Raw genomic sequence first — 288358 nt, 5'->3', positions numbered from 1 at the left:
TGCAATCAGTGGTGAGCGGTATGCCACAGAGGTTGGTGCTGGGCCCGCAACTGTTCACGACATACATTAACGATCTGGAAGGGGGGACCAAGTATAGTGTATCTAAGTTTGCTGATGATACTAAATTGAGTGGAAAAGCAAATTGTGCAGAAGATGTGGAGAGTTTTCAGAGAGATATAGATAGATTTAAGTGAGCAAGGGTTTGGCATTTGGAGCACAATGTTGGTAAATGCAAGGTCATCCACCATGAAAGAGCATATTATTATTTAAATAGTTAAAAAGTTGCAGCATGCTGCCTTGCTGAGGGATTTGGGAGTGCTTGTGCATGAATCATGAAAGTTTGGTTTGCAGGTGCAGCAGGCTATCAAGGCAAATGGAATGTTGGCCTTTATTGCTAGAAGGATTGAATTTAAGAGCAGGGAGGTTATGCTGCAACTGTACAGGGTACTGGTGAGGCCGCACCTGGAGACAGCGTGAAGTTCTGGTCTCCTTACTTCAGGAAGGATACTGGCTTCGGCGGTGGTGCAGAGGAGGTTCACCAGGTTGATTCCAGAGATGAGAGGGTTAGACTATGAGGAGAGATTGAGTTGCCTGGGACTGTACTCGCTGGAATTTAGAAGAATGAGAGGAGAACTTATAGAAACATATAAAATTATGAAAGGGATAGATAAGATAGAGGCAGTAAAGTTGTTTCCACTGGTAGGTGAGACTAGAACTAGGGGACATAGCCTCAAGATTCGGGGGAGTAGATTTAGGACGGAGATGAGGAGGAACTGCTTTTCTCAGAGAGTGGTGAAACTGTGTAATTCTCTGCCCAATGAAGCAATGGAGGCTATCTCAGTAAATATATTTAAGATAAGGTTGGATAGATTCTTGCTGAGGAGGGGAATTAAGGATTATGGGGAAAAGGCAGGCAGGTGGAGCTGAGTCCATGACCAGATCAGCCATGATCTTATTGAATGGCAGAGCAGGCTCGACACAGGCCAGATGGACCACTCCTGCTCCTACTTCTTATGTTCTTATGAGTGCAGTTACTATTACAAGGGAGAAGGTGCTCAAGCAGCTGAAAGACCCAAGGGCACATAAATCACCCAGACTGGATGAACTACACCCTAGGGTTCTGAAAGAGGTAATGATAGAGATTCTGGAGGGATTAGTAATGACCTTTCAAGAATCATTGGACTCTGGCATGGTTCCGGAGTACTGGAAAATTGCAAATGTCACTCCACTCTAAGAAAGGAGGGAGGCAGCAGAAAGGAAATTATAGAACAGTTAGCCTGACATCAGTGGTTGGGAAGATGTTGGGAGTCAGCTGTCAAGGATGAGGTTATGGAGTGCTTGGTGACACAGGACAAGATTGGACAAAGTCAGCATGGTTTCCTTACAGAAAAATCCTGATGAACCTGTTGGAATCCTTTGAGGAGATTACAAGTAGGATAGATAAAGGGAATGCAGTGGATGTTTTATATTTGGACTTTCAGAAGGCCTTTGATAAGCTCCCACACATGAGCCTGCTTACTAAGTTAATAGCACACAGTATTACAAAAAATTTATAGTATGGTTAGAGCACTGGCTGCCTCCTACCAATCAGCGAGTGGGAATAAAAGGATCCTTTTCTGATTGGCTACCAGTGACTAGTGGTGTTCTGCAGGGGTCAGTGTTGGGACAGCTTCTTTTTACGCTGTAAATCAATGATTTAGATGACAGAATAGATGGCTTTGTTGTCAAATTTCCAGATGATACGAAGACTGGTGGAGGGGCAGATAGTGTTTAAGAAACAGAAAGGCAGCAGAAGGACTTAGACAGATTAGGAGAATGGGCAAAAAATGACAAATGAAATACAATGTTGGAAAATGCATGGTCATGCACTTTGGTAGAAAAAATAAATGTGTAGACTATTTTCTAAGTGGGAGAAAAACCGATAATCTGAGATGCAAAGGGAGTTGGGAGTCCTTGTGCAGAACACCCTAAAGATAAACTTGCAGGTTTAGTCAGTGGTAAGGAAGGCAAATGCAATGTTAACATTCATTTCAAGAGGTCTAGAATAAAAGAGTAGGGATGTGATGCTGAGGCTTTATAAGGCACTGGCGAGGCCTCACCTTGAGTACTGTGAAAAGTTTTGGGCTTCTCATCTAAGAAAAGATGTGCCTGGCATTGGAGAGGGTTCAGAGGAGGTTCACAAGGATGATTCTGCAAATGAAAGGGTTATCATATGTTTGATGGCTCTGTGTCTGTACTTGCTGGAATTTAGAAGGATGGGGGGTAGTGAATATCAATGAAACTTTTCTAATGTTGCAAGGCCTAGACAGAGTAGATGTGGAAAGGATGTTTCCCATGGTGGGGAGTCTAAGACAAGAGGGCACAGCCTTAGGATAGGGAAGAGGCCATTTAAAACAGAGATACAGAGAAATTTCTTTAGCCAAAGGATGGTGAATTTGTGAAATTTGTTACCATAGACAGCTGAGAAGGCCAGGTTGTTGGGTGTATTTAAGGTGGTTCTTGAATGGCCATGACATCAAAGACTATGGGAAGAAGGGAGGAGTGGGGCTGAGGAGGGAGAGAAAGGATCAGCCATGATCAATGGGCCAAATGATCTAATTCTGCTCCTATGTCTCATGATATCTCAAATTAAACAGATTTAAATATCAAATAATATTTAAAATCCACTCAACAAAGACATGTCCAAAGTTCAGTGACACCTTGATAGATTTAAATTCTCTAAAAAAAAGTCTTATTTATAAAAATAATAGGGGCCAACTTTACATATTATAAAGTTTGTTGTCATGTCCTTGATTGATTTGGATACATGAAGAGATCAGAAAAAAACAAAATAAAGATGCTGGAAATCTTCAAAAAAAAACAGTAACACTGAGAATACCTAGCACAGATGAAGGACCACTAAACTCAAACATTAACTCGTTTCTATGGAGGGGAGTAAGCAGTCAACGTTTCAGTCCTGATGAAGGATCTTAGCCTGAAACTTTGAGTATTTATTCCCTTCCTTAGCCACTGTCTGACCCGCTGAGATCATCCAGCATGGGTGTGGGGTGGGATGTGGGAGTTGTGGGTGTGTGTAGAATCTCGCGTTTAATATTAACTTGTTTTCCCCCTCGGTCCCATCTTGACCTGCTGAGTCAGCCCAGCATTTTCAACTTCTATCAAAAAAAATCTGTTATCATTGCTCAAGACACTTTGTAAAATATTTGTCACTCACAAAGCAGTTTTCTCATGTTATTTCCCATCTTATTTCCACATACAGTACAAAAGAAAAAAGTATCTTTGATCGGCTACATGGTACGTACTTTTAAATAACTATAAAATAAAACAAGCTCATTCCAGGTACAACTTAATTAAATGGCGTAACTACTACATTGTATCATCTGGAGAATAACAGCTTGATAGAAAGGGAAGCAGGAGCTAGAAATATCAGTACTTAAAACAATTATTGGTATGAAGTTAAAAGTTACTATGGAGCTTACAGCATGAACTGAGATAGTGTCTGCTCCTGTAGGATTGGGATGTAAAGCTATACTGATGCATCCAAACATGTTGACATATATTCCTGGAAAATGAAAAGTAATATCAAGAATTAGGCTGCACTGTGATCCTAGTTTTGAAACATTTCTGTTCATTAGAAACACTGTCAGCAAACAGTTTGCCAAGAGCCAGATATGATTCAACTGAAATGAAAGTTTCAGAATTATCTGTCAATTTCTAGTACTCATCACAAGGCCAACCTGTTGATTTCCTGGAAATACAGTATAATGTTATGAACAGTTACCTTCTGCACTGGAATCTGAACTGCTGCTCTTCTCGCCTTGCTCCCCCTCAACTGGAGTATGCTCATCTGAGCTAAAACAAAAGCAAAGTTCTAATGCTAGAATTTCAATTAACATAGGGCACATTTATTCACATAGGAATTTAAATAATGCACAAATTCCATACTGCTATCAGAATGAACACAAATAGAATTCAAAAGCAAAGTACCACAGCTGCTGGAAATCTGAACCAAGAACATAAAATGTTAGAAAAACTCAGATGTTCAGGCAGCATCTGTGGAGAGAGAAATAGTTAACACTTCTGGTCAATTACCTTCCATTAGAAATGGGCTCTGAAAGACCATTAACCTGAAATATTAATGCTCGCTTCTTTTGCCACAGAATTCACCTTACCTGTTAGGCGATTTATTGATCTTTTTTGTTTATAGTAGAACAGGGATATTGCTTAATAAGCATTAGTGGAATTCTATTACTTTTGAACTGACTATTTTTGGTCAGGTTTCAGTAAAGAGTCACATTTATTAATTTAATTACACCAAAATGAAGATGACAAATGAACAATCAATCTACAAACTATAAGCATACGTGTAATTTAAACTGGTTGAATTGGCAAAAGACTTACTCTGGTTCTGGGAATTTTGGAGACAGTCCCCAAATTTCTGGTGCACCAAGTTCTCCAATTCTTTCTCGTTCCTTTAGACGCCTGAAAGAAACATTCACAAAACAATCGTTTGGTAACATTTTTAGAATCGTTTGTTGCTAATGAATATCAAGAATTTGAACTTATTTATTCCAATAAATCAAGCTACAATTCAGGCATAACCCTGAGAACTGATGAATATGAAAGCTACCACAGATAATGTGCCAAGTCTTCCTGAATTGTTTTCAAATAGAGTGTATTTTTGCACTGGTTATAGGGGTAATTAGAGGAAGTCACGCAGGTAAGTCTCCAATCATCCAGGTAAATTGTACATATAGTACCACTCTTCATCGAACATGCTTGGAACTTCGATGAGTTCATGCACACTAATACACTTTTCGTTCACTTTCTCTGCATGTTAAACAGCAGGATAATAAGTTCTCCATAGACCAGTACGTTTCAATGGATCCTGGGAAATGAGGCTCAGATGTGTATAATGGAGCCAGGTGCAAAATTCTCATGACTTCCAAACAATCAGATGGTGGATTATTGAAATTTTGTTGCACATCGTGTCAAGAGTTTGTGCTTTGTAAGCTGTTTTATTTTACCCAGCCATGCTACTCTATTCAAACCTGGCAATTAAGAAAACATCTGAGATGAGCTGGGAGGATCCAGAACTCCCATTACATTGTTTGGTACAGTCCTGTTGTTCGTCATCAAAGAAAAAGCAGGACTACAAAAGAAAAAATATAAATAGAGAAATAGAAAGCGTTAAAGTTGGGAGTAAAAAGAGCAGCATGTCTCCTGAATAAGCTGTGTGTGAAAGAATAGTTGATGAGACTCATTCAGAACATACGGTATAGACTATCAAGAATATTCAAATGGAAGTCACATATCAGAACATAGAACAGTACAGCATAGTATGGGGCCTCTGGCCCATGATGTTGTGCTGACCTATTTAAATGGTCACGTAGCAGAGCAATTCATGTAAGCGCCAGTGACCCGGCACAATTCCTGCAGCTACCTGTAAGGATTCTGTACATTCTCCCATCACAGTATGGGTTTCCTCCAGGTGCTGCACTTTTCTCCCACATTCCAAAGATATATGAGTTACGATTCTGGCACTGGAAGTGTGGCGACACTTACATGCTATCCCCAACACATCCTTGGGCTGTGTTGGTCAGTGACGCAAATGGTACAGTTCACTGTATGTATGTGTAAAACTAATCTTTTAATCTTCTTTCCTATGCAGCCCATAACCTTTATTATTTTTATATCCATGTGTATATCTAAGAGCCTCTTAAATGTCTCTTTTGTATCAGCAATATTCTTGTTTCTTTCTCATTAAGCAGAACTCCAGCACAAGATCAGGCCCCTCAGCCCGCGATGTCTGTGCCATTTTAAACTACCCCATCCGCCTAAATGTAGTTTCTATCTCTCCATTCCCTACCTGTTCAAGCGTCTGAATACCTCCTAAATTTTGCTATTGTTTCCTTTCATATTTGACACTGGAGTTCACTTGTCACATTTTAATTTACTTGATTTAGAAAAGAGAAACTAGCTTTCCAACTAGTTTTCTTTTGTTAAAGGTATTCTAGAAAGATCTGCCCTGATATGATAATTCTGGCTAGTTAATAAACCAAAGCGTATTCTATTGTATAGGAGTGCAAATTAAGCAAGTGATCACTGCCATATTGAGGCCATACACAGGCTGGAAGAGCAACCCTTCATTCTGTCTGGGTAGGCTCCAACCTGATGGTGTCAATATCGATTCTACTAACTTCTGCTAATTACTCCCCCGTCTACTTCTCTCTTTCTATTCTCCATTCTGGTTCCCTTCTCTTTTCCTCACTTGCCCATCACCACTCTCTGGTGTCCCTCTTCCCTCCATGGTCAATTCTCCTCTCCTATTAGATTCCTACTTCTTCAGCCCCTTATCTCTTTCAACTGACACCTCCTAGTTTCTCACCCCCCTCCCTCCTCACATGGTCTCACTATCGACTGCCAGCTCATACTCCTTTCCCACCCCACCTTCTTATCGTCTTGTTCTCCCTTTCTTTCCAGTCCTGATGTAGGGTGTCGGTCTGAAACATTGGCTGTTTATTCCCCTCCTTAGCTGCTGGACATACTAAGTTCCTGCAGCACTTTGTGTATTATTCAAGGTTTCCAGCGTCTGCAGAATATCTTACTTTGCAGCTAGAGGTAAATATGGTTGTAATTAAATATGTAAATATAGGTCATTGTACAATACTGGAATAGGCTCTTCTTCCCACAATGTCTGTGCCAACCATGAAACCAGTCCAAAGTAATCTTTGCAACACATACAAGATGCTGTAGGAACTCAGCAGGTCAGGTGCCACCTGTGGAGAGGAATCAACAGTCAATGTTTTAGGCTGAGACCATTCACTGCAACTGGAAAGGAAAGGGGAAGATGGCAGAATAAGGTGGTGGGGGGAGCTACTCTGGCAACATGCCCCTTCCTTTCCAGTCCTGATGAAGAGTTTCCGCCCAGAACATTGACTGTTTATTCCCCTCCATAGAGGCTGCAGGACATGCTGAATTCCTTCAGTATCTTGTGTTGCTCAAGATTTCCAGCATCTGCAGAATCTCTTGCAGTGCAGTTAGATTGGAATACTAGGCATGAATACGTTCAGAACACTTGGAAACAAAATAACATTAGTATCCAATTTCATTGAAGTTGTAGATAAGCTAACAAAGTAGGAGAAAGTATCACAATACAGCTCCTCGAGGTTACAAGCACCCAACTTATGGACATCCCATATACATGAATGAGTGTTTGGGAGCCCAGTGGGCTGGATGGGGATGAATTTGCTGGCTGCTCTGAGCAACATGGATCTTCTGCCAACTGGGAATGGGGCATGCCTTCTCTCCCCACTACCCCACCTAACCTGCAATAATTATGTCCTGTGCTGAGCAGAGCAGAGATGGGTGCAGTGAACAGATTTATGAGTGATATAGATAGGGTAAATGCAAGCAGGCTTTTCCCACTGAAGTTGGGTGGGACTACAACCAGAGGTCATGGGTTAGGGTGAAAGGTGAAAAGTTTAAGGGGAACACAAGGGGAAACTTCTTCACTCAGAGGGTCATGAGAGTGGGAATGAGCCGCCAGCACAAGTGGTTCAGCGAGCTCGATTTCATCACTTAAGCAATGTCTGGATAGGTACATGGATAGTAGGGGTATGGTCCCAGTGCAGGTTGATGGGAGTAGGCAATTTTAATGGTTTTAGTATGGACTAGATTAGCAGAAGGGCCTGTTTCTGTGCTAAACCTCTCTATGACTCTATTTACTCAGCAAGGCTGGCTCCCAGCCACTTTTCCCCACTCACAGGGATTTCTGCAATCCACTGTTCACCTGACTTACACACAGCTCTGAGAAAGCGAACCGTGTTGCAAACTGGCACCTACACGTACAGGTGTAGTACAGGCCAGGCATCCAAGTAACAGAACGGGCCAGGGGTACATAGACTAGGTTGTTCAACATCGCAGGAAGCCAAACAAAACTGTCAAAATGTACTGTGGCTTACTTAAGTTAAGAAGTGCTATTTCCATTTCAAAGGGTCAGTGATCTGCTAGAATGAACAAAGTAGACTTTGAGATATACGAAACAGAGTCAATATAGGAAGGGCTCTTAAAAAATGCAAGAAATTACAGAAAGGGACAAATCCCCCTCCCACTTTCAAATCTCTTACTATCTCTTCTTTCAGTTAGTCCTGACAAAGGGTCTCAGCCCGAAAGGCCGACTGTACCTCTTCCTATAGATGCTGCCTGGCCTGCTGCATTCACCAGCGTTTTTTGTGTGTGTTGCTTGAAATTCCAGCATCTGCAGATTTCCTTGTGTTTGCGAAATCAATCCAAGCCGTAACTTTCAGGGAAATCTATCTGGTTATGTGAAGTCCCTATAAACAACTTTGTTCCTGATTTCGGATTCTGGGAATTAACAATGTAACAAAATGTGTAACATGGTTTATTTGATGCATTAACAACAATTACAATTTGCTTAATCTTCTTTAAAAATTGAGTTTGAAAGGCATAAGACTCTGATTGGCTGTTAAAGAGGAAACTTAACTCGAAGAAATCCTTTCCAAATTTGCATCAAGAGCAGGATGTGATGATATAGTTTTTTGAAAAAAACTGACCCGGATTACCGCATTCACATCCAGACAAGGGTTGGAACCATAAGTGGCTACTGAAGACAGAAGCATTGCTGTCAGAGTGAAGGATAACAGCTTTCTTCTGCCAATCACTGTGGAAAACAGTGATAGGGAAAACTTTGGGCTCCTCATCTAAAAGATGTGCTGGCATTGGAGAGGGTTCAGAGGAGGTTCACAAAGATGATTCCATGAATGAAAAGGTTATCATACGAGGAACGTTTGATGGCTCTGGGTTTGTACTCACTGGAATTTAGAAAGATGGGTGGGGGGGGGGAATCTCATTGAAAACTTGAATGCTGAAAGATCTACAGAGTAGATGAGGAAAGGATGTTTCCCATGGTGGGGGAGACTAGGACAAGAGGGCACAGCCTCAGGATAGAGGGATATCCATTTAAAACAGAGATGCAGAGAAATTTCTTTAGCTAGAGGGTGGTGAATTTGTGGAATTTATTATCACAGGCAGCTGTGGAGGCCAGGTCGTTGGGTGTATTTAAAGGCAGAGCTTGATAGGTTCTTGATTCACAGGGTATCAAAGGTTATGGGGAGAAGGCTGAAGAGTGGGGCTGAGGAGTGGAATGGTGGAGCAGGTTCAATGGGTCAAATGGCTTAATTCAGCTCCTATGTCTTATGGAAAACCAAAGGAATACAATCAAATTGACAAATGAACATCAATAAAAAAGACATTCCAGTTGGGGTGGGGGGGGGGGGGGAAATGACACACACTTTCAGAGGCAGTCAAATAATTTATTCTATCCAGAATGGGGTGACAACACAGCGTAGTGGTTAGGGCAATCGCTTTACAGCACCAGCGATCCCCTATCCAGGTTCATACGATCCTGTTGCCGTCTGTAGGGGATTTATATTTTCTCCCTATGACCGCTGGGTTTTCACTCACATTCCAAGGTTGTGATAGGGTTAGTAAGTTCTGGACATGCTGTGTTGGTGCCAAGAGCATGGCAACACTTGCGAGCTGCTCTCAGCACAATCCTCGCTGATCTGACAGTATGTTTTGATGAAGATGTGACAAATAAAAGCTAAATTTCATGTACTTAGCATTATCTAAAATTGGTGAAGTTTGTTCATTTCATGAGAACCTGATTATGGAGCAGCATGAAAAGCAACGAGCTACGCAATACCTGTACAAATGTAACTGTTCACATATTTCAACAGCACCGTATAAAACTTTGTGAACGATGAAACCAACAGCCTCCCTGTCATCACTCCATGCTTTCCCTACATTCCTGCAATTTATTTCAATGTAATTCCCTGCCGGATCTGTATGGTCCAGTCATTAAATTCAAAACCATATTTATTCATACAGTGGAAGTATTCTTTGCAGCAATTCACACTCTCTTGTGAATCATTTCAACCAGTGTCCTCTGCTCCTATCACTGACTCTCGACAATCAAGGATTCCTTCTATCTGAATAATTCATGATCTCAAACACCGCTGTTAAGGCTCTTTTAAGCTTTATCTGCACAAAGGGAAATAACCATAGAAACCATAGAAAAACTACAGCACAGAAACAGGCCTTTTGGCCCTTCTTGGTTGTGCTGAACCATTTTCTGCCTAGTCCCATTGACCTGCACACGGACCATATCCCTCCATACACCTCCCATCCATGTATCTGTCCAATTTATTCTAAAATGTTAAAAGAGAACCCGCATTTACCACCTCGTCTGGCAGCTCATTCCATACTCCCACCACTCTCTGTGTGAAGAAGCCCCCCCCTCTAATGTTCCCTTTAAACTTTTCCCCCCTCACCCTTAACCCATGTCCTCTGGTTTTTTTCTCCCCTTGCCTCAGTGGAAAAAGCCTGCTTGCATTCACTCTATCTATACCCATCATAATTTTATATACCTCTATCAAATCTCCCCTCATTCTTCTATGCTCCAGGGAATAAAGTCCTAACCTATTCAACCTTTCTCTGTAACTGAGTTTCTCAAGTCCCAGCAACATCCTTGTAAACCACCTCTGCACTCTTTCAACCTTATTAATATCCTTCCTGTAATTTGGTGACCAAAACTGAACACAATACTCCAGATTCGACCTCTCCAAAGCCTTATACAACCTCATCATAACATTCCAGCTCTTATACTCAATACTTTGATTAATAAAGGCCAATGTACCAAAAGCTCTCTTTACGACCTTATCTACCTGTGACGCAACTTTTAGGGTCTGACCATTTCCAGTCTACCTAGGTAATTCCCCACACTGGAATATTCCATGCTGTGCAGCTAGTCAGTAAATTCCTTCCTATTCTCTTTAAAGCAGAATTCAGGTTTCCAGAATTAGACCGGACTGTGCATGGGACTGAACTAGTGTTCTATTTAAGTTTGATAAAACTTCCAGGATTCAATAAGGAATCCAATTTCTTAATTGCTGCACTCAGGATAGATTTTGAGCTTAAGCCTCACTGCTGAGGCTTGAAGATAAACATCCGGGCTGCTGCTCCAATTCTACATTTTGCACCATGGTATTGTAGTGGTTAGCACGATGCTATTACAGTTTGGGGCGTCGGAGTTTGGAGTGCAATTTCAGCATCCTCTGTAAGGAGTTGGTACATCTTCCCTAAGGAGTGTGAGCTTCTTCCAGGTGCTCCTGTTTCCCACCATAGTCCAAAGACATATTAGTAAGTTAATTGGTCATCATAAATGATCATTTATTAGGCTAAGGTTAAGTCGGAGTTGCTGGTGGTGCAGCTTAAAGGACCGGAAGACCCTATTCCGCACTGCATCTCTAAATAAAACAAACATTTCAAATACCAGTTTTTGGACAAAACATGACGAATGCCCCATCAGCTCTCTGAATAGGCTACACAAGCTGCTCATCTAGGTCTGGAATAGCAATCTACAGGCAAGAATCTGAATTCTACAATGGTAGCTTGAGAAATTTCCTGACCATTTATGACTCTATGCCCAGGGCAACTAATTCTCAATTACCCAGCAACTTAACTACAATTCAGGAAGGATAAGAATGCTGGCTTTGTCAGCAACTTCACGTTCTGAGAAGTGAGGAATGCTCAGGTCCCCCTCTCCTTGTATTGCTTTTAAATTACACCTTTAAAGTTATCTTTCATTCTTTTCAAGAACAAATGGTAAAAGGAAGCTCTTAGGAGGAGAGATTTAGAATGGGTCTTTATTTTTAGATAAAGATACCATCCTTGGGGACAGAGAAGGCTACTAATGACATTTTCTAGGCAAATCTACGCATTGCGGCATTAAATATTTATAACTTGCCTGACCTGGCAATAAAGGCGTCATGTCTTTGTTGCAGTAAATCTTCTTGCTCTTTTCCATAATGTGCCATATAAAGCTTATTGTAATGGCCATGATAGAAACGAGAATTCCCATCTCTTGATCTTGACCTTGAATGATGTACACCATTTTCATGCTTGCTAGATCTTTCTCTCGACCTTGACCTGGATTTTCTCAGCTTCTGATCAACTGATGGAGATTTCCTGAGTCCCAAATGATGACTGCTACTTTTTACTGGAGGGCTGCAGGACCTGCTGTCATTGCTGCTGCTGCGTCGCCTTCTCTTAGGAATGAACGAAGAGTCTGGACTGCCGCTCCTTGACCGACGCACAGGAGGCATTGCTGACCATCAGGTTTAAATAATGTTGCTCATTTATATTCAATATTATCTGTAAAACAAAATATTACCAGTGTAAAATATTAAGAAAATTTCCATTTAGGATTTGGACTGTTTTTGACCTGATAAACTAAAGGACTATAGCCATTTTCCTATTAATGTATTTACTTGGATTATTCAGGAAAGCCTTACGCACACAGGGCAGTGTGCAAAGGTCTTCGGCACGTAAACATAGCAAGGGTGCCTCAGACCTTTGCACAGTACTGTATTTGTCAACATGGAGTGGAGAGCAAGTCTGCAAATCTGGAGGGAGCAAAGGATGTTGGGAATGGCGAGTGTGGAGTGCCGCGGAAGGGGTGTGGCACAGGCAGGGAGTAGCACGGGAGTAGACGCACCCAGTCCTAAAACATCAAGCAAGGCCATTTGATACCAGACAATTGGTTTATTAATCATTACAGAAGGCTTCTCTGGTGCTTTCCACTCCCTCCCTTCTCCTTTTCCCAACATTGATTCCACTCTCCCTGCCCCCTTCCCACTCTCAGTTCACAATAGAGACTCATATCAGAGTCAGGTTTATCAGCACTCAAAAATGTCATTAAATTTGTTGGTTTTTTTTGTGGTAGCAGTACAGTGCAATACATGAAATTACTACAGTACTGTGTAAAAGCCACCCCAGCTATACCAATGTGCCCAAGACTTCTGCACAGTGCTGTATACATAACTTGAATTTTACATAATAATCCAGGTTATCAATACAGATAACCAATAGAAGACAACTAAAACATGAGAAAGGATGAAATGTGAAGGTAAGCTAGCCAAAAATATCAAATACGATACCAGAAGTGTTTTTCTCCCCCCCCCAGATATACAGTATAAGGTAAAAAGCTCCTTTGTTCTTCAGGTGGATGTTTGAAAGCAAAGGATGGTTACCATTATCATGGAAAAAGATGAGATTATGAACAGATGGACTGAGTATATTCAGGAATTGCTTGAAGACGATCGAGGCAAAAAACCGAAATTAAGAAGCACATTGAAGGTCCAAGTATTTTAAAATCTGAAGTTCGTAATGCAATAAATAAGATGAAGAAAGGAAAGGGAGCAGGTACTGATGAATTAGTAATAGAACAAATTATCGCCCTTGAAGATTATGGAATTGAAAAACTTACTAATTTAATTAATGGCATTTATGAGACTGGAATAATACCAGAAGAGATGAAAAAAAAAATCAGTGTTTATCACTCTTCTTAAGAAACCTGGAGAAATAGAATGTGAACTACATAGGACCATAAGTTTAATGAGTCATACTACTAAGATACTTCTAAGAATTTTGATGACAAGGGCTAAAAGTAAGATACAAGCTGAAACAGATAAAGAACAATGTGGTTTTGTGAAAGACAAAGGTACAAGAAACGCGATATTGATGTTAAGGATACTATCAGAACGAGCTATTGAAGTGCAAAGCGATTGTTTTATCGACTACACAAAAGTATTTGATAAAGTGAGGCACAATAAGTTATTTGAAATATTACAGGAAACTCTAGATCTAGATTCAAAAGACCTCCACCTAATCAGAAATCTGTACTGGGAACAAACTGCCGCGGTAAGAATAGATGGAGAAGTGAGTCAGTTTACGAAAATCAAGAGAGGCATTAGACAAGGGTGTGTTTTCTCCCCTGATTTATTTAATGTGTACAGTGAAACAATATTACAAAAAATAAGAAACATCTTGGGAATCAAATTTGGCGGTGAAAACATCAATAATTTCAGATATGCGGATGACACTGTGCTAAGTGCAAGTAGGGAGGAAGAACTACAAAGCTTAATTGATATAGTTGTTGAAGAAAGTGCAAAAATGGGTCTATCTATCAATTACAAACAGACAGAATGTATGGTGATATCCAAGAAGAAGGAGAATCCTATCTGCAGGCTGAAAATAAACGGGGAAGACATAAAACAAGTACAGAACTTTTGCTACTTAGGAAGCTGGGTGACATCAGATGGCAGGTGCGACATGGACATCAAAAGAAGAATAGGGATGGCAAAAGACACCTTTACGAGTATGAAGAATATACTGACCAACACTAAACTAGGCATGACAATCCGCCTCAGAGTACTGAAATGTTACGTTTATCCGGTTATGTTATACGGCTCAGAATGTTGGACAATATCTAGTAACACGAGAAAACGAATTGAAGCAGCAGAGATGTGGTTTTTGAGGAGGATGCAAAGAATATCATGGATGAAACGAATTTCTAACGAGGATGTCATGAACAGAGCAAACAAGAGAAATAATGTGTGAGATCATAAAAAGGCAACGTAACTTCATTGGACATGTGATTAGGAAAGAGGAGTTAGAATGCACGGTAATTATGGGAAAGATTGAAGGGAAGAAAGCAAGAGGAAGACAAAGACAAATGATGGGCGAGACAGCAGCCAGAGAACTGGAAATGAATACCAATGAGTTGATCCACTTGACCGGAAACAGGAGTGTGTGGGCCATGGTTCAAACTGGGCATGGCACCTGATGATGATGATACAGTATAAGAGAAGAAAAGTGAGGTGAGAGTGAACATTGGACTGCTGGAACATTATGTTGGAGAAGTAATGAGGGTCAAAGAAATGGCGGATGAAATTACTGAGTATTTTGCGTCAGTCTTCACTGTGGCGGTATGCCAGAAGTCTTCACTGTGGCGGTATGCCAGAAATTAGAGTGTCAGTGGGGCAGACATGAGTGTAGATGCTATTATGACGGAGAACATGCTTGGGACACTGAAAGGCCTGAAGGTAAGTGAGTCACCTGGACCAGATGGGTTCTAAAAGAGGTAGCTGAAGAGACTGCGGAGGCATTATTAATGATCTTTCCAGAATCACTAGTTTCTGGAATGCTTCTGGAGAACTGGAAAATTGCACTCTTTAAAGGACAGAGGCAGAAAAAAGGAAATTATAGGTCAATTAGCCTGACTTCAGGGTTGGAAGGTGTTGGAGTCCATTATTAAGGATAAGCTTTCGGTGGACTTGGAGGCATATGATAATGTAGGCCAAAATCAGCATTGTTTTCTTAAGGGGAAATCTTGCCTGACAAATCTGTTGGAATTCTTTGAGGAAGTAACAGGCAGGATAGAGAAAAAAGCATCAGAGACTGATGTTTACTTAGATTTTCAGAAGGTCCTTGACAAGGTGTCACACATGAGGCTGCTTAACAAGAGCCCATGGTATTACTGTATAAGAAAGATACTAATATGGAGAGAAGATTGGCTGACTGCAGGAGGCAAGGAGTGGGAATAAAGAGGGTCTTTACTGGTTGACTGTCAGCATATAGTGGTGTTCCACAGGGGTCTGTGCGGGAGAACTTTTTACATTATACATCAATGATTTGGATGACAGAACTAATGGCTTTGTGGTCAGGTTTGCAGATGATATGAAGATAGGCATGTAGTGTTGAGGATGCAGGGAGCCTGCAGAAGGACTTGGACAAGGAGAATAGGCAAAGTAGAGGCAGATGAAATACAGTGTATGGTGTACGACAAAGAACCCCACGTGAGACTCTTTAACACAAGATGTTGAATTAGTGGAAAAATACTAGTATGGACAGAAGATTGTCTGATTGGCAGCAGGCGGAGAGTGGGAACAAAGAAGACATTTTCTGGTTGACTGCCAGGTGACCAAGTTCGCAGATGACACAACGATAGGTGGAGGGGCAGACAATGCCGAGGAAGCAGGGATTCTGCAGAAGGATTTGGACAGATTGGGAGAATAAGCAAAGTAGCAGATGGGATATAGTGTAGGGAAGTGAATGGTCAAGCACTTTGGTAGAAGGAATAAAGGTGTAGACTATTTTCCGAACAGGGAGAAAATTCCAAAATCAGAGGTGCAAAGGGACTTGGGAGTCCTTGTGTAGAGTTCCCTAAAGTTTAACTTGCAGGTTGAGTAGGTGGTAAGGAAGGCAAACACAATGTCAGCATTCATTTCAAGAGCACAGGAATGTAAGAGGAAGGATGTGAATCTGAGGCTTCATAAAACATTGGTCAGACTGGACTTTGGGTATTGTGCACAGTTTTGGGCCCTTTATCGAAGAAATGGTGTGCTGGAACTGGAGGTCCAGAGTAGATTCACGAGAATGGCTCTGGGAATGAAAGGGTTAACATATAAGGACCATTTAATACTTGGTCATAACTAGCTGGAGTTTTAGAAGAATGAGGGAGGATCTCAGTGAAACCTATCAAACATAGAAAGGCCTGGATAGAGTGGATGTTTCCTATAGTGGGTGTGTCTAGGACCAGAGGGCACAGCTGCAGAATAGAGGGATGCCCATTTAGAACAGAGATGATAAGGAATTTCTTTAGCCAGAGAGTGAATCTGTGGAATACATTGCTGTGAATGGCTGGACGCCAAGTCACTGAGTATATTTAAAGAGGAGGTTGATACATTCTTGTTCAGTCAGGGCATCAAAGTTTATGGGAGGAGAACAGGGCTGAGAGGGTTATAAACCAGCCATGATGGAACTGCAGAACAGACTCGATGGACTGAGTGGCCTAATTCTGCATCTTTGTCTTATGGTCAATGACTTGGCCTCCACAGCTGTACGTGGCAGTGAATTCCACAGATTCACCACACTCCGGTGAAAGAAATTCCTGCTCATCTCTGTTCTACAGCAATGTCCTTCTATTCTGAGGCTGTACTCTCTGGTCCTAGACTCCCCTACTATTGGAATATCTTCCCCACAGCCACTCCAGCTAAGCCTTTCAATATACAGTTGGTTTCAATGAGACACCTCCTCCCCCCACCATTCTCTTAAAACTCTCCAATGCCAGCACATACAATAGAAAGTCTGCAGATACTGGAAATCCAAGCAACACAAACAAAATACTGATGGAACTCAGCAGGCCAGGCAAGATCTACGGAAAAGAGTGCAGTTGACACCTCTGGCCAAGGCCCTTCAGCAGGACCAGCACACCCTTTCTTAGATATGGAGTCCAAACTGTTTACAATTCTCTAAGTGCAGTCTGACCAATGCCTTATAAGGCTCAAGATTACATCAACACACACAAAAATGCTGCCTGGCCGACTGTACCTCTTCCTATAGATGCTGGCTGGCCTGCTGCGTTCACCAGCAGTTTTTGTGGGTATTGCTTGAAATTTCCAGCATCTGCAAATTTCCTCGTGTTCAAGATTACATCTTTGCTTTTGTATCCCAGTCCCCTTGAAATGAATGCTTACTTTGCATTGCCCTTCCTTACTATGGGTTCAACCCACAAGATAATCTTAATGGAGTACCAGTGCAGGATTCCCATGTTTCTTTCTACCTCCGTCTCCCCACTGCCCATCTCACCTCAGGCCATCACCACCCCCACCGCCACTCAGGATCTCCTGCACTGCCCACCTCCCTGGCCTCACCTCACTCTGATGACAGCGCCCCCTCCCATCCGGTTTCCCCCACAGTTAGTCAGCTTCCTAGCTGTCCACGATAGACAAATCAGGGCCGTAGGATATGAAGAGCAAGCTGATGCCCATGCAACAGGCTCCCCCTCTCCACACAGCTGATGATTCCAAAGGATAGGCAGAGACCAATACAGCTTGGCACCAACAGCATCGCAGGAGTTTCCCGTCAGCGTTGAAATCAATGTAGGACTGCCTTAGGGACTCCAGTACCAGATTTTTTCCTAGGGGTTTACTCCCGAAGCCTTCCTCATGAGTGAGTACAGCCGCAAGACAGTGGAGGTATGAGATCAGAGTCTTCCTTCATCTAGGTGAGCTGCCAACCACAGCTGAAGAGCTATCTACCCAAAGCGCAAGAAACCCGCCTTTGCCCCTCTGTCTAGAAAAACAGTTCTGCCGGGCTTAACAGCTAAGCTACACGTGAAGGCCAGGAGCTGGACGTGGTTGTCAGAGGCTATTTGAGACGCACGCCATTGGGAGCATTTATAGGTAGTGCGAGATTATCCCCATTACCACCAACTGCCTACCTCACCCCCGGTATCTCCCCCTCCGACCGCCTACTCCCAATGCCCCTATATCCCCCCCCACCCCCACCAAAATCCCTTTCCTCTCCCCCTGCCCCCTTCAGCCGAAGCTACTCCTCGCCTCGTTACTGCCTCCCGAGAGGTCGGTGTGTAGAAACTGACCCGCGTCCTCCCTGTACTCGCCGTTCCCGCCGACACTCAGCCAGCGTCCAGCACAACGTCGGACAAACGACCGTCCGAACGAAACCCCCACAACAATCGCCTGGCGGGTCACAGCTCGGAAACGCGGTTACCCGGATGTCGTCCTCTATCCTGATTGGCCCGGCTCCCTGCCGTCCCTGATTCGCCCGGCTCCCTGCCGTCCCTGATTCGCCGACGCGCAGGAAGGCGCGTGCGCAGTGAGCCCACTTGCCGGGGCTGTTGCGTAGCACGGAGTTGACAATTAGAGCCGAAGTAAATTTATTATCAAATTACGTATAGTAACCATATACCACGTTGAGATTCAGTTTCTTCCTAACATTTAAGGGAAAATGAAGATATACAACATAGATTATGAAAAACTATACAGGACGGGACTTATTTTAATTGTTATCCCTTGAATTTGTTGGTTTGCATGGTTATTTTTAGAGGGAAGTTTAAAAATCAATTAACACACATAAAAGTTGCCGGTGAACGCAGCAGGCCAGGGTCTTCGTCAGGGTCTCGGCCTGAAACGTCGACTGCACCTCTTCCTAGAGATGCTGCCTGGCCTGCTGCGTTCACCAGCAACTTTGATGTGTGTTGCTTGAATTTCCAGCATCTGCAGAATTCCTGTTGTTTGCGTTCAAAATCAATTATACTGCTGGGTCAAAATGATGGATCTTATGCAGGGTCTTGACTCGAAACGTCGACCATCCGTTTCCCTCCACAGCTGCAGTTCAATCGCTGAGTTCTTCCAACAATTTGTTTTAACTGCAGTCTTGGAGACACAAGAGACTGAAGATGCTGGAATCTGCAGCGACAACCAATCTGCTGGGGCTGTTACCAATAGTAACAACCATTTTCTTTGACAGATGTAGGCTGACGCGCTGAGTTCCTCCAGCGCCTCTGTGTGTTGCTCCAGATTTCTACCATCTGCAGTTTTTCCCGTGTCTCCGAATATCTCCGGCAGGTTGTTTGTTGCTTACACATTCCATGTACCACATAGCCCAAAGTGCACACAACATGCATAGTTTCCCGTTGCATTTGATACACATTATTGTGGCATTTAGCTTAAAGTGTAGTCCTGTAGAACAGCATAACCATAACAAGCACGTAGCTTTCAGTTATGCCCGGTGTAACATCCATGGGCTCCTTCAAGCACAGTTGCGCTTGTGATCCGCTATGAAGTGGACGGGCAGGCTGTTCGCCAGCCCCCCCGCAGGCGCGGAGCGCGGCGGCCGGTGCTCGCTAGCGCCCCCCACAGGAACGGAGCGCGGCGGCTGCTCGCCGGCGCCCCCAGCAGGCGCGGAGCGCGTTGGCGGCTGCTCGCCAGCGCCCCCAGCAGGCGCGGAGCGCGTTGGTGGCGGCGGCGGGGCAGCGCGGCGCGGCCGGCGAGCACGGGCCCTTTCTTCTTTTTCCTTTCTTCTGCTTGCTTGTCAAGGCCCGAGAGGAACCGTAAGTACAGTCATTGAGGAGAAAGGGGAGGGCGGGGAAGAGAGAGAAGGGATCTAAAGAAAATAATAAATTAAATCATCGGCAACTTCCTGCCTGCTTCGTCTCAATGGAAATGAGTTTCGGAAACCCGAGCCGAGGCGGAGGAGGGGGGTGTGATAAAAGTGGCGTTGGTGGAAGATGGGCGCCGCGCTGCCACCTCTACCGAACCAGGAAGAGAAAAAACCTGTCACTATTGTCACTATCTGCCTCTTGATGTTTGATATCAGCATGGATTTCAGGTATTTGGTATGTGGGGGAGGGGTAGTTTCCTGTCAGGGCTGCAGCTTTATCTGTGCACTACCCCCCCCCAGTGCAGACGGCACTAGAGGGAAGTCCAGTCAAAGGTTTAAAATATGCAGTCACAATCTCCCCTTTCTATAATGTTTTACAAATCAGTAAATCTCTTACAAGCCTTTAGGCCTTTCACTGTTTTGGGAGGTGTTGTCTTTAAAGACTGGCATTGACTTTAGGATTCTTTCAAATATTTTACAATTTTTCATTATCTTCCTTTGCAAATTGTTTCAAAACACTTTGACACACCTCCCTGGAGAAACATCCTCTTCAGATGATTATTTTAGTACTTCACGTATGCCAAAAGTGTCCCTGCTGTATTAACAAAATTCCACATCTGGGTATTGTTTGCTGCAGAATTTAGATGTTTCCTAAATAAAACTTTTCAGTAATGTGTACCAACGTGGACATTTAAAATACATAATTTTAAGTGAAATCACTTAATCAGAACATGTTTTGTTTTCAACTATATAACTATAGGGTTGCCACAAAAAGACTGGCGTGAGAGTACTGGTATTGGAAAAGACAATGGGGACAAGAAAAGCTATTTTTATCTTAATTAACTGCAGTGTTACTTTCACATAAAACGTACGCTCAGCAGTAACTTTCAGCTGGCCATCCAAATCCCCCTGAACATGTCTCCATCTTAAAAGTAGCCTATGCTAGATAATGGAATTCTCTGGAGCACTTGCCATGTGCAGGAGAGAGTCAAGGCATGGGATGTGATTTTGGTTTGTGTGCATAGATCCGTCATTAATTGGGTAAGTGGAGTGATTGATATGCTAGTTTGCTAATTATGTTCATCTTTGGGTAAATAGATTGGAGGGGGTAGGAATCTGCTAGTCCAATCTCAACAAAGCATATATCATAGTAGGGCTGAGTACTCCTGTAATTATTTTAATATGCAGAAGCAAATTAGACACTTTATGGAGAATTGTGAATATTGTCTTCTCAATTCATGTAATATGCAAGTCCAATTACATGACCAATTTGCCATTAAACTCAGCAAGCACTTTGTTCATTAGCTTTGGTTTAATATTTGATCCACTGATGCTTTTTCACTCAAGTGACTTCATTGTCTCATCTTTCTCCTTGAACTTTAGAATTTAAAAAATTGTTCTTGATTATGCCTGTTTTTTAGTATTTGGCATATCTGAACCCTAATAGCTTGGTGTAGTTGTCCATTCTTCCAACATTCTTTTTTTGCAAGTCTTTTTTTTGATTTTGAGATTTGCCCAAAATATCCACTTACATTTTTTTTTGTCAAAAACATCATCTTGTAAAGTTTTTCTGTGTTAAGGGAAATAAAATCAAATCTCAATAATTTACATTGAGAACAAGTGCTAAAAATATTAGACTGAGGCCCTAAGATATAGGAGCCCAGAATTAGGCCATTTGGGCCATCAAGTCTACTCCATCATTTCATTATATCTCCTGCCTTCTCCCCGTATCCCTTTGTGACTTGACTAATCAAGAATCTATCAACCTTTGCCTTAAACATACCCAATGACTTGGCCTCTGCAGTCGCCTGTGGCAAGGAACTCCACAGATTCACCACTCTGGCTAAAAAATTTCCTCCTCATCCTCATTCTAAATGGATGCCCCTGTATTCTGAGGCTGTATCCTCTGGTCTTAGACTGCTCCACCACGAGAAACATCCTCTCCACATCCAATCTATCGAGGCCATTCAACATTCAATGTTCAATGATGACTAATAGTTTGCTTTGAGTAGTTACTTTCAGTGAGGAAGTCCATTATGCAGTACTCTTAGCCTAAATCATTTAGGAAGGCAACTTTGTTTTTTAAATATGGTGTGGAAAATCTGAAAGAAAGGCCATGATTGATTCCAAGTTCTTTGCTGAGGAACCCCTTTCTTTGCTACAGCACTGGCTGGAGCACTAATTATGATTTTGGCCGAGGAGGGGAAACCAGTTTAACAAGTCTATCCATCTGGGGAGGGTTTACAGTTTCTGCTGGCCCCCAATGAAAATGCAGATTGAAAAACTGCAGGTGCTAGAAATCTGAAACAGAACGGAAAATGACTAAAATGCTCAGCATGTCAGGCAGCTTCTTTGCAAAGAGAAGCAGAGTTAACGTTTCAGATTGGGATCAAGTTTGAAGGCTGCCAGATTAGAAGGTTGGTCAGCACTCAATGATTGTTGTTAATCCCTTGAGAAAAAGCAGATTACGGCAATAAAGTAGTTATATGCTTTCTCTAATCACTTGTATGAATCCAGGATAATAAGCTTACAATAGTTCATAGGAAAGATGTATTTCTTTGAAATTTGTTGTTTTTGCATATGCTGCTGATCTATATTGAGTAATTCCTTTTGGTAGGAGAAAGGGAATAAATTTTTAAATTAGCTTATTTGTCACATATACATCAAAACATACAGTGAAATGAATTGTTTGTATCAAATCAAATCAGCAACGATCGTGCTGTGAGAGACCCACGTATCTGTTTTCTGTCCGTTGGAGCTATGTATCTGTTTTCTGTCCGTTGGAGCTATGTATCTGTTTTCTGTCCGTTGGAGCTATGTATCTATTTTCTGTCCGTTGGAGCCGCGTATCTATTTTCTGTCTATTGGAGCCACGTATCTATTTTCTGTCTATTGGAACCATGAATCTACTGTCTGTCAGTTGGAGCCATGTATCTGTTTTCTGTCTATTGGAGCTGCGTATCTATTTTCTGTCCGTTGGAGCCATGTATCTGTTTTCTGTCTATTGGAACCACGTATCTATTTTCTGTCCGTTGGAGCCATGTATCTGTTTTCTGTCTATTGGAGCCACGTATCTATTTTCTGTCTATTGGAACCACGTATCTATTTTCTGTCTATTGGAACCACGTATCTATCTTCTGTCCGTTGGAGCCACGTATCTATTTTCTGTCCGTTGGAGCCACGTATCTATTTTCTGTCTATTGGAACCACCTATCTGCTTTCTGTCTCTCTTGTACATTTGTATTTTGTGGCACATTTATTAGGGTAATCTGTCACCTCGGTTGGGGTGTGGTAGAAGCAGATAAGTATATTACCTGTTCATGTTTAGTTTAGTCTTGTTGAAAGGGGGTAAGCTAAGGGGTGACTTTTTTGTTGACCGCTAGTTTAGTATCGCTATTCGCTTAGGTCCGCAAATTGGGATGTTATTGGAACGCTAAGATTGTTGTATCACTAATTTAGTTTTGTTAGCTTTTTATCAGTGCAAGATTGTTCTTTTTTGCTGGTTTTGTAATAAAGGTTCGAACGTACCTTCTTCGAATTTGAGAATTTGTTATTTGGAAGCACATCATACAGTGTCGAGTAGCCTGGCTTAGTCTCTCTGTGGTTTTGGTTTGCTTTCAAGAAACTGCTACATTTTGTCAACAAAAAAATAAGTTATACTAAACAAACACCAGTTTACGGCAAAGGATTGCCTCGATCCTCTTGTCGAAAGTGGAACAGCTTGCTGCAGGTAAACTACCTTTTGTTGATTCATGCTGTGTATTTGTGGTTTGAACACTGTTTTGGATGGTCAACATTGCCTGTCCATTGGGGACCGTTGCTGAATTGCCTGAGGGTTTGTTGCTTTGTTTTATTAAAGTTCTGAAATATTCTGGTTGCTGATGTTTGAATTGAAGGCTATTTGTTTGGTTTGGTTTAAGACCATAAGACATGGGAGCAGAATTAGGCCATTCAGCCTATCATCATGGCTGATCCCAGACCCCATTCAACCCCATACACCTGCCTTCTCACCATAATCTTCAATGCCCTGCCCAATCAGGAAACAATTATCAACTTCCCCTTTCAATATACCCACGGACTTGGCCTCCTGCAGTCTGTTGCAGACCATTCCACAGATTCACTATTCTCTGGTAAAAAAAAGTCCTCCTCACTTCTGTTCTCAAAGGTCACCCCTCAATTTTGAGGCTGTGCTCTCTAGTTCTGGATACTCCACCATAGGAAACATCCTCTTCACATCCACCCTATCTAGTCCCTCCAATATTCTGTCGGTTTCAATGAGATCCCCCCACATTCTTCAAAATTCCAGTGAGTACAGGCCCAAAGCTGCCAACTGCTCCTCATATGTTAACCCCGTCATTCCCAGAATCATCCTTGTGAACCTCCTCTGGACTCTTCAGACAACACATGCTTTCTGAGATATGGGGCCTTAACTGTTGAATATACTCCAGATACGACTTGACAAGTGTCTTATAAAGCCTCAGCATTATCTCCTTGCTTTTATATTCTATTCCCCTGGAAATGCATGCCAACATTGCATTTGCCTTCTTTACCACAGACTCAATTTGTAAATTAACCTTCTGGGAGTCTTGCACGAGGACTCTTAAGTCCCTCTGCACCTCTGATGTATGAATTTTTTCTCAATTTAAATAATAGTCTGCACTGTTGTTCCTTTTACCAAAATGCATTATCATACATTTCCCCACACTGTATTCCATCTGCTTTTTTGCCGATTCTTTCAATTAGATAATCGCATTGCTACCTCAGCACTACCTACTTCTCTGCCTGTCTTCATATTATCTGCAAACTTTGCCACAAAGCCATCAATTCATATATGTAGTGCTGTGCATGCAGTTACAGCTTGTTTGTTGACTACATTTATCAGATTGAATATCACCGGTGCTGCGGGTGAACAAAGAGTTAATTGTGAGACATATGCCTAGAGAAAGTAACATGAGTGATTTGAAGTATGGAATTGGTGCCGACAATCCTGCAGCTAAGGCTAATCTAATTGAAAGCCTTCAAAAGGAGTATGAAACAAATGTGAAAAAAATTAAAGGTTTGTTCTTATGAAATTTTTAAAAATGCCTTACGAGTGCCATCTCGTCTTGAGGTCCTGAAAGATCTCTGTGAAGTTGTTGCTAAGCAACATCACATGCTAATTTCATTACTTCCCAAGCTCGAGCAGGAAAGACAGAATTGATGTTTTTCAAGCATTGGTCACTATTGTAGTGCATTCATAGGGGATGGGAAACAATGGTTGAATCAAAGATTGAAAGTCATGTTATTGCATCAAGTTAATGTGTCTCTCCTTCCATTAGACAATGCTTTTCAAATTCCAAGCTATTTTTTTGACTAGGTGTATAGTAGAGAACCCACAAGATGACATAGACTTCAGTGACAGTTTGTCAAATGCCAGTGCTTGAAGTTCTGCTGCAGAGCAGAGCATCTTCTGTATCTAATAACTCCTTTGCACATATTAAAATGGAGGCTGATTTGGCTGCATTAATCACACGGCAACAATTATTGAAGGACAAACGTGCTGGAAGAGAAAGAAGAACAGCGACGGAAAATGAAGGAGCAGCTTAAGATGCAGGAAGAAATTGCCGCACGGGTGGCCAAAGTTAATGTGCTAAGGGCGTCAAGTGTGGCGAGTATCAAAAATGCTCAGCAGGGCAGTCATATGATGTGAGTTCCTATATTGATAAGGCACAGAGAAAGCACAACACACTCAATGTCAATGTTGGATTTATTTGTTCCTCAAGTGTCTGTGAAACATGAACATAACCCCTAAGGGATAGTTCAGGGTGTTTTCTCCGCCTGCATTAATAAGGTACTCTGAAGCTATGTCATATCCAACAGCTCAAAGTGCTCATGGGGACATTCACTTACAGCATGGAAACATCTTGTTTCAGATAGTAGTAGTCAGAATAGTATTGAAATGAGGAAGCAAAATGAAATCACAACCTTATTGGTACAACAGCAACACATTTCATCTTTGCCTTAAAGAGAGATTCAAATCTTCGAGGGTGATCCATTGCGATATTCTGCATTCATGAGGGCTTTTGAAAATAGTGTTGAAGGCAAGACTGACAGCTATAGAGATTGCCTCTATTTCCTTGGACAGTACACTAGAGTTGCCAGCATGTTGACCCTAAGAAAGGATACCTGAAAGCTAAGGCTTTACTGCAGGAGCGTTTTGGTAACAAACAGAAAATTGTGTCTGCCTATATGCAAAACGCTCCTTCTTGGGTACCACTGAAACCTGAAGATGTGAAAGCTCTTCAAGACTACAATCTTTTTTTCTTAGTGGCTGTTGCAGTGCCGTGGAAGAAGTGCAGTACATGTGTGAGCTAGACATGCCTGCCAATATATTGATTGCTGTAAAGAAATTGCCCCGTATGTTTAAGGATAAATGGAGAAAGGTGGCCTGTAAACTGCAAGAAAGACACAACCATAAGATTACTTTCGTTGATATTGGTGATTCTATTGAAAGACAAGTAAAGATTGCTGCACACCTGATGGTTAGGAATACATAGGATACTATATCACCTGCAATAAGCAAAGGTGTGAACAAGCTAAGTCACAACTTCATTCTAACGCTAAAGGAAGCAGCTTTGCCACTACTGTGGCCACTGAGAAGTAAAGCTAAAACTGAACCTAGATCTAATGGAAAGGAATGGTCTTGCCTGCCAAAAGGGTTTTTCTGTTCGGTGAGGGTAAACGTACATTGGATGCATGGCCTCAGCTGGAGAAAGGGGCTCATAGTGAGAAGATTGCCTCCATAAAAGAAAATGGTGTCTGCTTTGGCTGTTTGTGTACAGGACACATCAGCAAAGAGTGTAGGAAGTGTCTGTTATGCAAGATATGCAGTAGCGAGTATCCCTCCATACTTCATATTCACTCTAACAAAAAGGGTGCAGAATCAAAACAAGCTGTGATAGAATTGGACACAGCAGTGAGTAGTGTCCTGGTATCTAATGACCTTACAGGGCTGGTGATCATGATTGTAAAGTACCTGTAGTTCCATACAAGTGAAGTCTAAGAAGGGTAACAAGACAGTGTTTACTTATGCTTTCCGAGACCAAGGAAGTACAGCAGTGTTCTGCACAGCGAGCCTCATGAACAAGCTCAACCTCAGGAAAAAAGGACACACATTCTCTTATGTACCATGGACCAATAGAAGATCATGAGAAGCTATATTGTTTTTAGGATTGGAAGTGGCTGGCTTAGGTGGTTAAAATTTATGTGAACTACATAACATCTATCCACAAGAAAGTATGTTTGACCACAAAGGGAATGTTCCAAGACAGGGATTTTCAGTGATAGTCTCACCTGAAACATGTCTGTTTACCAGAGGTTGATTCAGAAACTGAACTGCTGATAGGGACAAATGTGCGTGAAGCATTGGAGCTATTGCAAATGATTTGCAGTGTTAACGATGGACGCTATGCAATTAGAATGGTGTGGGGTTGGACTGTGAATGGGCCACTGAAAGGAGATCATAGAGATGGAAGAAACTGTACACAGCCAAAGCTGACAGTTAACAGAATCTCAGGTTTGGTTTGTCGAGCGAAGACCACAAGTTCATGGAGCTGGTTACAAATTCCTCAAAACTGGTGGATGCCCACTTCCAGATTAGTTTACCTTCGAGAAAGAAAGAGGTTATCATGCCAAAGAATAGGAAGATTCTGAACAGCGTACTCTAAATCGAAGGAAGAGGTTTAAGAAGAATTTGTCATTTCACACTGACTACACAATTTTCTTGAAGGATGTCATCACCAAAGGTCATGCCAAAAGAGTGCCAGCAGAGGATCTGGAACACAGTGATGGGAAGGTCTGGTATATTCCGCATCATGGCATTTAACATCCCAGAAAAGGGAATCTTTGTGTTGTTTGATTGCGGAGTGACGTTTCAGGGAATATCACTTAATGCTCAGCTTTTACAGGGACCTGTTCGTACTAGCTCACTGATTGGAGTCATAACCAGATTCAGAAAAGAACCAGCAGTGATCATGGCAGATACTGAATCAGTTGAAGTACCAGTGGAAAACTCCACAGTTAATTCCATCTATGGTCCGTTAGCAATCTTCAGTCCGGTGGTCTCTGCTAAGAAGATCCTGCAAGATCTATGTAAGAAAAGGCTTGGCTGGAAGAACGCTGCCAGTTGAAGACTTTGAGGTTGTTAGATGTTTGAAACCCCTGAATTTTGGAGAAGCTGCTGCACAGTACACCACTTCAGAGATGCAAGCGAAGCTGGCTGTGGAGCAGTGACCTACCTATTGTTGCATAACAAGTGCTCTCAGGTGCCCAGTCTTTTATCATAGGAAAATCGACGGTAGCTCCATTGAAGTCAGTTTCCATCCATCATATGAAGCTCACCACTGCTACGATGGCAAGCCATATTGTAGAGGAAAGGGTTGCACACATAATTCATCATTTCTTGTCTTGGGCCTGTTAGAGGAAGACAATGGCATGGATTCTTAGATTTAGGAACCTGCTCTTGTTTCTTACTCGGAAGAGGAAGCAATTGAATATCACTCTTGCTCAGTCTGACTTGGATGAAGAACAACAAAGGTATTCTTTGGAGAGAGAGAGAGACTGCGAAGGCCAAAGATCAGACTGGCCAAGGTTGTCTCTCAGTGGAGGCGCTCAGGGAGGCTGAAAGGGTGATCGTTGGGTTTTGCCAAAGAAAGAGATGAATTCTCAAGTTTGCAAAGTTGGGGGGGGGGAAGGTGTGAAAAGGAACAGCCATATTTTCAAGCTCAATATAGTACGTGAAGATGGTGTCTTGAGAGTTGGTGGATGGCTTAGTGGGGCAGCCATGCCTGAACAGTCTAAACATCCAGCTACACTGGCAAAGGATCTTCATATCTCAGACATCATTCTGAGGTACGTAATCAAGAAGTGGGTCAAGGAGTATTTACCACAGTTATAAGAACGTCAGAAATGGCCAGGTATAAAATGCAATCACCTCCCAGGAGACTCAGCGCCTTGAAACTCATGGATCATGGGAAGAGTCATGCAACTTTTTCCAGACAGAAGAGGATTTGTGCAGCAGGTGTGCATCAAGACCAGCTGTCTGGACAGGCCTAGGACCAAGATCTGTCTTCTACAGATGGCAGAGGTTTGAGGACTTTCAGCTCTAGAAGCTTCATGACTTTGAGTTGAAAGAGAGTGGTGATCACTCTGTACTGCGAACCTCTGGCCTGGATGACTGTTGCATGATTTGTCTGGAAGAAGAAAGAATGAGGATATTTGTATAAATGTTAAGATGTTTATCCTTGAAGATTTGTTGTCTCCTATTTTAGCAGTACGTTGTTGTAATTATTGTGGTGTAATAATTAAGGGGCTGTGATGTTGGACCCATGTATCTAGTTTCTGTCCATTGGAGGCACGTATCTATTTTCTGTCTCTCTTGTATTTTGTGGCACGTTTATTATGGTAATCTGTCACCTGGGTTGGGGCATGGTAGAAGCAAATGAGTATAATTACCTATTCATGTTTAGTTAGTTGTTTAGTTTAGGCTAGTTGAGAGGGGTGTAAGCCAAGGGGTGACTTTTTTGTTGACTGCTAGTTTAGTATTGCTATTCAGTTAGTTCCACAAATTGGGATGTTATTGGAACGCTAAGGTTGCTATATTGCTAATCTAGTTTCATTAATTTTTTTTATCAATTCAGGATTTTCAACTTTGCTGGTTTCATCTCCTTCCCCCTCACCTGGTTTCACCTAGCACCTGCCAGCTTGTACTCCTTCCCCTCCCCGACCTCCTTTTATTCCAGTCTTGGTGAAGGATCTTGTCCTGAGATGTTGATTGTTCATTCCTCTCCAGAGGTGCTGCCCTGGTGAGTTCCTCCAGCTTTTGTGTGTGTTGCTCAGGATAAAAGTGGAGGATGGTAGCTAAAGGAGCATTTTCCTACAAAATCAGGATACTGTAGAAGCTGGAACTTCTAAACTAAACCTGAAAGCTTTAGAAAACCAGGTGCTACATTTGGGAGGAGAGATATTGTTTTAGGTGAGAGATCCTGAGAGCTAATATTTCAGGTGGATGCCTTCATCAGAGCTGGGATAGATTGGAACTCAAACAAGAGATAGAAAAAGAGGAAAGGACAAAAATGGAAAGTCTGTGATAGGTGAAATAGAAAGATTAAGTGACAAAAGGGATAATAGTACGGGGTGAAATAAAAGGGTACGAGGAATAAATCTGGCATGTGTGAAATGTGTAATGTATTCTGGAAATCTGAAGCAAATATGTTAATCATCAAAAACCTTTGAAGGAGAGGACTGAGATTAAGAGAGAAAAAACAGGGGAGTCTAGTACCAAAGGACACAGCCTCAAAATGGAGGAGCATCCATTTAGAATGGAGTTGAGGAGGAATACCTTTAGCCAAAGGGTGATGAATCTGTGGAATTCATTTCTATAGGTGGCTGTGGAAGCCATGTAATTGGGTATATTTAAGGTGGAAGTTGATAGATTCTTAATCTTAATTAGTCAGGGTGAATAGCCTGATTCTGTTCATATCTCTTATGGTCTAACACTTCTTTTCTCTGTCAGGTATGGTGGAGGGGAATCCACAGTTGAAGAAAAACAGATGCGAAGCATGTAGGAGATTGCTTTGTGCTTTGTTCAGAGCAGATACAGTGCAGTTACAGAAACTGGCAGCATTTTTCATAGTCTGGTGGTTGAGCTTTCTTAACAAGTTGTGGCTGTTGGTTCTTTCCACGCCTCGTGGCGCACCAGGTGGCAACTTTGCCCTTCTTTAGCATTTTTTCCTGGTTTTTTTTAATGAGGCCGAGTTGCTAGCTCGACACTCAACGTAGCATGGACGGAGCCAGCCAGATTTGAACCAGGGAACACTGGCCTTGAAGTCTGGTGCTGTTACACCACTGGCTGGCTTCTCAACAAGTGCAATGCTGTAACTAATCATGGTAATTCCACTCATCCTTTGAAAAGCTAAGTCTATTTTTTTTTCCCCTTTGATTTCGCATCTGCTGTTATCTTCGGCTTGTACTGGGATGTTTGTGGCAGCAGTTGCAAGGGTATTGATTCTTAAAGTACTGGAGCATTGAGGAAGGAGAAGAGGACAAATGGAAATCCAGCTGAGTGATGTTGGGGGACCTACAGACTCACTCACTTTCAAGGACCCTTTACAGCTTAGAAATAGAATCAGGTTTATTATTACACATGTACGTTGTGAAATTTGTTGTTTTATGGCAGCAGTACAGTGTAAAACATAACATTTATTATAAGTTACATTAAGAAATGTTAAAAATTCAATAGTGCAGAAAGAGAACAAAACAGTGGGGTATTGTTCATTCAGAAATCTGATGGCAGAGGGGAAGAAGCTACTCTAAAACATTGTGTGTGTGTCCGGAAGCTCCTGTACCTCCTCCCTGATGGCAGCGATGAGAAGAGGGCATGTCCTGGATGCTGAGGGTCTTTAATGATGAGTGCCACCTTCTTGAGGCACTGCCTTTTGAGGATGGCCTTGATGGTGGGGAGGCTGGTGCCCATGATGGAGCTGGTGGAGTCTGCAGCTGTTTTCAATCCTGTGCATTGGTGCCTCTGTACCAGACAGTGATGCAGCCAGTCAGAATGCTCTCCATGGTACATCTGTAGACATTTGCGAGAGTCTGGCCATATACCAAATCTCCTCCAACTCATATTCTCAGTTTTATTTTGGCAGAATTTGTCTTCTTTTGCCCATGGGTTGTTTGTCAGTCTGTTTCTGTTCATGTATAGATTTTGTATTTTTTTTTGTTCCCTACTAATGCTTGCAAGAAAATGAATCTTGGGGTAGAAAATGGTAACATATACATTCTTTGATAATAAATTTACTTTGAACTTTAGGCATTGCTTATGTTCTTCTAATTTTGTTAAGCAAGGTTTGTCAGTACCACAATGATGTAGGAAAGTAGTCAATTTGTTCTGTTGTTGTGACTTGCAATTGTCACACATGGGACTGAATCTTGACGTTCAGTCTTTCAATTCATTGGTAAAATAGCAAAAAGGTTTTGACCTTTTCCTTTTGTACAACGAGGCATAGTTTTTTTTTAAAAGGCTGTAGCATGTTCTGTTTGGCATGTCTTGATGGCATGAACATCGATTTCTCCAACTTCTGGTAATCTTTCCCCCCTCCTCCTCTTATTCCCACTCTGGCCTCTTTTTTTCTTTTCCTCGCCTGCCTAGCTTCTCTCTCTGGTGTCCGTCCTTCCCTTTCTCCCATGGTCCACTCTCCTCTTTTATCAGATTCCTTCTCCAGCCCTTCACCTCCTAGCGTCTCACTTCATTCCCTCTCCCCCACCCACCTGGCTTCACCAATCACCTTCTAGCTTGTCCCCCTTTCCCTCCCCTCACCTTGTTATTCTGACATGTTCCCCTTTCCTTTCCAGTCCTCCACTGTTTAGTCATCCAGAGATACTGCTTCACTTATTCAGTTGCTCTGGATCTCTGTCGTTAGCAGAATCTCTTGTGTTTATGTTCTATTTACTATTGTAAGCTGCTGATGGAATTATTAGTCACGTGACAATTGTTCTGGCCTTGCTGTCTATTAAACCTGTGAAGAACAGACCGGTAGGACTAGATCTGTTCCTCTTTATTTGTTGCTTTTGCTCTCAAAATTGACCTCCCATTTTCCCTAAATGGTTAAATTTGCCCTGAAGCCTGATTTCTCTTCCAGTGAACAGTCTGAATTAAAAGCAGTATTGTGGTATGCCAGCCGGGCCTATGAAGTCGACCCTGTGTGGCTGCTTTTTAGATAAACTTGTAGCGTAAATGAGCTTCACAATGGTGATCAGGCCTTTATACGACCTCAACACAATTTTTGTTTGCAATATTTAAAAATATAGTCTGCATGTTCTGGCAGTGTGGTGCTATAGGATGTTTACTGGGTTTTAGTGCATTCTAGCTACAGAGGTTACAGGGAGAAGGCAGGAGAATGGGGTTGAGAGGGATAATAAATCAGCCATAATGGCTGAAAGGCCTAATCCTGCTCCTGTGTCTTATGGTCTTATATTCACTGTCATAAGACGCTTATGCACAGTTTCTGGTCATAGATGACTAAATTCGTTGCTTAGATGATGAAACTTCCTGTTGAATCTTTTCACTGTGATTGGATTAAGCTCTCTTTTTACACATTGCACAGGTGAATTGTGATTTTATTAAATGTAAGGGGTGGAAATTAAGAATCATTCCATTCTGCTCAGTCAGATCATGGCAATTAATAGTTTGCAAATCCAGAAGAAACGTAAATTTTAAATTAAGTCTCTAAGAATGGTTGATGATATGAGGACCAGGTGTTAGCTGAATTACTCAGAGGGAATGGGCAAATAGTGTGAGTCAAGACTGAGGTGATTCAATGTGAAGTCTGCAGACAGTTAAGTTACAGTGGTATGAATCCAAATTTGCAATGGTGAAAAGCCAGCCCCTGCAATGAATTCTGTGTGTATCAGTGCCAACTTGGAATACAGTAACTCGCATTAGTAATGCGCTTCACACTCTGCTAGGAAAGATCTGGCACATTTCACAAGGAGGCAAACTGATGCACCCAGCAGGAAAAGGATGAAGTGCAGAGCTGTGAGTCCGGAATGAGTGAGGAGATCCAGGGCATTATCACGAGGTGGGACTTCAGAGGGATTTGTTAAGGCAGGGGAGTGTGCCGGCAAGGTTTTGAGCAAGAGAAAGCAGGTAGGACTTAAAGTGACAGACAATGAACTTGCTTCCAGCAGTAGAAGGTACCACTGGATGTTGCCAAGCACAGAGTCTGGGATTTGGGTGGATGGATTGTGTGGTTAGAGGGTGGATCCAATGATTAGTAATCCAGAATTTTTACAGAAATGGTGCAGACATTAATTATTGAATTAACTGTAAAATTGAAGAAGAAGCAAATTTGGTGCATGTTAGAAATTCTTTCGATATTGTTACCTATCCCGTGAGCATGATGTAATTCTCTGGTGAGCATGAGGTCATTATCTCATGATGGGCATGACGTAATTGTCTCATGATAGCGGGGTGATGTGATGTCATGTGATGGCAGGCTCCATCCGGTATAAAAGGGAAACCACAGTTTGTTGCATAGATGTTTTTTTGTTGAGAGTCACAGTCGATGGTTACAAAATCGGAGAAGGAGAGGGAGAGTGTTGCGAGAGGGAGAGAGAGAGAGAGATAGAGAGTAAAGAATTTCCAGCTTTTGAGCGAACCCTAAGGATTGGGGTTAATCAGCAGCATTCAGCGCATTTCAGGGGTGACTGACACTTGGTACCATCCATACGTGGCACGCAATTTTGTTAACCCTTACATGGTTTGGGTGTTGTGCAGTGACCACTTCTGGCAAAAGGTCAGTTACCTTGAGAAAACTCACTCTTCGTGGTATCTTCTGACAAGGCATTTCTCGGCTGGAATCTGCATCAACAGTTTCTTCTTTCTTCCTCGCAAGGTTCGGGAACTCCTCTCATTTATTTCATAAATCATATGGACATTAAACTACCACCTTAATACTGTGCTTAAGGTAGGATCTGTTAAGAATTGTATTTAAGTTCGACTGTTTGGTAACTATAGATGCATAACACTGTTGACTTTTGTTTAAATTAGTCGTTTGTTTACTTTTCGATGCTTTTGAGTAGAGGTTAATAAATTTCATTGTTTATTTATAAAAACCTGACTCAATTTCATATCTATTGCTGCTGGTGTGTAACAATATTGCATATCATTAATGAAGATATACAGTAATAAAGGACCTACAGGACATGGCCTAAGTGATTGATGGGAATTGGGTTGAAAAGCTCCAATCCATTGAGCAGTTACTCGTTGACGTGTGTTTCACAATCTGACCTCCATACGAGCTGACATGAGATGGAGCTCAAATAAATGTTACAAAACAGGGATTTTTTAAAAAAGGAAAAGTTTGTGAATGAGATGAAAGATGGAAAGACAAGAAAGGTGATAGTGCAGAGTGAAAAAGAATAGTACCTTGGTGTAAGTCTGGAAGAGGTGTACGTGCAAAATGATTATATGAAATTTGGAGGGAAGGGTTACATTGATCTTGGAGCAGCACAAAATTGGGGGCTGAAGGGCCTATACTCTTGTACTGTTTTATGAAATTGCTGGAGGCATGCGGAATAAATGTTGGAAACGAGGTAAAAATGCTGACCTGAAATTGTTGAATTATTTTAGAAGAATATGGGGGCGTGGTCTCATTGAAACATATCAAATATTGAAAAGCCTAGATAGAGTGGACATGGAGAGGATGTTTCCAATAGTGGGAGAGTCTAGGTCCAGAGGGCACAGCCTCAGTATAGAAGGATGCCCCTTTAGAACTGAGATAAGGAGGAATTTCTTTAGCCAGAGGATGGCGAACCTCTGGAATACATTCCCAGAGGCGGCTGTGGAGACCAAGTCCTTGGGTATATTTAAAGCAGGGTTGATAAATTCTTGCTCCTATGTCTTAAGGTCTTATGGAGACTGAGTCCTTTGTCTGAGATCTGTACTTGAGAAGGGAAGAGGAATATTGGTACTGGCATGTTTCAGTTTGGTTTACACTGGATAGTAGAAAATGTTTATCACTTCTATGACTTGTTTGGAAGGTCACAGTCAGGCGAAGGTGAGGCTGGATGTCTTTTCTGGAAGCTGATCTTCACTGAAGGGGAACCTGTAGCTAATTTAGATGACAGATACTTAAATTAATCCAAATGAGTAGCATTAGAACCTGATACAGGGTATGACCCAAAAGATCAACAATTCCTTTCCTCCCGTAAATGCCGCTCAACTCGCTGAGTTCTTCCTGCAGATTGTTTGAGATGGAAAGTGATGCGGATCAGACTTGATGGGCTGAATGGACTAATTCTGCTCCTTTGTATTATGGTCTAACAAAGAAAGAGAGTCCTAATTGCAATTTTTTTTGGGTTAGTTTGGTGACTAAATGATTTGCAGTTTAGTGGTGTAACTATTTTGTAGTCTTTGATGTTAGGCTCTACCAGTACATGTAGGTGGTGTCTTAAAGGACAAATGAGAGGAACGATCAGAAGATACCCGAAAACCTAATGCAATACTGTTTGTCCAAGAGTGGTCACTTTGAAAGAGTGTTCTATGAGTATCTTAAGAAGCCTATTTTTCAAGGTGATTTTAGGGTTTTTTAAGAAAATCCATTTTTAGTGTAGTTTAAGAATGTCTACAGGTTTCCCTCACTATCTGAAGGTAGAGCGTTCCTATGAAACCATTCATAAGCCAAAATGAAGTAAAGCGAAGAAGTAATTACCATTAATTTATATGGGAAAAATTTTTGAGTGTTCCCAGACCCAAAAAGTAACCTACCTAATCATACCAAATAGCACATAAAACCCAAAATAACACTAACATATAGTAAAAGCAGGAATGATATGATAAATACACAGCCTATATAAAGTAGAAATAATGTATGTACAGTGTAGTTTCACTAAACAGAATCGGGAAGATTTAGCTAAAACCAATTTGTAGAAAAAAATCACACACCTGCCCGCGTAAGCCTTCACGGTCACGGTAGTCTTTCTCAGGGTAAACTTTCTCAAGTTTAAAGCGGGCATCTTTTTTCATAAAAGTGAAAATCCTCTTTCAGTTAGCAAAAACAGGTACTAAATGTAGGTCTTTCGTCAAAGCAAAGTGGCATAAAGCAAACGTTCGTAAAGCGGGGGCACCTGTATTTTAATTGCTCTATTGCCCAAGGTATTGTTTGAATGAGGGATTAAATAAGCCATTATATCTCTCTTTCGTTAAGTGCTTGTCAAGCAATAATGGTAGAAATGTTATTTGAGAGAGTGCTTGGAAAAGCTGTCTGCACTGTTCGCTTGCATCATAGATGGTTGCAGTTCACTGAATGTGAAGTGTTTGGATGGAGTTCTGTGGGAAATGATACGGCATTTCATTGATACAAATCTTCCACTGAGGTTTTAAACATTTCTGTCCTATGTAATAAATGTTAGTGGTTTTGAGCTTGGAGTAAGATTATATTTTGGAATGGTAAGAACATTTATGTTCAATGCAGGTGATGTTTATTTTAACAGCATCTGCTTGGGTGAGTCAAATAATACCCAATCAGATCTGGCAGATTGGAGTCTTTCTGAATTGAGTCCAGTTGGACAAGTGTAGATCACTTTACACAAGGACTATTTTGGGATACCAGATGTTACCCATATAAATTAACCTTCTGTAACTTATGTTTTGCATCACATAAAACAACACTACAGTGTAAATAAATGCACTAATTTCAAAGTGAATTAGCTGATAAAGGTAGTGAATAGGTGAACCATGACATGAAAATAAAAAAGGCCCAGTGCATCTTTGCTGGGGAATATACTTAATTTCTTCATTTGATCTGAGGCTTCTATCTTAGGGCAAAGGTTGCCACCTCCAATTGTATGAGGTGTGTCTCGTTGTGTGGGCACGTGGTCAAGTAGTTAAGGCATTCGACTAGTGATCTGAAGGTCGTGAGTTCGAGCCCCAGCCGAGGCAGCGTGTTGTGTCTTTGAGCAAGGCACTTAATCACACAGTGCTCTGCGATGGCACTGGTGCCAAGCCGTATGGGCCCTAATGCCCTTCCCTTGGACAACATCGGTGGCATGGAGAGGGGAGACTTGCAGCATGGGCAATTGCCGGTCTTCCATGGAGAGCGAAGACTTTCCAGGCGCAGATCCATGGTCTCGCAAGACTCACGGATGCCTTTAATTTATTCTTGTTAGCCATATTTGCATATATTGGTGAGCACAAGATTAGGCATGTTTGTGATGTACAGTAATCATAATCAGATTTCAGATTTCTTGCCTAGGCTAACTTTTAAAGAATGACTACCCTCATTCAAATAACAATCCCTTGGTCCAGGAGCAGGTCAATAGGATAGAATAATAGTTTGGCACAGACTAAATGGGCCAAAGGGCCTGTTTCTGTGATGTAGTGTTCTATGACTCTAAGCATTATAAAGCAACAAAGTATGATTAAAATTAATGGAACATAAACCTATATTCAGAGATTAAAATCATTCATCTTTTTAAATCCCTCGGCCACTTTTTATACTCCTGTTTATACTTATTTTATTTAGCGAAAGTGCAGAGTCAGCCCTTCCAATCCTTCGAAACACGCTGCCCCAGCAACAGCTGACAAACCCGATTAATCCAAACCTAATCACGGGACAGTTTGCAATGACTAATTAGCCTACCCTATTTCCATTTTATCCTGGCACCAGTGTGTATGCTTTATTATTGATTGTCATCTTAGTTGAAGGCTAAGGCTCCTTGGTAGATTGAACACAAATTTGTATAATCAGGGAACACTTATGACCATTCATACTAGCATATCCACACTGAAACAGAGCTACGCACTTATCACATAGCCCTGCAGTTGTAATTTTTCAAGTAGACAATGAGTTGAATATTTTTCCATTTCAGGCATTGAATTACTGAACCCTGCTGCCGTCTGGATGAAAGATTTTTCTCACATCCCCTGTGATCCTTTTCCCATTTTGTTTAATTTTTTAAGTCCCATGGATTTTCACCAAGGGAAGAATTTCTTCCTGTTTATTTGGGGTTCTCATTATTTAAACACTTTGATTAAGTCTCCCATCAGCCTTCCTTTTTTCAAAAGAAATAGTCGCAATTTATCCTGTTTTCTTCATTGACAAAATTTTCCAGTCCTCATAAATATTTTCTGCATCCTGTCCAGGCATTCACATCTTTCCTGCAATGTGGTGGTTTGAACTGTACAGTACTGTGCAAAATTCTTAGGCACATATATATGCCTAGGGTGCCTAAGACTCTTCCACAGTACTGTGGTAATTGTATGTATTGCACTGTACTGCTGCCACAGAAAAAAAACACATTTCATGACATCTGTGAGTGTTGATAAATCTGATCCTGATGTGGGTTTCTATTTGGGACTGAGAGTGGGAAGGGGGTAAAGAGAGGGGAATCATGGTTGGGAAAAGGGGAGGGAGCGGGAAGCACCAGTGATCAGTAAACCAATTGTTTAGAGTCCAATGACTTTGCCTGTTGTGTCAGGGCTGGGTGTGTGTGTACCCATGTCACACCCCTCCCTGTCACTCCTTCTCTGTCATCCTTCCCACACTCCTCCAGCGGCTTTCCACTCTCGCCATTCCCAACATTCTTTGCTCCTGCCAGATTTACTAACTCACTCTCCGCTCCACTTTGACAAATATAGTACTGTGCAAAAGTCTTAGGCACCTTAGTTAATTGTATGTGGCTTATTGTTTTGCACAGTTCTGTATACAATACACAAATGGTGCCTTGTCTAATATTTTATATTATTCTAGCATGTTATGTATAATTTTGGTATAATCTCCCTGCTCTAGTAATCAGTGTCTTGGTTGATAAAGACCATCAACCTAGGTAACTTTTAACACCTTATCTACCTTCACTGCTTCCTTAAAGTTGACATACCCTTCCGAATCCTCCTCCAGACTTCTCAACTTACTCCCATTTACTCCATAGATCCCCCGGCTTGGTGCACCTTCCCAAATATAATACCTTACAATTCTGTGGATTAAACATTTTTCTGCCCACTGACTAGACCACCTATGTCTTTTGAGGTTGAGAGCCACCTTTCTTCCTGTTAATGAGCGAGCCAATTATTGCATCATTTGAGAATGTTAATTTTTGTTGCATGTATCAATGATTGAAGTCTAATCATAGAGCAGAGGACCTGACCCTACTGGTAAAATCCTCCCAGTCATAAAACCCACTGGCAATCACTACACCCTGCAACCTGCCACTGAGTCAGTGACTTAGATCTCTCGTGTTTCTGCCTGGCCTGCCTAAAGGTCCTTGTCATATGTCTTGCTGAAATGTATGAATACTACATCAGAGCCCCTGTCCTCATCAGCTTTCCTTACTACCTCTTAAAACACTTAATCAAGTTTGTAAGCCATAGGGCGCCACCGTAGTCACAATAGGGCATCTCGGGGCACCAGGACTTGTAGTTCAATCCTGAAGTCCTCTGTGAGGAGTTTGTGTATCCTCCCCGTGGAATGCATGGGTTTCCTCCCAATGTGCAGGTTTCCTCCTACAGTCCAAAGATGTACAATTAGTACGCTAACTGGTCATTGTAAATTGTCTCATGATTATTTTATTTCGAGATACAGCGTGGAATAAGCTTCAAGCCATGCCACTGGCAACCCCCAACATTTAACCCTTGTTTAATCACAGGACAATTAGGCTAGGGTTAAATGGGTCACTGGCAGCGCAGCTTAAAGGACTGGAAGGGCTTATTCTGTGCTTACCTCGAAACAAAAGATCAATAACTCCCCTTAGTAAATCCACATTGACTGTTTCTGAGTAATCTGCATTTCTTAAATGAATGTTATATTTTTCCTCCAACTTGTTGCCAATAATTCTTCCATAATAAAGTTAAACTACCTGTAATTACTCCATTCCACACTTTCTAGACAAAGGTACAACATTACCATCATAATTTTTTTTAGCTGGAGGGGTTACAAAATGATGATCAGAGCACCTGCAGTTTGCTCTTTATTTATTGCAACATTCTGGAATTTATTTCATCCTTGCACAGTAATTTATCTACTTCTAAGATGTTAAGAAAGCTATACTGAATGCAGCATATGAATTCTGTGCCCTTTGTGCTGTCTATTAACATCTGTGTAATTAAAATTCCCCACCATTATTGTCCAAATACTTTTGCACTTGCCAGAAGTTACTGTTTACTGCAAATTTACTGTTCCATTTCCCTCGTCTATAATACACTGCTAAGAAGGATATATCAGTCCGAGTGGGACTGTGCTTTTTTATTCTTTAGCTTATCCCACATAACATTGTTTGAGGAGGGTTTTAACAAATCAGCCCTTCTCACGGCTCTGATTGTTTCTTGAACCATATTGGCACCCTCTGGTTTCTTGCCTGAAAACCCTGTAATCATGAATGTTAAGGTGCCATTCCTTTTACTCCTTAAGCCATGTTCACAATAGCGATAATATCATACTTTCATGTGTTTGTAAGTGTTTTCAGCTCATTTGCTTTGTACACTATACTTTCTGCTCAACCTATTTTCATAAGACATGACTTCTAGTCCAGGCAGCATTCTAGTAATTCGCCCTCTGCAACCTTCTCTAAAGCTTCCACATCCTTCCTATTATAAGGCAATCAGAACTGAACACAATATTCCAAGTATGATCTAATTAGGGTTCTGTAGAACTGTAACATCCTCGTGGCTCTTGAACTCAGTCCCTTGACTAATGAAAATCAGCGCTCCACACGCCTTTTTAACAATCTTTGGATTATTTTCACTGGCATCCTCTCTCCCCCTTGCGATGGCTGCAGAAGTGGATGATAGCACACATGAATGCTTGGTTAGAAAGATGCTGCAAGACAATAGGATTCTTGGGATAATAGGAGTGGGTCTGGGACAGGTGGAAAACAATGCACATCGGAAGGGGCTGCATCTCAACTGTGTTAATGTTTCCTGGGACAGTTTTTGGGGAGAATTTACACCAGGTTGACAGCGGGATAGAAATCTGAGGAAAGTTTCAGAAGGGAAAAAAGCAGGCCTAGAAATAGAAGACAGGTAATTATGGAGTGCATTAATTAATTGGAAATTGATTTTAGAGTAGTTTAAAAGATCAGCAAAATGTATTGTGCAGTAATGTTCGATAACTACTTCTGAGATTCTACTTATTGCTTTTATTCACTTTATAAAATACAGTTCTGATTTGCTCCATGACCTCTAGCTATTTATTTCCTCCTTCAGAATTTTCTTGCAGTCGCTCATTGAGATGTTGGAACTGGCACTGGGAAAGCAATGTATCAACCTGGAGTTACATTTGTAGCCCTACAAGTTCCTGTCCACTCTCCTAACTACACAATACCGTATACCTACTGCTTCTGTGAACTCTCTTTCCTCAATGTACAGCTGTGACACCCTTGGTGCTATGATCTGGCTTTGGCTACCAACCCCTAGAAGAATGCTCTGCCATCAGTATTCAGAACCGAATACTAGTCCAAGAGTAAGCTAGCCTTGGGGGGGGGGGGGGTTCCTGAACTACGCACGTCTTTGTCTCCATGTCAGTTGCTCAGACCCCCTCAGTCAGCACTCTTTTGACCTTTGGGGTGACCGCTTTCTGAAACGTGTTGTCTACTAAACAATGAAATAGTTTGTACTGATGTAGCTGTACTCAAGCTGGATAAACTGTGGGTTGAGCATCTCCAGCTGAAGACACTGTGGTTGTTCAGAATGTGCATTCTGTAGGTCTAACGTGCCCTGCCATACCTCTACTTATTAGATTAAACAGGGGACTTGGTATACTCTTCCTGTTAACTAACTTATTGATCTACTGAACCAAATGCTTGCATACACATATGAAGGACTGTCTCCTGAACTCCTTTTAAGGTCAAGGGATCGCTAATTACAACACTTTTTTAAACTCATCAAATCTGTCTCCAGCACATCTTTAAAACTTGGAGGTCTTTGTTTCCTGTTCTCCTCTATTTCAAAGCAGGAATTGAAAGAATTAAAGCATACTCAGATGTTAGAAAATTGTTTATAAAATATAGAATGAATTTGGCCCCATTGAGTCTGTTCCACCATTCCATCAATGCACCCCAACCCCATTCTCAAGTCAAGTCAAGTCACTTTTTATTGTCATTTCAACCATAACTGCTGGTACAGAACATAGTAAAAATAAGACACCATTTTCCAGGACCATGGTGCTACATGAAACAATACTAGAACTACACTGAACTACGTAAGAAAAAACACAAAAACTACACTAGACTACAGACCTATCCAGGACTGTATAAAGTGCACAAAACAGTGCAGACACTACAATAAGTAATAATAAATAATAAACAAGACAGTAGGCACAGTAGAGGGTATAGTAGGTTGGTGTCAAGCCAGGCTCTGGGTATTGAGGCGTCTGATGGCTTGGGGGAAGAAACTGTTAAATAGTCTGGTCGTGAGAGCCCAAATGCTTCGGTGCCTTTTTCCAGATGGCAGGAGGGAGAAGAGTTTATATGAGGGGTGCGTGGGATCCTTCATAATGCTGTTTGCTTTGCCTCCTCATTGAATTTTACTCAGATTGCAGTGGGCAGATTTCACTAGGTAGCATTTAGACAGACGGGAGAAGGGTGAGAGGTGCATGTGTCTTGGTCTGGGTGAAACTGCAGATTGTTAAGAAATACCGTTTCTCAGCAGTTTGATTGGCTTTTGGATGTGCACCTTGGTCTAACATGTAATTTACTCCAAGTTAGTAATATAAGTGAAAAATAGTCCTGTCAAGATTTTTCTCCAGTTGTCTTGTGTTAAGCAACATTTTGTTTTGAAATACTTACTATTATTTTAGTTTTTCAAGGTTATTCCCTCAGTTGACTTTGCCACATAATCCCTTTTGATTAAGGGAAACTTAATTTTAATCAGGTTCAGGAAGAGTGACTAATGTTGTCCTTTTGTTTAGTTGGAAACTGACTGTAAGGATTGAAATGTCTAATCCCAGAGAGCATACATTTAAATTGAGAGGGGGTAATTTCAAAGGAAATGTGAGGTGTTGTAAGTTTTTTTACACAGAGAGTGTTGGGTGCCTGGGATGGACTTGCCTGGGTGGTGATAGTGGCAGATACTTTAGGGACTTCTAAGAGACGTTTAGATGGGCACATGAATATGATGGAATTATAAGGATATGGCCATTGTGTAGGCATTAGGGAATAGTTTAATTGGCCTTTTGCTTCTTAATTTATTTAGTTTGGCACAACATTGTGCGCCAACATTGAAGCTTTTATTATGTTGGATGATACAGTTCATAGAGCCAACAAGAAATTGGCTGAGATTTGATAGAGGTGCACAAAATTATGAGGGGTATAGATAGGATAAGTGCAAACAGGCTTTTTTCCACTGAGGTTGGGTGAGACTAAAAATAAAGGTCATGGGTTAAGGGTGAAAGGTCAAATGTTAAGCGGAACTTCTTCACCCAGAGGGTGGTGAGAATGTGGACCAAGCTGCCAGCAGAATTGGTGGATGCAGGTTTGATGTCAACATTTATGAGAGACTTGGACAGGCACACGGACGGGAGGGTATGGAGGGCAGTGGTCCAGGTGCCTGCTGATGGAACTAGGTGGAGTAATAGTTTGGCATGGACTAGGTGTGTCAAAAGGCCTATTTCTGTGACACCATGACACTATAACCCCCTACTATAGGTGTTTAACTGGTTCTAAAATACTTAATATGACTTAACCTATTCATTTGAAATGTTCGACAAAGTAATGTGTTTCCTTTTTGTGAATTTGGAGAATTTGCTGAAATGTGAAATACTTTCCTATAAAGAAGGTAAAAAAAGGAAAATATGAGATTGAATGCATGTGGCGTACTCCTGTACTCTCTATTTACATTTACATTCCAAATTGCCCAGTTCCATGGAGACCTACAAGGAGGCTTCCACTGACCATCTTGAAACTTTGCTGCAGAAACTTGGAGGAATTGGAAAAATAATAACTATAGGCATTCTCGGGTGTTAGTTATTTGTCTCGATGACATAGAAGCAGAATTAGGCCATTCAGCCATTTGAGTCTGTTCCTGCATTCCATCATGGCTGATTTATTATCCCCTTAACCCGATTCTCCTGCCTTCACGTTACATTGTATTTAGATTGCAGTGGCCAGATGTCATTAGTTTTCACTTAGACAGAGGGGAGAAAGGCGAGAGGTGCATGTGCCTTGGTCTGATGAAGACTGGCAAAGGTGAAACTGCAGGTTGTTAAGAAAGACTTTTTCTCTGTAGTGTGACTGGCTTTTGGTGTGCATCATAGTCTGATATGTAAAAAAAAACTACTTCAGGCCTCCAGTGCATTATGACTAGAGGCTTGAAAAATAAATAATTTCATGGCCTGGTGAGGTAATAGGGTGGCACTATAGGGTAGTGGTTAGTACAAAGCTTTGCAGTACAGGCGACCCGGTTCAATTCCCGCCGTCTGCCCGTGACTGCACAGGATTCCTCCGACAGTCCAAAGACGTATCGGTTGGTAGGTTAATCGGTCATTGTAAATTGTCCTGTGATTAGGCTAGGGTTAAATCTGGAGTTGCTTGATGGGCCAGAAGGGCTTGTTCCACACTGTGTCTCAATAAATAAGTAAATCCATTATAATACAAGTCATGCCTTAGAGTAATAGTCAGTAATTACCCAAAGTTTCATTGCCAACATATAGCACCAAGGAAAATCTGAAACAGTGACCAAACTAACCTAGGAGCTTTGCAGATTCCTTAACTACCAGATGGTCTTCTGATTAAATAATACACCAAGTAAATTAAAATTTCATAGTATTTCAGCATTCTCAGTGAAGTTTTGATTTTACTGTTCTGTTAAAAAGTAGTACTCTTCCATCCTGTTTAAAGTATGCATTTGTTTTAAAATCAGTGCTGCATAGCAAATACAGCTCTGTTAAGAAATCCTTCAATCTAGCATCCAGTCAGAACGACCTACTTTTTTGTTGGCATTCATGATTGCAAATTCTTAACAATTTTTTGCTTGTACAATCAAATTAGAATATAGAACAGCGCAGCACAGAAAGTGTCCTTTGGCCCAAGATATTGTGCCCACTTTTTAACCTACTCCACAATCAATGTAGCCTTTCCCTCCTACATAACCCATAACCCTCCATTTTTCTTTCATCCTTCTTAAACTCTCTTAAGCTCTTTTAAACTCTTATATAGAGGTGGCATGGTAATGTAGCAATTACAAACCCTATTTCCAGAAAAGTTGGGATATTTTCCAAAATGCAATAAAAACAAAAATCTGTGATATGTTAATTCACGTGAACCTTTATTTAACTGACAAAAGTACAAAGAAAAGATTTTCAATAGTTTTACTGACCAACTTAATTGTATTTTGTAAATATACACAAATTTAGAATTTGATGGCTGCAACACACTAACAAAAGTTGGGACAGAGTTAAAATAAGATTGAAAAGTGCACAGAATATTCAAGTAACACCGGTTTGGAAGACTCCACATTAAGCAGGCTAATTGGTAGCAGGTGAGGTATCGTGACTGGGTATAAAAGTAGCGTCCATCAAAGGCTCAGTCTTTGCAAGCAAGGATGGGTCGTGGCTCACCCCTTTGTGCCAAAATTCACAAGAGAATTGTTAGTTTAAAAGGAACATTTCTCAACGCAAGATCGGGAGTGCTTCGGAAAACCATTGTCACTCAACACAGTCCGTTGCTGCATCCAGAAATGCAACTTGAAACTGTATTACGCAAGGAGGAAGCCATACATCAACTCTATGCAGAAACGCTGGCGAGTTCTCTGGGCCCGAGCTCATCTCAGATGGACCGAAAGACTGTGGAACCGTGTGCTGTTCAGATGAGTCCACATTTCAGCTAGTTTTCGGAAAAAACGGGCGTCGAGTTCTCCGTGCCAAAGATGAAAACGACCATCCAGATTGTTATCAGCGAAAGGTGCAAAAGCCAGCATCTGTGATGGTATGGGGGTGCATCAGTGCCCACGGCATGGGTGAGTTGCATGTATGTGAAGATACCATTGACTCTGAGGCGTATATTAGGATTTTAGAGGGACGTATGTTGCCATCAAGGCAATGTCTCTTCCCGGGACGTCCATGCTTATTTCAGCAGAACAATGCCAGACCACATTCTGCACGGGCTATAACAGCATGGCTTTGTAGACACAGAGTGCGTGTGCTTGACTGGCCTGCTGCCAGTCCAGATCTATCTACTATTGAAAATGTATGGCGCATCATGAAGAGGAGAATCAGACAACGGAGACCACGGACTGTTGAGCAGCTGAAGTCTTCTATCAAGCAAGAATGGACAAAATTTCCAATTGAAAATCTACTATAATTAGTATCTTCGGTTCCAAAACGATTAAAAGGTGTTATTAAAAGGAAAGGTGATGTAACACAATGGTAAACATGCCTCTGTCCCAACTTTTGTTGAGTGTGTTGCAGCCATCAAATTCTAAATTTGTGTATGTTTACAAATACAATTAAGTTGGTCAGTAAAACTATTGAAAATCTTTTCTTTGCACTTTTGTCAGTTAAATAAAGGTTCACGTGAATTAACATATCACAGATTTTTGTTTCTATTGCATTTTGGAAAATATCCCAACTTTTCTGGAAATGAGGTTTGTAGTTAGTGCTTTTACAGCACCAGCGACCTGTGTTCAGTTCCCAACCACTGTCTGTGGGGAGTTTGTATGTTCTCGCCATGACTACATTGGTTTCCTCAGGGTGCTCCAGTTTCCTCTCTCATTCTAAAGACATATGGGTTAGTAGATTAATTTTCACATGGGTGTAATTGGGCAGCACGAGCTCGTTGGGCCGCAGGAACCTGTTACCATGCTATAAATAAGTATGAAAAAAAAAATCTCCTTAATGTATCTGCTTCTACTATCTGCAGTGGTTTCAGGCACTTACCACTGTGAAACAAACCCACATCTGACATCTCTAGACTTTCCCCACTCAGCTTAAAATGATGTCCTCCGGTATTAGCTTTTGCCACTCTGGGGAAAAAGGTGCTGTCTATGCCTCTCAAAATCCTATACATCTCTATCAAGTTGCCTCTCATCCGTCTTCGTTCCAAAGAAAAAAGCCCTAACTCGCTTAACCTTTAAATTATTAACATGTAAGCCATGACTACTGTACTTCAGCTAAGCCCCTCGCCAGGTGCAGCCATGAGTACGTCTCCAGGCAACGTGCAGTGGAAGGCCCTTGTTGGAAAAAGGAAAAACAGTTGTTCCAGATCTGAATCCATTGTATTTCATAGACTAAATTTAGCAATTATGATGATGGTTATTTATCATGGTGTTAGCTTTCCTACCCGTTATTGTTCAAAGTTTCTTTCCAGATGTTTTAAGCAATCCTTTGTCAGTTATATTCATTAAATTTTAAGGTCTAGTTCCTCTAGCATTTGGCAACTTCTTCAAAATAGTAATTAGTTCTCTGTTTTAGGGAAAAATGTGGATTTCAGTTTGTGCCATAAGCTGCTTTTCTGTCAAAACTTGTAATGGAATAAGAAACCAGGTGCATTTTTCAAATGATTAACTCTTGTTTGTGACTTTAGCATAACCTAAATAATTTCCAAGCTGCTGCACCTCACAATGAGACTAATTGAATGTGATTAAGAGCGGGAAGCCCAGTTGATACCATTCAGTCCCTCAAACTGGAAACGCTGGATGAGCTTTGCTGCAGTTTTGGCTGAAATCTCCTACCTTCACTTTCCCAAGAACCAGAGTGAGAGAATACGAGACCAAAATACTGCTGGTTGTGAAAGTGGAGCAAGATGGCACTGGTGACCAATGGTGAAGTTTTATGGACAGCGCACAAAACTGCTAGATTATCCAGTAGATCTACTTCTTCTGAACTATGATTGCTGCAGTCTGCAGCCTGTAATTTCCCTTTTAAAGATGTACTTTTGAACCAACTAAACAATCTGGCACTTTTGCCGTCTCCTGGGGGATTTGGCAAACTATACTCTCAATAGTGCAGGTACGGCTGGGATGGCCGTTGCTGGGAGTAAACGCTGCACTGAGGACTGACAGCAGAAGGCGAACGCATGGTCATTCCCAATACTCCGTGCTAATTAAAGCATCAGACAAGAATAAAATCATCGAGGACAAGAGCGGAAAACGAACAGGTGTTCAGTGCTGTCTGCCTGTGTTTGACTGGTCTCCGTCTCTTCTCACTGCTACCATCAGGTGAGAGGTGCAGGAGTCTTGGGTCCCACGCCGCCAGGTTCGGGAGCAGTTGTTGCTCTGTGGCCATCAGGCTTCTGGACTGGCTTCATTCGGCTCAGCCATGGATCACTTTTGGGAACTCTGCAGTTCATGTTCCACGTGTTTCTGTTTCTTTTTACTATTTGCACGATCTGTCCTCTTTTGCAAATTGGATATGTGGCGGACTTGTGTGTGTTTTTATTAGTGATTCTATTGTGTTTCTTTGTTTTGTGAGTGCCTGCGAGTAGATGAATCTCAAGGTTATATATGATACACCATGCTTTGTTGATAAATTTGAACTTCTAATTACAAAAATATGATTGAAAGTACTAGAAATGAATAGCAGATCAGGCAGCACCTATGGAGCAGGAAACACCAAACCTTTCATGATCAGTTTCCTCAGAATCTAATTGACACGTCTGCATAGCTCAGTGCAACATGAGTAAGTGCCTGGAGCACTGAATGAGATGCCTGAAAAAATCACACTTGCCCGATCTGTCTGTTTGAAACAATATTTTGAACTACATGCCCTTACATAAACATTCCGATAGCATTTGGAACAATTTTTTGTCTTTCATCCTCTGTAAACCTCAGTACTTACAGCTACACTAATTCCTACTCACTATCCTATGTATCCTCACTATGAAACTCTTAGAAACTCTTAGCCTTGTGTTCCCTCTCTATACCTGGAATCTCTTTTGGCCCTGTTACTATCCAAGTTTTTTGTACTGCTTCAATTCTGATCCCTGAATTTCTTCACTTTGTCTCCTTATCCTCTCCATGGCTGCAATGCCTTTAACTATCACAGAAGATCAAAATATTCTATTGACAGCCCCCTTGCACTCACCCCAAATTTTGTCAGATTATGTACCGGTGAGGTACCCTGACTGTTTTTCTACATGAAGGGCACCGTGTAAAGGTAGGATGGCATGGTAGTGTAGCAGTTAGTGCTTGGGTTTACAGCACCTGAGATCACCGATTGGGGTTCGATTCCTGCGACAGTAAGGAGTTTGTGCATTTACCCCATGGCCACGTGGCTTTCCTTTGGGTGCTCCACTTTCATCCCACGTTCCAAAGAGGCATGGTTAGGCTTGTGAAGTTGTGGGCGTGCTGTGTTGGCATTGGCACTGGAGCTGTGGCAAAACTGAGCTGCCCCCAGCACAATCCTTACTGATTTGATTTGCTGCAAGTGAAACATTTCACTCAATGGTTCAATGTACATGTGACAAAATTAATCTTTTACTTCATGTATCTTTTGTCTCTTTGAAGCATCAGTTGTAGAAAGTGGTGACTAACTACAGCAAATTTACTCCTATGTTAATAGGTTGGGCTTTATCAGAGGGGATCTAAATAGACAATGGGAATTACTGTATGTGGGGTTTCCATCCAAAACCTGGAAGTTTGGATTTCCTTTGATTTTGACTGCACTACTAGCACAGTTAGGCTTGACTATTCTTTACCCAAAAGAGTTCCATTCAGGGCTCTGCAGGTAATTTTTCTTTGTACCTGTTGGTGAAAATGTGAGTGTCCAATTGCAGTTCTTGGTGCAGAACTGGGACTTTGAACTGATCCTTCACACTGGGTCTGATGAGTGAGGGAATAATCTGTGGTGATAGGAGGAACAGGAGCAACACTTCTTGGTCCTTACAAATGACATTGTAAAGCTCTTACCTTTTCTTCAAAGTTATATGCAATTTTGTTCAGCCATCCTCACCTCTGTTTAGCTGACAAGCCCTGTATTTCTAGTTTATTGAGCCAATACATAAACGTTGGCTACATTGTTACCTTTTCATATCATTCATTGATGATGCTCACACAGAGGAGATGGCTACTCTTATCAAGAGGACTTCAGTGCTCTGTACAGTTGTTTGCTAGCATGACATCTGTAAACATCTTACAAATAAGGTATATTATCCCTGTATGTGTGTTGGAGGAGGTGTGGTGTGATTAGTCTTTGAAAGTATACCCCAGCAGAGCGTGAAGAACGGCAAGAAGGAGAAAGTTAAAAACAAAATATTGAAATTACAATCAGTGGCCACTTAATGAGGTGTACCTGTACACCTACTTGTTAAAGCAAATATCTAATCAGCTAATCACATGGCAGCACCTCAATGCATAAAAGCATGCAGACATGGTCAAGAGGTTAAGTTGTTCAGACCTAACATCAGAATGAGGAAGAAATGTGATCTAAGTCACTTTTGACTGTGGAATGAGTGTTGGTGCCAGACAGGGTGCTTTGGGTGTCTCAGAAGTTGCTGATCTCTTAGAGTTTTCACTAACAACATTATCTAGAGCTTACAGAGAATGGTGTGATAAACAAAAAACATTCAGTGAGCAGCAGTCCTGTGGACAAAATCACCTTGTTAATGAGAGGGGTCAGAGGAGAATGGCGAGACTGGTTGAGGCTGACAGAAGGCGAAAGTAACTCAAATAACCACATGTTACAACAGTGGTGTGCGGAAGAGAACCTTTAATGTGCAATACATTGAACCTTGAAGTGGATGGTCTATAGCAGCAAAAGACCACACTAGGTTCCACTCCTGTAGCTAATAAAGTGGCCACTGAGTGGATATTCCAGTCATCTCCATTTTCCAGAGAACCACATTTTATGTTAAGTACCATGAAATATTTACTTCGTCTTTACTACCCAAAAGACATTTTAAGCATGAATTTATAAGACGCGGCACAGTAAAATCTGTTTTAAATGTTGAGATTTTGCTGTGGAATCACCAAGATAAGAAAAGTGCAGGAATTTAAATAAACCTAGTCCATTAATCCAATGTAATGACATTATACTTTGTGAAATATGATATGGTCCCAGAAACTGAACTGAAATTTGAAAACCTTTTAGTTTTTTTAAAATTAATTTACCTTTGTCACCATTGTTTCAGAATAAGCTGAGAGGTGAATGAATTTGAATGTTGTATTGATCCATAATTCAATTTTTAATGCGAGCATGATAGTGTTTATTTGAAAAGAATGGTTTCTGACTTTTTATTGTTTTTTGGAAACTTCAGTTACACTCTAAAGTATATTTGTGCTTTTTGCAGATTATTTCAAAGAAAACTTGACCTAAGAAAATAATTATACAAGGTAAATATGAAACCCAATAATTGCTTGCTTAAGTGCCACATGTTGGTTCATTTATTTGGAGGGAATAATTTCAATGTACAGAATTTCTTAGATCTTTTTCTGAATAATGAGTTGACATTCAATTACCTAGAAGACTAGATCGTATCCATTGCCTCAGATCTCACTCAAGGTTGTCAGAGATGTCACTCCTTAAGTGCTGCAAGTCCCAAAATTGGAAAGTGGTGAAATGTGGACCTATCAAATTAATACACCAATTGATAAATGTGGTCGAAATCTAAAGCTAAATGTGAAGATGTAGTGGGAAACTGAGCAATTTCAGTACTTGTCTTTTTCCTGAACCATCCTGTCCTAAATTGGCAATTGGCACCAGTGTCCCAAATGAATTGGTGACCTTGCTTTGTGCATTTTTCTTTTTTTTTTCAGCTAAATAAATTATGTTTATCTATGCAACATGAAACAGAATATGATAATCTATTCAGACTAAAATAGGTCAATCTTGGACAGCTGGCCTAAAGGTGCATATCTGTAGGGCAGTAAATGGGCAATACAGGAGGGCTCAGGGTTATCCCAGGCCTTTGCTTATGTACTTCTCTGATGTAGGGCCAAAGTTGAGTGGTTAGGTTCCTTGAGGTCATGGGGAGAATGACCCAGGGCTGGAGAATTTGGAAAAGTAGGGGTCATTGCTGATCATTGAGAAGGGATAATGGGAGGTGGAGAGGAATGCTTGGTAGTTTTCTGGCTAAATATATTTGGGGTGTGTAATTGGAAGTCATGGTTTGGCAGGACGTGAAATAGTGTTGATGCTTTATTCTTGGATTGATAGATTTGCCAGGAGTGATGTGGATTTCAGGCAAAGGGTACATGTGTGTATTGGTGATCGTACTGTAGATGGAGAATGGGGGTGTGCTGAAGATTGGGATACTATGTACTTTAAAGAAAATCTAAGTCATATTACCAATGCAAAGCAATGATATTTTCAGTCAGAAGCAGACACTGTGAAACCTTGCTTATGCACGACTGGCCTGTAAAATAGATGGGCCGTGAATAAGTAACTGATGTTATAGACCTGGCATACCTATGCAGTATATTGGATGTCACTGTGCATCTCCTGTGTGTTCGCAGGCACGGTCCACATCAAACCAAAAAGCGTAGCTTTCATCCATTTTGCACAAGGTTGTGAATTTTTCAGTTGCATATAATTTTCCATTGACATTGGATCGTATTATGGCAAGGAAAATGGTGGCGCACAATCCAATTTCTTTGTCTTACAAAGGTTTGTAAATTTTTGGAAAATATATTCATTACCTATACATGAACTTACAGTATTTCTTTGGTTGATTTGCTGGAATTGGTTTTGTTGCTGATATTTCAGTTTCTCCTGATTCGCTGTGGTTGACACCCATTTTATTTTGACTTCACTGAATTTGCTGATCTGTGTGCCCCCCCCCCCAAACAATCCAGCTATATTCCTGTAGTGACTAGGATAAACCTATTTTCATCCACTCCAGTTGTTTTGTTCCATACCCTGAGGGCATACTTGTGGTTCTTGTACACCACAAAGACATTTTGCTTATATTTGCTTCAGTTGTTTAACCTGAATTGTCCAGAATTCCAGTTGACAAAAGCCGAATACCGGGGAGGTTGGAAAACCAGATATTAAAATATGGAATACACTCTTTGCCCACTTTATTAGGTACAGGAGTGGAACCCAGTGAGGTGTTCTGCTGGTGTAGCTTATCTGCTTCAAGGTTCAACATGTTGTGTATTCAGACATGCTCTTCTGCACACCACTTTTGTAATGCCTGATTATTTGAGTTACTGTCACCTTGAATCAGTCTGGCTATTCTCCTTTGACCTCTTTGATTAACAAGCATTTCTATCCAGAGATCTGTCGCTCACGGGATTTTTTTTTGTTTTTCGCACCATTCTCTGTAAACTCTAGGGACTGTTATGTGTGAAAATCCCAGGAGATCAGTGGATTCTGAGATGCTCAAACCACTCCACCTGGTGCTAACAATTATTTCACAGTCACTTATATCACATTTCTTTTCCATTCTGATATCTGGTCTCAACAACAATTGAACCTCTTTTATGCATCAAGTTGCTGCCCCATGATTGGCTGATTAGGTATCTGTGTTAATGAGCAGGTGTATCTTATAGAGGGGCCACTCAGCAGGTTGGTTAAAATCTGTGCAAGGAGAAACCGTTAACATTTTAGATGTGATGAAATCTCTTTTCATTCTCATCAGATGCCGCCTGACCCGCTGAGTGTTTGAAGCATTGTTTATTCCTACTTCCTTTCCAGTGTGCTCTGGCCCAGTGCAGCCACTCACTCCTAATCAATACATAGTTATAATTCTCTTCAATACTTGCCTAATTTGTATAGTCAAATTTGAATTATATTTACAATGCGGTGACTGAATGCAGCTTTGTGATAATAACGATGTCAAAGGTAATGGGGAGAAGGCTGGAAAATGGAGTTAAGTGGGGTTATAGATCAGTCATGGTGAAATGGCAGAGCAGACTCACTGAGCTGATTGGCGTAATTCTGCTCCTGCGTCTTATGATCTTAGAATGAACAGATACTTTAGGAGGGCAGATCACAAGTGCTGATTTACTTGCCACTTCTGTCCAGCTCAACCATTTTGCTATCATTTCATTTCACCCTGTTCCCACCTGTTATGTTGATTTGATGCTCAGCTTTTGTTGCTCTCTTTTACAAATATTTACTTGGCAACATGCTCACCGAGCCCTAATTTAACCCAATTTCTTGCTTAAACACCAAGAGTGCTTCCAGATATGTTTATCCCTCCACCTCAAGTGAATTTTATGTCATTCCTGGAGTGTGTACCATCTTGGCTCACCTACCTGCCTCAGCAACTTCTTGGCTACTGAAACGTGAGGAGAAAATGGGAGATGAAGGAGAATAAAACTAGCAAAACAGATAGTAAATTAAAGACTAAAATTGTTTCATAGGATCTGGGGGTGAAAAGATAACAGAACTGAGGTAAAGTGATGAGTGAACATGAAGAAGGAGAGAACGGAGTGAAAGAGAAGACAGACATCTGAAAAGACGACTGTGGGTATCACAGTAGCGTAGTGGTTAGTGCAACGCTAATGCTGATTTAGGGTTTCCGAAGTTCAAAGTTCAATTTGGGCACCACCTGTAAGGAGTTTGTATGTTCTCCCCATGAACCATGTGGGTTTCTTTCGGGTGCTCCCTCAGTCAGTCCAAGACGCACTGGTTAGAAGGTTAATTGGTGATTGTAAATTGTCCTGTGATTAGAAGAAGAAAGCCCTTAACTCCAGGTGAGTCATCGGTACGCTGTCATGACGGCGTTTTTTAAGCAGGCTTTCTTATTTTTACGAGGCCGAGTTGCTAGCTTGACGTTCAACCCAACAAGGATGAAAAGTGTGCAAGGGAGCCAGCTGGATTCGAACTCGGGAGCCTTCGCTCTGAAGTTTGGTGCTGATGCCACTATGCCACCAGCCGGCCGGTGCTGTAATTAGGCTAGGGTTAAGTAGGTGGGTTGCTGGGTGCTGCGGCTCGTTGGCTGGAAACACAGTATCTCTAAATAAATAAATAAAAGGAATGCTGGGAGTTTCCTTGGGAGGGTCCAAAACTGTTTTGTCAGCTATTGTGTTCAGAATATTTATTGTCCAGGATGGACAGTCCAATTGGTGCTTTAAGAATGAATGTCAACTTAAAAATGTAAAATAGATTCTTCAGACATGCAAGATTTTGTTCTATTAAAATACGCTGTGTATTCCCGTAAGGTGCAGTGGCCACTGCTTAAATGATTCTTACCTCCATTCAAAGATATTTTTACTGTACTTCATCTCCATGTCCCCAACAGATGGTTTGTTTCTTGTCAACACTGCCATAGGTACCAGAGTATCTCTATTTTGCCAGTGACAGATGAATGTTTCTTAGGTTTATTTGTTCTTGGAAATAGCCTTTTGTATGGGGCTGGGCCTAAGATCCCGGATTACTTCAAATTAATTTTCTTTTGTTGCACGCGTGGTTTACATATTCTAGCCACCTTAATTATTCTGCACATTCCAAAAGGATTCCATGTTCCTGGCCCAGGCCCACTCCTGAACATTGAAGTTCCATGCTTTCCTTAGTTCCAGATTACAAAACAAAAGGCCATTCTGCCCTTTGCATCAATGCCAGAGAAATCCCATCAGTTTCATTCCCTCATTTTACATTCTGTAGATCTGTCAATACTTTCCCTCTCACGTGCCCATTAAATTCCCCCATGTTTCTTTATAATTACACAATGATGGAATTTACAGCAACCAGGTAATTTACCAGTTTTCTGTCTTTCTTTTGCCAGAGAGCCTTGGCATGGTTCCAGATTGCTTTGTCTCAAACTGTAAACTGTCAAATGTTCAGAAGAATCTTCAGACTTTCAACCATGTTCTATTCCCCGACCTCGAATGTTCATCTTTCCATTGTTGACCCCCTAAGCTCCATTGTTCTTTGACTACTTTCCCCCAAGTTCTGATCCAAGAATCAGTGCTTTATCTTTGTCACGGGAGTTTCTCAGCTCATTTGACTTGGTTGTTCATCTGCGCTGCCATTCCCACCTGATGCTCTTCTGATGATTACTCATCCATCTCCGTGGGTATTGCTCTTCAACTTCTTGCAAAAAGAAAGTAAGAGGCAAACTTTGAGAATGATATAGAAACAGTGGAGTTTTGCAGGAACGAGGCGAGATTTGGGCAGGACGGTACAACCTGTTAGCTTAATGCTATTACAGCGCCGACAACCTGGGTGCAATTCCTGTCTGTCTCTATTTTGTATGTTCTCCCCATGACAGTGTGGGTTTCCTCTGGGTGCTGCAATTCCCTCCCTCGTCCCAAAGATGTATGGGTTAGTATTGATTAATCAGTCATATGGGTGTAATTGGGCGGTGTGGGCTTGTTGTGCTGGAAAGGGCTGTTACTGTGCTCTCTCTAAATAACAACAATAGAGTGAGAAATGCAGATTAATAGAATCAGTCACAAAAATGATCTGCTATCAGTGCTGCAGTGAGTCAAATAACACCCAAAGAGAAAAATAAAAACTAGAAAAACAGCAATTAAAAAGTGAGGTGGTTACAAGGCGATATTGGTAACAAATATAGCAAATATTCATTCATTAGTTATGACTGTACAGTAGATTCCGTGAATGATCGTAAGCAGAATTACATGTGTTTAGTAACATGTTTTAAGAATGCCTGATTAATGTTGTTTAAATAGTTCTTTGGCATGGTCTGAGTAAAAGATGGGATGTTCATGGCATAAAATTTCCATAGGCCTTCAGCTCTCCTGCCATAACGGACAGAAGCTCAGTCAAAGCAGTGAAAACAGCTGCTTCTGCTGTAGGCACGAGAGAGATTGAGGGGCCCCTGAAGGAATTTAGTTCTGTGCTTTAAATCACAGATGTACAGACTTTAGGTTTCAATGTAAAAAAAACACAGGAATTTAACGAATTCCCTGTTTTAGTTGTCCCTGGAAACTTGTGCCAAAAGGGGACTGCACCAGATTATCTTGGTGCTATCGGTGCATAGTTTTCATGCACACATCTCATGCATGAGCACATATGCTTAGGATGAGCGAATTGCGTTGCTTATCCCTTTAGCGAGTGTTAAGCGTGAGTAATTTCATGAGTGCTGCACACTTGCTGAAACTGACGTCATGCCTGCACCTCTTCAAGGGGAGGTGACCACTGAATCCAACCACTGCTGGAAGGCATTGTGGAGCTTGGGAGCCACTGCACAGAAGAATGGCAGCACTGGCACGGGAGCGGGCACCCCGTTTCATGGATGCAGACCTCGACATCTTAGTGGAAGAGGTGGAAAACCGCCGGGAGATCCTGTACTGTAGGGGACCCAGGAAGCCCTTCAGGACAGAGATGAAGTACCAGTGGGAGGAAGTGGCCAGGAAAATCAATGCTCAGAGTGACGCCCCGAGGACCTGGTCCCAATGCCGCAAAAAGTTTAATGACCTCACACGTGTGGTCAAGGTCAGTGGAGACTGCAACAAATCCCATCTACCACCACTTGCACTCCTACAGTTACATACTCACCATTACCTGCCACCCACCCACACACACACACACACATCTCACACTCATTTAACTATTCAACTGTGGCGGCCATTTCACACTCTTGCATTGAAACGCGCTCATTAATGCTCTTCACTCTCTCTTACAGGAGAAGATTACTCGCAACCGCCAGCAACAGAAACAGTCTAGAGGGGCCCCTGCCCGTGGCCAGAGGCTCAGCCGCTTGGAAGAGAGAGTGCTGGCAATTATGCGCTGGGATGCCACACCTCCAGTGGCCGCCAGTGGATTGGAGATCATTGATAATGATGGTATGCACCCATCCAATTCATCCTTCCATGTTTCAGCCCCTTCCTCCTCCCCCACGAGATTTTATACCCAATAAATGTGTTCCCCTTGCCTGCCCCCTTCCCTCACCGTGACCATGCTTTTGTTTGTTTCCCATTTCAGACGCACAGGACGTACCGCCCGGCTTTTCCCAAGCTGATGAGCTGCAGGGCTCAGAGGAAGAAGACACGCAGTCACTGCACCTGTCACTCCCATCCACCAGCTCGGATCCTGGCACCTCGCGGTCTCTGGAGGACAGTTTAGAGGCGAGGTCTATTTGTGGCGAGTCACTGGGTACGTGTGGACCTCTGCCAGGCCAGGGGCGGCGGGTAGCTCAAGCACCAGCTTCCCGGAGGGCGAGATTGTACACGGTGGAGGACTCAGATGATGATTTTGACGGGGCAGCATACAGGCGAAGACTGATGAAAATGCACGTGGACATGCTTGGGGCGTTGTCGGACCTGCCCGAAAGCCTTCGGGAGATGTCAAGAAACATGGGAGAGTCCAGCTGCAACTTTGCACAAGTCTTTGCGCGGAGTCTGGAGCCCATTCTTTCCAGCATGGAAGTGGTGGCCAGTTCCATGTCAGCACTGGCAGACCCAACCACCATGCAGTGTTTGATGACGGAAGTTTCAGCTTCCATTGCGGCGCAGGCAGAGGCCACCCAGAGACTGAGTGCTGCGGTGGAAGCTCAGACAGCGGCCAGTCAAGCACAGACCGCCGCCATCGTGGCTCTGGATTCCACTGTTGGCAGGGGCTTTGAGGCCGTGAAGGCACTCTTGCGATCAGCTGATTGCTAGGCTGGCTGACGCAGTGGCCCCCGGGGGGGGGGTGTCAGTGGGCCATGGGGTAGGAATAGGCTGTCCTCTCTCAGAACGACCTCATTCATGCTCCCACCACTCTCACTCCTGCCCATGGAGGAGCCATCGAGGCCCAGAGCTGCTCGTGGCCGCCCTTCACGGACATCTGCAACCTCCTCCACTGCAAGGCAGCAATGGTTCACCAGCTTGGCTGGCATCGCAGTGCGGAGCCAGGTGTAGAAGTAGTAGGCTGGATAAAGACCATTTGGAGAAAAGCACTCAAAGAATGTGTAAGGGTGATTGGTAAAAGATTGTATGGTGCAGTTATTGTCTGGAGGTATAATAATCTTGGACGTTTAATTGCTTAGCTCTGATTTTTGTGATTTGTAAAATAAAGGAACACTTAACATGACCATTGACAGAAGATGGCAACCAGAGATGTGTCATCATGGGGATTTGTGTTTATCTTTATTCATTACTACTTGTTACTGTTAGGAGTCAAGGGGGAGGTCAGCAATATATTGATCAGGCCTAAGTTTCATTGAGTTTGGTGAAGAGCCTCCTTTAAGCCTCACTGCAGTGCTTGCGAAGGAACTCTGGTGGTGCTCCACTGGTGACTTTCTGTCCTGCAGATGTCAGAGTGTCCAGTCAATAGGTGACAAGAGATCAGAACTTCTTTTGATGGGGAAGTGCTTATCATGAATTCTTGCAGTCTAGTTACAAAACAATACTCAATACATTATTGGTTCAAGGAGGTTCACATACAGTAGCCATCTTTATCCAGAAAGAAGAGCGCTTTTTAATAACTTTGGAACTTTAAAATCCCTCGCATAACCTATACAACACTATGATTTTATACAATGAAGAGCTTATTTTATTTAGAGATTCAGCACGGTAACAGGCCTTTCTGCCTCAGTGAGCCCGCAATTATACCCGTATGAACATTTAACCTTGTAACCTGTATGTCTTTGGAATATGGGAGGACTGGCAGACCACAGTACGTGTTCTTGCAACACTGTGTGTCCGACAGAGTGATCAGCAGCACTGGGGCTCCACAGGGGACTGTCTTGTCTCCCTTTCTCTTCACCATTTACACCTCAGACTTCAACTACTGCACAGAGTCTTGTCATCTTCAGAAGTTTTCGGATGACTCTGCCATAGTTGGATGCATCAGCAAGGGAGATGAGGTTGAGTACAGGTCTACGGTAGGAAACTTTGTCACATGGTGTGAGCAGGATTATCTGCAGCTTAATGTGAAAAAGACTAAGGAGCTGGTGGTAGACCTGAGGAGAGCTAAGGTACCGGTGACCCCTGTTTCCATCCAGGGGGTCCATGTAGACATGGTGGAGGATTACAAATACCTGGGGATACGAATTGACAATAAACTGGACTGGTCTAAGAACACTAAGGCTGTCTACAAGAAGGGTCAGAGCCGTCTCTACTTCCTGAGGTGACTGAGGTCCTTTAACATCTGCCGGACGATGCTGAGGATGTTCTACGAGTCTGTGGTGGCCAGTGCTATCATGTTTGCTGTCGTGTGCTGGGGCAGCAGGCTGAGGGTAGCAGACACCAACAGAATCAACAAACCCGTTCGTAAGGCCAGTGATGTTGTAGGGATGGAATTGGACTCTCTGATGGTGGTGTCTGAAAAGAGGATGCTGTCTAAGTTGCATGCCATCTTGGTTAATGTCTCCCATCCACTACATAATGTACCGGGTGGGCACAGGAGTACATTCAGCCAGAGACTCATTCCTCCGAGATGCAGCACAGAGCGTCATAGGAAGTCATTCCTGCCTGTGGCCATCAAACTTTACAACTCCTCCCTTGGAGGGTCAGACACCCTGAGCCAATAGGCTGGTCCTGGACTTATTTCATAATTTACTGGCATAATGTACATATTACTATTTAACTATTTATGGTTCTAATTACTATTTATTATTCATGGTGCAATTGTAACGAAAACCAATTTCCCCCAAGATCAATAAAGTATGACTATGACTATGAAACTGGAGCACCCAGAGGGAACCCAGCTGATCATGGGGAGAACATACAAACTCCTTACAGACAGCGGTGGTAATTGAATCTAGGCCACCACATTGCCTCCAACATTCAGATACGGCCTTCCTAATTAAGTGATTGAAGTTGTTTTATGATCTACAGTGATCACGAGGATCTTTTTCTCAAAGGAATGAGTACTGATGATAGCATTGAGACTTCCACTTGATGAGCTTGGCCACTGCCAGACATTGCTGTGATACAATGTTAACTTACCATTTTAAGCTCTGCATTTCAATGTGGCAAGCTCTTGCCAGCTCTTGGGCAAAGACTGTTTTACCTCTTGTGGGTGCCATTACAGTGGGGTCCCTGGAAGAATATTGAGGCTTTAAACTGTGCTGTGAAAGTATGTCCAGAGAGGGCTCCCTTAGTTATGGTCTGCCATCATCCTCATTCTCATGCCTTCTCTATGTCAAGGCTCTGCTCACTTCATTATCGTTTCATACAGCACACTGAGAAGGCTAAGGGGAAACCTGATGGAGGTATACTAAGGGATATAGATAGGAGTCAATAATAGTAATTTTATTTTCCCATTGCAGAAGCATCTAAAAGTAGAGATCTGTCTCGGAACAAGACGTTAGCTCTTTATTCATCTCCACTGAACCTGCCTGACTTGCTGAGTTCCTCCAGCATTTTCTGTGTGTTACTCTAAAACCAAAGAGCATAGATTTAAGTAGTTTCAGGGGATCTGAAGAAAAACTTTATTACCCAAATGGATGGTTGGAATTTTTTCGCACTGCCTGGTGGAGACAGGCACATTCGCAATATTTCATTATTGGGATAAGCAATTGAATTTCCAAGTCAGGGAAGGTTATTGGCCAAATACTGGTATATGGGATTTTTATTTTGGAGATCTCAGTGCGCATTTCTCTAGCCTCCTAGTGCCACCTGTGATTACAATTGCACTTGCGAATATCCCTGCGCTGAGACTTGAGGAGCTGTGGTCAAAGGGATCCTTGCGGAGCTATGGTCCTTGTCCCCTGTGAACCAGGATTCCTACTGATGTATGGCAGGGACAGACTGCATGTTGGTGGAAATGTTCTGATGGATGGTATTGACTATCAGTATTTTCTGCTGATGCTCATATACCAGGCTGTGATAAACTTTGCAATTCACCATGAGCTCCAGGAGCATGTGTAAATTTCTTGCACCACCTAAGTACTGTCTGCCCTTCTTTGAGCTTTCTGGAAGCACACAGTTCTGACAGATCTATATTCCTGAGTTCTTGCTGGTTTCTAGTCAAATGAGGGTCTGCTCTTGTTGAGTAGAGAGCACCTGAGATATCCTTTATTCAAACTGTAAACTAGGATTATGTATGTCAAAATGTTCAGTGAAATGCATCGTTTGCATCAGATCAAATCAGTGAGGATTGTGCTGGGGGCAGCCCCCAACCCAGGCTTCTGGCGCAAACATAGCTTGCTGACAACTCAGTAACAATCCTAACCCTTAAGTCTTTTGACTGTGGGAGGAAACCGGGGCACCCGGAGGAAACCTGCATGGCAACGGAGAGAACATACACACTCCTTACAGACAGTGGCAGGATTGGAACCCCAGTCACTGGTGCTGTAAAGTGTTATACTAACTGCCACACTACCATACCTTTTCCCTGATTCATTTCACAGGGAACCAACAAGTGGGCTTTACGTGTGGATTGATATTACCCGTGTATGCTCTGGCCGCTCCATTACTAAGTGTGCCATGCACTCTGATGTTTACAACAGAATGTGTCAGTATGTGAGGGTAGTTAGCAAATGCTTTTTGTGATAATTTCTTCTGCCGATGTTTTAAGGAGTGTGTGAGATGTAATTACATTTGTAGCCCAGTATTCTGACTTGCTTTTAATTGTTAATGGACACCTGAGTATATTAAGTGTAGTGATAGTGGTTTATCACTGTAGAAGTTTTAGGACATAAAACTAACTGCATTATATTTCAGAAATACTTTTGCCTCCATTATTCCACATGGTCTTGCACCTCTCATTGATCCCACGTTTGATGCACTCTGCCCAGTTGCTCAAACCTCTTCCAAAGATCAGCTATCTTCGGTTTTGCCTTCTCCTACCTCCTGATTTCAGAAATTGCTTATCAGACTTCAACATATCTCCATTTCTCCAAATTATTTGTGATCATCCCTTTCCCTTCCTACATTGTTTTCCTCGGTTTGTTTCCTCGCAGTTGAAGGAGCAGCACTGATATTGCTTCTTTTTTACATCCACTTGCTGTCCCTTAGCTTCACTTTGTCACACTTCAGACAATGCCCTCGATAAAATAAGGGGCAGCAACACTGAGAGGAAACATAGACACTGAAAATGTGCAGGTGAGGGAGGGGATGGAGTGTTTAGCAGAAAATGACATATGGAAGAAAGAAAAATAATAAGAACTCCACTCAGTGGGCACTTTATTAGGTATACCTGTACACTTGCTCGTTAATGCAAATATCTAATCAGCCAGTAATGTGGCAGAAACTCAATGTATAAAAGCATTCAGACATGGCCAAGAAGTTCAGTTGTTGTTCAGACCAAACATCAGAATGGGGAAGAAATGTGATCTAATTGATTTTGACTGTGGAATAATTATTGGTGCCAGATGGGGTGGCTTGAGTATCCCAGAAACTGATGATCAAGGATTTTCATGCATAGTGGTCTTTATAGTTCACAGAGAATGATGTCAGTTTTTTTTAATCCAGTGTATACACACTTTGATAGTAAATGTACTTTGAACTTTGAGCAGCAGCTCTGTAGGCATAAACACCTTGTTACTGAGAGAAGTCAGAAGGGAATGGCCAGACTGGTTCAAACTGACAGGAAGGTGACAGAAACTCAAATAACCACGTGTTACAATTGTGATGTGCAGAAGAGCATCTCTGAACACACAACGTCGAACCTTGAAGTGGATGGGCTACAGCAGCAGAAAACAAACTGGTAGCCAAAAGCAGATTAAAATAACTGTTCAAATGGGGAGAAAACAGTTGTATAATTATAGGTGTAGGTTTAAGTGCCAAAGAAGGTGAAGTATATTAGCATTAATTTTACATAACATCAATCTATTCATGAGTTTGCTCACCTATCATCAGTACTACCAGATAGCCATTTATTACTTATCTAACAAGCATCTTTTAACTCTTTTCATTGCCTTGATCTGAATATATTGCATCACAACTATTGGGATTCTTATGATCTCTTGCTGGAAGTTTGGTCTGCGATATCAGGGAAACTATGTATGGGTGTGATCCCCAGTAGAAATTTAACCTTCACGTTATTTTAGCAAATGGGAAGTGCAAAGCAAGTTAGAAAATTAGAAGGAAGTAGAAATTCATTCTCGACTTTTAAGCTAAACATACAAGTATAGTAATGTCTGCAAGTTGTACTTTCATATTGAAGTGATGTTCCAGTTTGTTTTTCGAACAAGTGATTGAGGGAAAATTTGTCCCCTCAGGAGTTTAACAGAAATCCCTATCTTGACTATTTCGTAATAAATTAACGTTCTTAGTCTCTTTCAAATGTTTAGAGATTCTGAGGAGTTTCACTGGAACTTCAGTGATTTGGCAGTGGGTAAAGACATTAAAACTAAATGCAGGTATGTCACTGGAATGGCAGCTCTGATTGAGAGAACATCCATCCTTGAGTGAAACATTTTAAATTAGCGTTTTAACCACAAGATAAGCAGAAAAAGAAACCTGGATGTAACTCTGGAAATATATTGCAGTATGGGATTGTTGTAAACGTATATTCTGCTGTATTCCTGTGGGATTATATTCCTGCCCTCAAAATTATGTACTGTAGTTTTCAAAAAATGGCATCATCATATTCTGTATATTATGCTGCATTGATTCTTTTTAGTTTAGACAATTAAAAGCAAGTAAAATGAATAAAACTGTTTTATATGGGAGTTCAGCAGAAAGAGCTTCCCAGTGTTTCCTGTGAACCTCTGACAAGTGACTATTACTATTACTATTGCTACAGTTGTACAACTTTTGAAGTAAATCTGTTCGTTTAGCAGGATTTGACTTCAGACTGTCAGCCAACTCATTTTCATTGGAAATATTATCTTTGTTTTTGATATAGTTATGGAGAGCAAAAAACTGATAAGTGCAACTGACATTCATCACTCGGGAGCATTGTTGAAGTCTCTTAATGAGCAGCGGGTCCAAGGACTATTCTGTGATATTACGATAATTGTGGAAGATCGCAAATTCCGAGCACATAAGAATGTCTTGTCATCTGCTAGTAGCTACTTCCATCAACTTTTCATTCTCGACGGCACTAGCAATGTAAACGGACAAATCCTCGAACTGAGCTTCGTCAGAGCTGAGGTATTTGCAGAGGTTCTGAATTTTATCTACACCTCCAAATTGATCCGTGTGAATGCCGAACTTGCAAGTGAGTTGATTCAGTCTGGGCAGGCCCTAGGGCTAAAATTCCTTGCTGACTTAGGGGAATCACTTTCAAAGTTAAAAGGACTAACACCAGCTGTCAACAGTGCTGCTTCTGTGACAGATTCCAGGGCTGAGACCTCACAGAAGATCGCTGCTGATGCAACAGTGGAACCTGAATGCTTGATTATACACGTTGAGGAAGGAGGTCTAGGACCTCGAATAACGGATGCTTTTTCCCTACACAGTGCAGAGTTTAGGGATTCGAATGGTAACAGTAATGTCTCTCCCAGTGGTGAAGACTCAGAGGATAATGACGATGTCATTTTCTGCAGTGAAATTTCACCACCTAAGCAAAGCTGCAGTGTAGTTAGCAAGAGTTCAATGCAAACAAATATCATTGTTCCTAATATACCAGTGAGTTCTGATGATGTAAGAACGCAAACAAAACATGCCACTCTGTTGCCAGAGACTGAGCAAAATACTATGAGTACCCAACAAAGTACACAGACAGCTAATGTGAACTATCCTCAAGATGGCAACCACCTTGTAACTGAAGATAAAATGGCTGGCATTGACACATTGGCTAAAGGTTGCAGAGTTTATGCAAATATCGACACAAACCCTAACACGTATCACGTCGTGGTTCCAAACAAAGAGGACCTAACCAACCGTGAACCGAAGCAGAACAGAGAGCCTGGATCCCCTGACAAGAACTTGCTTCTGATCGGAGACAAGGTATCAGATGGTGGAGGCCACTCAAGCATTCAGATCGTGCCTGAAAATTCCAGTAATCATATAAATAATTCAAGACCCATGTACATCAATGAGCAGAACTTTCCGGATGCAAAACGAATGAAAAGGGAACAAGATCATTATGAGTTAGTTGTAGATGGCCGATTATTTTACGTTTGTATTGTTTGTAAGCGATCATATGCATGCCTGACTAGCCTGAGGAGGCACTTCAACGTTCATTCCTGGGAGAAGAAATATCCTTGTCATTACTGTGAGAAAGTGTTTCCTCTTGCAGAGTATCGTACTAAGCATGAAATCCTTCACACTGGTGAACGGCGATACCAGTGCCTGACCTGTGGTGAGACCTTCATCAGTTACCAGGTGATGGCTTCACACATTAGGTCCGTCCACAGCAAAAAGACTGGAAAGAGTGCAGCTGAAGACGAGACCGATTCAAAACTTTACCGTTTACTGCCATGCAAAACCTTACAGATCAGGCAGTATGGGTTCCTGACTGCAAGTGCATCGGGCGCAATGGCCGAGATTAATGATGATGGAATTGTGTATCATGTAGGAGATGAGGATGAAGGAGCTTCACAGCAGACCCCGGAAACCATAGGGGGTGGCAAGCCCACTAGCTGGGATGATATTTTTCCTCAGGAAGGAACCCCAGTTTACAGATACAATTCCTTAGATGGCAATTCCGAATTAGAATTTGTTATACCAGAGTCCTTCAGAGAAATGGCTTGAAGTCATTGAGACTATGATGGAACTAAACATGGTAAGAAAATGGATTGCAATGCCAGGTTAACTGCTGACAGCCAACCTTTGGTGGTAGCATTGTACTAACTGACCAGTTAAGCATTTTGTGTTTCAGGCAAATGATTCAGTGGCTGGACCATTGTGTGGGTAACCTACGGTCGTTTTTTATCGAAGAAAAAGCATTTCTGTTAAACGTGATGATGTCCCTGTAGAATGCATCATGAAATGTGAAGCCAAATGTGGCTGTGGCTTTGAACAAAGATGCAGATATTTCGTCAGAAGTAGCCAGAAGTCAACGGACATTCATATACAATGTGCACCATTGAAATTATTTTCATCTTTGGTGATCTAGCAGCCATTACCCAGATGTTTATTTTTACATATTTCTAATCAGAAACTGATTTTATGGAAACTTAATGTGCTAGCACTTCGGGTTTCACATTGTAGGGCTGAGGTAAAAGGCTGCTGTTGAGCGTGTTCTGGCAAATCCTTATCAATCATCTTTCTACGCATTATGTGAAACTGTTTTACATGCTAAACCAATCACAAAACCCTTCTTCCTAAAGTGACTTCCTAGCATTTTAAAAGAAGATGCACAAAAGACCACCAGATTACTGTGTAACTTTTAGCAGCAATATCATTAAACAAAGCTTCAAAAAAGGAGCAAGCCTAAATTCTAAACTTTTGTTAGTGGTGATGAATAGGTGAAAATTAATGAGTGAAATTTGTATAAATGTTGGATGTACCAGTATTTCTCCTACCAGCACTAGGACTCAATGGCTTAATTCTGTTTTAAGGTTTAGAAGGGAGGAGATAACGATAACAAGCTTATATCCACATTAGGGAAATATAGTTTAATTCAGAAAAGCTCGTCTTCCTTTCATTCTGTAATCATTGGTCTTGCAGCATCAATCACTCTTTTCACAATTTAATGTGTTATTTGAATTAAGAATGTGCCTGATTAAACTGGATTAATGCAAATAGAATGAATAATGGAAAAATAAATGGGTCAGGAAAAAATGATGGAACCTGTGAGTTGTTTAGTCCATCATGGACAACCCAATACAAAGTAGATTCCTTACTGGCCATTACTGTGATTTATGTTCTGTTGATTATTTTTTATTAAACTAGACGCTAATGCAGTACTTTGGGATGAAAGCTTTTAAATCTAACAGCTCAAGAAATGAACAGTTATCTTCAATATTTGCATTATCTGAAATATGCATGTTAAGTATAATTTTATCTGCTGGATTCCAATTTTACAAATGTTATTCCCTGGTTGTTTTTATTCTACTGTGAAGTTGAGAGTCTCTGTTCTTTTAAAAAAAATCTAGCTTCAATTTGCATAGAGTAATAACATCATTTTCATATATGCCTAAGGACTTATTTGTAGCTCTAATGAATGTTTTGCTGAAGTTTTGGACAGGCGAGTTGGGATTGCAAGGCTTTAACACAACAGATGCAGCATTTTTACATGCAATTTCACCCAAAATGCTTTAAAAACAAATCCTGGACAGTAATTATTGAGCTTAGCTTATTTTAATGGTCAAAATGTCACGGAGGTTATGCACGTCATTATCCCAGTCTATTGTTACTTAGTTGTGAACTGTTATAAGCAAAAAGATCTTGCTTTCTTGATATTCTCTGTAATGCATCTCATAGAAACTCTCACATTAAGTACTGTAGGCTAACATAATTGAACATGTATTTTGTAGCAAACATCCATTTAGCAAAAAAATCTTATCAGCACACTGACTTCCCTTTAGTGTATGGGTCAATATTGTACATATATTGCTTCATTTTTTTAATTAAAAGAATAAACCATGGTCCCATAAGTCTTTTGACATATAGAAAAAGTAATAAATATTGTAAAAGGAATAGCCTATCATTTTGTTTGTAACAGTTTTGCATGCATAGACTAGAACAAAACTGCAGAATAGAAAATCTTTTTATGCTTGCATAAAAATATTTCTTTTGAATTACCTGCAAATTGGCAAAACCATGTTGTTCTAAAGTAATAATGTTCTGTCCTGTTGTGCAAGCAAGGTTAATGCTTTTGTACCAGTGAAAATAATAAAACTACTAATATGTAAATATAGTTGTAACAAAGCTTCTTCATTAGTATAGGTTATTGTTAAGTCACTTTTCTATTTTCTTTAATTTGAAGCCTTAGAATGTAAGTTTATTTATTGTATTTGCTCTTTTGATGAAAAAATAATAAAATTTTCAGAATATATTGACGTATCTGCACTTTGTTTGGTTTGATAAAGCATTTGAATAACTATATATTCAAAAAATAGAATGTCATTGCAACAGATGTTCTTCTGATGGCGAATGCACAATTTCCTGTTGCTTCAGAGTAACCATGCTGGTAACTCAATTTAAAATATTCCTTTTCTTCTCTTGAAGGGACAAGAGGCTGTTAAGAGTAGGAACTCATGTACAGTATTGGCCACCCCTCCCCCCACTCACACACACTTTGCTAAAGGGTGTTTCTTGGTGTGTAACAAACGTTCAAAATCTCTCTGTACCCCAGGTCACCAGGAGAAGGTGCAATAGATTCACAAGGATGATACTGTAACTGAAGGGGATATACAGTATATATAAAATAATGCCGAATAGGCTAATGTTCTTTTCTAGAGAAATGAAATGGCAGACGGATGACCCAACAGAAGTCTTCAAGACCAAGAAACATGTTAGATGTTGAGAAAATGTATCCTCCTATCATCGAGTAGGTTGTATTAACATTATGTCCAGGCTTATAATTCATGAACCCGAGAGATTTTGCAGATATTGGAAATCTTGAGCAACACACACAAAATGCTGGAGGAACTCAAAAGTCCAGCAGCATCTGCAGAGCAGAAAAAAAACAGTTGACTTCCACTAGGACTGGAAATAAGTCAGAATTCTTATTCCCACCTTCCTATTCTGGTTTCTGATACCTTTCCTTCCAATCCTGATCAAGGGTCTCAACCAGAAATGTTAACTGCTAATTCCCCTCCATAGGTAATAATCCATGAGCTAGATTCTCTAGAGATGTTTCTTCATATTTATTTAATCATTTGAAATTAACCATGGTATAATAATCTAATATCAGTATGGTGTTCAAAGTATACAGCCTTGAGATCCATCTTGCAGGTAGCCACAAAACAAAGAAACAACTGAATTCACGAAGGAGCCTGACATGGAGGAAAAACACTAGAATGGACCAATTAGTCTGCATAAGAATTAGTAGTTCTATTTTTCATCTAAGTATATCAGAGACTTGTACTGAATAACCAACAGTAAAGGAAACATGCAGCGTAGCATTCTACACAGTAGGAGCTGAACAGACATTTCTGTTCTGCATGGCTCATTAGCAGATTTAACTGCTGCCTTTACTCTGATCTGCAGGGCTGCTGATTGAAAATATTAAGTGTTTACAAAGGGATTTAAAGTCCATTAAGCACTCCATTGAGAACAGTTTCCTTGCTTGTTATGTAAGCAGTTTTAAATTGACTTGGGGGTTGATGTGATACTAAAAAGATTTCCATTTATAAGCCTGCATCCTTTCCAAATTCATTTAATTGGGAATCTTGATAGCATTTCGGTCACTTCAAAGCCACAAGCTGTGTTTAATTCAAGATTTGCACACATTTGCAGGTTAAAGAAGAAAGATGAAGGTTAGCTTTGTTTGCCACATATACATCAAAACATACAGTGAAATGTGTTGTTTGCGTCAACAACCAACACATTCTGATTATGCTGGGACAGCCCGCAAGTGTTGCCACATTTGTGCACCAGCATTGTGTCCCCACAACTTACTAACCCAGATAAGTGAAGTTGTTCATTTTGGTAGGTCAAATATGATGGCAGAATATAGTATTAATGTTAAGACTCTTGGCAGTGTGGAGGATCTTGGGGTCTGAGTCCATAAGACATTCAAAGCTGCTACGCAGGTTGACTGGTTAAGAAGGCATATGGTGCATTGGCCTTCATCAATCATGAGATTGAGTTTAAGAGCCGAGAGGTAATGTTACAGTTATATAGGACCCTGGTCAGACCACAGTTGGAGTACTGTGCTCAGTTCTGGTCGCCTCACCACAGGAAGGCTGTGGAAACTATAGAAAGGGTGCAGAGGAGAATTACAAGGATGTTGCCTGGATTGGAGAGCATGCCTTATGAGAATAGGTTGAGTGAACTTGGCCTTTTCTCCTTGAAACGATGGAAGATGAGAGGCGACCTGATAGAGGTGTATAAAATGATGAGAGGCATTGATCGTGTGGATAGTCAGAGGCTTTTTCCCAGGGCTGAAATGGCGAGCATGAGAAGGCACAGTTTTAAGGTGCTTGGAAGTAGGCACAGAGGAAATGTCGGGTAAGTTTTTAACGCAGAAAGTGGTGAGTGCGTGGAATGGGCTGCCAGCAACAGTGGTGGAGGTGGATACGATAGGGTCTTTTAAGAGGCTCCTGGATAGGTAGATGGAGCTTAGAAAAATAGAGGGCTATGGGTAACCCTAGGTAATTTCTAAGGTAAGTACATGTTCAGCACAGCTTTGTGGGCCGAAGGGCCTGTATTGTGCTGTAGGTTTTCTATGTTTCTAACCCAAACCTGCACATCTTTGGAATGTGGAAGGAAACTCACACAATCATGGCAAGAACATACAAACTTCTTACAAATAGTGGAGTGCACTAACTGCCTCGCTGCCATGTTACCCACACTGAGTTCCAAGTCAATGCTGACTGGTTGATTGAAACATTTAACAGGATGGGCCTAGCAATCACATCTGCAGATCAGAGGTCTGCTACCAACTGACCCCTGCTGCACCCTCCAAAACAAGACTCTGAAGAATGTGGGCCACTTCCCATGTCTTGGGATCCTCCTCTCAATGCAGACAGGCATTAATGAAGGCAATAGTGAATTTCTTAAAGATGTCACTTTTGGCCAACTGAGGAAAAAGGTGTTTGAAGGTCAGGTCCAGGGCAAAACGTGGTCTGTAGTGATCTTTGGTCTCCAGTATAACTGTGACTTAGATCATCTCATTGCACACATCTCAGGACACAGTCTGCAAAATCCTCCACATCCACTAGAGGGTTAAACGCACGAATGTTAACCCTCCAAGGCTAATATTCTCAACACAAAGACTCTGATAAGACTCAGTCAGCTCAATATAATCCTCATGCTTGACACTAGATTTCTTAAAAAGGCACCCTATTCCTTGTAGGTGGACAGAGGAAAAGGCCCAAGGAAATTGTTGAAGACTGTTGGAAAGAATGTAACATCTCCATTGACTTCAATGAATCCTTGGCCTGTGTTTACTCAATATGAAAATTATGAAAGGGATAGATAAGATAGAGGTAGGGAAGTTGTTTCCGCTGGAAGGTGAGAGTACCTGAGACTAGAACTAGGGGACATAGCCTCAAGATTCAGGGGAGTAGATTTAGGATGGAGATGAGGAGGAACTGCTTTTCCCAGAGAGTGGTGAATCTGTGGAATTCTCTGCCCAATGAAGCCGTGGAGGCTACCTCAGTAAATATATTTAAGACAAGGTTGGATAGATTTTTGCATAGTAAGGGAATTAAGGGTTATGGGGAAAAGGCAGGTAGGTGGAGATGAGTCCATGGCCAGATCAGCCATGATCTTATTGAATGGTGGAGCAGGCTCGATGGGCCAGATGGCCGACTCCTGCTCCTATTTCTTATGTTCTTATGAATTTGCAGCTTTCAGGATGACACCTTCGTGGAACAGAAGCAGGCAGAAGCCCAGTTCAAATGGCAAGTGGGTCTTTCATCTTCTTCAACTGGGAAATGAAGATTTCATAGTGGCCTTATCAGTTGCTTCAGAACCCACAATACCAGAGCAGAAGCATCATCAATTCTAATGCTCAGCATAAAATAGCATGCCTTCTTATTCCTACTAGCAGGGAGGAGATACAGGAGCCTGAAGACACATAACTTTTTAGGAACAGGATTTGGAAACAGCCCATAAACATTACCTTGCTATTTTGCTCCCTTTTTGCACTGTCCAGGCTGGTCCTGGCATAATTTACATATTACTATTTAATTATTTATGGTTTTATTACTACTTAATTATTTATGGTGCAACTGTAACAAAAACCAATTTCCCCCAGGATCAATAAAGTATGACTATGACTATTTATTTATTTTAAGTTTCTTATTGTAACTTATGTTTTATGTATTACATTGTACTGTTGCTGAAAACAAATTTCATGACACGCCAGTGACAATAAACCTGATTCGGATTCTGGAGTTTAGGGAGAAGAGCTAGGAAGCGTTTGTGTATATATTGGCTCACCAGACCTTCCCCTTCTCAGTTTAATCTCCAAATGGATTTATAAAACTTGAAAAAACTAGGATATTTCTTCATTAAAAATGCATTTTTTTCTTTTCCTATACCTTCCAATGTCATCTTTAGCAGTAGTGTTCTTCCCTCCTGATTGCTTGAGAGTCACCACACGAGGTGTACTTCATTAGGAGTTCGAGGAGATTCGTATGCTGCCAAACAAAATTTGCAAATTTCTATCGATGTACCAGGGATACATCGATGACTGGTTACGTCACCACCTAGTGTGGAGGCTCCAATGTGCAGGATCGAAAGAGGGTTTGTAAATAATTCCCCATGTAATACAGTTTTACAGGAGAACCTCCGACTGGGCGTTAATTGATATTTTCTTTCAGCTATTGATTGAGATACAATGTGGAACAGGCCCTTTGAGTCGTGCTGCCCAGCAAACCCTAGCCTAATCACAGGACAGTTTACAATGAACAATTAACCTACCAACCACTACATCTTTGGACCCAGAGGAGACCCACATGGTCACGGGGAGAACATACAAACTCCTTACAGACAGTAGCGGGAATTGAACCTGGGTCATTGGTTCTGTAAAGCGTTGTGCATACCACTATGCTAACATACCACCCTAACGCCTACAATGTGATCTCCTTGCCTTGATCATTGGTGCATTATAAGCTTGGATATGTCCCTTAATATAGTTTCAACTAAGTGTGATTTGCATAGCTAAAAAAAAACATTTTATACATTGAATGAAACACAATATTATAAGGTTAGCTTGTCATATGTATATCAAAACACAGTGAAGTGCACTGTTCGTGTCACATCAAATCTGCGAGGGTTGTGCAAGTGTTGCAAGCCATACTTCCGGCAATATACATGCCCACAACTTACCAGCCCTTCCTCATACATCTTTGAGATGTGGGAGGAAACTGGAGCAACCGGAGGAAACCCATGCAGCCACGGGGAGAACGTACAAACTCATTAAAGACAGCAGTGGAAATCAAGCCCCGATTGACAATTACTGTAAGGTGACTGTGCTAACCGCTACTTTACCATGTCACCCCGATTCAAGCACATTTTCAATCATTTCTCTGGCTTGGGGCTGCTTACATACTGGCTTGTTACAGTATGTTTCCAGTCTCAGTTTTGGTTCTGCTTTCATTTCCAACTTCCATCACCCCACATGACCCCCCCCCCCCCCACCCCCTCCGGCCCTTTGCAACCAGACTGTAAATGAACCAGACAGCTGAGCAGATGGGAAGATGGAGAACTGGGCCAGGATTGTGCGCTGAAGGCTAGCAGAGCTGGAAGAGGGCGAGACTTTCAGGGATGGCTGGCGAGCAGATGGAGAGAACAAAAAAAAACAGAACAGCAGAAAATTGATTACCTACACTGCCAGTTCTGCTCAGTTTTTGTGCAGTCTGTGCAAATAAGATTTCTCAGAGGTAGATTACTGCATCATTGGTATATTTTGGATTTTTTTTTTATCTATAAAGGTCTCTGTAAGGTAACACAAGATGTTGTGGCAATCAATATTGCTGGACAATGCTTTTCAAGTGTTCAGTTATTTCAGAATCTGAATCAGGTTTAATATCACTGATATATGTCATGGCATTTATTGCTCTGCAGCAGCAGTACAGAGCAATACATAAAATACTATACATTACAATAAGAAATATATATAAATTCAATAAGTAATGCACAGTGAGGTTACTGTTCATGGGATGGATCATTGCCCATTCAGAAATCTGATGGCAGAGGGGAAGTCAGCTCAAGATGAACTGTCCCATGAACTACATTATTCTAGTGCAGAGTTGACTGCCCAATTCCTGATAATGCCTAATTAATTCAGTTTTTTTAGAATTATGCATCATCAGTCTAACTAGTTATATCAGTTAAAGCTGTGATCTCAAAGTTCAAAGTAAATTTGTTATCGAAGTACATACACGTCACCAAATACTCCCCTGAGATTCATTTCCTTGCAGGCGTTCACAGTAGAACAAAGAAATACAATCGAATCAATGAAAAACTACACTCAAAGACTTAAAAACAACTATTGTGCAAAAGAAGACGAACTGTACGTAACTGAGAGTTCAACGTCCATTTATTGTCAAAATATGCATACATTATACAACCTTGAGGTTCGTCTCCTTACAGGCAGCCATGAAACAAAGAAATGCAAAAGAACCTATTAAAAAGAGACTGTCACACAACCAAGGTGCAGAGGGAAAATATAAATAAATAATACTGAGAATATGAGTTGTCGAGTCCTTGAAAATGAGTCCATCGGCTGTGGAATCAGTTTAGTGTAGAGGTGAGTGAAGCTATCCACTCTAGTTCAGAGGACACACAGTCCTCTTTTATTGTCATTTAATGCATGCATTAAGAAATGATATAATGTTTTTCCAGAATGATATCACAGAAACACATGACAAACTGACTTAAAAACTGACAAAAACCACATAATTATAACATATAGTTACAACAGTGCAAAGCAATGCCGTAATTTGATAAGAACAGACCATGGGCATGGTAAAATGAGCCAGATGGTTGTAGGGTAATAACTGTTCCTGAACCTGGTGGTTCTTCCTTTGGCCTGATACAAGTTAAGTGCTAATCCTCTGATCTGAGAAGAGATATGAGTATACAGTGTAATTATGGATAAAACGATGTGTTATTCTGAAAATAACAAAGTCAGTTTGCCGAGAGTTACTTGTGTGACCCTAAGCAATGTCAGTAAGCTTTTCAGCTGTGGGTTATGCCGGTCTGGGTCTGTTCTCGTCTCATGCGCAGGTGTACATATTCTGCAGCAACGAGCTGGGTTGCAAACCCTGGACCATGTCCCTTCCCCCACTCCCGAAACTGCCTGGAGATAGTGAGGACGATTGTACTGCCAATCCCAAAACCCCAGGCCAGCTGCCTCCGTGCCAATCAGCGGAGCAGAGCACGTTTCTAATTTCATCATTTCCTGATCAATCCTGCGATTATTTTCAGAAATTTTTAGCTGGACTTTCCCCAAAACTCGATGACCTTTCTTATTATTTGTTTTGCCCTGCGCGTTGGAAATTAAGGCGTTTTCTATTCCCAAGCCTTTGCATATGATTTATCTTTGCAGCTGTTTGGACCAACTGAAAAGATAAGGCATATGCTAAGACGTGGTGTTGTGGAGTCAGGAATAGAGAAGACCTCTTGCTAAATATGATAGTTCCAAAGTTAGCTGATGTTGTTCCTCAGAATCAGTATGAAACATGTGGGTTCTAGTGTCCTCAATGGAGCCACTTTGCTTCAGTACACATTGGGGTTTAGTTCTTGAAATGCTAGTAACACTGAGTCTTTTTTGTTCCCAATATATAGGATTGGTTTCTGCATTTCACATTGCCCCAGGATTGAGCGTTTTGCAACCTGTGCAGTCGAAGCCATCTTCACAATGAATGGCAGCTTTTTTGAGGAATTTTGGCTTACCTTGTACGCGGTTCCCCACTACGTCAGAGAGGCATGGAGGGAAATCGTCCGCTACCGGAGAAACTCTGGATGTGACGTACCTTTCCTTTTTTCTCTGCCTCAAAATTAAGTTGAGCTGAACAGAATTCCTACTGCTGAATTTTTTCCCCAGCCCCTTATATAGGAGAATAGCACCTCATCCATCGACCAGGCCTGTTAGGATCTTCTACATAAGTTCAACAGTTTCACAGAATCAACATTTTCTGTTTGTACCAATCCACAGGATCCATGGTGAATTTCAGTTCCTGGGCCTACTTCTCTCATTTACGCCAGGTGCAGGTTGAAGTTTTGTTTCTCATCCCTATACTAAAGAAGATAGAATAATTCGCACAGAAACAGACCCTTCAGCCCTCAGTGTTGTGCCAGACCAATTAAATTAGTAATCAAATGGTCAACTAATCGCTTTTAGAACATAGAACAAGTCCCCTTCCCTTTGAGCTTTTAAACTCTCCTGCAAACTACTTAGTGCAGTTATCATGCACTCGAACAGAAAAGAGGGGTATGGGGCAAATGTAAGCAAACAGAGCTAGCTTCGATGTGAATCTTGGTTGGTATGGGCCAGTGAACTGAAGGGCCTGTTTTGATGCTGTATGACTTGTGACTTTCATCTGCCTTATGGTATTTCACTCCTTTGTTCTCTCATACCCCTTCTCCACATATTAAAACTTGTCATCGCTAACTTTTGACAGCTCAAAGTTCAAAGTACATTTATTATCAAAGTGCCTACATGCCTCTATATACCACCTTGAGATCCTTCTCCTCACACGCGTTCACAGTCAAACTAGGAAACACAATAGAATCGAGCCTGTGCCCCTCAGCTATGTGGAGTACTTCGCCATGTATTCAACCTGAGCCTGAGGCTCCAGAGGGTTCCTGTATTGTGGAAGACGTTCTGCCTCGTCCCTGTGCCAAAGACGCCATGCCCTAGCGGCCTCAATGACTACAGACCGGTGGCATTGACCTCCCACATAATGAAGAACCTGGAGAGACTTGTTCTGGAGCTGCTCCGGCCTATGGTCAGGCCGCACTTTGATCCCCTCCAGTTCACCTACCAGCCCCGACTAGGAGTTGAGGATGCCATCGTCTTCCTGCTGAACTGTGTCTAGGCCCACCTGGACAAGCCAGCGAGCTTTGTGAGGGTCATGTTTTTTGACTTCTCCAGTGCGTTCAACACCATCCGCCCTGCTCTGCTGGGGGAGAAGCTGACAGCGATGCAGATGGCTGCTCCCCTGGTGTCATGGATTCTTGATTACCTGACTGGCAGACCACAGTACATGTGCTTGCAACACTGTGTGTCCGACAGAGTGATCAGCAGCACTGGGGCTCCACAGGGGACTGTCTTGTCTCCCTTTCTCTTCACCATTTACACCTCAGACTTCAACTACTGCAAAGAGTCTTGTCATCTTCAGAAGTTTTCTGATGACTCTGCCATAGTTGGATGCATCAGCAAGGGAGATGAGGTTGAGTACAGGGCTACGGTAGGAAACTTTGTCACATGGTGTGAGCAGAATTATCTGCAGCTTAATGTGAAAAAGACTAAGGAGCTGGTGGTAGACCTGAGGAGAACTAAGGTACTGGTGACCCCTGTTTCCATCCAGGGGGTCCATGTGGACATGGTGGAGGATTACAAGTACCTGGGGATACGAATTGACAATAAACTGGACTGGTCTAAGAACATTAAAGCTGTCTACAAGAAGGGTCAGAGCCGTCTCTATTTCCTGAGGAGACTGAGGTCCTTTAACATCTGCTGAACGATGCTGAGGATGTTCTACGAGTCTGTGGTTGCTAGTGCGATCATGTTTGCTGTTGTGTGCTGGGGCAGCAGGCTGAGGGTGACAGACACCAACAGAATCAACAAACTCATTCGTAAGGCCTGTGATGTTGTGGGGATGGAACTGGACTCTCTGACGGTGGTGTCTGAAAAGAGGATGCTGTCCAAGTTGCATGCCATCTTGGACAATGTCTCCCATCCACTACATAATGTTCTGGGTGGGCACAGGAGTACATTCAGCCAGAGACTCATTCCACCGAGATGCAACACAGAGCGTCATAGGAACTCATTCCTGCCTGTGGCCATCAAACTTTACAACTCCTCCCTTGGAGGGTCAGACACCCTGAGCCAATAGGCTGGTCCTGGACTCATTTCATAATTTACTGGCATAATTTACATATTACTATTTAACTATTTATGGTTCTATTGCTATTTATTATTTATGAAGCAACTGTAATAAAAACCAATTTCCCCCGGGATCAATAAAGTATGACTATGACTACTATTAGAAACTACACACAAAGATTGACAAACAATGTGTAAAAGAAGACAAACTGTAAAAATAAATAAATAGACAGATAAATAACGCCAAGAATGTGAGTTGTCGATTTCTTGAATGTTAGTCCATAGGTTGTGGAATCAGTTCAGAGTTGAGATAAGTGAAGTTATCCCCGCTGGTTCAAGAGCCTGATGGTTGAGGGCTAATAACTGTTCCTGAACCTCATGATGTGGGACCTAAGGCTCCTGTATTTCCATCTGATGGCAGCAGTGAGAAGAGAGCATGACCTGGAGGGTCCCTGAAGATGGGTGAGAAGTTACTGACCTGAAAAGTTATCTTCCACAGATGCTACCTGACATGCTGAGTATTGTGAGCATTTTATTGTTAATTCAGGAATCCAGCCTGTAGTTTGCTGTTTAGCTTTGCACGTACTGTGACTGAGCTAAAGGAGGTGATGTAGAACAAAAATGCCTTGCTATCATCACCATAAAACAGTGCATCTTGATGTAAGGTTATTAACCAAATCATTAATGCAGAATGAAAATCGTTTCTCATGATTCCAATTAATTTTATCTCTCCCTTCAGTCCTATCCATTGAACTCTAGCTCTCCGTAATTAATTTTGCTACCAGCAAACAGTGCTCGTATTTGCATGTTACAGTTCCTCCACAGTAGAGTAGCAGTTAGTGCAATTGCTTCACAGCACCAGCAATCACCACTGTCTGCAAGGACTTACATTCTCTGTGTGACCATGTCAGTTTCCTTCGGGTGCTCCGGTTCCCTCCCACATTCCAAAGATGTACCGGGTAAGATTGGCACGTTGTGGGCATGCTATGATGGTGCCAGAAACATGGCGACGTTTGCAGGGTAGCCCCGGCACATTCTTGCCGAGTTGATTTGACATAAATGAAGCATTTCACTGTATGTTTCACTGTTTTGATGTACAATCTGACAAATAGAGCTAATCTCACGTCTCATAGTTGTGCTAGTTCTGCAAAAGCTATATATCATTCCAGGTATTTTGGGTTTCTCCCTAATCCCAAAAGCCTGTGGGTTGGTAGGTTAATTGGGCACTGTAAGATGCCCCTTGCATGCAGACAAGTGGCAGAATTTGGAGGAGGGGTTGTTGATCGGAATGAAGGGAGAATAAAAATGGATTATGGGACGGACAGTGTGAACGGTTGCTGAGCAGACTTAGTGGGTCAAAGGGCCTCTTTATGTTCTTTGTCTCTCAATGATACCGTTATTTCTACTGATCGCTGAAGGATTTATCACAACTGTTCTACGATTTGTCAAGGACTTTCTAATCCTGGATGTGTTTCATAGAACATAGAACACTACAGCACAGCACAGGCTCTTTAGCCCATGGCGTTGTGCCAACCCTTTAAGCTACTCTGGGTTCAATCTAACCTGTATTTCTCACAAAGCCCTCCACTGTTCTTTCATCCATGTCCGTATCCAAGAGTTTCTGAAACGCCCCTAATGTATCTCTCTCTACCACCACCCCTAGCAGCATGTTCCACGTATCTACCACTCTGTGTTAAAAAAAACCTACCTGTGTAAACCCGCCCCCATACTTTCCTCCAATCACCTTAAAGTTATGCCCCCTCCTATTAAACATTTCTGCCCTGGGAAAGAGCCACTCGACCTATGCCTTTTACCATCTTGTACACTCTTTCAAGTCACCTCTCATCCTTTCACTCCAAAGAGAAAAGCCCTCGCTCGCTCAGCCTGTCCTCATAAGAAATGCTCTGTAATCCATGCAGCATCCTGGTAAGTCCCCTCTGCACCCTCTCTAAAGCTTCCGAATGGGGGGGTGGGGGCTACTGCACAGGACCAAAAGAAGCTGCAGAGGGTTGTAAATCTAGTCAGCTCCATCTTGGGTACTAGCCTACAGAGCACCTAGGACATCTTTATGGAGCAGTGTCTCAGAAAGGCAGCGTCCATTATTAAGGACCCCCAGCACCCAGGGCATGCCCTTTTCTCACTGTTACCATCAGGTAGGAGGTACAGAAGCCTGAAGGCACACACTTAGCGATTCAGGAACAGCTTCTTCCCCTCTGCCATCCGATTCCTAAATGGACATTATACCCTTGGATACAACCTCACTTTTTTAATATACAGTATTTCTGTTTTTTGCAAGTTTTTAAAAATCTGTTCAATATATGTATACTGTAATCTATTTATTGACTGATTGATTTATTTTCCCCCTCTTCTATATTATGTGTTGCATTGAACTGCTGCTGCTAAGTTAACAAGTTTCACGTCACATGCCAGTGATAATAAACCGGATTCTGATTCTGACATCCTCCCTATAATGAGGCAACCAGAGTTTGGTCTACCCAGAGTTTTATAGAGCTGCAAGATTACCTTAGGTTTTGAACTCATATCTTTCCTATAATGATGCAATATTTCAAGTGTGGTCTGAACAGGGGCTTATAGAGCTGCAACCTTGTCATTTTGGGCAACCTGGTTTCAGGTGGGAAAGTCAGCCGGTTGTCATGTCAATTTTGTTGTCAAAAGACAAAGACATTGTGCCACACTGCCATAGCCTCACAAGCCGTTTAACCACACTCCATCTGCCGGAATCGGTCCCAGTACCACAGGGATCTACCAGAGTCTACTCAGCTCATCTGCCGGAATTTCTTTAGCCAAAGGGTATTGAATCCGTGGAATTCTTTGCCACAACTGGCTGTAGAGGCCAAACTATTGGGTATATTTAAAGAGAGATTGGCAGGTTTTTGATTAGTAAGGGCCTTAAAGGTTACAGGGTGAAGGCAGGAGAATTAGATTGAGGGGGATAATAAATCAGGCATGATGGAATACTTAATGGGCTGAATGGCCTAATTCTGCTCCTACGTCTTATGGTCTTTCGGTGGATGCGCTGCTTGGGGTGGTTGTAGAGGCAGATACATTATAGATATCCCTTGGATGAAAGATAAATGCAGGGCTGTGTGGGAGGGAAGGGTCAGCACAGCATCATCAGCCAAAGGGCCTGCACTATGCTGGATGTTTCGTATTCTATCACAAGTTTTCAACGGGTTGCATTTCTCTTGTGAACCTACATATGCTGGTCACCAGTAAACAATGTTTGGATCTCGGGGAAGGAACCAATGAGCTGGAGTATGATGTTTGTCACTATGCAATAGCGCAAAGCTCTCTCTGTGTTAGGTCAATGAGGAAAGGGGTGATGTTGACCAGAGTAAACTGCCATGGTTGCTGTGCCCGCCAACCTTTGGCCAGCAGAAAGGATAACGTAGAAGACAAAATTTAATGTACCTTTTAAGTTGTTAAGATTTCAAAATAAAATGCTAATTATAAATTTTTATTTCATAGCATTATGTCCAAGAGCCATCAGCTTGCTGTTGGGTCCTCCTGGTACAATAAAATCGTCCATCTGCATTGCAGATAAATTGTGCAATCAAACACAACGTCTCTCAGTGCCTGCTCTCCATGTTCTAAACATCTGTCACATTTTCCAATGCAATGCAAATGGAGCTGCAAATACTTGAGTGTTGAAATGCCAGGGGAACTTGGCTGCTTAAGCTGCATTTGTTGAAAGAGAAACCAGTTAAGTTCCAGGTTGAAGCAACTTCGTCAAGACACCTTCAATGTGATTTTGGTAAGTCAGACATAGTGAGCGGCGCAGTGACATAGAGATAAGCATAACGTTACTACAGCACCAGAGACCCAGGTTCAATTCCCACTGCTGTCTGTAAGGAGCTTGTACGTTCTCCCTGTGACCGCATGTGTTTTCTCTGAGTGCTCCGATTTCCCTCCACAGTCCAAGGGCGTACAGGTTACTAGGTTAATTGGACGGACAAGTTACTAGGTTAATTGGACATACAGGTTACTAGGTTAATTGGACGGACAGGTTACTAGGTTAATTGGACATACAGGTTACTGGGTTAATTGGACGTATAGGTTTCTAGGTTAATTGGACGGGACGGGCTTATTGGGCTGGACGGGCCTATTATTTTGCTGCATCTCTAAATAGATAAAAATGTGTCAATCTAAAGGGGAGGCCAAAATTACAGGTCATACATATGATATTTATAAATTCTAATAAGGAATTGTTAAAGAATCAACTTACCCAGTGTATGTTGAGTCTGAAATGCAGTGTGAAAGACCCGTTGGAGACTGGTACACCAGTTTGGATAAGTAGGCAGACTGAATGCACTCTGGGTGGTAGTCCACTGCCCTCTGCACAATCCATCCCATCTCCGCTCTGGGCATTCTTGCTGCATGTCTTTTCCATCAATGGCAGTTTATTCCAGCCAGCGCACTAACCATTGAAGGTCGGCCATGCTGTGACCTGCTTCGCTATGCTGGTACCATTAATACATCCTGTCATGTTACAGAGATCATCATTCACGTTCCACTGAATAATCTCCATATTCTGTGGTTATTTCAGGTTTATTTGCTTGTGTTATATTCATTTATCTTTTACCATGAGGAAGTGATGTGTTCTGGCTAAGGTGTTTATTATACCTTATATACTTGCTGCTCACTGGACATTACAATCTGATCATAGCCCAACCATCACTGCTTTGCCTCTGATGTAACTGTCATTTGCCGGCAGTCCCTTTAGGTTCATAACTCTTTCCCATTTGCACTTAACTTAATAACTTCATCAGCGTAAGTCAAATCCAGTGATCTTCAATTATAAAGTGCTCTCTACCGTTGGTAGTATCTACATGATGCACTACTTCAAAAAGGTATCGTCTATTCTCAAAGATGCACACCATCCTTTCATCTTTCCTTTCTTATAGCTTTTTTAGTTGCCCTTTGTTGGATTTTAAAAGCTTCCCAATCATCCACCTTCCCACTCACTTTTGCTACCTTATATGCCCTTTCCTTGGCTTTAATGCAGTCCTTAACTTTCTTTGTTAGCCAAGGTTGCCTACCCCCGCCACTTGAAATTTTCTTCCTTTGTGAGCCATATCTATCCTGCACCTTGTGGACTATTCCCAGAAATTTCAGCCATCTCTGCTCTGGCGTCATCCCCACCAATATCCTCCTCCACTCCACCTGGGCAAGCTCATCTCTCATGCCTCTGTAATACCGTTTATTCCATTGTGATACTGATACATGTGAGTTCTGCTTCTTCCTCTCAAATTGCATTATGAATTCAACCATATTATGATCACTGCCTCCTAAGGGACCCTTTACATAAGCTCCCTAATAAGATCTGGGTTATTGCATAACACCCAATCTAGGATAGCCTTTCCCCAAATAGGCACAAGCACAAGCTGCTCTAAAAAACCATCTTGTAGGCATTCAACAAATTCCCTCTCTTGCGATCCAACACCAACCTGATTTTCCCAATCCCCTTGCATATTGAAGACAGACCCCCATTACAATTGTGTATTACACTTATTATGTGCCTGTTTCAGCTTCTTTTGAATCTTAACTTTATGAAACTTGTGTGATTGTGTAACTTGATGTTTGTCTTGTGAATATTGTGTATCTGGTGTTATAAATGCCTGTGATACTGCTGCAAGTAAATTTTTTCATTGCATTTGTGCATGTAATGGGCCTTATTTCGATATCAGAAGACTGCGGGCCTGGATCTGAGTATGATGTCCAGTACAGGGGGACAGCAATATCCCTTTGTGACCGATGAAGAAAAATGACCATGTGGGTGAGAACCATGAGAGTTGCTGCTTCCTATTAATTAAATCATGAATAACTATTAATAAAACCTGTTATTGAAAGGCTGAATAAGTTAGAACTTTATTCCTTGCAGTATAGGAGAATGAGGGAGATTCGATAGAGGTATACATAGGGTATGAATAGGGTAAATGCAAGCAGGCTTTTTCCACTGGGGTTGAGCGAGACTGCAACTGGAGGTCATGGGTTAAGGGTGAAAGGTGAAATATTCAAGGGGGAACTTCTTCACTCAGAGGGTGGTGAGAGTGTGGAACGAGCTGTCAGTGAAGGTGGTGGATGTAGGTTCGTTGCACAATTAAGTTTGGATAAGAACAGGATTGGGGGTAATGGAGAGCTGTAGCCCAGGTGCGGGTCACTGGTACTAGGCAGAATAACAGTTTGGCAGGTCTAGATGGGCCAAAGGGCCTGTTTCAGTGCTCTAGGACCCCAGCCCTAATGACAACTTCAGTGAGAACTGGTTTATTAAGAACACTGCATTTATTAAGCATTTCCATCATATATGTTGCTTAAAATAAGATGACGCCACGTAAGTTATACTGTATGTTACCTCTGATTAATTCTGTTAGTTTCACATGGTAACCACCTCCTAGGCGATTGCTGCTATCTTTAGCATTTACTGCTTACTTGTTGTGAATTCAGATAGTTGCAGATAGTCATAGAACAGCTCAGAAACAGGCCCTTCAGCCCACACTAAACTATTAATCAGCCAGATCCCACTGAGCTGCCCCCAGACCTCCATACCCCTCCCATCCATACACCTATCCAAATTTCTCTCAAATGTTAAATCCAACCCGCATCCATCACTTCTGCTGGCAGCTCTTTCCACACTCTCACCACCTTACAAGTGAAGAAGGTCCCCTTCTTGTTCCCTTTAAATATTTCACCTTTCACCCCTAACCTATGACCTCTTGTTCTAGTGTCACCCAACCTCAGTGGAAAAAGCCTCCTTGCATATACCCCTCATAATTTTATATACAGTAAATCTGTCAAATCTGCCCTCATTCTGCTACGCTTTAGAGATTAAACCCCGAACCTCAAAGTTCAAAGAAAATTTATTGTCAAAGTACTTATATGACATCATATACAACCCTGAGTGTTTGCACGTGGCCAAGTGGTTAAGGCGTTCGTCTAGTGATCTGAAGGTCACTAGTTTGAGCCTTGGCTGAGGCAGCGTGCTGTGTCCTTGAGCAAGGCACTTAATCACACATTGCTCTGCGACGACACCGGTGCCAAGCTGTATGGGTCCTAGTGCCCTTCCCTTGGACAACATCGGTGGTGTGGAGAGGGGAGACTTGCAGCATGGGCAACTGCCGGTCTTCCATATAACCTTGCCCAGGCCTGCGCCCTGGAAAACCTTCCAAGGCGCAAATCCATGGTCTCACGAGACTAATGGATGCCTATAAGTCAACCCTGAGATTCATTTGTTTATTTAACCTTTCCCGTAACTCCAATGTATTTCTGGTATCAAATTTCCCTGGTGATGCGTGAAGTGCGTCCAGCGGCAGCTTCTAACAAACCACACTAAGGAGTTGGAGCTCCAGATGAACTCCAGATCTTTCGGAAGGCTGAGGGGGTGATAGATAGGACATACAGAGAGGTAGTTACACCCAAGGTGCAAGAAACTGGAAACCGGTTGGCGGTCAGGAAGGGGAAAGGGGTTAAAGAGCCAGTGCAGAGTACAACTGTGCCCATCCCCCTCAACAACAGGTATATCACTGTGGATACCATCGGGTGGTTGACCTAACAGAGGAAAGACACAGTTGTTGGGTCTCTGGCACTGAGTCTGGCTTAGTGACTCAGAAAAGAAGGAAGAAGAGGAGACATGCTGTAGTGATAGGGGATTTGTTAGGGTAAGGGGCAGGAGGTATGTGGTCGACTATGAGATTTCTGGATGGTATATTGCCTCCTGGGTGCCAGGGTCCGGGATATCTCAGATCAAATCCCCACCATTCTTACGTGGAAGGGTGAACATGGGTAAGTACCATGTAGGTACCAATGACATGGGTAGGACAAGTGATGAACTTCTGCATAAGGCGTTCAGGGAGTTAGGTGCTAAATTAAAGGGCATGGCCTCCAGGGTTGTGATCTCAGGATTGCTACCTATGCCATGTGCTAGTGAGGCTAGAACCAGGAAGATTACACAGTTTAATACATGGCTAAGCAGTTGGTGTAGGAGGGAGGGCATAATATTTTTGGATCGTTGCGCTCTCTTCCAGGGAACATGGGACCTGTACAGAAGGCATGGTTTGTACCTAAACCAGAGGGGACGAATATCCTAGCGGGAAAGTTTGTTAATGCCGCACAGTGGGGTTTAAAGTAGAGTTGCGGGAGGGTGGGAACCAAAGCGCCAGAACAGTTAGTGGAGAGGTTGTGGAGGCAGATGTTGGTAAGACCTCATTCAAAGTTATTAATCAAAAGGTTAAGCATAGTGCGACCAGTGTCCTGAGCTGTGTATATTTCAATGCAAGAAGTACTGTAGGAAAGGTGGGTAATAGCACTGAAGATGAGGGAGCTGGTTTACAAACAGAGGCAATGTATAGTGAGGAAGGGCTGTTGATAGGGCAAAATTGTAGTCGACAGGATGAATTGCAACATAAAAGGTGGACAAAATCGAAAAGGGTAAATACAGGACTGAAGGTGTTGTATCTGAATGTGCAAAATATACGGAGTAAGACAGATAAACTTGCAACACAGATGCAGATTGGCAGGTACGATGTCGTGGGCATCACTGAGTCATGGCTGAAAGACGATTATAGCTGGGAGCTTAATGTCCAAGGATACAGATTGTATTCAAAGGACAGGCAGGAAGGCAGAGGGGGTGGCGTTGCTCTGTTGTTAAAAAATAAAATCAATGATTGGAAAGAAGTGACAGGGGGTCGGAAGGTGTTGAATCATTGCAGATAGAGCTAAGGAAATGCAAGGGGGAAAAATCCTGAAAGGAGTTGTATACAGATCCCCAAACAGTAGCAAGTATACGATCTACAAGAACATAGAACTAAGAATAGTACAGTACAGTACAGGCCCTTCGGCCCACAATGTTGTGCCGACCCTTAAACCTTGCCTCCCATATAACCCCCCACCTTAAATTCCTCCATATACCTGTCTAGTAGTCTCTTAAATTTCACTAGTGTATCTGCCTCCACCACTGACTCAGGCAGTGCATTCCACGCACCAACCACTCTGAGTAAAAAACCTTCCTCTAGTATCCCCCTTGAACTTCCCACCCCTTACCTTAAAGCCAAGTCCTCTTGTATTGAGCAGTGGTGCCCTGGGGAAGAGGCGCTGGCTGTCCACTCTATCTATTCCTCTTAATATCTTGTACACCTCTGTCATGTCTCCTCTCAACTTCCTTCTCTCCAAAGAGTAAAGCCCTAGCTCCCTTAATCTCTGATCATAATGCATACTCTCTAAACCAGGCAGCATCCTGGTAAATCTCCTCTGTACCCTTTCCAATGCTTCCACATCCTTCCTATAGTGAGGCGACCAGAACTGGATACAGTACTCCAAGTGTGGCCTAACCAGAGTTTTATAGAGCTGCATCATTACCTCGCGACTCTTAAACACTATCCCTCGACTTATGAAGGTTAACACCCCATAAGCTTTCTTAACTATCCTATCTACCTGTGAGACAACTTTCAGAAATCTGTGGACATGTACCCCGAGATCCCTCTGCTCCTCCACACTACCAAGTATCCTACCATTTACTTTGTACTTGGCCTTGGAGTTTGTCCTTCCAAAGTGTACCACTTCACACTTCTCTGGGTTGAACTCCATCTGCCACTTCTCAGCCCACTTCTGCATCCGATCAATGTCTCTCTGCAACCTTTGACAATCCTCTACACTATCCAAACCACCACCAACCTTTGTGTCATCTGCAAACTTGCCAACCCACCCTTCTACCCCCACATCCAGGTTGTTAATAAAAATCACGAAAAGTAGAGGTTCCAGAACCGATCCTTGTGGGACACCACGAGTCACAACCCTCCAATCTGAATGTACTCCCTCCACCACGACCCTTTGCTTTCTGCAGGCAAGCCAATTCTGAATCCACCTGGCCAAACTTCCCTGGATCCCATGCCTTCTGACTTTCTGAATAAGCCTACAGTGTGGAACCTTGTCAAATACCTTACTAAAATCTATATAGATCACATCCACTGCACTACTCTCACCTATATGCCTGGTCACCTCCTCAAAGAAATCTATCAGGCTTGTTAGACACGATCTGCCATTCACAAAGCCATGCTGACTGTCCCTGATCAGACCATGTTTCTCTAAGTGCCCATATATCCTATTTCTAAGAATCTTTTCCAACAGCTTTCCCACCACAGACATAAGGCTTACTGGTCTATAATTACTCAGACTACCCCTACTACCTTTTTTGAACAAGGGGACAACATTCCCCTCCCTCTAATCCTCCAGTACCATTCCCGTGGAGAACGAGGTCATAAAGATCCTAGCCAGAGGCTCAGCAATCTCTTCCCTCACCTTGTGGAGCAGCCTGGGGAATATTCCATCAGGCCCCGGGGACTTATCCATCCTAATGTATTTTAACAACTCCAACACCTCCTCTCCCTTAATATCAACATGCTCCAGAACATCAACCTCACTCACATTGTCGTCATCGTTATCAAGTTCCCTCTCATTGGTGAATACCGAAGAGAAGTATTCATTGAGGACCTCACTCACTTCCACAGCCTCCAGGCATATCTTCCCACCTTTATCTCTAATTGGTCCTACTTACACTCCTGTCATCCTTTTGTTCTTCACATAATTGAAGAATGCCTTGGTGTTTTCCTTTACCCTACTCGCCAAGGCCTTCTCATGCCCCCTTCTTGCTCTCCTCAGCCCCTTCTTAAGCTCCTTTCTTGCTTCCCTATATTCCTCAATAGACCCATCTGACCCTTGCTTCCTGAACCTCATGTATGCTGCCTTCTTCCACCTGACTAGATTTTCCACCTTGCTAGTCACCCATGGTTCCTTCACCCTACCATTCTTTATCTTCCTCACCGGGACAAATTTATCCCTAACATCCTGCAAGAGATCCCTAAACATCGATCACATGTCCTTAGTACATTTCCCCACAAAAGCATCACCCAATTCACACCCGCAAGTTCTAGCGTTATAGCCTCATAATTTGCCCTTCCCCAATTAAAAATTTTCCTGTCTTCTCTGATTCTGTCCTTTTCCACGATAATGCTAAAGGCCAGGGAGCGGTGGTCACTGTCCCCCAGATGCTCACCCACTGAGAGATCTGTGACCTGACCCGGTTTGTTACCTAATACTAGATCTAGTATAGCATTCCCTCTAGTTGGCCTGTCAACATACTGTGACAGGAATCCGTCCTGGACACACTTAACAAACTCTGCCCCGTCTAAACCGTTGGAACTAATCAGGTGTCAATCAATATTAGGGAAGTTAAAGTCACCCATGATAACAACCCTGGTATTTTTGCACCTTTCCAAAATCTGCCTCCCAATCTGCTCCTCGGTATCTCTGCTGCTATCAGGGGGCCTATAGAATACACCCAATAGAGTAACAGCTCCCTTCCTGTTCCTGACTTCCACCCATACCGACTCAAAAGAGGATCCTGCTACATTACACACCCTTTCTGTAGCTGTAATAGTATCCCTGACCAGTAATGCCACCCCTCCTCCCCTTTTCCCCCCTCTCTATCCCTTTTAAAGCACTGAAATCCAGGAATATTGAGAATCCATTCCTGCCCTGGTGCCAGCCAAGTCTCTGTAATGGCCACTACATCATAATTCCATGTATGTATCCAAGCTCTCAGTTCATCACCTTTGTTCCTGATGTTTCTTGCATTGAGGTACACACACTTCAGCCCTTCTACCTTACTGTCTTTACACCGTTTATTCTGCTTCTGTTTCCTCAAAGCCTCTCCATATGTTAGATCTGGCTTTACTCCATGCACTTCTTCCACTGCTCTATCGGTCCGGGTCCCATCCCCCTTGTAAATTAGTTTAAACCCTCCCAAACCATGCCAGCAAATCTACCTGCAAGGATATTGTTCCCCCTCGAGTTCAGGTGCAAACCATTCAATCTGTACAGGTCCCACCTTCCCCAGAAGAGATCCCAATGATCCAAAAATCTAAAACCCTGCCTCCTGCACCAACTCCTCAGCCACGCATTCAACTGCCATCCCCTCTAATTCTTACCATCACTATCACATAGCACTGGCAGCAATCCTGAGAATGCCACCCTTGAGGTCCTGTTCTTCATCCTTCTGCCTAGTTCCCGAAACTCACACTTCAGGACCTCATCCCTCTTTCTGCCTATGTTGTTGGTGCCAACATGTATCACGACTTCTGGTTGCTTTCCCTCTCGAACCAGGATGTCATGCACCCGGTCAGAGACATCCTGGACCCTGGCACCCAGGAGGCAACAAAGCATGCGGGTGTCCTTCTCACGTCCACAAAATCTCCTGTCTGCTCCCCTGACTTTAGAGTCCCCAGTGACGACAGCTCTCCTCTTCTCCATCCCACCTTTCTGCACCACAGGGTCAGACTCAGTGCTGGAGTCCCTGCCACCATGGCTCACCCCTGGTCCGTCGTCCCCACCAACTGTATCCAGGACGGTAAATTTATTATTCGGGGGAATGGCTACAGGGGTGCTCTGCACTACCTGTCTGCTCACCTTCGCTTTCCCCCCTCTGACTGTCACCCAACGACCTGCTTCTGGCAGCCTAGGTGTGACTACCTCCCCGTAGCTCTCATCTGTGACTGCCTCATTCTCCCTTATGAGTGGAAGGTCATCCAGCTGCTGCTCCAGATTCCTTACACAGTCATCCAGATTGCCCAGCCGCATGCACTTCTGGCAGATGTGACTCTGCGGGAGAGGGGAGTTCCTCCAAGACTGCCACATCTCACATGAGAGGCACATCACCGCCTCAGGAGGCATTGTAAAGACTAACTGGGAACAAGCTCATCCTCTGCCTCTTCTCGTCGAAGCCTCTCGAGTCAAACCCTCAAAGCTCCACTCCTTCACCGGCCTGCTCACTCACTGGCCGCTCCGCTTGAGCTATCCCTCTATTTATCTGTTTGAGCTTTTCAAAATGTTTGGTCACCTGAACTCGATTGCCCAATCAGCTGCTTTCTGCTGAGTCTGAGCTATTCAAACCTTGATTGTCTAATCAACTGCTTTCTGCTGAGCTATTCAAATCTTGATTGACTTGATTTTTCACAGTCCAACTGCCAAAACTGCCAGAATCTCTTGAGTCAAAGCCTCAAAGCTCCACTCCTTCACTGGCCCAGTTACAATGAAAGATAGAAAAGGCAAGCCAGAAGGTCAATGTTACAATAGTCATGGGCAATTTCAATATGCAAATAGATTGGGAAATCAGGTGGTGCGGGATTCCAGAAGGGGGACTTTCTAGAGTGCCTTCCAGATGGCTTTTTAGAGCAGTTCATGGTTGAGCCCACTAGAGGATCAGCTATTCGGGATTGGGTGTTTTGCAATGAATGAGAAATGCTTAGAGACCTTAAGGCAAAGGACCCCTTAAGGGCAAGTGATAATAATACCATAAAAGTGACCACGCATGTTGGCACGTGGCAGTGGTTAAGGCATCGGTCTAGTGATCTGAAGGTCACTAGTTCGAGCCTTGGCTGAGGCAGCGTGTTGTATCCTTCAGCAAGGCACTTAACCACACATTGCTCTGTGATGACACCGGTGCCAAGCTGTATGGGTCCTAGTGCCCTTCCCTTGGACAACATCGATGGTGTGGAGAGGGGAGACTTGCACCATGGGCAACTGCCAGTCTTCCATACAACCTTGTCCGGGCTTCAGTCAACATCGAAATTGATAGACAGCCGAAGAAAAAGATAATATGATTAAATTCAACCTGAAATTTGAGAAGGAGAAGCTAAAGTCAGATGTATCAGTATTACAGTGGAGTGAAGGGAAGGGAAGAGTGAAGGGAGTGGAGTTAATTTGCTGGTTGAGTCTGCGTTAGGAGGGACTAGAATATTAAACATATAAAATGTTGAAACCTTATAAAGCACTGGTGAGACCTCACTCGGGATATTGTGAGCAGCTTTGGGCCTCTTGGTAAAGATGTGCTGAAATTGGAGAGGGTTCAAAGGAGGTTCATGAAAATTGAATGGCTTGAATTATGAAGAGCATTTGATAGCTGTGGGCCTGTATTCACTAGAATTCAGAAGAATAAGGGGTGACCTCATTGAAGTCTATTGAATGGTGAAAGGCCTTGATAGAGTGGATGTAGAGAGGATGTTTCCTGTGGTGGGAGAGGCTAAGACCAGAGGACACAGTCTCGGAATAGAGAGGAGTAATTTTAGAATGGAAGTGGGGAGGAATTTCTTTCACCAGAGTGGTGAATCTGTGGAATTCTGTGCCACAGGCAGCTGTGATGGCCAAGTCTTTACATATATTTAAGGCAGAGATGAATAGATTCTTGATTGATCAGGGCATGAAGGGATAAGGGAAGGATGGCGGGAGAATGGTGCTGAGGAAAATTGGATCAGCCATAATGAAATGGCAGAGCAGACTTGATGGGCCAAATGGCTTAATTCTGCTCCTATATCTTATGGTCTTGTGCCTGTGGAAATTAACTTGATTCTTGACGATAAAACACACATTTTTAGATTTTTTTTGAGGTTTCTTAAAAATGTGGTTTTATACATGAGGGAATGTGGAACATACTGAAATTTTAAAAATCAAGACCAAAGAAAAATGAGTTTGTTAGCAGTCTTTTCTCATAAAAATACCTACTTTGTGTTTTTTGATGTATTATCGTATCAACTTAAAGATTTGTCAAGAGATGAAAATAAATCATTATAGTGCTTTATTATTTCAGTATTTCTACCCCCAATGCAGTTCACCAGAATGTATTCAACACATTTCATACATTTTGTCCTGTGGAAGTGCTGTTATACAATCCTGAGCCTTGGCTTGTGAAGCCCTGGGTTTAGTCATGGCATTACTGGAAACTGCCTCTTCAGGACCCTTGGTGTCCAGCTCTTGGAAGCTATCTCTTCAGTAACCTCAGTACCCAGCTCTGAGGCTTCTCGTTCCTCCTTTAAAAGTTTCTTAAAGCTTTGCTCTCTGACCATGCCTTTGGTTATCAGTCCTAATGTCAGCTGTGTGCCAACTTTGTTTCATAATGCCATGGAGCCATTTTACAACATTAAAAGCACCATATACAGTAAATATACAGTGTTGGCACATGGCCAAGTGGTTAAGGCATCGGTCTAGTGATCTGAAGGTTGCTAGTTTGAGCCTCAGCTGAGGCAGTGTGTTGTGTCCTTGAGCAAGGCACTTAACCACACATTGCTCTGCGACAACATGGTGCCAAGCTGTATGGGTCCTAATGCCCTTCTCTTGGACATCGGTGGCGTGGAGAGGGGAGACTTGCAGCATGGGCAACTACGGGTCTTCCATACAACCTTGCCCAGGCCTGTGCCCTGGAAACCTTCCAAGGCGCAAATCCATGGTCTCACGAGACTAACGGATGCCTATTTATTTATACAGTAAATAACTTCCAACCTGATGGCATGAATATTGATTTCTCTGTCAGTATTTTCCTGCCCCCTTCACTCTTTTTCCATTCCCCATTCTCGATACCCTCTCACCCCTTCACTAACCATTACCTCTCTCTGGTTCTCTTCCTCCCTCCCTTCCTTCCATAGTCCACTGTTCTCTCCTAGTAGATTCTTCCTTCAGCCCTTTACCTCTTCCACCTATCCCCTCCCTGCTTCTCACTTCACCCCCCTCTCCCCACCCACCCAGCTTCTCCCTCATCTGGTCTCATCTACCACCTGCCACCTGGTACCTCTTCCCCTCTGTCCCCACCTTCTTATTCTGGCTTCTACCCCCTTCCTTTCCATTTTTGATGAAGGGTCACAGCCTGACACATCAGCTGTTATACCCCTCTATAAATGCTGTCTGACTTGCTGGATTACTCCAGCATTTTCTGTCTTGTTATTCATAATTTCCAGCATCTGCAGATCTCTTGAATATATAAATAGAACATAGAATAGTACAGCACAGTACAGGCCCTTCAGCCCACAATGTTGTGCTGACCTTCAAACCCTGCCTCCCATATAAGCCCCCAACTTAAATTCCTCCATATACCTGTCCAGTACTCTCTTAACTTCACTAGTGTATCTGCCTCCACCACTGACTCAGGCAGTGCATTCAACGCACCAACCACTCTCTGAGTAAAAAACCTTCCTCTAATATCCCCCTTGAACTTTCCACCCCTTACCTTAAAGCCATGTCCTCTTGTATTGAGCAGTGGTGCCCTGGGGAAGAGGTGCTGGCTATCCACTCTATCTATTCCTCTTATTATCTTGTACACCTCTATCATGTCTCCTCTCATCCTCCTTCTCTCCAAACAGTAAAGCCCCAACTCCCTTAAAGTTAAATGGACATTGTTATTATTGATATCAGATCTTCCTAACTTTCGATCCATCCTACCTGTAACACCTACCTCTTAGTATCGGTCTTGAATTCCTGATTGGGATGATTATTCCCCAAAATTTGATAAATCCATTGCTCTTTTTATTGGCCTCTGACCCCCTCAACCAAAACAGAACAGGCGGAGTTCTCACCTGTTCAAGTATATGTATGTTTCATGTCATCTGGCTCCTCCAGGATAAGGTGTTTTGGCTTTCTACACTCCAGTAAGTTGCATTTAAGATTCCCTAACTAATGCCAAATGTCTGCATGGACAACCTACTGAGCCATGTCCCTGTATAGACCCCCTAATACAGCCCAATTCCCTCTCCTCACCAAACGTGCCCAGCTCAGATTCAGATACATTTATCACATGTACATTGAAATATACAGTGAAATGCATTGTCCGCGTTAACTACGAGCACACTATCACGACTGTTTCTGTGACCCTCTGACACACTGCTGTTCCTTATCGATTTATGAACATACATAGGACATTACAGCACAGTACAGGCCCTTTGGCCCACTGTGCTGCACCAGCTCTTTAGCCTGCTCCAAGATCAATCTAATGCCTCCCTCTCATATAGCCCATTATTCTTCCTTACTCCATTTGCCCGAATAAGTCTCTTAAATGTACCCAATGTACCAGCCTCTTCCACCACCCCAGCTAACACCTTACATAAACCTACCACTCTCTGTGTGCACAACCTACCTCTGACATTCCCACTACATTTTCTTTGAAACATCTTAAAGTTTACACCCTCATGATAACCATTTCTGCTCTGGGGAGAAAGTCCCTGGTTGTCAATTCTAACTCTCTTATAAAGGCAATGTTATGATAGTCATGGAGGATTTCAATATGCAGTTAGACTGGAAAAATCAGGTTGGTGCTGGATCCCAAGGGATGACATCTGTAGAGTGCCTATGATGGCTTTTTAGAGCAGTTTGTGATTGAGTCCACTAGGGGAAAGGCAATTCTTGATTGGATATTGTGTAATGAACCAGATTTAATTAGGGAGCTTGAGGTAAAGGAACCCTTAGGAGACAGTGATCATAATATAACACAATTCACCCTGCAGTTTGAGAGGAAAGAGATAAAGTCAGATGTATCAGTATTACAGTGGAGTATATGGAATTACAGAGGCATGAGAGAGGAGCTGCCCAAAGTTGATTGAAGGGGACACTGGCAGGGATGATGGCAGAACAGCAATGGCTGGGGTTTCTGGGGGCAGTTTGGGAGGCACAGAATAGATACATCCTAAAGATGAAGAAGTATTCTAAAGGGAAGATGGGGCAACCATGGCTGGAAAGGAGGCCTTTGACAAGGTGCCACACATCAAGCTGCGTAACAAGAGCCCATGGTATTACAGGAGAGATACTAGCATGGAAAGAAGATTGGCCAACTGACAAGAGGCAAAGAGTGGGGGTGGGAATAAAGGGGACCTTTACTGGTTGGTTGACAATAATTAATGATGTTCCACAGGGGTCAGTGTTGGGGCCGCTCCTTTTCACTTTGTATGTCGATGATTTGGATGACAGAATTGATGACTTTGTGGCCATGTTTGTGGATGATACGAAGATGGGCGGAGGGGCAGGTAGTGTTGAGGAAGCAGGGAGTCTGCAGAAGGCTTTAGACAGTTTGGGAGAATGGCAAAGAAATGGCTGATGGAATGAGTAGGGAAATGCATGGTGACTTTGGTAGAAGGAATAAAGGCATAGACTCTTTTCTAAATGAGGAAAAAATTCAAAAATCAGAGGTGCAAAGGGATCTGGGAGTCCTTGTGCAGGATTCCCTAAAGGTTATCTTGCAGGTTGAGGCAGTGGTCAGGAAGGCAAATGCGATGTTAGCATTCATTTCAAGAGCACGAGAATATAGCAGCAAGGATGTGACGCTGAGGCTTTATAAGGCATTGGTCAGACCACACTTGGGGTATTGTGAGCAGTTTTGGGCCCCTTATCTAAAAGACGTGCTCGCACTGGCAAGGGTCCAGAGGAGGTCCACGAGAATGAGTCCAGGAATGAAAGGGTTAACATATGAGGAGTGTTTGATGGCTCTGGGCCTGTACTTGCTGAAGTTTAGAAGAATGACGGGGGATCTTATTAAAACCTATCAAATATTGTAAGGCCCAGATAAGTGGATGTTTCCCATAGTAGGCGAGCCTAGAACCAGAGACTACAGCCTCAGAATAGAGGGATGAATGCTTAGATCAGAGATGAGGAGGGCAGCGAATCTGTGGAATTCACTGTCTCAGATTGCTGTGGAGGCCAACTGATTGAGTATACTTAAAGTGGAGTTGACAGATGTTTGACTGGTCAGTACGTCGAAGGTATGGGGAGAAGGCAGGAGAATGGGGTTGAGAGGGATAATAAATCTGATATGATGGAATGATGGAGCAGGCTCAATGGGCTGAATAGCCGAATTCTGCTCCTGTGTCTTTTAGTCATATAATCTTACAGCCCTTTATCAAGTTGTTTTTCATTATCCTTCGCTTAAAAGAGAAAAGCCTTGGTTCACTCAACCTTTCTTCACAAGACATGCTCTTTAATCCTGGCAGCAACCTGGTAAATCTCCTCTGAACTCTCACTAACGCTTCCACATCCTTCCTAAAGCTTCCACATAGGGTGAACAGAACTGAACACAGTACTCTAAGTGTGGTTTAACCAGTCTCGTCGAGCTGCAATATTACCTCACAGCTCTTGAACTCAAAACGTACCACAGTCCTGCAGAAACCCATATTGATGTCAGCGTTCCCCAATACTCTGCCGTGCGTCAGCCCCTGGAGTTGCCCACGTTGACCTCCCCACCAGCACATACTGAAGTACTCCCACCTTATGTCTTGACCCTTCCATATTCTGTGGCTAAGTGTGCTCACATAAGTGGCATTGGAAGGAGTGGGAGAGCGTGGTGATGGTGGTGCTGTTTGGATTTGTGGAATAAGCAGAATGAAAATGTAGGGAATGGAGGGATGTGGATTGTGTATACACCGAAGAAAATTGATTTAATTCTGCATTATGTTAGGCACTGATATACTGGGTCAAAGGGCCAGTATATGTGACAAATAAAGCTAATGTCCTGGGACCCCCACCACCCAGGCCATGGTCTCTTCTCGCTACTGCCTTCAGGAAGAAGGTACAGGAGCCTCAGGACTCACATCATCAGGTTCAGGAAGTTATGCCCCCCAAACCTCAGGCTCTTGAACCAAAGGGGTTAATTACACTTGACCCATCATTGGAATGTTGCCACAACCAATGGACTCACTTTCAAAGACTCTTCGTCTCGTGTCCTTGATATTTATTGCGTATTTGTTTATTGTTATTATTTCTATAGTTTGTATTTGCAGAGTTTGTTGTCTTCTGCACACTGGCTGAACGCCCAAGTTGGGCACTCTCTCATTCATTCTGTTGTGGTTATTGTTCTATAGATTTATTGAGTATGCCTGCAAGAAAAAGAATCTCAGGGTTGTATATGGTGACATGGATGTACTCTGATAATAAGTTTACTTTGAACTTTAATCTTTATCTTCTCTTCGAGAAACTACATTTCTTTATATGGTGAAATATTATTGTGATGTCAATTATAATCCACACTAAATCTAATTTGTTTTAAAAGCAGACAGTCCATTTCACTGAAATTATGGTTGGTATCCAAATACTGATTTCCAGATCTTGGGCAACAAAGCCTCGCTGGTGGAGATGACTACTTAGATAGCCATCTCCAGTTGTGAGAGCAGACTACATTAATAGCTGTGCCGCCTTGCTGCTTCTAAAATAGGAGTTACCAGTCTAGAATGACTAACTACACAAACATTTTCAGAATATTTTATGAGAAGACTAATATATAAATTTATGAAAATGTCATAAAAATGTCCATTTCTCATCAGGGAGGAGGTACAGGAGCCTGAAGACACAGAGATTTCTGCACGGCCCATAAACTCCACCTCAGTACTTTTGCTCTCCTTTTGCACTATATTTTTTTAAATTCCTTACTGTAACTTAAAGTACTTGTTATGTACTGCTGCCACTAAACAACACATTTCACAACATTTCATGTCAGTGTTTGATGGCTCTGGGTCAGTACCGGCTAGAGATTAGAAGAATGAGGGGGATCTCATTGAAACCTATCGAATATAGAAATGCCTGGATAGAGCGGATGTGGAGAGGATGTTTCCTATAGTGCGTGAGTCTCAGACCAAAGGGCACAGCATCAGAACAGAGGGATGTCCATTTAGAACAGAGATGAGGAGGGATTTCCTTAGCTAGAGGGTGGTGAGTCTGCAGAATTCATTACCACAGGTGGCTGTGAAGGCCAAGTGATATTTAAAGTGGATGTTGATAGATTCTTGATTAGTAGAGGCATCAAAGGCAACGGGGAGAAGGGAGGAGAATGGGGTCGAGCAGGATAATAAATCAGCCATACAGGAATGGCAGAATTAGACTTGAGGGGCCGAATGGCCAAATTCTGATCGTATGTCTTCTGGTCTTAAGATAATAAACTGATAACGAACATGATTCTGATTCAATTTATTGATTTCCCTTGAGTGTAGAGGAGAAAGCTTCAAAACAGGGCATCCCATGGTCAAGGATTGGAAGACCACTAGAAACCAGGATGTCCAAGTTAAATTGGGCAACTGTGAGATCCTGATGTTGTTGTCATTTCAGAGTCACGGGGGTGTACAGAAGGGAAACATTCAGCCCATCACATCCGTACTAACTCACTCGGCCCATAGCCTTCAGACTCAGATCAGTGTATACTCCTGCTCTCCAGGGTGCAACAATTCTACGCCTAAGGAATTACCTATTGTGGCAGCTTGAAAGAGTGCAGATAAAACTTACAAAGACATTGCAAGGATTTGATCTGAGTTAGCGGGAGAGGTTGAATAGGTTAGGACTTTGTTCTCTGAAGAATGAAGGGGAATCTTATAGAAGTATATAAAATTATGAGGGGTATAGAGAGAGTGAGTGTATTCAGGCTTTATCTCCTCATGTTGTGTGAGGTTAGAACAGGAGGGCATAGATTTAGGGTGAAAGGTAAAAGGGAGGAGAAGATGGCAGCGCGATGCAGCGCGCGCTGCCTCTCCAGTGAAATGATATCGTATTTGTTAAATAGGGGCCGTGCACAATCCTGATTTGATGGAGACAGACGTGAGAAGCACGGAGGAACATCTGGAGAAACTTCTGAAATGCCCGGTTCACTGCTGCTGCTACTGTGCGATTGACAATCTCCGGAGGGAAAGGCCCCAAATCCTCGGCTTTGCCTGTTGCCTGTTGCCGGGGCCGGGGTCGAAGCGCTCAGCAGAGATGGTGCTCGGTGTCGGAGGCTCGAAGTTTTTGGAAGGACTCAGAGTCGGACTGTGGTCGGGTGCTTCCAGGATCGGCAAGTTTGCGGCGCTGGAAGCTCATGGCAGGGAAAGTTTTCTTCCTTCTACCATCTGTGTGAGATGTGGGACTTTCGAGAGACTTTGAGACATTTTTTACCGTGCCCATGGTCTGTTCTTTATCAAATTACGGTATTGCTTGCACTGTTGTTGTTGTTCGTCCATTGTTGGCGTCGAAGAGGACCTCGACACCATAATGATGGTGTCGAGACTAGCACGTGATTTGGATTTAAGTGAGGGAGAGTTGCACAGCGTCAGCCTCACTCTCTCTTCCCAATTCCCATCTGGATCCAGTAGCAAGACAGAGTCTAGACGGCTGGAGATGGGACTAGGCGCAGTGGATGACCAGAACATCTTCTGTGTCTTGTCCTGCTCTACGTGTTCCATGACGCTTGCAGAGACCGTCTTCTTGACCGTTGGAACTTCCTTTGGTCTTGTCCACTCAATCCGCCGGAGTCTGTCTTTACACGCTGGGATAGACAACTCCCTATCACACCGAGGGTTTGAGACCCGTCGGCTACCCTCACCTGGTTTAGCCGGCTTGTGGAAGCCGTTGCCTGGGGTGTGGCCGCTGTCGCATGCAGACAGCTACGGGGAGCCACAGGTGAGAGCTGAGTGCCAGGTGGGGACCAAAGGTGGACTAACCGCCCTGAAAAGGACACGACATGTTCCCCCACCAGAGGTGCTACCCCTCCCTGACACCCCATATACCCTGCACTGTTGTAACTATATGTTATAATTACGTGGTTTTTGTCAGTGTTTCAGTCTTGGTCTGTCTTGTGTTTCTGTGATATCACACTGGAGGAACATTGTATCATTAATGCATGCATTACTAAATGACAATAAAAGAGGACTGCATGTCGTCATAACCTAATCTAATCTAAAATACTCTAGAGGAAGCTGAAGTGGAACATCTTCATTCTGAGGGTGGTGAGAGTGTGGAACAAGCAGCCAGCAGAAGTGGTGGATGCGGCTCCAATTGTAACATTTGAGAGAAGTTTGGATAGGTACATGGATGAGAAGGGTCCGAGTGCAGGTAGGTGGGACTAGGCAGATGACCGCAGCCTGCCTTTGGGCTGTAGTTCTTTACGACTGCATGGAGTCCAGACCTTACCAGAATGGCCCATTTGCCTCACTCTCTTCCAGTTTGGGGTTCTCTCGTCTCCTTCTCAGCCACTCCCCAGGCTTGGAGAGCATCTACCCAATCTCAGACCCCAGACTTACCGATCTCTGTAGCAGACCCTGTGAACCAAACCAATCGCGTCCTTGGAATAAACTGCAGTGCAACAGAGGATGTGTGGTGTAAAAAATGATGGTTACTGAAGTAAAACATTGCACAGATACATTTTAATGGCATGATTTGAATGCTTTTAAATAGTATAATCAGTGCTTATGTAGCTTTACCACTCCCATCAATGTCCACAGAGAAGGGAGTATGCCGAGTGATTTTTCAAAATTACCACAATTAATGGAGGTATTTGTCTTCTTCTACAGCACAAACACATTTTTTTTCAGTTGTCACCTCTTAAGCAGTCATCAAAGAAAATATTTTCTGTTCCCTGATTTTGCCACAAAAGGTGTGCACAGTATTGAGTCATCAGAAAACCATCGGATCTCTGTGGAGGTGGTGTTCAGTAAGCAGCCGGCCAAACTCCCACCAAGTCCCATTTCCTCCTCATCTCTGTTCTTGTAGATGTGCCTTCTCTCGGTTCAGGAACGTATCTATTAAATCACAAGAAGATGCAGACTCGGCACCTTATGTCTCAAGTCTATACTTCTCGCTGCCTCAGTAACACAGCCAGCGTAATCAAAGACCCCAGCCAACCCAGACATATCTCTCCTCCCCTTTTCCACTGGGTAGAAGATACAAAAGCCTGAAAGCACATACCCCCAGGGTCAAGGATAGCTTCTATCCCGCCGTTAGAAAACTATGAAGTAGTTCCCTAGTAAGGTAAATTGGACTCTTGATCTCACAATCTACCTCGTTATGATGATGTACCTTATTGTTTACCTGCACTGCACTTTCTCTGTAGCTGTTATGCTTTATTCTGTATTGTTATTGTTTCACCTTGTCCTACCTCAGTGCACCGTGTATGCACAAGACACTTTTCACTGTATCTCGGTACATGTGACAATACCAAACCAATTCCAATTCCAATTCTCCAGCCTCAGTTAATCTGATTTCCACTAATCTCGGCTACTTGCTCAACTCTATCACTGTCTTCAGCTGCCAAGGATGTAAGCTAAGTCTGTCCCCTGCTCCATCTCTCTCTATTTCTTTAACAAACTCTTTCACCAAGTTTTTAGCAATCTACCCTACTGTGGCTTGGTATTAGATTTTGTCAGATAATATTCCTGTAGTTGCTTTAATAATGCCACAAAAGAGTTATTGCTAGAGAGTTCAGCTACTAATAACATAACTTTATTTTTTATGACTTTACCTCCTTGCTTCAAGGAAGGTGCTTGATGTGTTTCAGTCGTGAAAAGGAAATTAAATTTCCTTAATTTCTCTCCTAAGCACAAGCATTTTGTTTCCTTCTAAGAACATTAGGACCATTCCTCCTGTGAATACTGACCCACGGAAAATCTGAGCCTTATCCTCTGTTTTCTAATGCTACCTTTGCACAAGGAATTAGAGTTGGAAACCCGGATGATTTTCTCCGTTTAGTGCAAGGGTGCACGGCTTAAGTGCAATGCCCAGAGAGAGAGAGAGAGAGAAAGGGAGAGACCACATGGAAATCCGCTCAACAGAACAACCAAGCTCAGTCTGTGTGGCTCGTGCTGTGGTAAGGAGGAGAGATAATGGACTAATATTCTAGCACACCAACCTGGTGTACCACCAGTACATAGTATGAAAATAAGCCTCTGTTAGTACACACCTACTTAATAACAGCAGCATTGTATCATTTACCTAGACACCAAGAATATACACAATATCTTTGTAAAGAGCAATGCAGATTAGTAAAAAGTAGGGATTTCAATGGGTTAAAAAAAGTTACAGGGAAAGTTAATACCATAAAGCTAAAAATAGACTATCAATTATAAAGTACATACAGTATGTCTGCCTTTATCAATAAATTAGCAACCTAGGAAAATAGGATGGAGCAGTTAACTCCTTAAGCTCGTTTCTTCATTGGATCAAGGGTTAAATGACACTGCCAATGGGCCTTGAATTTCCAAAATTGTTTCTTTGCTTTTTATTCACAGTAACCTTGAGTAATAAGTGAATTATTTTCCAACAAATAAAGATTAACATACCCTTAACAATAGGTAGCAGGATGATATGCTGATGGTTTTGTTTTTGTTTTGTACAGGTAAGTTCCTCTCGTAAAACTCACTGCAGCGAGAGCGGGTGGCGAGAGGAATCGCGCGGAGTCACATGGTGATCCGTGCGGCCGCTGCTCTTGTCATAGAGGTCTTCAGCGCGACCAGGTCTGTGCCGGTCACGGGAGGAAGGTCACAGATCTACGGCGTGTAAGGCGGCGGCTTTTCATCGGGTGGGAAGTACGCTGGGGAGTAGCGAGGAGGAGTGTTTGGTGGCCACATGTAACTTGAAGCAGACTGTGAAATGGACTGTGAATCATCAGACGGTGTTGAGGCTGAGAATATACTGGGATGCTGTTACAAAGAAAGCAATCAATCAACATTACTCAATGTTGAGCAGCCCACTTACTGGATAATGATTTGTTGTTTTCACGATACTTAACATCAAATATTCTCAAGTTATAAAAATCATGGGATTTTTCAGTTATTAGAATGTTGCCAAAACATGAACATTTATTATTACAGTACCTTTCGTTTATACAGGAATAGAGACATATTAATTAAAAAATACTTAAAGCCATATAACAACAGTCAGTCTAACAAAAATCCCAATAACAAACCTTATGAAAAGAAATCGAGAATGGAGCTATTTGTTGTTACCAAAAGCAATTTCTAACAGAACTGCTCCCAAGTTAGAAAGGCAACACCTCATATTCTGGCTGGTTAACTTCTAACTTGAAGGCATGAACATTGATTTCTCTAACTTCCAGTAATTTTCCCCCCTCCCCTTTCTCTCTTTTCCCATTTCGGCTCTCCTCTCGCCTATCCTCTTCTCCTCACCTCCCTCTGCTGTCCTGCTCCTTCCCTTTCTCTTACAGTCCACTCTCCTCTCCTATCAAATCCCTTCTTCACCCCTTTACCTTTTCCACCTATCACCTCTCAGCGTTTTTATTTCGCCTACCTTCCCTGCATCTAGCTCCACCTATGACTAGCCAGCTTGTATTACTTCCCAACACCCCCACAACCTTATTCTGGCTTCTTCTCCCTTCCTTTCCAGCCCCGATGAAAGGTCTCAGCCCAAAACTTTGAGTGTTTATTCCTCTCTGTGGGTGCCTGACCTGCTGAATTCCTCCAGCATTTTGTGTGTCTCACTCTGAAATACCAGCATTTGCAGAATCTCTTCTTCCATAAATGCCTAACGGAAGTCTAGCTTATCAGCTCTAATAAAAATATTTAAAAACTCCTATAAATACATCCTAGTTGACACTAAACACCAAACTTTATCCATTTGATGCTCCCAGTGGCATGTGTCTCAAATAGCCTATGACAACCAAGTTGATAGGCCTTCACTTAGTGGAACTGCTTCTATAGACAGGAGAAGGGGCAAAGGCCTGGTTTCCTGGTTGCTTTGGGTATATGGGGCTCATCAACCGTGGTTGGCAGCTCATCTCGGAGAAGGAAAACTCTGATCTCTAGCCTCCGCTGCTTTGCGGCTATACCCACTCATGGGGAAGGCTTCGGGAGTAAACCTCGAGGACGTGATGGGACTTTCGAGAGACTTTGAGACTTTTTTTTTACTGAGCCCATGGTCTGTTCTTCATCAAATTACTGTATTGCTTTGCACTATTGTAACTATATGTTACAATTATGTGGTTTTTGTCAGTTTTTTAGTCTTGGTTTGTCTTGTGTTTTTGTGATATCATACTGGAGGAACATTGTATCATTTCTTATTGCATGCATTACTAAATGACAATAAACGAGGACTGTGTGTCCTCATAATCTAATCTAATAATCTAACCACCCCATACACGATTATCTAGTGACCTCACAACTTCCCCTCATGGTCTCCTATTGAATGTATGTTGCAGCCTTTGAAATTCATACCCACACGTAGCAATACAGTTTCAGGAACAGCTTCAACCCCTCTGCCATCAGACTTCTGAACAGTCCATGAACCCAGATAAATGTGAGGTGTTGCACCTCGGTAGGGCAAATGCAAAAGGAGACAGTGCACTGTTAAGGGCAGAGAGATCCCATGATCAAAATCATTAGCTCCTTGAAAGTAGCTACACAGGTTGATAAGGTGGTTATGAAGTTTTATGGAATGCTTGCTTATATTAGTCAGGGCACTGAGTTCAAAAGTTAGGAGGTTATGTTGCAACTTTATAAAACTCAGGTTAGGCCACATCTAGAGTATTGGATACAGTTCTGGTCAGCCCACTACAGGAAGGATGTTGAGGCTTTGGAGAGGGCGCAGAAGAGGTTTTCCGGGATGCTGTCTGGTTTAGAGGGCACGTGCTATCATGAGAGGCTGGACAAACTTGGGTCGTTTTCTCTGGAGCGTCGGAGACTGAGGGAAGATCTGATAGAGGTTTACGAGATTATGAGAGGCATAGATGGAGTGGACAGAGAGTATCTGTTTCCCAGGGTTGAAATGCTTAATACCAGAGGGCATACATTGAAGCTGAGAGTGGGTAGGTTCAAGGGGGCTGTGAGGGTTAAGTTTTTTACTTAGAGAGTGGTGGATGCCTAGAATGTACTGCCTGGTATGACGGTAGAGGCAAGTACATTAGAGGCTTTTAGGAGATGTTTGGATAGGACATGGATATAAGGAAGGTGCTGCTAAGTTAACAAATTTCATGTTACATGCCGGTGATAATAAAACTGATTCTGATTCTGAGGGATATGGAATGGTACAGGCAGGAGGGATTAGTGTTTGGGTGTATTCAGTTTGTTTTGTAGCTGGGTCGGCACAACACTGTGGGCCGAATGGCCTGTTCCTGTACTGTACTCTTCTATGTTCTATGTTCTACTACCTCATGATTCCTCTTTTGCACTGTTAATTAATTTTTAATGTAACTTATAACAGTTTTTTTATGCTGGCAATGCACAGCACCCACAAAACAACACATTTCACAACTAATATCAGTGATAATAAGCCTGACTTTGATTCTAAATCAACTGCACTTCTAGCTGTTCTTGTGGCTCAGAGATCCCTCTATTCACTTTGCAAATTACCACATTTAAAATAGCAAGTACAGTGGATTCCAGTTAATTGGGTCATTGGTTAATCAGGGCAGTTGCTTATTTTGAACAACTCTTAAAAAACAAATACTAATTGAGAAAATAGCCGGGATTCCCTTCATTTATTTGGGACAGAAGACTGTTGCCGAGCAGCTTCTAAATAGGGTCTGTCGCTTGCACTTGAGTGACCTTTGGACACTACACCAAGCTCAGTGCGAACAGTTTTTAAATAGTGTCAGTTGCGTGTGTTTGTGTTCAAAGTGCTGTGATTTTGGTCGCTGATAGTTGACAAGAAATAAGCAGTAAGACAATTCGGAACCGTTTTGCTCACTGTGGTTTCAAGTGTTCAGGCTGGAGATGCCGGAGACAGCCAGGAGTGAAAGTGAAACTTTCACTACTTCAACAAGTTAGCACCGATGAAGAATTTGAAGGTATTGACAATCAGCTTGAATGTTACAATGAAAATGAAGATTTGGCAGATGCAATCGTTGAAAGCATTGTATGAATGCCTCAATGGCTACTGTACTATAGCACTTATATCCTCTGTGATGAAGTGTTTTGAGAAGCTGGTGATGAAACACATCAACTCCTGCCTGAGAAGTGACTTGGATCCACTCCAATTTGCCCACCAGTACAGCAGATACCACTTCAGTGGCTCTTCACTCAACCCTGGAACATCCAGACAGCAAAGATGCATACATCAGGATGCTCTTTATCAACTACAGCTCCGCATTCAATACTATCATCCCCTCAAAACTTATCATAAGCTTCAAGTCTTAGGTCTCAATACTTCCTTGTGCACCTGGATCATCAATTTCACTATTTTATGTGTCAACATTTTTTTTACTGCGAGCATCATTTTAAGCGCCTGGACAAGGCGGGTGGATGATGTCATTATTATGATTATGATTATGATTATGAGGACACGCAGTCCCCTTTTATTGTCATTAGTAATGCATGCATTAAGAAATGATACAATGTTTTTCCAGAATGATATCACAAAAATACATGACAAATCGACTTAAAAACTAACAAAAACCACATAATTATAACATATAGTTACAACAGTGCAAAGCAATACCGTAATTTGACAAGAACAGACCATGGGCACAGTAAAAGTCTCAAAGTCTCTCGAAAGTCCCATCATCTCATGCAGACGGTAAACCTCCAGCGCCGCCAACTTGCCGATGCAGCATCCCGGAAGCATCTGACGACAGTCCGACTCCGAGTCTGTCCGAAAACTTCGAGCCTCCGACCACCTCTCCGACACCGAGCACCATCTCTGCCAAGCGTTTCGACTCCGGTCCCGGTGACAGGCAATAGGCAAAGTCGAGGATTAGGGGCCTTCCCCTCCAGAGATTCTCGATCACACAGTAGCAGCGGCAGTGAAGCAGGCATTTCAGAAGTTTCTCCAGATGTTCCTCCGTGCTTCTCACGGCTCCATCAAATCCGGATTGTGCACGGCCCCCTAGTTACACATAATCGATATTCATTTGGAATAGCCGCGCGCGTTGCGTCGCACCATCTTCTCCTCCCTATTGTAAAAATGTGGACAAGTTTTCTGGGAAATTCAGCAGAGAAGGAACAGTGGACTGCGAGCTACCAGTGCTCAGTGCTTGGTGTCGAAGAGTTCGCTACAGCAGTGGGTGAGCCTAATACGTCACCATGTCCAGAAGATTGACAATCAGCGGCACACAGTGCATATTGCATATGTGACTGTCACTTTGTAGGATCCATACTTGGATTTCTGGAGTATCCTGTGGCGACCACTTTTTGTTAATCTGTACCTGGATTGGAGTGTGTTACCACTTGTGTTAAGAAATATTCCGTGACTGTCACCTCGTGATATCCCTACGGGGATTTTGGAACTTAGGCGTCACCTTGTTACCCCTGCATGGACTGTAGTATTTCAGTGACGACTACTCGACTTCTGGAATCTTCTGTGACTGTCACCTTGTATCATCTTAAGGTGGATTTATGAGCTCTCCCTCACAGACACCTGTACCTGTTCCCGTGGATTTCTGGAACCTTCTGGATTGCTATCCTAGGACTCTGTTTGAGTAAGACTTGGGAAGAACTGTTCCTAGACCTCTGCAGTTTGTAAGCTAAAATGCATAGCACTGTTAACTTTTGTTTAGGGGAGTAATTTGTTTAATTGTCTGTATTTGGGTAGATACTGAAAATATAGCTGTTTAACATTAAAAACTGAGTCTGTGGTCTATTGCTGCTGGCACGTAACAATTTGCAGACCTCAGTCAGTTCAGATTGGCAACAGCTTCTCCACAATCTCCATCAACACAGGTGCACCATAAGACTGTGTTGCTTAGACCTCTGCTCTACTCACTTAAGACTGTGTGGCTAAGCACAGCTCCAAGGCCATATTTAATTTTGCTGACGACACCATTGTCGTTGGCCAAATCACATGTGGTGATGAATCAGCATATAGGAGGGAGATTGAAAATCTGGCTGGGTGGCGTCACAACAACAACCTCTCACTCAATGTCAGCAAGACCAAGGAGCTAATTATTGACTTCAGGAGGTGGAAACCTGAGGTCCATGAGCCTGTACTCATCAGGGGATCAAAAGTGGAGAGGGACAGCAACTTTAAATTCCTCAGTATTATAATTTCAGAAGATCTGTGCCTGGCCCAGCACATAAATGCAACCAGGAAGAAAGCACAGCAGCTCCTCTACTTTCTTAGGAGTTTGTGAAGATTCAGCATGACTTCTAAAACTTTGACAAACTTTGATAGATGAGTGGCGGAGAGTATACTGACTGGTTGCATCACGGTCTGGTATGAAACCACCAAACCAATGCCCCTTAAATGGAAAATCCTACAGAAGTTAGTGGGTACGACTCAGTCTATTATGGGTTAAGCCCTTCCCACCTTTGAGCATATCTAGACGGTTCGCTATCGCAGGGAAAGCAGCATCCATCATCAGGGACCCCCACCACCCAAGTCATGCTCTCTTTCTCGCTGCTGCCATCTGGAAGAAGGTACAGGAACCTCAGGACTCTCACCACCAGCTTCAAGAACAGTTATTACCCCCCAAACATCAGGCTCTTGACCAGTGGGGATAAAGTCACTCAAATTCCTTTTGAGTGGAATTATCCCCACTGACCCTTCATCTCATGTTTTTGATATTTATTGCTTATTTTTTTTTGTTGTTATTATTTATTTTTTATTTTGTATTTGCACAGTTTGTTGTCTTTTGCACATTGGTTGTTTGTCCTGTTGGATGTGGTCTTTCATTAATTCCCTTATGATTCTTGGACTTACAGAGTATGCCCACAAGAAAACAAATCTCAGGGTTGATAATGCACTGGTCTTACTGCTATCAGGTAGCAGAAATCAGCAGAGTAGCAAAGAATAAACACAGAGCTACCACCAGAGTAACAAACACACTCACAACACGCTGCAGGTCGGGCAGCATCTGTGGAAACGATCAGTCAACGTTTCAGGCCGGAACCCTCTGTCAGGACTGAAGAGGGAGGGGACAGAGGCCCTTGCTTACTAATGCAAATATCTAACAGCCAATCATGTGGCAATACTCAATGCATAAAAGCATACAGACACGGTCAAGAGGTTCAGTTATTGTCTGGACTAAACATTGGAACGAGGAAGAAGTGCGATCTAATTGATTTTGACCGTGGAATGATTGTTGCTGCCAGATGGGGTGGTTGGAGTATCTCAGAAACTGTTGATCTGGGATTTTCATGCACAACTGTCTCTAGAGTTTATACAGAATGGTATGAGAAACAAAAAAACATCCATTGAGTGGCTGTTCTGTGGGCGAAATTGCCTTGTTAACGAGAGAGGTCAGAAGAGAATGCCCAGTCTGGTTCAAGCTGACAGGAAGGTGACAGTAACTCAAATAACCATGCGTTACAACAGTGGTGTGCAGAAGAGCATCTCTGAACACACAACGCTTTGAACCTTGAAGTGGATGGGTGGCAGCAGTAGAGGACCACACTGGGTTCCACTCTTGTACCTAATAAAGTGGCTGCTGAGTGCAGCGTTCACCAGTGATGTTGATAAGACAGTCTTACTATCTAAGTACCTTGATGGATAAGTACCTGTATATCGTACGGGCTGTAAGGTGGCAGATGCGGCGGCCCAGGGTAGAAGTTTGTGTAGGCCAACACCTGTTGTCCAGGATCGCACATTATTGGCGGAGGCGGTGGCTCAGGGGCGTAGGTAATACGAGAAGCAGTCGGTGTCTGCTGGAGTAACAGGAGAAGGAGAAGGGGCATAAACACTTGAGTCAAGCTCATCACTTTTGAACCCTCTCAATGACTGCAAATGACCTCAGATAAAACATCCCCAAACTGACGTTGACACGACAGGCTAGTGCATTTGAAAAAAAAATTAAAAGCATCGTGAATACTTCAGTTCTGAAACTTGGCTGAAAGAAAGGCATTGCATCTGGAACCAGAAAATCCGAAGAAAACTGGAGGTGCTGGAGATCTCGAAGCAAAAGAAATGGAAAATGCTGGAGAGACGTAGTAGCTCAGGCAGCATCTGTGGAGAGAGAATTAACACTTTAAGTAAAAATTAAACCTTTGTTCAGTTCAGATCAGCTGTGCATTTTCAGCATTTTCTGTTGCTATATCTGTGAGCCTAGTTAACTGTTAACCAGAGATGGACAGAATGCCAGAAGCATCCACTAAATTTGGGGCACTGTAGTGAGAGAAATCACTTTACTTGGTAATAAAAGGTACAGATTTGTATGTGTGCTTGTAGCTTCAAACTACTTGTACAAAAGTAAATCCCCTTCTGGTTATCACGAATCTTCTCTGAGGCAATGCCCGCTGAGCTCTTCTGCAAATGTTCCATCCACAGACCATGAAGATCAGTGAGATCTACATTTACTGATTAAAAGCTGGCATCTGGATCGTTTTTTCAGTGTTATTGAACTTATCTTCTGAATATCTTGACTCCTTATCCTTGATTCACCCAACACAGGATCTTTCTATCTTTCGAAACTCTCAATTAAACCAGCCTTTTAACTATTTGGCATTCCAGGAAATATGAGTTCAGCTGACTAGCTTCCCATAACTCTAATTCACTCAGCTGACCAATTCCTATTAGAAATACTAGCTCATACTTTGCTTGGTATGACAACTGCTCTTCCCATGACCACAAGAAACTGCAGAGAGTTGTGGACACAGCTCAGCACATCGCAGGAACCAGCTTCCCCTCTAAGGACTCCGTCTATACTCCCCACTGCCTCGATAAGGCAGCCAGCATATTCAAAAACCCCACCCACCCCAGACATTCTCTCTTCTCCCCGTCCCATCAACCAGAAGATACAAAAGCCTGAAAGCACATACCACCAGGCTCAAGGACAGCTGCAATCCTACTGTTACCTTGAATGAACCTCCTGTATGATAAGATGGACTCTTGGCCTCAAGATCTACCTCATTATGATCTTGCACTTTATCATTTACCTTCTCTGCAACTTTTCGGTATTTTTACTGTGACGAAAAACCAAGTTATCAGAAGATTCATCCAAATGAGAGAGATAAGTGAGACAATGGAGAAACATTCAAAATGCTAATAAGAGAGAAGAGAGAGATTAACGAGAAAGAAACACATTTCAGAATATTGACAGACTGGTTGCATTGAACCTGAACTGTTTGAAGTTTGATACACAGGTGATACCCCAGCAGGGGGATAAAAAGAACAGGTTCGCTAAGGCACGACATACACCATGAGATCACGAGATAACGAGACCCTGGAAGAGCAAGTTGGTGGGAGTTGGAGGTCAGGTTCAAGGGAACCAACCATAGACTGACAGGGTGAAAAGGGACGATTGGTGGCAACCTGGTGTGTGTGTCCGCCCTTGCCTGGGTGCCAGGTTCACTGCGGAAGAACGGTCGTATCCGGAACGGAGAGGTCACAGTCGGTGACCACAGAAGACATAAAAGGGTTCGCCCGAAAGCTAACTGCAAAGAACATCAAAGGTCTGTTTGAATTAAAATTTGCATTCTCTCTCTCTCTCCAACGGCACAACAGCGATTACTGCGAACTGTACTAAGCTGAACTGAACTCTGCATCACTTGAGACTGATCATTTACCTCTAGACTGTGACAGAGCTTGGTTGATTCCTATTACCCTAGTTCTGTGTACATGTGTGTTTCATCATTGCTAACCTGTTGCATTTATATCCTTACGATTAGAGTACTGTGTTACTTATTTCTTTAATAAAACTTTATTAGTTTCTGTTAAACCAGACTCCAACTAAGTGGTCCATTTCTGCTGGTTTGGCAACCCAGTTACGGGGTACGTAACATTACATTTTATTCTGCATTGTTATTGTTTTGCTTTATTCTACTCAATGAACTGTGTAATGATCTGATCTGTATGAACAGTATGCAAGACAAGCTTTTCACTGTGTCTTGGTACATGCTTATGTGAGAATGCTGTTCTTGGACTACAGTTCAGCATTCAACATCATAATTCCAGCCAGGCTCGACAAGAATATGAGAGACCTTGGCCTTGAGCCTGCCTTGTGCAGCTGGAACCAGACTTCCCATCAGATCACCGGCAGGTTGTAAGAGTGGGCTCCCTCAACTCCTCCCCTCACACTCTCAACGCAGGAGCCCCTCAGGGCTGTGTACTAAGTCCCCTCCTTTACTTCCTGTATACCCATGACTGTGTCGCCACCGACAGCTCTAATCTGCTAATTAAATTTGCCCACGACACTAGATTGATTGGCCTAATCTTAAACAATAATGAGGTGGCCTACAGGGAAGAAATCATCTCTCTGACACAGTGGTGTCAAGAAAACAACCTCTCCCTCAATGTCACAAAAACAAAGGAGCTGATTGTGGATTACAGGAAGAATGGAGACGGGCTAACCCCTATTGACATCAATGGATCTGGGGTTGAGAGGGTAAACAGCTTTAAGTTCCTCGGCATCCACATCACCGAGGACCTCATGTGGTCTGTACACACCAGCTGTGTGGTGAAAAAGGCACAACAGCACTTCTTTCACCTCAGACGGTTGAAGGAGATTGTGAAGGGCCCCCAAATCCTAAGAACTTTCTACAGGAGCACAATCGAGAGCATCCTGACTGGCTGCATCACTGCCTGGTATGGGAACTGTACCTCCCTTAATCACAGGACTCTGCAGAGAGTGGTGCGGACCGTCCAGTGCATCTGTAGTTGTGAACTTCCCATGATTCAGGACATTTACAAAGACAGGTGTGTAAAAAGGGCGCGTAGGATCATCGGGGACCCGAGTCACCCCAACTCGGCCTTTTCTCCTTGGAGCGACAGAGGATCAGAGGTGACCTGATAGAGGTGTATAAGATGACGAGAGACATTGATCGTGTGGATAGTCAGAGTCTTTCTTCCCAGGGCTGAAGTGGCTAGCACGAGAGGGCATAGTTTTAAGGTGCTTGGAAGCAGGTACAGAGGAGATGTCAGGGGTAAGTTTTTTTTATGCAGAGTGTGGTGAGTACATGGAATGGGCTGCCGGCGACAGTGGTGGAGGTGGATATGATAGGGTCTTTTAAAAGATTCTTGGATAGGTACATGAAACTTAGAACAATAGAGGGCTACGCGTAACCCTAGGTAATTTCTAAAGTAAATACATGTTCGGCACAGCTTTGTGGGCTGAAGGTTCATGTTGTAGGTTTTCTATGTTTCTATGTTCTATGTAAATAGAGCAGAAGATTAGTGGGAAGTTAGAGAATTGGGAAGCTTTTAAAAGCCAACAGAAGGCAACTAAAAAGCCATAAGGAAAGAAAAGATAAAATACGAAAGTAAGTTAGCCAATAATATCAGAAGATACTATTTTTTCAGATATATGAAGTGTAAAAGAGAGGTGAGAGTGGATATTGGACCTCTGGAAAATGATGCTGGAGAGGTAGTAATGGAGAACAAATAAATGGTGGACAAACTTAATAAGAATTTTGCGTCATTCTTCACTGTGCAGTAAGTCAGAAATTCAAGGGTTGAGGGCAGAAGTAAGTCCAATTGCTAAAACTAGGTAGACAGTATTGGGAAGCTAAAACGTCTGAAAGTAGATAAGGCACCTGGAACAGATGGAGTATACCCCAGCGTTCTGAAAGAAGAAGCTGAAGAGATTGTGGGAGCTTTAGCAATGATGTTTCAAAAATCAAGAAATTGCAAGTGTCACTCCTCTCTTCAAGGAGGGAAGGAGCTTAGGAGGAGACAATGGCATCTAACATAGAACATAGAATAGTACAGCACAGTACAGGCCCTTCGGCCCACAATGTTGTGCCAACCCTCAAACCCTGCCTCCCATATAACCCCCCCACCTTAAATTCCTCCATATACCCTGTATAGAAGTTGCTTAAACTTCACTAGTGCATCTGCCTCCACCACTGACTCAGGCAGTGCATTCCACGCACCAACCCTCTCTGAGTAAAAAACCTTCCTCTAATATCCACCCCTTATCTTAAAGCCATGCCCTCTTGTATTGAGTAGTGGTGCCCTGGGGAAGAGGCGCTGACTGTCCACTCTATCTATTCCTCTTAATATCTTGTTTACCTCTATCATGTCTCCTCTCATCTTCCTTCTCTCCAAAGAGCAAAGCCCTAGCTCCCTTAATATCTGATCATAATCCATACTCTCTAAACCAGACAGCAGACCTGTTAAATCTCCTCTGTACCCTTTCCAATGCTTCCACATCCTTCCTATAGTGAGGCGACCAGAAATGGACACAGTACTCCAAGTGTGGCCTAACCAGAGTTTTACAGAGCTGCATTATTACCCCGCGACTCTTAAACTCTATCCTTTGACTTATGAAAGCTAACACCCCATAAGCTTTCTTAACTACCCCATCCACCTGTGAGGCAACTTTCAGGGATCTGTGGACATGTACCCCCAGATCCCTCTGCTCCTCCACACTACCAAGTATCCTGCCATTTACTTTGTACTCTGCCTTGGAGTTTGTCCTTCCAAAGTGTACCACCTCACACTTCTCCGGGTTGAACTCCATCTGCCACTTCTCAGCCCACTTCTGCACCCTATCAATGTCTCTCTGCAATCTCTGACAATCCTCTACACTGTCTACAACACCACCAACCTTTGTGTCGTCTGCAAACTTGCCAACCCACCCTTCTACCCCCACATCCACGTCGTTAATAAAAATCACGAAAAGTAGAGATCCCAGAACAGATCCTTGTGGGACACCACTAGTCACAATCCTCCAATCTGAATGTACTCCCTCCACCACGACCCTCTACCTTCTGCAGGCAAGCCAATTCTGAATCCACCTGGCCAAACTTCCCTGGATCCCATGCCTTCTGACTTTCTGAATAAGCCTACCATGTGGAACCTTGTCAAATGCCTTACAAAAATCCATGTAGATCACATCCACTGCACTACCCTCATCTATATGCCCGGTCACCTCCTTAAAGAACTCTATCAGGCTTGTTAGACATGATCTGCCCTTCACAAAGCCATGCTTACTGTTCCTGATCAGACCATGATTCTCTAAATGCCTATAGATCCTATCTTTAAGAATCTTTTCCAACAGCTTTCCCACCACAGACGTAAGGCTCACTGGTCTATAATTACCCGGACTATCTCTACTACCTTTTTTGAACAAGGGGACAACATTTGCCTCCCTCCAATCCTCCGGTACCATTCCCATGGACAACGAGGACATAAAGATCCTAGCCAGAGGCTCAGCAATCTCTTCCCTCGCCTCATGGAGCAGCCGAGGGAATATTCCTTCAGACCCCAGGGAATTATCCTTCCTAATGTATTTTAACAACTCCAACACCTCCTCTCCCTTAGTATCAACATGTTCCAGAACATCAACCTCACTCATATTGTCCTCACCATCATCAAGTTCCCTCTCATTGGTGAATACCGAAGAAAAGTATTCATTGAGGACCTCGCTCACTTCAACAGCCTCCAGGCACATCTTCCCATGGTTATCTCTAATCGGTCCTACCTTCACTCCTGTCATCCTTTTTTTCTTCACATAATTGAAGAATGCTTTGGGGTTTTCCTTTACCCTACTCGCCAAGGCCTTCTCATGCTCCCTTCTTGCTCTTCTCAGCCCCTTCTTAAGCTCCTTTCTTGCTTCCCTATATTCCTCAATAGACCCATCTGATCCTTGCTTCCTAAACCTCATGTATGCTGCCTTCTTCCACCTGACTAGATTTTCCACCTCACTTGTCACCCATGGTTCCTTCACCCTATCATTCTTTATAGAAACATAGAAAATAGGTGCAGGAGTAGGCCATTCGGCCCTTCGAGCCTGCACCGCCATTTATTATGATCATGGCTGATCATCCAACTCAGAACACCGCCCCAGCCTTCCCTCCATACCCCCTGATCCCCGTAGCCACAAGGGCCATATCTAACTCCCTCTTAAATATAGCCAATGAACTGGCCTCAACTGTTTCCTGTGGCAGAGAATTCCACAGATTCACCACTCTCTGTGTGAAGAAGTTTTTCCTAATCTCGGTCCTAAAAGGCTTCCCCTTTATCCTCAAACTGTGACCCCTCATTCTGGACTTCCCCAACATCGGGAACAATCTTCCTGCATCTAACCTGTCCAATCCCTTTAGGATTTTATACGTTTCAATCAGATCCCCCCTCAATCTTCTAAATTTCAACGAGTACAAGCCCAGTTCATCCAGTCTTTCTTCATATGAAAGTCCTGCCATCCCAGGAATCAATCTGGTGAACCTTCTTTGTACTCCCTCTATGGCAAGGATGTCTTTCCTCAGATTAGGGGACCAAAACTGCACACAATACTCCAGGTGTGGTCTCACCAAGGCCTTGTACAACTGCAGTAGTACCTCCCTGCTCCTGTACTCGAATCCTCTCGCTATAAATGCCAGCATACCATTTGCCTTTTTCACCGCCTGCTGTACCTGCATGCCCACTTTCAATGACTGGTGTATAATGACACCCAGGTCTCGTTGCACCTCCCCTTTTCCTAATCGGCCACCATTCAGATAATAATCTGTTTTCCTATTTTTGCCACCAAAGTGGATAACTTCACATTTATCCACATCTGCCATGAATTTGCCCACTCACCCAACCTATCCAAGTCACTCTGCATCCTCTTAGCATCCTCCTCACAGCTAACACTGCCGCCCAGCTTCGTGTCATCCGCAAACTTGGAGATGCTGCATTTAATTCCCTCATCCAAGTCATTAATATATATTGTAAACAACTGGGGTCCCAGCACGAAGCCTTGCAGTACCCCACTATCTTCCTCACTGGGACAAGTTTATCCCTAACATCCTGCAATAGATCCCTAAACATCGACCACATAAATAAATTTGGAATGTACACAATACAAATTGAATGTGGGTTTTGTTTCCCCACAGAGTAAAGGCTAGTTTAAGGGTCAGTAAGTCCGCTGTCAGTCACCCATAGGAGTTTTCTCAAGAAGCTTACAGCTGGGGCTTCAAAGCTACAATCACGCAGGCCCAATCCTCACATTCTCCGAGTCACTGGGTGGATTTCCCTCGGGTGTGCTATTTCCCTCCCACATCCGAAAAATGTTTGGGTTGGTCAGCAAATAGAAACGTAGAAAACCTACAGCACAATGCAGGCCCTTCAGCCCCCAATGCTGTGTCGAACATGTCCTTACTTTAGAAATTACCTAGGGTTACCAATAGCCCTCTATTTTCCTAAGCTCCATGTACCAAATTGTCCAGTTTAAATTATCCAGATTGTTGTGAGTGATAGAGTGAACTGATGGGAATGTGGGTGAGGGTGATAGTAATGGTTATTGTTTACTTAAAATTTTCAGAAGACCTTTGACAAGGTGTCACACATAAGGCTGCAAAACAAGATACAAGCCCATGGTCTTACAGGAAAGATACAAGCATGGATAGAAGATTGGCTGATTGGCAGGAGGTAAAGAGTGGGAATAAGGGGATCCTTTTCTGGTGACTAGCAGTGTAATGAAGGAGTCTGTGTTGTGTACATTCACATTATATGTCAATGATCTGGGTGATGGAATTGATGGCTTTGCAGCCAAGTTTGTGGATTATACAAAGATAGGTGGAGGGGCAAGTGGAGTTGAGGAAGCTGGGAGTCTGCAGAAAGACTTGGGACAGATTTGCCAAATGGGCAAAGAAATGACAGATTACAATGTAGGGCAGTGTATGGTCATGCACTTTGTTAGAAGGAATAAATATGTAAACTGTTTTCTAAATGGGGAGCAAACTCAAAAATAGGAGGTGCAATGGTACTCAGGAGTCCTCATGCAGGAATCCCTCCACAGGATTCCCTTCAATAGATGCTGCCTGACTTGCTGAGTTCCTCCAGCATTTTTGTGTGTGTTGCTCAAGATTTCCAACATCGGCAGAATCTCTTGTGTTTAATAGAACAATGCTGCATTCAAACAATGCCTTTCACAACTTAAGGACACACCAAAGCAACTAGCAACCAATGAGTTAAAAAGGAACTTGGCAACCAGTTTTGCAATAGCAAGCTCCCATAAAGTGGGACTTGATAGCACTCAGATATTCTCTTTAAATGATGTTGGTTGAAGAATACACATCTGTCAGAACACTTGGGAGAATTCCCTGGTCCTTTTTATTTTGAAATACTGTTATGGGATCTTTCCCTGCCCTCTGAGAGGGCATATGATTAGATTAGATTAGATTCAACTTTATTGTCATTGTGCTGAGTACAGATACAAAGCCAATGAAATGTATTTAGCATCTGACCAGAAATGCAAAGAATAGTGTTGTTTACAAAATAACTGCGAATAAAAAAATTGCTACAGCACACAAATATAAAAGTACTGAGACAGTACAATACGGAAGCAATACTGCTTAGCGCTGTGATGAGAGGTTCAGCAGTGTCACAGCCTCAGGGAAGAAGCTCTTCCTGTGCCTGCTGGTGTGGGAGCGGAGGCTCCTGTAGCGCCTACCGGATGGGAGGAGAGTAAAAAGTCCATGGTTAGGGTGAGATGCATTCCTGATAATGCTTTTCGCCCTGCCAGGCAGCGTCTATGGTAGATATGAGGTATTGCTTTAACACATCATCTGAAAGGTAACTCCTCTGATAGTGTAGTGGTCTGTCAGCATTGTATAGGAACCTGGGCTCCACCGTTCCCTCAGGTGTCTCACGTAGATTGAAGCTTGTATTTCTCCTACCTCTTCAGCAAAAAGGAAGAAGGCAAAGTTTCTCTTATCCCTACATCATGTGAAGAAGAGGCATGTCAGATTATTCAAGTATAATTTGCTTCTGTGTCCAGGAAGGGACAACACCTCTGGCGAAGGGGCCTGTCGTGTCCATTCTGGGGCAGCTCACTCACCTTTGGTCCCCACCAGGCACTCAGATCTCACCTGTGGCTCCAACTAGCTGTTTGCATGTGACAGCAGCCACAGCCCAGTACAAAGGCAGGCTAAGCCAGGTGAGTGTAGCTGGCAGGCCTCATACCCCAGTGAGATAGGGACATGCCCGCCCCAGCATGTGAAGTCAGCTCCAGCGGACTGGGAGGATGGGATCTACAGTGAGATCCAACAGCCTGCAAGACTCTCCAATGGAGAGTGAAGGGCATGACAAGGCACCGCGTGGTCATCCACTGCAACCAAAGAAGACCCCACATGTGACGACTACTCGTACCACTGGATGTGGACTTCTGAGGTCGAGAGAGTGGAACTGCCCCAATGCAATGACTTTTCCACCTTAAAAACTCTCCCGCACACATTTCCATTCATCATCAGATACAACGGACAACCATCTCCAACTTGCTTTCGTAAAACAGAGAAAGTTTAGTACCATGTCTTTGAAGGAACCAAGGACCGCTGCGGTGATGATTCCAAGGAACAACCCCACGATATTGAGGATTGTCGACGACCACAGCAGGTGATACAGGTGAATAACTTCTTGGCAACTTCCCACATCATTGTATTCATAATAGCCACCCAGAGTGTCTCGACTGCAACGAAGGAATAGGAAAAAAAAATTAGCAAGTCTTTGGAATTTTGCACATTAGGAGACTGGGCAAAGAGGCGGCAGATGGAATATGGTGTCAGGGTGTATATGGTCAAGTATTTTGGTACGAGAAACAAAAGAGTAGGCTATTTTCTAAATGGAGTAAAATGCCAAAAAATTGAGGTGCAAAACGACTTGGGAGTCCTTGTGCAGGATTCCCTGAAGGTTAATTTGCAGGTTGAGCTGGTGGTGAGGAAGGCAAATGCGGTGGTAGCACTCATTTTGAGAGGACTGGAATATAAAAGCAAGGATGTAATATTATAAGGCACTGGGGAGCCCTCACTTGGAATATTGTGAGCAGCTTTGGGCTCCTTAATCTAAGAAAGGATGTGAAACTGATTCCGGGATTGAAAGGGTTATCATACGAGGAGTGTTTATGGTTCTAGGTCTCTACTCACTGGAATTCAGAGGAATATGGGGGGAATCTAATTGAAGCCTATTGAATGCTGAAGGGCTTTGATAGAGTGGATGTGGAAAGGATGTTTCCTACGGTGGGAGAGTCCAAGACAAGAGGACACAGCCTCAGAATAGAGGGATGTCCATTTAGAATGAAGATGAGGAGGAATTGCTTTAGTCAGGTAGTGGTAAATCTGTAGAATTCATTGCTACAGGCAGCCATGGAGCCCAAGTCATTGGGTATACTTAAGGCAGAGGTTAATAGGTTTTTGATTAGTCAGGAAATGAAGGGTTACGGAGAGAAAGCAAGATATTGGGGCTGAGTGGGAAAATGGATCAGCCATGATGAAATGACAGAGTAGACTCAATGGGCCAAATGACCTAATTCTTCTCCTGTATCTTATGGTCTTATGGATTTTTGCTTTCAGCCCTCCAGCCACAGACAGACCTCTGTTCCAAACATGGGATAATCCCAGGGATAACATCCCACCCTACAACTCAGCGTGATGTGCAACCACCCCATTAACTTCAGGCAGCTGGCTTGCCATGACAGAGGAAAATAAGCAATTCCTGAATCACTGAGTGTGTGTCTTCAGGCTTCTGAACCTCCTTCCAGCAATGAGAAGAGGAATGTAATTGGTGATGGGGGTCCTTGATGATGGATGCTGCCTTTTTGAGGCACTGCTCCCAAAGATGTCCTGGATACTACAGAGGCCAGTACTCATGATGGAACTGACATTGGTTTTAATTATTTGCTCTGAATGAGCCATTGCACTGAAACATTGATTAGAATTGGAGTTTTTAAGAAAATGTATTCAGGAAAATAAGCAGATGAAGCAAATTTGATAGCGCAGTAGCTAAATGTTCAATAATCTACTTGTGTTAGAATAAAATGCATGAATTTCATTGATCAAATGGTTAACCAATATAAAATGTTAACAATCTTACATTTGCAGTTCTGACTGCTATTTCTCGTTAACATAATTAAACCACTTGGTATTCCTTGACATACATACTACTGCATTTATTTATAGTGTTTCTGGGGATTAGAGCAATTTCACATTAATTGAATTCCTACCTCTATTTCCCACAGAGATTTATAAATCACAGAATCATTATCCCTCAAAGCCCGTCTGAACCAGGCGTAGGAACAGTCATTACCTTCGACCGTCAGGCTCCTGAACCAGCGTGGGTAATTTCACTCACCTCAACGCTAAACTGATTCCACAACCCATAGACTCACTTTCAAGGACTCTACAACTCATGTTCTCAATATTATTTATTAATTATTATTGTTACTATTTGTTTTGTTTTGTATTTGCACAGTTTGTCTTTGCTGAGCACATCTAGCAAGAGCAGTATCCATCATCCAGGCCATGTTCCCTTCTCGCTGCTGCCATCGGGAAGGAGGTACAGGAGCCTTAGGTCACCCAGCACCAGGTTCAGGAATATTTATTACCATACAACCACCAGGCCCCTGAACCAGTGTGGATAACCTCACTTACCACAGCACTGAACTAATTCCACAATCTATGCACTAACTTTCAAGAACTCTAGAACTCGTTCTCAGTGTTATTATTATTAAAATTATGATCTTTCCTTTATTTTTTATTTGCAGTTTGTCTTCTTCGCACGTTGGCTGTTTGTCAGTCTTTGTGCGTAGTTTTTCATTGAGTCTATTGTATTTCTTTGTTCTACTGTGAATGTCTGCAAGAAAATGAATCTCAGGGTAGTATATGGTGACATACACGTACTTTGATAATAAATTTACTTTGAACTTTGAAGTGTGTTGGCCTTTTGTTTGAGCATTCCAGTCTTGCCTCCTTTTTGGCTCTTTCTCCAAGGAAATTGCGTGCATCGGTATTCTTTTGACAAACTATTCAAGGAAATGGAAAGTTCTCATTTTCTGTATTCCAAATCATAAAATATCAGCACAATATGAAGTATAATCCAGTGAATTACAACAACCAAGCCACTTGACATAAACACACACACACACATATTCTACAAACGATTAATAGGAGATAAGGTGGCTGGAAAAAACTGTACTGCCTGGGAAGTGCAAAGTGGAGGGAGAAACTACAATGAGAAGCTACAAAGTTCAAGTGGAATTAGCAAAAATCCAGGGGAACCCATGTGTCCGATGCTTCAACATAAAATATATTTTAAAATTCTCTGGTGGTAGGAATTGTTACTGTTTACTGCACCATAACTTGTAGCATAGATTTTAATTTCTTTTAAAACTATCTATTGCCCAGTTCAATCAACACAAGGTCCTTTGGAACTGCTATTTTTAAATTTTAACTCTATGTAAGAAGATAAGAGTTTCCCACATCACAATCAGTACAGGTGGGATAAGACATAGGAGCAGAATTGGGCCATTTGGCCGACCGCGTCTGCTTCACCATTCCATCGTGTCTGACTTATTTTCCCTCTCAACCCCATTCTTCTGCCTTCTCCCGGTAACCTTTGACACCCTGGCTAATCAAGAACCTATCAATCTATGCTTTAAATATATCCAATGACTTGGCCTCCAGAGCTGTCCTCGACAATGAATTCCACAGATTCACCAACCTCTGGCTAAAGAAGTTCCTCCACATTTCTGTTCCAAAGGGACGTTCCTTCTGTTCTGAGGCTGTGCCCTCTGGTTGTAAACTCACCCACTATAGGAAACGTCCTCTCCATAGTCACTCTATCTAGGCCTTTCAATATTCAACAGGTCTTAATGAACTCCCCCATCATTCTCATTAACTCCAGCGAGTACAAGCCCAGAGCACCTCATATGTTAACCCTTCCATTCCCAGAATCATTCTTGTGAACTTCCTATGGATCCTCTCCAATGCCAGCACATCTTTTCTTAGCTAAGGGGCTCAAAACTGCTCACCATACCCTAACTGCTGTCTGACCATTGCCTTATAAAACCTCAACATTATATTCTTTATACTCATTATATTCTTATATTCTAATCCTCTCAAAATGAGTGCTAACATTACATTTGCCTTCCTTCCCACTGATTCAGCCTGCAAGTTTCCTTTGGGCATTCCAGCAGAAGGACTCCTAAGTCCTTTGCTCTTCCAATTTTTGAATTTTTTCCCCATTTAGAAAATACTCTATGCCTTTATACCAAAGTGCATGACCATCCACTCCCCTGCACTACATTTCATCTGTCATGTATTTGACCATTCTTCTGCAGACTCTCTGCTTCATCAACACTATCAGCCCCTCCATCTTCCTTCACTTTGTCTGCAAACTTGGCAAAAAAAGCCGTCAATTCTGTCATTCATCAATTCTGTCATTCATATTGTTGACATATAGTGCAAAACGAAGTGGTCCCAATACTGACCCTGTGGACCACTAGTCACCGGCAATCGAACAGAATGAGCCCCTTCATACCCACTCCTTACCTCCTGCCAGTCAGCCAATCTTCTACCAATGCTAGTATATTTCCTGTGATATAATGGGCTCTTATCTTGTTAAGCGGCTTCATGTGCAGCACCTTCTCAAAGACCTTCTCAAAAGTCCACGTAAACAACATCCACGGACTCTCCTTTGTCTATTTTGCCTGTATTTTCCTCAAAAAATTGCAACAGAATTGTCAGGCAAGATTTCCCCTTAAGGAAACAAGCTGACTTTGGCCTGCTTCATCATGTGTCTCCAAGTACCCAGAAATGTTATCCTTAATAACAGACTCTAACATCTTCCCAGCATCTGACCAGCCTATAATTTCCTTTCTTCTTTCTCCCTCCCTTTTTACAGAGTGGAGTGACATTTGCCATTTTTCAGACATCTGGAAACATTCCATAATCTAATGATTCTTGAAAGATCATTAGAAATGCCTCCACTATCTTTTCAGCACCTCTTTCAGAACACTGAGATGTATTCCATCTAGTCTAGGTGACTTATCTACCTTCAAAGTTCCAAAATTCAAAGTTCAAAGTAAATTTATTATCAAAGTACATACATGTCACCACATACAACCCTCCGATTCATTGTCTTGCAGGCATACTCAATAAATCTAATAACCATAATAGAATCAGTGAAAGACCATACCAGCAGGGTGGACAAAAAAGACAATAAACTGTGCGAATACAAAAAGAAAGAAAAAAGAAATAATAATATTAATAATAATAAATAACCAATAAATATTGACAACATGAGATGAAGAGTCCTTGAAAGTGGGTCCATAGATTGTGGAAACATTTCAGTTGAGTGAAGTTATCCCCACTGATTCAAGAGTCTGATGGTTGAGGGGTAATAACTATTCCTGAGCCTGGTGGTGAGGTTCCTGAGGCTCCTGTACCTTCTCCCTGATGGCAGCAGTGAGAAGAGAGTATGACTTGAGAGGAAGGGGTCCCTGATGATGTATGCTGCTTTTCTTCAGTCCTTTCGGCTCCCCAAGACCTTCTACTTAGTAATAACAACTACACTCACTCTTGTCCTTGACCCTCTCTAGTTTCTGGCATACTGTTAATGCCTTCCGCAGTGAAGCCTGATGCAAAATATTTATTAAGTTCATCTGCCATTTCTCTGTCCCCCATTCCTACCTATCCAGCTAAATTTTCCAGCAGTCTGATATCCACTTCTAACCACACTTTTACTCTCTATATAGTTGACAAAAATTTTTGGTATCTTCTTTTATATTATTGCCCAGTTTACCTTCATTTTTCATCTTTTCTCTCCTTTTGGATTTTTTTGGTTGTCTTCTGTTGGTTTTTAAAAGCCTCCCAATCCACTAATTTCCCAGTAATTTTTGTTATATTACAAGCACACTCTTGATTTTATGCTGTCCTTGACTTCACTTGTCAGTCACAGTTGCGTCATCCTCCTTTTATTTTAGAATGCTTCTTTTTTGGGATTTATCTGTACTGCATTTTCCAAATTGGCCCCAGAAACTCCAATCTCTGCTATTCTGCCATCATCGCTGATAGTGTCACCTTCCAATCAACTTTGGACAGCTCCTCTCTCATTTCTCTGTAATCTCCTTTACTCCAGTGTAATACTGATACATCTGACTTTATATTCTCCCTCTCAAACTGCAGGGTGAATTCTATCATAATCACTGCCTCCTAAAGGTTCCTTTACCTTAAACTCCCCAATCAAATCTGGTTCATTACACAACACTCAATCCAGAATTGCCTTTCCCCTAGTGAGCCCGTTTGCTCCCAAGTTCCCACTCAGCCCCAGTCCAGCAGTTTAGCTGCTCAATCTCTCTGAGGCTTGTCCCTGTCTAAGGAACACCTCCCTGATTTCCTACTCCCTGCTGTTTGCACCAGACTGATAAACACAAGAGATTCTGCAGATGTTGGAACTCCAGAAACACACACACGAAATGCAGGAGGAATTCAGCAGGTTAGGCAGCGTTTATTGTGGGCGGGGGAAGCCGATGTTTTGGGCTGAGACCCTTCATCAGGACTGGAAATGATGGGGGAGGGCTTTGGAGCGTATCAGCTAAAAGGAGAGATTAGGTAAACTTGGATTGTTTACTCTGTTGGAGGTTGAGAGACAGCCAGCAAGAGTTTCTGAGAGACAGGGTAGATGGTCAGAATCTTATCCCCCCACAGTGTACTGTACATCACTCTCCTTTACTATCAGATTGCTTCTTCTTCAGCCCTTTATGCAGTGGATGTGATCTATATGGATTTTAGTAAGGCATTTGACAAGGTTCCACATGGTAGGCTTATTCAGAAAGTCAGAAGGCATGGGATCCAGGGAAGTTTGGCCAGGTGGATTCAGAATTGGCTTGCCTGCAGAAGGTAGAGGGTTGTGGTGGAGGGAGTACATTCAGATTGGAGGATTGTGACTAGTGGTGTCCCACAAGGATCTGTTCTGGGACCTCTACTTTTCGTGATTTTTATTAACGACCTGGATGTGGGGGCAGAAGGGTGAGTTGGCAAGTTTGCAGACGACACAAAGGTTGGTGGTGTTGTAGATAGTGTAGAGGATTGTCAAAGATTGCAGAGAGACATTGATAGGATGCAGAAGTGGGCTGAGAAGTGGCAGATGGAGTTCAATCTGGAGAAGTGTGAGGTGGTACACTTTGGGAGGACAAACTCCAAACTCTACGTTCTTTACCTTTTCCATCTATCATCTCCCAGCTTCTCACATCGTCTCCCCTCCCCCCACCCACTTACTTTCCCCCTCACCTGTCACCTCTCCCCTCCACTGGCTTCTTCCCTCTTCCTCACCAGTCCCGATAAGGGCTCTCGGCCCGAGGCATCGGCTGTTTATTCATTCCCACAGATGCTGCCTGAAACCTGCTGAGCTCCTCCAGCATTCCGTATGTGTTGCACTGGACTGGTAGCCTGGGCTCCTCTGAGAAAATCATGCAGTCTATCCAGGAATGCTCAATGTCAGCAGGCAAAGCGTTCAGTTCCCAGGACAAAACACCTCAGCTGATGAGGGAGTCGATTCATCCTGTGGGGGCAGGAGCCTCTCACTTGAACTCCCTAACACTGTGACTTTAGGGATAGGACAGGAGAGTGGGTTTAGGGTCATTTTCAATATATAAAAAAGATGGTATCGTGGACAGTGCAGAAGGTTAGCTAAGATTATGATGGAACTTTCATCAACTGGTAAGGAATGACAGATGGAGATTAATTGACAAAAATGTGAGGCGTTGCACTCCGGTAAGACAAACCAGAGCAGGACTTACACAGAAGGGCCCTGGGGAAAGTTGTAGAACAGAGTGACACAGGTACAGGACTCTGCAAACGTCTTAGGCACATATATATATACCTAGGGTGCTGAAGACTTTTGCACAGTGCAGTATTTGTCAATGTGGGCGGAAATCAAGTTTGTAAATCTGGCAGGAGCAAAGAATGTTGGGCATGGCAAGGGTGGAGTGCCATGGGAGGGGTATGGGACAGATGGCAGAGCAGTGCCAGGGGGCAGGATTTGCTCTTTTCTTCTTATTACTACCATCAGGGAGGAGTTACAGGAGCCCGAAGACATATACTCACCTTAGGAACAGCTTCTTCCCCTCTGCCATTAGATTTCTGAATGAACAATGAACCAACTCATGGACACTACCACACTATTTTGCTCTGTTTTTGCACTACTTAATTAATTTTTTAAAAAAAATATATACAGTGGATTCCAGTTAATTGGGGCAGTTGCTTATTTGGGACAACTCTTAAAAACAAAAGCTTATCGAGAAAGTAGCTGGGATTCCTTTCATTTATTTGGGACAGGAAAATGTTGCTAAACCATTTCTAAAAAGCATCAGACACCTGCACTTGTGTGGCCATTAGACACTACAACGTGCTTAGAGCAAATAGTTTTTAAATAGCATCAATTACATGGGTTTGAGTTCAAAGAATTCATTTCTGTCACAGACAGTTGGCAAGAAATAATCAGTATGACAACTCAGAACGGTTCTGCTCACTGTGGTTTCACGCATTCAGTCTTGGAGATGCCAGAAACAGCAGGGAGTGAAAATGAAACAACTGTACTATTCAGCAAATTTGGAACTGCAAAGAATTTGAAGGCATCGACAATCATCTTGAATCTTAAAATGAAAATGAAGATTTGGAGGATACAATCGTCCAAAGCATTGTATGAAAGCAGCAAACATGAGGAATTCTGCAGATGCTGGAAATTCAAGCAACACACATCGAAGTTGCTGGTGAACGCAGCAGGCTAGGCAGCATCTCTAGGAAGAGATACAGTCAACATTTCAGGCCGAGACCCTTCGTCAGGACTAACTGAAGGAAGAGCTAGTAGTCCCACTTTCAAATCTCTTACTAGCTCTTCCTTCAGTTAGTCCTGACGAAGGATCTCGGCCTGAAATGTCGACTGTATCTCTTCCTAGAGATGCTGCCTAGCCTGCTGCGTTCACCAGCAATTTTGATGTGTGTTGTATGAAAGCAGTCCATTATCTGCACGAGATGTCTGCGCTGATTTTGTTTATTTACCGTCAATCAAAAGAACACGGCAGTGTACACTGCATGAATTCCTCTGTCGATAACTATCACAAACTAATGCACAGTTTTATAGCACTGTAGTAATATTGGTGGTGTTCTAATTTGTTATTCAGTTAAATGCCAGTTCTTTTTTATATCTTTTTAATCACTTCCATGAAACGTCAGCGAATTGGGACAGCCGCGTAACTGGGCCAAGATGTACTGGTTCCGATGTGTCCCAATTAACCGGAATCCACTGTATTTCTTATTGTACTTTAAGCATTTTTATGTATTTTGCAGTACTGCTGCCGCAAAGCATCAAATTTCATGACTTTGGTCAGTAAAAATAGACCTGATTCTGATTCTGAGATCTCGGAGGATTTGAAGATAAGGATCATAGTGTTAAAATGGAGGCTGGGTGCCAATGAGCATAGGACTGACGGGCAAACAGGGTTTGAGATAACCCTAATACAATTTACTGATAATAATTTTAGAATGGAAACAAAATGTGCTCAACAGTGAACAGGCAACTTACGTTAAAGCAAACGTTATTTCAAGATGTAGACACGCAGAAATTCAAGGGAAACTCACCTGCCGCATTTATAAAGATCGCAACAGTAACAGGTATTGCTCTTTATTTTCAGTATGCAGGGAGCGCGTGACTGATTCGGGCATGTCACCTAATGGAAAAAATAAATCTAGTCACTAGGCAATAGCTCTTCCGTTCCGAAAGATTCTGTTACTTACTCAGGTTTCTTTTTACATCAGGCATTAAATGACAAATGAGTATTATTTAGAATATAAAAGACAGAACAGAATTAGAATATAAAGTCAGAGTACTAAACCACAGAAACAGGCCCTTTGGCCCATTTAGTGCATGCCAATCTGGTCTTCTGCCTAGTCCCATCTACCTGCACCCAAACCATATCCCTCCAAACCCCCCACATCTATGTCCCTATCCAAACTTCCCTGAAATGTTACATACGAAACCACATCCACCACTTCTGCCGGCAGCTCAGTTCACACTCACACCACCCTCTGAGTGAAGAAGTTTCCCCTCGGATTCCTCTTAAACCGTAAAATAAACGAGCAGGATTACGGTATTTGGCACATCGCGTCTTCTCCGCCATTTTATCATGGCTGATCCGTTTCCCTCTCAAATCCATTCTCCTGCCTTCTCCCCATAACCTTTCATGCCCTGAATAATCAAGAAACTGTCGAATTCTAACTTAAGTACACCCAATGACCTGGCCCCCACAGTCACCTGCGGCAACAAGAAATTTGTTCTAAATCCTGAGGTTGTGTCCTCCAATCCTAGGTTCCCCCACTACAGGAAACATCCTCTCCACATCCACTCTGTCTAGCTCTTTCAATATTCGATAGGTTTCAATGGGATCCCCTCTTATTCTTCTAAACTCCAGTGAGTACAGGCCCAGAGCCATCAAACGCTCTTCATACATTAACCATTTCATTCCTGGAATCATTATTCCAGTGAACCTCCTCTGGACCAACTCCAATACCAGCGCATCTTTTCTTAGACAAGGGCCAAAAACTGCTCACAATACTCCATGTGGTCTGGCCAATGCCTGATAAAGCCTTGTTGTTATATACTAGACCTTTCAAAATGAATGCTAACATTGCATCTGCCTTCCTCATCACCTGCTAGTTAACTTTTAGGTAATCCTGCATGAGGACTGCCAACTCTCTTTGCAACTCAGATTTCTGAATTTTCTGCCCATTTAGAATGTTTTTTATTCCTTCTACCAAAGTGCATAAGCATATGCTTACTGACATTGTATTCCATCTGTCACTTTTTTACCAATCCTTCTAATCAGTCTAAGTCCTTCTGCAGGCTCTCTGCTTCCTCAACACTACACGCCCCTCCAGCTATCTTCATATCGTCCACAAACTCGGCAACAAAGCTGTCAATTCCATCACCCAAATCACTGATTTACAATGTAAAAAGTAGCAGTTCCAACACAGACCCCGGCAGAACAGAACTAGTCACTGGCAGACAATCAGAAAAGCCTTCTTTTATTCCCACCCTTTGCCTCCTGCCAATCAGCCAATGCTCTAACCATGCTGGTAATGCCATGGGCTCTTGTTAAGCCTCATGTATGGTACCTTGTTAAAGGCTTTCTGAAAATCCAAGTACACATCAACTTTGTCTATCCAGTTTTTATCCTTACATCCTTACATCCTTACTTACATCCTTTCAGGAGAAAAAATCTTTACGTTATGTCTCTGTCTAAATGTGCAATGTGCAACTTATTATAAATAGTATGTACAACAGGACAGTCAATATATCAATAGAAATACTGTTGTATTTAATCAGTCTGATGGCCTGGTGGAAGAAGCTGTCCCGGAGCCTGTTGGCCCTGGCTTTTATGCTGTGGTACTGTTTCCTGGATGGTAGCAGCTGGAACAGTTTGTGGTTCGGGTGACTTGGGTCCCCAATGATCCTTCGGGCCCTTTCTACACACCTGTCTTTGTAAATGTCCTGAATCATGGGAAGTTCACAACTACAGATGTGCTGGGCTGCCCGCACCACTCTCTGCAGAGTGCTGCAGTTGAGGGAAGTACAGTTCCCATACCAGGCAGTGATGCAGCCAGTCAGGATGCTCTCAGTCGTGCCCCTATAGACAGTTTCCTCTAAGAGTTCCAAAAGACGTGGCAGGCAAGATTTTCCCTTGAGGAAACCATTCTGCCTTTGTCCTTGTCACGTGCCTCCAAGTACCTTGAAACCTCATCCAACATCTTTCCAACCACTGAGGTCACGCTCACCAGCCTATCATTTCCTTTCTTTTGTGCCCCTCCCTTTGTGAAGAACGAGTGACATTTGCAATTTTCCAGTCCTCTAGAACCATGTCAGAATCTACTGATTCTCGAAAAATCATTCCTAATGCCTCCACAATCTCTTCAACCACCTCTTTCAGAAGCCTAGGGTGCAGTCCATCTGGTCCAGGTGCCTTACCTACTTTCAGATCTTTCAGCTTCCCAAGCGCCTTCTACCTAATAACAGCAACTGCACTTACTTCTGCCCCCTGACACTCTCGAACCTCTGGCGTACTGCCAGTGTCTTCCACGGTGAAGACTGATGCAAAATATTTATTCAGTTCATCCGCCATTTCCTTGTCCCACATTAATACCTCCCCAGCATCATTTTCCAGCAATCCAATATCTACTCTCGCTTCCCTTTTACTCTTTATATATCTGATGAAACTTTTGGAATCCTCTTTAATACTATTGGCTAATTTACCTTCATATTTCATCTTATATCTCCTTATGGCTTTTTTAATTGCCTTCTGTTGGTTTTTAAAAGCTTCCCAATTCTCTAACTTCCCACTAATTTTTGCTCTCTTTTGCTTTTATGGTGGCTTTGGTTTCCTTTGTCAGCCACAGTTACGTCATCCTGTCTATAGAATTCTTCTTCTTTGGGATGTATCTATCCTGCACCTTCTAAATTGCTCCCAGAAACTCCAGCCACTGCTACTCTGCAGTCATCTCTGCTAGCGTCCCTTTCGAATCAATTTTGGCCAGCTCCTCTCTCATGCCTCTGTCATTCCATTCGCTCCACTGAAATACTGATACACTTGACTTTAGCTTCTCCCTCTCAAATTGCAGGATGAATTCTATCATATTAATACCACTGCCTCCTCCTAAGAGTTCCTTTACCTTAAGTTCCCAAATCAAATTGGTTCATTACACAACACTCAATCCAGAATAGCTGAAACATCAAGATCTTCTACATTTGCAATTCCTTAACTCTACCCACAATGATTCTACATCTTCCAATCCTATATCACCTCTTTCTAAGGATTTGATTTCATTTTTTACGAACAGAGCAACCCCACCCCACTTCTGCCTATCTACCAGTCCTTTCAATACAATGTGTATCCTTGGATGTTAAATTCCCAATGATAATCTTCTTTCAGCAACGAATCGGTGATATCCACAATGCCATACCTGCCAATCCCTAACTGCGCTACAAGATCACCTACTTATTCCATATTCTGTATGCTTTCAGTTATAACACATTCAGACCTTTTTGATTTTGTATTCATCACTCTTTTTGATTTTGTCCCCTGTTACACTGCAACTCATCCCACTGCCTGAAATTTTGCCTTATTATCTGCCTGTCCATAAGACCATAAGACATAGGAGCAGAATTAGGCCATTCAGCCCATCAAGTCTGCTCTGCCATTCCATCATGGCTGATCTTGGATCCCACTCAACCCCATTCATCTGCCTTCTCGGCATATCCTTTAATGCCCTGACCTTCCTTTACAGTCTCATTACACACTGCCTCCACTTGTATACCAATTGCCCCATCCTCAGCCCTATCACTCCAGTTCCTATTCCCCTGCCGTTAATTTAAACTGTCCCTACCAGTTCTAGCAAACCTATACAAGGATATTGATCACCTTCGGGTTCAGGTGTATCCCGTCCCTTCTGCACAGGTCATGAAGAGATCCCAATTGTCCAGGAAATCGCAACTCTGCCCCCTGCACCAGTTCCTCAGCCACTCAAATCATCCTATTCTTACCCTCACTGGCACAAGGCACAGGCAGCAATCCAGAGGTTACTACCCTGGAGGTCCTGCTTTTCAGCTTTCTACCTAGCTCCCTAAATTATCTCTTCAGGACCTCCTCCCTTTTCTTACTTATGTCATTGGTGCCAATATGTATCAAGACTTCTGGCAGCTCACCCATCCCCTTTAGAATTCTGTGGACCCGCTCTGAGACGCTCCTGACCCTGGGACCTAGGAGGCGACATACCATCTGGGTGTCTCTATCGCTTCCACACAATCTCATGTCTACTTCTCCTCCCTTCCCTCCTGAGCCACATGACCAGACTCAGTGCCAGAGACCTGGTCGCTGTAGCTCCCCCCTGCTAGGTCATACCCCCACCCCCCAACAGTATTCAAAACAGTGTACTTTATTGAGGGAATGGCTAAGGAGTACTCGGTACTGCCTACCCATTTCCTTTCCCTCTCCTGATGGTCACCCAGGTACCTCCCTCCTGCAGCTTGGGGGTGCTACCTCCCCCTAACTCCTATCTATCACCTCCACAGTTTCCCATATGAGCCGAAGGTCACTGAGCGGCAGCTCCAGTTCTGTAACGCTGAGGAGCTGCAGCTCGGAGCACCTGGTGCAGATGTGGTTATCCGGGAGGCTAGAGGTCTCCCAGAGTTCCCACATCTCACAAGGGACACAACACAGCCCCTGGGGCCATTCTCACTGCTCTACCTACGTAGCAACAGACAAAGAATGAAGAAGAAACTAACCAGGTACATGCCTCACCCAAGACTGTTGAGCTAAAGCCTCCCCACTCTAACAGTGGTCCACTCCAACAACGCATGCTCCACTTGTCCCTACCTTTTTTTATTTGCCCTTGTTAATGAATCACGATTCAATTGGGCTGCCGGAAAATGCTGAAAGCCTGTAAACGTTCCTTATCTATTACTGTGCACATGCGCCGGTTGTGCGTGCAGCCTGGTACAGCCGTTCCAATCTATTCTTACTTTCTTCTTCTTACTTCTTAATTTACGTTATTTTTTGTATTTTTTTCTCATGGTAACACATCAAAGTTGCACCCTCTGTAACATGCTGGTAGAGAGAGTTTTGTTTGGGTTTTCTTTAGCACTGGAAATGGTTACATCCCGACACGCGGGACAGAAGCAAGGTCGCATTGTGTATTCCACGGACCAGCAAATGCCGGCCGGCTTAGTGAACAGAGTGGTAGACACCCCTGCTGAAATCCGGAGGAAAACACACAGAGGGGGATCACAAAGCCGAGGAAAGAGGACCGGGTCGAGACTACAGAGACTTATGGAGAAGAGGAGTTCGGTGGGTAATACCGTTCCGGCTGACCAGAAGTGCACTGAGAGCAGTAAGCGTAAAGGAGTTGGGTGCTTACCGTTCTGGCTAACAACATAGTGCAATCCGGGGTATATTACGATCGAGGAACATGTTTGCAGACTGGATATTGAACTTTTTACTGTTGGACTTCCGCCACATTCCACCGTGATACAACACTTGGCGGCACGGGAGGTTGTTCCTGCCCGTGGCCATCGAACATGCAGCTCCTCCCGTGGAGGGTCAGACACCCTGAGCCAATAGACTGGTCCTGGACTTATTTTCCATCTGGCATAGTTTGCATTTTGGTGTTTGATTGTTGTGGTTTTTTGTATTGCTATATTTACGCTCTATTCTTGGTTGGTGCGGCTGTAACGAAACCAAATTTCCCTCGGGATTAATAAAGTATATCTATCTATTTAAACGTCACTCACGAACCAGTGAGTCACCTCCTCTCTCGCTCCCGATTCGCCTTTCACCCTTTAGGTCTAGTCTCACCCAACTTCAGGGGAGAGGCCTGCATGCATTCACCCTATCTGTACCCCTCATAATTCTGTATACCTCTGTAAGATCTTCCCTCATTCTCTTATACTCCAGGGAATAAAGTCCAAACCAATTCAACCTTTCCCTGTAAATCAGCACACGAGCAAGCCATCGGGCTCACAGTGTCTGTGCCAAACACAATGCCAAATTAAATTCTTCCAGCAGTCCATGAACCTCATCATCTATTCCTGCATATTCATGTGTCTAACAGACTCTTATTGTATCTGGTCCCACCACTTCCCTTGGCAATCTATTTCAGACATCTACCACTCTCTATATAGTCCTGCACTCCTCTTTTAAACTTCCCCCACCCCTCTCACCTTTAATACATGTCCTCAAGTATTTGACATTTCTACCCTGGGAAGAAGATTCTGACTGTCTACCGTATCTATGTCCCTTATAATTTTGTTCTTCCCTTGGGCGAAACACATCCACTGCTGAGAGATGACCTCTTATCATGCCATGTGCACAATGAAGTGATAGTAAAATCTCATAATACACTCTACAATATTTGAAGTGTAACATAGTTCCTTTTCTGCCGCGGCTGAGTTAACATCTCAGGCCCTTGTGGGAAATCATTCCTTTCCAATGACTTGCAGGGCACACTGTTCCAAACTCTGTTTCTCTGGCCATAATCCAGATGAAAAGAGTTTCGCCTAAGGCTGAAACAAATTGACAATCTCTTAAAAAAACAACTTTCTACATTTGGAAAAAGACATCTACTCAAACTTCTTTCTGCAAGAAGAACCTTCTGAATCATAAACACAAGAAGTTCTGCAGATGGTGGAAATGCAACACACATAATGGTGGAGGAACTCAGCAGGGCTGGCAGCATCTATGGAGATAAATAAACATTTCAGGCTGACACCTTTGTTCAGGACTGAAAAGGAAGGGGGTAGACACCAGAATAAAAAGGTGAGGAGAGAGGGAAAGAGGAAAGCTAGACAATGATTGGTGAGGCCAGGCAGGTGGGGAAGGTAAAGGGCTAGAGAGGATGGGATCTGATAGAGCATAAGAACATAAGAAATAGAAACAGGAATCGGCCATCTGGCCCGTCGAGCCTGCTCCGCCATTCAATAAGATCATGGCTGATCTGGCCATGGACTCATCTCCAGCTACCTGCCTTTTCCCAATAACCCTTAATTCCCCAATTATGCAAAAATCTATCTAACCTTGTCTTAAATATATCTACTAAGGTAGCCTCCACTGCTTCATTGGGCAGAGAATTCCATATTTACCACCCTCTGGGAAAAGCAGTTCCTCCTTATCTCCGTCCTAAGTCTACTCTCCCGAATCTTGAGGCAATGTCCCCTTGTTCAAGTAGGAGAGGAAAGTGGGCCACAGGAGAAAGGGAAAGAGGAGATGCATCGGGGGAGGTGATAGGCAAGTGAGAAGAGGTAAGGGGCCAGGGTGGGGAATAGAAGAGGTGGGGAAGGGGGAGAGAATTTTTTTTACTGGAGGAGAAATCAATATTCATGCTATCAGGTCTGAGGCTACCAAGACAAAATATGAGGTGTTGCTTCTCCACCCTGAGGGTGGCCTCATCATAGCACAAACGGAGGCCATGGACTGACATGTCAGAACAGGAATGGGAATCAAAATTAAAATATTTGGCCACCGGAAAATTCTGCTTTTGGTGGATAGAGTGGAGGTGCTTGACGAAGCCGTCCCCCAATTTATGATGGGTCACACCGGCATAGAGGAGGCCGCATCGGGAGCACCGGACACAATAGACAACCCTAGCAGATTCGCAGGTGAAGTGTCGCCTCATCTGTTTGCGGCTCTGAGTGGAGGTGAATGGGCTGCTGTAACACTCTGGCCGCGAGCAGGGATACGTGCCAGGAGTGAGATTAGTGAGGAGGGGCGAATGAACAAGGGAATCATGGAGGGAGCGATCTAATGCTGAGTATGATCCATCCACCGACTCTGATATCCTTTCCTACAGCGATGTCCGGAACTTCATACAGCACTCAGGTATGGTGTTATCAAAGCAACGTGCAAAGTCTTGCTTCAGATCTAGGCCTCATACACAAGGACGACCCAAAGATCTCTGTTTTAAGACAATGCGAATGTAACCGGATCTATTTATCAAAAGTGTAAATTTTTGTTGAGAATCCTGTTAACAACTCCAAATGTGCTCTGTTTATCTGTAGTACACCTCAACAGAGGGATTAAAAATTAAACATTAGCTTTATTTATCACAAGTACAGTACATCGAAACATAGAGTGAAATGTGTCGTTTGCCTCAAATCAAATCAGTGAGGATGATGCTGGGCAGCCCACAACTATTGCTGTGCTTCCAGCGCTAACCTAGCATGCCCACAATTCATTAACCTCACTGTGGGACGAATCCAGAACACTTGAAGGAAATCTATGCAGTCACGGGGAGAAGCTACAAACTTCACTGTTGTGAGTCGAACCCTGACCTTAAAGTGGACATTCGGGGTAAAGCTTTGGGCTAATCGCTACGCTACTGTCCTGCCTATGACATACTGTGATGTGCTAAGGTTTTCCTATGATGTTCAGTGTGTGGCTGAAATCATCAATGCATTGAAATAATGCCTCTTCAAAATCAAAACCAAAAAAGCTTCAGCAGTGCATTCATTATGACTCTGAATGCTAAATGTCAGGATCTGAAATACTATATTTCAAACCCTGCAACCACTTTCACTTTCATGTTGCACATCTCAGGGCATCACATCCTTATGCAATACTGTATATGGACATTTACAACAGTCAAAGTAAATTTATTACCAAAGTACATCAAAGTATGTTAGCACATAGTACCCTGTGATTCAATTTCTTGAGGCATTAACTGAAAAAATAGAAGTTATGAAAATCTATAAATCTATAAAGACTGACAAACAGCCAATGAGCAAGCAAACAAGACAAATTGTGCAAACAAAAAAAAGTACTGAGAACATGAAGCAACACACATAAAAGTTGCTGGTGAACGCAGCAGGCCAGGCAGCATCTCTAGGAAGAGGTATAGTCGACGTTTCCGGCTGAAACCCTTCGTCAGGACTAACTGAAAGAAGAGCGAGTAAGAGATTTGAAGGCTCTTCAAATCTTGAAAGCAAAGGGATTTGAAAGAGATTTACTAGCTCTCCTTTCAGTTGAGGTGAGTGAAGTTATCCACGCTGGATCAGGAACCAGGTGGTTGTAGGTTCCTGGACCTGGCAGTGTGGTCCTGAGGCTCCTGTACCTCCTGCCCGCTAACAGCAGTGAGAAGAGAGCATGGCCATGGACGGTGTGAGTCCTTGGTGATGGGTGCTGCTTTCTTGTAGTAGCTCTCCTTGTAGATGTGCTCATCGGGTGGAGAGCTTTGGTTGTGATGGACTGGGCTGTATCTACCATGTTCTGTAGACTCTTCTGTTTCTGGGCGTTGGTGTTCCCATACCAGGCTGTGATGCAACCAGTCCCAATACTCTTCACTGTGCACCTACAGAATTTTGCCAATAGTGTGCTGAATCTATGCAAATTTTTAAGCTACTCTGCATCCAAATACATTATTGGTTTGATTTCTTTCTCTCGAATCTTCATGTTCAGTCTATCCTATCCCACCTTTTCCCATCAACAATCATGTCACTTCTTAATTCTTCCTTGCAGCTACTTTGCTCCCCTTTTCAATTGTCCGGCCACAAGCCTGGCTTTGGATAAACCCATTTTCCCCACTCCACTGAGTCCTGCTGAAGAGTCTCGGCCTGAAACGTCGACTGTACTTAGAGGCTACCTGGCCTGCTGAGATCCTCCAGCATTTTGTGTGTAATGCTTCCCACCCCGTTTCTGCATCTCTCAGCCTCTACGGAAGAGCTGTTCACATTACCCTTCACTCCCTGCGAGCAGCAACGTAGCTGCCTCACTGGTCCCTGTCATCATTCTTCCCATTCAGAAACCACTGCCCACCTCCGCTGCGCCACACTGAACGTGGAGCCGCGAAAGGAGGGACTGAGCAGCCAAAGGACTCAAACACCAACCACAGTCACCACTTACTCTTGCGCACGCTGCAGTGGAATACATAGATCCCAGATCAGCCTCTACAACCTCTTGAGAACCCACCAACAGACCACTCTTGAGGAGAACATCATACTCTTCTCACGTCGAGTACGATGAGGTAGTCGACGACTACCTTCCACTTCCGATTACCTCACTAGATCGACAGGACTATCACTGCCACTCTTCATACCTCTTTCTGCCACATGCTAACGGGATCACAAGGTGACCTAGCACCATAAGTTGTCAAATATGCGTGTGTGGATCAAAGAGTCAGATGGGAGGGCTTTGCCTTCGCAGGTAAAGCCCTCTCCATTGGACACATCTACAAGGAGCAGCATTCATCATCAAGGACCCCACCATCCAGGCCATGCTCTCTTCTCACTGCTGCCATCGAGAAGGAGGTACAGGAGCGCTTGGGTCCCACACCACCAGGATCGGGAACAGCTATTACCCTTCAGCCATCAAGCTCCTGAACCAGCGTGGATAACTTCACTCCCGTCAACGCTAAACTGATTGCACAACCTACAGGCTCAATTTCAAGGACACTGCAACTCATACTCTCAGAAATTAATTATTTACTTATTTATTTATTGTTATTATTGCTTCTGCACAGTTCATCATTTACACATTGGTTGTTTGTCAGACTTCTGTTTCTCTTTGATTGTTCTACTGTGAGTGCCTGAAAGAAAATGAATCTCAGGGCAGTACACAGTGACACATACATGTTGATAATAAATTTACTTTGACTTTGGATTGTGGTGAACAGAGGAGCTTCTAGGGAACTGGACGTGTCTTGAAATATTTTGGGGGTACGTGACAGCACAGCAGTTAATTAACGCTATTTACGGTGCCAGTAACCTGGGTTCAATTCCGCCACAGTCCTGTGAGAAGTTTGTACGTTCTCCTTGTGACCATGTGTGTTTCTTCCAGGTCTGCCCATCTCCTTCCACATTCCATAACGTACGTGTTAGTAGGTTTGTTGGTCACATGGGTGTAATTGTGTGGGGCAGGCCTGTTGGACCAAAAGGACTTGATATTGTGCTGTCTTTCTAAATCATTAAAATAATAATTTCCTGGGAAGTATGGAGCAGGAGATGGGGTTGGAAGGTGGGTTCTGAAGTTGTGGATATCAAATCATGGAATTGTTTTTCTGTCAATCAGAGTAAAAGAGTAGAGGGGAGGTGACAGTATCAATGAAGCATCTACAAATAGAAAGTTGAATGTGGATAGGGAAAGGTCAGGGAGAGGGAGAGGTCAAAGATAAATTCAAGGACAGTACTTATTATTTACCGCAACACAAAAAAAACTTAGAGGAACTCAGTGGATCAATCAGCAGCTATGGAGGGAAATGGACAGAAAATATTTCGGTTGATGCTCTTCATTCTAGACCAGGGGTTCCCAACCCGTGGTCCATGGACCCCTTGCTTAATGGTATTGGTCCGTGGCATAAAAAAGGTTGCCAACCCCTGATTTAGACTGTCCAGGTCGTGACCCAAAACATTGACTGTCCATTTCCCTCATTAGATGTTGCCTGACCAGATGTGTGCCTTCAGCTTTTTGTGTGTTGATCCAGATTGCATCTGCAGTCTCTTGTGCCTCCGTTCCTTTGTGCTCCTGAGGTGAATTGTTTGCTAACTCAGCAGGTAGCTGGGAGTTGCCCACATTCAGGGGACTGTACTCACATCTGGACTGGGCTGGATAAGGATGACAGACGTCTATCCATGTCAGCGTTTTCGGTATCGGGGAGGTGACGGTTACTGCATTGGTTTGTGTCAGTAGCTGTGGAAGCAAAAGTGGTAGCAGGAGGACAAAGCTGCACACAGTTAAGAAATGACCAGATCTGCATGCAATGATCAGCCTGGAGTCTCCCTTCCTCACTATCTGCCTTCACACCATTCTTTTCACTGATAGCAGGGTCCTCATGGAAGACAATCATCTCCACCGCTTTGTGTGCCAAAAAACATACCAGGAAATAAATAGAAATCAAAGCTGTCTGGATACTTGATGGTGAATGCCCAGGTTTGCTGCGTGGGAACCGCAGGAAAGAACAAGCACAGCTGTACAAAATGATCGCAACCCTCAGTAATATTGCCGAGCCAGTACTGGAAAACATACCTCTGCATTATAATCGTCGGAAGGGTATGGAGTTCCACTGGAATAATACTGGCATCTCCCGGCATGGAAAGGTCTGATGTCCTGCAGTGGAAGACAGCATTACCATGTCAAACTTTGAAGCACATCTCTGCACTTAAAACATACATAATAACTGACTCCATTTTTTTAAAAACAAATTAAATTTAAATATTCCACTGAACCTTGTGGTGTGTCACATCTATGCCAGGCCACAAGAGATTTCGCTCTCAAGCCAACCGTATGCAGTTGGGAGAAGTGCCCAGAACTCTGGAGCACTTATGGTTTGTGCACGTACAGAAGATCAGTACAGAATCTCTTTAATCGGGGGGGGGGGGGGGTGAATCGGTGGAATTCGTTGCCACAAAAGGCTGTGGAGGCCAAGTCACTGGGTATATTTAAAGCAGAGGTTGATAGGTGTGTGAATTGTAAGGGCGTCAATGGTTACAGAGAGAAGGCAGGAGAAAGGGGTTGCGAGAAACAATAAAGCAGCCAAGTTGCAATGGTATAGTAGACTTGATGGGCCAAATGGTCTAATTCTGCTCCTATATCTTATGGTCAGACCTGAGATTTCCTCTGTGCATTGACAGGCAGGAAGGAGAAATACATCAACATTGAGACTACTCTTATAGATGGATGTGTGTGATGCATCTGTTGGAAGCATAAAAGTTGTTTTACTTTCCCTTTTCATTGAGACTGCAATTACACAGCATATAAACATTCTGGATGTCGGGGTGGAGATACGTCTCTGCCAAAGCAGGTGTAAGGTGCTCCTTCCCTCTGCTAATCTGCAGGTCACCCTTGGACAAGGTGTAGCACCTGCTTAGCCACCACCCCCACCAACGGATCAGGGTCACATGAAACCATGGGTGCAGGTGGTGGATGGTCGTATGAGCAGCTGGTGCATATCACAAGTCCTGGTTATGCGACCACTGATGCCAGGCAAATGATCTCTGAAGAGTATTGGTAATGGCTGGGGTCACCCAACTTGTAAAGACACTGCCCAGAGGAAGGCAATGGCAAACCACTTCTGAGAAAAATTTGCCGAGAACAGTCATAGTCAGAAGACCACGATCGCCTACGTCATACGACACAGCACGTACTGATGATAAACATTCAAAATGGCAAAGGTTTGGCAAGTTGGCGAGTACACCAAGTAACATTCTATAACTTTTACCTATGGTCACAACTGAACTGCAAGAACACTATTTAGCTATTGATCCAGTGTCAAGAGGCTACAAATCATCTGCTGTATTCACTGTTCCCTCTCAGCTGCGTGGGTGCGCGACTTGAAATGTTGCTACACACATACCCTTTGTTGCCACGCAGCTGGAATTGGACACAGCTAGAAAAAGTTTATGAAACTTGAAAGATTTTCTTTGTTATACTCTTTCATTATACCCTTCAATTAATATATAATATCAAAAGTGTGTGATTCTTCAATTTTCATTCTAAGTATTCATAGTATGCATATTACAAAAAAGACTTTTAAAGAGCTGCGCAGTTTTCAAACCATTAAAAATTTCCTGCTCAGGGCAATGGTTAGTTCACACAGCTCTAAAAAAAAACTTAGAGGGAATGTTGGCTTTATTTCAAGGTACAATTATTAACAAAGTATGTATGCAGTATACAACTCTGAGATTCACCTTCTCCAGACAGCCACGAAACAAAGAAAACCAAGGAAGCCATTCAAAGAAAAACATCAACCTCCCACGTATGAAAACAATCAGATCAGCCAAATGGCAACAAGAACATCAAACCACCCCCTACGTGCAAAAATATTTGCGATCAAAAATTTTTTTATGGGTGACAGGAGTTTCTAATTTAGTTACCAAAGGTAATTAATAAAATTGATCAATTGATCAATGATCCCCTTTTAGGAAAAGTGATACCTATATTAGTATAAATAATAAAGGCATCTGTTAGTCTTACGAGACCATGGATCTGTGCCTAGAAAGTCTTCACTCTCCAGGGCACAGGCCTGGGTAAGGTTGTATGGAAGACCAGCAGTTGCCCATGCTGCAAGTCTCCCCTCTCCACGACACCGATGTTGTCTAAGAGAAGGGCATTAGGCTTGGCACCAGTGTCATCGCAGAGCACTGTGTGGTTAAGTATCTTGCTCAAGGACACAACACGCTGCCTCAGCTGAGGCTCAAACTCACGACCCTCAGGTCACTAGTCAAATGCCTTAACCACTTGGCCACGTGCCCACATTAGTTGCCCATATTAGTATATATTAGCAAATATATGCAAGGTATTTGTGTATTTATTCATGTTTTATTCTTACTTTAATTTTATATAATTCTTTATAATTGTTGAATATTGTTTTTTGCTGCCGGTCGCATCAACACAGCCCAGGAAATTCCTCACACATGTAAATATATACGTTAAATGATACTTAATTTTGATTCTTGAAACTAGGAATTCTACTCGAACAATAAGAAGCACAGCAGACTGCCTAAACAAAAAATTGAGAAGTTCGGAATGAAACATGCTTCAAAATCCCACAGAAAATAAACCAGCTGCTTGAAAGCTTGGATCTCCTTTGGGTTTTCAGAGTTATTTATCTTACAAGTTTACAGGCAGATAGAAAAACTACCATTTTCTCATGTTTGCACCAGTTTTTGAGCGATCTGGCATGTTGAATTTGCTGACACGATCTGCTTGCTATTTATAGCTGTTATCTAGTTAAGCCCATTACCCATACTGGGGCAAAGGCCGCAGACAGCAGCTCACCAGAGTCCCCTGACCTGGGTCAGTCTTTCAAGTTGACCCCGGATATAACCCACCTTCAAAGTTCCTTCCTCTCCCAGGGATGATGTCCTTGGAGCTTCTGTTGCTGTGTCTATAGCTCTAGTTTTTAAGGGATGGGTTTGCTAGCCCTATGTCCAAATCTCCTCCTTTCACAGCCGGGTTTGTTAATTATAGGTCAGTATTTATAATTCCTATTTTTCCAACCTTGCAATCCCTTGTTAGCATGCCATGTGTATAGCTATTGTTGTATTACACGCCTGGTAGAAATATCTACGGTAGTGTAGAGAGGGAAGCATAGTAGTTAGCGTAATGTTCTTACACCACCAGTAACCCAGGTTCAATTTCCACCGCTGTCTGTAAGGAGTTTGTACGTTCTCCCTGTGACCGTGTGGGTTTCCTCTGGGTGCTGCTGTTTCCTCCCACAGTCCAACGAGTTAGGAGGTTAATTGAACAGATGGCTGCATCTGGGTGATGTGGGCTTGTTGGGCTGGAAGGGCCTGTTACTTGCTGTACCTTTGAAAATAAAATTTTACAAATGAAGAAGCATGTAGACAGAAATGCGGACATATGACGGGAATGGAGGGGTATGGATCATGTGTAGGCAGATGGGTTAAACAGATTAGATCAGATCAGATTATGAGGACACGCAGTCCTCTTTTATTGTCATTTAGTAATGTATGCATTAAGAAATGATACAATGTTCCTCCAGTATGATAGCACAGAAACACAGGACAGACCAAGACTGAAAAACAGACAAAAAACACATAATTATAACATATGGTTACAACAGTGCAAGCAATACCGTAACTTGATGAAGAACAGACCATGGACACGATCAAAAAAAGTCTCAAAGTCTCTTGAAAGTCCCATCATCTCACGCAGATGGGAGAAGGAAGAAAAACTCTCCCTGCCATGAGCTTCCAGTGCCGCAAACTTGCCGATGCAGCGCCCTGGAAGCACCCGACCACAATCCAACTCTGAGTCCGTCCAAAAACTTCAAGCCTCTGACCAGCCCTCCGACACCGAGCACCATCTCTGCCGAGGGCTTCGACCCCAGCCCCGGCTGCCAGCGACAGGCAAAGCTGAGGATTTGGGGCCTTCCCCTCCGGAGATTCTCCATCGCACAGCAGCAGCAGCAATGAGCCGGGCATTTCAGATGTTCCTCCGTGCTTCTCATGTCTGTCTCCATCAAATCAGGATTGTGCACGGCACCCTACTTACAAATACGATATCATTCACCAGAGAGGCTGCGCACGCTGCGTCGTGCCACCATCTCATCCCTCAATTTAATTTAATTTGGCATCGTGATCAGCACAGACATGATGGGCAGGAGGGCCTGGTCTGTGCTGTACGGTTCTGCATTTTATGATCCACTTTCAGAGACAAACTCTCCAACAGCATCAGTACATCGATTCCAGACAGAATGCTAATTTAGTGTGATTTAGGACTGTAGAGTACTGTACAGGAGTCTTAGGCACATATACATAGCTCTGGTGCCTAAGACTTTTACGCTATACTGCATATTATGTCTTCTCAGTTACCAAATAATACTTAATACTACTGAGCTAATACAAAGCTAAGTACACTTATTTCTGTTTCTCAACCATCTTCCTATCTTAACCACCATACAGTACTGTGCAAAAGTCTGCGGCACCCTAACTATGTAGCCTAAGACTTTTGCACAGTACTGTATTAAAATTGAGTAGTTTAACATTGGTTCCTCAGTTCAATCCAATTTAGGGTCATGAACTTAAGATTGAAGGAAGGCTATTCAGTGGTGTCAGGAGGGATTTCTTCGCAAGTCTCACTCTCTCTCAAAATGAGATGCCGGAGTGTTAATTGAAAATTATTTGTGAGAAAGAGGTGTTAAGGATTATAGAACCTCGGCAGGTAAATTATACAAACATCAGCTACATTCTAATTGAATGACAGTTCTGATTCAAGGGTCTGGCAGGTAGACAGCTGTTCCTAAACCCACTGAACCAATCACTGATCACCCCACTACCTTTTCAGATAATATTGCAAGACTTTGGGCATTGTAACGGTTAGTGTAACGCTCGACAATGGCAATGATCACCGATTGGAGTTCAATTCCTGCCCATCTGTCAGGAGTTTGAACACTCCCCCCGTGACCCCATGGGTTTCATCCGGGTCTTCTGGTTTCCTTCTACATTCCAAAGACATATGGGTTAGTGCTACACTGACAAAACGCTGGAAGAACTCAGCAGGCCAGGCAGCATCTATGGAAAACAGTACAGTCAACTTTTCGGGCCGAGACCCTTCGGCAGGACTGGAGGAAAAAAGATGACGAGTAGTATTTCCATTCCAATATGTTGATCCATGGCCTCCTCTCTATTGTGAAGAAATCACACTCAGGTTGGAGGAACAACACCTTATATTCCATTTGGGTAGCCTCCAACCTAATGGCATGAACGTTGATTTCTCGAACTTCTGATATTGCCCCCCACCCTTCACCATTTCCCATCCCCTTTTCCCTCTCTCACCTTATTTCTTTCCACTGGTGCTCCTCCCCCTTTCCTTTCTTCCATGGCCTTCTGCCGTCTTCTATCAGACACTCCCTTCTCCAGCCCTGTATCTCTTTCACCCATCAACTTCCCAGCTCTTTAATTCACCCCTCCTCCTCCCAGTTTCACCTATCACCTTGTGTTTCTCCCTCCCCTCCCACCACCTTTTAACTCTACTCCTCAACCTTCTTTTCTCCAGTCCTGCTGAAGGCTGTCGGCCCGAAACGTCAACCGTACTCATTTCCATAGGTGCTGTCTGACCTGCTGAGTTCCTCCATCATTTTGTGCGTGTTGCTTGGATTTCCTCTTGTTTGTGATTGGGTTAGTGTCAGTAAGTTGTGGGGATGATATATTGGCGCCAGAAGCACGGCAGCACTTCCTCAGACTGTATTGGTCTTTGCACAAAGGATGCATTTTACTGTACGTTATGTCTCGTTGTACATGTGACGAATAAAGCTAATCTTTAATCTTAATCTTAAAATAGAACAACTGTCAATTGAGTCAGGGCTGAAAACATTCGAGGTACGGATGAGAAAAGTGCCAGTAAATCAACTAGCAATGTATTTTCAAACATGTGTCGCTCAGAATGAAATGCAGTTGCAGGAGAGCAGCATCCATCATCAGAGACTGCCACCACCCAGGTCATGCTCTCTTCTCGCTGCTGCCATCAGGAGGAAGGTACACAGGAGCTTCAAGACTCACAGTTAACCATCAGGCTCTTGAACTAAAGAGGATAACTTTTCTGTCTCTCTTTTCCCTTTTCAACATGGACGGGCTTCTGTCGAAGACCCTTACCTAGAGGCTACACTCAAACTTTGGTTCTTTGTGGCAGTGCGACCCATTCCCGGGGCTCATCGACTGGCCATTTTTCAATATCCCAAGGGTGCGGCCCAGAAGACAAGCACACGTTTGGGGTTCTGAGGCTTTGTGGCCCTGAGGTCGGGTCGATTTTACGCTGGTGCCACCGAATGAAGCGTCGTGGGAGAAAACGAAACATCGGGAACATCAGATCAGCGGTCGGGGGGCTCTGTACTCGGCGAATCGCACACTCTCTCTTTCCCTCGTTGGTGGAGGAGAGTTCATTGCTAATTCTTGAGTCGGAGAACTCAGAAAAAAAAGCAACATGGCAGACTTTTAACACCATAATCAATGAGTTATTTGTCTTTGTTTGTCTCCCCTCTTGTTCTAAAAGGGGATACCTCTCTGCCCCTTTATTAGGGAGAGAGAGAGCCTGTGGTACGTCATATTGTTGTGTGTATGATTATTTTATGTTGTTCTGCAGATCATGTTCTTTCTTGGGGATTTTGTTATTGTTTGGTGGGTGGAGGGTGCTGATGGTTTATTTTGCTGAAGTGGGGAAGGAGAGAGTGCTGCTTGTGTGTTGGAGAGGGGAGCAGGGGGTAGCTTTTGGTTTCTGATGGGTTTACTGTCACTCATTCTCTGGGGCACTGTTTTTGTGGATGTCTGCAAAGAACAAGAATTTCAGGTTGTATATTGCATATATTCCCTGATATTAAAGGAACTATTGAACTTCACTCTCTTTCAGTTTAAACCATTTCAAAAAGGGTTGATAGCTATAATCTATAAACGGTTATTGAGTTTACGAATGATATCTAACGATAAAATTAAACACGCTTGGGAACTGGAACTTCAAGAATCATTTTCAGATAATCAATGGAGTAAAATTTTTCATTTGGTTAATAACTCATCTACTTGTGCCCGTCATTTCTTGATACAGTTCAAGGTAGTGCACCAGGCCCATACGTCAAAGGATAAACTAGAGCGTATTTTCTCCAATATTAATCCTATTTGTGACAGATGTAATACTGAGCTGGCCACTTTAACTCATATGTATTGGTCTTGTATAAAGCTAGATAACTTTTGTACAGATGTTTTTAAAACATTATCAAGAGTTTTGGATTTGGATCTACAACCTCACCTGCTTACGGCAATTTTTGGGATTATCCCATCAGAAGCAGGAAATATTCCTGTTTCCACTCAACGTATGATAGCCTTTTCGACCTTACTGGATAGGAGAGCCATTTTACTGAAGTGGAAGGATTCTAATCCACCTACGGTGTTTTATTGGCTCTCCTGCATCATGCCCTGTTTAAGTTTAGAGAAGATAAGAAGTCGGACATTTGATACATCCTTTAAATTTGAACAAATATGGCAACCTTTTATCCAATATTTTCACTTAATTTGATTTATTCCTCTTTCAAGTTTTTTTTTCGAGGTTTTAGATTTGATCAGAAAGTTTTACTCTCCTCTTTTTTTTGGTCGTATCCTCAAAAGGGACTGTCCAGTCCCTTTTTTTTTGTTTGTTTTGTTTGTTGTTTTTTATATATAGTGTAGTGGGGTTTTTTTTTCCCTCTCTATTTAAAACCAATTTTTTTTCTTTCTCCTTTTAACTGGTAAGAGGAGAATATTTTATACTAGTTTAACAATATCTATGATTTTGACAGTGTCTATTTTAATTTTGGTTACTGATTTATATATTTGAACTGATTGTATTTGATTGTATCTATGTGGTTTTTTAAAAATCAATAAAAAGATTAATAAAGAAAGATGAACTTCACTCAACTTCACTTGCTCCATCATTGAAATTTCCCACAACCTATGGACTCACTTCCAAGGACTCTTCATCTCCTGTTCTCTATATTTATTGCTAATTTGTTATTATTATTATTTCCTTCTTTTTGCACTTGCATAGTTCATTGTCTTTTGCAGACTGGATGAAAGCCCAGGTTGGCATGGTCTTTCATTGATTCCATTTTAGTTATTATTCTATTTTGGATTTATTGAGTACGCCCGCAAGGAAATTATGACATACAGTGTATGTTACTTTGAAAATAATTGACTTTGAACTTTGAATCAAACAGAAAATGTGAATATATGAAAGCTGGAAGCAATGTACGTTCTGCATGATAATAAATATATGGCTTGTTATTTAAAACAGTAGAGTGCACGGGTAAATGATCGCCCCAGTCAGAGCAGAGGCTAACAAACGTGTTACCAGTGCACAAATCTGCCAGCTGCCTCATCACAGGGTTAGGAAACAGATGCACAGAATGTCAGAGAATTGTAGCATTACACACCGATCTGCCCGACTGGTATTTATACCTTCTCCCACTTTGCATTCATTCATCTCAAAATAATAGAGCTTACAATATTAAACCCAACATGTATTACATGTAAATGGAAATGTTTAAAACTTTAGCTGGAGAATTTAATGTTATACATCCAAGCTTAATTTCGTAGTTTTATCAAACATTAATCCAATTCTGGAGTAACTGTACCAACAATTTTCTATACCTTTCCCTCTTTACATAAGAAACATCACTACCCAAGACTTCTCCAGAAATTCCTTTATTAATTTATTCAGTTTTTAACAAGCTCTGTCCAGGTGGGCCCTCAAATTTCTCAGCAACGGCTGATCTTCTGATGAACAAAAGAAAAAGGCACTCACGTCTATAAAAAGTCACCCAAATGTTTTCAGGTTTAGGGCCAGTCTTGATTCAGCAGTACTGATAGTGATATCTAATTTTATTTCGACACTTAGTATGGTAACAAGCTCTTCCAACCCAATTACACCCATGTAACCATTAACACATTGGCTTCTCATAGTTCAATGCACCAAAATGCTGCAATATCAACACAATTGAACCAAGACACTGAAGCTCATTCCAGTAATACTATATTTCATCTTTCATCAGAACCACTCCCAGTAATGATGAAGAGCAATCGGCCTGAAATGTAACTCTGTCTCTCTCCATAGATGCTGCCCGACATGTTGAGTATTGATAGCTTTTCCGTTTGTATTTGAGTGGGAGGAGAAGATGGCGGCGCAACGCAGCTCGCAGCGGCCACTCCAGTGGTGATGTCTGATATCTGTCAAGTAGGGTGCCATGCACAATCCTGATTTGATGGAGACGGATGTGAGAGCATGGAGGAACATCTGGTGAAACTTCTGAAATGCCTGCTTTGCTGCCGCTGCTACTGTGTGGTTCAGAATCTCTGAGTCCTCGGCTTTGCTTGTTGCTTGGCGGCCGGGGCGGGATCGAAGTGCTCGGCAGAGATGGTGCTCGGTGCTTGGTGTCGGAGGGCTGGTCGGAGGCTCGAAGTTTTCGGACGGACTCAGAGTCCGCTGCGGTCGGGTGCTTCCAATAGTGCGGCATCGGCAAGTTTGCGGCGCTTGGAGGTTCACGGCAGGGAGAGTTTCTCCCTTCTACCGTCTGCGTGAGATGATGAGGCTATCGGAACTTTGAGACTTCTTTTTACCGTGCCCATGGTCTGCTCTTTATCAAATTATGGTATTGCTTTGCACTGTTGTAACTATATGTTATAATTATGTGGTTTTGTCAGTTTTAGTCTTGGTTTGTCTTGTATTTCTGTGATACCTTTCCGGAGGAACATTGTATCATTTTTTAATGCATGCATTTCTAAATGACAATAGACGAGGACTGAGTGTCCTCATAATCTAACTTAAATTCTCAAGTACAGTCTGTTGTTAGCAAGGATTGTTAGAAAAGATGGGGAGAGAAAAGGAAAGCAAAATGAGCAAAATATGAATAACTATTGTTTGAGGGGAATTGGATCATGCACTCATTGACTGGGATATGAACAGAGGAAACAGAGAAATCAAAATCATAATCCTAGGGAAGGCACAGTGGTGTAGTGGTTTAGAGTACCTTTAGAGTACCAGTGATTGGGTTCAATGTCTGTAAGGGGTTTATACTTTTTCCCCGTGACCACAAGGGTTTCCTCCCACACATACCAGTTAGTAGGGGTTAATTGTAAATTGTCCTGTGATTAGGCTAGGGTTAAATTGGGGATTGCTGGGGGTGGGGCTTGAAGGGCCTGAAGGACCTGCTCCACACTGTATCTCCATAAAATAAAATGAATCAGTTTGTAACTTGCTTTCTTCAAGCAATATATTCGAACATCTCTGGGAAAAAGTAGTGATTGACCTGGTTCTGGGTAACAAAACCTATTTGAGAATCCCTTTTCCAATATCAGCGTGCCTTAATGCATTTAACAGCCAATAACAAACTTCTGAAGTATAGATGGTTTTAATGTAGGGACATGAAAAGCCAATTTCCAGACAACTGTTACATACCTTATGGATATCTTGTGACTGTCTTGTGAGGATGATGTAATGGTCTTGCGGAGGTCACATGATGTAATTTTCCCGCCGATGTGAGGTCACATGATGACCTGTTCTCACCGGGTATATAAGTGTAGACCCCTGGTGATGCAGTTAGTTTTTTCCAGTTAGAATGTCAGCCAGATACTCCGCCTCGCTGCTTATTAATCTCATGACGCAGTATAGTTTTAAAACGGAGTTTTACGTTCTATTGTAAGGTACAAAAGTGCTGGGCCGGCAATTTAACCAATAGCTGCCAGATTTGTTGACGTATCTTTTCAGTAGTATTGGAGAGTGAAGACGGGAACCTGAAGGAGTCGTTCGACGGTTGAAAGGATCAACCATTATTGAATTCGTTCAAGAAAGAGTGATCTGCATGAGATAGCCTCTGCTAAAAAGGTTGTGCGGTATCTAGTATCCAGAGAGAAAGGTCAGTGCCTTTACACCGTTTTACTTCCGTCGTCGTGAGTCCTGTGGACAAGGCAGGTTCCGGCTTGGATTGGCAGTGACGTCATGTCTTCGAGGAGTTCTTTGCATCAGGAAAGTCTCTCCTAATTGACTGTATAAATCTCTTGGACTTTTGAATTTACCATTCTAAGAACTGTTTTTGAATTCACCACTTTAAGACTGTTTTTGCATTTACCGCTTTAAGAACTAGCACTGAGTGGCAGTTTGTTAAATGGCTGCACAGCAGTTTACTTCCGGTTAAGAATTTTGTTTGTTTTTTTTATATATTGAGCAGAGTTTAATAAATGTTTGATTGTTTTTATAAAACCTGACTCAATTCTACATTCATTGTTGCTGATCACATGACACAACTAATGAAAAAATCATAACTAGATCACCTGCTATAGTGATCTTGTGGTGGAATATGAATTCAGGCTGGTGTATCTAAGTCCAGCTGAACTGCTGTTGGTTAATAAACTCATCTACCCCTCCAGTCAACATTTTAATAATTGATCCTCCTGCGACTGTTGTTTTATCGTAAATATCTTGTATAACAGATATAAGCAGATCAACAATCATTGGGCGATGTGTATGAAAAGACATACCATATAGGAAGCCATAGAGGTAAACAAGTACAGATCAGATGATTCCTTTGACTGAGATTAGTTTAAGTAAAATAACAAAAATCATGAGTCTACATAATAGATGTATGAAAACAGTTTTGTTTGCCTTGAGAAAGAGCTCTATGCAGTATACAAGGACAAAATATAATGAGAGAAACAGAGAAAGAGAGAGAGGGGTCAGAATGAGAAGGTAACAGGAAGAGAGGGAGGGAGGGAAGGAGAAAGAGTGAGAGAGAGAGAGAGCGACAGTGAGGGAGGGAGGGAGAGACGGAATGAGAGAGTGACAGCAGGAGAAGGAGGGTGAGGAAGAGAGGGAGAGGGAGAGAGAAAGGGAGAGGGGTGGAGAGAGGGAGAGAGGGAGGGGCGGGGTGGAGAGAGGGGGAGGTGGGGAGAGAGGGACAGAGAGACACTAAAGTTACCAATGCACAAAACTGAGAACTTTTTCATCCAGTCACTTGGCAGGAATGTTGCCACATGGTTCTTGGAGTCAGGCTGCTTCATAAAACATGCAAATCCTAAAGTATATGAGAAACTGATTTATCCAAGTTGTTCTGTCACTGTGTGTTAGTATTCTTAAGAACCAAGTGTTTAAAAGGCACCATATTGTGAAATCACTTAATACGTTGGGTTGTATGAGAACAGACAAAGCTAATTAACATCGAATCTCTTTGGCAAAAGAGCATCAATAGAAAAATTATACTCACAATATGTCTGGCAGCAAATACACCATCAACAATGGCACAACAGAAAGACGCCACTACACCAAAACTGATGAACACGATCGATGCCACCAGCTGAAGAAACAGAACACACATTCAATGCTAAAATACAGGCAGAGCAGAGAATACACTCGCCAAAATTAACTTCCGATTTTTACCTTTATCTTGAGAGACACATGATGAAATGGGTTGACGATATAATTCAAAAGATGCTTGAAAAGACCAATGTTAACCGGGTGTTAGTTAATCCAGAGGGGTACATAGTATGCCAGTACAAGGACATATTAAGCAAGGCAGTCCCAATGAAGGGTCTTGGCCTGAAACATCGACTGTTCATTTCCCTCCAAAGATGCTGCATGACCTGCTGAATTCCTTCAACAGATCGTGTGTGTTGCTAAGAGCAAAGATATGACTGGCAGACTGTTCGAGATGGAACATGCATTTCACTGTAAGCACGTTTATGGGCACAGAAGGACAAAACACAGGTGAGATTTTTATTTCATGTATGTTTTACATGTGGGGCCATCAAACTGGTGAATCCTCCCTAGTTTCCTTGGCTGTGTAAGTCTGGGGAAGACACACTCCCGTCCCGCCAAACCCGTGAGATTGAGACGGCTCTCCCACCCAAACCCCGGTTTGTGTGGACGCTGTGTAATTTGCTACCCTGTTACAACTCAGTGCCAAGAAATAACAGCCAGCAGACTGCATACAACTAAAGGAATTATATTTATGAATCTTAACTAAAGGGTTAGTAAAGAAAGAAAAACATAAAGAGCCCAGTAAAATTAAAGTCAAATGTGCACAAGTTGGAGCTCAACTTTTCCAAAAGTAATATTCACTACTGTGGCACTTTCTGCATCGAATCACGGTCCCCCACCGGGTCGAATCCTACGACTGGTTAACTCCAGCATCTGTCCTCTTCATCTCCCGCTGAATGAAGGACCCAGCTCACACTCCAAAGCACCTGTTATCTCTAACCATAACCCAAACACTGCTTCTATAGAAAGACCACTACATCAGCAGTGAAACCTTTCCCCAGGTGTAACACTAGAATTGTATAAACCAGGAAAATGGCCCGAGTGTCCCAAACAAACTCCCATCTATTCACTGGATGGGAACTTTTTAGTAACGTTACAGGCTGTGGACATCACTGGCAAAGCCATCATTTGCTCCCCTACTTGTGAGCAGCTTCCTTGACCTGTTGCAATTTGTCTTTCGAAGGTACTTTCACTGTGGTGTAGGGTGGGGATTTCCAGGCAGTAAAGAGCAATGAAGAATCGATTATTTATGTTAGTGTACCAGTTTACAGCACCAGCTTTAAGGTGGGGGTTCAATTCCTGCCACTGTCTGTAAGGTGTTTCTACCTTCTCCCCATGACCGTGTGGGTTTCCACCCAGTGCTCTGGTTTCCTCCCACGTTCCAAAGACCTAAAGATTAGGGATACTGAGTTTGTGGCCATGCCATATTGGTACCGGAAGCGAGCTGACACTTGCAAGCTGCCCAGCACAATCCTTGCTGACTTGAGTTGACTCAAAGTTAAAGATGATGCCGGTGAACCACAGCAATGTGTTGCAGGCTGCTTACAAAACCTCTAAACATACATCTTCTAAACTACTCTCACTGCAATCTGCAACCAGTAATTTCCGTTAAGGCAATGTACTTTCGACTTTTTGTATTTGTGGGGTTTTTTTGCATATTGGTTGTTGTCCATCCTGTTATGTGTGATCTCTCACTGATTCGTTTGAGTTTCTTGTCTATATTGTGATTGCCCGCAAGAAAATGAATCTCGGGGTTGTATATGGTGACATGTATGTTCTTTGATTTGGGTGGTAGGGTGGAAATATATCTCTACCAAAGGTGGTGTAAGGCGCTCCTTCCCTCCGCTTGCCTGCAGGTCACCCTGGGGCAAGATGTAACACCTGCTTAGCCCCTCGATCAGGGTCACGTGAAGCCATGGGAGCAGATGGCGGATGGTACGAGCAACTGGTGTGTATCAATGCGACCACTGACACCAGGCAGACAATCTGAAATGTAATGATAATGGCTGGTGGGGGGGGGGGGGGGTCACCTGTCTTGTAAAGACACTGTCCAGAAGAAGGCAACGGCAAACCACTTCTGTAGGAAAATTTGCCAAGAACAATCACGGTCACGGAAAGACCATGATCGCCCACGTCATGCGAGACGGCACACAGTGATAATGACGACGTACCTTGATAATAAATTTACTTTCAACTTTGGAGTGTTCCTGTATATGGCAATCAAAGGAGATCTTTATCTTTTTCTTTATAAAAGATCAGGATGGGGAGTGACTTGCAGGGATCCTGCGCAGGTTCCAGTTTGTCTGCTGACCTTGTCCTACTTGGTGTTGGTGGTAACAGATTTACGGGGTGCATTTGTAATAGCCGAGGTGAGTATCTTCAGTGTTCAAAATACCCAGGATTTCCCAATGTTTCTATGCCCTACCTAATGTATAACGGCTTCTGTTTTTCTAAGATGGTAAAGCATCAATCATGCACACATAGTTATAGGAATAAACATAATATAAATTATAGAGCAACACACACAACACGCTGGAGAGACTCAGTAAGTCAGGTGGCATTTATAGAGGGGAATAAACAGTAGATATTTTGGATGGAAACTCTTCATCCCGATGGAAGGGAAGGGGGAAGAGGCCAGAATAACAAGGTGGCAGGTGATAGGCGAAGGCAGGTGAGGGGAAAGTGGGTGGGTGAGGGAGTGTGGATGAAATGAGAAGCTGGAAGGTGACAGGTGGAAAAGGTAAAGGGCTGAAGAAGAAGCAATCTGATAGAGAGAGCTGCGGCTCGATGACCTACAGCTTATTAGGGGGAGTGAACGGGAGATAGAGAGGAGCTACAGGGAGTTAGTCACCCCGAGGCTGCAGGAGTCAGATAAGTGGGTGACTGTCAGGGAAGCGAGGGAAAGAGCTCAGATAGTACAGGACACCCCTGTGGCCATCCCGCCCCCCAGTAATCGTTATCTCGTTCTGGATGTGGTTGAGGGCGATGACCTGACCGAGGACGACCATGGCGATCGGGTCTCTGGCACTGAGCCTGGTTCCGTGGTGCAGAAGGGAAAGAGGAGGATGAGGAATGCGATAGTAATAGGGGATTCCATAGTGAGGGGAACAGACTGGAGGTTCCGTCAGCCTGATAGAGATACCCACGTGGTGTGTTGCCTCCCAGGTGCTAGGGTATGGGATGTCTCGGATTGGGTGTAGAGTATTCTGAAGGGAGAGGGGGATTGAAGTCACCAGCCAGAAGTCTTGGCACACGTTGGTACCAATGATATAGGTAGAAAAAGGGAGAGGTCCTGAGGAGTGAATTCAGCAGATGGGTAGGATGCTGAAAGGCAGAACCTCTAGGGTAGTAATCTCAGGATTGTTGCCTGTGCCAAGTGCTAGCGAGTACAAGAATAGCATGATCAGGCATATTAATGTGTGGCTGAGAGTCTGGTGTAGGGGGCAGGGTTTCAGATTTCTGGCTCACTGGGGCCTCTTCTGGGGGAGGTATGACCTGTACAAAAAGTATAGGTTACACCTGAACCCAAAGGGGTCCAATATCCTAGCAGGCACATTTAATAGAGCTGTTAGGGAGGGTTTAAACTAATTTGGCAAGGGGATGGGAACCAGAGTGATAGGGCTGAGGAAGGGGAAAACAGAAATAAATCAAAGACAGCGTGCAACAGAGATTATAGAAAGAACAGACAGGAGATGAGGCTTAATCAAAGCCAGTGGCATGAGTTACAGGGCTATAGAGGCACGGTGCAGTTAAAACAGAAAGCAACAAAAACTGGACAGAGAGTGTTGTATTTGAATGCAGGCAGCATAGGAATAAAATGGATGATCTTGAAATTCAGCTACAGATTGGCAAATATGATGTTGTGGCCACCTCGGAAACTTGGCTAAAAGATGGCTGCCATTGGGAGCTGAACGTACAAGGTATACGATATATCGGAAAGATAGGTTAGTAGGCAGAGGGGGTGGTGTGGCTCTGTGTATAAGAAATAATATTAAATCATTGGAAAGGGATGACATAGGATCAGAAGGTGTGGAGTCTCTATGGGTTGAGTTAAGAAATGACAAGGGTAAAAGGACCCTAATGGCAGTTGTATACAGGCCTCCAAACAGCAGCCGGGATGCGGATTACAAATTACAGCAGGAGATGGAAAAGGTGTGTCAGAAAGGCAAAGTCATGATAATCGTTGGGGATTTTAACATGAAAGTAGCTTGGGAAAACCAGGTCAGTACTGGACCTCAAGAGAGAGAATTTGTAGAATATTTAAGCGATGGCTTTTTAGAACAGCTCGTTGTTGAGCCCACTAGGGGATCGGCTGTGCTGGATTGGGTGTTGTGCAATGATTCGGAGGTGATGAGAGAGCTTAAGGTTAAGGAACCTTAGGGAACAGTGATCACAATATGATCAAGTTCATATTGAAATTTGAGAGGGAAAAAATAAAATCCAATGTGTCGGTATTTCAGTGGAATAAAGGAAATCACAATGGCATGAGAGGGGAACTGGCCGAAGTTAACTGGAAAGAGACATTTGCAGGAAGGACAGCAAAGCAGCAATGGCTGTAGTGTCTACGAAAAATGAGGGAAGTACAAAACAGATATATTCCAAATAAGAAGAAATTTTCAAAGGGAAGAAGGACACTATCATGGCTGACAAGTGAAGTCAGAGCCAGAGTAAAAGCGAAAGAGAGAGCATACAAGGAAGCCAGAGCTAGCGGGAAGATAGAGGATTGTGAAGCTTTTAAAAACTTGCAGAAGGAAACTAAGAAAGTCATTTGGAAGGAAAAGATGAATTATGAGAGGAAGCTGGCAACTAATATCAAAGATACTAAAAGCTTTAGAATGGCCTACTTCTGCTCCTATATCTTATGGTCTTATGGACCACAGGAGGAAGGGGAGGAGCAAGGGCACCACAGGAGCCGCTGGAAGGTGAGAAGAGAAGGGGACAGAAGGTAACCAGAATGGAGAATGGAAAAAGGGTGAAGAGAAAATTACCAAAAGTTAGAGAAATCGATGTTCATGTCATCAGGTTGGAGGCTACCCAGACTGAATACGAGGAGTTTCTCCTCCACCCTGAGATAGGCATGGACCCACATGTTGAAATGGGAAGTAGAACTAAAATTGCGATCAACAGGAAATCCCACCTGTTGTGGTGGGTAAAGGTGCTCGACGAAGCAGTCCCCTCAGTCGACATTGGGTCTCACCAACGTAGAGGAGACAATATAAATTATAGAGCTGTGTAGTACAGAAGGTGGCTATTCTGCCAGTTCCATCCCTGCCGGCTGTTATGATGATACTCAAATCATCACATACCCTGTTATTTACTGTTCTGATACAAAGCACGTGACCAATTGCACTTTCAAAGGTGAATTTGCTTGCAATGCCCTCTCAAGCTGCGCAATCTGGATCACCATCAACAACCTTCATCAGCTTTTTGGTTCTTTCCCAAATCACCTGGTTAAATGCTTCCATATTATGATAGGATTGGAAGTCATCCAGCTCTTGTGGACTCCCAGCTGAGCGATCCCATTGGTCCCATTCCCTCTCTCCTTATTTCCCTGGAGCCTGGAACTTAGTTGCTTTCCCACATGCCCGAATACTTACACTTAATACTTAAACTTAATACTAAATTCTTAAGTAGTCTATTAACACACTGGCATGTTTGAGGTGTGGGAAGAAACCAGAGCACCCAGCAGTAACTCACATAGTCACAGGGGAAGCATGAAAACTCCACACGGGCAGTATCTAAGGTCAGGATTAAACCTGGATCCCTAGCAGTTGAGGTAACTGCTCTAAGGTGACATTTCCTTCTTTTTTTAATTAACAAAATAAACTTTATTCATAATAGTGTCAAAGAGACATAGAAAACTACAAAGCACTGAAACAGGCCCTTCAGCCCATCTAGTCCATGCTGATCTGTTATTCTGCTTAGTCCCATCGACCTGAACACAGACCATTGCCCTCCATACCCCTCCTATCCATATACTGTACCTATCCAGACTTTTCTTAAATGTTGAAATCAAAATCAGATCCATCACTTCTGCTGGCAGCTCATTTCACACTTTCACCTCTATCTGAGTGAAGATGTTCCCTCGCCTGTTCCCTTTCAACATTTCACCTTTCAACCTTAACCCATGACCTCTAGTTCTAGTCTCACTCAACCTCAGTGGAAAAGGCCTGCTTGTATTTACCCTATCTATACCCCTCATAATTTTGCATACCTCTACCATCTTGCAGTTGTCTGTATTAAATTCAATCTGCCATTTTTCAGCCCAGTTTTCCAGCTGGTCCAGATCCCACTGCAAGCCACGATAGCCTTCCTCTGTCCACTACATCCTCAATCTGGGTGTCTTCCGCAAACTTGCTGATCCAGTTAACCACATTATCGTCCAGAGCGTTGATACAGATGGCAAACAACAATGCACCCAACACCGATCCCTGTGGCACTCCACTAGTCACAGGCCTCCAGTTAGAGAGGCAACCATCTACTACCACTCTCTGGCTTCTCCCACAAAGCCAAAGTCTAATCCAATTTAACTACCTCATCTTGAAAGCCGAGTGACTGAACCTTCTTGACCAATCTCCCTTGCGGGACCTTGTCAAATGCCTTGCTAAAGTCCATGTAGACAACACCAACCTTCCTGGTGACTTCCTTAAAAAACTCTATAAGTTTGATTAAACACTAACCAATCATGCCACACACGAAGCCATGCTGACTATCCTTAATCAGTCCATGTCTACCCAAATGTTTCTACATCTGATCCCTCAGAGTAGCTTCCAATAACGTTCCCATTACTGATGTCATGCTCACCAGTCTCTTATACCCTGGTGTATTTTTAGAGCCTTTCTTGAACTGCAGAGTAACATTGGCCATTCTCCAATCCTTTGCTACCTCTCCTGTCACTAAGGATGATTTAAATATCTCTGCTAGGGCCCTAGCAATTTCTGCACATGCCTTCCGCAGGGTCCAAGGAACACCTTGTCACGTCTTAAAGATCTCTCCACCCTAATTTGCTTCAGGACAGCAAACACCTCCTGCTCTGTCATCTGTATAAAATCCATGAAGTTGATGCACGCCACTTCTATCTGAGTCCATATCCTGAGTAAATATAGATGCAAAAAATTCCATTTAAGGTCTCCCCCATGTCTTTTGGCTTCACACATGGATTACCATTGTAATCTTCCAGAGGACCAATTTTGTCCCTTGCAATCCTTTTGCACTTAACATATCTGTAGAATCCCTTAGGATTCTCCTTCACCTTGTCTGCTAGGGCAGCATCATGCCTTCTTTTAGCCCTCCTGATTTCTTCCTTAAGTGTTTTCTTGCATTTCTTATACTCCACAAGCACCTCATTTGTTCCTACTGCCCATACCCGCAATGCACCTCCTTCTTTTGCTCAACCAGGACCTCAACATCTCTTGAAAACCAAGGCTCCCGACAGCTGTTATCTTTATCTTTTATTCTGACAGGCACATACAAGCTTTGTACTCTCAGAATCTCATTTTTCAAAGCCTCCCACTTATCAAGTATACTTTTGCCAGAAACCAGCCTATCCCAATCCACACTTGCCAGACCATTTCTGATACCATCAACTTTTGTATTGCACACTGGTGGAAAGCCCAAGTTGGTGCGGTCTTTCATTGATACTATTATGGTTATTGTTCTATTATGGATGTATTGAATATGCCCTCAATAAAATGAATCTCAGCGTTGTATATGGTGACATAGATGTACTTTGCTAATAATTTTACTTTGAAATTTAACAGCCATGGTTATGAATTTGGGTGTTCTCCTAACAAAAACACCCAAACTTATATTATTATACTATAAATATAATATGATTTATATTACGTTGATCTGGGCCAGCATGGTAGTGTGGCATTTAGCATAATGCTATTAGCGTGCCAGTGACCCAGGTTTAATTCTGCCATTGTCTGTAAGGAGTTTGTACGTTCTCTCCATGACTGTGTGGTTTTCCTCTGGGTGCTCCAGTTCCCCCACACATTCCAAAGACGTACGGGTTAATCGGTTAATTGATTACGTGGGTATGATTGGGCGGCTGCGGGTCTTGTTGGGAAAGAAGGGTCTGTTTCCATGATGTATCTCTACGTAAAGTAACAAGAAATTAAAATTAAATGCAGGAGAAACTCAGGAGTTCAAGCAGAATCTGTGGAGCCATAAGACAGACAAGGTTGCAGGATAGGATCAGCTATCCATTTCCCTCCAGATGCCGCCTGACTCGCTGGGTTCCTCCAGCAGATTGTTTCTTTGGTTCAGACTTCAACCTCTGCAGTCCCTTGTTCTCCTGCGGGCACTTTCTCATCTGCCTTTAAAAGAGCAATGGCAATATGAATTTAACAATAATTTCTAATCAATCCTTCATGGCTTCCCACAGGGAATTGACTAACCCAGGCAATTACTGGGGTCTGAGTCAAATCAGTTCCCTAACTACCACATCTGGGGATGTTATGATGTGCAACGAGAAGCTAGTTGTGGAAACACAAACAGTTTTTCAGCAATTAATACATACAATCAGTGGCCACTCTATCAGGTACAAGAAGTACCTAATAAAGTCTACGTTCGTGATCTTCTGCTGCTGTAGCCCATCCTCTTCAAGCTTCGACATGTTGTGTGTTCAGAGATGCTCTTCTGCACACCAGCGTTGTAACGTGTGGTTATTCGAGTTACAGTCGCCTTCCTGTCAGCTTGAACCATTCTAACAATTCTCTTCTGATCTCTCTCATTAACAAGGTGTTTTTTTATCCACAGAACTGCCACTCATTGGTTGTTTCTTTTTCGTTTTTCGCACCACTGTCTGTAAATGCTAGAGACTGTTGTGCATGAAAATCCCAAGAGATCAGCAGTTTCTCAAACCACCCCATCTGGCACCCACAATCATTCACGGGCCAAAGTCACTTAGGTCACATTTCTGCCCCATTGATCATGGGGACATCTTGACCATGTCTCCATGCTTTTATGCATTGAGTTGCTGCCCCATGATTGACTGATTAGATATTTGCATTAAAGAGCAGGTGTACAGGTGTACCTAATAAAGTAGCCACTTTTAAGTAATGCTAATCTGATCATTGAACTTCAAGATGCAAAGGGTCAAATGAGCCTTGTACAAAAAAAAAGACTGAGATTATGTTACATAAGCTATACTATTATTAATTGACCTCAAACTGAAGCTTAATGGTCTAACTACTGCCTCAGTTACTAGACACTGAGTCAAATCCATATTTTGCTCACTTCATTTTATCCATTAAGCTATAATGTACTCTTGGACATACTCCAGTCCTTGATTACATGACCTGCTCTGCTCAAATTAGCGTGTTAGTTCAGTAGAAACTTGTCACGTGTGTGTGGGGGGTGTTTTGCTGCGTTAACGGCACCAAATTATTAATGGTTTCTGCTGTTGAGTTTCACAGCGTGCTTGCAATGCACCTACGACTGGGAAGCATAACTTGGCAAGAGCTAAGCTAATCAAAGCGTAAATGGAACAATACCTTTGAACACAAATCGCTGAGAATTTAGAGGTAAGCAGGGTGATTGAGGTCACTCTGTGAGCCAAATTTATAATGCTTCAACCACTAAGAATATCAAATAAATGCAAAAACAAATTAATCTCATTTGGCACCTTCTGTTAATCCTTTCCAAACACTATTAGTCTGTCATTACACAAGGATGTTGACAGGACTTGAGGACTTGAGTTATAGGGCAACATTGAATAGATTTAGATTTTATTCCCTGGAGTGTGGGAGAATGAGGGGAGATCTGACAGAGGCATACAAAGTTATGAGGGGTATATATAGGGTAAATGCAAGATAGCTTTTTCCACTGAGGTTGGATGAGACTAGAACTAGAGATCATAGGTTAAGGGTAAAAGGTGAAATGTTCAAGGGGAACATGGGGGGGAACTTCACTCAGAGGGGGGTAGAATGTGGAATGAGCTGTCAGGGGAAGAGGTAGAAGTGGGTTCAATTTCAACATTTACGAGAAGTTTGGATAAGTACATGGATGGGAGAGGTATGGAAAGCAATGGCTAAGGTGCAGGTTGATGGGACTATGCAGAATAATAGCTTGCATGGAATAGATGGGCTGAAGGGCCTGTTTCTGTACTGTAATTCTCTATGACTCTAGAACTCTAAGTGTGATGAGAGAAGTTCTACTAACTCAGTTTTAAACACAAGAGATTCTGCGCATGCTGGAGGTCCAGAGGAACACACAGAAAATGCTGGATGAACCCAGCAGGTCAGGCTGCATCTAGGGAGAGGAATAACCAGTTGACGTTTTGGGCCGAGACGCATCTTCAGGAGTCCTGAGGAGGGAATTATCTGCTGACTTCCAGCAGAATGATTCCACTTCTCCCTTCCATGTCAGTTTATTTACCCAGCAGTTAATTCTCTCATGTGCTCCTCAACGTTCCTCTAATTCCTTTGACACATGCCTACGTTTTTGGTTTGAGGGTATTAGCAATAAGCAGAGGTTGGACAAACTTGGATTGTTTTATCATGAGCGTCATCAGAGGCTGGGAGGTGGACTGCATGAAGAAGATCCTGGCCAAGGGTCTTGGCCTGAAACATTGATTGTTTATTCCTCTCCACAGCTGCTGCCTGACATGCTGAGCTTCTCCAACATTTTGTGTGTGATAATATAGACAGTTTCTCTCCCAGGGTCAAATACTAGAAAGCATAGCTTTAAAGTGGGAGGGGGAAAGTTTAAAGATGTGCAAGTCAAGTTTATTTTTAAAAAGAGAACGTTAGGTGCTTGGGACGTGCTGCCCGGTTTGGTGCTGGAAGCAGAGACAATTGCACTGTTTAACAGGCTTTTAGATAGGCACATGAATATGCAGGGTTGGTGGGACATGGATCATGAGCAGGCAGAAGGGGCCAGTTTAATTTGACCTCCAGGTCAGCAGAGACATTATGGGCCAAAGATAAAGTCAAGCTTATAGCCATACGCACAAGTACAAGTAGGCACTTTTGCAAAGAAAAACTTACTTGCAGCAGCTTCTCCGGCACAAAGCATCTTCTAAGCATCATGCACAGAAAAGCATAAATTATACACAAATTCTACAAAAAAAATCTCAATTAGAACAAAATACTATCAGTTTTACTGGAAAATGTTCACGGTGTTGCTAAACTGTGGTGATTAGGGTTTTGCGGGTAGGTTCAAGAACCAAATGGTTGAAGGGAAGTAGCTGTTCTTGAGCCTGGTGGTGTGGGACTTCAGGTTTCTGTGCCTTCTATCTGATGGTAGCTGTGAGAAGATGGCATGGATCTTTGTTGATGGATGTTGGCTTCCTGAGGCAGTGCCTTTTACAGGTAATAACAATGGTGGGGAGAGTTGTACCTGTGATGCATCTCTCCCGTGTAGTACTGTTCTACATTCTATGTGTGGTTGTAAAGCATTAGCTGTGAACAATCTTCTACACAAATGATGCTGCTCACCTCAAGGAAGTCTTCAAAGGTGTCATCGTTATTGGAGTTCTCACCTCAATCTGGTCTGGAGGCTTTGAACGTTCCATTTAGAGAACTCGCGAAGGAAGTGAAAACACTAAACGCTGGAAATACTCTAAAGACCAGGCAGCATCTGTGGAGAGAGAAACAGAGTTAATGTCTCAGGTCAATGACCTTTCCTCAAGATTTAGGCTTCCAGGTCATCAACCTGAAATGTTAACTCTGTTTTTCCGGCCGCCAATGCTGTTTCCATTATTTTCCGTTTTTATTTCATATTTCCAGCATCTGCATCTTCCTGTTTGATCATTAGATAGCTCAAGCTCAAGTTTAATTGTCATAGAGTCATAGTCATAGATGGCCTTTCAGCCTATCTAGTCCATGAGAAAAATATTTTAAATTCCTATTCCATTGGCCTGCACTGGGACCATTGCCCTCCATACCCTTACTGTCCATGTACCTATCCAAACATTCTTATAAACATCGAAATCGAGCTTGCATTTCCCATCATGTCCTCCTTAAATTTTTTCATCTTTCACCCTTAACCCATGAACTCCAGTTGTAGCCTCACCTAACCTCAGTGGAAAAAGCCTGCTTGCATTTACCCTATTTATACCCCTCCTAGTTTTGTATACCCCTATCAAACCTCCTCTCAATCTTCTATGTTCTAAGGGATAAAGTCCTAACCTATTCAATCTTTTCTTATAACTCAGGCCCTCCAGATCCGGCAATGACCTTGTAAAATTTCTCCGTACTCTTTCAACCTTATTTACATCTTTCCTGTAGATAGGTGACCAAAACTGCACACACTACTCCAAAGCAGGCCTCACCAACAGTCCTTATACAGCTTCAACGTAACGTCCCTTCTCCTGTACTCCACACATTGACTTATGAAGGTCAATGTGCCAAAAACATCCTTTACGACCCTATCTACCTGTGATTCAGCCATACGCGTGAAGACAGCCAAACGAAACAGTTCCTCCTGGGCCAGGAGGCAAAACACAGTACCACCACTCTGCAGGCAACACGGTACGCAGCAAGTCCAGTTCCACCGCTATCAAGCAACTCGCTGATGGGGTAGACCTACAGTACTTAATGTTCGTAATATCCAGCAGTGGCATCAGTATTGGAATGGAGCCAAGGTTCAGAAGTAAAGAGTACTTTATTGTGGGGAGTACTCAACATCAATGACACAAAGATTCAAATGCACTCAGTGACCACTTTATTAGGTATACCTTTACACCTGGCTCACTAATGCAAATATCTAATCAGCCAATCATGTGGCAGCAACTCAATGCATAAGAGCATGCAGACATGGTCAAAAGGTTCAGTTGTTGTTCAGACCAAATATCAGAATGGGGAAAAAAATGTGATGTAAATGACTTTGACAATGGAATGATTGTTAGTGCCAGGTGGGGTGGTTTGAGTCTCTCAGAAACTGCTGATCTCCAGGGATTTTCATGCACACCAGGGTCTAGATTTCACTGAGAATAGTGCAGAAAAATAAAATAAAATCAAATGAATTCTATGGGCAAAAACACCTTGTTAATGGGAGAGGTCAGAGGAGAATGGCCAGACTGGTTCAAGCTGACGGGAAGGTGACAGTAACTCAAATGACCACAGGTTACAGCAGGTGGTGTGCAGGAGAGCACCTTGGACACACAACATGTTGAACCTTGAAGTGGATGGGCTACACTGAGGGTACACCTAAGATGGCAATATCTGATCCAGTGGAAGGTGGACTATATTAGATCCTCCAACACTGGGCAGAAGGTACAAAAACCTGAAAGTGTGTACCATCAGGCTCAAGGACAGCTTCTTTCCCACTGTTATCAGACACTTGTTGGACCTCTTCTATGATAAAATGGACTCTTGGCCTCACAATCTAACATATTATGATTTTGCACTTTATTGTTTATCTGCACTGCACTCTTTCTGTAGTGATTACACTTTGTTCGAAATTGTTACTGGTTTACCTTATTCAGGTCAATGCACTTAGTAATGCTTTGATCTGCATGAACAGAATGCAAGACGATTTTCACAGTATCTCGGTATGTGTGACCAATAAAAACCATAAGACCACAAGAAATAGGAGCAGAATTAGGCCATTTGGCCCATTGAGTCTGCTCCGCCATTTCATCATGGCTGATCCAATTTTCCTCAGCCCCAATCTCCTGCCTTCTCCCCGTATCCCTTCATGCCCTGGCCAATCAGGAGTCTATTAATTTCTACCTTAAATATGCATAAAGACTTGGCCTGTACAGCTACCTGTGGTAAAGAATTCCACAGAGTCACCACTCCCTGGCTAAAGAAATTCCTCATCTCCATTCTAAAAGGTCGCCCCTCTATTCTGAGGCTGTGTCCTCTGGTCTTAGACTCTCTCACCATAGGAAACATCCTCTCCACATACACTCTATCAAGACCTTTCACCATTCAATAGGTTACAATGAGGTTACCCCTCATTCTTCTGAATTCCAGTGAACACAGGCCCGGAGCCTTCAAACACTCTTCATATGACAGGCCACTTTGTGAACCTGCTTTAAACCCTCTCCAGTTTCAGCACATCCTTTCTAAGATGAGCCCAAAACTGCTCATAATACTCCAAGTGAGGCCTCACCAGTGCACTATAAAGTCTCTACATTACATGCTTGTTTTTATATTCTAATCCTCTTGAAATGATTGCCTCACCACAGACAAAATGTGTAAATTAACCTGTCTCTCTCTCTCTTCGGTTGTCCATCGAAATCCGATGACAACGTCCACTCCTTTAACGGTGAGATCTTTGATGACTGTACAGTCCTATCCTGGACCCACAAGCTCTATTGCAGGTGGGACATGTATAAGTGGTAGTGGTGGTAACCATGGCTGCATTTCTCCTGGCTCTCCTCTGCTGTCTTCTGGTTGTTCTTTCCTTCTCCAGAATACGAACCCCATCCCTACACAACGGTCGCCAAGTGGTATGGTCAGCAGCAACATCCTCCGGGTTCTCGGGTCTGATCTTGCACTTCCTTAAAGTATTCTTCGTCTGATCCTTATAGCGCTTCTTCAGCCTTCTAGCTGAGCATCGACCATGATGTAGCTGGCCGTATAACACTCTGAGGGGCAGCCGACATGAGGGCATCCTTATCACGTGCCCCAGCCACTGCAGTTGGCGCTGGGTGATCATGGCCTCAATACTTCTGCAGTTGGTCTTTACAAGTATTTCAGTGTGAGGCACCCGCTCGCCAGGTAATTCCCAGGATGTGCTGGAGGCAGCTTATACGGAAGCGCTCCAAGGATTTGATGTGACGGCTGTAGGTTAGCCAAGCTCCACAGCTATAAAGGGTGGTGACACAAAGAATCCTACACAAGCGCTCCCAAGTCCCTTTGCACCTCTGATTTTTGTATTTTCTGTCCATTGAGAAAATAGTCAACCCTTTCATTTCTTTTACCAAAGTGCATGACCATATACTTCCCAACACTGTATTCCATCTGTCATTTCTTTGCCCATTCTCCTAATCTGTCTAAGGTCTTCTGTAACCTCTCTACTTCCTCAAAACTACCTGCCCCTCCGGCTATCTTCATATCATCTGCAAACTTTGCAACAAAGCCATCAATTCCATCATCCAAATCATTGACATATAATGTGAAAAGAATCGGTCCCAACACAGACACCTGTGGAACATCACTTGTCACTGGCAGCTAGCCAGAAAAGGCTCCCCTTATTCCCATTCCTTGCCTCCTGCCAATTAGCCATTGCTTTATCCATGCTAGAATCTTCATTGTAATACCATGGGCTCATAGCTTGTTAAGCAGCCTCATATGTGGCACTTTGTCAAAGGTCAACTGAAAATCCAAATACACATCAACTGATTCTCCTGTGTTTGTTATTTCTTCAAAGAATTTTAACAGATTTTTCAGGCAAGATTCTCCCTTGAGGAAACAGCTTATTTTATCGTGTGCCTCCAAGTACCCTGAGACCTCATCCATAATAATCGACTCCAACATCTTCCCAACCACTGAGGTCAGACTAACTGGCCTCTAGTTTCCTTTCTTCTGCCTCTCTCCCTTCTTGAAGAGTGGATTGACATTTGAAAATTTCCAGTCTTCTAGAACCATTCTAGAATCTAGTGATTCTTGAAAGATCATTACTAATGCCTCCATAATCTATTCATCCACCTCTTTCAGAACTCTGGGGTGTAAACCATCTGGTCCAGGTGACTTATCTACCATCAGACCTTTCAGATTCCCAAGAACCTTCTCTCTAGTTATGGTAACTTCACACACCTCATGATCCGACACCTGGAACTTCCACCATACTGTTAGTGTCTTCCACCATAAAGACTGATGCAAAATATTTATTTAGTTCATCCGTCATTTTGTTGTCCGCCATTAATACTTCTCCAGCATTGTTTTCCAGCGGTCCGATATCCACTCTCGCCTCTCTTTTATGCTTTATGTGTCGAGAAAGCTCTTGGTACCTTCTTTAATATTATTGGCTAGATTAAAAAGAAGAGCTTTATTTGTCAAACGTACACCAGAACATTGAAACATACAGTGAAATGTATAATTTTGCTTAAATCAATTCAGTGAAGACGCTGCTGGGCGCAGGCCACAAGTGACACCACTTTCCGGCACCAACAAAGTGTGCCCACAAGTCACTAATCCTAACTGTGTGTCTTTGGACTCTGAAAGGAAATCAGAATTTCTCATCCGGAGGAAATCCACACGGTTATGGGGAAAGCATACAAACTCGTTACAGTCAGCGGTGGGAATTGAACCCCAAACGGCAGTCACTGGCGTTGTAGTAGCATGATGCTACCATGTCGCCCATGACATACCTGGACAAATTTCCACATCGCTGGGTTGTAACTGTATTGGAGCAGTTGCCTAAAGCAATAGCTAACACAGGAGTGCAAGGTTTCAGTACTACAACTGGAATAATGTCTGATCCAAGAGCTTTCATCCATTTCTTGAGGTCGTGCTCATAATATCCTGCAGCACCAAACACGTTGTATAACTGAAACATACACAGCATCTGCAGATTCTCTCTTGTTTGTGACATTGTATAACAGTATTTGTTGTAGTTACTAATTAGAGTTACAGTTTTGATGCAGGATCTCAACCCAAAAACGTCAACTGTCCCTTTACCTCTAGAGATGCTACTGGATCTGCTAAGTTCTTCCAGCAGTTTACTTTTTGCTCCAGATTCCAGTAACTGTAGACTTTTATCTTTCCAGAGTTATAAGATGTTTGTATTCAGGTGTATGTGCTCTATGTACTGCATAAAGAGCTTATTAAGAACTTGATGATCCAGAACAAGTAATATAATGGGACAACAAGGGAGATAATTGTGTTACTGCAACAATTATAGAACAGAGTACCCCTCAACACAAACGTCATAACAACATGAAGAAGCAATTTATTGAAATAATTATTGTCTGAAGTAGGCATTTCAGACGTGCTGAGTAGTAATGTATGGTGGATGAGAAAAAATATTAATTTATAAACTAATCAACTTTAAACCTGTACAAAATGAACCAATTATTTATAGAATTATGTATAAGGCCATAAAACCATAAGACATAGCAGCAGAATCAGGCAATTCGGCCCATCATGTCTGCTCCACCATTGAATCATGGCTGATTTATTATCCCTCTCAACCCTATTCACTTATCTTCCACTCATAACCTTTGAAGCCCTCACTAATCAAGAATCTATCAACCTCCACTTTAAATATACTCAATGTCTTGGCCGCCACAGCTGTTTGTGCCAACAAATTCCACAGATTCACCACCCTGTGGCTAAAGAAATTCTTCCTCATCTCTGTTCCAAAGGGACATCCTTCTATTCTGAGGCTGTGCCCTCTGGTCCTAGACCGTCTCACTATAGGAAATGTCCTCTTCATATCCACTCTGGACCAGCGGTTCCCAAAATGAGCGATATCACCCTCCTGGGGGCAGTCAGAGTTTCTAAGGAGTGATAAAGATAAAGAGGGTGGGAGAGGCTCGGTAGCAAAGGATGCAGCTGAGGAATTACAGGCTTAATTTCAGAAATGAGTTATGTATGAAATGCTTTTGATCCTCAGTGCCTCTTAATTGATCACAATGATCACATAATCACCTCATCTCTTGTTATCCCACCGTTCTCCTAGACTTTGCTCGAAGCGCGCTTTAGATGTTGAAAAGCAATATGACACTTCTGTGTTTGGCATATCATGAGAAATCTGGACTGAGGAAATCGTGTTCTTTCCAGGCCTGGCATTATTGCAGTTCACTGCTGTAGTACTGTGTTAGCTAGAACAATTCCCAGACTCTGATCACGCAGCAACGCAATTCCTGTGAATTGGAGATTGGCGATTGATAGGGTACAGTTCAGAACCTGCCCTTTCGAACGGTGTTGACTGCCGGACGATGCCGAGGATGTTCTACAAGTCTGTGGTGGCCAGTGCGATCATGTTTGCTGTTGTGTGCTGGGGCAGCAGGCTGAGGGTAGCAGACAACAACAGAATCAACAAACTCATTCGTAAGGCCAATGATGTTGTGGGGATGGAACTGGACTCTCTGATGGTGGTGTCTGAAAAGAGGATGCTGTAAGATGCATGCCATCTTGGTCAATATCTCCCATCCACTACATAATGTACTGGGTGGGCACAGGAGTACATTCAGCCAGAGACTCATTCTACCAAGATGCAACACAGAGAGTCATAGGAAGTCATTCCTGCCTGTGGCCATCAAACTTTACAACTCCTCCCTTGGAGGGTCAGACACCCTGAGCCAATAGGTTGGTCCTGGACTTAGTTCCTGGCATAATTTACATATTATTATTTAATTATTTATGGTGCCACTGTAACGAAAACCAGTTTTCCCCGGGATCAATAAAGTATGACTATGACTATGACTATGACTATTCTCTAGCCCATGGCCCATGAGATATCACTGCCCCACTTTATGTACCTTCAGGCGGAGAGTCAGGTTTTGTCTGAGCTATGATGATGTCATAACTTTCCCATTTATTAATCAGAGTGTTTGAGCATGGACTTAAACAAGAGACAATTGACTGTGATCGTTAATCCATAACGAGAATGGCAGAAGCAGACCAAACAGAAAGGAAGTGTAGACAGTATAGTGTGGAGTATCTGAAATATGGTTTTATATCAACAGCAAGCAACCACTGCAGTCAACGTGCCTGCTGTGTAATAATGCTTTTTTTTCAAATGAGGCAATGAAACCATACAGGCACCTTGAACACTTGAAGGTTTACTAATGCTGCAAGGAGAGGTTTAAACTAGAGCTGGAGGGGATGGGAACCAGAGTGTCAGAACAGGTAGTGGAGAGGTTGTGGAGACAGATGTTGCTAGGAACACAAAAGGTTTATCATAGTGTGACTAATGATCTGAGCTGCGTATATTTCAATGCAAAAAGAATCGCAGGAAAGGCAGACGAGCTCAGGGCATGGGGATCAACGCCTGGAATTATGGTATTGTAGCCATTAGTGTGACTTGGATGCAGGAGGGGCAGGACAGGCAGCTCAATATTCTGGGGTTCCGTTGTTTAAGATGCAACAGAGCAGGAGGGATTAAAGGTAACACACACACAATGCTGGAAGAACCCAGCAGGCCAGGCAGCATCTATGGAAAAGAGTACAGTCAATGTTTTTGGCCCACACCCTTCATCAGGACTGGAGGGAAAAAAGGGGTTGGTGGTAGAAATGGGAGGTGTGGGGTGAGGGTTGGTAGCAGTGGATGGTAGATCCCCAGACTTAATAAGGTCAGTAATGGTGTGGGAGACAATGGCCTGGCACTCCTTAGTGAGGTCCTGTTCGAGGCATGGGTAAGAGGAGATATCTGACAGTTGTCACCAGGGCTCAACAAGGTAGCGGTCAGTCTACCAGATTACTACAACACCCCCCTTATCTGCAGGTCTGATGGTGAGGTTAGGATTAGTGCGAAGAGAGTGGAGCGCAGAGCATTCAGAAGGAGTGAAGTCGGAATTGGAGAGAGGAATGTTGAAGTCGGAGACGGATGATGTCCCATCAGCAGTTAGCAAAGAAAAGATCCAGAGCAGGCAGAAGACCAGAGCAGGGTGTTCAGGAACAGGAGGAGGACTGGAGATGGGAGAAAGGGTCATCAGTGCGGGGTGGAGAGTCTTTGCCAAAGAAATAGGCATAGAGGCAGCGGAAGAAGAGCTCAGTGTCATGGCAAGCGCGAAACTCACTGAGATATGGACGCAGACGGACAAAGGTGAGGCCCCTACTAAGGACAGAACATTCTGCCTCAGAAAGGGGAATGTCGGAGGGGGTGGTGAAGACCCGGCACAGATGAGAGCTGGGATCAGATGGGGGAAGGGAGTTGGTAGTGTCAGAGGGAAAGGGAGGGTTGGGGTGTTCGGGGAAGGTGTGGTGAGAAGAAGATGGAGTTTCTGAGGACGCAAGAGCTGGCGGTAAGGCCTGAGAGACATGGGATTGCAAAGTGGTGGTGGTGGGGGGGGGGGGGGGGGAGGAGGGGAGACGTGGGTTCCAGAGACAGTGTGTAAAGTCCCAGCCTGGAAACGCTGTTGGTCAAGGCTGGAGTTGGAGTTGGAGCTGGAGTTCGCGCAATCAACACTTTGGAGATGTCCGAGGTCACTGGAACCTGCATTGATGGCAATGGAGTCCGGGTTCTTAATCTGCTTGAGATCATCAGAACCGTTGAGGTTGGCAACAGGGATCACGGTCTGGAGACATCCGGGCCTGCCAGCGTTGCAGATGGCAGGTTCTGTGGTCTGTGGACGGGCGATGTTCCGATCCTTGCAGGACGTGAGTAAGTCGAAGAACTGGCGATTGAAAGCGTGGATCTGGCAGAGGATAAAGTAGTGGATAGGTCCATTACAGGTGGTGGAGAGAGAATCCCCGTGTTGTGGAAGTGACTGGGATAGGGACACCAGGCACCTTCTCATGGCAGGAAGCGTGGTGCATAGAACGCAGTGAGAGAAGCGATCAAATGTATGTGAATAGCTGGGGACCTCAGGGGGTCTATATCAAGAGGGTTGAAAGCAGATCTGGAAGCTGCATGGTACAAGCTGGCAGTGAAGACAAGTTCCCAGGAAGGACACATGGCTGTGGTAGCGGGTCTGCGTGAGCACATAGTTGAAGAATCAGAGGGCAGCAGAGATCACAGAGGGGGAGCAGTCAGAGAGGGTTTCACTGACCTCCTGAAAATAAGATTTAAACTTCTTCAGTGTCGGAGAGACTTTGCAGTGTAGTAGTTCAATCATAAACAAAAGAAAACAGACTGATGAAGGGTCTCGGCCCAAAACGTCCACTGTTTACTCTTTTCCGTAGATGCTGCCTGGCCTGCTGAGTTCCTCCAGCATTTTGTGTGTGTTGCTTGGATTTCCAGCATCTACAGATTTTCTCTTGTTCGGGATTAAAAGTGTGGGGACGGCATTTCTAGTCAGGGAAAATGTCACGGCAGTGCTCAGTCAGGACAGACTGGAGAACTCGTCCAGAGAGGCTTTATGGGTGGGACTGAGGAATAGGAAAGGTATGACCATGTTAGTGTGGCTATACATATAACGGACCACCCAAAAGTCTGTCAGGAACAAATTTGCAGAGAAATCGTAGACTGTTCCAAAAACATAAGGTTGTTATAGTATGTGATTTCCACCTATTGACTGGGACTCACATAGATGGAGTAGAGTTTGTCAAATATGTTCAGGAAAGTCTCCTTAATCACCACATAGAAGTCCCAACAAGAGAGAGTCCGATACTTGATCTGCTATTAGATGGGCAGGGGACAGAAGTTTGTGTAAGGGGGACACTTTGCATCTGGTGATCATAATGCCATTAGTTTCAAAGCAAATATGCAAAAAGAAAGGTTTGGCCTGTGGGTTGAGATTCCAGATTGGAGAAAGCCCAATTTTGATGGTATCAGAAAGGATATGGCAAGTGTGGACTGGAACAGGCTGCTTTCTGGCAAAGGAATTGGAAGCCCTTCAAAAGTGAAATTTTGAGAGCACAAAGCTTGTATGTGCCTGTCAGAATAAAAGGCAACGATAACAGGTTTGGGGAACCTTGGTTTTCAAGAGATATTGAGACCCTGGTTAAGAAAAAAAGAGGTGTATAGGAGGTATAGGCAAGTAGGAACAAATGAGGTGCTAATGGAGTATGAGAAATGCAGGAGAACACTTAAGAAGGAAATCAGGAGGGCTAAAGGAAGGCATTAGATTGCCTTAGCAGACAAAGACGGTACAGCAGTGTAGTGGTTAGCGAAACACCTTACGGCACAGGTGACACAGGTTCAATTCCCACTGCCACCTGTAAGGAGTCCGTTCATTTTCCCCGTGACTACATTGGGTTTCGCCCAACAGTCCAAAGAAATACCAGTGGGTAGGTTAATTGTTCATTGTAAATTGTCCTGTGATTAGGCTAGGGTTAAATCGGGGGGTTGCTGGGCAGTGCAGCTTGGAAGGCTAGAAAGGTCTGTTTCAGCAATACATAATTAAAACAGAAAGGTAACGGAGAATCCTAAGGGATTCTACAGATATGTGGAAGAGCAAAAGGATTGCAACGGATAAAATTGGTCCTCCGGAAGATCAGAATGGTAATCTAAGCATGGAGCCAAAAGAGATGGGGGAGATATTAAATGGACTTTTTTAAATCTGTATTTACTCAGGAGACAGACACGAAGTCTATAGATGTGAGGCAAGGCAGCACCGTGGTCATGGACTCGACACAGATTACAGAGGAGGGCGTCTTTGCTGTCTTGAGACAAATTAGGGTGGATAAATCCCCAGAGCCTGACGAGGTGTTCCCTTGGACCCTGTGGGAGGCAAGTACAGAAATTGCAGGGGTCCAAGCAGAGAAATTTAAATCATCCTTAGTGACAGGTGAGGTACCGAAGGATTAGAGGATAGTTAATATTGTTCCTCTGTTTAAGAGAGGCTCTAAAAATAAACCAGAAAATTATAGGCTGGTGAGCCTGACATCAATAGTGGGAAAGTTACTGGAAAGTATTCTAAGGGAATGGATATACCGTATGTGTACTCAGATAGACATGGACTAATTAGTCAGCATAGCTTTGTCTGTGGTATGTTGCGTCTAACCAATCTTAAAGAGTTTTTTAGTGGATATTGTCTACATGGACTTTAGCAAGGCATTTGACAAGGTTCCACATGGGAGACTGGTCAAGAAGGTTCATAGAAACATAGAAAACCCATAGCACAATACAGGCCCTTCGGCCCACAAAGTTGTGCCGAACATGTCCCTACCTTTCTAAGCTCCAAGTACCTATCTAATAGTCTCTTAAAAGACCCTATCGTAACCGCCTTCACCACCATTGCCAGCAGTCCATTCCACTCGGTCACTCGGCATTCAGGATGAGGTAGTAAATCGGATTTGAGGGAGAAGCCAGAGAGTGGTATGAGATGGTTGCCTCTCTGACAGGAGGCTTGTGACTAGTAGAGTGCCACAGGGATTGGTGCTGGGTCCATTGTTGTTTGTCATCTATATCAATGATCTGGATGATAATGTGGTCAACTGGATCATCAGATTTAAAGATGACACCAAGATTGGGGGTGTAGTGGACAGCGAGGAAGTCTATCAGAGCTTGCAGTAGGATCTGGACCAGCTGGAAAAATGGGCTGAAATAGGAATTTAATGTAGAGAAATGAGAGGTGTTCCACTTAGGTAGGACCAACCAGGGTAGGACTTACACAGTGAATGGTAGGGCACTGAAAAGTGTAATAGAACAAATGGATCTGGGAATACAGGTCCATAATTCCTTGGAAGTGGCAGCACAGGTAGACAGATAGGGTCGTAAAGAAAGCTTCTGGCATATTGGCCTTCATAAATCAATGCATTAAGTACAGAAGATGGGATGTTATGTTGAAGTTGTACAAGACATTGGTGAGGCTTAATTTGGAGTGTTGCATGCAGTTTTGGTCACCTACCTACAGGAAAGGTGTAAATAACTTTGAAAGTGTACAGAGAAAATTTACAAGGATATTGCCAGGACTGGAGAACCCGAGTTAGAAGGAAAGATTGAATAGGATAGGACTTAATTCCTTGAAATGTGGAAAGTTGAGGGGAGATTTGACAGAGGTATACAAAATTATGAGGGGTACAGACAGGGTAACTGCAAGCTGGCTTTTTACCACTGTGGTTGGGTGGGACTATAACCAGGGGCCATGGTTTAAGGTTGAAAGGTGAAAAGTTTAAGGGAAACAGGAGGAGAAACTTCTTTACTCCAAAGGTTATGAGAGTATGGCATGGGCTGCCAGTGCAAATGGTGTATGTAAACTCAGTTTCAGTGTTTAGGAGAAGTTTGGATTGGTACATGGATGGAGGCCTATGGTCCCAGGTGTAGCAGATTGGAATAGGCTGTTTAAATGGTTTGGCATGGGCTAGATGGTCCAAGTGGGTTGATTCTGTGCTGTACTTTTCAAAGACTTTATGACTACCCAAGGATGTACTGAGGGCAGCCTACAAGTGTTGTCACATATTCTGGCTCCAACACAGCATGCAATACTCTCACATACAGAGAGAAACAGACCTCAGACCACACACTCATATACACACAGAGACAGACCTCAGACCACACACTCACATACAGAGACAGACAGACCCTCCGTCCCCTCCTGCAACCATTGATGAGAATCTGATCAAGCGATATTAATGATGGTACGTGGAAGGCAAAGATGTTTTCCACTGGCAATGTAGACATTGTCAAGGAATACCAGATGAACAGCAAACTATAGTGTTCCCCTCGCACTGCTACTGGGTACCAGATCCAAAGGGTTCCTGAACTGAGAAAGGGAAAATGACAAGAATGATTCTTCTCTGTGTATCAAACTCCCTGATTAGGAACTTCAGTCCAAGTTGTGATTGTTCTTCTACTGTAATTGAGGCACATGCATCAGTATTCTTCAACCATACAACACAGTGGCACTTTACTCTGGGCTGAATAGCCTAATTAAGCTCCTGTGTCTTTTATGGCCTTTCTGACAGCCAAACATTCAGAAAGCACAGCAGCTTTGCAGAACAAAAGGGGTAGAACAAGCCACTGTTCGTCCTTTCAACCAACAGGATTGAAGAAGAGTTCATTAAAAAAATGCAGAGATTAGACTAATAACTGCAAATCAAAAGATTTAAATCAATGTTAAGTCACATACAGAAAGCAGAAGAGAGAAAGGAAAGATAGGATTGGAGAAAAGTTGAAAGACTTCAGTAATAATTACAAGATGAAGGAATGAGACATTTCCCTTCCCCTTCTTAAATTCCCCACTTTAGCCTCTTACATATTCTCCTCACCTGCATAGCACCTGTCACCTTCATTGCTTGTCTTTCGACCCCTCCCCCCATCTTCTTATTCTGGTATCTACCCCCTTCCTTTCCAGTCCCAAAGAAGGGTCTTAGCCCAAAGCATCGACTGTTTATTTATTTCCATAGATGCTGCCTGAGATGCTGAGTTTCTCCAGCATTTTATGTCTGCAGAATCTCTTGTGTTTAACATTTATAAAATATTCATTTTTAGTATCAGAGAGGTTATTTGGCACTAATTAAGACAGGCTAAGTTTAAATGTGGTCAAGCTTTCTCTACTGAGTTTTCTTGGCATCTGTAATGAGAGTACAGGATGCTGTTCCAAGATTGGAATAGTGAGTCAGACTGCAATGAATTATCAAGCAACACACACAAATGCTGAAGAAATGTAGAAGGTCAGCCAGCATCTATGAAAATAAATAAACAGCCGACATTTTGGGCCAAGACCCTTCTTCAGGACTGGAAAGGAAGGGGGTAGATACCAGAATAAGAAGATGGGGGGAGGGATCAAAGACAAGCAATGAAGGTGACAGATGAAGCCAAGTGGGTGAAGTGAGGGGGATGTGGTAAGAAGCTGGGAGGTGAGAGGTGGTAAAAGTAAGAGGCTGGAGAAGAAGGGATCTGAACTGAGAAGAGAGTGGATCATGAGAGAGAGGGAAGGAGGAGGGGCACCAGAGGGAGGTGATATGCAGGACATTGTAAAAGTTGCTAAATGGGTTGGATCTGTCCAAAGAGTCTGGGGCTGACATTGATCAATGAATTCCAGCAGGCTGATGGGGACTGTCAATCCTCAGAGTGTGGAAAGCTGACTGCCACTCCATCAGAATAGATCTCTTAATGTTAGGGAGGGTAGCTAACCAACTGCGAAGAGGATACACTTCGCAATGCAACAGGTTAGTATCACATCTTAACTCATCTTCTGGTTTCCGATCTCTCTATATTGCAACAGTCCTTGACTCAGGGCTCGCTGTAAACAATGCAGGTTATGGAGCATCCTGCAGAAATAGCCCATCTCTCCAAAGTGGTGTGACTTTATTGGATTTCTCTCAAATGCACGATGCACATAATTCATTGAGCCATACACAGAGTCTACAGCGGAGTCTCAGGTCCTTCAGATCACCATGATTCTGACTGGCTGCATCACTAACTGCTACGGAGACTCCGAGGCACAGGATCAGAATAAGCTGCGGAGATCTGTAGACTCAGCCAACCCGTCATGGGCACCAAACACCTCCCACACCACCATCAAATTTATTTTCAAAAGGCGATGCCCTCAAGAAAGCGGCATTCAAGATTAATGACCCTCGCCATCTGGGACATGCCCTCTTCTCATCACTACCATCAGGGACGAGGTACAGCAGCCTGAGGACGCACACTCAACATTTTAGGCACAGCTCCTTCCCCTCCACAATCAGATTTCTGAACAGTCCATGAATACTACCTCACTATTTTTCTGTCGTTTATAATTTTTTTATATATTTAATGTAACTTTTTGTAATTTTTATGGATTGCACTGTACTGCTGCTGCAAAACAGTAAATTTCACCACATATCAGTAATTATAAACCCAATTCTGAATTGAATTGAATTGACTTTATTTTTTACATCCTTCACATACATGAGGAGTAAAAATCTTTACGTTACGTCTCCATCTAACTGTGCCATGTGCAATCATAGTAATTTATAATAAATAGAACAGTCAATGTAATATACAGTAACTCAAATCAGCAAGAGTTCATCAGTCTGATGGCCTGGTGGAAGAAGCTGTTCTGGAGCCTGTTGGTCCTGGCTTTTATGCTGTGGTACTGTTTCCCGGATGGTAGCAGCTGGAATAGATTGTGGTTGGGGTGACTTGGGTCCCCAATGATCCTACGGGCCCTTTTTACACATCTGTCCTTGTAAATGTCCTAAATCATGGGAAGTTCACAACTACAGATGCGCTGGGCTGTCCGCGCCACTCTCTGCAGAGTGCTGCAGTTGAGGGAAGTACAGTTCCCATACCAGGCAGTGATGCAGCCAGTCAGGATGCTCTCAATTTTGCCCCTATAGAAAGTTCTCAGGATCTGGGGGCCCCATACCAAACTTCCTCAACTGTCTGAGGTGAAAGAGGCGCTGTTGTGCCTTTTCCACCACACAGCTGGTGTGTACAGACCACGTGAGGCCCTCAGTGATGTGGATGCCGAGGAACTTGAAGCTGTTTACCCTCTCAACCCCACATTCATTGATGTCAATAGGGGTTAGCCTGTCTTCATTCCTCCTGTAGTCCACAACCAGCTCCTTTGTTCTTTCGACACTGAGGGAGAGGTTGTTTTCTTGACACCACTGTGTCAGAGAGATGACTTCTTCCCTGCAGGCCACCTCGTTATTGTTTGAGATTAGGCCAATCAATGTAGTGTCGTCGGCAAATTTAATTAGCAGATTGGAGCTGTGGGTGGCAATACAGTCATGGGTATACAGGAAGTAAAGGAGGGGACTCAGTACACAGCCCCGAGGGGCTCCTGTTTTCAGAGTCAGAGGGTTGGAGGTGAGGGAGCTCACTCTTACAACCTGCTGGCGAACTGACAGGAAGTCCAGGAGCCACCTGAATAAGGCAGGGTCAACACCAAGGTCTCTGAACTTCTTGTCGAGCCAGCTATGGTATTGCCCAAAACAGCATTCTCACATAAGCATCCTTCTTCTCCAGATGTGTGAGGACGGTATGTAGAGCAGTGGCTATTGTGTCATCTGTCGATCAGTTGTGTCGGTAGGCGAATTGTAGGGGGTCCAGTGTAGGTGGTAGCAAGCTGCAGATGTAACCCTTGACCAGCCTCTCAAAGCATTTGCTTATTATTGAGTTGAGTACGACAGGACACCAGTCATTCAGGCATGTTACCTTGGTCTTTTTTGGTACAGATACAATGGTGGTGAAGCAGGAGGGCACTACACTGGGAGAGGAAGAGATTAAAAACGTCCGTAAACACACCTGCCAGTTGTGCTGCACACATCCTGAGTACTCGCCCTGGGATGTCGACCGGTCCCGCAGCCTTGCGACTGTCCACTCATTGGAAACATCTGCATACCTCAGCCTCAGAGATGACCAGGTTGCAGGTTGTAGCAGTGACTTTCCTCGGAGGCTCAGAGTTAGTGATATTGAACTGAGCATAAAAGAGATTGAGCTCATCTGGGAGACAGGCCACGATGTTGCTGGCACCACAACGTTTGGCTTTGACGTCTGCGATGGTATGCAGCCCTCGCCACAAGTCACGTGTGCTAGTCGTTGTGAATCTTGACTCAATCTTGTCCCTGTATTGTTGTTTCGCAGCCTTGATAGCTTTGTGCAGATCATAGCTGCTTTTCTTGAGCTCTAGTTGATCGCCAGCGATGTAAGCCCAATGTTGCTCTGTAAGTGCTGCTCACACGGAACTATTGATCCAGGGTTTCTGGTTTGGGAAGACCCTGACTGACTTCTAATTGCTGAGAACACATCTATACCTATCAGAATTTCCCTAATGCCAATAGCTTTCTTATCTTGCCAATTTGAAATTCATCTAAATTCTTCCTCGGAGGCCGTCTACACATTCTGCCCCTTGCCTTAATCTTCTGTCTTCTGGTTTTATTCATTGCTTCCAAGGGAAATTGTTTCTTACAGTCCACCCTACTTACCTCTGCCCCTCATAATTTTGGTTACTTCCTCCACTCAGAGAAATGAAACTCCGCTTATCCAATCTCCCCTCGCAATTGCAATGTTCCATTGAACAGAGGACAATTACAGGAAGGTCACTGGCTTGAAACATTAACGCTGCTTCTTTCTCCACATGCGTTGCTTGATCCCCAGCACTTTCCATTTTTACTTCAGGATTACAGAATCTGCGGATTTTAAAACTTTAGGTCAGTGATTGTGACTTCTGTTCAGCAAGATGATCACTGAACTATGTTCTCAGTATTCCCAGGAGTTGGCTAATTAATCAGTTCAGTGTCCTTCCAGAGATTAGATTTCCTGAAATGTACACAATATAAATAGAGCTGCAGTCTCTCTGGATGTGCACTCTATTCCTCTGCTAATGTAACCCATTACTTGATGTACCATTTTTTGAAACAGTCACACATAATACTGACAGCTTCATGCATTCATCCATCAAAACCCCTGTGGGATGGGAATAACTTTTAATAATAATTTTAGTGAAAAAATCAATTTGAACTTTAGCACCATTCTATTTTCAGTAGAATCAATTTCATCCCATATGTCTTCTTATTCATCAGCACAGGAAATTGCTCCATTTAATATATCATATTCCCATTTTCCTACTTTGTTCCAAAACCAATTATCTTACATAATAAGTTGCATCAACCTTCTGTTGTCTAGTTTTCTAAAAGATGTAAATGTTTTAAAATGTGTGCATAATATTTTTGATTATTTAATCTACTTTATCATTTTGGTATCCAAGGCAAATTTGGAGACAGTTCATCATAACTTAGAAACTTTAAAACATCAAAATAATACTTATAGATCCCACGTATAAATATTTTCCCATTTACCTTGCTTCCAAGGATCAAGAAACAACTTTATTCACCATATACATGGGAGAGGGTATCTAGAATGGTTGATCAGATTAACTGCCCAGGTGAAGAAACTTTTAAGGTGTCGTTAAGTTTTTGTTTTAATACCCTACAATGCTTTCCAGAAGAGAGCTTTTGAAAAAGACAGTCTGCTGGGTGGGTCATGATGTTTCCTGTCTGCTTCTTTGTCCTGGATACATACAAATCCTGCAGTAATAGTCAACTGCAGTCAATAACCTTTTCTGCTGTCCTGACAGTTTGATGTTGTTTTTGCACATTGCGAGAGGATGCTGCACCAAGCCAGACAGTAATGGCTCCATTTCTTACTTCCAAGTCACTGCGTTTCCAAAGCCACTTCCTGTATTTTGTTCCCTGCCTCCTCTTCCCCCTCAGAAACCATTTTGGGCGTTAACTGCAGTTCCCCACCCTTAACAACAGTAATGTCAAATTAGGAACTCCACTCAGTTGTTACCAGGACCAGGAGTTTCAGTTATAAGGAGTGACTGGATAGGCTAGGACTGTTTTCCTGGAATATAGGAAGCTAAGGGTGACTATACATATAGAGGCTTATAAGATCATGAGGGACATTGATAAGTGGATGGTTAGAGCCGATGTTCATAGATAAGGCAGGCAACACGACAGCGTAAGTAGCTAGCACATCGATTTTAGGCGGGAGCAATCACTGATTAGGGCTTGATTCCCGCTGTTGTCCGTAGGGAATTTGTACATTCTCCCAGTGACTGCAAAGCTTCCTCAGAGTGCTCTGCTTTCCTCCCACAGTCCACAGTGTATGGTTAGGGTTAGTAAGTTGTCGGCATGCTTTGTTACTGTTGGAAACGTGGTGACACTTGTGGGCTGTCCCTAGCACAACCCTCATTGATTTGATTTGACACAAACACCACATTTCACTGCATATTTCGACATACACACAACAAATAACGCTAATCTTTATCTTTTTCCCCGAAAGATTGGGGAGTGTGAGACCAAAGAGCAAGGGTTTAAGATGAGAGGGGAAAAATTTAAAGGGAACTTGAGGGGTTGAGTTTTTCCACACAGAGTGCAGTGGGTATATAGAATAAGCTGCCAGAGGAGGTGGTAGGGTGGGAACAATACCAAAGTACAATTGATATTTAGACAGGCACGGGGATTACAGCTTGGTTGCCATGGGGAAGTTGGGGAAAAGGGCCCATTGCCATGCTTTACCATTCAATGACTCTTTCAGGAACTTGTGCAGATCATTCTTTAGTAATTCATCCTTCTTCCAAAAGTTCATCAGGTTTCAAAATAATGAGTTTTTTATTCTAAAGAACTGTGTGTATGATAGAACATTGAATAAAGAATAATACAGCACAGGCCCTTCAGCTGACTTTTAAACTTATCAAAGATCACTCCAACCCTTCCTTCCCACGCAACCTTCCATTTTTCTAACATACACGTGTCTATCTAAGAGTTTCTTAAATGTCCCTAATGTATCTGCCTCTACAACTACCACTGGCAATGTGTTCCATGCACTCACCATCCTCCGTGTAAAAACTTACCTCTGACATATATTTTCTTCCAATCACCTTAAAATTATGCCCTCTCGTATTAGCCATTTCCATCCTGGGTATAAAAGTCTCTGCCTGTCCACTCTATCTATGCCTCTTATCATTTTATACACCTTTATCAAGTCACCTCTCTTCCTTACTTCACTCCAAAGAGAAAAGCCCGAGCTCGCTCAACCTATCCTCATAAGCCAGGCAGTATCCAGGAAAATCTCTGCACCCTCTCTAAAGCTTCTACATCCTTCCTATAATGAGGGGACCAGAAATGAACACAATACTCCTAATGTGGTCTAACCATAGTTTTATGGAGCTGCAAGATTACTCAGAGCTCTTGAAATCAATCCCTTAACTTTGATCCTCACCACCTTCCCTATATCTAAGATGAAAATGCCTAGGGTCCCTGGAATTCTGAGAAATTCCTTCCAAAATTAATGAACTTGCAAAAACATCGATGAAAGCATTGTTAACCTCATCTCCACTTTTCTACTGATGTTCCTGGGATGTTTCAACCTTGCCCATCTTTGTATGAAGCAAACAGGATCAGGTATAGAGCAATATGAAGACACAAGATTCTGCAGATGCTGGAAAACTTGAGCAAGTGCCAGAGAAACCCCTCAGTCAGACAGACAGCAACTGTTCATTCCCCCTCCACTGATGCTGCCTGCCCTACTGAGTTCCTCCAGCATTTTGCATGGGCTGCTTTAGATCACGCGGAAGCTTGATCCCAAGTGTTGACATTGTTTCTCTTTCCATAAATGCCACCTCCTCTGCCGACTGCTTCCAGCCTGGTTTTATTTCACGTTACCAGAATCCAGTGTTTTTTAAATTAATTATTTTCAGACTGGATTTTAATCATATTCACTTCATCCTATAACATTCTTCTTCAATACACCAGATTACAACTATCTAGGGCGGCACCATAGCGTAGTGGTTAGCGTAATGCTTTAAAGTGCCAGGTGTATATTCCCATCACAGTATGTTCTCCCCATGACCACATGGGTTTCCTCTGGGTGCTCTGGCTTCCTCCCACATTCCAAAGATGTAGGAGTTAGGGTTAGTAAGTTGTGGGCATACTTTGTTGGTACCAGAAGCAAGGTGACAGTTTATGGGCTGACCCCAGCACATCTTGTTCTGTGTTGGCCGTTGACCCAAGCAATACATTTCACTGGAGATTTCAGTGCACATGTGATAAAGCTAATCTTAATCTTTATATTAAAACCATTGGATATAGGCACAGAATTAGGCCACTCGGCCCATCTAGTCTGCTCTGCCATTCAATCATGGCTGATTTATTTACCCTCTCAGCCCCAGTCACCTGCCTTCTCCCCATTTCCCATCATGCCCTGACAAATCAAGAATCTATCAAGTTCTGCCTTAAATATACCCAAAGACATATTTCATTGATTCACCGCTCTCTGGCTAAAGAGATTCCTCTTCAGCTCTGTTCTAAAAGGATACCCCTCTATTCTGAGGCTGTGTCCTTTAGTCTTAGATTCCCCCACTATAAGAAACATCCTCTCCACATCCACTCTATCTGGGCCTTTCAACATTCACAGGTTCCAATTAGGTCACCTCTCAGTCTTCTGAATTTCAGTAGGAGGCCCAGAGACATCAAACGCTCCTCATATGACAAGTGAACTTCCTTTAAACCCTCTCCAGTTTCGGCACATCCTTGCTAACATAAGGGGCCCAAAACTGCTCACTATACTTTAAATGAGGCCTCACCAGTGCTTTATAAAGCTTCAACATTACATCCTTGCTTTTATATTCTAGTCCTCTCGAGATCAATGCTAACACCGCATTTGCCTTCCTCACTACTGACTTATCTTGCATATTAACCTTTAGGGATCCCTGCACAAGGACTCCCAAGTCCCCTTGCATCTCAGATTTTTAAAAATTTTTTCTCCCTTTAGATAATAGTCAACCATTTTATTTCTTCTACCAAAGTGTATGACCACATACTGTATTCCATCTGCCTCTTCTTTGCCCATTCTCCTACACTGTCTCAGAACTTCCATGCCTCTCTTCTTCCTCAAAATTACCTGTCGCTCTGCCTACCTTTGTATTGTCCATAAATTCAGCCACAAAGCGCTCAATTCCATCATCCAAGTCATCAACAAATAACGTTAAAAGAATCGGTCCCAACACAGACCCCTGTGGAACCCCACTAGTCACCAGGAGTCAACCAGAAAAGGCCCTCTTTATTCTCACTCTTTGCCTCCTACCAATCAGCCAATGCTTTACCCATGCCAGAATCCTTCCTGTGATACCACGGGCTCGTTGCTTGTTCAGCAGCCTCCTTGAGAATATTGAGACCAAGCTTCTTCTTTTTTATGTTATGAATGCCCAGCATCTCAAGGCCTGTCCATGAGCCTTAGACATTCTCCAGAACAATGATCAACACGCTGAACTGAAGGGAAAATTTTTAGCAGTGATGTTGGCCAAGATGCCACAAAGTCACAGTCTGCGCAGGAGGACCTAGAGAATACGATGAGTGTTCACTGCCTCCTTTAAACGATTACCCCCATTAGAAGACAAAATCCAAACAGCAGGCCTAAGTTTGAATCAAAATAGAGGCTCAATGTTCCAACTCCAAAATGGGAATATTGTTACAAAAGATAAATGGAAATAAAATAACTCTTTCTGGACCACCGCTGATTGTTATTTTACCATTCATAGGACATTTACAGAATTTATGCCAACCCTTCAGTAACAGCCATTTACCAGAATAATCATTGTATTCCACTATAACAATAACTTACCCTTATATCTTCTTTCATAATAGCCTTGTTTAAAAATTCATCCGCCATCAATCCACCTTATGGACTCTGTTATATCTGCACTAGTGCCAAAAGGAATTTGTAAAATGACATTTAACCCCCATTAATAAACTAAATGAATTTCTTAAGGGAAGAGGTGAAAGTATTAAGAGAATCATTGATTACGCCTACTGCTCCATCATACATTTGTTAAGAGTTTTAAAAGCTTGTGAGTGGGAAATTAAAGGATATCACTTTAATAAACTCACGCATCTACTGTGATGATACACAAGGAGGCCATTTGGCCCATCATATTCGTGTTGGTTTCTAGAAGAGCAATCCCATCAGTCCCATTCCCTTGAACCTCTGAAACCATGGTACCTCACACATGCCCATTAACTCCACTTTGATTCTTTTTGCTTTAATGTTAAGAGGGAAATTTATAGTCACCAATTAACCCACCACGGAGTTAAGGGCTAAGTAAGTAAATTAACCCACCAGAGATGGTGGAGCAACATCTGGACAAAAACTATGCAGTCACAGAGAGAATGTGTAATTCCCCACATTGGTCAGTGTATGGAATGAGCTGCTAGGGGAAGTAGCTGAGGCTGGTACATTAAGAACATTTAAAAGGTACTTGGACAGGGACATAAACAGGAAAGGCTCAGAGGAGTATGGGGCAAATGGGAATCATCTTAGATAGGAACCTTGACTGGCCTGGACCAGTTGGGACAAACAGCCTGTTTCTATGCTGTGTGATTCTATGGTGATACAGGAAGTTATTTGTCTAAAGCAGGGGTTCCCAGCCTGGGGTCCTCAGTTGGTGGTAGGGGCCCAGGGCATAAAAAAAAGTTGGGAACCCCTGATCTACAGGGTTTTTTCTCCTCAGATGACTGCTTTGTGACGATTATGTGAATGGGTTTTAAACACGTTTCCAAACACAAAAGAGGATGTGAAGTCAGATTGTCAATGCCTTCTATTATGAGAGAGACTGAATTCAGGAGCTGCATGTACAGCATTCATTTCCTTACCTAAAAAAGGATGTATTCCCCACTGAAGGCTCCAGAAATGGATTTAGAAGAATGAGAGGAGGTCTCATTGCAAGGATGATGTTTCTTCTGGGTGAGGAGTGAAGAAACATGGGTCATAGTATCAGAATAAGACCTTAAGAAATAGGAGCAGAATTAAGCCATTTGGCCCATCCAGTCTGCCCTGCCATTCCATCACGTCTGATTTATAACAAGGGGCAAGTCATCTGGAATGAGAATTCTGAACCTGGGTGGAATTGGAGGCTTAGTCACTGGAGCAAACCAAAACAGAGGTTGATCTGCTTTTGAATATTAATGGATCAAGGGATTGGGGCTGTGTGTTAGAGGACAATGCAGGAAGGTAGTGCAAGGAGGAAGATTAGCTATGACTTTGATGAATATCAGAGCAGGCGCTAGAGACAAAATAGCTCCTGTGTCTTACACTTTTATGTTCTTAGATCTAGAAACACTCATACTGAATTGAGAAATTGGCTCCAATTTACCTACCTAATACTATAAATATACTCTACTTTTCACGCTATTTGTTAATGACCAGATGACTGAACTGAAGGCTTTGTAGACAAGTTTGCAGATGATACAAAGATGGGTGGAGGGTCAGGTAGTGTTGAGGAAGCAGGGAGTTTTCAGAAGAAATTGGACGGATAAGGAGATTGGGCAAAGGAGTGGCAAATGGAATATTGTGTCAAGAAGTACTTGGTCATGCACTTTAGCAAAAGGAATAAAGGCATAGACTATTTTCTAAATGAGGAGAAAATTCAGAAACCAGAGGTGCAAAGGGACTTGGAAGCCCTAATGCAGGATTCCTTAAATGTTAACTTGTAGGTCAATTCAGTAGTAAGGAAGGCAAATGGAATGTTAGCATTCATTACCAGAGGACTAGAATATAAAAGGATGCAATGCTGAGACCTTATAAGGCATTGATCAGACCACATTTGGTGTACAGCAGACAGGTTTGGGCCCCATATCTAGGAATGGATGTGCTGGCAGTGGAGAGGGTCCAGAGGAGGTGTAAGAAAATTATTCCAGGAATGAAAGGGTTAATTATGAGGTGTGTTAATGGTTCTAGGCCTGTATTTATTGGAGTTTAGAAGAATGAGGTGGGGGATCTCACTGAAAGCTACAGAATATTGAGAAACCTCTACAGAATGGACATGGAGAGGATGTTTCCAATAGTGGGTGAGTTTAGCCTCAGAGTAGAAGGATGTACCTTTAGAACAGAGATGAGGAGAAATTCCTTTAGATAGAGGATGGAGATTCATTGCCACAGACAGCTGTGGAGGCAAGTCACCGGGTACATTTAAAATGGAGATTGAAAGGTTCTTGATTAGTAAGAGCATCAAATATTATGGGAAGAAGAGAGGTGAATGGGGTTGAAAGGGATAATAAATCAGCCATGATTGAATGGCTGAGCAGACTCAATGGGCTGAATGGTCTAATTCTGCTCCTATGTGTTATGGTCTAAAATGAACATTGAAGCCTATTGAAGAAGTGGTCTTACCCCCCGTCAATGCTTTGTCCCTTACTGCGGCATAAAGCCTTTGGAGGAACTAATTTGTCCTTCAGTGCTTGTACTGAAACTTATGTGAGCATCAGCTACCTTTTGTGCTCCCTGACATTCACCTGCACTGACTTCAGTCGGGCCAGATTTGCAGTAATTAGTACACCAGCTGTTGGCACGCTCGCACATTGCTGAGACAAATGTTCTCCCCTTCTTCGTGATGCTGCCAGTTTGTCTCAGGAGGAAATAAAAAGGAAAGACATACACAGGAAGCCCTCAAACTGCTCTCTCACTCAACAGCAACACAGGTTAGAGGATATGTGACTACAGCTCAAGTGAACGAGGTGAAGATTTAAAAATACAGGTGGGGAATAAAGAAGAATTGCTCAATCTATGCTGAGTTTAAAGCTTAGGTAGAGTCGTAGAACACAACATCACGGAAACAGGCCCTTCGGCCCATCTAGTCCATGCCAAACTGTTATTCTGCCTGTTCCTATTGTCCCTCATCCTGATCATAGCCAGCCATATACTTATCCAAATTTCTCTTAAATGTTGAAATGGAACCCAAATCCACCAAAGCCACTGGCAGCTCACCATCCTCTTGAGTGAAGTTCCTCCCAGATTCCCTTTCAATATTGCACATTTAACCTATGACCTATCACTTACGCCTCTCACAGCCCAACGCCATGTCCCTGTTGTGAGAGGTGGAAGTGGGTAAGGTAGCCAACAGGGCTCTGGCGAAGCTGTATAGGGCAATCCCCTGTACAGTGGATGCAGTGGACTGCAGAAACATTGATGAACTCCAACCATACCACTGACCTCAGAGGACGATGGAGATGGAGGCTCATTGATGGACTGGGAGCTAAGGGCCCAAGTAAAGTAACCTTATAATTTTGTATACTATTAATTCTCCACTCATCATCCTACTCTCCAGGGAACAAAGTCCTAACCTGTCCACGTAGCTCAGTTTCTCAAGTCCCGGCAACATCCTCGGAAATTTTCTCTGTACTAGAGGGGCGGAGCTACAATGGCTTTCGACAGTGATTCTTTCCAGTTCATCTGCAAAAACAGCTTAATTTCTGCCTTTACCGTCTCTCTTTTCTCTATCCAGGCTGGTTGGGGTCCTGGCGAAGACTGTGACCTGGAGCTACATGCAAACTTTGGTTCTTCAGGGCATTAGGACCCGCCCCCAGTGGCTCATAGCCGGGCATTTTTTGATACCCGAATGAAGCGGAATAGAAGACGAGTGGGCCTTCGGAGTTCCTAGCCTTCAGGGCCCTGGGAACGAGCCGATTCTAAGCTGGTGCCACTGACTGAACCATCATGGGAGAAGACAGAACATCGGGAGCAGCAGGTCAGCTGTGAGGGCTCTGTCCTCGGCGAATTGAATTCATTCATATTTTCATTCATATTCTCTCTCTCCCTCTCCCTCTCTCATTCATTGGTGGGGGCTAGCTTGTTGCCAATTCTCGAGTTGCAGCACTCGGGGAAAAAAAGCAAAGCGGCAGATTTTAACACCATAATCAGTGAGTTGTTTGTCTTAGTTGATCTCCCCTCTCACTGCGAAAGGGGATACCTCCCTGTCCCTTTATTGGGGAGAGAGAGAGACTGTGGCATGTCGAATTGTTGGGTGAATGATTAGTTTTTGTTGTACCGCAGATCATGGTCCTTATTGCTTGCTTGGTGTGTGAGGGGCGCTGATGGGTGTTTTTTGCTGAAGTAATTGCAGGGGAGGGGGTCATTGCTCTGCTGCTGCTTGTGGCTGGGAGGGAGGAGTGGGGGGGGCTTTGGGGTTCTAATGTTTTTACTGTCACTCATTCTTTGGGACACTCTCCTGTTCTTGTGGATGTCTGTGAAGAACAAGAATTTCATGTTGTATAGTGTTTTCATTCCCTGATACTAAATGGAACTATTGGAAGACTAGGTCAAACAGCACAGGAACAGGCCCTTCGTCCCATCTATTCCATGCTGAAACTATTTAAACTGCCTACTCCCATTGATCTGCACCGGGACCATAGCCTTCCATATCCCTACCATCCATGTTCCTATCCAAACTTTGCTTAAACGTTGAAATCAAGCTCACGTGAACCATTTGTGCTGGCAGCTCGCTCCACACTCTCATGACCCTCTGAGAGTGTCTTTCAGTCTTTACTCTGTACTCTTTCAATCTTATCGATATCTTAACAGAACTATGCTCCTCTCCTTTCAATTCTGCCCCTTTTAGATGTGTAACCAATTCTCATGGGGCAGCAATTGAAGAAATGTGCATTAAAGGGCCAAATCCCCTGATAAATATTCACTCACGTTTACTTTACCGCGCTCTAATGTGGTTGTCAGAAACACATGTACTGGAGCAAATGTGTCTTAACACTATTTCAACAGGAAACCATAAACTCACCATCTGTCGTTTATTTTCAAGTAGATTTGACCCGATCAGTCCTAGAAATGATCCGAAACCAAGCTGTAAGTGATTTAACAGAAAATCCATGAGAAGAATGCTGTATGAAAAAAAAACAGTCAAAACTACAGCTTCAGTAATTCTTTCAGGCTAGAAGCTCTGTTGCTATGCATGTTTGCATTCCAAATCAATGACAAAACTAATAGCAAGTAGATAAAAATCTGATTCAGCGCAATTCCTAGTGGAAAAATTAGAGACATTCATGGTGCAAAGACAATCTGGATAAGTGTGAGGTGATACGTTTCTTTCGGCAGAGCCTCAGATGGTGACAAAGTGGCGTACAGAAGTGAGACAGATGGGCTGGTTGAGTGGTGTCGCAACAACAACTTGCACTCAGCTTCAGAAAGACCAGGGAACTGATTGTGGACCAGGAGCGGGAAGCTGAAGGAGCTCTCAGTGAGGAGTCAGTATTGGAAAGGGTGAGAAGCTTCAAGTTCTGGTGTTTCAACATCTCTGGAGACCTACTGTATCCTGGGCCCAACACATCGATGCAAGAGGGCACAACCAACAGCTCTATTTCATTTGGGGTTTGAGGAGATTTGGTATGTCACCAAAGATTCCAGCAAACTTCTACAGGTAAATCACGGAGAGCATTCTAACTGATTGCATCGCTGCCTGGCCACTGCACAGGGTCAGAAAAACCTGCAGAGGGTTGAAAACTCAACCAGCTTCATCATGGCCACTAGCCTCTACAGCACTGAGGACATCTTAAAAGGGCAGCATCCATCATTTAGGACCCCCACCTCCCAAGGCATGTTCTATTCTTATTACTACCGTTAGAGAGGAGGTACAGGAGCATGAAGACACACATTCAGTGTTTTAGGAAAGACTTCTTCCTCTCCACCATCAGATTTCTGAAGAGACAGTGAACCCATGTACAATTATAGGAGACAGAGTATATAATCAAAGTTTATTTCTCAGGGTGGACATCACTCTCCTCTCCTACAAGATTCTTTCTTCTTCAGCCCTTTACCTTTCCCACCTATCAGCTTGTAGTTCTCACTTCACCTCCTCTCTCTCTCTCTCTCTCACCCACCTTCACCCTCACCTGACTTCACCCATCATCTGCCAGCTTGTTCTCCTTCCCCTCTCTCCCACACCCTTCTTGTTCTGGCTTCGACCCACTTTCTTCCCAGTCCTGGCGGAGGCCCTCGGCCCAAAACGTTGACTCTTTGTTCCTATCCTTAGATGCTGTCCAACCTCCTGAGCTCCCCCAGCATTCTGTGTGTGTTGCTCAAGACTTCCAGCATCTGCAGAATCTCTGTGTTTGCGTCAGATTAGGATTAAGCTGAGAGACAGAAAGTTTAATCAGATTTGTGAGGCAAGTTTTATTTTTACACAGAGGGTGGTAGGTGCCTGGAGAGATGGTGGAAGCAAATACATTATTTAAGAGGCATTTAGACAAGACACATGAACAGGCACAGGATGGAGGGAGATGGATCGAAGGGATTGGTTTAAGATGGGCCGGAGACCATTGGCTGAAGGGTCTGATCCCTTGTTGTACTGTTCTATGTTCTAAGAAGAGACTACATGGCCCATCATATCCATGCTGGCCAACAATGAAACTACTGAAACCAATTGCACTTCCCAGTTCTTGCTCTGTGGGCATGCAGGTTACCGTAGGACATCCTGGTACTTGTTCCATGTGATGAAGGTTCCTGCCTCATTTGCCGTTTCAGCCCACGTTCCAGACTGCCAAGGCCATAGGCATTTTTTATCATCAGCTCTCTTCCTATCATAGAACCATAGAGCAGTACAGCATAAAAATAGGCCTTTCCCCCCATCTAGTCAGTGCTACCTGCACCCAGCCCACAGCCCTCCATACCCCTCTCATCCACGTACACTACCTATCCAAACATCCTCTAAATGTTACAATTGAACTTTCAGCCATCACTTCCACTGGCAGCTCATTCCGTCCTCTGTGCCAAATTCCCTCTCAGATTCTCCTTCAATATTTTACCTTTCACCCTAAAACTATGACCTTTAGTTCTAGTCTCACCGCAACCTGAGGTGAAAAAGCTTGCATGTGTTAACCCTATCTATACCCCTCATAATTTCATATACCTCGATAAAGTCACCTCTTAATTCCCTGTGGTCCAGGGAATTAAATCCTAAACCTGTTCCACCATTCCCTACGACTCAGGTCCTCAAGCCCTGGCAACATCCTTATAGATGTTCTCTACACTCTTTCAATCTTATTGATCTCTCTCCTGTAGAATTGCACACAATACTCCAAATAATGCCTTACTAACATCTTATACAACTTCAACACCACATGTCAACTCCTGTACTCAAAACCCTGATTGACGAAGGCCAGTGCCAAAAGCTCTGTTTATGATCCTATCTACCAGCGATTCTTCCAATTATTCTTATTTTGAATCAGTCAGCTCGTCTGGTAAAGGAAAAATGTAATCCCTAATTAGATGAAGGATCTTTTTAAGTAACTACATGGAACGGTTTAACAACCTTCTGCAAATTAAGTTTTCCTGCTTAAATGCACTCTGATGTCCTGCAGCTCTCTGAAGCAAATGAAAAGAGACATCCTCATATCTGGTTTTACTTATATTCCATGATTGCCTCACATTACAAATTTTCACAATTTTTCATTTAAAATTCCTGTGCCTTGGATGTCATTCCCACCTGTTACTCCTAGGAAAGAATTAACCCCCAGTCAGTCTCCGTTGTGGCCTGAATGAGACTCAAAGACAGTTCAACGTTAATACCTGCCACTCAGACACCTGGAACTAAAGAGGGGCTACACTTCTGAAAAATGTTTACAATGCAACGATGTCTTCCACAACATCATGTGATACATTTCAGTGACATACACCCATCTTCCACCTAAAGGTGAGCGTTAATGATAATTAAAATGTGTAACTATTTCTGATTAGATGTTCCCTACTTACACATTTTTTAAAAAAGTTGACAGCAATTGTTAAAGATTGGTTAAAATCTGGCCAATAATTGGTATCACTGATCTTTTCACCATAAGGACCATGAGACAGAGGAGCAGAATTAGGCCATTTGACCCATTGTTATTCCGTCATAGTCGACTTATTACCCATCTCAACCCCATTCACCTGTCTTCCACCAATAACCATTGACACCCTTACTAATCAAGGATCTATCAACCTCCACTTTAAATACACCCAACTACTTGGCCTTCACAGCCGTCTGTGGCATTGAATTCCACAGATTCACTGGCTTGTGGTTAAAGAAATTCTTCCTCATCTCTGTTCTAAAGGGACATCCTTCTATTCCCTCTGGTCATAGATCGTCCCCTCCCCCACTACAGGAATCATCCTCTCCACATACACTTTATCCAGGCCTTTACTGTCTAATTTTAATCACAGATTGAGACAGATATTATAGAAGTGAATTGACACAGTGCACGCTGCTTCCTTGCTCAGATCATATATCACATAAGCAGCAAAGGCTGCAATTTCTGCCTCCTCACAGGACATCAGATGTTACTAGTTGTTGCCAGCCTTCGCAACGTACTGCCAAACAGGAACAGCACGGGGTCAGAAAATATCCTACACTCCCTCCCCCTTAATCTACAGTCTCAGTCCACATCTGTCATAGCAGTGGATGTTTCCAGCAGCTTCCTGACAAGAAAAAAAGAGAATGGAAGGAACGTCCTGGATCTTAACCCTTGTTAGATTCAGATTCTAATTCAGAGTTATTTGTCACATGAACATCGTAACATACAGTGAAATGCGTCATTTGTATTAACAATGAACACAACCAAGGATGTGGTGGGGGCAGCCGCACATTCCGGCACCAACATAGCATGCCTACTATGTTCAGCAGAGCAACACAAGCCACAGCAACAGTAACAACAAGAGAACAGCAGCAAAACAACAGCAACAACAGTAAAACAAGTCTCTTTCCTCTATCCCACTCAGATACACAGACAGGCTTCCAGCTCCAGGACAAGCCTTCAGTGCAAGTCTTGCTTCCCTACAAAACTACAAAAACAGCTTTAAGTTATTCTTAACTGAAAAGGAGGACGTGCTGGAATTGGAGACGATCCAGAGGAGGTTGGTAAGATTGACCCCAGGAATGAACAGGTTAACAGGTGTCTTTAATGGCTCTAGGCCTTTTTAGAAGAATATGGGGAGGGGGGATCTCTTTGCCAATCCATTGAATATTGAAAGGTCTAGATACAGTGGATGTGGAGAGGAAGTTTCCGTTAGTGGGGGAGTCTCAGACTAGAGGACACAGCCTCAGAATAGAAGGATGTCCCTTTAGAAGAGATGAGGAGGAATTTCTATAAACAGGAGAGATTCTGCAGATGCTGGAAGTCCAAAGGAACACACACAAAATGCTGCAGGAGCTTAGCAGATCAGGCAGTTCCTATGAAAATGAGTATAACAGTCGATGTTTTGGGCCGAGACCCTTCTTCAGGTGTAATTTCTTTAGCCAGAGGGTGATCAATCTGTGGAATTCATTGCCACAGACAGCTGAGGTGGTCAAGTTATTGGGTATTTTTAAAGTGGAGTTAGATAGGTTCTTGATAGCAAAGGCGTCAAAGGTTACGGGGAGAAGGCAGGAGACTGGAGTTGAGGAGGATAAAAAAAATCAGACATGATTGAGTGGCAGAAGACTTGATGGGCCAAATGGCCCAATTCTGCTCATATGTCTTACAGTCACAGGCAGCCCAATGAACAGCCAAACCATCCATACTTGCTTCAGGGGTACAAGAGTGCACAGATTCTGATAAAGGGTTCTTGACCCTAAATGTCAACAATTCCTTTCCTCCCACAGACGCTGCCCGACCTGCTGAGTCTTCAGGCTGATAGTTTGCTGCTGCAGTGCTTTTCATCAGAACCCTGAAAGGCAGCTGCACCATACATATCCCGACTTAAACTGCTGGCTCACTTCTCTGCACTACACCCTCGTTTGCTTGCTTGCTTATTTATTTATTTAGCGTGTGCGTCTGCATGCGTGTGTGCCCGCCTGTGTGCGTCCATGTGTTCGTCCGTGCGTACGCGATGTTGGCGGGACGATGTTTTTTTCATGCCTTTACAAGGTGCGGAGCGAGAGAGAGAGACTGTGTGGCGCACCACTCCTCACACAGACATTTCGCAGTATTTTTCCTTTTTTATTTTACGAGGTCGAGTTGCAATCTCGACACTCAACCCGGCACGGATGGAAAGCGTACTCGGGAGCAGACCCGACTGGGTTTGAACCCGGTAACCTCTGTTCCAGAGTCCGGCGCTGATGTCATTGCGCCACCAGCCGGTCCACCCTTGCCTATTTATGAAATCATAGAGCACCATAGCTCAGAAGCAGGCTCTTTGCCCCACCTAGTCTGTGCCGAAATGTTAATCTGCCCTGTCCCAATGACCCGCATCTGAACAATACCTCTACATACCCCTCCTATCTAGGTACTTAGCCACACATCTCCTAAAAGGTGCAATCAAACCCGCACCCACCACATCTGCTGACAGCTCATTCCACACTCTCACCACCCTCTGAGAGAAAAAGTTCTCGTTCATGTTCCCCTTAAATGTTCCACCTAATTCTCTAATAAAAAAATAAGCACGCAAACTTAGAACATGGAACAGCACAGGAACAGGCCCTTCAGCTATAATGTTAATCAAAGTTCAAAGCAAATTTATTATTAAAGTACATAGGATTCTGGTTAGTTGGACCATCGGTTTATCAGGGCAGACACTTATCTGGAACAACTCTTGAAGAGCAAAAACCAATCGAGAAAATAGCCGGGATTCCCTTCATTTATTTGGGACACCACACCGTGTTTAGAGTGAACAGTTTTTAAATAAGAGTCAGCTGTGTGTACTTCTGTTCAAAAAGCAGGATTTTTTCACTGATAGGTGGCAAGAAATATGCATTAGAACAACTTGGAACTGATTTGCTCAGTGCCGTTTCCAGAATTTAGGCTTGGAGATATTAGAAATGGCCAGGAGTGAAAATGAAACAATTTCATTACTTCATCAGTTAGGAACTGCTAAGAACTTGAAGGTATCCACAATAACCTGGACTGTTACAATGAAAATGAAGATTTGGAGGATGCATTATTGAAAGCATTATATGAAGGTAGTCCACTATCTGCACTAGGGGTCTGGGCTGATTTTGTTCATTTACAATCAATCAAAAGAACGCAGCAACGTACACTGAATTAATTCCTCTGGTGATAACTGTTAGGAAATAATAAACAGTTTTATTGTACTGTAGAGGTACTAGTAGTGTTCTAATTTGTTCTGTATTTTATTTAAATACATAATTTGTTGCTCAGTTAAACAGTAGTTTGTCTTTATCTCTTTTTAACTATTTCCATGAAACTTTGGTTAATTGGGGCAGCTGCTTAATTGGCTAAACTGTACTGTACTGATCCCAGTGTGTCCCAATTAATCAGAATCCACTGTATATATATATTTTACCATATACTACCTCGAGATTCACTTTCTTGCAGGCATTTACAGGAAAAATACAGAAATACAATGGAATTAATGTTAATACATAAAAAAGACTGGCGAACAAACAATGTGCGAAAGAAGACAAACTGTGCAAAAAAAAATAATGCTGGAAACATGTGTTGCACAGTAAGGACTCCATGAAAGTGAGTCTGTAGGTTGAAGAATTAGTTCAGAGTTGTGGTGAATTAAGTAATTCACACCGTATCAGAAGCCTGATGGTTGAAGGGTAATAACTGTTCCTGAACTTGGTGGTGTGGGACCCAAGGCTTCCGTATCTCACCCCAACCCCCAATGGTAGTAGCAAGAAAAGAGCATGGCCTGGATACTGATGGCCCTTAACGGTGGATGCACTGCATGTAAATTTACTCACTGGTGGGGAGCGTTTTGCCTGTGATGGACTGAACTGTATCCACCACTTTCTGTAGTCTTTTCTGTTCCTGGGCATTGGTGATTCCATACCAGGCTGCAATGCAACCAGCCAAGATACTCTCCATTGTGCACCTATAGAGGTTCGTCGAAGTTTCTGGTGTCATGCTAAACGAGTAAATGAGTAATTAAATGTGTAACTAAACTAATCCGTCTGCCTGCACGATGTCCATATCCCTCCATTCTCTGCCCACTCACATGCTTATCCAAAAACCTTTTAATCTCCACAACCACCCCTGACAGTGGATTCCAGGCACCCACCATACTGTGTAAAAATAAACTTCCCCTGCAATTCTCCTTGCTCCCTCTCACCTTAAATGCATGCCCTCATTTCGACCCTGGGATAAAATTCAAGTTCAGTTTATTGTCATTCAACCATACAGTACTGTCTTCAGCGCCCTAGCTGCTTATACGTGCCTAAATCTTTTGCACAGTACTGCATTTGTCATCGTGGAGTGGACAACGAGTTTGTAAATCTGGAGGGAGCAAAGGATGTTAAGAATGGCAAGGGTGGAGTGCCATGGGAGGGGTGTGGGACAGGTGACAGAGAAGGGTACCAGTGGCGGGAGGTGCCACAGGTGCAGATAAACAGGTCACGTTTTTTACGGAGACGTGGCTAAACAGTGATGTCCCAAACAACGTGGTGAAACTGGAAGTGCACACGGTTTTCAGGGCTGACAGAGCTGCAACAGCGACAGGTAAAAGTAGGGGAGGTGGTTTATGCATCTACGTGAATCCATCATGGTGTACTAACTCTACCATTGCTGACACTTTTGCTCTGCTGATCTGGAATACCTGATTATTCCAGATTATACCTTGAGAGTTTACATGCATCATTGCTGTCGCAGTTTATGTACCACTGGATGCTAAGACTAAAGCAGCCATGAAAGACCTCAGTGTCGCTATTAGCAAGCTGCAGACATTTCATCCAGACGAAGCCTTTATTGTCGATGGGGACTTTAATCATTGTAACCTACGTACCGTGCTTTCAAGGTTTTACCAAAATGTATCACGCACCACAGGGGGTAATAAAACCTTAGATCACGTGGCTAATGTGGCTGACACTTACAAAGCCACTACCTTCCCCCACCTGGGACAGTCTGACCATCTTTCATTGTTTCTGCTCCCCAAATATAGCCCGGTCATTAAACATGTGAAACCCACAATGAAGGCTATTAAGATCTGGCTGGAGGGTGCTGACTCTGCTCTTCAGCACCAATTCTAGCAGCTGTCCATGCCACCACAGACTCTCAGATTAACATTGATTTATATACCAACTCTGTCCTTGAGCACATCAACAAGTGTGTAGAGTGACATCACAAAGACAAATAAAATTTTCCCCAATCAGAAACCATGGATGAACAGAGAGGTTCGCCTCTTGCTCAAAGCCAGCGATTCAGCCTTCAGGTCTGGAGACCGGGAGGCTTACAGCTCAGCTAGGGCCAACCTGAGGAGGGGAATCTCTCAGGCTAAACACACATACAAACAGAGGATCAAAGAGCATTTCAACTCCTCGGACCCCCGGCGCATGTGCCATGGCATAGAGGTCATTACAGACTTCAAACCACCTAGTACTGTGTCCCCTTCCAGCTCTGCTTCCCTCCCTGATGAGCTCAATTACTTCTATGCTCGCTTTGACTGAGAGAACAAGGAGGTCACCCTCAAGCAACACACATCAAAATTGCTGGTGAACCCAGCAGGCCAGGCAGCATCTGTAGGAAGAGATCACCCTCAAAGCGGATCTCCCACCTGGTGAACTGCCTCTCTCATTTTCCACCTCCGATGTTTACACCACCATGAGCAGGGTGAATGTACGGAAGGCAGCTGGCCCAGATGGAATACCTGGCCGTGTGCTCAGAGTCTGTGCAGGGCAGTTGGCCAGGGTCTTCACGGACATTTTCAATCTGTCCCTGGCACAGGCAGTTGTTCCCACAAGCTTCAAGATCGCCACCATTGTGCCAGTGCCGAAGCATTTCACTGCCACGGGCCTGAATGACTTCCGCTCAGTTGCACTCACCCCCATCATTGTAAAGTGCTTTGAGAGACTGGTTCTATCACATCTGAAATCCTGTCTGCCCACTACTCTGGATCCCCATCAATTTGCCTATCGCACCAACAGGTCTACAGAGGACACCATCTCCATGGCACTTCATTCTGCCCTGACCTACCTGGACAGTCCCAATTCTTGTGTCAGAATGCTGCTCATTGACTTTAGTTCGGCATTCAATACTGTGATCCCCTCCAAACTGATCACCAAACTTCGCCAGCTTGGTATCAGCTCATCCCTCTGCAATTGGACCTTGGACTTTCTGACTAACAGACCCCAATCAGTTAAGTTAGACAACCTCTCCTCCTCCACTCTCACCCTGAACACTGGCGTGCCTCAAGGCTGTGTGCTGAGCCCTCTTCTGTACTCCCTTTTCACCAATGACTGCATTCCTGTACATGGTTCTAACTCCATAATCAAACTCACAGATGACACCACGGTGGTTGGCCTGATCAGAGGGGATGACGAGACTGCCTACAGGGACGAGGTCCAGCACCTGGCCGCCTGGTGTGCCAACAACAACCTGGCCCTTAACACCCAGAAGACCAAGGAGATCATTGTGGACTTCAGGCATGCTTGGAGGCACACTCACATCCCCATCTACATCAATGGAGCTGTAGTGGAGCGTGTATCAAGCTTCAAATTCCTTGGTGTCCATATTTCCGAGGATCTCACCTGGTCCCTGAACTCCTCCATCCGGATCAAAAAGGCGCAACAGCGCCTTTATTTCCTGCGGAGCATCAAGAAAGCTCACCTCTGTAAAAGACGGACTTTTACCGCTGTACCATTGAGAGCATACTCACCAACTGCATCTCAGTGTGGTATGGCAATTGTCCAGTATCGGACCGCAAAGCACTCCAGCGTGTGGTGAAAACTGCCCAGTGGATTATCGGCACCCAATTGTCCACCATTGAGAACATCCACCATAAACGCTGCCTGGGCAGGGCGAAAAGCATTATCAAGGATGCATCTCACCCTAACCATGGACTTTTTACTCTCCTCCCATCCAGTAGGCGCTACAGGAGCCTCCGCCCCCACACCAGCAGGCACAGGAAGAGCTTCTTCCCTGAGGCTGTGACCCTGCTGAACCTCACATCACAGCGCTAAGCAGTATTGCACCCATATTGTACTGTCTCAGTACTTTTATATTTGCATGCTGTGGCACTTACTTTTTATTCGCAGTTATTTTGTAAATAACACTATTCTTCGCATTTCTGGTCGGATGCTAACTGCATTTCATTGGCTTTGTATCTGTACTCTGCACAATGACAATAAAGTTGAATCTAATCTAATTTAATCTAATCTAACCCAGCCTTGGGATGCCAGGCAAGGTCATTTGATTCAAACAATTGATTTATTGATCATTACAGAATGTCTTTCTGGTGCTTCCTGCTCCCTCCCCTCTCCCTTCCCCTTTTCCCAACCATGATTCCCCTCTCCCTGCCCCCTTCCCACTCTCAATCCACAATAGAGACCCATTTCAGAATCAGCTTTATCATCACTCACATATGTCATGAAATTTGTTTTTTTTGTGGGAGCAATACAGTGCAATACATAAAATTACTACAGTACTGTGCTAATGTCTTGGGCACCCTACCTATATATACTGTATGCGTCTAAGACTTTTGCACAGTATCACCAAACAAAACAACTTTCCTCCAGACCAAGGTGCACAACACAGTACATATAACTCACACGGAAAACACATAAAGTGATACTATTACAAATAAATTAACAAATAATAAGGAGCAAGTTAACAGTATAATGCTACTGGTGATGAGCCTTGGGTGGTGACAGGGAGTTCAGTAGTTTTACAGCCTGGGGGAAGAAGCTATTTCCCATGCTGACAGATCTGTCCTATGTTACTCCCTGTCTGATGGTGTGGATCAAAGAGATTGACAAACGATGGGAGCAATCATTGACAATGGTAAGTGACCTACGATACTGACTATCTATGCCAGACTGCTGGAAAGACTCAGCACTTCGGGCAACATCTGCAGAGAGAAAGAAACAGAATTAACCGTTCAGGTCAATGACCCATTATCGTAAACGAAAAGACAGAAACCAAACACGCTGAGAGGGATGGCGAAAGGCTTGTTAATCACAACTCATCAGGTTGCACCCAAGGTAAAAAGATGGAAGTGAGTGAGAAAAGCCCAACAACCCTTCAACTTCTGACAGCTGGCACCACCGTCACCTAGGTCATTTGGTTTCTCTAGTTTGCTCCCCTCCACAAATGAAATCCTGTTTTGATTTCCTAGTTTTGAGTAAAATAATTGACCTGTTTTTCTCTCTCCTCAGTTGCTGCTTCACCTGCTGAGTTTCCAGCACTTCCTTTTTGTCACACTGCCGTTTTGCCTTTCAATGTCATAGTTACCTCACGGTCACCAACTAATCCTGCCTCTCGTAAACTGACCGCTATGCCACCTCCATCTGCCCTCCCTCAGCACGTTAACGTGAAATGTACAATACCTGTGGATTCTGAACAGCCTTGCCTGCCATGTCCAATCTTTGACATCATTGCTGGCTTACCTTCCCAATTACTCACCTACTGTGACTCCTTCTTCCACCACTTTCCAAATGCTGCCTCCTTATATGATCACAAATCACGTCCTTGTTAGGCTTGGTGAAAAAGGCACCGTACCTCTGCATGCATCAAATCTTCAACCATTGTCTCCTCACCATTAAAATGTCCGCTAAGAGGAGATGGTTGTCGACCCACCCACCAGTACAAGCCTGTCCCACTTTTTGTCAACCCAAGTGCGCTGTAACTGATTACATGGTGCTCTGGCGGAGTATCAATGAATTCATTCAGCCCAAAAGGTGCCAGGCATCATGAAATCTTCCAACAACCCTTCCATTCCTTCTCCTCATGGTCTGGTTCCCTTTGAACATTAGTGGTAGGAGATCCCACGTTCTAACCACAGAAAAGCAAGTTTCTCCTAAATTCCTTAAAGAATTAATTGTACACTATTTATTAGTTAGACATTTACCCAATTGTTAAAATAGGATTACTTAAGTCATAAGACCATTTGACATAGCAGCAGAATTAAGCCATTCAGTCCATCGAGTCTGCTCTGCCATTCCATCATGGCTGATTTATTATGTCTCTCAACCCCATTCTTCTGCTTTCTCTCTGTAACCTTTGATTGACATCCTGGCTAATCAAGAATCTATCAGTCTCTGCTTTAAATATACTCAATGATTCAGCCTCCAGTGGCAAAGAATTCCACGATTCACCACCCTCTGGCTAAAGAAATTCCTCCTCATCTCTATTCTAAAGGGATGTCTTTCTATTCTGAGGCTGAACAGACTGGTCCTAGACTCCCTCACTCTGGGAAACATCCTCTCCACATCCACTCTATCTAGGCCTTTCAATATTCGATAGGTTTCAATAAGATCCCCTTCATTCTTCTAAACTTCAAAGAAAATAGGCCCACGCCTCCTATGTTAACCCTTTCATTCCCTTGATCAAGATGATCTTATTAAAACAGAATGTTCTGATTGGATTGGTAGGATGGACGCTGAGAGTATATCTCCTCTTCTGCAGCACCTAGAATAATATAAAGTTAGAGTAATATAGCACAGAGACAGGCCCTTCAGTGCAACTCATTCTTACCAACCACGATGTCCAACTAAACACAGAGATCCTGCAAGTGCTGGAAATCCAGAACAACGCACACAAAATGCTAGACGAACTCAGCAGGTCATGCAACATCCATGGAGAGAAATAAACAGTCGACAATTTGGGCCCAAAGCCTTCACCAGGACTCATGTCGACTGTTCATTCCTCTCCACAGACACTGCCTGAACCGCTGATGTCCACCTAAACTGGGCCATTTGTCCACACTTGGCAAGTATTGGTTTCTGCTGCCTTGAGAACCCCCTCCTACCCCTGCCATTCTCTCTTATCCCCTCTCCCATCAAGTGGAACATACAAAAGCTCCAGTCTGCTGTTAAAATAACTCTCATACACTAATAGGTGACCTCTTGATCTCCCAATCCACCTTGTCCTGACCCTACCACTTTACTTATCTGCAATGCACGATCTGTGTAACTGCAACCCTCCACTCTGCATAGAGAGGGAGCAGTCCTGAAGAAGGGTCTCAGCCCGAAACGTCACCGTTTATTCGTTTCCACAGACGCCGTCAGAGCGGCTGAGCTCCAGCATTCTGTGTGTGTTGCTTTATAGTCTGCATTGTTTGCTTATTACTGCCTCAAATGTAATTATGTACAGCATGACTGGTCTCAGTAGCACGCGCCATAAAAGACTGAGTACATGTGACAGTAATAATCCAACACCAATCCGTGTACAGTACCTGTCCAAATGTCTTTTAAATGCTATAATTCTACCTGCCTCAACCACTTCCTTTAGCAGTTCATACCATATACCACCACCCTGTGCGAAGACGTTGTCTCTCAAGCCCGATAGATCTTTCCTCTCTCACCTCAAACCGAGGTCCTGCAGTTTTTTAAAAAATAAAATATTATTTCCCATCTGCACATTCACCGTATCTATCCCTCATCATCTCCGTGGCGTCGCCTCCTCAGCCTCCTGGGCTCCATGCAGTAAAGTCCCAGCCTGCCCAACTTCTCTCAGGTCCTAGAGTTCTGGCAACTTTCGGGTGACTTCTTTGCGCTCCTTCCAGCTCGATTTCTCATTCAACCCGAGTGCGCGTGTACCGGACATGAGGAGTTCAAGGCACGTCGTAAAACTTCCCCGCACTTTTAAAGCGTTCTAACAGTTAACCCACACTCATCATCTTAGTAACCGCGTCTTCTGCTCCGCCATCGGGTTTGTGAACGGTCCATGAACCCATGAACCCTACCTGACCATACCTCTTCTGCACTATTTACAGTATTTATGTTTGTGGCTTATAATTATGTTATGTCTGCTGGAGGAGGTCGGGGCTGTGCTGTGTTCTACGTAGAAGCAAGTTTCACGGCGTATGTCAGTGATGATAAACCTGATTCTAAAGGAAAACGGCAAGATTGTACCCGTCGTGGCTGCGCTGGTCATCAGACTGAGAGATAACAACCCGCGCAATAATCGTAACAGTGAACGCCGAATACCGCCGATAATTCCACCCCCCCCCCCCAACAGCGGTCGCTCCTTAGTCCAGATCCAATACTTACAATAACCCCTGGGTAGTATCCTCCGACCGATACATTCAGGGTCCGTGTGGTGGCTGCCAAGCCCACAGTCAGAATTAACACCGAGGCGATGAGAAGGGCGCCGCTCACCAGCAGAGAGGCTCTCTTTCTTTTATTGAACAGCCCTGCAAAGAGACGGCACTCTTTAAAGCAGAAGCCAGGCAGTAGTGACAGCGATTATATGCGCGGAATGCAAATTGCACTGGGGGGCACTTCGCACTTGTCTGTTCCCGTGGAAGGGGCTGCAGTCGTGCACAGTGCCCGGGGCAGATCTCACCTTGCAGGCTGCCGCTCAACCTACCTACTGAGTCGTGCAGTGTTAATCCACTCGCTTGCTGAGTCAGAGACTGCTGCATACTGAAGCCCGCCGAACCCTGAGGGCTTACCCAGAGCCTCAGGCCGCCGGGAGCGCGCAGCGGGCATGCACGTTGCCTGCCCCCGCTGGATCAGCGCATCGGGCGAATGGGGACAGCAGACCGCACGGTCCGATTCCGCCCCGGTCACTGTTTACTCGCGCCCGCACTGCCGTGCTGGCCGCTGGCGTGCGCGCATGCGCCGGGAGCCCCGTGCGCCGGGGCGCAGCGCGAGCTCCCGGGGTTGGGGCGCTTTGGGGCTCACTTCAGGGCAAGATGCAAATACAAAAGAGACACCTTCCCTTCCTCATTCCCGAGTCCCTGTAGTGGCAAGAATAACCTTCTCCTGATTGCTTTGCTCATTGAAATTCCCTATGGCTTTGATAGGCCGGTTCAAAATGCCACATTCGCAATTGTAAATATGTTCATTCCAGCACACAGTACTCAGGAAACTAATGGGCTGCCGAATGTTCTATAAATTAAAATCTGAAATGGGAATTGCAATGATTGGCAGAATGGTTGCTACTCATTAAAGGAATAGTACAAATATTCCACAATGCGTTTACTTCAAGCAACTTTATTCAAAGCATCTTTAGTGCAGGGATGGATCCAGCCATTCAAGGGGTTCTTAACTCGTGGTGTTGTTTTTCCGGCGCATCCTGAGCGGAGCCTCCTTTCATCTTGATGATGCTCGCACCACGTGCTAGCAAAGGGAATTCCAACTGAGCTGAGGGAACGTGACCTACGTCCAAGTCCGAGTACTTAGAGGGGAACTTGGAGGTTACAATGTCCCCACAACATTGCCGCTCCGGACCTTGTCTGTAGAAGCGGTCACGGCGCAGCGAAATGTTTTGGACGTAACGTTGGTGAGTTGCTGCAGCGTGTCCGATCACTGCAGTAAAGCATTTTAAATGCAACAGTGTTCGGGATACATCGCCTTGCAATGACTACTCGTGTCAGTCCATTAGAGATTGATACGATGCATTTGAACCCTATGCCAATACCTGACTGAAGCTGAGCGTGAATACCCAATCGATTGTCAATGTCTAACTGTGTCCTTTTTCGAGTGTCATTCGCAAATGCACAAGCCCGGGACCGGTGTTGATTGTTCCAATGTATTCTCGACGAACTTTGTTGATGCTGTTCGGGAGCTGTGCAAATTTTCGCAGAGTACCCAGTCTCCTCTTGGCTCTTGTCGGTCATCACTGCGAAGCGCGATGGCGTGGTAACCTTCGAGACGTTGACCGTGGAGAGCTCGGCTCTGCCGTCACGAGTCAACAAATGATGCAGACTTTCTCACAGCGATGGTTACATTTCAAATAAAAATCAAAAAGGTCCTGAAGAGCTCAAGAACGGAAAAAAACCTACAGACCTACCAGTCCGTCACAGGAAGAAGTCTCTCCTCCACTGAACACATTACAAGGAGCGCTACATCCACCATCAAAGACACCCAGCAGCCAGGCCGTGTTCTCTTCTCGCCGCTGTCATCGCGACACAGGGAGAGTGTCCTGAAGAAGAGTCTCGGCCCGAAACGTTGACTGTTTACCCTTTTACCGCAGATGCTGCCTGACCTGCTGAGTTCCTTCAGCATTCTGTGTGTGTTACAGCTCCGACACCACCAAGTTCAGGAACAGTTTTGATAACCTCCGACACACCAACACCGATCTACTTCCACAACCAATGAACTCCTTTCAAAGAATCTACAACTCATGCTCTCAGCGTTTATTTATTTATTTATCTATTTGTTTGTATATATCTTGCTTTTTGTATATTACACAGCTTGTCTTCTTTTGCACATTGGTTACTTGTCAGTCTTTGTGTGTAGTTTTCCATTGGTTCGATTCTATTTCTTTGATCTACTACGAATGCCTGCAGGAAAGTAAATCTGAGTGTAGTATATGGTGACATACACGTACTTCGATAATAAATTTAATTTCAACTTCGAACCAATCACACTCTACCCCTCCCGTCCTAACCAGCCCCTTTCCCGTTAACACCTCCTTGCATCAATGCAGTGGGTCCCAGCTTGTTCTTACAGAAACCTGGCTCCGGGACAACATCGCGTGCACCATCAATCTTCAGGCTCTGCCACTGAGGGATTGTGCTGATATTATTCTGTGGCTGTATGTGTTGTCATAACTCTACGTGCTGTGTGTGACTGTACGTACTGTGTCTTGCTCCTTGGCCCCGAGGAATGTGTTCCGTTCAGCTATATGCATGTACAGTATATGGTTCAATGACAATTAAGTTTAAACTTCTAATCCACATTGATTTTTTTGTTTTAATTAAAACTTTATTCCAGATCGGGAGCAGCATCTCCAACACCATCACACTGAGCATGGGGGCCCCCCAGGGCTGTGTGCTCAGTCCACTGCTGTTCACTCTGCTGACCCACCACTGTGCAGCAATACACAGCTCGAACCACATCACCAAGTTAGCCGATGATACGACCGTGGTGGGTCTCATCAGCAAGAACGATGAGTCAGCATACAGAGAGGTGGTGCAGCGGCTAAGCAGAGCCGACAACCTGAATCTGAACAAAACAAAAGAGATGGTTGTTGACTTCAAGAGGACACGGAACAACCACTCTCCGCTGAACATCGACGACTCCTCCGTAGAGATCGTTAAGAGCACCAAATTTCTTGGTGTTCACCTGGTGGAGATTCTCACCTGGTCCCTCAACACCAGCTCCATAGCAAAGAAAGCCCAGCAGCGTCGCTACTTTCTGTGAAGGCTGAGAAAAGTCCTTCTCCCATCCCCATCCTCACCACATTCTACAGAGGTTGTATTGAGAGCATCCTGAGCAGCTGCATCACTGCCTGGTTCGGAAATTGCACCATCTCGGATCGCAAGACCTGCAGCAGAAAGTGAGGTCAGCTGAGAAGATCATCGGGATCTCTCTTCCCGCCATTACAGACATTTACACCACACGCTGCATCCGTAAAGCAAACAGCATTATGAAGGATCCCACACACCCCTCATATAAACTCTTCTCCCTCCTGCCATCTGGCAAAAGGCACCGAAGCATTCGAGCTCTCAAGACCAGACTATGTAACAGTTTCTTCCCCCAAGCCATCAGACTCCTCAATACCCAGAGCCTGGATTGATACCAACCTACTGCTCTCTACTGTGCATATTGTCTTACTATTTATTGTAATGCCGGCACTGTTTTGTGCACTTCATGCAGTCCTGGGTAGGTCTGTAATCTGGTGTAGTTTTTGTGTTGTTTTACATAGTTCAGTGTAGTTTTTGTGTTGTTCATGTAGCACCATGGTCCTGAAAAACATTGTCTCGTTTTTACTGTGTACTGTACCAGCAGTTATGGTCGAAATGACAATAAAAAGTGACTTGACTTGGCTTAATCTGCTGTTGATTATGTGTGCCCTTTTCAGAGTACTACGAGTGGCGGGGTGGAGATACGTCTCTACCAAAGGAGGTGTAAGGTGCTCCTTCCCTCTGCAGGTCACCCTTGGCCAAGGTGTAGCTCCTGATTAGCGCCCCCCCCCGGCCTGGGTCAGGGTCAAGTGAAGCCATGGGAGGTGGTGGTGATGGTCGTATGAGCAGCTGATACATATCACAGGTTCCGGTTATACGACCATTGATAGCTGACGATCTCTGAAACGTATTGGGGTTGACTGGGGTCACCCGTCTTGTAAAGACACCGCCCAGAAGAAGGTAATGACCAATCACTTACGCAGAAAAATTCATCATGTCGCCTACATCATACAGACACGGTACATAACGATAACGACGATGATTCAGAGTTCGCGCAACGCTAATGCGGCTCGAGATTCGGAGTTCAGAGTTCAATTCCGGTTCTGTTTGTAAGGAGCATGTCGAACCCTCCTCTGAACGCGTGGGTTTCCTCCGTGTGCTCCAGCTCCTCCCGCAGTCCGGCCGTGTACCGGTTAGCAGGCTAACTGGTCATTGTAAATTGTCCCGTGATTAGGCTCGGGTTAGAGCAGGTGTGTTGCTGGGCAGTGTGGTTTGGACTGAAAGGGTCTGTTCCGTGCTGTATCTCGAAATAGAATAACATTAACTCCTAGAACCAAAAACATTCTCCACTTCCTGTTGCAGTGGAACCATTGTGGGTGCAACAAATTGCGTTTAGGTCCAGTTGCCCAGTACTGAGTAACTATGAACTGCAAGGGAAGCACAGTAGTGAGCCCACACCTCTGGTGAGCCAGGTTCAATCCTCATCTCGCTTCAGTCAGTGTGGAATTACTACATTGTCCCTGTTATCACATGGGTTTCCTCCACGTGCCCGGGTTTCCTCCACGTGCTCGGGTTTAAAGATTCAAGATTCAAAAAATCTTTATTGTCATTCTAACCGTACATCAGCTCTGTGAGTGCAACACTAAATAATAAACATAACAATAAATAGTAAAACACAACAGCCACATGTCAGTTAAAATCAGTTATAAGAGTCCAGTGCAAGTTAAAAGTGTCCAAAGCAGAGTCAGGTAGAGCAGCTATTTAGCAGTCTGACTGCCTGTGGGAGGAAGCTGTTTAGTAGCCTTGTGGTTTTAGTTTTGATGCTTCTGTAACGTTTGCTTGATGGCAGAAGAACAAACAGTTCATGGAGAGGGTGTGAGAGGTCTTTAATGATGTACTGTGTCTTCTGGAGGCATCGACTCTGAAAGAGGTCTTGGACAGAAGGTAGGGAGACCCCAATAACCTTCTCTGCTCCCCTAACCACCTTCTGCAAGGCTTTTTTGTCGACAGCACTGCAGCTGGAGTTCCTCCACGTGCTCAGGTTTCCTCCACGTGCCCGGGTTTCCTCCACGTGCCCGGGTTTCCTCCATGTGCTTGGGGTTTCCTCCACGTGCTAGAGCTTCCTCCCACATCCCATAAGAAATAGGAGCAGAATTAGGCCATTTGGCCCATCAAGTCTACTCCACCATTTCATCATGGCTGATCCAATTTCCCTCTCAGCCCCATTCTCCTGCCTTCTCCCCATATCCTGTCATGCCCTGACCAATCAAGGCCCTATCAACTTCTGCCTTAAAGACTTGGCCTTCATATCTGTGTGTGGCAGAGAATTCCACAGATTCACCACTCTGGCTAAAGAAATTTCTCCTCATCTCTGTTCTAAAAGGACACCCCTCTATTCTGAGGCTGTGACCTCTGGTCTAAGACTCTCCCACTATAGGAAACCTCTGCACAACCACTCTACAAGGCCTTTCACCTTGACAGGTTTCAATGATGTTACCCCTCACTCTTCTAAATTCCAATGAATACAGCCCCAGAGCCATCAAACACTCTTCATATGATGAGCTGTTCAATCCTGGAATTATTTTCATGAACCTCCTTTGCATGGTCGCCAGTTTCAGCATATCCTTTTTAAGATAAGGAACCCAAAACTGCTCACAATACTCCAAGTGAGGCATCACCAGTGTTTTATAAAATCTCAATGTTACATCCTTGCTTTTATATTCTCATCCTCTTGAAATGAATCCCAAAAACAGTGCAGACCTAATGTACCGTGGAGAGCGTTCTGACTGGTTGTGTCCCCCTCTGGCATGGAGGGGCCACTCCACAGGGTCGGGGAAAGCTACGGAAAGTTGCAAACTCAGCCGGCTCCATCATGGGAACACACACAAAAAAATGCTGGTGAACGCAGCACATCAGGCAGCGTCTACAGGAAGGGGTACAGTTGACCATCATGGGCACCGGTCTCCCCAGCTTCAAAAGGCAGCATCCCATCACCTGGGACTTGCCCTCTTCTCATGGCTACCATCAGAGAGGAGGTACAGGAGCCACAGGAGCCTGAGGACACACACTCGGTGTTTTAGGAACAGCTTCATCCCCTCTGCCATCAGATTTCTAAATGGACAATAAACCCACGTGCATTCACTACCTTATTTTTTTTCCTCTTTTCCTCAGTTTTTGCACTACTTATTTAAATAAATTTATATATATTTCTTATTGTAATTTATCCTCCAAGAGGACCCCAAACTTGTGGTTTGGAGGCTTGCGTGCCTCAGTAACCCAGAGAACCACATTGACTAGAGTCAAGGCTTCATGCTTTGGCTTTTGGTGGGGGTCAGCCATGCCAGACAGGTCAAAGGTTAGAGGCTAGACTAAGAGTGGCCCACCGGTCCTCCAGGTTCAGGGAGTTAGATCAGGGCTCACAACCCTGACTGGTAAAATAATATTGTTGCAGAGACAGCAATGAAGAATCCTTTTACGTCTGACTGTGATGGTATTCCCAAGTCTCCATCTGGGATTTGCCGACTGACTAGTGAAAACCGAAAGGGAATTATAGACATGATGAAGGAAGCCTTGAACACCGCCAGAGATAGAGGACGTTCGTTGTTGCCCTAAACGCCAGCGGCATAATGGACAGTAAGTACTGTAATTTATAGGTTTTTTAAAAAAAATAATGTACTGCAATATAATGCTGCCACAAAACAACATATTTCAAAACTTATTTCAGTGATATTAATCAAACCTGATTCAAGTTGATAAGTCAATCAGCCAGTACATGTGTGATAGAATCTTGGCGGTGGTGATGGGTGAGGCCGAGGATTGTTGATGAGGAATGGAGAAAATAAAATGGGTTAGGTTAGGATTTGTGTAAATGGAGAGCTGTATGTGGGTCCATAACAATGTACTCATTTCAGACAGAACTGAGGAAGTTTCTTCTCTCAGTGCTCATGAACATTTAGAATTCTGCAGCCTGTAGAGGTACGGAGACAGTTACTGAGCGTGCAAAGCAGAACTTGGTGTTACACCAAGAAGGAGTCAAGTGGTCTGAAGATGTGTGAGAATGCAGTTTTGAGGCCAAGATTGGATCAGCCATGATCTTAATGAATTAGGGTTGGTTTATGAGAGAGAGGGAGAGAGGGAGGGAGAGAGGGAGGGGGGAGAGAGAGTGAGGGAGAGAGGGGGAGAGAGAGGGAGAGAGGGGGAGAGGGGGGGAGAGGGGGGAGAGGGGGGAGAGGGAGAGGGAGAGAGAGGGAGGGAGGGAGGAAGAGAGAGAGAGGGAGGGAGAGAGAGAGGGAGGGAGGGAAGGAGAGAGGGAGAGAGAAATGCTTGCTTTGCATACTGTTCATTCAGATCATTGCAGAGTTCATTGAGGTAGAACAAGGTAAAACAATAACAGAGTAGGCTCAACAGATTGATTGTTTCTTATGTTCTGATGTGAAACTCCAGAGAAGATTTCTTCTCAATGTCACAATTTTTCAACCTCTCATTTTGAGAGTCTGACTACTGGTGTCAAACATCCTAGCCAGGGACAGCACATTCCTGTGTCTAAGCTGCCAAACCAATAAAAATAATGTTTCAAAGAGATCACATCATTCTTCTAAACCTTAGGGAGCGCAGGTCCAGTCTGCTTAATTTTTCCTCATGCAACAAAACCTCGACACTAGGAACCAGGCAGGTGAACTTCCACTGCACTCTCTCTTGCGTAGGTATATTGGGCAGCCATGTTCAAGTGTAATTGTCATTCAACCGTACATGAATACAGCCAAAAGAAGTACCATTAGCCGGGGTTGGTGGTAGAGACAGATACATTAGGCACATTTAAGACAGTCTTAGATAGGCACAAGGATGAAAGAGAAATAGAGGCCATGTGGGAGGGAGGGATTAGACTGATCTTGGAGTAGGTTTAAAGGTTGGCAGAACATCATGGGCCAGAGAGTCTGTCTTGTGATGTACTGTTCTATGTTCCTGATCCTTCTGTGGATGGGGTGTACAGACCTACACACGATAGTAGATACAGATGCAGTTTCATCAGAACTGTATATAATTGGAGCAATACACCTCTACTCTTTTAATCAAATCCCCTTGGAATAAGGATCAATAAACTTCAAAGAACAGGGTTTCTCTTTCCCCACCGTTGATGCTGGCCTCAGCTGCATCTCCTCCATTTCCTGAACATCCGTGCTCACCCCATCTTCCTGCCGCCTTAACGGCGATAGAGTTCCTCTAGTCCTTATCTACCACCCCACGAGCCTCCGCATCCAACACAACGTTCTCCGCAGCTTCCGCCACCTCCAAAGGGATCCTACCACCAAACATATATCTTTACCTCTTCCCCACACTTTGCTTTCCGCAGAGACGCTTCCTCTGTGATTCCCTTGTCCATTCGTCCCTCCCCACTAACCTCCCTCCCGGCACTTATCCCTGCAAGTGGTCAAAGTGCTACACCTGCCCCATTCACCTCCATTCAGGGCCCAAACTGTCCTTCTAGATGAGGCAACACTTCACCAGCAAACCCGATGGGTTGTCTATTATGTCTGGTGATCCCAATGTGAACTTATCTATATTGGTGAGACTCCTTGTAAGCTGGGGGACCGCTTCATCGAGCACCTCCATTCCATCTGCCAAATGCAGAACTTCCAGGTGGCCAAACATTTTAATTCCCTTTCCTGTTTCGACATGTCAGTCCATGGCCTCCTCTTGAGCCACGATGAGGCTATCCTTGAGGTGGAGGAGCAACACCTTATATTCCATCCGGGTAGCCTCCAACCAGATGGCATGAATATTGACTTTTCCTTTTGGTAAAAAAAATCCCCTCCCCTTCCCCTCTTCTAATCCCCACTCTGGCCACTTACCTCTTTTCACCTGCCTATCACCTCCGCCTGGGTCCTCTCCTCCTTCCCTTTCTCCTATGGTCCACTCTTCTTTCCTATCAGATTTCTTCCTCTCCAGCCCTTTACCGTTCCCACCCAACAGGCTTCACCTATCACCCTCTCGCTATCTTCCTTCCTGCCCCCCCATCCACCTTTTTATTCTGTCATCTTTCCTCCTCCTTTCCAGTCCTGAAGAAGGGCCTCGGCCCAAACCATCGACTGTTTATTCATTTGCATAGATATTGCCTGACCTGCTGAGTTCCTCCAGCATTTTGTGTGAACTGCTTAAGATCAATAAACTGTTTTCTTTCCTAATTGCTTGCTAACCCCTCAGGCCGTTTTGAATACCAACACCTTCCAAAGTACCTCTTCTTTTTAAAAAACTATATCTTTCTGTCCATTCAAGTGAGGTCTTTTTGTGTAGGCGTACGGTGCTCCCGATGTGGCCTTCTACATATTGGCGAGACCCGACGCAGACTGGGAGATCGTTTTGCTGAACACGTACGCTCTGTCCGCCAGAGAAAGCAGGATCTCCCAGTGGCCACACATTTTAATTCCAAGTCCCATTCCCATTCTGATATGTCTATCCACAGCCTCCTCTACTGTAAAGATGAAGCCACACTCAGGTTGGAGGAACAACACCTTATATTCCGTCTGGGTAGCCTCCAACCTGATGACATGAACATTGACTTCTCAAGCTTCCGCTAATGCTCCACCTCCCCCTCCTACCCCATCCATTATTTATTTATATACACACATTCTTTTTCTCCCTCTGTCCCTCTCACTATACCCCTTGCCCATCCTCTGGGTTCCCCCCCCTTTTCTTTCTCCCTAGGCCTCCTGTCCCATGATCCTCTCATATCCCCCTCCTGTCTTCTCCTATCATTTTGGATCTCCCCCTCCCTCTCCCACTTTCAAATCTCTTACTAGCTCTTCTTTCAGTTAGTCCTGGCAAAGGGTCTCGGCCCGAAACGTCTTCCTAGAGATGCTGCCTGGCCTGCTGCGTTCACCAGCAACTTTGATGTGTGTTGCTTGAATTTCCAGCATCTGCAGAATTCCTGTTGTTTGTGTTTTCTTGTGGAGGTTTTTTTTATTGTTCTTTACAACATGCTTTCTTACCGATCTTCGTGTCTTCCTCAGCCACACCTTTGTTGCTTTCATTCATGTTAATTATAGTTAAGGCCTCAGCACCAGTCCTTGTGGCACATCACTCATCTCATCTTGGCAACCAGTAGAAGATCCTTTTATACAAAAGTTTCTGCAGATGCTGGAAATCCAGAACAGCACGTACTCAAAGTGGGGCAGCGCAGTAGTGTAGTGGTTAGTAGATTAATTGGTCATTGTAAATTATCCCATAATTAGGCTAGGATTAAATCGGAGATTGGGAACACTCACAACACGCTGGAGGAACTCAGCATGTCGGGCAGCATCCGTGGAAATGATCAGTCAACGTTTCGGGCTGGAACCCTTCGTCAGGACTGAAGAGGGAAGGGGCAGAGGCCCTATAAAGAAGGTGGGGAGAGGGTGGGAAGGAGAAGGCTGGTAGGTTCCAGGTGAAAAACCAGTAAGGGGAAAGATAAAGGGGTGGGGGAGAGGAAGCAGGAAGGGGATAGGCAGGAAAGGTGAAGAAGGAATAGGGGAAAACACAATGGGTAGTAGAAGGAGGCGGAACCATGAGGGAGGTGATAGGCAGCTGGGGGAGGGGGCAGAGTGACGTAGGGATAGGGGAAGGGAGGGGGAGGGAATTACCGGAAGTTGGAGAATTCTTGTTCATACCAAGGGGCTGGAGACTACCGAGACAGTATATGAGGTGTTGCTCCTCCAACCTGAGTTTGGCCTCATCATGGCAGTAGAGGAAGCCATGTATGGACATATCTGAATGGGAGTGTGAAGCAGAGTTGAAGTGGGTGGCAACTGGGAGATCCTGTCTGTTTTGGCAGACGGAGTGGAGGTGCTCGATGAAGCGGTCCCCCAATCTGCGTTGGGTTTCACCGATGTAGAGGAGGCCGCACAGGGAGCACTGGATGCAACAGATGACCCCAACAGACTCACAAGTGAAGTGTTGCCTCACCTGGAAGGACAGCTTGGGGCCCTGAATGGACGTGTAGGGACAGGTGTAGCACTTACGCTTACAGGGATAAGTGCCGGGTGGGAGATCCGTGGGGAGGGATGTGTGGACCAGGGAGTCGTGGAGGGAATGATCCCTGCGGAAAGTGGAGAGGGGTGGAGGGGGAAAGATGTGCTTAGTGGTGGGGTCCTGTTGAAAGTGGCGGAAGTTGCGGAGGATAATGTGCTGTATCCGGAGGCTGGTGGGGTGGTAAGTGAGGACAAGGGGAACTATGTTCCTGTTGTGGAGGCGGGAGGATGGGGTGAGGGCCGAAGTGGGGGAAATGGAGGAGATGCGGGTGAGGGCATCATTGATGATGGCACAAGAGAAACCACGATCTTTAAAGAAAGAGGGCATTTGAGACGTCCTGGAAATCGGAGATTGCTGTGTGGCAAGGTTCAAAGGGCTGGAAGGGCCTATTCCTCACTGTATCTCAACAAAAAAAATTGCTGAAGGAACTCAGCAGGTCAGGCAGCCTCTATGGAAATGAACAGAGTCGACGTTTTGGGCTGAGACCCTTCATCAGAACTGGAAAGGAATGGGGAAGATGCCAGAATAAGAAGGTAGTGGAGGCAAAGGAGTACAAGTTAGAAGGTGATAGGTGAAGCCAGGTGAGGAGGAGGGGTACGGAATGAAATAAGAAACTGGGAGGTGATAGGTGGAAAAAGCAAAAGTCTGGAGAAGAAGGAATCTGATTTGAAGAGAGAGTGGATCATGGGAGAAAGGGAAGGAGGAGGGACACCAAGGGGAGGTGATAAGCCAGTGAAGAAGAGTTATTAGTGGGCCAGGATGAGAAACTGAAGAAAAGGGATAGCAGCCAAGTTGGAGAACTCGATTTTCATGCCATCAGGTTGGAGGCTACCTCAACAGACCCATTTACTCTTTGTATCCAATCCCCACCAATGTTAATTCTTACACAATTGAGCTCATATTTTTTGTATGATCTTTCATATGGCACTTTAGCAACTGTTTTCTGGAAGTCTACTGTAAGTACAGTGCAATCCCTGCTTCAGCTTATCCAGAGCATGGATTCATTTAATGTTAAAAGGAAAGACAATGCTGAAGTTCTATGATGAATGAAAACAGTCTTTTTGTTTATATTACTTACTTACTTACTTACTGCCTGATACACCACTGGCATTTAGGGCAGCAATGAAGGTCCTCCATCTCTGGTGGTGTTCAGGGCTTCCTTCATCGTGTCCTCATGGTTTTCACTACTGTCAGTCATGAACGTCCTGGTTAGAGACTCAAGAATACCATCACACTTAGATGTAGAAGGATTCTTCATTGCTGTTTCCGTAACAATTTTGTTTTACCAGTCAGGATTGTTAGCCCTGAGCTGAGCCCCTGAATCTGGAGGACCAGTGGACCTCTCTTAGTCTGGCCTCTACCCTTCGACCTGTTTGCCAAGGGTGACCATACCATGAGCCAAAGCATAAAGTTCTCTGGGTCACTGAGGCATGCAAGCCTCCAAACCCTACGACAAGGTTGTGGTTCTCTTGGAGGTTTGGATTCTATTATTATTCATTAATAGCTGGACAAAGTTTAATTGATCTGCTGCTTTGAATTGAAAAGATATTCTTGTTTATGTAACCACATCTGCCATATCCCAAATAATGGTGTGGTTCTAATTCTCTTCATGTCCTTTTCTCTCTGTCCTTCATTGTTCTTCATGTGTGTTTTATGCTGTCCAACGACCAATTTTTATCCCGATTTACCTCTGCTTGACAGAACATAACCATTATGCTATGATAAGTGGCAAGAGGTTTCAGTCTTCAGTTTGGCATATAGCTCTGTCCCATTTGCAAAGTATCAGTCACTCAGTCTACGATCAAGGTCCTCCTAAACCTTCAGTTCTCCCAGTTTGTGCATATCAAAATTTGCCTTTTTCAAACTTATTCAAAAATACTGAAAAATTGCACAATCATATAAATCCTGCACACTGTACCTCCATCCTTTCAATGCCACTTTTGGAAACACATCCCATTCAGTGTGAGAGCATCACTGCCTTGTGCCCCACTAAACCATCATTCACTATTCCTCCACTCCATCATCTGTTCCCTCCTCAATGATATCCAACATAGAATATAGCCTCCCCAGCATCGAGGGCAGCTACACAAAGCAATGCCTCAAAAAGGCGGCATCCATCATTAAGGACTCCCATCACCCAGGATATGCCCTCTTCTCATTGTTACCATCAAAATGAGGTACAGGAGCCTGAGGCCACACACTCAATGTGTCAGGAGTAGGTTCTTCCCCACTACCATCAGATTTCTGAATGGACAATGAATCCATGAATACTACTTCACTGTTTTTTACTCTCTTTCTGCACTATTAATATAATTTATATATGGCATATATATTTCTTATTGTATAGTTTTTATAATATATTGCAATGTACTGCTGCCACAAAACAAACATATTTCACGACATATGCCAGAGATATTAAACCTAATTCTGATTCAGTACAGCACAGGAACCCTCCAGGGAACCACAGCCTTGTCGTAGGGTTTGGAGGCTTGCGTGCCTCAATGGCCTGGAGAGCTACGTTGGCTGGAGTCAGGGCTTCATGCTTTGGCTCTTGGTAGGGTCACCCATGCCAAACAGGTCAAAGGTTAGAGGCCAGACTAAGAGTGGTCCACCGGTCCTCCAGGTTCGTGGGGTCAGCACAGGGCCAACAACCTTGACTGGTAAAACAAAACTGTTACAGAAACGGCAACAAAGAAGTCTTCTACATCTGTGTGTGATGGTATTCCTGAGTCTCCACCCGAGCCGTGCATGGCTAACAGTAGTGCAAAAAGAAAATGAGAGGCAGCTATAGGCATGATGAAGGAAGCCCTGAACACTGCCAAGAACAAGAGCAAAACTGGTTAAGGACAGGCAGAGATGGAGGAGCTTCATTGCTGCCCTAAACACCAGTGGTGAAACAGGCAGTAAGTAAGCCCAAACACGGGAAAGTCTGCAGAAGCTGGAAATCCAAAGCCACACACACACAAAATGCTGGAGGAACTCAGGAGGTCAGGCAGCATCAACGGAAATGAATTGATAGTCAATGTTTCGTGCCAAGACCTTCTTCAAGACCAAGAAGGAAGGGGGAAGATGCCAGAATAAAAAGGTGGAGGGAGGGGTAGGAGGCTAGCTGGAAGGTGACAGGTGAAGCCAGGTGTGTGGGAAAGGTCAAGGGCTGGAGAAGAAGGAAACTGATAGGAGAGGAGAGTAGACCATGGGAGAAAGGGGAGGTGGGGAGGACCCAGAGGTCAGGTGAAAAGAAGTAAAAGATCAGAGTGGGGAACAGAGGGAGGTGGGAAAGTGGGGAATAGGAGAAGGTGAGGGTGGGAATAAAGGAGATTTGTTTACCGGAAGGAGACATCACCGGGGGCGGGGTGCCAAGCTCTTTGGGCCATGATGTCTGTGCTGAACACAATACCAAATTAAACTTAATCTCTTTTCTCTATCCTTCGATTCCGTTCAAATATTGTATCTGTTTCCACCACGACTCCTGGCAGCCTGTTCCAAACAGCTACCAGTCTCCGTGTTTTAAAAAAAAGCTGTCCAGCACAATCTTCTTCAAACTTTCCTCCCTCATCTAAAAGGCCTGCCTTCCAGATTTGAAATACTTCAGTTTGTACTCTGGCCGCTTCTCTGGTTCCCGTCTCAGTAACTTCACACGTTCAAACCATTAATCACTAATTAACACTAAAAGTGATGAATACTGTAATAGTAGGAGCAATGGAATCTCTGTTCTCCGGACACAGCTCCTGGGGCACGGGGAGCGTGGGTGGAATCAAACGCGGGGGTAGGATACCGTCTTCATTTAAACAGGACAATATGGCCTTGACTAAAATTCTTCTATTCTTATTACAGGCCCTGAGAGTCATAGAGCACCGCAGCGCAAACGCAGATCCTTCGTGCCGATCGATGAATCTGCCTAGTCCCATAGATCTGCATCTGGACCATAGCCCAACATACACCCCCATCTATATACTTAACCAAATTTTTCTTAAGCGATGACATTGAACCCACATACATCACTTCTTTTTCCCAAAAATACTTTATTCAGAAATATTACAAAATAAAAATAATTACATACAAGAAAAGAAAACCATTCGTTGACTGTGAGTCCTTATTCAATACAGTTATTAACAATAAAAATTTTGCGTTGACTCTCTGTTCATTTACAAATGAAAGATGTTTACAGTAAATCATGCGTTTACTCTCAACCCTTGGTCAAGAGTTAAGACTTATTAACAATCAAATTTTTCAACCATAAAGGCAGGCAATGGCTCTAATACTTTCCCAAATTAACAATTCCACCCACTCCTTGGGCACCATGTTGATTATCTGTCCACACCGCTGATGAGGGTAGGTCTCCTCCCCACCCAACCTCTCCCCCTCCTACGGGTGATGAACGTTAAACTGTGGTCCTTCCCCACCGGGCCTTCGCGGTGGCTGCACCAAGTTTGAGTGCATCCCTCAGAACGTACTCCTGCAGACGAGAGTGTGCCAGTCGGCAGCATTCAGTCACGGACATCTCCGTCAGCTGGCAGACCATCAAGTTTCGGGCCGACCAAAGAGCGTCTTTCACCGAATTGATGATCTGCCAGCAGCACCGGATGTTGGTCTCCGTGTGCGTCCCTGGGAACAGCCCGTAGATCACGGAGTCCTCGGTAACGCAGCTGCTGGGCATGAATCTTAGTACTGTCCCTTTCATTCTCTTCCACACCTTCTTTGCGAACCCACAGTGTGGAAAGAGGTGAGCCACAGACTCCACCCCATTACAGTCCTCCCGTGGGCAGTGGGGTGTGGAGGAACCGTTCCAGGCGTACAGGAGGGCTCTGACTGGGAGGGCCCCTCTCACCGCCAGCCAGGCGAGGTCTTTGTGCCTGTTGGTGAGATCTGGCGATGAGGCATTTTGCCAGATGAACTGGACGGTCTGCTCGGGGAACCACGCCACTGTGTCCATCACGTCCTTCTCCTGCAGTGCCTGCAGGACACTACGTGCCGACCACTGCCTGATGGCCCTGTGGTCAAATGCGTTGGTCTTGAAGAATTTTTCTACGAAGGACAGGTAAGGGGGCAACGACCAGCTGACTGGGGCGTTGCGCGGGAGTGGGGCCAGACCCATCCTTCGTAGCCAGGGCGACAGGTAGAACCTGGGCACATAGTAGTACTTTGTGCCCACGTATCTGGGATCCACGCACAACCTGATGCAGCCACACACGAAGCTGGCCATCAGGGTGAGGGCGACATTGGGGACGTTCTTGCCCCCATTGTCCAGGGACTTGTGCATGGCGGTCCGTCTCACCCGCTCCATCTTGGATCCCCAGACGAATCTGAAGACAGCCCGGGTGATTTCCGAGCTGTAGGAGCGGGGGACGGGCCAGACCTGCGCCAAGTACAGCAGCCCTGAGAGCACCTCACACCTGATGACCAGGTTCTTGCCCGTTATCGACAGGGAGCGCGCTCCCCACAGTCCCAGTTTCTGTTTCACCTTGGCAGTCCGCTCCCGCCAGTTCTTGTTGCACGCCTCGGCCCCTCCGAACCCGATCCCCAACACCTTCACATGGTCAGACCTGATGGTGAAGGGGACGCTGGATCGGTCTGGCCAGTTGCCGAAGAGCATGGCTTCGCTCTTCGTGCGGTTGAGCCTGGCCCCCGTCGCTAGCTCGAACTGTTCGCAGATGCTGATCAGCCTGCGAACTGACCTCGGATCACTTCTGCTGACAGCTCGTCACTCTCGCCGCCTTCTGAGTGAAGAAATTCCCCCTCATGTTCCCCTTAAGCATTTCACCTATCACCCTTAACCCATGACCTCCAGTTCTATTCTCACCCACTCTCAGAGGAAAAAAAGACTGCTTACATTTACCCTATCTATATCCCCTCATAATTTATCAAATCCTCTCATTCTTCTACACTCCAGGGATTACAGTCCTAATCTATTCAACCTTTCCCTCCAACTCACGTCCTCAAGTCCCGGCCACGTCGCTGAAAAATTATCTCTGTACTCTCTCAATCTTATTGATATTAATGCGCCCATCCTCATTAATATTACATTTTTTATGGGGGAAAACTTAAATTGTACAATCAGACTCGAATTGACTTTTTGAAACATCGATTACTGGAAAAAAAGACATGGTAACCGAACCAAACGATGAGTTTTTTTCTGGACGTGTGTGAGGATTTCAGTACGGAGATTTTCCAAGTACTCAGCAATTAGCTGTCGGACAAACTCCAGGTTTGCTGAAGAACAGTGTCACACAAACTGTGCGAACAGTCTATCAACACACAAACAAGCGAGGTTAGATTATACCAGGCGACAACAGCCCGCAGAATATAGCAAGTATCACCAATAGGTTTCAATTAAACTGTGAGAAAGTTTTTTTTTCTCTATTGTTCTAACACTTGGTCATGACTTCTTGATCAATAGAATCGTTTTGCTTGGTTTCATTCCCTCTCTGGAAAGTTCATTGGTTTGAACACCTCACTGCAAGTTTTAACAGGAAAACGGGATATTGAGGGGCATCTGTCATTGTTTACGTTGTATGCATTTGGCCCTTAGTAATTCTGGGTAAGTTTTGCTGAACTCTACTTCAAGGAAATTGACCCCATCTTACAGAACTCCGGAGCAGTGTGTTAAATATAGATCCTCAAGCCGGTTAGAATTTACCAGTGCTCTTAGGAACTGATTGACAGCAACACATTGACTAAAAAAGAATTGTCTTACACAGGAATCAGAAAGGAGTGTGTGTGTGTGTGTTTTAAGTAATACATTGAAGAGCATTTCCCACACGGAAAAAAAGCGAATGTCATACAGTTTGAGAAGTTTACATAATTCCAGATACCAGGAGAAAATTAAAGGGTAAAGGGACTCCATCTTGATCCCGAGGTGTTCCTGTTCCGACGTCAGCTTTCTGATGGGAGCTGGTTATTTTCTGACCCTTAAATTCAATCCCTCGGCACAAGGTCATCTTCACGACGCGGAACTGTCGTTCCACCGCCGCCCGGAAAACTAAGGTACTTTGGTTTGATTTTCAACGAGATTTACTTCCAGAACCCCACCTCTCGCCCAGAAAACAAAATCAGTTTTTCTGGCGAGAGCCGGTGGAGTTTTAGTCATTTTCAGTTCTTTCTGCCCAGCCAATGTTTCCGTACACTTGGTTGAGAAAATGCCAATATATTTGCTTTTGGTCATTTTTTAAAAACATTCTTATTAAAGAGCCATGGCGACGAACTCGGTGACTGGAGGCGGAGAGGAACACCTGGGGAACGATGCTAAAACGCCGGTAAGTGACCTGTGGTGTTTTAGTACAGTCGTTTCAATACAATTTTTTTTGTCATCATTATGCTTAGGAAAGATTGATTTTCATATAACTAAACGTGCTTGAAGTAAAAATCATAAAGAAAGATACTGTTCAGTGATCTTGTAAACACAAATACATGTTTTCTCAGAACACGCGCTATTTTATAAATAAATAATATTTTAAACACTAGTTGCTTTTAAAATGAAAACATTGATTTAGTTTGTACTAACATATTTTGAAGAAAGTTTGAGGAAGCGGGTACTAGGATTAAAGAGACTCCATTCATCCATCAGTCTTTTCGGTTAATTCACACACTACCCACCACCTTCTCTTACAACGTTTCTGTATCCCATCCTGAAAGGGGGCGAGGTTTCCAGGAAGAGGCTGGCAGATAACGTTGGCGAGGGCAGGGAGACTGGGGGAGACAGACGTCACTAGATTGAGAAATAGTGCAGTATTAAGATTCATGAGAGCTTAACGGTGCCTGCGTCTAAAGGCATGGCATATGAAAAATAAGATTAGTGGTGCACAAACCCAAATAGTCATCTAGGATCATGATATCAGGGTAATTTGAGTCTGCCTTACACTAGGAGAGAGTCAACTTAAAATATTTCCAGATCCAAAGCAATTGAGAAAGAGAGGGACGGGAGCAACAGACAAAGAGCTTGGGGTAATCAGTAGGCCAGGAGCATCTATGGAGGGGAGTAGGTGGTCAACTAACTGTTCATGTCCCTTCATGGGTTCTGCCTGATCTGCTGAGTTCCCCTGGCACCTTGCGTGTTGCTCTGGACTCCAGCACCTGCAGTCTCTTGTGCCTCAGCTAAAGAGAGGAAGTGGTGTAGGTTGTGCTTGGTGGGGAGAGATTTGCTGAGTGGTCATCATATTGATGATGGCCAGAATGGCTCTACTGGAAAGTGGATGTCCTGCAGGTTTTACGGACAGGATCTAATAGCTTGGAGATAATATTAGACTGCTCTGTGCAGTTTAAGTCAGTAAGATGGATGTAAAAGTCACAGTGCCAAAGGTTATGGGGAGAAGGCAGGAGACTGGGGTTGAGGGAGATAATAAATCAGCCATGATTAAATTGCAGAGTAGACTCAGTGGACCAACTGGCCCAAATCTGCTCCTAAATCTCATTGTCCGCACCGGTAAATCTGCAGAGAAATTTTAGAGAGAAATAAAATAATAACAAGCGAAAATGGCCAGTCAGTTTAAGCTTAATGCTGGGAAGTATTTGAAAGTAATGATCTAGGTCAAAGTCATTGGATAAGCATGGAGTAATAACTGGAAGCCAGCACTGATAGGGAAAAATGGCAAACCAAGTTTAAATAACCTGTTCTTTGTGGGGATAAATGAAGATTGAGGAGGTGTTGTGATCCATAAAATGTTTGGTTAAGTGCCAAGTAAGATGTTGTTTTGGTGACTGGAAGTTAGTGGCTATTGGTGATTAGTAAGGTCACAGATGACACAAAAATTACTGTTGATTGTGAAGATAATGTAGTCATGGGCTACAGATAGATGGTGATGGGTTGGGCAGAGCAATGGCAGATGGAATTTAATCCTAATAAATGCAAGCTATTTGTCCATCACGAAGGACCCTTACCATCCCAGACGTGCTCTCTTTGCATTATTACCATCAGGGAGGAGGTAGAGGAGCTTGAAGACCCACACTCAACACTTTAGGAGCAGCCTGTTCCTCTCTGTCATCAGATTTCTGAACAGACCGTAGCCCATGAACAAAAACTCACTTATGCTTTATTTTAATATAATTCTTACTGAAACTTAGACTATTGCATCACTGCTGCCGCAAAACAACAAATCTCACCAGATAATAAACCTAATTCTGAGGTAATGCATCTTGGGCAGATTAATAAGGGTAATAATTAGTATTAGTAGATTAATAATTAGTATTGAAGTATCAAGGTTTACAAGTCCAATAACCCCTGACGGTCACAACACAGGAGAATGAGGTGGTGAAGAAAACATATGGGATACTTGCCTTCAACCTTCCCTCGATTTTTTTTTTTTACAGCCACATAAACCAGCCATTGCTCTAAGTAGGAAATTTTTAAATGGCCTGAAAATTGCATGAGGCTTTAATAAAACATTTTATAAAAGAAAATTCCAACCACACGGCAACGGAGGCTATGTGCGTGGGGACATTTCAGTTAGCGTGCAGTTTAAAGGGAGCAATGCTTGCCTTCATTGGCAAGGATATAGAATATAAAGGCAAGTTATGCTACAATTGTATAAAGTATTGGTTAGGCCACAGTCAGAGACCGTCATGTAGGTCTGGTCACTACATGCTCAGAGGTATGCGTTGCACTGGAGAGGATACAGAGGTCATTCAGATGTTGCAGGATTTAATGGTCCCATAATGAGGAGTGACTGGATAGGCTGCATTTTCTCTTCTTGGAGTGGAGGAGGTTGGCGGTGACCTGATGTATACAGAATTGAAAAGGTAGGGATCAGATTTTTCTCTAAAGCAGGAGTATTTAAAATGAGGGCATATATGTAAAGTTAAGATAGGAGGCTAGAGGGGTTTAGAAGAAGTATTTTTTTTTCCACCTGGACGGTGTTTAGAATATAGAATTCAACGGACTGTTGGAGATAGAAGCTCATATTTAACATGTATCTGGATGAGCTCAGGATAAGAATTGGGCTTGTTATCATTGACATGTGTTAAATCTGTTGTTTTGCAAGAGCAATAGAGTGCAATATATTACTATAAATTACAATAAGAAATATGTAAAAATAAATACTTAGTTTAAAAAGGAAAAATAGTGAGGTAGCATCCATGGACCCCATTCAGAGATCTGATGGCCTAGGGAGAGAAGCTGTTCCTGAATCATTGAGGGTATGTCTGCAGGTCCCTGTCCCTCCTCTCTGGTAGCAATGAGAAGAGGGCATGTCCTGAGTGGAGGAAGTCCTGAATGATGGATCCTGCCTTTCTGAGGCATCACTTTTTGAAGGTTTCCTTAACAGAGAGGAGGCAAATGGCCATGATAGAGCTGGTTGAGTGTACACTCTCTACAGCTTTCTCTGGCCCTGTGCATTTGCAGATGTAACCAGTTAAAATGTCCTCCACAGTACATCTGTAGAAATCTGTAGAAACATGGAGATCATCTTAATTGGTGAAGGCATATAAGATAATGGACCAAGGGGTCAGAGCAAGGAAACAGCCCTTCATCCTAACTCATCCATGCCAACCAAGTGCCTTCTTGACCTAGTCTCATTTGCCTATATACCTTAAACCAGGGGTCCCCAAACTTTTTTATGCCATGGACTCCTACCGTTAACTGAGGGGTCCATGGACCCCAGATTGGAAACCCCTGTTCTAAACCTTTCCTATCCATGGACCCATCCAGATCTCCTTAAACCAGTGTAAATGCTAGCATCTGGTACTGATCTGGTAGATAGGATTAGGATAGGTAGATCTGTGAAGTTTGGTATGGACATGATGGGCTGTTGGACCAACTCTGTGCAAGGACATGAGATGAAGGTGCTCGTAATAATGAGGAGTCCAAACAGGTTAGCCAGTAATAAACTTTACTCTTTGGCTGAAGGGTCAAGATTCAGAGGAAACAAGACTCGCAGCAGCAGAAGATCTAAAGGTGACTTTCTCCACAAAGGTGGTTGGTTATTTAAATCTTATACTGATTTGGATTCTCGCATCTTGTTTGACCTGAGCATGGAGGTTTACTGAGCACAGCAGCATACTGAAGGCAATGGAAACTTCAGGCAAAGACAAAACACTTTTACACCACTGTTTATGACTTGGGAGGAATTAGAGGTGCTTCCTTCCAACCTACTTGGTATTTTCTTCCACAACGTCAGGTCCCTGCCCATTCCAAGAATACCTTGCAATTTAATCCTGTCTAGGAATCAATGCCAGGTGTCAGGAATCTTGAACCCCTGGTTTATGGAACTGATCTCAATAAATTGGGAAACAGATTCCATGGGTTTGAGCTCTCTTATAGAATCACATGATCTAATTCCATGTTCCCACTTGATTACCCCTCAAGTGGCTGTTGAACCAGAGGAGATAACTTCATTCAACTTCACTCACTCACTCACCCTGTCACTGAACTGTTCCCACAGCCTATGGACTCACTTTCAAGGACTCGTCATCTCAGGTTCTCGATAGTTATTGCTTGTTTATTAGTAATATTATTATTTATTTCATTTTGTATTTGCACAGTTTGTTGTTTTTGCTCACTGGTTGTCCTGTTGGTGCAATCTTTCATTGACTCAATTATGCTTATTGGATTTATTGAGTATGCCTGCAAGAAAATGAATCTCGGGGTTTTGGGTATATGGTGACATATATGTATCTTGATAATAAATTAGCTTTGAACACTAAAGCAGCTGGTTCCTTACCCAATCCCGTTGTTGTGGCCGTTTCCAAAGACTCCCTGTTCATCTGGATTCCAAGAAGGAGCCTGAGGATTGGAATTAAGTGCTTAGAGCATATGGCCAGTAAAACCTCTTCTCTCCATATTCACACAACTCGCCTCTATAAATTTCGGTGCACAGTCTAATAGTAGCAATGGAATGTCAAAGGTGAAACTGTGGTCAAATATTGCCCTAACAATGTGAGATAGCCCACTTTGGATCAGTCGGGTTTAATAAACGTCCATTAGATGCTACCATGGACAGAAAGACTGCAGGACCGGGAAGATAATTTTCTGAGCAGGTCGGGATTTGGGGTCAAAGAGTAGGAGGGAAGTATTGCGGTTTAGTATCAGAATAGGAATCTTGAATCAGGTTTACTGTCACTGGCATATTTCATTATATTTGTTATTTTTCAGCAGCAATACATTAAAAAATACTGTAAGTTACAATAATAAATAGTGCAAAAGAGAAATAAGTTAGTGTTCATGGGTCATTCTGAAATTTGATGGCAGAGGGGAAGAATCTGTTCCTAAAACATTATGTGTCAGTGTTCAGGCTCCTGTACTTTTACCTGATGGTAGTAATGAGAAGAGGACATGTCCCGGGTTCTGGGGTCCTTAATGGTTGATGTCACCTTGAGGAGCCACCTTTTGGCGGTGTCCTTGATGGTTTGGGAGGCTACTCCCTGTAATAGTAAGGACAAACTTTAAGCGAAAATGTGGGAAAATTCCAATGACAGTAAGAACACACTCAAATATCCAGAGGCTGTTTAATGGCTTCTCAGAAATAGATTTTTATTGCCTTGTGGCATCATCTTCATACTTTATAGTTATCATATTAAAGGGCTGAAATGTGGAAATAAATGTTTGTTAGAGAGCAGATACGATATTAAAAAAGAACGTTTTGATCCTTGATATTGGTAATCAATGGCTGTTGAAAGGAAGAGAGTAAATACAGAGCGATTAACAAAAAACTTATAGAATTGTGAGCTGGGTTGATTTTTCTCTTGATTAATTAAGGTGTCTAAAGTTATGAGCGGTTTAGACATATTTTCTTCGCAGAAAGATCAGTAACTCGGGGTATAGGTGTAATTATTGAAGGATTCGGGAGGAGCAAGGACAGTTCATTTCATTCGCTGGGTGCTGTGAGTAGCAAATGTTATCTGTATGGGCAATGAAATCCTCTCCACTTTTAAAAAAAGACTTGGATGAGCTCTTGAGGAGTCATCTGTAGGACTATGGATTAAGAGCATGAGTAACATCAAAATAGAAACATGAGTCGGCCAGTTGGTCCTCAATACCATTTCATCATTCAGTAAGGATCAATGCTAATCCACTCTTGGCTCTGTATAAATTTTCCTCTCTTTCACACTTGTAATTCAAATGTCTGTCAATCTCTGCCTCAAATTAATTCCGAATCAGAATTGGGTTTATTATCAGTGACATTATTGTGAAATTTTCTATTTCATGGCAGCAGTACAGTACAATACAAAAAAAATACTATAAGTTCAATAAGAAATATATTAAAAAAAGAGCAAAAAGTGAGGTTGAGTTCATGGGTCATGGTCAATTCAGAAATTTGATGACAGAGGAGAAGTATTTTGTGTGTGTTGTTTCATCCCAGGAACCTTCCTTGTATTGTGTCCTATGTAAACACTTCCTTCCTTAAATACTGAGACCAAGGTTACACCAGGACCCTGTACTGTTGTATCAAAACTTGCCTACTTTCTACTCAATACATCCTGGGCTTTATGGTTGGCATGGTAGTGCAGTGGTTAGCACAACGCTTTACATTTCAGGCAACTGGGGTTCAATTCCCACCACTGCCTGTAAGGAGTTTGTACGTTCTCCCCGTAACCACGTGTTTCCTCTGGGTACCCTGGTTTCTTCCCAAAGTCCAAAGGCCTACCAGTTGGTAGGTGAATTGTTCATTGTAAATTGTGCTGTGATTAGGCTAGGGTTGAACTGTTGGGTTGCTATGTGGTGTGGCTTAAAGAGCCACAAGAGCCTACTCTGTGCTATATCTCAATAATAATAATGACACTAAATCAGGATCATTGTGTTCCACAGAGTCGAGACTCCAAGTGCAATCATTTACATGTACAAGGTTCAGAGGGGAGTCAGACTAAATTATTTGGCACAGTGAGTGGGATGTCTGGAATTCACTGCCCTAAAGGCTTATGAAGGCAGGAACTCTCGCTACATGTAAATCAAGAAAATAAATAGCAGCTGTGCCAGCATTGAAAACAAATTTCGCTGCCCGACCTGCTGAGTTCCTCCAGCGTGTTGTGAGTGTGGCTTTGACCCCAGCATCTGTAGATCATTTTGTGTTCACAACAGTCATGTTTTGGGATCGTAAAACGGGACAGGAACATTGGTGGCGGAGGTGGGGTTGGCGGTGAAGGGGTAAAGTTTAGGTTTGATGTGTCAGGGGAAGGTTTTCATGCTCTTGTTGCGTAGCTAAATACTTAGAAAAGCAAATCCGCATTTCAAGTTATGGCATTGCCTTTTTACATGTGCAGACAGAATGGGTCTTTAGTCCGATGTTTGGCTGTGAAATCAGGTTGTTGTGCACTCTTGTCAGGCTAAGTAGAAGCAGTGGAAAATATATTTGTAAACTTAAACTGGCAAATGGTTTTTGGACTGCGAAAGGCAGAGCACAACTGAGGAATAAAACATTCGCCATGTCACTAAAACAACGAGTGTATGTTTTATCATTAGATATCCAGGTGCATTTGGGCACATGTAGGTAGATTTCTTATCTACAGTACTTCAAAATCACAGCATCCTATGAAGTGGAGAGAAAATTAGTTAAAGCTATAGTGAGCTTTCTAAGATGCAGAGAGCATTATCAAGTGTAAACCTTCCCTCATGCACAAATTAGGCAGGTGAATCTAAAGCAGGGGTCCACAGACCCCTCGGTTAATGTTAGGGGTCGATGGCATGAAAGGATTGGGAACCCCTGATCTAAAGGCATAAAAATTTAGAATTTATAGAACATCACAGCACAGCATAGATCCTTCAGCCCTTGCTGTGCTGACCTTTTAACCCACTCTAAGATCAATCTACCCCTTCTCTCCCACACAGCCCTCCATTCTTCTATCATCCATTTGCCTACTCCTACTTAAAAGTTCTGAACTCCCTGCTACCACCCAGTACACACTCACAACACACTGGAGGAACTCAGCAGGTCGGGCAGCATCCATGGAAACGATCAGTCGACGTTTCGGGCCGAAACCCTTCGTCAGGACTGAAGAGGGAAGGGGCAGAGGCCCTATAAAGAAAGTGGGGGAGGGTGGGAAGGAGAAGGCTGGTAGATTCCAGGTGAAAAACCAGTAAGGGGAAAGATAAAGGAGTGGGGGAAGGGAAGCAGGGAGGAGATAGGCAGGAAAGGTGAAGAAGGAATAGGGGAAAACACAATGGGTAGTAGAAGGAGGCAGAACCAAGAGGGAGGTGATAGACAGCTGGGGGAGGGGGCAGAGTGACATAGGGATAGAGGAAGGGAGGGGGAGGGAATTACCGGAAGTTGGAGAATTCTATGTTCATACCAAGGGGCTGGAGACTACCTAGACGGTATATGAGGTGTTGCTCCTCCAACCTGAGTTTAGCCTCATTATGGCAGTAGAGGAGGCTATGTATGGACATATCTGAATGGGAATGTAAAGCAGAGTTGAAGTGGGTGGCAACCAGGAGATCCTGTCTGTTGTGGCGGACGGAGCGGAGGTGCTCGACGAAGCAGTCCCCCAATCTGTGTCGGGTTTCACCGATGTAGAGGAGGCTGCACCGGGAGCACCAGATGCAACAGATGACCCCAACAGTCTCACAAATGTTTACGACCCAGTACACACTATTTGAGACAGCACCAAACAGCTGTATATTTAACTATATGTCCTATATACACTTTGTCAACTTGTACACCTACAGAATATGTTTTTATCTGTTAATATTGTTGAGGTAATATTTCATGTGTTGTTTGTGATATATGTACTGTGTTTTGCACCTTGGCTCCTGAGGAACATTGTTTCATTTTGCTGTGTACAGCTGAATGACATTAAACTTGAGCTTAAATATCCCTAATGCATCTGCCTCTACCTCCATACCTGACAGGGCATTCTACATACCCACCATTCTCTCTATATAAAAAAACTTACCTCTGACATTCCCTGTATAGTATACTTTCTTCCAATCACCTTAAAATTATACCTGCTTGTATTAGCTATTTCTATCCTGGGGAAAAAAGTCCCTGGTTATCCATATAATCTACAATATGCCGTTTATCGTCTTGTACAACTCTATCAAGTCAGCTCTTGTCTTTCTTCGGCCCAAAGGGAAAAGCCCTAGCTCACTCGGTCTTCAATCCAGGCAGCATCCTGGCAAATCTCCTCTACCCCCTCTCTAATGTTCCTCATCCTTCCTATAATGAGGTGACTAGAACTGAACACAATACCCCAAATTGTTCACAGATGCGAGATTCTGCAGATGCTGGAAATCCAGAGTAATGCGCACAAAGTGCTGGAGGAACTCAGCAGGTCAGGCAGCATCTCTGGAGAGGAATAAAGAGTTGATGTTTCAGGTGAAGACCCTTCATCAGGACTGGAGAGAAAGGGAGAAAGAGCCAGAATAAGAAGGTGGGGGGGAGGGGAAGGCGTAAAAGCTGGGTGGTGATTGGTGAAACCAGGTGAGGGGGAAGGTGGGCTGGCAGGGGAGGGGTGATAGATCAAAGAGATAAAAGGCTGAAGAAGGAGGAATCTGATAGGAGAGGAGAATGAAAGTCCATTTTAGTGCAAACCTTCTTAAGATTTTTTAAAATTTTGTTTTATTTATTTGGATACCTATGTACAGCACGGAACACACCCTTCCAGCCCAACAAGCTGCACTTTCCAGAAACCCACCTACTTAACCCTCACCTAATCACAGGACAATTTACAACAACCAATTAACCTACTAGCCAGTAAGCCTTTGGACTGTGTCTTTGGGAGGGAACCCCCACATTTACGGGGAGAAACATACAAACTCCTCACAGACACTTTCGGAATTGAACTCTGACACCCCAAGCTGTAATAGCTTTGCGCTAACCACTGCACAGCCGTAGTGCCCTCTGATAGTGTTAGCGACTTGGGTTTAGGAGCCTGGGATAATGTCACTTACTGTGGAAGAAATTGGAGAAGATGATCTTTGGCAAATTCTACTGTTAACACCAACTAAGGTTTGGTTTTATTTTTCATCAGCTTAAATGGGCAGTCACATCTTTGTTCAATATGTATCCATTTCCTGTATAGTGTTGAAGGCCAAGTCTAGGAACGGGAACAAACAACACTGAACCTCTTTCAACATGGCTTACCTGATTTCAGCTGTGACACTGTCACATCTCCCCTCCTGCAGGGGTTTGGATGAAATTGGTTTGCAAAGACACACAGAGGATGGCTGGGGGCAATGGCTTCCTTCTTAACAACAGAGCGGGTGATGTTCAGCAGTGTCAATAAAGTACAAAGTAAATTTATTATCAAAGGTTTGGATTATTGCTGATTGGTTTAGTTGAATGATTACACATTATTAATAGGTTTGGATGTGATAGGTTTGTAAAGACGCACCGAGCAAAGCCAGGAGCAACGGCTTTCTTAATATCAGGGCAAGTGACATTCATATGTAAAGGAAGTGAAATGAGCTGTTTCATGGACTGTCTAGAAGATATCAACCGAGGGGGCCATCTTGACTAGAAGTCATCTTGACTCGCTGTACTCATGGGGTAGGCCTCTACGTTCAAGTGTTGTCTCTCTCTTTCGATGATGTTGGAGAATTGGACTATGGACTTTTTTCAGCCTTGTGGTTTTTATATTCTGTGTTTTCACCCGGTTTTTTTCTTGTCCTTTTGTGCGAGAGGAGGGGGATTTGAAGATCAATGTTCTTGTTGTATTTTGTGCAGGGAGAGAGGAGATTGGGGTCGATGTTCTTGTTTTGCTTTGTTAGTTTTTTTGTGTGGGGGAGGAGGGTTGGGGGTTGATGTATTGCTGTTTATTTTTTTGTGCGGAGGGTTGGGTTTGCTGTTTCTCTTTGAATGACTTTCCATGGTTTTCTTAGTTTTGTGGCTATCTGGAGAAGAAGAATTTCAGAGTTGTATACTGCATACATACTTTGATAATAAATGAACCTTTGAACAGTGCCAATGAATTTGAAAGTAAATTTATCACTAAAGTACATATTTGTCACAATTTACTACCCTGAGATTCATTTTCTTGCAGGCATTCACCATAGATGCAAAGAAATACAATAGAATCAATGAAAAACTACACACAAAGACAGATAAGCAACCAATTTGCAAAAGAATGCAAAAATAGCTGAATTGTCGAGCTATTTGGTGTTCAGAAGAGTGAAGTTATCCATGTCACCTCAATAATCAGTCTCTATGACAACATTATTGTTAGCGTGGGCATTTCAGACTCTTTTGAAATCAAAACAATGTTTGGTTCTGGAATTAATGTAGATTCATATGAATAAGTCTTCAATTTTTTGGTATTCAACATTACACAAAATAACAAGAACACACATATGTAAAGTGAAAACGCAAAATGTGAAGTTGAGGATGCTAACAGGTTTTTTTTATGCAATGTTCCCAATTAATCCTCATTGGCATAATGTTTAAACAGCCCCGAGGCCTAGGCCTCAGCATAGATTTACTGTTTTCATAGCTGTTTTATCGAGTTATTTGCATTACCTATGGCCAAGTGTGACATTGAAATTACACAAGGTCTCTTTTACAGCGCCTGGCAGCAGAGAAATGAGAACAATATCTACAGGACACATTTGTTTTACTAAAATATTTAGAAAGCAATGACATTGATTTGTATTTTGCACGGAAGAGATGGAGAGAATTCATCTGCAAGTTCTAAATAATCATTGAATTTTAATGGATATCCTGACGCAGGGCTGTGTAGAAGTACAATGGATTCAAGTTAATCGGGCCGTTGGCTAATTAGGGTAGCTGCTTATTTGGAACAACACATAAAGAACAACTCTTAATTGAGAAAATAGCTGGTATTTCCTTCACTGATCTGGGGCACTATGCTGCCTAATTGGGGTAGGAGACTGTTGTCGAACAGTTTCTAACCTGCGACAGACGCGTACACTTGTGTGGCCATTAGAGCAAACAGTTTTAAAATAGCTTCAGTTGTGTGTGCTTGTGTTCAAAAAGCAGTGATTTTTGTCACCAATAGTTGGCAAGAAATAAGCAGCTTGACAGTTCAGAACTGTTTTTCTCACTGCGGTTTCAAGCATTCAGGCTTGAAAATGCCAGAAACAGCTGGGAGTGAAAATTAAATGACTTCATTACTTCAACAAGTTCAGAAATACAAAGAATTTGAAGGTATCAACCATCACCTTGAATATCACAATGAAAATGAAGGTTTGAAGGATGCAGTAATTGAAAATTGTACGAAGGCAGTCCATTGTCTATACAAGACATCTACGTTGACTTGGTTCATTTACAGCAAATCGAAAGAACACAACTGTGTACACTGAGTGAATTCCTCTGTTGCTAACTATTAGAACTAATACACAGTTTTATAGGACTATAGTAGTATTGATGGTGTTCTAATTTGTTCTGTGTTTCATATACATACATAATTTGTTACTCAGTTAAATGATAGTTTGTCCTTTCTATATCTTTTTACCTGTTTCCATGAAAATTCCGCCATTTGGCGCATCCACCTAATTACTAGTTGCGATGTGTCCCAACTAACAGGAATCCACTGTATTGCATTCCTTCTTCCAAGATAGTGACCTTCCTTCAGGTGAGCTCTGGGTTTTGATGGAGAGGGGGCTGGAATTATTCTGTAGCTGTTGCTACTTAGCCTTTAGAAGTTGGCACAGGGTTGTCTTGCCACATAAAATTTTGACAAACTTCTAAAAATGCACAGTAGAGCCTTTCCGGGCTGGTTACATCACAGCCTGGTGGGGAAGCACCAATGTCCGAGAACAGAAAAGCCTACCAAAAGTAGTGGATACAGCCCAGTCCATCACAGGTAAAGTCCTCCCCACCATTGAGCACATCTACAAGAAAGCAACATCCATCATTAAGGACCCCCACCATCCAGACCATGCTCTCTTCTTGCTGCTGCTATTGGGATGGGGCTACAGGAGTCTTAGGTCCCACACCACTAGGTTTTGGAACAATTATTATCCTTCAACTATCAGGCTCCTGAAGCAGTTTTGCTGTGTACAGCTGAATGACAATAAACTTGAACTTAAATGTCCCTAATGTATCTTCACTCACCTCAACACTGAACTGATCCCACAACCTACAGACTCACCTTCAAGGACTCTACAATCATGTTCTCAATTTATCTATCTATCTCTTCTATTGCACATTGGCTGGTTGTCAGTCTTCGTTTGTGTGTAGTTCAGAGTCAGAATTCTGTTGTTTTTTTTTATTTGTTCTACTGTGAATTCCTGCAAGAAAATGAATCTCAGCGTAGTATTGAATTGACTTTATTTCTTACATCCTTAACATACATGAGGAGTAAAAATCTTTACGTTATGTCTCCATCTAAATGTGCAGTCATAGTAATTTATAATAATTCATAATAAATAGAACAGTTAATGTAATGTAGAGTACACTCAAATCAGCGTGACTTCATCAGTCTGATGTCCTGGTGGAAAAAGCTGTTCCAGAGATTGTTGGTCCTGGCTTTTATGCTGCAGTACTGTTTTCCAGATGATAGCAGCTGGAATAGATTGTGGTTGGGATGGTTTGGGTCCCCAGTGATCCTATGAACCCTTTTTACACACTTGTCCTTGTAAATGTTGACTTATATATACTTGGATAATAAATTTATTTTGAACTTGGACCTATTTTGTCTGGGGTCACCACCAGCTCATAGCATGTTGGGCGGACACTGCTGCTGACATCAGATAGTTTTGGGGTCTGTGGGAGCCAGAGAATGGGGGGGTGGTGTGGAGGATCTTATGGGGAGTGCCTTGCAGTTAGAGTAGGATTCACCCCAGGAGGGGGAGTGGCTGCTTGTGAGACAGGAAGCTATGGGAGGAGAGGAGAATATAGAGGGGAAGTGTGGGGTAGAGAACGAAAGAAAGATGAGCTTTATTTATCATATGTCCATCAAAGCATAGTCAAGTATGTCATTTTGCATCAACGACCAACACAGTCCAACAGTGCACTGGGGGCAGTCCACAAGTGTCACCATGCTTCCAGCAACAGCATAGCATGCCCACAACATGTATGGCTTTGGACTGTGGGAGGAAACCAGAGCATCCGGAGGAAACCTACACAGTCATGGGAAGAACATACAAACTCCTTATAGACAGCGGCATTACAGGAAACAGCAGGGAATGGGGGGGGGGGGGAGGGTTGGGAATGGATAGGTGATGAGGGAAAGGAGTGGACAGGGAAATTGGAAGGGCAAGTGGGGAAGAGAGAGAGAGAGAGATACAGGACAATGAAGACTCCTGAACCAGTGCGAATAACTTCACTCACCTCAACACAGAACTGATTCCACAGCCTATGGACTCACTTTCAAGGACTCTACAACTCATGTTCTCAGTACTATTTATTTATTTATTTTTGTATTTGCAGTCTGTCTTCTTTTGCACATTGGTTGTTCGTCAGTTTCTGTGTGTAGTTTTTCACTGATTCTATTGTATTTCTTTGTTCTACTGAAAATGGATCTCAGGGTAGTATATGGTGACATGTACATACTTTGATAATAAACTTACTTTGAAGTTTAACTCTGTCGTTGTGCCCCTGTTTTTGGATCATGACTTAAAAAAAAATTAAGTACCCCTGTCCTTGAGAAATGGGGAAGAACTCCAAAGTGAATCATGGGCCCCACTGGAGAACTCAGTATCATCTCTCAACACCTTTGCCTGAACGCTGGAGACCTCTTCTTACAACAGCGTTTAAGTTGGCTTTTGCTGTTTGCAAATCAGCTGTTGTGTACTGTGCTGTTGACTCTCCAGTTTTGTTAAGTGTGAATGGCCGTCGTGCTTCTGAATTGAAAAAGCACTCTCCTCAGGTGGTGAGAACTGTCTGCCAGGAGTGGCCTAATATATGGTCGAACTGATTTACGACGCAGGAGAACGAAAAAAAAAAGCAGTGGCATATAAAACTCAGTCTTCTGAATTCTGAATTTCCTCAATTCTGTTATTATTCTGGAGAAAATGGAAGGCATTTTCCTTTGGATCCTGAAAATGCTACACAAAGATCACATGGTGTGAAGCAATCTTTCATTGCAGACATCCTACTGAAAATAATCTTTCCCAATTTTCTTTGTCTGTAAGCTCTTTTAGTTACTTCAGCTTTAACTACCTGTATATCAGTTCCCTTAACAAAATATTTTTGACCATTAAACGCCTAATCTGATCAGATGCCATCCAAGGATTAGCAAGAATTGATCAAATCTCCTATTTGCTACTGCCTCATAGCCCTACTGTTAGACAAAAGAATTCATTGAAGCAAATTTGAAAAGAGAGTTGGAAGCTGTTAACTAAATAGAAAAAGTGTTGATAGTGTCAGTGATTTGAAACTGCAGTACATAGCGAGAATACTGTAGAAAGCTGTCTCTGCCATTGGTCACACCATTGCTGTCCATTTGTCAGGTCCTATTGCTCTTTATATAACTCAACAATAACTCAGTTTCTTTTTAAAGACATGAGATATCTCAGTGACTGTACTCCAAGATTAATCCCAGTGGCCTGTTTTTCTGTGAAGACTCAAAAGGGTTCTTTGAATGTGGCTATAAAAAGTCCTTACCCTGGTTTCACAACAGAGTACACTCTTTGGAGGGACAAATCTCTGTTAAGTCAGGTTCAGGGGCAGTTATTTGCCCACTAGGCTTAGCCAACAGCTGGTGTGGTGGCATCTGCCCCAGACTTTCAGGTGAGTGGTCCAGAGCTATATAAAAACAAAATGAGCAAAGCTAAAGAAGTGGCAAGATTGCCACCCATGCCACAAGGTGCAGAGATTAACAACAAGCACCAGGCTCCTGAACCAATGGCGATAACATCACTCCTCTCAGCTCTGAATTGCTTCCACAACCTACAGGGCTCCCTTTCAAGGACTCTTTACAACTCTTGTTCTCAGTATTATTCTTTTTTTTTCATTTGCCGAGTATGTCTTTTGCATATTGGTTGTTTGTCAGTCTTTGTGTAAATCTTTTTGTGAAATTCTGTTGCATTTCCTTTTCAGTAAATGTCTGCAAGAAAATGAATCTCAGGGTAGTACATGGTAACGTAATCTTACTTTGATAATACTTTTACTTCAAGCTTTCCCCTAAACCAGTGCCCCCTAGTTTTCAACTCCCCTGCCATGGGAAAGAAATTGTGACTATTTACCCAATCTATGACCTTCACGTCTTTATAAACACTTGAAGTCAAAATACATTAGTGACCCACGTAAAGTGACACCATAATGGGGGAATACAACTGCTCAGTGGGGTAAATGAGAGGTGGGGATGGAAGAGGGAGGGAATTCCAGGGTTGAGGGGCTTGTGCTGGCTTTGCAGAGGCTCCAAAGTAGGTTCATAGAAATATAGAAAACCTACAGCACAATACAGGCCCTTCGGCCCACAAAGCTGTGCCGAACATGTCCCTACCTTAGAAATTACCAGGGTTATCCGTAGCCCTCTATCTTTCTAAGCTCCATGTACCTATCCAAAAGTCTCTTAAAAGACCCTATTGTATCCGCCTCCACCACCATTGCCGGCAGCCCATTCCACGTACTCACCACTCTCTGTGTTTTATTAAAAAAAAACAAACAAACTTACCCCTGACATCTCCTCTGTACCTACTCCACAGCACCTTAAACCTGTGTCCTCTTGTGGCAACCATTTCAGCCCTGGGAAAAAGCCTGTGACTATCCACATGATCAATGCCTCTCATCATCTTGTACACCTAATTCATTCATGAGAATGATCCCAGGAATGAAAGGGTTAACGCTTGAGGGGTGTTTATAGACATCGGGCCAATACTTTCTGGAGTTTAGAAGAATGGCGGGGCGGGGTGGGGGTTGTGGAATTGCATTGAAACCAATTGAATATTGAAAGGCCTGGATCGAATGGATGTGGAGAAGATGTTTCCAATTGTCTAGGACCAGGGGGCACAGCCTCAGAAAAGAAGGATGCCCATTTACAACAGAGATGAGGGGGAATTTCTTTAGCCAAAGGTTGGTGAATTGATGGATTTATTGACATAGACGGCTGTGGAGGCCAGGTCATTGGATAACATAACACCAGCAAATGGAAGATAGGGGTTCAATTCCCGTTGCTGTCTGTAAAGAGTTTATACATTCTTCTTGTGACCACATGGGTTTCCTCCAGTGGCTCCAGTTTCCTCCCACAGTCCAAAAAGTCATATGGGTTAAGGGCTAGTAAGTGTGGGCATTTGCATTGATGCTGGAAGCATGACAACATTTGTAGGCTGCCCCCAGCACATCCTTGGACTACATGGGCTGTTGACATAAATGATACATTGCACCTCGTGTTCCAATGTTGCGATGTATATGTGTCAAATAAAGCTAATCTTTCAGTTTTAAAATTTGTTATAATAGATTATTGGGTGATGTTTTATAGGTTGTAGTGATGTTGTAATAGATACAATTTTTGCCAATTTAATGTAGAACCGTGGGGTAATTCTGTTCAACCAAATCAAATTGTGTATTCCTTTAACTGGAAGAATTGTAAGTATTTCAGGGAGTCTTATTGGAGTGGAACCTATCAAAATTATTCCATGGAAGCAGATACAAATTTAAGTAGTGCCATGGTATTCCTTTGTCTTGGGATTGGGAAAATCAATTTCCCTAAATCTGTTTGCTCATTTTTCATGCATGAAATGTAAATATCTATAGTAAAGTATGTTAATTTTCAATTGACCTTATTGGACATCCCCACTGACCATCCAGCGTAGGTAGACCAGAGGATTAATTGATTTTTCCATTGTGTCAAGTACTAATTATTGATATTAAGCATTATAATCAATACGTCTTAATTTTTGCAGAACAGTTCAGTAATTAAAGTTGCAGTTTGTGGAGTTTAACTTAATTTGCATGTTGGCATAATTGAGTTAATCAAGGCACATTTAATAACAAATACAGTTTTGTGTTCTGAAATCTGCGTAACTCACAACATTGAATCTGTGCAATATTACTAGTGTAAAGTGATCATCATTACTGTCCTTTGCAGTTCGTACAAAGATGTTAGATTGGGGTTGGTGAGTTGTGGGCATGCTGTGTTGGTGCCAGAGGAGGGGCAACAACTGCGGGCTGCTCCCAACATGGTCCTCGCTGAAACAATGCATTTTGCTTTATGTTTCAATGTATATTTCAAAGATTCAAGATTCAAAGTGTATTTATTATCGAATTATGTATGCAGTGTACAACACTGAGATTTGTCTTCCCCACAGCCAGCCATGAAACAAAGAAAACAATGGAACCCAATTCAAAGAAAAAAACCTCAGCCCCCACCCCACGCACAAAAAAAAAACAAATTGCGCAAACAGTAACAATAAAACGAGCGTGAAAACACAGAATATAAAATACAGAATCGAAAGAGTCTGAGTATATTCATTTCAGTTCAGAGTTTGTTATCTGCATGCCACTCTGATTCAAAGTCACCCAAAAGAGCAACAAAAGAAAAGGAGCAACCAGTAACAGATTGTAACGTGAACGACAGAGTCCAATCCACAAACCGCGTCAATTACACCTTACCCAAGACCCAGGGCTCTGACAGCATTGCGGGGGGTGGGGGGAGAGTGACAGACCATTCGAACGCAGGGACTTCCTCCAAGAGCGGTGATCGAGAGACTATCACACGCCGACACCTTCCTCCAACAGCAACGAGCGAGAGACAGGTCGATGGCACTCTTCTGCACTCGCCTCAACGATTTCAGCATTCCTTGGTGCTTCAAGCAGCAAGAAATGGAGTCGATCTTGTGCTGGCGCCCCATCTCCAGGCTTCTTGGCCTCGAGACTGCACGCCTCACGGAACAAGTAAAGCTAATCTTTAATCTTTGAACGGAGCTGAAGAGGAATTTCTTTAGGCAGCGGAGGGTGAATCTGTGAAATTCATCACCACAGACAGCATTGGAGGCCATCCAATATGTATATATTTAACATAGAGATTGTTAGATTCTTTATAAGCAAGGGCATCAAAGAATTTGGGGAGAAGGCAGGAGAATGGAGTTAAGAGGGAAAATAAGTTAGCATCGTAGGATGGCAGAGCAAGTGGTTTTCTATTAAGAGCAGAATCGGGCCATACAACCCATCAATTTGCCTAATCTGTGGATGAAATAACAACTCCAGAGTTTTGTCATTCGCCAGAAAACACATGTTAGCTTATTTTTGCACATTTGTTCATAGGGAGTTTTGATTAATATAGATAACATCAGCATATTGCATTAACTTAGGCTGGCCACTTGCTGCATCTCCTGGCTACTCTTCTCTGATTCAGTAGATTTCCAAAATGACAGAAATCATCTGTCATTCTAAGTGGATTCTTTAACAGATTTGCAGTTCTGATACCTGATGGAAAATGTTCCATAAGCTACAAAATAATACAATATGACTTTCCAAATTTTTTTTAGCTTTTATAATAAAATACTTCTGAAATATAAAGCTATTAGTTTTGAGACAATCAATTTGGAGAAAAATTAAAACAGACAACAGATAATCTTACTCAGTGCAACACTTCTAATCTCCATTATGTACTTTGCTGCCACAACAGAAGATTTGGCCATTCCTCATTCTTACCGCTGTTACAGACTGCTCGACTGTGGTTTTATTCAAGACTGAAGGTTACATGGAATGTTTTTGGGACATCTTAGTATGTCCAAAATGGTCTATATTTGGCACGTCCACTCAGTGGCCACTTTATTAGGTACAGGAGTGGAACCCTGTGTGGTGTTCTGCTTCAAGGTTTGATGTGTTGTGCATTCAGAGATGCTCTTTTGCACACTACGGTTGTAACACATGGTTATTTGAGCTACTGTAGCCTCCTGTCAGCCTGAACCAGTCGAGCATTCTCCTCTGACCTCTCTCATTAACGAATTGTTTTCACCCACAGAACTGCCACTCACTGGATTTTTTTTTGTTTTTCAGATACTTTGTAATCACTAGAGACTGTTGTGTGTAAGAATGCCAGGAGAACAGCAGTTTTTGAGATATTCAAACCACCCCATCTGGCACCAGCAAACATTCCTCTGTCAAAGTCAATAAGATCACACTTCTTCCCCATTCTGATGTTTGGTCTGAACAAGAACTGAACCTCTTAACAGTGTCTTCATGCTTTTATGCACTGAGTGGCTGCCACATGATTGGCTGATTAGATATTTGCATGACAAGCAGGTATACTAGTATACCTAATAAAGTGGCCACAGAGTGTATGTTAGTAAATTTGCCAATTTCACTGAATCCCTTTTGCATACACATGGTCCATATCCCTCAATTCCCCGCTTTTTTATGAGTCTGTTCAAATGCTTCTTGAGCGTTGCAAATGAATTTGTTCCCAGTACAACCACTCAATAGTGCGTTCCAGGTACCTACCAGTTTGTGAGTGTGTGTGCGCGTAAGTAAACAAATAAATAAAAAATTTGCTTTTCAAATTTCCTTTAATGCTTCCCACTCTCACCTGTGCTCTCTGGTACCTCATATTCCCACACCGGGAAGAAGACTCTGACTATCTACCCTATTTATTCCTCTCATAATTTTATACACTCTATACCAGGTCACGCCCTCAGCCTCTGCTGCAGAGAAAGTAATCCACCTCTGCACAATCTCTCCTTTATAGGTAATACTCTCCAGTCCAGGCGACATCCTGGTGGCCCTTTTTCTGCACACTGCCCAAAGCCTCCACATCTGACCGCAACTGCACACACTGCGCCAACTGTGGTCTAGCTGAAGTTTATACAGCTGCCAAATGACTTCAAGATTAAAGATTAGCTTTATCTATCACATGCACATCAAGGCATACAGTGAAATGCATCATTTGTGTCAACGACCAACACAGATTGAGGATCTGCCCGCAAGAGTCACCATGCTTCAGGTGCCAACATAGCATGCCCACAACTTACTAACCCCAACCTGTACTTCTGGAATATGGGGAGAAACTGGAGCATCTGCGAGAAACCTGTACAGTCATTGGGAGAATGCACAAGCTCCTTACAGACAGTAGTAGAATTGAACTGGGGTTGCTGGAGTTATGCTAACTGCAACACTACAATGCTACCCTCAGTATATACTTCATGAGGGACGGATCCTAAAACTATGTGCACGATGAAAGATGTGGTCAGTCGATTTTTTGTTTGCAGCGAGACTTTGTATTGTATTTTTCTTTCACCAGATGTGGGGGTTGCTGTCAAGAGTATCACATATTACTTGTTCTTAATCGTCCTTGAGAAAATGGTGGTAAGCTTTCTTCTTGAAGAGATACACTCAGGTCATAGTGCCATGAATTCCAAGACCTGAAAAATCCATATCTTTTGTTTATTGGCGTTAAAAGTGCATTGTGTATCATTTTTTAAAAAGCTTTATAGGTCCCCAACTATTGCAACTTTCTAATGTAGTGCTTCTTATTAAAAGTGCCGGAATTGAACTCCGATCATTGATGCTAGTCTGTGTCACTCTAATTGCTACATTTTTGTACTGCCCTACTTTTTAGACTTATCTACTTTTAAAGTGAATGCCCTGCCTGATGAAGGCAAGCATGCTATGTGCCTTCTTTATCACCCTGTCCTCTCAGGGTGCCATGGATTTTCACCCTGAACATCTGTATTCTGTAAGTCAGCACTCCTAAGGACCTTATCATTTACTGTATACTCTTCCATTTGACCTTCCAAGATACACTGCCTCACATTTCTCCGGACTAAACTTCATTTGCCATTTCTCTGCCCAATTTCCATCTGATCCACACCCTGCCTTCCTCACTATCCATAACTCCACCAATTGCTGGGACCTCTGTTGTTTGTAATAAACTCTACATCTATAATTCAGTTGAAAATATGGGTGGTTCTGATTAGCAAGGTAACAGAAGACTGGAAAATTGCTGGCGTCGAGGAAGGCAGGGCACGAACCAGTTGGAAACTTGGGCGGAGAAATGGCACACCATCCAGATAATTGATGTATATTCCAAACAACAGAGCTTCCAGCAATCTTCCCAAGAGATGTGAATTGAGATCAATGGAAAGAGTTGTTAGTAATTTCAAGGCAAAGTACATTTGCCTGCCCATCTGCTGTGTGCCTGCTAATATGATGGACTGATAAGCAAGGCTTTGGGGCTACTCTGGGCTTCAAATCTAAGGACTCAATTTTGGTTCAGAATGCTGTTGTTCACTTCAATTGTTTGTTTAATTTGTTTTTTCTCCCCCTTTCTCTTGTGCATCAAGTTGGTCTTTTAATTTTTATTTTTTTAAAATTGGGTTCATTCATGTTTCTTGCTTTATGGCTGTTTGTGAGCAAATAAATCTCAAGGTTGTGTAATTTAAACATTCTTTGATAATAAATGTACCTGAATCTCGAATTTTTAAGTTTTTGGGGAGTTGAAGATTATGGGGATAATACAGGGAAGTTGGGTTGAAGCCAAAGACAAGATCAGTCAGGGCTATGTCTCCTATTTGATAAGATCTTATGTTTGAGCACACCTTTAGTCTAAATGCATTAATGTAACAATTTTCTACCATTGTAAACTCAAACTAAACTTCCCACTGGTGTTGCGTGTCTCACTGATTCAGATAAACACGCCTGGAGATAAAGGGGAAAGCAATGAAGAGAAGGCAGGAACCAACCTGGTGGCTAGCAAACATGTCACACTGGGCAAACACTGGAACGAAAGAATGCTCGAGTTCAAAGAATTTCTATGGAACCCTGCCAGAAAAGAATTCTTGGGAAGAACATCCAAGAGCTGGAGTGAGTAATGCATGTTTGGTGCTGGTTTTCATTTGGAGAGTTTCACAGAAGGTGAAGCCAATATAATCTTGGACTGAATCATAACTTGTGCTCTGTGTCATGTGTTCTTAGCACTTTAAGATCACTCTTCACGACACATGAATTTTGATTCAGAAGGTGACAACACTGATTTGGTTAAGGAAAGGTAAAATGAGGGTCAGATAACAAAGGATATTATTAGTTACGAGAAAAGTGCTGGCATTAAATGACTTGCCACTCTCTTCAGATTCAGATTAATTTTATTTATCCTTCCTTCCTTCTTCCTTCGGCTGTCCATCGAATTGGATGTTGACTGAGGCCTGGGCAAGGTTGTATGGAAGACCGGCAGTTGCCCATGCTGCAAGTCTCCCCTCTCCACGCCACCGATGTTGTCCAAGGGAGGGGCACTAGGGCCGATACAGCTTGGCACCGGTGTTGTCACAGAGCAGTGTGTGGTTAAGTGCCTTGCTCAAGGACACCACATGCTGCCTCAGCTGAAGCTCAAACTAGCGACCTTCAGATCACTACTTAACCACTTGGCCACGCGCCAACACATTCATTTATCATGCGTACGTCGGAAAATGTAGTGAAACGCAACGTTTGCGTCAACAACTGACACAACCTACAGATGCACAGGGGCGGCCTGGAGGCGTCGCCACACTTTGCCGTGCCAACTGAGCATGCCCACAATGCTTGGCAGAACAACACAGAACCCAACAAAACAGGACAATCAAAACCAGTCAGAATCAGAGTCACTTTACTGTGAAATGTACCAGAATTGATAGTGGTTTGGTGACAAGCATAAAACACAGGGCAATACTGTAACAGACATGCAATAGCACCCAACAATTTATAAAGTAATGACAATCAATAATTAGTGGAATGGTCACATGTACAAATATCAATAATCAAACTTAAATAAATATGAACAGTCTCAATAGTTTTAACAGAACAAGGAGAGCAGGAAAGTCCATTTGAGGAATCACTGCTTAAAATAACATTTTGTTAACAAGACTGCACATAATACAGGTCAGATCACCAAAATATGAAGACTATGCAATCAAGGGTCTTCATATGCATGCATTAATATAAAGAATTGTTTTCCTAATTCTATATAATCATCACAAAGCAAGAATATTAATTCTAAGCTCCAACATCAGGTGGAAGCTTGTTTAGGAAATGATTATAACTATAATGAAAACCATAAGATATAGAAGCAGAATTAGGCCATTTGGCCCATTGAGTCTGCTCTGTCATTCCATCCTAGCTGACTTATTACCCCCCTCAACCCTATTCACCTGCCTTCTCTGCGTAACCTTTGACACCTCACTAACCAAGAATCCAGTAACCTCTGCTTTGAATATACCCAATGACATGGCCACCATTGCTGTCTGTGGCAATAAATGCCACAAATTCATCACCCTTTGGCTAGAGAAATTCCTCCTAATCTTTGTTCTAGATGCACATACCTCTATTCTGAGGCACTGCCTTCTGGTCCTAGACTTGCCCACTACAGGAAACATTCTGTCCACATCCACTCTATCTCAGCTTTTCAATATTCGATGGATTTCAATGAAATCCCCACTCATTCTTCTAATCTCCAGTATAGGCTCAGAACCATCAAACACTCCTGATACGTTAACCTTTTCATTCCTGGGATCATTCTCGTGAACTTCCTCTACACCCTCTCCAATCCCTGCACATCCTTTCTTGGATGAGGCCCAGAATTGCCCACAATATTCCAAGTATTGTCTGACCAATGCCTTATCAAGCTTCAGCAATTGTTGAATTCATAACATTTGATAAACATTTCAGTCATTAGGCGCTTAGTAATCTGCATTTTCATTATATAAATGTCCTTTTAGTGTGTTGTTGTAGAATTAGTTTGAAAAATTTATATGCATTCCAACATGTGAATGCTCTTGGTAAAAAAGGGGTTATTTGTTTCAAAATTCCAAAGCAGAACTTACATTTTAACATGTATCAAGCAGCATTCATTGAAATGATAGAACAACTTCACTGATATTTGGACTAGCAGAAAGTTTAGGCAGAAGCAAAGATGACATTTATAGTTGTGAGGATTCAGATTGACCTGTCAATAGCACAGAATTGCAATAATTGTATTAAAAAAGCACTAGGAACTGTCAAAATGTTAAAGGAAACTTGTATTCACTGTCAGCATAATGTTTTATGTTATAAGATCACCAGGGTCTCCCTCCCTCCCTATTTGTGATATTTACCAGGAGCATTGTGTACAAAAGGGCCTGGGACATTGTTGAGAATCTCTGCCACCAATCCACAATCTCTTTAAGCCACTGCAGTAAGGAAGGAGATATGGGAGCCTCAGGACTAGGTCTAACAGACCGGGTAAAGTTTCTTCCCTCAGGCTCCAGGACTACTGAATACCCTCCACCAGCACCAAGGTCTTGTCATGAGGACAATGAGCTGTTTACTGTTTCGTGCTACACACTAAGTGCCCGTGTTGTTATTCTTCGCTGTGCCTTGTGGTGCATCGGGCAGAAACCTTGCCGTTTCTTTAGCGTTTTGTCTGTTTTTTTATGAGGCCGAGTCGCCAGCTCAACGTTCAACTCAGTACGGATGAAAGCGCGCAGGCAGCTGGCCGGATTGGAACCCGGACCACTCACATCTAAGTTGGTGCCGATGCCACTGCACCACCAGCACTTTAAACTGTATTTTATTAACTTATTTGTGGTAATATTTTATTTCATGTGCTGTGTGTGATGTATGTTTTGTGGTGCACTGCAGTTTAGAGGAGCACTGTTTCGTTTGTTTGTATATATGTACGGTCAGATAAATATAAACTTCAACTTGATTGGCAAAGTTTAAATTTATTTTACAAAGTCTAACAGAGGCTTTAATAATGTTATAGTCTGCCATCAATATTGCACATATTCTAGCTGTTGGTGGGAAATGAATCAATAAAAGCCAAACATGAGATGCCGTCATTTGTAAGAAGCAGTTCTATTTCCAGTCCACCAAACGATTTGAAAGAATGAGTGGTGAAGAATTTGTGTGTTGATTCTCAAAACCTGGGTGTTGATGTCCTTTGGTATTACCAACAATTTATGCAAAGTGAGCTAAGCGTGTTTCTTCACGTTCCCCTGTGGGATGTGTGTTGCTGGCAACGCTAGTATATATTGCCCATCCATAGTTGTTCTCGAATTGGATCATATTCAGGGATTTATCTTCGGATCTGAATGAATATGCTATGGCCGTCACCAACTTCGTCAAAACCTGCATGGCTGAGTGTGCATCTTTGAGAACATACTGAGTTTCCCAGAAACCGGGGGCCTTGGATGAACCAGGAGATTTGAAGTCTGCTGAGGACTAGATGTGTGCTGTTCGAGATTGGTGATCCAGAATCCTACAAGACGAACAGGTACAGTGTATGGAAAGCCATTGTAAGAACAAAGGGGCAATTCTGTGTGAAATTCAAGACACTATCAGATGCACAACATCTGTGGCAGAGTTTGCATGCCATTACTCCCTATAAGGCAAAACCTAACAGTATAAATGGCAGTGGAGCTTCACTCTCTCGTAAGTTCAATGCTTTTGATGCATGCTTTGAAAGGGAGAATGACATTATGTCAATGTGAATGCCCACAGCATCCAGTGACCCTGTGACTTCTGTCTTGGAGGCTGATGTTAGGACATCCTTCAGGAGAATGAACTTTCACAAGGTGTCAGGCCCTGATGGTGTACCTGGCATTGTACTGAAAACCTGTGCCAAGCAGTTGGCTGGAGTGTTCAAGGAAAACCTTCAATATCTTCAATTGCTGCTTCAACGGGATTGCAATCATCTTGGCCCCAGAAGAGCAGGGTGAAATGCCTCAACAATTATCAACCAGTAGCATCCACATCTGCTATAATGAAAACACCAATGCCCTTGAACGGAAAATCCTACAAAAAGGTTCTTCAGGGACAAAGCCCTCTGCTCCATGGAGCACATCTAAATGAAGCATCATCACAGGAAAGCAGCATCCATCATCCAGGTCGTGGTCTCTTCTCAGGAAGAAGGTACAGGAGCCTCAGGACTCTCAGTACCAGCTGTTAGGTGCTCCAAAGTACAGTGGAGAGCCAGTGAGATTGCATCTGCTGTAGACCTCTTGTGGGGTTAGGCAAATTGCAGTGGATCCAAGTTATTGTGCGGGCAAAAGTTATTTCTAGCCTTAACTGACTTCTTGAAGCGCTTCTTGCTTTCTTGAATTTAATGTGGGGCTGACGTCTCCATTGAGACAATCAACCATCTGTTGCTTTAAAACCTTCGTGACCCACCTTCATAGAAAGCTCCTCTGACGTATCTTTTCTAACATTGCTCCATTGATAGGTACACCTGGTCTAGTTACAATGGAAAACCATTCACTGAGGACCTCTTCTGCATCTCATCTGGATCCATACCTTCACACTTTCATTTTTGTGATGTTCCCTGTTGTGCCTCGCATAATACCCATTCTTCTCACAGTTTGTCTTGTTGATGTGTCATGTGAGCAGTTGTAGATTTTGCCACTCCAGTTATCTGTCAGCTGACGATGAGGAGTGTCAGGTGATGGCTTTTAATTTGATCCAGTAAGGTAACCTTTTTGGCTAGTGTCAAATCATTTTATGGCCAGGGTCTCAAAGAAATTTAAAGTGAAAATTAAAAAAAAACAAAGTTTTCAAAAATTTCTGCTTTTTGACTCTGCATTTATCAACCCAGATCTGTCGGCATAACACAAGCGCACACAACTGTTCGCTCTAAGCATGGTGTAGTCTAACGGCCACACAGGTGCATGTGACTGACCATCTTCTGCCCCAATTAAACGGCATAGTGTCCCAAATAAACGAAGGGAATCCCGGCTATTTTCTTGATTAGTTTTTGTTCTTTAAGAGTTATCTCAAATAAGTGGCTGGCATGACTAGCTGAAGGTTCAGTTAACCAGAATCCACGGTACGCCCAATGACTTGGCCTCCACAGCTGTCCATAGCAATGAATTCCACAGAGTCACCACCCCCTAGCTAAAGATTTTGGGATGTAATTCATTCCATTCACAAAATCCCATGAAACTGTTCCTGTTGCACTAAGGTCTTTGCAGTATAGCAGGAATTCCGTTTTGGATAGGACAATGGGATTGTCACTGCACTCCCAGTGATGACCCATCACTGAAAGGGCAGCAGCTCCAAGGAGCCTCCATCTGAATTCCTTAAAGAAGGATATTAAACTTCTAGCTCTATTTTAACAATGTTGACATACACTCAGTGGCTACTTTATTAGGTACACCTCGTTAATGCAATTATCTAATCAGCCAATCATGACAGTACTTCGATGCATAAAAGCAGGCCGACGTGGTCAAGAGGTTCAATTGTTGTTCAGACCAAACATTAGAATGGGGGAAAATGTGATCTTGGTGACTTTGATTGTGGAATGATTGTTGGTGTTAGAGGGGGTGGCTGGAGTGTCTCAGAAACTCCTCCTCTCCTGGGATTTAGAGTTTAGAGTGGTGCGAAAAACAAAAAAACGTTGTGAGAGGCAGTTCTGTTGGTGAAAATGCCTTCTTAATGAGAGAGGTTAGAGGAGAATGGCCAGACTGATTTGAGATGACAGGACGGTGACAGTAACAGAAATAACCATGTGGTGTGCAGAGGAGCATCTCATTAACTGGGTGGAAATTGAACCTTCCAAATCCATGGGCCAAATATCTGAGGTTAAGCTTCTTACTTTAACATCTCCAAGGGGCTTCAAGAACATTATTGAGAGACAGCATGTTGCCACGTTAGTCTTGGGGTTTGACCTTCTGCTATGAGAACATTAAATGAGGGTAATGTCACCATAAAAGTAACAGACCCAGATCTTTTCTATATTCATGTTAACTCTTAGCCATTAATCTTTGACCAGCATTGTTTCAAGATCTTAATATCCAGACAACACATTGTTTTCAGTTAATTTTTATTACGGAACTGTTTTTATCTTGTTAACTTTTAGGAATACCTTTTTCAAGATTCAAGACTCATTTATTTATCATGTGTATATTGAAGCATACAGCAAAATGCATTGTTTGCATTAACACCCAACATACACAAGGATCTCTTGAGGTCAGCCCACAAGTGTTGCCACACATTCCAGTGTGAACATAACATACCCATGGGGTTTGGCAGAACAACATAGAGCATTCCTCCCTCACACCTCCCCACCCACACACATACTGTCCCCCACCCTCATGACAGGTTGCCATCATTCTCCGGCCTACAGCCTCAAGAATGCATCAACGATTGTTACTTGATGGCTGTAACCCCTGTCGTCCATTTATGGAACTGGGGCAAAGAATGTTCTTTCTCTGTTTTGTAACAGGAAATTTCCTCAGGCTTGTAGTCCAGGCATTTGGAAATGATGTTGAGTATCGTGGGCTGGTTTGTCCCTGCAATGTCACTGCTTTGCAAGGGATACCTTCTCAATATCCTGTCAGAGGAATAAGCTGCTCTTTCAAACTAAATTACCCCAGCAGCCTCAGTCAATGCAAGAAAGAAGCCAATCTGTTGCTCATCTGATTTTCCTCTCTCTATTGGTGATTCTTCCAGCTGATGAACTTTGAACTAGAGGGCATAATTCCAGACTTGGGTATCAATCCTGTAGCAGTGGAGAAAAGATGGTTACTCACAGGTTTATCAGTTGTAAGATTCTTTAGACAATTCAGTATTGAACATATTCAAGTGGTATGTTTTGTCATACAGCTATTTTTCATTGGGAAATTAAGGGGTTGGGGCTATATTGCATTGTAGGTACCACTGACTGTGGGGGGAGGGAGGAAGTAGAATAAATCAGGAGGAAGGATTAAATTAAATAGTCAAAAACTACAGCGATATACCAGGAGGATCACATTTTGAAGACCCTGAGAGAGAATGAATTTGAAAGTGGACACTAAGTATTTAATTCAATAAAATGAAAATGAAGGTTGCGGAGAAATTAAGGTGTGTTTAGCTTCAGACAGTTTTCAAGATTCAAGATTGCTTAATATTATTTCCAGTACACAAGTGTAAGGGAGAATGAAATAATTGTTACTCCACAACTGATGCAGCACAAAAAAGGCGCAATAAGATAAAGAACATCATAATCAAAACACAATAAACATAAATACTTTAGATCGTGTGTGTGTATGTGTGTGTGTATATATATACATATATATATATATATAGTTAGATAGTTTGTCCATAAACTGACACAAGGCAGAGGAGTGTCTGTACATAAGGTGACTGACAGGAAAAGATAAAGTGGTGGTGGAGGTGTGGATGGGTTTGTTGATCAGTCTTACTGCTGGGGGAAAGTAACAGTTTTTGAGTCTGCTGCTCCTGGCATTGATGCTAAGTAGCCCTCTCCCTGATGGGAGTGGGACAAACAGAACAGAAAATATTGAAAATACACAGAAGATCGGGCAGCATCTCTGCAAAGTGAAATAGGATTAATGTCTCCTTTCTAGCGCCTGCAGCTTTGATTTTTTTTAAAGTTTTGAAGAATGCTGGCTATAATTCTGCATGAGAGGAAGCTATATAATGATTTGTATCTGTGTGAATACAGATATATGAGCTTTATGGAGAGTTAAGGAAGATTTGGGATTATAGGTCTCCTGAGATTTTCTTAGTGGAATTGAAAGAAATGTAGTTTATAATGATATCAATTAATGTAAAACTTAATGTTTCCCTTGATGAAGGTGATCCATGTTTATTTATTTACTTGGAGATACAACATAGAATAGGCTCTTCTGGCCCTTCAGGCTACCCCTGATTTAACATTAGCCTGATCACGGGACAATTTGCAATTAACTTACTAATGGTACGTCTTTGGACTGTGGGAGGAAACCGGAGCACCCGGAGGAAACCCACGCATTCTATGTATAGATTCCTTACAGATGTCGTCGGAATTCAACTCTGAACTCCGACACACCAAGCTGCCATAGCGCCGGGCTAACTGCCATGTTACCGTGGCTTCCATGTCCTTTAACCCAATCAAGTCGGATTATGGTAGCTGGCACACCCTGATGTCAATTAGAGAGAAAAGGTTTGTCTGTAGATTGCAGCTATTTTTAAAACATTGACTCTTCACCAAGATTATTTTAAGCCCCACTGGAATAATGACAACAATTTTTTTATTTGCACTTCCAAGAATTGTTTTAGATTTCTAACGCTGTGTCAAATTTTGAAATTAAAAACTGAAGGGATGGATATTCTCAACTGGTCAGACCATTTATGAGAGAGATTTTGAGAGAGAATTTGACTTAGTGAGCAGAATCAATCCTGCACTCATAGAACTGGACTAAGGTGGGTACCAGACCAGGTCTTGACCCGAAACATCAGCTGTCTATTTCTCTTCACAGATGCTGCCTGACCTGCCGAGTTCCTCCAGCCGATAAAAGATTAGATTAGCTTTTGTTTTGTCACATATACATTGAAACACACAATGAAGCATATCATTTGTGTCAAATCAGATCAGCAAGGATTGTGCTGGGCAGGACAGTCTGAGGATGATCTGGGGGTAGCTTGCATGTGTCACCACATTTCCAACACTAACAGAGCATGTCCACAACTCACTATGCATAACCGTACGTCTCTGGAATGTGGGAGGAAACAGGAGCATCCAGAGGAAACCCATGTGGTCACGGGGAGAATTGATTCCCAATGGGTGATTCTTGGTGCTGTAAGGCGATGTGTTAAACACTACGGTACCATGCTGCCCACTGTTAAGTTGATCAAGATTCCAGCATCTCCAGTCTGTGGTGCCTCTGAAATGATGTAAAAGTTTTAGATAATATAGAGTGTGGAAAAGAGTATAAGAAGGGCAGGAATGGGAGATTATTTCTGATTTTCAGCATTAGTAATATCTACCTTTGTTATTTTCTTAAATCTTTTACTGAAATGTGATCAAGGACCACTATATTTAATTTAACTTTGCTTGTTTAGTAATCATCTGTTCCACCCTGTCGTCGATTTTTGATGGTTAGATAGGCATTTATCCCTTTGGGGGTCTAATAAATTTAAGATTTCAATCAATTTCAAGGAGAAAAACAAAACTAAGGTACAGTCCTTGATGAAGGATCTCGGTCTGAAACATTGACTGTGTACTGCCTGACCTGCTGAGTTCCTCCTGTATTTTGTGTGTGTTACACAGTTCTTCCTAGTGCAGGGGTTCCCAACCTGGGGCCCACGGTTAATGGCCCCTTGCTTAATGGTATTGGTCTGTGGCATTAAAAAAAAGGTTGGGAAACCCTGTTCTAGTGTGTAAGGTGGCATTGGATGAAGAAATGTTGGCAGGGCCACCTAAAGGAATGAATGGCCTCTGTGAAAGCCACCAGATTGCAAAACAGCAGTGAATTATTGATCACACTGAGGCCGGTCAGAGTGCATACGATTAAGTAGTTATGGTGTTAATTAAGCCTGATGACCACGTTGCTGTGTGACTAGAAATTGATTTTGTGCAAAAGCAAAATGCTGCAGATGCTCGAAGTTAAGCAAAAATAGTAAGTGCTGTTGTGCATTGTTAACTATCCTCCACTAACTGCATTTATTGGAAGAAGCTGCTGTGAATTTTTATCTCTGCCCATTAAATAGATAGTCGAGAAAATAAACTATTTTTGTTGTTCATACACCACTAGGAGTCATACCATTTACACTGCTCCCAAATCCTTGCCTGGCACCATCTTGCCAATAAATACTCTTATGTAATAAATGCAAACATTGATACACTGATATACCTGAGCAAAGGGAACTTCCATCCTTGCCACCCTATATGAAGGCAGTAAGATTAATGTTAGTTGTCACATGTACATCAAAACATACAGTGGGATGTGTCATTAGCCTCAATGACCAACACAGTCATTGGGCCGCCTGCAAGTGCTGCTGGATTTCTGGTGCCTACAGAGCATGCCCAAGACTCACTAACCCTGACCCATTAGTCTTTGGAATGTGGGAGAAAATGCACGTGGTCATGAGGTGTACGTACAGACAGCGGTGGGAATTGAACCCTGATCGCTGGCACTGTAAAGCATTGCTTCTCTTGGTTGACCCTTAGCAGCCCCTGCAAACCACTCTGTTTGCAAGGAGATGGGCAATGAATGGTCAACCTTAGTAAGGATGCTCACACGCCGAGCTTTTATAAGATGCGATTCGTTGTTCCTTTCCTTGTTCCAAGGCGGCATTCCTCGCTGTTTCTTTAGCATTTTTGTCTTGTTTTTTTTTATGAGGCTGAGTTGCTAGCTCGATGCTCAATCCAGCACGGATGGAAAGCGTGCGAGGAGCCAGCTGGATTTGAACCCAGGACCACTGGCCTCGAAGTCCGGTGCTGATGCCACTACACTACCAGCTGGCTATAAGATGTAACTTATCTTCATCAAAATGTTCTGGGAAAAAAAATTAAAAATCCAGACTTTAAGAAAGCACTATTTACATTGCCGGTGTTCTTCCCTAGACTGTGGATGCAGTTTTGATTCCTCATTGTGTTGATATTCCTGTAGCAAAATGATATTCAAAGACTAAACTACAGGTATTTTCTCACTAGGGAAGTTAACGCTGCTCTGCTCTTGCCTGCTGACAGAATGAAATTGGCATATTATTTGATTTTCCCCTCTCAGTTGGTGATTCTTCCAGCTGGTGAATTTGGAGCTAGAGGGCATAATTTGAGGATAAAGGATCAGTTATGTAGGAGTGGAGAAAAGATGGTTACTCACAGGTTTATCAATCATAAGATTCTTTAGACAATTCAGTATTGAGCATATTCAAATGGTATGTTTTGTCATACAGCTACTTTTCATTGAGAAATTAAGGGGCTGAGGCTATATTGCACTGTAGGTACCACTGACTGTGGGGGAAACGAGTAGTCAGAATAAATCAGGACTTTGCTGTCTGTTACGCCTCTGGTGTTTAGGGCAGCAGTGAAGGTCTTCCATCTCTGTCCGTCCAGGGGTCAGGGACATTGTGTCAGTAGCTTCCTCTCAGTTTTCACCATGGTCAGTCATGCAAGTCCTGGGTGGAGACTCGTGAATACCGTCACACTCTGATGTAGAAGGATTGCTATTGTGGTTCTGTAACAGTTTTGTGTTACCAGTCAGGGTTGTTAGCCCTGAGCTGAACCCTCAAAATGGAGGATCGGTGAACTACACTTCGTCTGGCCTCTACCTGCTTGGCATGGGTGACCCGAGCAAGAGCCAAAGCGTAAAGCCCTGACTCCAGCCAGGGTCATTGAGGCACACAAACCTCCAAACCACGACAAGATTGTGATCCACTTGGAGGAATCAGGAGGAAAGGATCACAGCTATATAGTAGACCCTGAGAGAGAATGAACACTAATTATTTAATTCAATAAAATGAAAGGCTTAGGAAAACACAAGGGAAAGTAACGGGGGTGTTGGTCAAAGCAAGGGCATAAATCCTAGGAGGAAAGAGAGAACTATAGTGAGAAATATCAGGGAATGAGACTTTGCATCTTCAAACGATAGAATTTTGTGGAACTGCGTATATGTTTCTAACAAAGTTATCAATGTTTATTTTGCAGCTCTTATTATAGTGTTTTATGTCTGTTTATATTCCTTCCTGGCTGGGATGTTTGCTCTCTGCTTGTATGGGCTGCTATCAACATTGAGTCCATATACGCCAAGATATCGTGACCGTATCAACAATCCAGGTATTTAGACACATTCTAAGTTCAATGTACATTTATTATCAAAGTATGTATACATTATACAACCTTGAGATTCATCTCCTTACAGGCAGCCACAAAACAAAGAAATACGGGGGGGGTGGGGAACTGTCAAACACCCAATGTGCAAAAACAAATGGTGCAAACAATAAACAGAAGCAAATCGTGTTCTGAATTGAAGTCCAGGGACAGAAAGAGAGACCATCTACAGACCCTTAGTTTAGTGCAGAGCGGAGCCGTGAGCTGAGCCAGCCTGACACCTTGACCTTCACAATCTGGACTGGCGCTTCGTTTGTTGTCCAAACATCAGATTCAATTGCTTCAATACACTTTGGGGCCTGGATCCCGCTGCCTTGATTTGGCCTGTACCCAACCTTTACGATTCGGCCTGTCCCTTAAATCTCCGAGCCTAAGAGATTAAACTTAGAAAATGGAGATTACAAACAGCATTATCTTCATTATCCAATTATTGGCAGATCAAAACTATTCAAAAGCAATTATTTTCTTCTCTGTAATGAGATGACTTTAATTACATGTACAGACTGAATCTTAAGTAATTGAATCCATAAGTAATTAAGAGCAACTTCTAACTTGTAGCTTGTTACGCCACTGGTGTAGGGCAGCAATGTAGGTCTTCCATTTCTGTCTGTCCTTGGCCATCTTCCCTATCGAGCCGCAACTGTGGTTTAGGGTCCTTCTTTCTGCCTCTACAGTACGCAACAAGTTTTATGGTCTCCCAAGTTTCCTCCACCATTCGTGGGTCCAGTGAGGTGCTGTATTGATGATGCCATTGGCTTCCCTTCTCATCATGTGCCCAGTCCATCTCTAATGTTTTCCCCATGATGATTGTAGCCATGTTCTCTTGGTGATACTGAAGGAGTAGGGCGTGCAGCTGGTTTGCAATTCTGTGATGTCAGAAAAGGAGATAGGTGGGCTGTTGCTCTACAGCTACAGTGAGGCTACTCTCAGTTTGGAGGAGCAACACCTCATATTCCGTCTAGGTAGTGTCCAACATGATGGCATGAATATTGATTTCTCCAACCTCTGGTAGTTCCTCTCTTTTTCCATTCCCCATTCTGGCTCCTCTCTTATCCTTTCTCCTCTCCTCACCCACCCATCACCTCCCTCTGGTGCCCCTCCTGCTTCCCTCCTTTCTCCCATGGTCCACTCTCCTACCCTATCAGATTCCTTCTTCTTCAGCCCTTTACCTCTTCCACCAATCACTTCCCAGTTTCTCACTGCATCCCCCTCCCCCTCACATGGTTTCACCTATCACCATCTAGCTTGTACTACTTCACCCCCCCCCCCCACCACCCCCAGCTTCTTATTCTGGCTTCATCCCCATTCCTTTCCTGTGCTGATGAAGGGTCTTTGTCAGAAACATCGACTGTTGATTCCCCTTCATCGATACTGCCTGACCTACTGAGCTCCTCCAGCATCTCGTATGAGTCGCTCTAGGTTTACGATTAGCTGTTTGATTGTTGCTGTTGAAGGTTAGAACCGTCAATAAACTTTCCATTTTCACAGGGGTGATGATACGACCGGATGTTGGTGCATTTTCAATCGTGTTCAACCCAGCAGATGAGAGCACGTGGTCGCAGTACGTGCAAAACTTGCACCAGTTCCTTGCACGTAAGTTGTTCTGTTCCTTCTCCGGGAGGGAATGCTGTAGGTTATCATTTGAAATTAAGAATGCCAATAATAATGGGGGCTGTGGTCAATGGATCATTTGAAAACAGGAAATAATGCTAAATTTGTAGAATTCCAATCCCAAATAGTAATCCTTTTGCTTACACTGTGTCATTATCTTAGTAAGTTCTCTGTAACTATCTAACCTATGTTTGAATTCTTTCCTCTTTGTCACCTAATATTTTTCTTTCCCCAGAGCTTCCCCCTTTTCTCTCATCTACCGATAAAACATCACATTCCACACTTAAGTTCCAGTCCTGATGAGGGGTCTCAGCCCAAAACGTCACCAGTTTATTCCTCTCCGTAGATGCTGCCTGACCTGCTGCGTTCCTCCAACGTCTTGTGTGTGTTGCTTTGGATTTGCAGCATCTGCAGAATCTCTTGTGTCTATTACCTGTATTCTAAATGAACAGCACATTACATCCAAAACTTTCTGCTCACCACACACAGTTTTTCTGCCGAGCTAGTTTGCTGCCATCATCCTGGTGGTGATGTGCGTTCCAATGTCAGGCAGGCACTGGAGGAGCTGAGCACCGTCATCAGCAGGCACGAAACCTTGCACCTTACCGCCTTCCCTATCATTGCGGGAGATTTCAACCAGGCCAGCTCGGAGAAGTCTCTGAACAATTACCACCAACATGTCACCTGTGGAACCAGAGGAGCCAACACACTTCATCACTGTTCTACCACCATCAAGGGCGCTCACCGTGCCATCCCACGCCCACACTTAGGGAAGTCCGATCATCTGGCTGTACCTCTATGTGTAGGCAGAGCCTGCAGCAATAAGAAGGTGAGGACTAAGAAGGTATGGTCAAGGGATGTGAAGGAGTGCTTACGGGACCCTTCTGAGTCAGCGGACTGGACAATATTCAGGGATTCATCTTCGAGTCTGAATGAATATGTCACCAACTTCATTAAGGCCTGTGTAGATGAGTGTGAGCCTTTGAAAACATTCCAGACGTACCTAAACCGAAAGCCATGGATGAACCAGGAGATTTGTAGTCTGCTGAGAGCTAGATCTGTGGCATTCAAGACTGTAACCCAGAAATATACAAAAAGTTCATGTACAACCTACAGGAGGCTATTTTAAGGGTGAAGAAACAATGTTGATTGAGGTTAGAGATGGAATTGGGTGCACGGCAGATCTGGCAGGGTTTCCAGGTCATTATTTCCTGCAAAGCAAAACCTAACATCATGAATGGCTATGATGCTTCACTCCCAGGTGAGCTCGACGTCATTTATGCACGCTCTGAAAGGGAAAATAAAACTACACCTGTGCGAAACCCCTGCAGTAACTGGTGACCCTGTGATCTCTGTCTCGGAGGCCAACGTCAAAACTCTCGCAAGGCATCAGGCCCTGCTGGTGCACCTGCTGGGACTTTGAAAACCTGTGCCTGCCAGCTGGCAGGAGTGTTCACTGACATCTTCAATCTCTCTCTACTCCAGTCCTACGTTCCCACACACTTCAAAGGGCAACAGTCATATCAGGGCCCAAGAAGAGCAGGGTGAGCTGCTTCAGTGTCTGTCACCCAATGGCATTCACGTCTACTGTGATGAAGTGCTTTGAGAGGTTGATCATGGGAAGCATCAATTCTTGCCTAAGCAAGGAGCAGGACCCGCTGCAATTTGCCTATTACCACAATAGGTCTACAGCAGATGCAGTCTCATTGGATCTTCACTCAGCCGTGCCTCTCCTGGACAACAGCAATACCTGTTTATTTGCCACAGCTCAGTGTTCAAAGACAATCGTACCCTCAGTTCTAATCAAAAAAGCTCCAAAAGCTGGGCTTCTGTACCTTGAGAAGATTGATCTGTCACCAAAGACACTTGCAAATGTCTACAGGTGTACCGTGGGGAGCATTTTAACTGTCACATCCCAATCTGGTACAGAGGGGCCACTGCACAGGATCGGAAAGAGCTGCAGAAAGTTGCAAACTGGCCCAGCTCCATCATGGGCACTAGTGTCCCAGCATCAAGGACACCTTCAAAAGGCAATGCCTCGAAAAGCAGCATCCATCACTAAGGATCTCCATCACCCAGGACATGCCCTCTTCTTATTGCTACCATCAGGGAGGAGGTACAGGAGCCTGAAGACGCGCACTCAATGATTCAGGAACAGCTTCTTCTCCTCTGCTATCAGATTTCTGAATGGACAATGAACTCACAAAAACTACCTCAGTATTTTTTCCTCTCTTTGTGCACTATTAATTTAATTTTGTATGTACTTATTATAATTGATAGTTTTTATTATTATGTATTGCAATGTACTGCCGCTGCAAAACAACAAATTTCATGCCAAATGCCTGAGAAATTAAACTGGATTCTGGTTCTGTCTAAACTCAGTCAAGTTTATTGTCACATGCACAGGTGTAAATGCAAAACTTGCTGGCAGAAGCATCACAGGCACATCAAATACACAATTGGTCGCAAGAAAATCATAAATTATACAAAAAAAACATATTAGAACAACAAAAAAGAGAATAGCAGTTCAGAATGGTCATAGCTTTCTACACTGTGATAGTGATTAGGCTTGTGCTGGTTGTTTCAAGCACCAAAAGGTTGAAGGGAAATAGCCGTTCTGAAATCAGTGGTGTTGGATTCCAGACTTGTACACCTCTTACCCAATGGTAGCTGCAAGAAGATAATGGCCCAGATGGTGGGGTGTCTTTCATGATAGATGTTGTCTTGTGACAGCACTTCATATGGATCAGGGGGTCCACTGACCCCTTGCTCAAAAGCGTCAGTCCATGTCATAGAAGAAGCACTGGGAACTCCTGATGGATGCACCAGTGATGTATTGGGCTGAGTTCACTACTCTCTGCAGCTTTTTATGTTCCTACACATTCGTATTACTGTGCCAAACCATGATGTGGCCCATCAGAATACTTTCAGCAGCACCTCTGTAGGCAATTGTTAGAATGTTTGCTAACATGCTAAATTTCCTTAACCTTCTAAGGTAGGTGTACTTTTCTTGTAATTACATCTCCCTGCTGGTGGCAGGACAGGTCATCTGAATCGTTAGTGCCCATGAATTTAAAGCCATTGACCCTCAATCCTACAATGTAGACTGGTGCACGTTGGCCTTCCTTCCTCTTTCAGCTCTTCAGTTTTTCTGACTTTGACATGATGTTGTAGCAATATTTGGCACCAATTTAAATTACATTGGTGTGCACTATTCCAGTGACTCAGGATGCCACCACAATCAGTAATCAGTGAGGCTGTCAAAAGACTTTTCAATCTATTTGCAAATATGACTTGCATTCCTCATGGGAACTAGAAAACAATTATTAAAATAATACCTTATAGAATATCAGAGCATAGAAATGGGTTATTGGGTTAATACGCTTTGAGTAAGCTGTCTCATCCATTCAAAATTTCCTAGTTTTACATAATTTCTTTCACCATTCCTTTATCTTTCCGAAACATTTTATCATTTACATTCAGTGGCCACTTTGTTGGGCACTTTTGCTTATTAATGCAAATATCTACTCAGCCAATCATGTGGCAGCAACTCAATGCATAAAAGCATGCAGACATGGTCAAGGGATTCAGTTGTTGTTCAGACCAAACATCAGAATGGGGAAGAAATGTGATCTAAGTAACTTTGACCATGGAATGTAGTACAGCATGTAATATCTGTATTATTCTATTATGGATATATTGAGTATGCCGACAAGAAAATGAATGAATGTCACAGTTGTATATGGTGACATATATGTACTTAGATAATAAATTTACTTTGAACTTTGAACCGTGAATGATTGTTGGTGCCAAACAGGGTGGTTTGATTATCTCAGAAACTATTGATCTGGGATTTTCACACACAACAGTCTCTAGAGTTTACAGAGACTGGTTTGAAAAACAAAAAAAAAGAAACATCCAGTGAGCAGCAGTTCTGTTGGCGAAAATGTCTTGTTAATGAGAGAGGTCAGAAGAGAATGGTCAGACTGATTCAAGCCAGCAGGAAGGTGACAGTAACTGAAATAAACATACACTACAACAGTGGTGTGCCGGACAGCATCTCTGAATGCACAACACGTCAAACCTTGAAGTGCATGGGCTACAAATGAGAGAAGAGCATGCTAGGTTCCACTCCTGAGTCTAATATAGTGACCACTGGGTGTAATAAAAGCAGAAAATGCTGGAAATGTTCAGCAGGTCAGGCAGCATCTGTGGAAGGAGAACCAGAAATAATAGTTTACATTTAAAACTTCAATTTTCAGTTCCCCTCTGTATATCCTGTGAGGGGATCCAGGAGTGCCCCTATTAACTGTTTGAAGAGAGACAGAGAGACATTTATCATTGATGGTTTGTTTGGAAAGGAGAGAGAGAGAGACAAAGATTGACGTTTGGACTGACACGGGAGTTAACTTTGGAGTTTTACTTCAGAGATAAAAGCTGAGCAGCTCGAAGGTTGCTATGGTGACCAACAGGACATTATTGATGTTACTTCCAAGGACTTGTTGCCTGCTCGCATTCCTTTACAGACAAAGGAAGGAGGGACTCTTTGAATGACAGGTGATGCTCAGCACGGTGAGATAAATAGGAGGTCAGATGCTACAGACCTCAGACACATGATCTGGACACTGAGTGAGCATTGTTGTGCCCGCAGAGAAAGTGGGTTTCGGAGGATCGGTCCAATTGCTCTGCCAGTGAAAAATCAAAGGCAAGACCGGTGGGGAGTTGTCTATGTGTCCGACCCTGGCCTGGGTAGAGAGCTCAACCACACTGAAGTACGGTCCCCTTTGGTGTTAAAGTCACAGTCGGTGACTTGTGAAGGATTTCAGAGGACGGGGAGGAAATCGACGACAGCAGCTCACCTGAAGACTCGACTCGACTCATATCTATCTATCTCTCTCTCTCTCCATTTCCCTCTCCCTCTCCCTCTCCCTCTCCCTCTCCCTCTCCCTCTCCCTCTCCCTCTCCCTCTCCCTCTCCCTCTCCCTATCCCTCCCCTTCTCCCCCTCTCCCCCTCTCCCCCTCTCCCCCTCTCCCCCTCTCTCTCCCGCTATTCAGCTACATACCACGAACCGAACTTCACTCAACATCGTAAGACTGTATCTTTTTACCCCTAGACTTAAAGAAGCTTGGTTTTCATACATATTTCTCCACATTTACTGATTTAATTACTGATATATATAATTCTTGCTAACCTGTTTGATTTATCTTCACTTAGTTTACTGTATTGCGTAGTTATTAATAAATATTAGTTATTAGCAATACTAGACTCCAAAGTGGTTTCTATTTCTGCTGGTTCTTTATCCCCGTCACGGGGTACGTGACAATCTACATTCATGGACTTCTCTGGCAGAGAATTCTAATCACCTTTGTATCTTTCATGTGCTCCCTAACTGATTCTTTTTTTTAAAATTAAAGTGTGGATGTCAGATGAAATTAATCTGTTGTATAGTGTGTTCACAGTTTCCATGACTTCACTTTCTTTCTTCACAGCTTATAATGATAGTATCCAGGCAATTAACAACATTCCATGTACCCCTGGGGGATACTTCATGCAAAACGGCAATGAAAGTGAAGAAAGACGGGCTTGTCAATTTAATCGAACTATGCTGGAAAACTGTTCTGGAATTGAAGATGCGACTTTTGGATACTCCAGTGGAAAGCCCTGCATTCTTCTAAAGATGAACAAAGTATGTTGGTGCTGTTGAGGGATACAGGGAGCTACCGTTCTTGCTTATCAACTGGTAACAAATGATAACAGTAGCAATGCAAAATGGGATTCTCTGCAAACTGTTTGCCCATTTTGTGCCTGATGTTAAAATCGCCCCATTTAATCCAAACTTTATCTTATAGAAGAAAAATATCTGAGTCACTGTTTTGTATGACTGATGTTCACTGTAGCAGATATTACAAAGGAGAAGTTTGTCTCTACTCAGTGGAGTTCACTTCTTGGCCATATTCTTCTTTGTATTTCATGCAGGCAACCAAAGATGAGATTGTGAGATACACAATTCTGAAACCAATTTAACCTTGCTAGAGTAAGTTCCAGTTATGGAAGTAAGGACTTGATGTCAGGAATACAGATCATTAATTCCTTGAAAGCGGCATTGTACGTAGATAGGGCCATAAAGAGAGCTTTTGGCACATTGGCATTGGTAAATCAGAGTATTGAGTACAGATGTTGGGATGTTGAAGTTGTACAAGATGTAGTGAGGCCATATTTGGAGCCTTGTGTGCAGTTCTAGTCACCCACCTACAGGAAAGATATCAATAAATTGAGAGAGTATACAGAAAATTTGTATTTCCAGGACTGGAGTACTGTATTCAGTTCTGGTCACCTCACTGCAGGAAGGATGTGGATACTACAGAGAGAGTGCAGAGGAAGTTTACAAGGATGTTGCCTGGATTGGAGGGTGTACAATATGAGAATAGGTTGAGTGAACTTGGCCTTTTCTCCTTGGAGCGACAGAGGATGAGAAATGACCTGATAGAGGTGTATAAGATGATGAGAGGCATTGATCGTGTGGATAGCCAGAGGCTTTTCCCCAGGGCTGAAATGGTTAGCACGAGGGGGCATAGTTTTAAGGTGCTTGGAAAGAGGTACAGAGGGGGTGTCAGGGGTAAGTTTTCACACAGACAGTGGTGGGTGTGTGGAATGCACTGCCGGCGGCGGCGGTGGAAGCGGATACAATAGGGTCTTTTAAGAGCCTCTTAGATAGGAACATGGACCTTAGAAAAATAGAGGGCTATGCACTAGGGAAATTCTAGGCAGTTTCTAGAGTAGGTTACATGGTCGGCACAATATTGTGGGCTGAAGGGCCTGTAATGTGCTGTAGATTTCTATGTTCTATGACTTGAGGACCTGTTATAGGGAAAGGGTGAGCAGATTTGGACTTGATTCCCTGGAGTGTCGGAGAATGAGGGGAGATTTGATAGAGGCGTATACAATTACGACAGTGAGAGTCAGGATAAATGCAAGCAGGCTTTTCCCACTGATGTTGGGTGAGACTAGAACTAGAGGTCATGGGTTAAGGGTGAAAAGTGAAACATTTAAGGGGAAGATGAGGGGGAACTTCTTCACTCAGAGGGTGGTGAGAGTGTGGAGCAAACTGCCAGCAGAAGTGGTGGATGTGGGTTTGATTGCAACATTTAAGAGGAATTTGGTTAAGTACATAGATGGGAGCGGTATGAGGGGCTATGATCTAGGTGAAGGTCAATGGGACTAGGCAGATTAATAGTCTGTCATAGATGGGCCATAAGTCCTGTTTCTGTGCTGTAGTCAAGTCAAGTCAAGTCTATGTTGTAGTTTTACACATCTATTGTTGTCAGGGAAGTCTCCTTACCTCAATGAGTGTTAATCAAGTAGCATTTTCAGGGCAGGAAACTGAAATCAAGAGATGACAATACTACCCAACCTCCAATTTTATCTCTGTGGTACTGCATCCTCTGGGAGCTCCTGGGAACCTTAATGTTAGTGGAACCATGAAAGTTCACTGCCACTCTGGAAGAAGACCTTTGGCATTCTGCTTAATCTTAAACTCTGCTTCTGAGAACACAAGAAGAAAGAAAGATTACCTTTATTTGTCACATGTATAACGAAACACCAGAACACAGTGAAATGCGTAATTTTGCATCAACAGCCTACACAGTCTGAGAAGGTGCTGAGGCAGCTCGCAAGCATTGCCATGTCTTCAATGCCAAAGTAGCATGTCCACAACCTGCTACCTTCAACCCTAACCTGTACACCTCTGGAATGCGGGAGGGAAACCGGAGCACTCGGATGTAACCCACACGGTCACATGGGGAGAACACACAAAATCCTTACAGACCGAAGCAGGAATTGAACCCTCAGCGGAGATCACTGGCGCTGTGAAGTGTTGCGATGACCACTATGCTACCGTGCCACCCTTCGAGGATGCCTACTCTCACTGTTGCCCATGCCTTTGCCCAGCTTCATTCCACCTGCACCGTTATGGATCTACTCCTACCCTCCAGGGACCAATCTGTACTCTGAAACGAGTCCTGCTGGGTCATCAGCCCACCCTTTTAGAGTTATATTGGTTCACCAACATTTCTGATCTCCGTACGTACCCATCGATAAGACTGAATTAGGCCATTCAGCCCATTGAGTCTGCTTTGCCATTCAAAATGGCTGATTTAATTTCCTTGTCAACCCCATTCTCCCCATAATCTCCCCATAATCTTCAGCGACCTTACTAATGAAGAACCTATCAAACTCCACTTTCTGTATACCCAGTGACTTGTCTCCTACAGATGTCTCTGGCAATGAATTCCACTGAGCTCTGGCTAAAGAAATCCCTCCTCATCTCTGTTCTAAACCCCACAGTCTTTTCTGAAGTCTCCAAGCTCATTGGTGGAAATACTTACAACCACCCAGGCCTGTGTTTATATTCTCTCACTAAATTCCTTGCATCACTCTACCTTGGCCATTGTTTTCCTTTAACTCGCTGCAAAGCAGCATAATCTTTCAAGATGCATCACAATGGAAATTTTCAAGTATTTCTTCTGTGGTCAGTGTTTTCGTGGCTGGTTTCGTGTCTTGTTGATATTTATCTTCATGTGTCAATTAGTCTGGGAGCATTAATGGATGCCGGGATCTGCTAATGAAGTCGCGAAAGGTGATGTCTAACGCCTGCAACATACAGAACTTGTTGATTAAATCGAGGCAGTGCACAATAGAGCGTCCTTAGAGTCATAGTGGACTACAGCACAGAAACAGGCCTTTCAGCCCATCTAGTCTGTGCCCAACTCTTATTCTGCCTAGTCCCATTGACCCGGAGCTGGAGCATCGCCCTCCGTAATCCTCCCATCCATGTAACTATCCAAACTTAACTGTTGCAATCAAACCCATATCCACCACTTCCGTTTGCAGCTTGTTCCACACGGACAAACCTTCTAAGTGAAGAAGTTCTCCCTTAGGTTCCCCTTAAATATTTATCCATTCACACTTAAGGCATATCCTCTAGTTGTACTCTCATCCAGCCTCAGTAGGAAAAGCCTGCTTTGCATTTACCCTATCTTTATCCCTCATAATTTTGTATACCTCTGTCAAATCTCCCCTTATTCTCCTACACTCCAGTGAATGAAGTCCTTCAGATTTCCTGAAATGCCTGACAGACAAAATGCACCCAAAATATTCACATCAAGTTCCTACAGATGCAAAGAGGAACAAGTTATTAGTTAATTATTTCTAGATATATTGGTTGTAAAGTAAATCTTTTCCAAGATATGGGCATTGTTGGCAAAGTCAATATTCATGGCTAAGTATTCCTGTAGGTAGTGTTGAGCTCTCTGTTTGAAGTACAATAGTCCACATCAGGAGAATGTCCTCATCATAGGACCATAATATTTAGGAGCAGAAGTAGGCCATTCAGCCCATCAAGTCTTCTCTGCCATTCAATCATGGGCTAATCCACTTCATCCAGTCATCCCCACTCCCCTGCTTTCACCCCATACCCTTTGATGCCCTGGCTCATCAAGAACCTATCTATCTCTGCCTTAAATACACCCAATAACTTGGCCTCCACAGCTGCTCGTGGCAACAAATTCCATAGATTTACCACCATCTGACTAAAGTAATTTCTCCGCACCTCTGTTCTAAAAGGATGGCCTTCGACCCTGAAGTCGTGCCCTCTTGTCCTAGATGTAGTTTGTTGAGGGATTCCTGGCATTTGATCTTATACCAAAGAATAAACACTAGTATGTAGAAATTAGTATGTAGTGAGACCTTGAAGGGAACACAGATGGTGTTCCATAGTACTTTGGGTTGCTAGGTTGTGACAAAGATGACAAATATATTCAATGGGGTACCTAAGTGATCAATGTGTGCTTGTTACATTTTCCTCAGTAATACACTGAAGCAGCTGCCTACACAAATTCTGAGGTAAGGCAGGAACCAATGACTTTCTTGTCAATCAGTGTCTCCAGTGTGCTAAAAGATGCTTTAACAATTAGCAAACTATTCCTGGAATTTGCCAAGTGAATACAATGTACTTCATGTAATGTTGAGATTTTATAAAGCACTGGTGAGGCCTCACTTGGAATATTGTGAGCAGTTTTGAGCCCTTTATCTTAGAAAGGATGTGCTGAAATTGGAGAGGGTTCAAAGGAGGTTCATGAAAATGATTCCAGGATTGAATCGCTGGTCATATGAAGAGGGTTTGATGGCTCTGGGCCTGTACTCATTGAAACTTATCAAATGTTGAAAGGCCTTGATGAAGTGGATGTTTCCTATGGTGGGAGAGTCTAGGACCAGAGGGTTCTGTCAAGAGCAGGTCTGTCAGCATCGATGTAGGGGAATAAGCAGTTGACATTTCAGGCCAAGACCCTTCACCAGTTTATTCCTCTCCATAGATGCCGCCTGACCTGCTGAGTTCCGCCATTATTTTGTGTGTGTTGCTCTCGGTCTCCAGCATCCGCAGAATCTCTAGTGTTTCGTGTTTGTCTGGATGTTTCTCAAATTTTGCGAGAATATTTATCTCGAACACTTCCTCAGGTAGTACACAGGAGTCCCCCTGCCCTCGGTGTGAAAATTTTCTTCTCAGATGCCTTCATAATTTTGACTATTGCTCATGGTATTGGGACTTGATTGTGCTCTACAGATCCCACTGATTCTGTCCTGTCCTCGTCTTCCGTTGGGTAGAAGATACAAAAGCCTGTGAGCACGTAGCACCCTGGATCAAGGACAGGACAGCTTCTACCCTGCCGTTATAAAACTATTAAAATAGTTTGTAGGGTTGTTCGCTGAGCCTGGCGGTTAGGTCACAAATGCTTCGTCACCAGTCGCAGTGACGTCATCTGTGCATGGTTCAATGTTGTTTCTGATGAGTGCTTGCATTTATATTGGTTCAACTCATTGCTTGGATTAGTTAAAATAGTTCCATAAGACATAGGAGCAGAATTAGGCCATTTGGCCCATCAAGTCTTCACCACCATTTCATCAAGGCTTATCTATAATCGCTCTCAACCCCACTCTCCCACCTTCTCCCCATAACCTTTGACACCCTTGCTAATTAAGAACCTATCAACTTCTGCTTTAAATATGTCCAAAGACTTGGCCTCCACAGTCATCCATACTATAATAAGTTGGACTCTTGATCTCACCTTTACCTCATTGTGATCTATTCTGCATTGTTATTGCAGACAAGTTAACCATACAAATTAGCCAGAAAAAGCGGCTCACCTGAGGACTGGGAGAAATTCAGAGTCCAGCAGAGGAGGACAAAGGGCTTAATTAGGAAAGGGAAAAAAGATTATGAGAGAAAACTGGTAGGGAACATAAAAACTGACTGTAAAAGCTTTTATAGATATGTGAAAAGAAAAAGATCGGTTAAGACAAATGTAGGTCCCTTACAGACAGAAACAGGTGAATTGATTATGGGGAACAAAGACATGGCAGACCAACTGAATAACTACTTTGGTTCTGTCTTCACTAAGGAGGACATAAATAATCTTCTGGAAATAGTAGGGGACAGAAGGTCTAGTGAGATGGAGGAACTGAGGGAAATACGTATTAGTAGGGAAGTGGTGTTAGGTAAATTGAAGGGATTAAAGGCAGATAAATCCCCAGGGCCAGATGGTCTGTATCCCAGAGTGCTTAAGGAAGTAGCCCAAGAAATAATGGATGCATTAGTGATAATTTTTCAAAACTCTTTAGATTCTGGACTAGTTCCTGAGGATTGGAGGGTGGCTAATGTAACCCCGTTATTTTAAAAATGGAGGGAGAGAGAAACCGGGGAATTACAGACTGGTTAGCCTAACATCGGTGGTGGGGAAAATGCTAGAGTCAGTTATCAAAGATGTGATAACAGCACATTTGGAAAGCGGTGAAATCATCGGACAAAGTCAGCATGGATTTGTGAAAGGAAAATCATGTCTGACGAATCTCATAGAATTTTTTGAGGATGTAACTAGTAGAGTGGATAGCGGAGAACCAGTGGATGTGGTATATTTGGATTTTCAAAAGGCTTTTGACAAGGTCCCACACAGGAGATTAGTGTGCAAACTTAAAGCACACGGTATTGGGGGTAAGGTATTGATGTGGATAGAGAATTGGTTAGCAGACAGGAAGCAAAGAGTGGGAATAAACGGGACCTTTTCAGAATGGCAGGCAGTGACTAGTGGGGTACCGCAAGGCTCAGTGCTGGGACCCCAGTTGTTTACAATATATATTAATGACTTAGATGAGGGAATTAAATGCAGCATCTCCAAGTTTGCGGATGACACGAAGCTGGGCGGCAGTGTTAGCCGTGAGGAGGTGCTAAGAGGATGCAGGGTGACTTGGATAGGTTAGGTGAGTGGACAAATTCATGGCAGATGCAATTTAATCTGGATAAATGTGAGATTATCCACTCTGGTGGCAAAAACAGGAAAACAGATTATTATCTGAATGGCGGCCGATTAGGAAAAGGGGAGGTGCAACGAGACCTGGGTGTCATTATACACCAGTCATTGAAAGTAGGCATGCAGGTACAGCAGGCGGTGAAAAAGGCGAACGGTATGCTGGCATTTATAGCGAGAGGATTCGAGTACAGGAGCAGGGAGGTACTACTGCTTTGTACAAGGCCTTGGTGAGACCATACCTGGAGTATTGTGTGCAGTTTTGGTCCCCTAATCTGAGGAAAGACATTCTTGCCATAGAGGGAGTACAAAGGAGGTTCACCAGATTGATTCCTGGGATGGCAGGACTTTCATATGATGAAAGACTGGATCGCCTAGGCTTATACTCTCTGGAATTTAGAAGCTTGAGGGGGGATCTTATTGAAACGTATAAAATCCTAAAGGAATTGGACAGGCTAGATGCAGGAAGATTGTTTCCGATGTTGGGGAAGTCCAGAATGAGGAGTCACAGTTTGAGGATAAAGGGGAAGCCTTTTAGGACCGAGATGAGGAAAAACATCTTCACACAGAGAGTGGTGAATCTGTGGAATTCTCTGCCACAGGAAACAGTTGAGGCCAGTTCATTGGCTATATTTAAGAGGGAGTTAGATATGGCCCTTGTGGCTAAAGGGATCAGGGGGTATAGAGAGAAGGCAGGTACAGGGTTCTGAGTTGGATAATCAGCCATGATCATACTGAATGGTGGTGCAGGCTCGAAGGGCCGAATGGCCTACTCCTGCACCTGTTTTCTATGTTTTAGCTTGTTCTGTCTCAGTAACATTGTGCAATGATTTGATCTAGAAACATAGAAAACCTACAGCCCAATACAGGCCCTTCGGCCCACAAAGCTGTACCAAGCATGTCCTTACCTGAGAAATTACCTAGGGTTACCCATAGCCCTCTATTTTTCTGAGCTCCATATACCTGTCCAGGAGTCTCTTAAAAGGCCCTATTGTATCCGCAGACCCTCTTGAAACAGAATACAAGACAAGCTTTTCACTGTAAATCAGTATATGTGACAATGATAAACCAGTTCCAATTTTGTTGATATTCAATTCTTATTTCAGATCATTGGATACTTGCCTGGCAAAGGAACCAAACCTTATGTGAGTTGCGAAATGATGGTGAGTGACATATCATAAACACCCATATTAAAGCTTGCATTGAGTCATTGCAGTAATGCTGGTGGTCATCAGCCAATCAAGTATACGCCAATGTGTGGTTGTATTCGAGTGAAGTTTAAGCAGAATGCATGAGTATTAAAAAAAAAATTAAAGGTTAGTTTTATTTGTCACATGTACATTGAAACATAGAGCAAAATGCATCATTTTGTGTCAATGACCAACACAGTTCGAGGATGTGCTGGGGCAGCCTGCAACTGTCACCCCATTTCCAGTGCCACCACAGCATGCCCACAACATACTAACCCTAAAGCACCACTGCTCCATCCACCAAAGCAGAACTTCCCGGTGGCCATTTTAATTCCGATCGCCATTCCCCTTCCGACATGTCGGTCCATGGCCTCTTTTTGTGCCACAATGAGGCCACTCACAGGATGGAGGAGCAACTCCTTATACTGCATTTGTGCAGCCTCCAACCCAACGGCACGAATATCAATTTCTCCTTCTGGAAACTTTTCCCCCTCCCCCTCCCCTCCTCTTCTGTTCTCCACTCTGGCCTTTTATCTCTTCTCACCTGCTTATAACTTCCTCCTAGATCCCCTCCTCCTTCGCTTTCTCCTATGGTCCACTCTCCTCTCCTATCAGATTCCTTCTTCTCCAGCCCTTGACTTTTCCCACTCACCTGGCTTCACCTTTCACCTTCCAGCTCTCCCCTCCACCCCCATCTTTTTATTCTGGCATCCTCCCCCTTCCATTTCCGTCCTGAAGCACGGACTCGGCCTGAAACGTCGACTGTTTATTCCTCTCCACAGATGCCGCCTGACCTGCTGAATTCCTCCAGCATTTTGTGTGAGCTGCTTGGATTTCCAGCATCTGCAGAATTTCTTGTGTTTATACTAACCCCAAACTGTACCCAGAGAAAACCCATGTGGTCTCCAGGAAACACACAAACTCCTTATAGACAGCAGCGGGCATTTTACCTGGGTCACTGTCACTGTAAAGAGTTGCACTAACTTGTATGCTGGTGTCACTTACTTAATACAATGGACAGCTTATAAAGGCTGGTTCATCTTAGGTGTATTAAAGTGCACATTATTGATGTTGTACAATGAATTCAACCAGAGCCTACAGAATTTATTTATCTCTCACTCTGGAACTTTTACAACATCGTCCATTCATGGAAAAACCCAACACTTAAAGTAACTGGTTCACAAAAGGAAACTGGCTTAGATCCCAGAGGGGCTGACTGCGGACTGAGGGGTCAGCAGTGGAAAGGGTGAGCAGACCCAAGCTCCTAGCTGTCAACATCTCCGAAGGTTCATCCTGGGAGCAACATACTGATGCAATTACGAAGAAAGCAGGACAGCAGCAATATTTCATTGGGAGATTGAGGAGACTAGATATGTCATTAAGGCCTCTGGTAAATTTCTACAGACTGTTCTGACTGGTTGCATCATTATCTGTTTTGGAGGCACATATGCACAGGGTGCAGGGGGTTGTAAGCTCATTATGGACACTAACCTCACCACCAGTGAGGAGATCTTCAAAAGGCAATGCCACAAGATGGCAGCATCCGTCATTAAAGACCCTCACCTCCTGGGACATGCCCGCATCTCATTACAATAAGGGAGGAGCCGGAAGAGACACACACAACATTTTAGAAACAATTTCATCCCCTTTGCGATCAGATTTCTGAACGGACCATGACTTCATGATTACTACCTCGCTATTGCTCGTTTACAATTATTTATATATTTTTACTGAAACTCATGTTAATTTGTTAGTTTTGACAGTACCATTAATAGAAAATAAATATATACTTGCTCTTTTCAGAAAGGAAACAACAATGTTACAATTCACTTCCATCCACGTGAGGGAACCTTTGATCTTATGTACTTTCCTTATTACGGAAAACTGACACATGTAAGTGGCTAATTTCTTTCTATTTCACTCAGGAATACCATCGCCCTCCTGTAGAAGGATTCTTCATTACTGTTTCTGTAACAATTTTGTTTAACCAGTCAGGGTTGTTAGCCCTGAGCTGAACCCCTGAACCTGGAGGACCGGTGGACCACTCTTGGTCTGGCCTCTTGCCCTTTGACCTGTTAGCCATGGGTGACCCTACCAGGAGCCAGAGCACAAAGCTCCTGTCAGCATAGATCTCTGGGTCACTGAGGCATGCAAGCCTCCATACCATGACAAGGTTGTGTTCCTTGTTGGCCAGAAATGCCAACTCTTTGTTCCTTTCCATAGTTGCAACCTGGCCTGCTGAGTTCCTCCAGCATTGTGTGTGTGTGTGTGTGTGTGACGTTACTTTGCATGTTCATTAGATTTGGTTATAACATTTTCCAATATGCCAGCCCTCTCCACGTTACAACAGGACCCCGTTCCTGTGAATGGTTTGTAATCTGGACAGTCTGCAATGTGGAAATGCGGCTGTGAACAGAATTCACATGTGGCAGAGAATTGCAGTAGTGGGCAAGTCCATCCTGCTGGTGTCTCAAACGTTGGTTCTATAAAGGATTGTACACAACTAGGGTGTTTGTAACATGGGCAGGATCTGCATTCAATGTGTCAATGGTCATGGCAAGGACATGCGTTACCTGTTTGAAGGAAATAAAACATTAATCCTATTTGAATTTTTAGGTAAATTACTCAACCCCTCTGGTGGCAATGCAATATGAACTGATGGAGAAAAACTCTAAAGTCAGAATTCAATGCAAGATAAATGGGCGTGGCATCAAAAACAACATCGTTCAGGACAGATATTCCGGCAGAATTTTTTTCACCCTCAACATCAAGGAATAACATGAGATGTGGGCTTGTATGAAAGATACGGAGAATGGTTCTGTGCCGATGACTTGGTTTCTTAGCTGAGTATCTGGAAGACGTGTTGATAGCATAACCATTCTATTGCTAAGGTACAGAAACTTAATAGACTGATCCCAACCCCCTGAATTTATTGGTAGAAGGTTTATTTGAATCTGCGTTAGTTTTGGTATGCAAATGGTAAACATATCTCTGTAAAGTCTCCACTATATTAAAATTATAATTGTTTACTTTGTCAAACTACACAAACTATGGATGAGTTAATTACTCTATTTCTCATTCAATAATTACTTGATTTTGAATTTGGTTGCAATTTCTACAGAGTGGCTCATAATTTTCTGACAGAAATAAATGTTTTATATTCAAATTAGTCATTTTGCAAGTGCTTGTGTACTGCACTGGGCACAGAGAACTGCCAATGATTTCAGTCTCGCGTTAGACCCCCATACTCCAAGTGAAGAACGATGAGTTAGGTTTGTGTCGTTCTTCAGTGAACTGCATGAGGAAACCGGTGTGGGAGAGTTTTTAAAGTGGAAAAACTGTTGCACTGCGTCAGTTCCACTCTCTCAACCTCAGAAGTCTGGGTGCGGTGGTACGAGTAGTCATCAGGTCTGGGATCTTCCTTGGCTGCAGTGGATGACCATGATTTGTGTTTCGTCACACCCTTCGCTCTTCACAAAGCATTGTAGAACTGCCTTCACGGCCATTGGATCTCACAACTGATTTCATCGACCTGGTCTGCTGGAGCTGATTTCGCATGCTGGGACAGGCACGTCACGATTTCACTCAGGTATGCAGCCTACTGGCCGTCCTCACCTGGTTTAGCCTGCCCGTCAAAGCGGTGTGCTAGAATGCAGCAGCCGGCCGCTGGCACATGCAAACAGCTACTCGGTGGGGACCAAAGGCAAGTGAGCTGACCCAGGATAGACACAAACCCCTTCACCAGAGATCCTACCCCTACACCCTGTACTCCAACATTCACATACATCACTGTTTGCCTTCTCTTGGGAGGCAGAGTAGCTGACAGGACGTCTTTTCGAGCCCAGAGAATTCCTTGGTTGTCCTTGGGCCTCGGATGGGGAGCTGATGTCACCTTACAGCCATTGGGCTCCTGAGCCAGTGTGGATAACTTCGCTCGCCTCAACACTGAATGATTCCACCTATGGACTCATTTTCAAGGACCTACAGCTCATTTTCACATATTATTTACCTATTTAGCATTTATTACTTTTTTGTATTTGCACAGTTTGTCTTTTGCACATTTTCAAAAAATGCTTACGTGGCTCTACACAGCCCGTGATGTTAAATCATTCAGGGGCTGTGTGGCTTGTGGATGAATTTTCTGTAACTCTTAAGTGGAATCAAATTAGAGTCGTACAGCACCGAAGCATGGCCTTCAGCCCATCTCCTTCATGCTACCCATCAGGTCTTAATCTACACTAGCATCATTGTTTTCAGGTACTTGACCTGTAACCTTCCATGTCTTGGTGATTCAAGATATCATCTAGATACTAGTCTCTGCCTGCGTTCCAGACCTCATCCATCCCCTGGGTGCAAAAAGCACCCCCCTCATATCCCCCTTAAAGTATTTCAAAAGTTCTCAGTAAATTTATTATCAAAGTCACCATATGATACCTTGAGATTCATTTCCTTGCAGGCGTTCATAGGAAAATAAAGTAAAGCCGTACATAACAAAAACCAACAAACAAGTGGGGGTCTGTGCTGGGACCTCTGCTGTTTTGCGATGTATATAAATGTCCTGGATGGAAATGTAGATGGGTAGGTTAGTAAGTTTGCAGATGATATGAAGCTTGGTGGTGTTGTGGATAGTGTTGAAGACTGGCAAAGAATGGGACGAGATATAGATCAGTTGCAGATAGGGGCAGAGAAATGGCAGATGGAGTTTAACCTAGATGAGTGTGAGGTGTTGCAACTTCATGAGGGCAAATGCAAGGAGACAGTACACAGTCAGGGGCAAGATCCTTAACAGTGCTGAGCAGAGAGATCTTGGGGTCAACGTTCATAGGTCATGGAAGTGGTTACACAGGTCAATAGGGTAGTTAAGAAAGCTTATGGAATGCTTGTTTTTATTAGTTGAGGCATTGAATTCAAAAGGCAGGAGGTTATGTTGCAACTTTATAAAACTCTGGTGAGGCCATATCTGGAGTACTGCATACAATTCTGGTCACCCCACTGCAGGAAGGATGTTGAGGCTTTGGAGAGGGCACAGAAGAGGTTTACCAGCATGCTGCCTGGTTTAGAGGGCACGTGTTATCACAAGAGGCTGGACAAACATGGGTTTTGTCTGGAGTGGTGCAGGCTGAGGGGAGATCTGATAGAGAGGCACAGATGGAGCAGACAGGGAGTATCATTTCCCCAGGGTAGAAATGTCTAATACCAGAGGGCATGCATTAAAAGTGAGAGGGGGTAGGTTCAAGGTGGCTGTGAGGGGTAAGTATTTTACTCAGAGTGGTGGATGCCTGGGATGTCCTGCCTGGTACGGTGGTAGACACAAATACATTAGAGGCTTTTAAGCGTCACATGGATGTAAGGAAGATTAAGGAAAAAGGAACATGCTGTAGGTAGGAGGGATTTGTTTATTTTTTGTGGGGGAGGGTTTGATGTACTTTTTAGCTGGTTCTGCACAACATTGTGAGCCAAAGAGCCTATTCCATTCTATGTAACCAACGTGCACAAAAATGACGAACTCTGCAAAACAAAGATATTCCTAAAGAGTTGTAGAGTTCTTGAGAGCGAGTCAGTAGGTTGTACAATCAATTCAGAGTTGAAGTGAGTAAAATGTTCCATGCTGTTTCAGGTTGTATGGTGATAACTGTTCCCGAATCTGGAGTGGGACCTAAGGCTCCTGTACCTCCTTCCTGATGGTAGTAGGGAGAGGAGAACATGGCCTGGATGGTGGAGGTCCCTGATGATGGATGCTGTTTTCTTCTGGCAGCACACCTTGTAGATATGCACAGTGATGGACAGAGCTGATCCTGTGATGGACTGGGCCGTATCCATAACATTTTTGTGGACTTTTCTGTTCCTGGGCCTTGGTGTTTCCATACCAGGCCATGGTACAATCAGTCAGGATAGTCTTCACTGTGCAGCTATAGAAGTTTATCAAAGTCTCAGGTGACATGGCAAAGTTATTTCCCATGGTAGGGAGTCTCGGACAAGAGGGCACAACTTCAGGATTAAAGGATGTCTATTTAGAACAGAGATGTGGAGAAATTACTTTAGTCAGAGGGTGGTAAATCTGTGGAACTTGTTGCCACGAGTGGCTGTGGAGGCCAAGTCATTGGGTGCATTTAAGATAGAGATAGATAGGTTCTGGATTAGCCAGGGCATCAAAGGGTATGGGGAGAAGGCAGGGGAGTAGGGGATGACTGGAAGAATTGGATCAGCCCATGATTGATTGGCAGAGCAGACTCGATGGGCCGAATGGCCCAATTCTGCTCCTATATCTTATGGTCTTAAGTGCTGAATCTGTAAACTTCTAAGAAAGCAGATATACTGTCACACCTTCTTTGCAAAGGCACTTATGCGCTGGTCCCAGGACGGATCCCCTGAAATGGTAACGCTGTGGAATTTAAAGCTACTGATCCACCTCCACTTCCAATCCCATAATGAGGACTAATTAAGTTAAATTTAACGTTAACCTAAACCTATGCCCTCAAACTTTTGGCACTTCTGCTATGGGAAATACTACACAGAGGTTCATTTCCTCACAGGTGTTTACAGGAAAATAAAGAAATATAATTCAATAGAATTTATGAGAAACAACCCCTGTGAAAAAGACAACAAGCTGTGCAAATATAAATAAATAAATAATGTTGAGGATATGAACTGTCCAGTCACTGAAAGTGGATCCATTGGTGGTGGAATGAGTTCAGCGTTGAGGTGAGTGAAGTTATCCTCACAGGATTTGTGCCTCACGATCGTGTACACTTTTATCAGCCTCCTTCAACAGACCCAGCCTGTCCCATGCTATATGCTAGTGATTTGCCTCTTCACCCTCTCTGGTGCAATCATGTCCTTCCGCTGGCATGGCAACCAGAAGTAGGCACAGCACTCCAGCAACATGCACAAAATGCTGGAGAAACTCAGCAAGTCAGGCAGCATCTGTGGAGAGAAATGAACAGGCGACACTTCCAGCTGGGACCCTTCATCAGGATTGCTTCACAGCTGTGGCATAACCAGTATTTTATGAAGTTGTACCATAAACTCTCCATTATTTATACTTTATTGTTGCCAAACAATTGATACTAGAACGTACAATCATCACAGCGATATTTGATTCTGCACTTCCCGCTCCCTGGATTACAAATCGATAGTAAATATTAAAAATTTAATTTATAAATCATAAATAGAAAACAGAAAAATGTAAAGTAAGGTAGTGCAAAAAAAAACTGAGAGGCAGGTCCGGATATTTGGGGGGTACGGCCCAGATCCGGGTCAGGATCCGTTCAGCAGTCTTATCACAGTTGGAAAGAAGCCGTTCCAGATTTGGCCTTTCACCGTATGTACTTGAGCTGCTACCTTCAAGAATCATTAAGTTCCCTCTGTCCTTCAATACCTTCTAGCGCTCTGTCGTATACATATACATTTATTGTATATGCCTATTGTTGTTAGTGACTCCAAAGTGCATAACCTCACATTTATTAAGATTAAACTTCATTCAATATGGTTCTGCACATTTAACCAAATATCATAGTGTAACCACTGACAAAACTGTTATGTCTTGTAACTTCAAAATATTAAATTAATTCAAAAGAAGGCACGGGGGTCCGAAAAGTAGGTCTAACTTTGTGCTTTTACTTTAAGTGAGGCACGCTCATATCACAGGGTAGCGTAATGATGTATCCAATTCACCCATCTATACATATAACCCATAATGAATTATTGAAACAAACTAGAATGCTTAATCAAACAATATATGTACAAGATACTCAAGTATTACTGAAATATTAAATACACAAGAAGCACCATTTGCAAACTTACTAATCACAGCTCCTACAGCCATGGAATTTATCAAGTCCATTGACAATTTGGACCAGAGTCTTGTGGTACACCTCTGGCCACAGGCTCCCGCTCTCAAAAGCAACCCTTCATCACGCTCTACCTGTTACCATGGTTACTCTGGGCTCACTCATTTTGTACTTTTGCCACATGGGACCTTAATGAAGTCCATGTGGACTTCAACTGTATTGTATATTTTGTGCTATATCTTTTAAAAAAGTGGTCAGACAGTAGTCTAATATCAATTATTTTTGATCAATCTATACCCTTCCAAGTATTGATTCATTGTGTTGCTCAGATCTTTTCTACTACATGCTGACATCAGACTCAATGTCATTAAGCACCTGAATTACTCCTTCTGCCTTTCTCGGAATAAAAAGTGTTCATTTTGCTGTCCTCCAGTCATCTGGCACATGGCCTGTGACTGTGGAAGATCTAAAGGTTTACCAGAGAGAGAGCAATCTCCTGTTTCCTCCCTGTTCAGCCTGGGCTTCATCTTGCTGGGCTGTGGGGTTTAACATCCAGTGCCACCTTTTTAATGGGAGAACGTTTCCCAGTTTTGCTGCCTTCTCTCCCAGATTCACCAAATTACAATGCCTTCTCTGTAGTGAATACAGATAGCATTCAAGAAAGAGCTAACCTCTGACTCCATTCACAAACTGACACTGTAAACCTAATGGGAACCACCCTTCCCTGGTTGCCCTCTTGCCCCTTATTATACATATAAAATGCTTGTAATTTCCCTTAAACTTGATCGGTGATATATTGCACCCCCATTTTCCCTCCTGGTTTCTTTAAAGGAAGGATCTTACACTCTACGTTTTCTGAAGTGCAGCTCCTGTAATTATTTCTGCACATGCAGAACATAACAGCACAGTACAGGCCCTTCGGCCCACAATGTTGTGCCGACCTTTTAACCTCTAAGGCGAATTTCACCCTTCTGTTCTGTAGCCCTCTATTTATCTTTCATTCATGTGCCTATTTAAGAATTTCTTAAATGTCATTAATGTACCTGCCTCGATCACCACCCCTGACAGCGCATTGCTCACAACCACCACTCTGTGTAAAAGACCTGCCTCTGGCCTGTCATACTGTGGCAAACATTCGGTCCACGGTTACGGATGAGAAGAGCTCGTTTATTTCAACTGCCGGTTTTACTACGAACCGCGCAAGAACAGACAGAGCGCCATTGCTTGGTGGGAGCTGACCGAGTCACGTACAGACGGGGGAGCTGATTATTACACACCCCGGTTACAGTTCAGGGTGACCCACAAACACGCAGATGAACAACCGTATATCCCGAGCTAAAGTATAACAATAAATGACTTGAACACCTTGTCGTGTCCACAATGCATTTTAAAACAAGAACAATAGCAAAGCTGGGACAAACTGTCAACCACACCCCCAGAGTGCCACACTGCCCCCACCTGAGGGGTCAGCCGTCCCAACAAAGTCCAGAAGTCCCAGTGGTGGTCGACGCCGCTGCCTGGGGAGGGGCACAGGGGTTGCCTGTAACACCGCCCCCCCCCCAGGGGAGGCAAAAGGCAGGGCATCTGGAGTGTCACTTCATTCCTTCAGATTTGCTGAGTCGGTGGTGGCCCAGAGCCAATATGGTGCCAGCTGATCCCCGGGCATTTCGACTGCCTTCCGCCATCAGCACACTGTACCACATCGGAGATGAGGTCGAGCACCTCTCCCCGGCCCCTTCCAGTGGCTTCCGAGCTTGGAGGATAATCCCTTCCTCCGGGCAGTAGACCCATACTGGGGCCCCCACCGGGTACTGCTGCACTGGCGCCCTAGACTGGGGGCCCGGCCCGTTCTAGGATGTGCAGGCCCGTGGCCCGACCCAGCATTGCGGTACGGAGACCCTGGGGGAGCCACCAGCTGTAGGTGTCTGTCGCCGTCAGAAATCTGCCATTGCCGGGACAGCAACTTATCGCACACCTCCAGCGTTGACAGTACAAGGCTTTGGTCTCTGGATCCAGGGCGGCGACCCCTGCCCAATCCGACCGTTGTCCCAAGCTGGTCAGCACGGGATCACTCTCCTGCTCGCTGCCCAGCTGCTGGTCAATGGTAGGGAGGCCTACCTCACTGCCGGCCGCTGCCTGAACGGCCACCACTGCTTGCCCCCGCTTCTACTGTGTTGCGTTGGGTCGCTGCACTGTGGCGGGCTGCGAAGCCAGTGGGTGCTGTTGCTGTGCTAGCCTGATCTGCTTTCTGGAGCTGCCCACGGCTTCAGCCCTGAGGTCGTGTCGCCCCGGGCACATCCACACGGGGCGCCCAGCGGGACAGCGAGTCCAGCCCGGCGATGCAGGAGTCCCGGGTGTCGGTGAGCCGCACCTCGTGCTCCTCTCTGTTTCTCCCCGCTGCGATGGACAGCCACCTCTTCCCTCCCATCACCGCACAGTCGCCAGTGACCGTAGCCAGCTGGATCATTGTCGCTGGTCCGTATTGTGGGGGACACCTGGATGGATGGTGGTTATGGTTGATCTGTGTCCACCAACGCACGGCATCTGATGCTCTCCACCAGCAGTCCACATGTAGGCCTTGATCGTCACCCAAACGGCCCGCCCGGAGAGGCGACAATGGGGGGATCCTGCTGGAGGCGCGCCCACATGGTGTTTTCCCAGTGGCTGTGCAGGACAGTCCCGGGCCACACGGTCGGCCTTGTCACATCGGTAGCAGAGCTTGCTTCGTGACGCGTGGCGGGGCTGGCGCATCACTGGTCCGACCTGTCTCATGGGCTCCTCCTGGGTGACACAAGCCCGGGCTCCTGGCGTGCGGGGTGATGTTGGAACGCCTGGGAGGGGGGTAAAAATTGCTCTGCCCTCTCCGCCTCTACCAGTGATGGTGGCGATGTCAGGCGAACATGCTGCCTCTGGCGTCAGCACTTCATTAAGACGTGGAGGGCACGCTGTTCCCGGGCCGTGGGAGGGAACTGGGGGTAGCCACGCCGATCACGGTGGCGGAGATCGGCTGCGAACACCCCCAGGCGTTCTCCCACACGGATCTCTCCTCATTTCTTCCTCCAGTGGCGTCTGCCCGCAGTTCTGCTCCTGAACCGCTGCGAGGGCCCTGTAGTCACACTGCTCAGCCGGCATAAGGGCGAGGAAGGTCAGCAGGGCACCTCCTTCCAGGGCACCGTCGTCTCGGTGGGGCTTCGCCCGCCGTGCCATGCAGCAAGTTTGACTTGCACCAGGTAAGACTCCAAATGGCTGGTACCATTGTATCTGGGCAGCTTCAAGGTGGGCCCTGTGGCATTAATTGTTGGCCCTCCTCCTTCTCCGGCGCCATTAGTAGTGCCCATCCTCCCATGGCTGTGGCATCTTGGGTTCCCAGTGCGGGCGACGAAGGAGGCTGGTGATGCGCTCCGCTGGGTACCCTGGGTACGCTCATCCTATCAGAGTTGCCTGGGAAGGCACAATGCTCAGCTCCCAGGTTCTTCCTCCAGGTCGGCATCCTGTCTTCGGGAGCCCAGCCTGGGGGTGTGGGGGAGGAAAAGCGTTTTGCCCCTCGATTTATTCCCTGGGTCTGACATTGGAGTTCTCCAGTCTAATCGTCAATTTCTAATCGCAGTCCTGACACCAGTGTGGCAAGCATTCAATCCGTGGTGAAAGACAAGAAAAGCTCGTTTTATTGCGACCAACACAATAACAGACAGAGCCCCATCATTCAGTGAGAACCTACCCAGTCACATACAGATGTGGGTGGTGATTATTACTCGCCCAGATTACAGCCAGGGTGACTCACAAACACGCAAGCGAACAACTCTATAACCAGAGCTAAAATACAACAGTAAATGAATTTGAACGTCTTAGCACAAGTCCACGAACGCATTTAAAACAGAAACAATAAGTAGTGCTGGCCGCTAGGGATGCTGGGGCAAGTTGTCAACCATGGCCCCAGACTGCCACAGTATGCTTCCTTTCTTCATCCAGTTCTTAAATTCCCCTGACACTTGCCACCCTCAGCTATAGTGAGGCGACCAGAACTGGACACACTACTCCAAGTGTGGCCCAACCAGAGTTTTATAGAGCTGCATCATTACCTAGTAGGTGCTCCCTGTCTAACTTCACCGGCTTCTCTGCTTTATGACACTGAAATTAGTCTCATTCCAGCATCTCCCCCCACCCATTTAGAACTTTAATTGCTGTTCAATCCTTATCCCCTTCTTTAAGTGCCTTGCAACTTTTAGAGTTAGTTACTGTCGCAAGATGACTCACTCACTATGATTTGAATCAGTAGAGGTATTTACCTACTAGCTTAAAGTAAATTTATCATCAAAATACAGTACCTTGAGATTCATTTTCTTGCAGGCATTTACAGGAAAGTAAGGAAATACTATAAAATCTGACCAAACATGCACAAAGACTGACAAACAAGTAATGTGCAAAGGAAGACGAATTGTGCAAATACAAAATAAATAATACTGAGAGCATGAGTTGTAGAGCCCTTGAAGGTGAATCTATAGCTAGTGAATCAGTTCAGTGTTGTGGTGAGTGAAGTTATCCACACTGGTTCAGGAGCCTGATGGTTGAAGGGTAATAACTGTTCCTGACCCAAGGCTCCTGTACATCCTTCCCGATGGTAGTAGCAAGAAGAGAGCTTGGCCTGGATATTGGGGTTCCTTGATGATGGATGTTACTTTGTTGTAGCAGTACTCAATGGTGGGGAGGGCTTTGCCTGTGATTGACAGCTGTATCCATCACTTTCTGTAGACTTTGAGGTTTCCCAGGATACTTTAAAATTCTATCTTCTCTAAGCCTTTCATCCTAAAGGCAAACCCAGCTAATATTGGAGAGGTTGATATTCCCCAACTACTAAACCCTACTACTCTTCCATTTCTGCGATTTACATTCCTATTTAATCCCCTCTCTCTTACTGTAGAGTACCCCAAATAAATTGATTAGCCCCTTTTTATTCCTAAATTTTACTGAGCTTTCTACCTCTTTGTCCTTGTCCACCCTACCTGTCACATCTGGAGATTGCCTACTCCCATGCAAAAGTCTTCTGAAGGCAGAAGAATTGAAGATTAAACCAAAAGGTTAACTACTGTAAAGCACCATATAACTACACGTCTTAATCACTTTACTCTGAATTGTTCCCTGTGGCGGCACGCCCCGTAGTTGGAGACCTGTCTGCGTGTGTGTGGTGGTGGTGGTGATGGGGGCGGTTGTTTTGTTGTTACTGCTTGTGTTGTTTTGCTGAACATTAATGATAAATGCTGGCGCTGGAATGTGTGATGACATTTGCGGGCTGACCCCAGCACATCCTTGGGTATTGCTGGTTGTTAACACAAACTACGCATTTCACTGTACATTATATTTTAATGTACGCGTGATAAATGACTCTGAAGTGGCAGGACCGAGAGAACATGGGTAAATTTCATAGCCTGCCCTCTTGTGGCCTTTTGCAGTATTTCAACTCGTAATGTCAATTGACTTAAACATTCACACTACCAAATAAAGATATTAATTGTGAAATTTAAGAAAAATGTAAATTATCGATCAATCAGCTATTACTGCTTTTGATGAACACCTCATTAAGAATAGAATGACTGCCTTTAACAATGGCGACTAAAAGCAAACATTTGCCACAGGTAGTAGCTGCTAGTCTTCTCTGGTTTAATCCGCATAGAAATCAATATTCTAATACTGTCTTTAACTTTTTTCATGTTTAGCATCGTAAAAGCCAATTAAAATATTATGAATCGTGGAATGAGGTGTAATATTTTTAATTATTACTTAAATAACGATTAACGCAGTATTTACTCAGATCGATTAAATGGGGTTTAATTTTCTCGATTACTTCAAGATCTGTCGTTTTTAAAACACTATTTTCTGAAGTTTTAACCCCACTGTCTCTTAATCTTTATTGCATTCATTGTTTGGAGATTAATATTTTACTCTGACTGTCCTTGTGTCAGGATACAACAGTTCTCCACTGAAAGCACAAGCTGAGTTCCCCCAGCATTTTGCGTGTGTTGCTCAGGAAAGCACAAGTTATTGGGAAAGGGGAAATGCATAATTTTTAATCTACCCATACAGCAGGCATAAAAGATTTAATGCCTCAGTAAAAAAGGACAAACATCTTAAGAGATTTGCGGGACCATTTGACAATCTATGCATTAAAATGGGAATAGTATGGAGATTGAAGAGTCAACATTGTTGTCGCTGGACTAAAATATACGAAACGGTGATTGTTTATTCCTCTGCAGTGATACTACCTGATCTGCTGAATTCCTACAGTGTACTACTCTGTACGATCTAGATTTTTGATCTTTGGAGGATGCAATTAACACCAATCATCACGACAGACTGAAGAACAAGACAAAAGTAGTTCAGAACTTTTGTGGAAAGTATATTACATTAGCATATCAGCATATTCCATCGTCGTGGCTATCCCTCGAGGTCGAGGATGATGGTCTTCATTCTGTTGATCTACTTATGGGCTCTCAAGTGGCTTATGAGTCCAATCTTGGCTTTGAAAGTTCTTCCGCATTCAGGACAGGTAGTTCCAGATGGCAGATCGAGCTTTGGTTGTTGCTGCCTCTCTTTCCATTTTCTTCCTTTTCTTCTAATTCTGCACATCTGTTGGCTTCGAAAGTTGCTGTTTCTTCTCAGATGATGGCTTGCCAGAGTTTCCTGTCCTTGGAATCATATTATATTAATTAAAACTATAGACTAAAGGTAAGATGGATATTATTCCTATCCTACTTGTGGTAATTAGAAATGTATGTTCCATAGACCAATACTCAAACACTGCACCCTCAC

General features: G+C 43.4%; 4 protein-coding genes and 1 long non-coding RNA gene across 17 annotated transcripts in view; 3 read left to right on the top strand and 2 right to left on the bottom strand.

Annotated features, from left to right (window-relative positions):
- Positions 1 to 18452, bottom strand: part of nkap (NFKB activating protein) — a 38639-nt gene extending 20187 nt beyond the window's left edge. For both annotated transcript variants that reach the window (XM_072270975.1, XM_072270976.1), the window contains exons 1-4: positions 18308 to 18452; positions 11836 to 12237; positions 4402 to 4482; positions 3782 to 3852 (exon numbers count right to left, since the gene is read on the bottom strand). In XM_072270975.1, coding sequence (XP_072127076.1) covers positions 3782 to 3852; positions 4402 to 4482; positions 11836 to 12188 — 505 coding nt within the window. In that variant the 5' untranslated portion in view covers positions 12189 to 12237; positions 18308 to 18452. The remainder of the gene's footprint in view (positions 1 to 3781; positions 3853 to 4401; positions 4483 to 11835; positions 12238 to 18307) is intronic.
- Positions 18453 to 19674: 1222 nt separating this feature from the next.
- On the top strand, positions 19675 to 68919 carry zbtb33 (zinc finger and BTB domain containing 33). Of its 8 annotated transcripts, none has more exons than XM_072270969.1 (5): positions 19675 to 19780; positions 51580 to 51622; positions 57826 to 57985; positions 58125 to 58295; positions 64920 to 68919. In XM_072270969.1, the coding sequence occupies exons 3-5, from the start codon at positions 57925 to 57927 to the stop codon at positions 66710 to 66712; spliced, it is 2025 nt and encodes a 674-aa protein (XP_072127070.1). In that variant the 5' UTR covers positions 19675 to 19780; positions 51580 to 51622; positions 57826 to 57924; the 3' UTR covers positions 66713 to 68919. The 8 variants fall into 8 exon arrangements, with proteins under 8 accessions (XP_072127070.1, XP_072127073.1, XP_072127072.1 ...); XM_072270971.1 differs by lacking the exon at positions 19675 to 19780 and adding an exon at positions 29655 to 29672; XM_072270970.1 differs by lacking the exon at positions 19675 to 19780 and adding an exon at positions 33906 to 34334.
- A 32705-nt stretch (positions 68920 to 101624) lies between these two features.
- Positions 101625 to 207208, bottom strand: tmem255a (transmembrane protein 255A). Of its 4 annotated transcripts, none has more exons than XR_011887588.1 (10): positions 206535 to 206739; positions 206216 to 206358; positions 192101 to 192163; positions 153536 to 153625; positions 141322 to 141402; positions 129401 to 129489; positions 120297 to 120456; positions 110630 to 110776; positions 103523 to 103882; positions 101625 to 101986 (listed from the first exon to the last, which is right to left on the bottom strand). XR_011887588.1 is itself a non-coding variant. In XM_072270965.1 (10 exons), exons 2-10 carry the CDS (start codon positions 206248 to 206250, stop codon positions 103730 to 103732), a joined length of 951 nt encoding a protein of 316 aa, XP_072127066.1. In that variant the 5' UTR covers positions 206251 to 206358; positions 207153 to 207208; the 3' UTR covers positions 101625 to 103729. The 4 variants fall into 4 exon arrangements, 3 of the variants coding, with proteins under 3 accessions (XP_072127066.1, XP_072127063.1, XP_072127065.1); XM_072270965.1 differs by lacking the exon at positions 206535 to 206739 and adding exons at positions 201883 to 202015; positions 207153 to 207208 and having other exon boundaries at positions 101625 to 103882; XM_072270962.1 differs by having other exon boundaries at positions 101625 to 103882.
- Positions 207209 to 210156: 2948 nt separating this feature from the next.
- On the top strand, positions 210157 to 221293 carry LOC140204594 (uncharacterized). Its single transcript, XR_011887679.1, has 3 exons — positions 210157 to 210261; positions 212753 to 212934; positions 221140 to 221293. It is a non-coding gene; the product is annotated as an uncharacterized lncRNA (long non-coding RNA).
- A 2649-nt stretch (positions 221294 to 223942) lies between these two features.
- On the top strand, positions 223943 to 276901 carry LOC140204593 (protein ATP1B4-like). Of its 2 annotated transcripts, XM_072271319.1 has the most exons (10): positions 223943 to 224289; positions 224492 to 224558; positions 228143 to 228190; positions 246698 to 246872; positions 258424 to 258552; positions 260095 to 260199; positions 265708 to 265904; positions 273681 to 273737; positions 275568 to 275657; positions 276381 to 276901. In XM_072271319.1, the coding sequence occupies exons 2-10, from the start codon at positions 224496 to 224498 to the stop codon at positions 276540 to 276542; spliced, it is 1026 nt and encodes a 341-aa protein (XP_072127420.1). In that variant the 5' UTR covers positions 223943 to 224289; positions 224492 to 224495; the 3' UTR covers positions 276543 to 276901. The 2 variants fall into 2 exon arrangements, with proteins under 2 accessions (XP_072127420.1, XP_072127421.1); XM_072271320.1 differs by lacking the exon at positions 228143 to 228190 and having other exon boundaries at positions 223947 to 224289.
- Positions 276902 to 288358: the final 11457 nt, after the last annotated feature.

Source organism: Mobula birostris, chromosome 10 (assembly GCF_030028105.1).
Source record: "Mobula birostris isolate sMobBir1 chromosome 10, sMobBir1.hap1, whole genome shotgun sequence".
In the NCBI taxonomy this organism is placed as follows: domain Eukaryota; kingdom Metazoa; phylum Chordata; class Chondrichthyes; order Myliobatiformes; family Myliobatidae; genus Mobula; species Mobula birostris.
The sequence above is the reverse complement of the archived record's forward strand: the minus strand, read 5'-3'. Positions and strand labels throughout refer to the sequence as shown.

Coding starts and splice junctions, on each gene's coding strand:
- zbtb33 (XM_072270968.1), top strand. CDS start 57,396: ATGGCAGCACTGGCACGGGAGCGGGCACCCCGTTTCATGGATGCAGAC. Junction 57,986..58,124: donor GGAGATCATTGATAATGATG/GTATGCACCCAT, acceptor TTCCCATTTCAG/ACGCACAGGACGTACCGCCC. Junction 58,296..64,919: donor TATTTGTGGCGAGTCACTGG/GTACGTGTGGAC, acceptor TTTTTGATATAG/TTATGGAGAGCAAAAAACTG.
- tmem255a (XM_072270962.1), bottom strand. CDS start 206,589: ATGCAGCAGTCTCTGACTCAGCAAGCGAGTGGATTAACACTGCACGAC. Junction 129,490..141,321: donor CCGACGATTATAATGCAGAG/GTATGTTTTCCA, acceptor TTTTTCCATTAG/GTGACATGCCCGAATCAGTC. Junction 103,883..110,629: donor ACAGCCCGTACGATATACAG/GTACTTATCCAT, acceptor TCTTTGTAACAG/CATCCCAGTATATTCTCAGC.
- LOC140204593 (XM_072271319.1), top strand. CDS start 224,496: ATGGCGACGAACTCGGTGACTGGAGGCGGAGAGGAACACCTGGGGAAC. Junction 228,191..246,697: donor CAGCAGCAGAAGATCTAAAG/GTGACTTTCTCC, acceptor TCACTGATTCAG/ATAAACACGCCTGGAGATAA. Junction 273,738..275,567: donor ATGTGAGTTGCGAAATGATG/GTGAGTGACATA, acceptor TGCTCTTTTCAG/AAAGGAAACAACAATGTTAC.